This window comes from Thermobia domestica, chromosome 5 (genome assembly GCF_964235325.1).
Source record: "Thermobia domestica chromosome 5, izTheDome1.hap1.1, whole genome shotgun sequence".
Taxonomy (NCBI): domain Eukaryota; kingdom Metazoa; phylum Arthropoda; class Insecta; order Zygentoma; family Lepismatidae; genus Thermobia; species Thermobia domestica.
Window position 1 is genome coordinate 66,967,708 of NC_137458.1, and position 288,358 is coordinate 67,256,065.

A 288,358-nucleotide genomic window follows, 5' to 3' on the forward strand; every position below is an offset into this window, starting at 1 on the left:
TGTTTATCACCATTCCCAAATTTAAAGAATACTTCTCTTGATATACCTAAGTCTTAGAGTTAATCATATCATTATATGTTCAATAATGTCAATAATGTCCGTCAATTGTTTACCTGAGTCGAACCAACTGTTTAATGTACTCAAACTTAAGAAGTACCACAACAAAGGAAATGAATCCCTGTACACTACCTCATCAAGGACAATCACGTGGTACAACGTCTTGCTTACGTTTATATTTGGCGGGAATAATCAAAACCAATGACGCATTATCAAATTATCCTACAAAGTTTCAATGTACCAATGTCCTAAACTCCTAATCCCATCATAGGTCAATAACCGATCACGTGATCATAATGATTTAACCAATGAATGAGATACTATCCAATTACCAATTATTGATACGACAATAAGAAATGTACCCCTCCCAAAATTTAAGATTGGTACACAAATACACCTGTGTCTTATGAAAAAAGTAATAAATCCTGTACTTATTCAATAATAAAGCCGGTCAATAACATTTAAATTTTGAATATTTGGCCATAAGAGGAACACCAATGGGCCCTAAAAAACGTTTACCGAATTTTGTTATTTGATAATTCCCAAATTTAAAAGGGAACATAAACATATAAAGGTAATAAACCATATAACATGCTAAATTGGGGTCAATAACCTCCGAAATTTGATTTTTGGTAGTTCTTTACCTATGAAAAGGGAACGATGTGGACCATCCAAATTTATAGTGGTGCATATTGGAGACCTGTACTATGATACCAAATGCTTATATTAAACAATTTCTAAAACCGAGTGGATGAGCCAAGATACCCCTCCCAAATTTTTAAAGGATGCATCAATGTACTCATGTCTTATGATATGAAATGAACCTATATACATGACCATATAAGGTAATAAAACCTCATCAAAGGGAAGAAATTGGGCCAAAAACCAAACACATGGTACAACATATTGCTTATGTTTATATTTTAGCAATTTTGTACCCCTAAAAGAGAACGATGTGGACCACCCAAATTTATCATGATACATGTTGAGTCATGTACTATGATACCGAATCCCCTCCCGGGGTGCATCAATGTACCTATGTCTTATGATAGGGAATGAACACCTATACATTACCATATAAGGTAATAGGACCTCATCCAAAGGAATAAATTAGGTCAAAAACCAAACACGTGGTACAACGTAATGCTTACGTTTATATTTTTGGCAATTTTGTACCCTAAAAGGGAACGAGGTGAACCACCCAAATTTATCATAATACATATTAGGGTCTTGTACTATAATACCAAATGTTTAAATTGGGCCATTTCCAAAATTTAAGGGGTGGGCCAAAGTACCCTTCCCAAATTTTTCAAGGAGTGCACAAATATACCCAGGTCTTATGAAAGGTAATGGACCCCTATACATGACCATATAACTAAATAGGATAATAACACCTCATCAAAGGGGATAAATTGGACCAAAATACCAAACACGTGGTTGTACTAAAATTTGGCAATTTCGTACCCCTAAAAGGGAACGAGGTGGACCACTCAAATTTATCATAATAATACATGTTAGGGTCCAGTACTATAATACCAAATATATAAAATGATCAATTTCCAAAATTTAAGGGGTGGGCCAAGGTACCCCTCCCGGGGTGCACAAATGTACCTATGTCTTATGATAGGTAATAAACCCCTATACATAACCATATAAGGTAATAGGACTTCATCCAAGGAAATAAATTGGGCCAAAATACCAAACACGTGGTACAACGTATTGCTTACGTTTATATTTTGGCAAATTTGTACCCCTAAAAGGGAACAAGGTGGACCACCCAAATTTATCATAATACATGTTAGGGTGCAGTACTATAATACCAAATGTTTAAATTGGTCAATTTCCAAAATTTAAGGGGTGGGCCAAGGTTCCCCTCCCGGGGTGCACAAATATACCCATATCTTATGAAAGGGAATGGACCCCTATACATGACCATATAACCATATAAGGTAATAACACCTCATCAAAGGGGATAAATTGAGCCAAAAACCAAACACGTGGTATAACGTATTGCTTACGTTTATATTTTTGGCAATTTTGTACCCCTAGAAGGAAATGAGGTGGACCACCCAAATTTTATTATAATACATATTAGGGGCCTGTACTATAATACCCAATGTTGAAATTGGTCAATTTCCAAAATTTAAGGGGTGGGCCAAGGTACCCTTCCCAAATTTTTCAAGGGGTGCATTAATATACCCATGTCTTATGAAAGGTAATGGACCCCTGTATACGCCCATATAACTATATAGGGTAATAACACCTCATCAAAGGGGATAAATTAGGTCAAAAACCAAACACGTGGTATAACGTATTGCTTACGTTTATATATTTGGCAATTTTGTACCCCTAGAAGGGAACGAGGTGGACCACCCAAATTTATCATGATACATATTAGGGTCCGGTACTATAATACCCAATGTTGAAATTGGTCAATTTCCAAAATTTAAGGGGTGGGCCAAGGTACCCTTCCCAAATTTTTCAAGGGGTGCATTAATATACCCATGTCTTATGAAAGGTAATGGACCCCTGTATACGCCCATATAACTATATAGGGTAATAACACCTCATCAAAGGGGATAAATTAGGTCAAAAACCAAACACGTGGTATAACGTATTGCTTACGTTTATATATTTGGCAATTTTGTACCCCTAGAAGGGAACGAGGTGGACCACCCAAATTTATCATGATACATATTAGGGTCCGGTACTATAATACCCAATGTTGAAATTGGTCAATTTCCAAAATTTAAGGGGTGGGCCAACGTACCCTTCCCAAATTTTTCAAGGGGTGCATTAATATACCCATGTCTTATGAAAGGTAATGGACCCCTGTATACGCCCATATAACTATATAGGGTAATAACACCTCATCAAAGGGGATAAATTAGGTCAAAAACCAAACACGTGGTATAACGTATTGCTTACGTTTATATATTTGGCAATTTTGTACCCCTAGAAGGGAACGAGGTGGACCACCCAAATTTATCATGATACATATTAGGGTCCGGTACTATAATACCCAATGTTGAAATTGGTCAATTTCCAAAATTTAAGGGGTGGGCCAACGTACCCTTCCCAAATTTTTCAAGGGGTGCATTAATATACCCATGTCTTATGAAAGGTAATGGACCCCTGTATACGCCCATATAACTATATAGGGTAATAACACCTCATCAAAGGGGATAAATTAGGTCAAAAACCCCCGAAATTTGACTTTTTGGCAATTTTTTACCCATGAAAGGGAACGACATAGACACCCAATACTGATAGAGGTACATACTATGGTCCTAGGCTACCATACCAAATTTTTAGATTTGGCAATTTCCAAAATTTAAGGGGGTGGTCCTATGTACCCCTGCCAAAATTTAGGGGGTGGGCCAAGGTACCCCTACCGAAATTTAGAGGGGGTGGTCCTAGGTACCCCTAGGTCATTGACCCCGGGCCAAGGTCATTGACCTTTGACCTATGACGTCACAAAGGTCGGGGTCAAAGTCCAAAGTGAGACCAAGTCATGCAATTACTACTATTGGATTAAATTATCAATGACAGATTTTGGAACTAAATATTTTTGTACAGAAAATTCTTAATTTTGTTATTTTGAACAAATTATTTTAAATATGATTAATGAATTATAGTTTCTATGAACATATCCATGAGAATTTTCTACCGAAACTTAAACCTAATAATGTATTTTTAGTTAAACTCTTGTATTCTCTAGTTTTATTTTCTCTTTCTTTATTAGTCTAATTCTAATTCTTTTAATTTCGTTATTAGTCCTCTCTTTAAATCTACTTTGTAATGTCTCCAAGTTAGTATATGCCTCCCGTCTGCTAATGCATATCTTTTAGCTTTGTAAGAGCTTAATGCTAATTTGTTTTCTTCTACTGAAAATATATTATGATTTTTTTTTACTTCCAATTGTATTTTATACAATACTTTTCTCTTTTAAAACACAATCTTCATAATCTTTGAAAGATACTTCTGATTTACAACGTTCGATTTTATTCCCTTTGCTTTCTATTTGATCTTTCAATTTACATCTTCTTCATCATTGTCTCTTTTTTCTTAAGAGTACATTTTCCATTTAAGATCTACAACCTTTTTTATTATAACATCTTTAAGCTAATCATTAAATTGTTCTAATACATTTTATTAAACAACTTCAAACAGTATTTATTGTTTTTTACAATCAGAAGTATCTAAATTCTCATGCATATCTTTCATGTCTTTATATATATATATGAGCTATAACAGAATTAGTGTCACTCATTACCAGTATAATTTTATATCAATATTTCTTCTTTAAGACATTGTAATAGAAATTATACGAACAGATTTAAAACATATATCTAGATCAAACGTTGCAACATATATATACGCTTACTAGCAGCGTTCACCCCGCTTCGCTGCGGTCACCCCGGAACGCAATAAACTTTGTTACTTAGATAATTTTTACTTTTTCGCTTTCAAGTGATATGATAAAAACCATAGAAGATTGCACTAAATGTTAACATTATATCGCCTGTCATTTATGTTAACCCGCCCCGCTTCGCTGCGGTCACCCCCGAACGCAATAAACTTTGTTACTTAGATAATTTTTACTTTTTCGCTTTCAAGTGATATGATAAAAACCATTATAACGCCTGTCATTTATGTTAACCCGCCGAGTGACACGGTCATGCGGGTTGCATATAAATACGTTTATTTTTATACCTATGATGAACTAACAAAGGATTTGTACGTAATGGACACCTGAATGGTCAATTATCTCAAGACACTGGTAATTGAAAATTAAAGTGATATGATAAAAACCATCTAGGGTCCAAATCCTAATAACCCCCCAAAAATAAAAGAAATTGGTTCAGCCGTATTAGCGTGATGAGCGGACAAAGGATTTGTACGTTCTCTTTTATATATATAGATTAAAATTGATTTCAGTTTTATATATATGAATAGCTGCTAGATTTTCAGAAAAAAATCTTCTATCTTTCAATGCAGGTTTCGCAATTAATTTTTCCACTAGTTTTTAAAAGTCTTATATCCACTTTCTTATGTTTTCCATAGTTCTTCCCAAAACGGCATTATTTGCAAATTTATAAAAGTCTTTTCCAGGATCATTCTTAGCCTATGCTAATATTTTATTGATTTTTTAAGTTCTTGCGATAAATGATATTTTAGATTTTAATAACGTAATATATAATTTTCATTATTGTAAAGTTCGTTAATAACTTAGGAATTTTTTATTACTTATATAATTTTCTGGAGCTAATGATAAGTCTGAATGTTTATTATGAAGTTATTTTGGGTATTCTCAATCTACTTCTAAAAATATAGCGAATATTAGAATCGTCTTTTATTTGTAATATTTTTCTTCATTTCTTCTTCTTCTTCTTCTTCTTCTTCTTCTTATTATTATTATTATTATTATTATTATTATTATTATTATTATTATTATTATTATTATTATTATTATTATTATTATTATTATTATTATTATCATATTTACATTGAAAATCCACATAAAGCATATGATGATTCACAGCCCATCTAACATTATGTAAAAATCTTTTCTTATTAGGTTCATAATTTTTAGAAACCTATTATTTGCTACATATCAATTTGAACATTAAGATATTCCTACTATTATAAATTTTCTATAAAGACCAAGTTATTATAATCAGTTCATAATTCTAATTTTTGTTTTGTCATTTCTAACATCGTATCACAGAAGAACCTGGACTAGTGAAATACTGTGCCAGATTTAATTTATATATTTTAAGAGCTCTATGTTTTCAACAACATCATTTTAGAACATCTGTTCCGTACATAAAATTGTGTATATTCTCTTAGATTTTTAGGTTGAATACTCCACAGATTTTTATAAAATGATTATAATCCTGATTACTTACATCTTCTCTTGTTAATCTGTTCTTAAACTTGTCCGTTGATGATAGAACGGGTTCTTCTAGTTTTTCAGTCACATCAACATAATCACATCGATGTATATAACTATTTTACTTGATTAAGATTTTAGGAAAAAACTTCAGCATTTCTTTAAATTGTTATGATTTAAATTAGTGGCTAATTCTGCTATACTATTTAGCAAAAAATCTAAAGCGAGTCGATAAATCTTAACTAAATCAATCTTAATTTTTTAATCTTTTGTTTTACTAAGTCGGAGAATGTACTGTAGTTTTCTTCTGTGTTAGTAATTATATCTTCTTTCTCTTTTAATTTTTAACCTCCTTAGCTTTCATAAATAAATGTATTTATTTCCTTCAACGGAGAAATACTTCTCCAATTACTGAAGGTTAATTAATAGTACATTAAGTAATAGAGTTTTATATTCAAAACCTAAACTTGGTATGTGTAATGTGGAGTAATTTCGTTATATATATATATATATATATATATAAACACATTAAAAGATACAAATCTCTACATATTCATATAATGCATAAAAATAAAGATAATAACGTAGAGAAACCTCAGGTCTTCATAGAAGTCAAGATACTTAGATATTTTGGTATACATTGTAAGAGAATGACTGATATCCAGTACTGGAATTTATATTTTGCATGCTCATTTTTATTGATGGTGAACTTATATACATTGTAGTTTTTAGTATTACATAACTCAATGATTCCCTTAGTCTTATATTCCTGTTTATGGTAAATTGTATTTGCCCAAGAAACATTAAATATATATTATATTGTTAATAGTTTCATACAAAAATATCTGTATTTGTATTATTTTTATTTTTAAACTTTATCCATTAAATTCAAGTAATAAATCATTAAAGGTTAACTGATCGTGGTATGCATTTGTATATATATATATATATATATATATATATATATATATATATATATATATATATATATATATATAACAAGTATTTTTGAAATTTCTTTTGTATCTTTTCTATCTGATCTTAGTGTACCTCATAAAAATGATTCCAATCAGACATGTATTCCAGTTTTGATCTAAAAAGGAATTGAATATCAAGTTTATTGACTTTGTCATTTAATTCCTTTGTGTTATGTATTACAGTCCGATTTTCCTACATGCCTCATATATAATACTATTAATATCAATCCTAAAAGACATATTATGTGATAGTGCTAGACCAAGATCCTTTTCAGTCAATACCTGCCTCAGGTGCATTCCTTAGCTTCATAATATACTAGTTGCTAGTAGTAAAAGCTGTTGAGCAACACTTTTGAATATTGAACTTCAAACGATTCTTTAAAGACCAACATATTATTTATTATTCAAATCTTACTGCAACTTTCTAACTCTCGTGTCGTTTATTTCCTTGTATAATTTCACATAATCGGTGTAAATAAGACATTTCGAAGAATTAATACATTCCTAAAGTTATTACATCGCTTATGCATAGACCCTTGTTAACAAAAAATAGACCTAAGTTAGACCCTTGTGGATTACCTGAGTTTATTATATGCAAATAATTTTGCTGATTTGTACATTACATGTTGAGTTCCATCACTAAGATACGAAGCTATTAGTTTTAGGAGACAACTAGATAATCCATATTGTGATAATTTTGATAATAATACTTGATGGTCTATATTATCAAATGCTTTAGTAAAGTCAATATATATTGCATTTAACTTTTTATTCTTGTGGATTGTATCGTGTATCTGGAACAAAAATTTATAATTTCTAGATGTACACCTATCTGGTGTAAAACTGTGTTGACAAGTCGATTATAAAACTTTTGATGTGCTTAGAAATTCGTTTGTATATTTTAAATTTAAATAATTTAAGCCAGGAACATGATATCGAAATAAATGTATAATCTCTTATTTTTTTTAATCCCCATTTTAAAGACATACTCCGATTTAAGACATTTGTAGAACGACTCCGGTTGATTTTCAAATTTCAGGGAATGTTATTATTGATCCTTAAGTTTGGTAGAAGTTAGCTCCCACGTAACCTCTTATATTTTATTTGTTATTAGTGTGGCGCTTTTAAACTGCATCCTTTTTATTTATAGCGGAGAAACATGAATCTTCATATATGTTTAGAGGGTGATTCTTTATAGAGTTTACAACTTCAATCTGTTATAATTCTTTATTGGAACCACATACAGACTTGGTTTATATGTCATTATACTGCAAAAGACTTCGAGTTTGACTCACGTAGTGGTGTTTCCGGAGTTAACCTCACGCGCCGCCACCGGTCAGCCCTTGAAAGTGGAGACTTTCACTGGTGCGGAAAGAGCTAAGTGCGTGTTTTGGTTTGAAGGAATGAAAAATGAAATGAAATTTTTGAGTTTTACGTCCCACGATTATGCCGGCTAGGCTAAAGGGGACGGTGAAGATGAGAAATGAATGAAATGGTGGAATGAAGAAAGTGGGAGGAAATGGGAGAACCCCGAGGAAACCCACGCACACGGTGTTAGCCTACCACAAAGTTCACTTGGCGGAAGCAGGGTTTGAACCTGGGACCCCATGCACCAGAAGTGGACGCTCTACCACTGAGCCACCGGATTACCGTTGAAACTGAAAATGACTAATTTCAACCACTTCATATTTGAGTAGAGAGATAGAAGAAATGAAGGCTAGTCTGGGGACGCTGAATCAATTGCAAAACAACCATATTTCGGTATCTCTGACCGCTTTTGCCCTGACACCTGTCGACAGACGGACGGACAAATCCGTTCTATAAGACTTCCGGCATATATGCAAGCATAGTTTGAAAGTCTAAAAACTGGCCCAACTTGCTTTAAAACAAGTCATCCAACTAACAATTTGCCAACGTTTACCCAATGGTCATGATCCCGTACTGCTGCTCAACCACAGTTTACTCAATCATAAAATGTGGGGGGCGCGGTGGCTCAGTGGTAGAGCGTTCACCTCTGGTGCTTGGGGTCCCGGGTTCGATCCCAGCCCCCGCCAAGTGAACTTTGTGGTGGACAAACATCGTGCTCGTGGGTTTTCTCGGGGTACTCCCGTTTCCTCCCACTTTCTTCATTCCACCATTTCACTCATCTCTCATCATTACCGTCTCCTTTAGCCTAACCGGCATAACCGTGGGACGTAAAACTTAAAGATTTCATTTCATTTTTCAATCATAAAATGCATTGGCTCATTTAGCGGAACGTTTGAAAATCCGACTTAGACAAGATATTTTGTGGATTTATTGTCAAACGAGCTCCCAAGCGAGAGAAAAATTTTAAAATTTCCATGTTGCCCACCAACCTATGGTTGAGGTGAACAAGAAGAAGAAGGACCAACGTTGGTAGTTGGCTAGACTACTTTTTTCCAACGTTTATCCTATTCTTTATTTTACTTAGAATGAATATATACTCACAAAGAGAAAGAATGAAACACAGACCACACCGACAGAGTGACACTGAGTGTAATTTCTTATCTATAACGATAGTATACTTAATACCGAACGCTTATACTATTAATAACGGTCAAATGACCATATTTATTTCATTTTTTGAAACAGAAAATTACTGTTATTCTCGGGATATTCCCGTTTCTCCCACTTTTTCATTCCATCAATTCTTCCATCCATTATCATTCTCTTTCCTTAATCATCGTCTCCCTCAACCAAAAAGGGCATCATCGTAGGACGTTAAACTGAAATAATTCATGTTATTTTATTTTTCAAATTGAATAAATAGATTGTAGATAATTATATGAATCAATTTCAATTTCCAAGCAGAGGTTGCAAATCTATGAGAAAGTAAATTAGTAATTGATAAAGTCAATATTTTCTAAGTTACCATCTATGTACGCTCAAGATTTTATGGTTGGAAACACTGCAGAAAAGGTCTAGTGCCATCTCTTGACAACAAAGAAAACTACGTGAGTGATTATTGTACAATATGTAATTAAAATAAAGACAAGAGATGGCGCATATAATGGTATTGGAAAACGCATATAGTAGCATTCGAAAATAGCACAGAGAAAACTATAAATTTTCTTAGTGAAAATACATATAGATTTCTTGGCTTTTGGCATGTATTACCATGTTAGCCCATCACGTATGAGGGATAACATCGATTGGCGATCATTCTATCCGGGAAAATAGAAGAAAGGCAAGGCCGGATCAAGGGGGATATAGCTCCGGACTATATATTCTGCCGTTTCTTCGCAATTTCTTATTCCATCAATTCTTACACCATCAAGATCTCCATCGTGATTAGAATACGCGATTCTGGTATGGGAGACCTGGGTTCGATTCTCAGTAGGAAGGAAACAGAAGTTATTTTAAGGAAGTCCATTCATCTGACTGCGTTTATGTGGATAAAAATTGTGTTTTAAAATTCCCAGAAAAAAAATTAAGAACAAACTTACTGTTATGCAAAAATAGTGATAAATTCGCAACTGTATGCATTCAGCCATGGTGATGAGAGTAACTGCGAAATGGATCATTAATTTCAGTTGTTTTAATTATTGTAACGCGTTGGCGTGATTAATTTATAAAAAAAAAAACTTTCAAATTCTATTATAAACCTTCTTCATTTGTAGTGAATACTAAGAAAGTTTTATAAACATAGGTATATCAGACGAACTCATTTATAGGAGGCCAGGAGATTGTTTAAGGCTCGTGCCCCGTTTTCCTCGCCCGTGGCTACTACATCCCTTGTTGGGCACTGCTGTTTAAGGCTCGTGCCCCGTTTTCCTGCCCCGTGGCTACTACATCCCTTGTTGGGCACTGCATTTTTGAAACATATAAAATTATTTTAAAATGTTGGTCCATTTCATAGCATTGAGTAAATATTAAATGGCCTGTTTTCCGAAATAGTCATTTTGAGTTAATAATAAATATTTTATACAGCTTAAGATGTGTTGTAAGCAGTGGCGTATTTAAAATGGGGGATTTCGAGCTCGAACACCCAGAAATTTCATTTACTATATTAAAGTAAATGAAATATCTTGCAGAATTTTCATATTTCCACGAATAAAGTTGCCAAACCCCCCCCCCCCCCGAAACAAAATCGTAAATACACCACTGGTTGTGGACACTGTAGACTAGTTGGTTAGAGCGTTAGATTCACGTCCACGTGGTCCCAGGTGCGTTTCCCGGCCCGGCCGTTCGTTGCTTCTCAATTTTCGGCGTCACGTGTCCACTCAGCGTCGTGAGGCAAACTGAGGAGTCACGTGAATGAAAGATGTGACCGTCACTAGGCCTACAAAGCTACCGATTCGCTGGTTAGTAACAGTACGTGTTCGTCGCTAGGTTGGACGTAGTTGAGCCGGTCGCTGACAGATGGCGCTGGAGCCATTTAGACTCATAAATGGGCTGTTATGCCAAGTGGTTTTTGGTTAAGGTCTGTTGTACTATACCATGCATACATACGCGTAAAATTCTCCAGTGGTGGCTCGTGAGGAAAGTCACATAAGTAAAAATTTTAATATTATCAGCAGGCCCGTATCCAGGGGGGCCGCCCCCCTAAAGTTTTGCTGGCCCCTTAAAAGTTTAACAGTAGGCTTGCAAAAGAACTATAATATGGTGATGAACTATCATATTGTTGGATCTGGCCCCCTAACTTCAGCCGCCCTCCCCCCCTACATTTTTGGGCTGCCTACGAGCCTGATTATCAGTTCAAGCAAAGGGAAGGATCTTACCTCATATACTGATTCTTTCTTGCCATGGCTTGTAGTGAAACAAGTTTATTTATTTATTTATTTATTTATTTATTTAACTATGTGACTTCCCTCAGAAACCGACACTGGGAAGATAAGTCAACATGCACAGCATAAACACATTGTTTGTCTGTTTTTGTTATTTGATGCTTTATTCCTGGCTAATCGTTTCCCTCCCTCACTCCAGGAAGTAAGATAAATTAAATAGCTACTCTGCATATCTTGTCTAAGAGCACATCCTGTACGCGTAGCAAGCAGTGCCCCCAGAGAAACCCTTTCACGTTACGATTTTAGTCCTCTTCTCCCTTCCAATCTGAACAAAATTTTCTGGAGGAAAGCCAGAGTTATTTACAAAAAATAAAGTAAGAAAGCTGTGGGGAGCGTATTGATGATGCTGGACACAAATCCTCATGACCAGAGATTCGCTCCAGAGGTGACTGACTCTCTAGTTCCAATTTCAACCCTAACCCTTGCTACATGCATAGGCGTCCGTAGAATTTTTCACAGAAGGAGGCAACGGATTTTTGGATTTTCATTATTATTTTAAAATTATTTATAGCCATTTGGAAAACAACGGCTCAGGATAGGGAAAGGGAAAAGTATCATCAGGGGATGATTTCTGTATTCACGGCATACTTTTAGCAGATACAAACTTTTTTTTTTTTTTTTTGCTGAAAATCTAGCAAAAATTTTCTTGTCTTATATAGGCCTATATACGCAACAGAAGTTGATATTATAAAGAAATCACTAAAATATTGGATAATTAAATTTAGTAAATGTTGCTCGTGCACGGAAACAATCAAATTCGGTCCTTAGTGACCGCGGTGGCTCAGTGGCAGTGCGTTCACCTCTGGTGTTTGGGGTCCCGGGTTCGATCCGAGCCCCTGCCAAGTAAACTTTGTTGTGGACAAACACCGTGTGCGTGGTTTCCTCGGGGTTCTCCCGTTTCCTCCCACTTTCTTCATTCCACCATTTCATTCATTCATTCATTAACCGGCATAATCGTGAAACGTAAAACTCACAGCTTTCATTTCATTTTTTTCAAATTCGGTCCAGAGAAGAACTCCAGGGGTGCACCCACGCGCGAGGCTCTGCCGGGTCTATAGTCCCCTCGGCATGAACCCTTTCTTAATAAAATTATGCTTGTTTGGCAGAGAATAATTGATGTAACATAAAGATTTGATCTTACACTTCATCTGTACGCTTTCTCTCTCTCTCTCTCTCTCTCTCACACACACACACATACAAACAAACAATCTAATTTTATATTTTTTTCTGATAATATTGCCAGGAGTACTCAACAATCACTATCCTCTTTTCGGGTGAAGAATAACATCGGTTCAATACTTACATAGACTTAGTAAATTTTGAATGTATGGAAAATTTCAATTAATCTATGTTTTGTATTTTCTTAGTTGCAATTCAACTCTCACCCCTTATGTAGAACTTCTTCAATTCGCCAACAATGGATAATTCGTGTATGTTATTGCGAAATGCTATATTATTGCCTCAAACTTTCAATAACTTTCGCCGCTAATTATTTCGACAAACTACAGCAAATTCTCTGTGCTATGCTACTACAATGAATTAACTTTGATTTTTGTTAAGGTCGACGAATTGGATTGGGGGACTTGTCTTTCTTTATGCTTTTATTGGTATGCCATCCACGGACAGCTGGTAAAATGTAAACATATTTGTCAATCGTCTGGAAGATGAAGATTTTCTTAATTTTTTTGCTTGTCACGTTTTAGTCTATTCTAGTAGTTTCCTCCACTCGTCAGATGAGAGGAGAGAGATGATCAGAAGCACGTAGGTTAGCAACAGCTTGTCTCGTTGTATCGCCCGTCCCACTTTAGCCGCAAGTCTGGGACCAATCAGCTTTCCAAATGGGTGGGCAGGACAGGGGTAAGTGAAGTTGATCTCATCGCTTCGGGCTACCATTTACTTCCAGTCACAGAGTCAGTGCGCCGCACGCACACAGCAGAAGAGACCGAAGCAAGGAAAGCAACGAGCAGACGCCACGTGGAAACTCGAGGAAACGCAACGTTTTATACAGACAAGAGGTCGGAATTTCGTAGTGAAGTGCATATGGCATATAACACACACGACAAGAATTTTAACATGATGAGGTCTTTCAAAAATAAAAAGGGATTCAGTAAGTACAGTATTCTTTACTAAAATATTTTTAAAAATTGTGTTATTAAATTTCATGTCTAAACTTTAGTTTTTTTTTTTTTTTGTTAAATGTGTTAATCAAATAGTATCTGTCTGTTGGATTCTGTACATATAATATAGCGGTCCACTATGTTAAGGTGGTAAATCAAATTTTGCGTGCGGAAAACTATGTGAAAAAGTACACTAGGAAAAACAACGGAAGTCATTAAATTATTTAGTTACATATGAGTTAAGGATAATTATCCCTGGTAATTCTACTAATTTGTAAAGCTCATCCCCGCCCTTTCTGGGCGGGACTAACCAGGCAATCCCTATGTGAAGGGCGTGGGCCGGTATTGTTTGTATTAGCCAAATTGTATGGTTTTCAGAGCCTGTATAGTAATAGCTCTATTACTATGTATGTTGCAGATGTTAGAGTAAATTCTTAATTTGAACAAGTGATGATTTTTTTTCTGATTTTCTCTGGGTATATTCCAGTACATTGGGGACTGAAAGGTAGTATTACGGAAAATCTGGGATTTTACATTGAGCACAAGAGGATACAAGTTTCTCATGGAATCTTACGCCCGTTCATCACCTCTGGTGAGTAGCGTTCCCGGTTATGCCGGCTAGGCTAAAGGAGACTGTGATGAGAAATGAATGAAATGGTGGAATGAAGAAGTGGGAGGGAACGGAAGAACCCCAAGAAAACACATGCACTTGGTATTTGTCCACCACAAAGAACGCTTGGCGCGAGCGGGGATCGAACAAAGGACCTCATGCATCAGAGGTGAACGCTCTATCACTGAGCCACCGCGGCCCAAGTATGTTTGTAGTGGACAACATCGGTGGACAAAGGCGCCCATGTTGTTTCCAAGAGGGGGCAAGTACGTATAGCGACGATTCAAAAATAGTTTCAAATTTTGCTGTAACTAATGTAAAAGTTCTATTGGATTTTCGATATTCTGAAGTAAAATTTCCTCTAGCGGGGCGAGAGCCCCACCTTGCCCCCCTTGATGGGCGCCCTTGTCGGTGGACATTGATTTTCTCAGAATACTCCCATTTCTCCCAGTTTTTTTTCATTTCACCAATTCTCTCATCATTCACTTGCTTTAATCATCTCCCTTAGCCTATAGAGCATAATCATGAGACGTTAGACTGAAATTTTCATTTCCACCCCTATGCACCCCTTGAAATCATTACTGGTTTAATCTCAGCCTGTAAAGTTTTATTGGACAGTTTGACAGCGAACAACTATATAGTTTCATCGTATGGAACTCCATTTAGGTTATTAGTAGTGGGCCGCAGATCTAATATATTCAGAAAGGTTCTTTTACTATTTTCGGCTTGATGCAATTTCAGGGGGAAAAAATGTATGAAACGAACCACTGACGACGCCAGAGAGAGGGATATCTCGAGAAGGATAGTTATACCTAGGTATAATACTCTGCAAACAATTCAACGTCTCAAGACAACAACACTATCCACAACAATAGCGAAACCGAAAATGGATTAAATTTACTGCTTCTGGTTTCAATATTGATTTCGGTAGAGCAAAAGTGCTAAGGTATCAAGAAGCTGTTTTGGCATTCGGTTCACCGTCATAAGAAGAGGTTTCATCACCTTTTGAAGCTCTATTTAATCCGGAAGTTGTTTAAATTAGACATTACGATTTCAGTGTTTATCGCCACATAACACCATTGGCGTATTTACGATTTGTTTCGGGGGGGAGGGGGAGGTGGCTTTGCAAGGTATTCCTGAAAAGTGAAGTTTCTGCAAGATATTTCATTATTTCAATATAGTATATAAAATTTCGGAGGCTTAAGCCTCCTTAAATACGCCACTGACTAATACCATAGATGGTTTTTTTTTTTTAATTCAGCGTCTGAAGGCAACACATGACTATCCTTAACATTCTACCAAAACCGGAAGTGGTTCAGATTAACCATTTCTGATTTCAATACTCATTTCCGTAGAACAAAAACGGTAAAAATATATCAAAAAGCGGCTTTTTGGCATCAATTCAGTCCCTCAAGAATAGTTTTTCTCCCATCCCCTACCTTTTTATTCGAACTGGAAGTGGTTGAAGTAAGCTGTTTTTCTTTTCAGCCTCTATTCCCGTAGAACAAAAACCGTAAAGGATAGTGAGTAATGGCTTTTTTCGTATAAATTCAGTGTCCGAGGACAGGTACACTAATGTCCAAAATTATTGTCGCATATCTATAAATATGTTTTGGAGGAATATAATTTGATAACGAATTCGTCCGGTATTTCTTATAGTGTTAGTATGTGTATAATCGGCAAAGACATGTATGTGGTAAATTTCATGTTTAAAAAGGAGTAAATAAGAACAATAAAACAAACAAAACTTTCTTGTCCATTTAGCAACATTTTAAGACAATTATAGATATGAGACAATCATTTTGGACATGAGTGTACAATTTCTGACTGGAGCTCATGTGGTTCGGATCTCGCATTAAGCTGTAGGTCTAAGTCACACACAGCCTCGCTACTGACTTAAAAAAAAAATCAATGTTCTTCCTTTCCAAGGAAAACGTCGAGGAACACTGAAACATTATTGAATTATTGTCTTGAAATATTCTAAATAAAAAGTTTAAAATATCAAATTTCATGTTTCTAACCTTCACGATTTCGAGGTATGGCCATCTCACATTAAGAATTGCACATCCCCTATTTCTTCCACCCGCTTTCTTCTTCCCTTCTAGGGCAAATATTTAAAACAGTGAAACATGTGTCTAATTATTTTAAATGAGAAACCCATATACCGTATTTCATGTCTGTAAGATTCGGAGATTGAGATGTGGACATTTTAAAATAATAATTGATCTTCTTTCCACCCATTCTACGCAAAATTTCCAAAAATCCTTCCTTAGTGAGACCTTACATCAAATCCTATACCATGTCCAAATTTTAAAGTTTCTAGCTTAATGGGTTTGACCTGGACTTTGATAAATGTCAGGACTTTTTATATGGAGATATTAAGTGCTTAATACCAACTTTGTAACATTAAGAGATGTCGAGATATGGCCATCCCGTTATAGTAGTTACTAGAATCCCCACCCTTTTTTCTTGCTATTTTTTTCCCTTTCTAACTTTACTCTCGATGGATATTGTGGATAGGTTGGACATTGACATTGCGGACTTCAAGTATTATTTTACACTTTCATAACAGGAAAATTGCAACTAAAACTATATCTAATGTTTCAAAAGTGTTCCAATAAAGAATAAAAGGCAACACTTGTCGTTCAAAACACTGGTGGGCCTAGTCCCGGCCCCGGGCAAGATCCGGCTCTGCATTCAATAGGAAAGTTGATAACATTATTATAAAACCTTACCAATTTGTCTTTGTCAATAATTGACATATTTGGCATTACTTTTGTTTGCATTTTCCCTACTCCTATACTCATGGGCGGCGGTTAGGGGAAGAAGAGGGGCAGTTGCCCCCACTTCTTGAAGTGATCCCTTAATATATATTTTGAAGTGACCCCTAATTTCATTTGGAAATATAGAGTTTGTATGTATTACTGGTTCATAGAAAAGATGGTGCCGTTGCGTGAGTATGTATTGGTTATTTCTCTTCCCGTGGAGTTAAGATAGCTACAAGAATTGTTTTAATTGGAATTCAAAGCAATTGCTTAAATCTTTAAATGTCGTAGCATATCCTTGTAGTTTTCCTGTCTTGCATTTTGTAAGAGTAATAACATATATTTAATGGGTGTATGGAATTAAAAATACAAGTTGTTCATTAATTTCTAGTTTCAATATGACTGCTACAAAACAAGCCTCCTTATTCATTATTGTGATTAATACGGGGTGATTTTTTTTTTTTAACTCACGGGTTTCATTTAGGTCTAGAATTTCTAACTGAAGTTCGATTTTCGAGCGGTTTGTGGCAAATGATCAAGAAAAAATGGGAGATTTATGGGACTATGTTTACTGGTTTAAATTCATTCGGGGTAATATCGACCAAGCCTCGAGAAAAACAGCAAATATCCGCCAGTGTACCTTACAATTGGAATTGCAACTAAACATTGCATTGAGGTTTTGGATTGTTGAAGCGAAATTGTAAAATACAAATTAAGTGTTAGTGAGAATACAAATTAAATGTTACTGGTAAGACCCACAAATCACATGTTGAATAGCTATAGCCGGTTTCTTGCGACAAACTACGGAGAGATTTCTTGGGTGACCTAAGGAGTCGATAACTGACATCATTCACAACACCTGCCTGCAGGTCCGACGCTTCCCGGTCTCTCAGAAGCGATCCTGTTTCTTCCAATTTATTCGCTAGCGACCATATTATGTTCCTGTCTGGGCAGAACGTGAGGCAAATTTGTTTCTAGATGTCCTTTCCGAAGAAACAGATTCGGTTCTCCGGAAACCAACGATAAGATAATGTTGCTCCAAAGAGTACACTATTTTCATTGTCCTGATCATAAACAGTGGTACAGATCTGTATAGCACAATTCCTAATACAACGGCCCAGTTTCTTGATTCTTACTAACCTTGGCGAGGTTGCAATCTAACGAAGAAAACTCGTATGTCTACGCATCTCTCTACTAATATCACACCTCACATCATTCCTGTTGTAAGATACACCGACGAATATTGTTTTTCTTGACGTGGCCGATATTATCCCGGATGAAAGTAAACCAGTAAACATAGTCCCATAAATCTCCCATCCTTCTTTGATCATTTGCCACATCCGCATGAAAATCTGACTTCAATTATAAATTCTGCACCCAAATGAAATCCGTGAGTTTTAAAAAATCACCCTGTATTATCCTTTCTATTTGTTTTGCAAATTTATTAATCTGATCACACAATTACCCAGACAATTTTAAGATGTTCATGAGCAAGGAATCAAATCTCTTCTTACACTTAAGTTGTTTAGGAGTACAAAGGACTAGTACTTGCTTGTGTTGCTCTTGTCAATTTACTTAATAAAATATGAAATACGATATGCGATATTTTAACTGAAATATATAGTATCCTATTAGTTATACAACATTTCGTCAGTGTTAGAAACAACCAAGAAAACTAACATTGGTATTCAAATCATGTCGTGCCCCCCTCCCCCCACACACTTTTAACGTCCAATCGCCATCACTGCCTATATTTCTAATGCTGCTCTTTAGCTTTACATGTTTCACCTAACAAGCTCCATAATTTCACCATTACACTTCCTGTATCTGGCAGTTAAGTGTTAAACCTTGATCTCCGAAATAATAATAATAATAATAATAATAATAATAATAATAATAATAATAATAATAATAATAATAATTTTATTGTCCTTGAACCAAGTATGGCAATAGACAACGTCAAAATATACATAAAAATTACAATATGTTAACTTTCACATTTAATTTGCGTAAAGTATTCATCTAATGAATAAAACGGTCTTTCTAATAGCCAATTGTATAATTTATGTTTAAACACATTCATGGGACTTGAAGATAATTCACTTGGTAACTCATTATACAATTTTATGCCTAGTACATCATAGTTGTTCTTCGACTTATTGAGTCTCTTATATGGTACATCTATGAGTTTATTGTACCTTGTATTGTACGAATGCAAGTTGTATCTACACTGTAATTCAGGTAGTCTGTTTTTCACACACAAAATAGCTGTATATATATATATATATATATATATATATATATATATATATATATATATAAAATTTAGTATAGATTGCTCCGTTGCAAGTATACGATACAATTCGGTGGCTGTCATTTTGATTGCATTATTCCTAATTACCGAATGATAGATTTCACTTTCACACGCACATTTCATTTGTTTTTGGTACGAGGGGGAAGAGTGATGACTATGCTGTGAGAGTCACCCAGATAAACAGTGCCAAAATGGAAGAAGTTACACTAATACACAAGTCAGGTGATTCATACCAATAAACAAGAATAGGGCAAATCATTTATTGCGATAGATACGGTCCGGTAGGTCACCTCTTGCAAGAATAGTTTTGTTACTATGGGCGCCGATCCTGGGAAACCGAAAGGGCCTCTCAAAGATTACTTTGATTCCTGTACTTGTATCAGTTCTCATAGATTTATTGCAGATCACATCTGATTATGTAGCTCCCTCCGCCCCCCCCCCCCAAAAAAAGTTATACAGAAATCGGCGCCACTATTTGTTACTAATCTTATGTGCGATATGGTACCCGACAGGCTGATCAGATCCTTCTTTCCAGTGGTTACTAATTGTTTAATGGAAATATTTTAAGTCTCTTCCTCACATCGGTAGCGTAACTAATTATCCATGGGCCCACCTCTTCACATGTTGACACAAATCCTTCAAGCAATAATAATAATAATAATAATAATAATAATAATAATAATAATAATAATAATAATAAAACTTTGGATGCTCCATCTAGTCAGTCACTACTTGGTCATTTTGTATAATACAAAAGTAGCACGTTACGATACCCAGATTGATTTTGTTAATATTAACAGCGATTTTAGACCTAGACTGAAATCTATCGCTGCACGTTATGTAAAGAAAGCTTCATACAGCTCCAGAAAGTGTTTATATATATATATGAATTAGTAAATCAGGCAAGCTTTCCTTCTGTATTTTTTCTTTTCTTACTAGCGGTAAACCTTAACTCTTTACCAGTGGAACTTACCTCAAGAGCCGCCATTGATTTATGATGCAAGAAAATAACATTTCATTCACTCTCTGCTGACAAATTGTGCTAGCAAATGCCAGTACATGTTACTGTGGGCAATATTAGACATTCTTCTTTCTCTCACTTTGGTGGCCCAAAAAGTAGATATACAGTCCCGCACTGGTCAGCTCACTGTATTTCATATTTCTTATTGTTATCCATCAGTTCCTTTATTTGTTCTTAAAGCCTTTTTACTTATACAAGCTCGGAAAGCCGAACCAAGTAAACCCATAAGCTAGAATGGTATACTTGATCAATGCAGGGGTGTATACCTACTTTTGAGCCATCCTATATAGAATTCGTCTTATTGCAAAGTTTTGCACGATATTGGAACGCCTAATGCGGTGGCTCAGTGGTGGAGCGTTCACCTCTGGTGCGTGGGTTTCCTGGTTCAATCCCCGATCGCGCCAAGTGAGCTTTATGGTGGAGAAACCGTGTCCGTGGGCTATCTCTGGGTTCTTCATTTTCCTCCCACTTTATTCATGCTACCATTTCATTAATTTCCCATCACAATCGTGGGATGTAAAGCTGACTTAATTTTGAACGCCTAGTATCGACATCCTAGTAAACCACTCACTCCTTCGTCTGTTATTAAATGAAAAACCTTAAAACTGGAAGAAGTGGCTAATTACTTTAAATGAAAAGTCTGTCAAATTTTATATCTCTAAGTTAGAAATCTTATTGTAATCAATCCCCTTTTCAATCTCATTCCATTTAATTCCCTTGTAGGCAATAAAAAATATCGGTAATAAACACTTGTCTAATTATTTTAAATGAGAAGTTCATATGTTAAATTTCATGTATATAACCTTTAGAGATTCGGAGATATGAACGTCTTTCATATACTCATTCCCCCACCTTCTTCCTCGTCGAATTTCAACGCACACAAATCGTTAGTCCTACCTTGCGTCACAAGTCCTATGCTCTGTGCAAATTTCAAATTTTTAATTTAAGCGGTTTGGCCTAGCCTTTACTCATTCGATCTTCTCTTACAGACAGATTGTTAAATCCTTTCTATTTATTTGCCTCTCTTACAGTGTTCACGGTAAATTAAATTGCTTTTTGAGACCCAACCTCAAAATATTGGAAGATTATAGAATAATAGTGAGGAAATAGTGTGAAATATGAAAAGTGAATTTCAACATTTTAAACTATAACCTTCGAAGCTTTACTAGGTCCCCTTTTGCCGTGGGTTCACACATTGGGGGCCCGTTAGACACGCCACTGCTCTTTCCTTAAGCAGGGTCTTGTATGTATATATGGTTCGGTATTTCTTTTCGTGACAATATTACTGTTATTATTCAGATGATGCTCACGTGACGGTGATTTTCCATTCCAAAGGCAAAAACCAGTCTTCGCCCTACCTTCGTGTGTAAATCTGACGTTACCTTGTTATGCAGCGATGATCATGCAACTCAACAATAGCTTTCAGTTGCGAAGGATACAGAGACGACCTTGCCAGCGGGAAGTGGGTCGTCTTTTTTTTTTATTATTATTATTTTTTATCGTCATTAATAAACCTCAAGACAGGTGGGGGTTGGAAACTTCGGTAAATTTGAAGTGTGTGTGTTGGTCTCTTGTCAAGATTATTTTAAAAGTATCGGAGTTGTTTCTGCCTAGTTGGCTGTATTTGCCCGGTGATGGGAATAGCATGGGTGCATCTTCTGATACTTTCCCAATCATTCCTTACTATTGTTGGTGTTTTCCCCATTATTTTTCTTCCCGATCATAGGGAATTGATCATCTCATCTTCCTTGATTTTACGGTGCGTATTAGTCCATATAAATGTTCAAAAAAATGTATTTGTAATGAAGGGAAATCGGGTGAAGTTGCAAATGACTTTTCAAATAGTACCTACGTCGCCCTTGAATTTTATGTTACTTTGAAATAGATTAAAAAGCGGGAGAGGGAGATCCAGAATTTATGCCCAAAAGAGAGTATCTCAGGAACTACTCAACTCTAGAAGATTAATCTCTGTAATATAAACTCTTTATTAAGTACTAGCATATATTACCCGCTTCGCTGGGTTGAAATGAAAATTTAAATGCACAACTCCATATCTCATGTGTTTAATACCCGTGAAATATGCTTGCAGTAAATGTTAACATTATATCGCCTGTCATTTATGTTAACCCGCCGAGTGACACGGTCATGCGGGTTGCATATAAATACGTTTATTTTTATACCTATGATGAACTAAGAAAGGATTTGTACGTTATGGACACTTGAATGGTCAATTATCTCAAGACACTGGTAATTAAAAATTAAAGTGATATGATAAAAACCATCTAGGGTCCAAATCCTAATAACCCCCCAAAAATGAAAGAAATTGGTTCAGCCGTATTAGCGTGATGAGCTAACAAAGGATTTGTGCGTTCTCTTTTATATAATAGATAAGCTGACACGTGTCCCAGCCTCTCCGAAAATCCTACTTTTAAGGAGGAGTGGTGGAGACAGACTGCGAAATCCTGGGTGGCAGTGGTGGATCTAGGAGGTAAAAACTGGGGAGACCAGCCAGAACTCAGACTAGGATAGGTATGAGTTGACCATAAACTTTCAAAAATATATAAATAGCTTAAATTATTTGTCACTCAGAGGGACTAGATCTGCCATTGCTGGCTGGTTGTAAGCAAATATTTTAATACTTTTAGAAGAAAATTTCCCTCCTAATAACGTACCGGGAGGGATGAATTCGCAAATTAATCACAGTAATTAGTAGGTAATTGACATACGAACTAGTGGTTAGCGGTATCCTTAATCCTACATAGCCTAGTTTGATAATTATGGATGTTCAAATAGCCTATATGCACATGATCTGTCGAAACATTTGCGTGATTTTTTTTTTTTTAGTCTTATCTGCTATCACTTGATTTCCCACTAGATGAAAAGGAGGCGATTTCATTTTTTCGCCATGTTGAAATTGTCATCTATTATAATTTCGACTTTTTTGTAAATAGTACTGTTGTCGAATCTGGTTTTTGGTACTTCCATTAAAATATATATCGTTCGCGGCAAAAGGTAGTTTCGAAATGTATGCTAAAAATAATGTACCTTATGAACACTTGATGTTAGGGGAGATCACTTGGTATATACATTCATTGAAAACAAACTTGTCCCAGCGTTTTCGATAATTCAGTTTTTTTCAGGTGGCAGTTTCTATATTCCTCTTAGCATATAAACATGACTTCTGCCTTGTCTTATGGCGGGAAAACTGAACAATTTGAAATGAATTTTGAAGCATAATTAGCACGTGGTTCGAGACGAGATTTGTGTCAGTTTAATTAAAATGCGTATCCTAAGTTGGGGGAAGGGCTTTTAAATTTTTCGCACAGCATAGCTGCTGCACCGTTCACACTTCCATTCAAATATATATCGTTAAGAGGGCGTAAGGAGGATAAAGTATACTTTTCAAAAAATTTTCATAAACCTATTCTTCCCATGCGAAAAAAGGGTATTTCAACCAGTTCCATGGATCTTTGGTTCGATCCCAGCTCGCGCCAAGTGAACTTTGCGGTTCGGAGTTCTCCAGTTTCCTCCCACTTTCTTCATTCCACCATTTGATTCATTTTTCAGCACAGTCTCCTTTAGCCTAGCGGGAAAACGTGGGACGTAAAACTGTCTTATTTTCAACTAGTTCCATATGTTTATTCAAACCTAATATTCTATCTTTAGGGATTGAAATTTTGGATAAGTACTCAATCTTTGAAGTGCAAAGGAATTAACACGAGGTCTTAATATTTGTTTCACAATCAACAAGGAGTAATTATCTGCTTTAGTATCTGTAAACTTAAACGACGACATTAAGGTCAACAGTAAAACAATGAATGAAGATTAAATTCCTTATCAAACTATTTTCACTTATTTGACAGTGGCGCCTTTGAGACAATTAAGAAAGATAAGTACGTGGGAGTACATATTTCCGTTGATAATTTATTCAGCTATCGACATGTTAGAAATGATAGGACGCCAAAATTTCTTTTTCGACATAATTTAATTGCCGTGAACGAAAGAATAGAGAACTGTCAATGCCTAAGATTCAAAACTTTTGGAAGACTATCTCCGCTAAATTCCTTTTCTTTCTCATTATATAAAAAGTCAAAATCCTAAGATACCTATTTCTTGTGCTGTGATAAGGTAGATAATATTTAAGAAGTACCTTTTCTTTTCGTTATCGTAGAAACTTAATGTGGATGATAATGACATGACCATAACAAATGTACTAGCGATAATGAATGAAAGGTTTTGAAAGCATAGATTGTATAATATGTAAACAGATATTAGATGTGGCAGATAACTAAAATTGTAACTACAAGGGTTTACTAAAGTTCTAGTAATCCTGAAGAGAACCTATGATGAGAGATCTTTACGGAGATTTTTTTTAAGCACTTCACAAAGTTAATAATAAAAAAAAAAGCCTCCCTCAAAACGAAAAATCACCTTTTATCTTCAGTATTTCCTAAAAGTGAAATGTCAGTCAAATTATCAGGTCACTTTTTTTCTGCTTACTCTCGCACGGATTTGTAGCTCACAGCTACCGACTACTAAATTTCGAGTTCATATTTGTATCTTGTTTATCTGTTTTGTACACAGTTGAGCTTACTCCTGAGTAAGAATACATTTGTCAGATTATACATGGTTTAAAAACTTCTCCAAGTCCAAAGTATTATTATATATAATATGCCCATACTGTAACCAGCCAATTCATGTACGCCCAGATCGAAAAGTCTGTCGTCCTACTTGCGACAGTCTTACGTGCGACAGAAACTGTCGTATGAGCGACCGATTCGATGCGCATTTTATCAAGTTATATTTCAATTTTAGTATCTTCTTTAATAAATAAAAGGTAAACAATAAAAAATTATTGTACATAATTCTAAAAAGCCATTGTAAAGTGTTAAAAATTGTTGTGTAATCCTGCCTTTCACTTTGTTCTATGTGCTAAAGATAGCTAGTTCAATCTTCTAACAAAATTCCTTTTCGTATGTAAACCTAGATTTGAGTCGAGTTTTAAGAGCAGGTGGTTATACGTCATAACCGTGAGCACTTAAAGTAACACCCTCTCTCAGCAAGTCAAAACATAAAACCTTACGTTTCAAAACAGCACAATTAGTAACTAGATTTTGTAACAAATGGTCCCTATGTCACTCTGATACTGAATTGCTAGAAATCCAAAAGTAAACAAATATAAATTGAATTTGCATGATTATATTGGTTTCTGAATCTACTGTAAATTGTTTGCTTAATGCCTTAAGGGTAATATGAATTCCACTGGAAGTAAACATTTTCTTAGTAAACATTAAGGTTCTGACTTAGCATTCGGGAGACTTCTAAAATAAGGAAAAATTTGTTTAGAGGCTAAATGATTCAACGTTCGATATTAATTAAAATGACTCGGTTCCATGTTTTTTTAGTGTGTATCTCAGTTCTATGATTAATATTTCAGCTCTAACGTAGGTTTATTTTCCTCATGTGTAAAACTACAGGTTTCTGTTTGTGAGTTTCTATGTAGATATGAGTGATACATTTTTCTTGTTTCTCTTAAGCATCATTAGTCACTGGTAATTCGACTGTGAGTTTATACTATTCTTTATCTGTAGCTATTTTCTGCGTGGAAGTTTTTTGTTAGTGGAATGGGTTATTTAATATGAATAAATTTGCTATATTAGATTCTGGACAAATTCTGTTACTACCAATATATTTGAACCAGTGTAAGTAGTCTTAGGGATATATACAAACGAAGACAAAAATAAGGTTCAAACCTTCAATTTTCCGAACACTTTGGCTGGGAACATGTGAATAGTTTCGCCTCGTTAAGTCTCATAAACTTTCCGCGTATAATTTCCGCATTTAATGCTGTTTTGTCCGTTAAGGTCTTCTACTGTTCTAGGTTTCCTGGTGTGGTGAGATCTTAGATCATTTGGTCATAACTTTTGCCCTAGGCCTTGTCAATAACCTTGGTTAGTTTCTATCAGACTCCGTCGGGCTGCCAACACTGATTTGGATTACTTCCTAAACCCTGAAGGAACTGTGTGGTTGTATAGGTTAAAAGCACAGATAGTTTGGAAGGGATACTTCACAGCAAGAATATATGAAAGGGTTTGAAGACTATACTTAATTTCCTGGATCTAAGCCCAGACTATAAAAGACTTTGGAGTATTTGTAAAGCTTTTGTGAAACATTTTTTAGTTCATTATTACATTAGTTTTGTTTATATTCAAACCGGAATAACTTAACTACCTTGGAGAAGACAAGATCATTGGAGAAGCGCCTAATTGCAAAGACCTTGAAAAGTTCATTTGCTGTTTACATTTACAAAATATTATTTTAAAAAGCTATTTGAAATGAAATATTACATACTTAAATTGATATTTTAATTGTGCAGTATCTCTTGTTTAAAAATTACATGAACTATTGAGTAATAATCTGCTCAGAATAAAGGAAAACAACTGTTCTGTGACATAGCAAGTGCATGTTGTCTAGGTCATACTGCTTGGCAACAAGTTGACTCCAAGTTCTGTTGCTAAGTGGCATTCGGCAATCTGAGGTCACTGAACATAACACGTGACCTTTATGGCAAACAAGATATATTTATTTTTATCTAACCATGTGCAAAAACTGGATTTTTTTTTCTCTCTTTGCGAGATAGAACACTTCAGTGCGAACTGACGACGGGATCTGCATATTTAACACTGAAATGTTCACGTTTTGTTTACTTGGTATATAACTTCAAGGGCTATCAATTTGAGGCCCGCAGACTACTGTTCCTCAACATGGTAGCTGGATCTCCTAAGTTGCAAACAAGAACAGATGAATACAGATTTAATTAAGATTGAAAATTAATCTTGATAATCCGGTGTAACTTTTAAATTAATGGACAGAGAACGCTGAAATTTTGCACCGTGCAATTATCGGCTTGGAGACGTTGTTTGCCATAGTTTGTAATACCATACGGTTAATAGTGTTGCCAACCTAAGTTTTTTTCAAATATCACTACGTCAAGTTATCACATTTCAAATTTCACACGTAAAACTAAAACACAGAATGACACATTTTTTATGCAGTGTTGCAAACAAAGACTCTACAATTATTACACATCCAAAAACAAGCCAATTTTGGAGAATTCTAAAATAGTAACGCAAGTGAGACGGACAGTCTAATGTATGTCCAAAGTTTCTTAATGTCGAATACTATGATTATCGTATGACTTGTTTCTAACAAGTTAAAACCAGTTGCTAGAAATTGAAAATTTAACAGTTTTCACAGAACTATTTCAAAAAAGTGTTTGGTAAGTATCACATCTAATTACATACATGGTTTTCAATAGACATCAAGGCCGTAACGCTGTTTTACAACAGTTTGGTATCAACGCATTCGGGAGATAAGAAAGAATAGTGAAGTGCGATATAAATTGCTTAAAATGGCGTATTTGTACTAATTTCCAAAACAGTTTTTGATTTACATTGCTTCTATAACATTGCAATACTCTTTTGGTAGGTATAATTACAATACTGTCTCGGAATCACATAATTTTAAGCAGGGTTGCAAACTTCAACAGTTTTTACTGTATTTCCATATCAGCTGGAGATGTCGAATTGCTGTAAACAGGGTTGTAATCTTCACATCTATTAAACAATCTATGCAATTGGATGAGCTTCTTACCTAAAATAGTTTTTCGAAAAAAATCAAATTTTTAATTCATTATAACTTCGTATTCATTCGACATCTGTCATGTCATATTCATAATATGTATTTAAGTACTTTGGATATGCATTGCCACGTCTCATTTGCGTTATTACTGCTGTAGAGGCCACAAAAATTTTGGCGTTTGTGATGTAGCTTTATTTTGCAACTAGTCTGGTATTAGTATGCCTAACAATGTCCTCCTGCCGATATTTGCACAGTGCAAGATTTCAGGGTTTTCTAATTAGTTTGAAAGTTACAAGGACGTGTCATGATAAATTGTCCATCCTATATATAATGTATAATGAAATATAAAACTGTTTAACGATTAACTTCTACCCTACTGGACAGTTTTGATAATTTTTTCAACATGAGTGGACCCGGACTTAGCTGAAATTGTTACATTAGTTATCTAGAATGCCTTATTAAGGGGAGATAACGACAAAAATACATTATCTCACAAGCCCATAAAGTTAGAAAGATGACTGTATAAACCCCTCATTGACAATTTCAGTTTTAAGGGGGGTAGGGGCATTTTCTATATAAAAATAAGGCAACGATGTTTGGGGGCAAATTCCTAGACCATTGCACCGAATTTGATTTTTGGGTACGTAAGTAGAGCATGACTTGGGCTTTTATCACATGGCATTGGAGGCGAGAAGTGACGGTGGAGTGAGAAGGGGTGACATGTAAAAATAATCGAAAACTTCCGATATTAATGTCGAATCCATAGTCTTCGGATCTGAAATCAATAGTGACATCCTCCGATGCCACCTAAAAAGTAAAATTCAGCCAGTCTTTTACGCATCGGCATAGGGAGTGAGAAAGGTTGAATGTAGGAAGGGCTGAAATCAGATTTTTAACATTACACTTTCATTAAAATGCGATTCCAAAATGGGGAAGTTCAAATGTTCCCATAGGCCCATTCTCGTGCGAAAAAACGGGAATTCAATCTAGTTACTTCATGAAATTGTTCCTTATTTGGTTTCGATTGTAATGTCGAAGAGTTAGGGGGGAGGAGGGATGCGATGAGAATCCATAACAGTGCAAGATTGTACATCAAATTCTCATAGATGGTTAATTGAATTCTTATTGACGGAGCTATAGAGCAGAGCGTCTGTATTAATATTCCACAAGTCAAATTTCACTTCTAATTGAAAAATGTTGTACATTGAAGAGAGTACAATCCCTGAATAATGACAGTAAGCACAAGTCGTGCAAATGTACGTAATTGCTAGTTGCATAATAACGGATAAATGATCAAAATACAGCCTTAGTTATTGAAAATTTTGGTCAGATTAAAAAGAAAAAAATGCTTACAACAGTAGAACTGAACCAGCAATTTTAGCAATTGTCTTTGTACTGTATGTTATCTTTAAAAATGCTTTAGACTATTTTGAGTAATAGGTCTAGATACCTTTTGTACACGTTAGTGTAATCTTCACCTTACATAAATATATACTTACTCATATTTTTACTGAAGCAGTAAAAATTATCTTACTAACGATAAGTGTGTCAAGCTTTGACTTGAAATTTTTTTCCTTGATTCAGTTTCACTTATTGCTAGTACATAATGTCCAAGGTCCTGGTATTTTTGCATTGATATAGCTTATGTAACATGTAGAGCTAGGAGTTTAAGGTATGCACAGCATTTTTCTTTTAACATATCCAAATTACTTCGTCTTGCAAAGAAAATTCTAAATAAACACTTGTGGGTTTCAGTGCACCTTTTCTCAATGTTATCACTTTTTTTTTGCAAGTTCTGAAACTCTTTCTGAATCTTATTCCGGTAGTAATTAAGCACCCAGCATGTGTAGCATTACATTACGTTCTCTTCAGTGAAGTCCCGGCGAAAGGTGTTAAATAGAAGGCAAAGCGAGGTGGCTCCATTAAACTGACCGATCTCTATCACAAATCGGTATTGAGTTTTCTGCATATAAACATTTTCTTAATGACCATATGGGATGATTGTTTGATTTGGACTTTAGCCTCCCGTTTAGTACCGAGGCTATGAGACTTTGACCTGAAACTGAACGTGGGATCCGAACCATACGAATTCCCACCGGGAATCAAACCCGCGTCTCCCACGCCAAAGGCGCGTACACTGACCATATAAACAAGAGCCTTATTTAATGACCGGAGATGCAATTTTCTGGAGAGAGAGAGAGAGAGAGAGAGAGAAAGAAAGAAAGAAAGAAAAAGAAAGATAAAACATGAGTTTGTGTTTTAAGTTTTTCATACTCCAATAACATTGTGCTTTGGAACTAGTTTAGGTACTTTTTTACTAAATCAGTGAATTTTGAGTTCTTATACAAGCCATACTTAGTACTGTTTGTATGAATATTTAAATTTGAAATTTTGCACTTTTTTTCAGTTTTACACCTTTTTAAACTAAAATATACACCTAAAATTCTTAGGTCTAGTAATATGGATGTTCAATAGGTCATGCATCATTGTTCTACATATATATCTAAATGTTGTTAAATGATAATACCGTATACTATGCAAGCTTAACACTACGTATACGTTCGTATGTTTACTTCAAGTTGTGCTAAATAGCATTCTAAATGATTCAGCACCGTATGTTGGCGAAGGAGAAACACTGTTGGAATACAATGAAATATTTTTCTTTTGGTTAACCATAAACAAGCAATGACTATGCTACATTGGAAGCACTTTCACTAAATTAGCATACTTTTTTGTGACCAAGTAGTTGTGTACAAAGTTTTCAAAGTAGCATTTTTCTTGTATAAACTTTACAATATGATGCTTATTTTAAAATCGCATTTATTTCAATTAGGTATATTTACGTGAAAACACTTTTAGATATGATAAACTTACAAGAGGAAGTTGCTATTGCTTGTGTATTAGTAATGAACGGCAAAAATCTGTGCGTCACGGTAAATTCTTAATAAAGTCGCGCTAATTGCGCTGTCGCTTGCCAGCCTAACGCTCATAAAAGTTTCTAGTTAATTGCAACGTTACATCCTTATTTCAAGATTTGAATATCGGACTAAACTTGTCAAGAATCGATTGCGTTTATTAGAACCTTTGGATTTTTGTGTAAGGGGATTTAAATACCTATTTAGCGAAGTTTGCGTAGCTATATTCATTACAAGATTTTTCTTTTACTCTGGCAGACGTAACGAGTCAATTTAGATATGGTAAAATGTTGGACACAGATCGTATAGTTAATTACATGGTTTCATTTCCTTAGTCCCTTGTGTTCACGCTTGTGATCTTGCAGATAGAAGGGCGTTTCTTTCTTTGATTCCAACTGATTGTGCTGTGATGAGTACATATACACTAGGGTCATTTACAGTATTTTTCTGGAAGTTTCCTTTATGGAGGTGTGACATAAGAGGGGAGTAAAGGAGTACAAAAATTCAATAGGCGGATACGCACTTTTGTCTTCGCTTGTTTTCTCTTTTCAGCACCGAGGCTATATGAAACAGTTTCAGCTTGAAGTTAATCCGAAATTCATTAGCTCCAGCAGGAATCGAACCCGGGACTTCGTACCGCTAGCTATGACACGGCGGAGCATTACCCACTTTTTCTAGTGATTGTAGTGTGAAGTAAATACAATGTTTCCACGCTGATTGTGACTGTTTTTGATAAGTCACTGGTAATTTCAACTTAATGATACGGAGTCTAGGATTGCTTCACTGGCCACGAACCCGTTACTGAAACTGCATAGAGGGGATGGAATGCTGAATAATTGCAACAACATAGCTTTCCCACCACTACATTGTTCATGCAGTGACATAGGACACCCTGTATATAATACAGTTCAAATACTAAAAGTTGTACTGCTGATCGTAATGTCTGGAAATTACACGGAAGAAACTATAATTCTTACTTCCTGAGCTATAAAATTTATATGCACAGCAAGACTGCTCAGTCTCTACCATCAAACTTTGTGGTTTGCCTTCATCACAATCAGTGGCGTATTTAGGGGGGGGCTTCCGGGCTTAAGCCCCCCCCGAAATCTTTCTTACTATAGTAAAGTATATGAAATATCTTGCAGAATTTTCACATTTTCAGGCAAAGCCCTCCCCGAAAGTTAGCAAAGCCCCCCCCCCGAAAGAAAATCGTAAATTCGCCACTGATCACAATTGTCGCAGCTTCACCGCTTTTGTAAAAATGGTTCTTCTGACTAGATACTTGTTGGAAGGAGGCCAAACTTATTTCCTCAATGCTTTTGTACTAGATTATCTACTTTTTCAGTCAACGAATGTGTTCATTGAGTTATGTTGTCCACAAAAGCTTTTTAGTATAGGCTTCAACCAAGTGTGGAAAGATGAAGTGAGCGAGTCAGGATTTATTTTTACAGTGATTAATAAATCAAATATATTTTGAATTGTTGTAGGTCAGTTTTATATTACCAAGTTTCAAGGTGTAACACACTTTTAAGTTAAACAAATGGAACAATCTTCCCTAACACCAATGTTGTATGTTTAATTCTATTCTCATACCTACGTAATCTATTCTACCGACCAGATTCAAATGGCTGATTTTAGGACATCGGCTTCCAACACCATCATTTCGGGCTTTCTAGGCTAGAGTACACCATGTCACGATTTTCCATTCCCTCACAATGCTCGATAAACAGAAAACTATTCCAATCTGTAAATAAACCCGGGATCGCGTACACCGGGGCATTTGCGCTAACCATTCAGAAACTTAAGTAAATTTCCCCCCTCCTGTTAGTTTTCTAAATCTAATACGGTATACTAGTGGAAACGTTCATAACACCTAAACGGCATAAGACCTTTAAAAAAAAAAAAAAAAAAAAAAAAGCACTCGGCCTAAATTTTAGGTGTTGTGCCGCTAAATAATTTTTAGGCCTTGTGACATTCAGATCTTGTGCATTTTTCATTTATTTACTTGCATTAGTTCTGAAATTCTCCAACACTATACAAAACTACGACGATGCAGTAACTAGTTGGCAATAATGTTACGAACGTAGCTAATTCCAACGGTAACAGCTACAGTATATTTGTAATACTAAAATCAGGGTGCGAATTGGCGGGGGGGATGCCAGGGATTTCCCCCCCTGACAAAAATCTTTCCCACCCTGGAGAAGAAAAATTTTATCCCTGGCAGGGATAACTTTTTCCCCCTCTGGAGTATTTTTAAATAGACATAAAGATAAGATAGAAAAAGGGAACAATTCTTACTTTGCGTAGCTAACCTAAATATTACTTGAGTGAAAATTTATGAAAGATCTCACATCTCAACTGTTTTGTACTTGTTAGTATATATATATAATGTGTGGGTGGGGGAGGACTGGGTGCGCATATGGGTGAAATTCGTCCCCCCCTGGGAAAATTTTTCAATTCGCACACTGACTAAAATTATCACCTATTCTGCAGTTGCACATGAATTAAACTTATTTCATTGTAAGAATTAATTGAATAATTGGTCAAGAAAATAGTTTCATTTAAATGGAGATACCAGGATCCCATGACATTCCTAAAAATAAATAAAATTAAATTAAATAAATAAATATTTAAGAACCATATTTTACGAGACTTTTCTGAAAACAAGCAAACATTCAGGATTGCAATATATGTTCTGTGGAGTGTATTTTAAGGCCAGGACAAAAGCCCATCAAAGTTTAGTTAACTAGAACAAAAGCCTACTTAGACATTTCATGAGTACATTAAATACCCATTGGATACATTAATGCAGTAAATTTAAGCCAAAGAACATTTTATTATGTAATACAATTTATGCATTTCAGTGTGTTGTGATAGTTTATACGTTAAAAAAAAAGGAATGTAATATGCAACACAGTACGTATGCAGAAAACAATACAGGGTGGTCCAGAAGTGAGCGTACCCCCTTTAGTTTTAGCAGTATAGTGTTTTTATGGTAGTGTCTGTACAGTTACCTTGAAGTTTTAAGTCACTTAGGGGTGTAGTTAGCAAGTTTTTGTAGGGAAGCGATAGTCTTTGAAGTTCACTTTTTTCTTTCATAGTCATTTAATCATATTTGGTAGTATCTACATTCATAGGTTGATTGTGATTAGGGTTGCCAGACGTCCCGGTTTTCAATGAAAGAATTAACTGTCCCGAAAAAGGCTTTCGGGACGCCTGTTTGTCGCTGTTTTCGTTCTTCAGATTGATTGAAAAGCATTCAACCGACAAGAACTAGTAGGTCTCACCTAAAAACGGAAGATGGTATTTCTAACTCAAATGATGACGTAACAAAGACCAAAAGTACCGTTAGACGGAGTTACTTAGCACATCAGGGGTAACTGCACAAAATATGAAAAGAGTTTGTCCTCTGTCGGTAAAACTATGAACTGTAAAGGGAAAGTTTCAACTGCCACCCTAAGATAGCACATCTAACTGTATTTTGGCTATAATGTTGGCGGTTAACACTAGAACAGTTCGCTTTTATTAAATTGAGCCTCTAAAACACACTCATCTGCCATAATTCCATTTATTTATATCTTGTCCCTGACAACGTTACAAAATCTTATTTAAAACATTTGAATATCTTTTTTATATATTAACATTATATCTATATACTATTTCTTTTTCTTTTTCTTCTGATAGTAAAATCAACCAGCCGAGTACATATGTAGAATATCTTATGGTCCAAAATTACAAAGTAATAAAGATTTATAATACAAATATACAATGTACCGTTGTATATTATGGCGCCCGACGGACTACTGTGTATAATGGGACTTTGAGACAATAGTTGAAATTGAAGTGTGAAAAGTTTGTCATAAAATAATAATAATAATAATAATAATACTAGAAGGCGGCTTCAGACTCGAATTGGGGTTACTTTGCACCGGTCCAAAGTAACCTCTTAGGAAATTTACTGCCGATACCTCCTGCTTTTTACCTTTAGGTAAATTTCCTAGTTAGGTAGATGCCGGAATAGATTTCTTGTTGGAAAATAAGTTAGGAACAGTGGGGGATCCAGAAAAATAGTTTGAGAGGGATTCACTTAGAAAAACTTAGTTTTATTAGAAACCACTGCACTTTTTTGGGGGGGAGACTTGAATCATACGCATAGGAATAACTAACATTAGATTTTTAAAAATCAGGCAATTTGGGTGGGCTTCAGCCTGAAAGCTCTAAACCTCGTAAATATTCCACTGATTAAGTTTTGGATGATATTCTTAAACATAAAGAGCAATCAAGGCAAATCAGTTCACACGAATTTTTTTTTTCTGTTCCAGAGTTGGCATTTTTGTGGGGTATATTCTAAACTATCAGAATGTGGTACCAGAAAATATATTAATTTCTTTACAAAGAAAAGAACATTCTTTTTTGTATGTTGTGCAGAGTATCCCCAGCTGTGGGATAACTTTGCACCAAAGTTTATATTTCAATATCTATGGTTATACTGAATGTTTACTAGTACACTTGTATGAATGTTTTCCTTTATATATATTGTTTCAAATACAGTGTTCTAAATCATTTCGTTTGTAAGTTACATGCGATTTTCTTTAAAATTCATTAAATCTGGTGTAAAGTAACCCCGTCTTATGGTATCTCTTTAATCATAAATGGGAGTGTTTCGTAATTAAAGCAATATTTAGGTCCTATTAAACACACACAATCTGAATAAGGGACACCAGGAAACTCTCCTTACGTTATCTTTTCACATTCTTTATAAATCCTTTTGTGGGGCTTTGTGTTAACTGTATATAGAATGAACTGGTAAATTGTGAGTACTAACCTGGAAAAGACAGGTAATTGATTCTGACCAAATGAGAAGGAACAGCGATTTTATATATAGCCTGAAATTGGTGTCCGGGTTTTTCGCTTATAAAATCTGGCAACCCTAGATTGTGATTTTAGCGTTCCTTTTAACAGCGAGGCTATATGAGACGTAGCGTAACATGGAAACTAGCTCCCATCGGCAAGTTTCACACGCATCTTCATTCATGGAGAAAATTCAAAAAATATACCTTCTCACAAATGTCCGAATTCCTCTTGCAATTGTTCCAACTAATATTTGTAATGTAAATACAAGCTTGCAAACATCGTGACGAGAGTGGATAAAACTAATCCGAAGCAGTTGCTGCTAGGGAAGAATTAGTTGGTAGTTGCTAGGGCCATTGTTAAATTTGAGTTGCTTTAGTATTTATTTAGAGATTGTGATGTTAGTGTTTGTGTAAGATATACTTGTTTACGAAAGGGACAGTGATCAGGAAACAGCTGGAAAACCATGGCCTTATTTTGTCCTAGAATTTCAAAATTTGTTTAGTGATAACAAATTTTGCTCAACGATATTTCTAATCTACCTGAGACTTGTCCCCTTAGGTAGAATCAGATTTGGAAGTTTAGCCATATATTACAGTAACTTCCGACAGTTCCAAAACGAAATTCGTGTTGGAACTTAATTTTTACTATATTCATTTCATAAGCTTGAAGAGTTTTAATAAACAGTCATTAGTTGAAAGTAAAGGAAAAAAAAAAACTAAAACCATTGTAGTTAAACCAGGAGGAAGGATTCATTTTATGTCAATGGATTGAAATACCAATATTCCGTTTACTTTTTTCTCTTTAATACTCAGAACTATACGAGGGGAGCATGATGACTCAGTGGTAGAGCGCTTATTTCTGGTATGTGGGGTCCTGGTTCGATCTCCGACCAAGTAAGTTTGCGGTTGACAACATCGTCCCCGTAGGTTCTCTCGGGGTACTCTTTTCCTCCCACTTTCTCATTCCATCAATTCTTCCATTATCATTCACTTGCTTTAGACTAAGCGGGGGCAAAAATCCGCAGTTTGGTGTTTGAGTTGCGCTGGAGCCGAAAGATATAACGGCAAAATTACGAATTTCGCACGGAAGTATAAGTGAACATTCCTCTATATTTTGAAGGTGCTAGAAAGCCTACTAACTTATTACTTAATAAGATACACCAATTAAAAAAAAAAAGGATGGACAAATTCGGACTTTTGCCCCAGAATAGGGGCAAAAGTCATATCGCAATGGGGCAAAAGTCCGCTGAAATACACGAAGTAGGAAATCGACATACAGGCATTTTTATTGAACTATTTTGTTTTCTACAAGAATCTTAAGATAAACAAAGAGCATACAAAACACGAAGTGATCCTTCGTATTAACAAAAAAAGTTAGACTAAGCAAAAAGATAAGTTTATCTCACTTGAGAAAAACTCAATAAACATACGAAGTATGAAGTTACTCTTCGTATTGATAAATTAGGGGGAAAAAAGAATTTATCCCACTTATTTACGAATACCACAAGAATACACACAGCATGGATTCTTTCTCCTCGTATTGAAAAGTTACACTAAAAAAAAGAAATTAGGCTATCCCAGTTATTTATTAAAAAAAAAAAAAAAAATAAAAACACACACACACAAACATACAAGCATGAAGTTTTTGTTCGTGTTATACTGAAAGAGAAAAATAAGTCTTCCTTACTTAAGAAAAGCTCAATAGACACACAACGCATAAAACTTCTTTTAGAGTAAAAGAAGAAATTATTCCACTTAAGAAAAGCACATAAACTTATGAAGTGAAATAATTACAAAACCAGGCTTGAGTCTAGGCATTTGTCACATACGAACTGGCCTACTTCATAAGTTGTGCAATCATGATGCCACTATTCTTCGCACGAATTACACATTATCCAGTTCTCATCCAGTGGATCGACATATTTGCCTTTGCACAATGGACATACATATTCCACTACTTTTAAAGTCGAACTTTCAGCGGATGCAAACAATTTCTTCCGTGAGGCTGACTTCTTAGGACCCTTCTTCTCTTTTTCTTCTCGAACAGTATGTAGCTCTTTTCGTAGTGTTTCTAATAGCAAAGGACAAATGTCTCAGCACCGATGAACCAAATGATTCCAAGAGCACTTTTCACACTTAAACAGATGGATTTAGCAATATAAACAGGTATGTGTTCGCACTACTGACTATTAATCCTAGGCTCTGTTTACACCGCTGAAATGTGAATAGTGCCCTTGGTGCCATCGGTGCACTAATCAGTGTTGAGCGTGGCTTGCCCAAATTCAAAGATCAAACTCCATATAGGCCTACATAGCTTTAGTTAAGCTAAAGAAAGCCTACGTAGCAAACGAATTTAAATAGGCCTACTGTGAGAAACTGGAATTTAAATTTAAGAATAAAATTATTTACAAATTTGAGAGCTGGGGGAAAAGTCCGCATTCGGATTCTTGCCCCCACAAAAAAATCAGACTTTTGCCCCATTCGCACTTGTTTTAATTACAATGAAATGCTGACTTAATAACTGATACCGGGAAAAGGGAAGATAGTGTATATTGTTATTCAAGAAGTGATTTCATATGAAACAGCAATAAGTCGTGACTTCTCCCACGGACTGTAGTACTATTTCCCATAAAACAAAATATTACTTCAAAGTAAGACAAAATATAATTTATTAATATCTCATTTTATTAACAAATTTCACCGCACACCTTTACTAACATGGACAGTACACCGCCGCAATTTAATATTTCTGCAGCACAAACAGTGTTGCACAACAACAAAAAGTACCCCAAACCCCAAAAAGAGCTTTTGTCCCCGGACACTCTAATCATAGTCTTTCTTAGCCAGAAGCGTACGCAGGAATTTATTTCGGGAGGGGCCCAAACTCAATATGAGGTATTTTATATTAAAATTCCTGAAATTGCCCCTACAAGTAGGCTAAATTTACACAGTCGAAATTTCGGGGGGTCCGAACCCCAGAATCCACCCCCTTGCGTATGTCCCTGCCCTTAGCCTAAGGAGCATAAACGTTGGACAGGAAACTGATTTAATTTAATTTTCAAAACTATACGAACCGAATATGTTCATATAGACTGTATACATAAAAGTATTATTGCTTGAAATAAGACACCAATATATTACAAAGGAGAACCTGCTTACTGAATCAGCCGAAAAAATTGACTTTCCGTAACACGTGATTAGAGGCGAGACTAAATTAAAGTTCGTAAACGCACGAATTGGGGTAGCGGATGGATCAAGTGGAGAAAGGGACTCAGTTTTAAATATCTTTAGCTTGAAGTGATGTAGAGCAGGTCTAAAGAACTCGTGTTCCGTATCTGGAAGTAATGTTACCTTTGGTTTCCAGTGGTTTACTAGAACTTCATGTAATAGCTTTTGGGATACGCAAGCCTCCTATTTCATTTTAGCTTTTCCTACGGTTGAGTTGATCTTACACTGTTCAATTTGCGCTGATAATTTTCAAATTGTGAAAGTGAATAGTTTACAACCATAACAAAAATAGATTTAATTGCATCGGAGCGAATCCACGGGGAGTCCGTCGGGTCCATCTCCGTCCCAAAATACTTCCTAACCTAACATAGGCTACATTAGACACTTTCTCAATAAAACGATACTTCCTTAGCAGGGTAGTGTAGTATAAAAAATTTGATCTTGTATTTGACCTTTACTCTTATAAAAACAATCTAGTTTTATCATTATTTTTTAAAATATAGGTACATGTATTTTACAATTACTTATTGCCTTTCCGGGTGCAGAATAGCGGTGGGCACAAAAACCGGTTTTTCGGTTTTTAGGAAAACCGAAACCGGTTTTTGAAAAAAATTTCTATTTCAGACCAGAATAATGTTTCGTTGTTCTCCGGAAACAGATTTCGTTTCCACAGAAATAGTTTGTTTTCCAAAAGTTTTCACTGGAACCATTTTTTGAAGAAAACCGAAACCGGTATATACACACACTTGGTCTATAGGTGGATGTTGTTGAAGAGTGGAACGAAAATCCTTTAGGATAAGACAGTGTTCGAAATTGTGGGAGAGGGAGCTTCCCTCCAATTAATACTGGTTTGAAGGAACCCCCCCCCCGACTAACAGCTTAGTGGGGGGAATGAGTAACTTAGTGCGGCTCTTTCATATAGGTGAACTAGGCAGCAGTCTAGGCCGACAAATTTTAGGGACGGCGCAGCGTTCTTTTACTTCGTGGAGTTCGAAAGATTAGTAAGGCGAACAATTATTAAAATAATCAATATAAAAACATTAAAGCTAGCTGACATAGGTAAAGACCTTTACCATAAATGTATGTATATGGTTATAAATGCATATATAATATTCAGTAAATCAGGGGGGCGCGGAAATTTATCTAGGGTGTCAGAATACGTAGAGCAGCCCCTAGTGACAAGCTCAGAAGTGATCCAGAAAACAGTAAAGATAAGACCAGTAGTTGAGATGCAGCGGCGCAAATCTCTTCAACAATAGACGGGGGGGGGGTAGGACTGTTCCTGGACATTATATTTATTTTATGCGATTTTCAAAATATTTATGAAGTTGAAAAACAATACTGTGGAGAATCAGGGGAGCAGAGTTGTCTTCAACGTTGGGAGGCGGGCAGATTTGAGGCTTATTCTGGGGGGACATAAATTTCATCTCACTTTCCTTTGTAGCAGTCGGACACAAATCACATTTTTTTTTTTTAAATCGGATTATTGAAGGGACAGTCCACCAGTTCCAAGATCGGGGGGACATGTCCCCCTAATCTCCCCTGGATTTGCACCAATGCTGAGATGGTTTGGGCATGTAAGACCACCACCTTCGGAATACGTAGTTCATCAAGTAGCTGCTATAAAACTAATTGGGAAATGAGCGCGAGGCCGGCCAAAGATATGGGGAGATGGTGTGAAGAACGATATAGTACAGTGTGGTGTCACAGTGGCTATGACAAAATAAACAAGTAAGGACAGCGATTCGGAAAGCGGACCCCAGCTAACTTGGGAAAAAGGCATAGAAGATATGTAATTAACGTGCATTTAATACGTTATTAACGGAAGAACTATTTGTTGTGGATATGGCATCTTACGTTGTTTAATAATTATGGATGCTCAAAATGTGTGAACCCTGTCGAAACATTCTAGTGCGAAGTTTTTTTTTTTTTTAAATGTTCTTATTAATTATTTGAGATGAGTGCCCTATTATTGAGCCGTAATTTATTTATTTATTTCATTTTCCGCCGTAAGAACTTAGCGTTGATGGCTTCAAGAGATACAGTTACTATTACAAATAATAATAATAATAATAATAATAATAATAATAATAATAATAATAATTACAATTACAAGAGAAACGCTACAATTAATAATACAATATACAAAGTAATATATAATAATAATACAAAATATATACAAAATATAATAACCAGTACCACCGTGAAATTTTGTTATATTGAAATTCTTTTGTTGGTTTATAATATTTTTTTAATTTTTTTTTATAGTAAGAAAGGCAGCACTCATTTTTTGCTTTCAGATAGGAATGCAGTATTCGTCCCTCCATGTCTGCACTGACGTAATGAAATGACCTCATTTGAACAAAGTTCACATCACACTATACGTAAGTTCTTGTGTGTATGGAAGTGCGTATAAAGGGTGCGTTGCCGACGTGACTGAAGTCTCGCACGCACGTGGTTGCTCTTGAATTAGAAGGCCAACCAGACAAGGGTGTTTGTGAAGCTAAAAATCTATACGGTCTTCCTTTCCCAAAGAATCTTTAATGGGCAGTGTTGCTACCTGTAATATTTGGCAACAAATACTATACGGAAACATAACTGTAGCGTAATGTCAGGTAGTGAAGGCTATACTGGTTATGAAAATGACGTAACACTATTGGTGCCGGGAAAGGCAATTTTCTCTTCAGTGTTTTGTGTTGCAACAATTCCTTTTGTTTTACAGGTCTACGTATATAGGCCTCTTTAACAAATGTGTTTAAAATTTTTAGATACAGTATGAGCAGCCAATTAATATTGAAATCATTAACATTCAAAAATGTCGACCATGTCTATATGTAACAACGGTATCAGAATGGCTGGCCGTCGAATTCAACAAATCCAGGATTTGAGTGAAGAACACTAGTCTACCCAGTGTTTCATAAAAATCAGATTAAATTTTGTCAAAAATTGAGATGAATGAATCTTTATCTCACATTATCCTTATCTCTCTCTCTCTCGTATTAAGTATTTTCTCGGAGGTGCAATTTACCAAAGCTAAAGCGAGAAAACTTTATTACATTATACGAGGGTTGTTCAAGTTATAACTGGATTTGTCTATTATAGAGGAAACATGCGAACCAATTACTGTTCTTTTGCAAGGTACTTCCATGTACACGCGCACACTTGTCCCATCGATGTGGGTGCCCGTATCCCTGCAGCATAGAATTCTTTGAAACACTTTCAGCCATTTCAACATATATGTTTCGACTTCGTCGTCGGTGTGGAATTTTTGTCCTCTCAAATGCTCCTTGAGGGGACTAAAAAGTTGGAAGTCGCAAGGGGAGATCGCGGCTATATGGGGGATGATCTAGGATCTCCCAACCAAGTTTAGTGATAGCTGGTGATAACGTTGTCGTGGTTATGAGGACGCGCGTTGTAATGAAAGATAATGACACCATCCTTCACGGACTGATTTCAGTTTTCTTCTGAAATCCTATTTGACGCCGCATTGTGGCCCCGCATACCAGGAAATCAGTGCATATTTTCTCGTGCTTGTCCCAGAATACCATCATCACTTTGCTAGCAGACGCTTGTCCTTTGATTTTTTTTTTTTTTTTCGGCCGCAATGGTCTGGATGCCTCCACTTTATGCTGGAGCGCTTTGACTCGGGAGTGTAATGATCCACCCAGCTATCATCGCAGGTGATTCTTTGCAAGGAAGCTCTCATCTCTCTGAAATTGCTGCAGATGCTGAGACGAGAAGTTTTCCTTGCACTGCTTCTGGTCGAACGTTAGCATTTTAGGTATCCATCTGAGTATGAGACTCTTCATGAATCATTATACTTCTTGTTTTCATGAAGACTAGAGTTAATTAACAAGCATCGTATAGTGTGGTTGACGAAGCGCCTCATACTAAAATTGAATCGGTGAGTAGAAAAAGAACATCATTCCAAAAATAAAGGATAATATTCCACGATAACAATTTCTCTATAAATATCCAATCCCAATAAGTTTTTAGAATTTTGGGAAATGAAAGGTCTTAACATGCGCTACAAATCTACCGTTCAGATATTTTTACGTAAGCAATGGTATTTCCGGTAAGCAGTTTTATTTTACAATTTTCAAAAGTAACGTGTTGGGGAATATTCTCCTTTTTCTACTCACTGATTCAATTATTAAAGCAAGTTCTAGAAAACGTCTCAACTAACAGAATATAAAAACAATCCTTTGTTGCTGGGAGTCTTTGCGACGTGCTACAATATTTTTCATATCCATCTTAGAACTGTGACGTTTTTAATGCTTGAACTTCATATTCACACACACACACACACATATATATATATATATATATATATATATATATATATATATATATATATATATATATATATATATATATATATATATATATATATATATATATATATATATGTATATATATATATATATGTATATATATATATATGTATATATATATATATGTATATATATATATATATGTATATATATATATATATATGTATATATATATATATGTATATATATATATATATATGTATATATATATATATATGTATATATATATATATATGTATATATATATATATATGTATATATATATATATGTATATATATATATATATGTATATATATATATATATGTATATATATATATATGTATATATATATATATGTATATATATATATATATGTATATATATATATATGTATATATATATATATATGTATATATATATATATATGTATATATATATATATGTATATATATATATATATGTATATATATATATATATGTATATATATATATATATGTATATATATATATATATGTATATATATATATATATGTATATATATATATATATGTATATATATATATATGTATATATATATATATGTATATATATATATATATGTATATATATATATATATGTATATATATATATATATGTATATATATATATATATGTATATATATATATATATGTATATATATATATATATGTATATATATATATATGTATATATATATATGTATATATATATATATGTATATATATATATGTGTGTGTGTGTGGGGAGAAATGTCCTTATCTGAGTGTCCGGAAACTGGAATGTTCTCTCCAATAACTATGTTTGCTGTGACACAAAAAGTTGTCCGTATTATGGAGGTGTTCGTTAAAGGTGTGTATACAGTTTACGTAGGTAGGGAAGAAATTGATAGCACAAATTACCCTTTTAATACGAGATATTCAGTAATCGAGAAATGCTGCTCGTACACAGTTAATAAGTGTTAATAAAGAAATTTGAATCTTAGAGCGTTCTAATTTGCAATCCTGCATTATGCTATTAACTTTAGATTTATAATAGAAACTAGCTTCAATAAAAGTGATTTTTCTGGTCTTTTTTTTTTTTTCATTTCTACTTAAGCATCTCCAGTCTTAATATCCCGAGGCAGGGCAAAGCAAACCGGTAAGTTTTTATTATGATAAATTCAGCATGATATTTTTAAACTATCGGGAAGTTATTTGTGGCTGTACTAGAAATACTAGAAACACAAGTGGTAAAAAAGAAAAAAAAGTCATTCAGGTCAGGAGAAATAAAGGCGGAGACTTTTTTTTTTTTTTTTAATATAAATATAGGGCCTAATCTGATTTGATTTCTTTCCGTATTCAAGTTATTAATTTCTTTCTAATTTATTCCACTCTGGACTTCAACATAGTATTTCGCGTACGCATTGTTTAAAATTTATGGACATTATTTTTAACTTACGAGAGAATAAATAAAACACTAATATTTTACAATATACTGTACTCCACAAAATCGGTATATTTTTCTCTTCCCATATAATGTTTTTGACCATTCAAGGTAGCGTAACATAGTGCAATGGTTCCCAAATGATGCCACGTAGCCCCATAGAACGTTTCGTGAAATTTTAGAATTTAAAAAGCATTTAATGCATTTAATGACTTGATAATTACTAAAATCAATTGAGACAAACTGTACCAGTCAATGCCTCTAGCGGCAGCAGCAGTGCTCAGTACTACATAGTCACTACTTCATAGAATAAAAACTTAATACTATAATTAATATTTAACAAAAATAGTATGTTGCGATGCCATAGGCATCCAGTAAAATGTGTTGTTAATCAGATTGGGAATCACCGTCATAATGCTAATCTGATTGTCAAATGGTAGCTATAAAGTTTTTGATAGAGGTGTTGACTGAGTATTCACACAATAACTGATGTGTCAGCTTGGTAAATACAATCAAGTTCTGTTAATTTGAGTTCGATATGACAGAGGCTACTTCGGCCAGTGACACTTAGCTTTTTCTTTGGAACGAGTGTGGGAATAAGCAGAGACAGATGTTTTTGAGAATGAAGCGGCTGTTTTTGTGTATGTTGGAAAGTTTTTTTTTTTTTCATTACAACACATGTTAAGTAGCAGGCGTCGCTACCAGGGGCACTCTCCCTCTCACTGGCGTCGTTACTGCCTTGAACTGTACGAACAAGAATAGCCTATAACTTAATTTTACAGATTTTGCAAGTAATAGTATAGTATAAATGAACTATTGTATTCTTAAACTAATTTATTAAGAGTATGCCGCAGTGGATCGATAGTAGAGCGCTCACCTCGGGTGAGTGGTTCGATCTCAGCTTCGCTAAGAGTGGTTTGTGCTGGAACAGTATATGGATTCTCCCATTTTCTTCATTCTACAATATCGCTCATAATCATCAAGCAGTCCCCCCATAGCCTTGGAGCGTAATCGTAGCACATAAACCAAAAGCTAAATAAATCTAAATGCAACGTTATACTGTTTTAACGGTACAGTTTTTAAACTGAGTATAGTATATTCAGGCAATATACTTTACAATTCTATTTTGTATCAATTTCCACACAAGTCTGTTACTTCATATCATATTTTGCAGGAATACAGCAAATTTTGACTCAATCTAATCTCTTTTAGTAGTGACTGGTCGATCAACGTACAGGCCAAACTACTTAAGCTAGTAACTTGAAATTTTGACAGTGCATAGGATTTGTCGTAACGTACCACTATATATATATATATATATATATATATATATATATATATCAGTGGCGGCTGGTACTATATGTTGCATGTTGTGCAACAGGATATTTTTTTAATACTAAAAATATTTTTAAGTGTTAAAATAGTGTATCAGTAAAAAATAAACCTTTTGCTCTTGAGCGCAAAACAGTATTGATGCATTTCTGAAAAAAGTCAATTAAAAAAACTGAAAGAAAGAGAGACATTTACCTTTCCAGTGGCAGCGAACGTTGCCACTGGAAGCAGTAACATTGAGCATATGGCAGCGAGCTCCTATCTCTTAACATGGGGAAGTGGATTTATTCTTGCAACGCTCCTATCTTCCCGTATTGGTCCCTTGCGGTTGCAATTTCTGCCGCAACTGGTCACTTTTGTAATAGTTACGAATTCCTCCGCTTAGCAGCGCTTGACTCAATTGATAGGGTGAGGAAGATACAGATGCGTGGAAGAAAGAAGTTATTCACAAAACATAAACTCGCAAAGAACAAATATAAGTCTGGTGGTAGCAGGGACGGATCCAGGCTGAAAGTTTGGGAGGCGGTCGTTCGAAGTCAATAGCTTTTATTTAACATTTATAATACAAAGGTGAAAATTCTTGGGATAAGATTTATTCTTTAAAAAATCCTATTCTGGGGGGGGGGGTCAATCGAGTCTTCAAGAAGAAAATGTCTTACTACTGGTCTAATTCCTAGCTCTGTGTCTTTCGTGCACATTATTCCGTGTTCGATTTCCGGCGGAGAGCATAAATTAATATCAAATCATTCACTTCCAATACTCATCTGTCTTCTTTAGCCTAATTTGCTGAAATGTTAAACTATTTTTTTCATTTTCAAAGGAAAACATCTTAGATTTCATGCTTCTTTACAGACAAAAAAATACGTGGTTCCTGAAAATGGACTTTTTGTTCCGTATATTTATACAAAGAAATGCTAACAAAATGCATATTGTCGGAGGACAGAGGTGTTTCTAGACCCTAAAGAAAATAAAGCGGAAAATATTTGCGGTAGCGATGCTTTCTATTCACAGAAACTTGGCGAGCAGCATTTGTTTTCAATAAGGCCATAGAAAAATTTGAAGCCCGAAAGATCGAAGAAAGATCTTCCATTCTAAAATAATGCATAGTTTATATAATTAAATAATTTTGTTTAACTGCGTGCATGCAATTTTCTTGCTTTTTTTTTTCTGCTTTTCGGATTAACGCCATCATTCATCGCTTACAGCACACACTATATATTCGATTTATCTCGTGTTGAATAACATGAGTGTAGAGGTTTTGTATATAAATAGTGTATAAACATACATTGATAGTGGTTGTTTGGATTAAAGGAAATAGCTTATATATTAAATTAATATTAGAGAAATATTTAATCAATAATATACAAATAGAGCTTAAAAGACTTTCCCCTTCATATTTCCTGAATATTTCTTGGATAAGACTCAAGAATGCTGGGGGAGGGGAACACTTGCGCGTACCTACATACCTTTGATATTACAACATTGCAACCGGTGCTTGTACAGACTACGATCCGCTACTGATATAGGGTGTTTAATAAGTAATGGTCATAAATTAAACCGTAGATAGTACACGCTAAAACTAACAAAAAAGTCTTAGTAAACATGTGTCCGCAAACGCTTCGTAACGGAGATAGGGGTTGTTGAAAGTGTGGGAAAATGAAGTTTAGAGATGAATATCTCAAAAAATATAAATCGGACAGGGGCGGTCCAATGAATGACTATCGAAGTCAGACCTGCGCTATGCAGAAATGCATGGTTGATAACTCGTCTTAGGAATGTGCTCTGAAGTAGTTCACAACATGCACCACCACCTTTCTTCGATTGCCTCTCTCATTTCCTGATGGTTATGCAACCACACACGGCACGTAAACGTTGTCCGCCATTTTGTATCTTTTCAAGCTTTCGACCTGGTACCACGACTTATGAATTACTGGTGGATAGACTCGCCCTCGATGTTCATCTCAAGCCCCCTTTCCTTTGACAATTTTCCGGGAATCCCTCCGTTTCTTTGGGGAATCCCTTGCGCGCGCATTGCAGAGTTATCAACCTTGCATTTCTGCATAGCGTAGGTCTGACTTCGATAGTCATTCATTCGACCGCCCTCTGTCCGATTCATACTTTTTGAAATATTCGTCTCTAAACTTCATTTTCCCACACTTTCAACAGCCCCTATCTCCGTTACGAAGCGTTTGCGGACACATGTTTACTAAGACTTTTTTGTTAGTTTTGGCGTGTACTATCTACGGTTTAATTTATGACCATTACTTAAGACTTTTCATGTAAAATAATTAAGCATTTTCTAATATTTGATCAAGGTGGAAAGGAAAAGTGATTCTCTAAGATGCATTATCTCTAAATTCATTAGGATTATAAAAATAAGAAATTAGTATTTAGGCCATTCAGTTAAAATAAATAAATGTTTCAGCGTATTTTGACACTTAACGTAGAAGAGAAAAAGGATAGTTCAGATGGCCATGCGAGGTGTTCGAATGTTGTGCGAAATTCGAGTTCAGATAAATTCTGTATGCAAGACTCAGGACGAACGAACAATATTGCTCGCAGTAGCATATGGGCATTTACTAGAATAAAATGTAGCGTCTTAGAAATAGTCAGCATTCGACTGGAGTGATCATAAAGAACGAAATGTTTAAATTATGGTATTATGTTTATAACTGAGCTCCCTCCCGCTAAGTAATTAGCGTTCGCGCCTTTGGCGTGGGAGACCCGGCTTCGATTCCTGGCAGCTCATATGGTTCAGATTCCTCGTTAAGATGTAGATTCATGTCTCACATAGCCTCGCTGTTGAAAAGGACGCTAAACTAAAAATCAAATCAAAATTGCTTATAACTATCCTTTGTTAGAATATAGAACAACGTAACTGACTTTAAGGACTATGATGTATACTTTGCTACAGTGTTAACACAATATTTATTATAATGCAATTTTGAATATATACGTTACGAGTAACCTGGAGCAGTCACCCTATTTTCTTGTCCAGTGGTAAATTTCAAAAAGTCCCTCAGGAGAGACCATTAGATACGAGCGGCTTTAGGATTTTAATTTTGGGTAGCCCTCTCCCTCTTATGGATACATATGAACATTTGATTAATAACAGTAAGAAATTACTTTAACAATAGTTGATGCTATTTGTTAAATAATTATCTACCATTAATATAGTGTACCTAAGTAAAATATATTTACTCTTTAATGTATCTTTTAGCGTTTATATATTTTTCAAAATTTTTGGGTAGGCCAGTGCCTACCCGGCCTACCCGCTGAAACGGCCACTGCCATTGGATAATTTCCAGTGTACAATCTAGTATATCAATATAAGAAAATATTCTCTCACTGTATAATACATACGAGACTTAATAATTAACATAATCGCCAGTATCAATGGTCACAATTTTCGGTGTTAATAAATATCGTGAAATAGTAGCGGTAGATAAGAAAGCTAGTTTTTTCGGTTTAGAATGGGGATGGAAATAACCACTCTCCCGGTGTGTGATTGATTCATCGGTGCGGGCGAGTATTTAATACAGGGATGCAAATGTACATTTGTACATGCGGTATAGAACATGTCAAATCATATTAAGTTCTATATAATAAACTACTACAATAGTTTCTTATACAACATATTAGTCTTACAACATGATACATACTTATACCTAGATATACCACACCTTATCTAATCTACCTGGGTTTATTTATAGTGAAAGAATCTGTAGTTTCTTTTTGTATACATTGCTATCTTCATTTAGTATTTAGTAAACATGTATTGAAGATATTTGATTATAATAATAAAATAAATACCTTCCTATTGATTTATACAAGTTTCTAGCTTGAACATATTCATAAAATTCCGAGACTGTATAAAAGCAGTGTTCTTGTAGGTACTTTGTTAGTCTTTGTTTAAAAAGCTGATCAGATTCTGAGTTTCTTATGTTGATGTGTAAGTTGTTATAAGTTTGTATTCCTGTATACTTTGGACCTTTTTGGTAAAGTGCAGTATTATGAATGGGGAATTGCAAGATAGTTTTTTTTTTTCTAGTATTGTACGTATGGATATCACTGTTGCATTTAAGAGACGGTTTAAGGTATTTTCTTATAAAGATTGCCGTTCGCAATATATAGACACAAAGCAGTGGGAGAATTTTAAGCTCTCGGATTTTTTTTTCCATGATATTTTTGATTCTGTATCTTTCATTGTTCTCAGTACCTTTTTTGAATTAAAAGAGTATTTCTGCTCAGTTTCCCCAGTGTACTATTCCATACGTAAGTACTCTCTCAAACTGACTATGATAAATTACTTTTAATGTTGATAGGTTAAATGAAGTTTTCACTTTTCATGGCATAGTGCACCTTAAAGTTTTGTTTGGAGTACAAATACATGCCTATCCCATTGTGTGTATCACTTACCCAGAGTCCTAGAAATTTCGTTACGTTAACATTATCTATACATCTATTAATAGGTATGATTGGATAATTTACATTTGTATTTCGAGAGTGATGGAAGTTGATTATATGTGCAGGCTGTATGATATGAAACTTCCAAAAATATTTAAATATTGAGTAAAATTGCAACTATTATTATTATTATTATTTAATTAATTAATTAATTAATTAATTAATTCGTGAATCAGAAGATAACTTGCTCATTCTGATATGAAACTTTAAACTGTGCAATGTATCGAGGAATAAAAGTTCTTTGTTCAATCAGAAGCAAATTGTAACGAGTTTATAATGGATGATTGAAAATGTATGCATTCGATTTTAAAGTAAACATGCATTGTGTTTATAGTCAGTAACATTTAAATTTCTACCAATGTTGCGAAAGTACTTCCCAATAATTTGTGTGTACATTTTAGGAAAAGAAAACGAATAAGCTGATAAAATATCTTCAGTTTAAACAATGATAACATAAGACTAAACAATGTTAGCAGCAAAACATCACGTAGGGTGCAAGGTTGACATGTACTTGAGGCCGTAACTAAGCATGGATTTTGGAAGTTCTAGTTTCTGAAAACATGACTGGACGTCATGTAGTACGTCATGTAGTAATGTGATAACACCAAAGAAGACTTTTTTTTTTTTTTTTTTTTTTTAAATAAACACTTTTGTTTACTGTCAAATCCTGAGTATTATTTTCATTGTATTAATCAACTTTATGAAACACATTTAGATTAGACACTTTTTTTTTTTTAATTATAAGTAATTTTAGAACTAATTTGTCAGCAAATTTACGTTTGTGAGTACTTTGATTGGAACTTTAGTTTTTGTCAATTCTGGTCATACACAAGTATTATATAACTAGCCAGTTTGTGCAACTGGACTCACTATAGTAAAATTTTCAAGTGTTGTACTGTAATTTGCCGGGATATTTTCTTCTTGAGCTATTGACACAAGCATTGTTGGGGGCAGTATTAAATAAATATTGAAATATATCGATCTGTCTTAATAGTAATGTCAAAACTACGTAAAATTTCTTATGTGAAGAAAGTTACATATTGTAACATAAAGGCATACACATTATCAATATCATATTAAAGTTATTACACTGAAAGCTATTATCTGTAAATTAAGAACTTTTATAAGGAACAAACTTAAGAATGACTTAAAATACAAATATATTCAATACACATTTGTAAATTTCAGATGTTCCGATTTCAAATTACCTTCGCTCCGTAAGCGCAGTTAGGGTGTCCAAACGTCTTGATTAATCGAGATTGTCCCGTTTTGAGAACGCAAAATATCTTGATCTTACAAATTTTGTCAGTTTTTTAAACACAAATCTTTGATTTACTTGATTAAACTCATTAATAAAGAACTTCTCAGCTCGGAATATTAGACAGTATTTTGGCAAGTTTTTATCACTTCAGAACATAATCAATAATTATTATAATATAGTTGTTTGATGCGGCGCTACTTTTTCAACTGCATAATAAAACACTATTTGGTTTCATATTTTCATTTTGTAGTACGTTTTACTTTGATATTGTTAATTTATTCAGAAAACAAGCTTTTACGGAAACTTTCGTAAATTTATTTAGGTGTCCTATTTTAGCTGTTGAAATTGTGGTCTTCGTAAAGTAGTCTTCAATGAAATTGTGAATTCGTAATTCATGGCAATGTGTTGAACTTGCCACGAAAATAATTTGCATTTATTACGCGAAAACTGTTAAATTATTTGATATAAGCAGATTTCTTATTTATTTATTTTCAGATAGCAGAAAGGAGGAAGTTGCTGCGATTAGGTCAAAATTTCCTACAAAAGTGCCAGTAAGTATCTGAAATTGGGAATCATAAAATTGATGAATTACATTTGCCATATACAACTACGTATAAAAATGCACTGAACTAGCATGCCACTCACTAATGAAGAGTACCCAGACTTGGATAAATTTCTAAGTACGTTTTTCATACTAATTTGAGGATACTGAATCCAGTGAAAGTGTTTTTAAACATTTCCGTTCATGGAGATCACGAAAAAAAATCTGAAAGTTGGGATATTCATATTTATATCCCAAATTTGAGATCACTTTTGTAGCCACCCCATGGACGCATATGTTTAAAAATAGTCCATTGGATTCAGTGTTCTCAAATTAGTACCAAGGTGTAAAAAATGTAATTAGAATTGTCCAAGAGTGAGCACTTTTACCATAAGCGGTACTTGAAAGATCCCAACTTTGTAATTTTTTCATGATTCCATGGACAGATATGTTTAAAAATAGTTCGATTGGATTCAGCATCCTCAAGTTAGTATAAAAAGTTTAACTAGAAAATTATCCAAACGTGAGCACTTTATTCGTACATCCTAGTAGCAAAACTAGTGTAGCATTTTTTTTCGTACATCGTAGTAGCAAACCTGGTATAGCATTTTTCCCGCATATCTTACGGTAGAAACTTAATAACTCTCTTCCCTCCCCCTTAGACATTAATAACTTGATCGGAGAATCTTTCCTAATATAGTAATTCGCATAATCCTGTTTAGATAAAGGAACTGTCTGGAAAGTCTATTATTAGTTTATTGTAACGTTAAATTATTTGAAGCTTATATTAATCACAAATTTTGGAAATCTACTGGTTGTAGTCCTCAAACTGTTAACAGGTGCATTGACACAATTTAGGAAGTAATTTTTCAAGCAGTGTGCTACATCATCTTAAAGTAACATGATATAAGGAAAATAAACCCCCATAGTTTCTAGTTTCCTATTACACACATACTACACGAACGTAAACGTAAAGTTTCCAAATACCTGTTTAGGTTTCGCCGCTACTGCCGATGTCATTTTCCTTGAACTCTATAGTCTTTCCATTCGGAGATGGAAGGACAATCCCGGCAAATGTCGGGAGGCCTGGCTTTTAGGGAATTCCGTGAAGAAAGAAAAATTTAAATATTCCGAATAATTTGAGAGATTTCAATGACGTTCCCGTCTTTTGAAAGAAAAAGAGGGATTTAGTAGTAATCCTTTAGAATCTCCCTTTTCCTCCTTTCTTTATTTTTTCTTTACAAACACTAAAAGATTGGCCAATTCGGCAAAGCTATCTTATTACCGTTCTACGGGAGAGCACAAAATTTTAATTTCATAACAGAAGAGAGGAAGTTGTAAAGGAACTAAAAGAAAAAAATCGGGTATAGGAGGTTGAAAAAAGAAAGTCTTAAGAAGACAAGATTCCAGAGATACGTAATTTAATCTTCTTTCTTCTTTTCCAGGGGATTTCTAGTTTGTTTCTTTCACATAAGATTCCCCCTACCCTAAGTTCTGTATTCCCACCGAACTGCCAGAAAATTTGTCTGGGAGGCCCATGAAATCTATGGGAGGGCCTGCTGCATATCCGTGGATACAATAGTGGCCAACTTAGGTAAATTCTACTGCATATTCAGTTTGCAAGCCGTTAATAATTCATTTGAGAACTACTACATGCACCTTCCTCTCGTCAAAAAATCCTGTGGGCCTAGCTACTTGATATTGTTTCCTCTCTTTGGTTAACTCAAAAGTACTATCATGAGTTTTTTTCTTTAATTTATTTATAATGCTAGCACAACATAAATGTAAATAGATAACAGTTACTAAGCTAGTTTTTTTTATTTTTTTCTCTTGCTTTTGTGCTGAACATAAAGTTCAAGAGGTCTTGTAGCCTAACACTATCGATGAGTTATCTTGTTTGCCCCCTTTGCTTCAAACACCATTCTTTCACCAAAGAAAGATCTAACCAGTGGTCAGACAACGTTTGTGTTCATCGATGATAAATTTTGACTCGAGGCTATCTGTTTTATTAACTTTGTATATTTTAATCTCATATCAAAACGGAACATTTCATATTAGACCTTGTACCCATAATTTGTAATTTTCCATTCATAAAAACACTAGATTTTTTCATTTGTGTGCTATAAACAAAAGATATCTGCTTCATATTCTTGCCCTTGTTTGTATTTAATTTGTTTTACTTGAATTTAATTAGAAATTAGTAGATAGCAACAAGTTAGGTCTATCTTACCTCCTTACTAACATCATTAGGGCTTGATTTCACTGGAGCAACTTTAAAATATTAATATTGCCGTATTTCGTTTGCTTAAATTAGGTTATTTTTTTAAATATTTTTTTTTACTATGTTCTACCTAAAATATGTACTTTAACCCTATTCTTAAGACTTAAACAATTAGATTTTCATGGCAATTAAAAAAATATATATATTATAAAATGGTAAATTGGTTCTATCTGAATTTCTATAGTAGTATTTCTCCGTTAAGTAAACCAGAATTATATCCAAACTTTTGTTTCGAAATGGCAGTATGCAATCCAGTGCCAATATTAACAATGATGGTTGAAATTTTTTACAATGAAAAGCATTAATAACTTATGATTGAATTTTACACATGAAATTTCTTAAGAAAATTGACTGTACACCAGCCTTGGATCATGATAAACTCTTAGATTAACGAGTATTTAAAATTTTGTAGAAACAGATTGTTATACATCAATAAGGTATGATTTTTGTCACATTTAGTTAAGTACGAACTGAGCAATATTGTTGAGAGAAATAGTAAGTTTAGACATTGGATGAGGGGGGGGGGGGGAATTAATAGAATCATCAAATTTGAGAGATTGTTTCAGTTAAACGTATTTAATGAACGCTGGTAAAAACACTATGGATAAATAAAGGGAAATTCCGGTGAATTCTTAGCCTGTGAAAGACATACCGTACTACATTTAAAATTGTAATAAAAAGAAAAAGGAATCTTTAACGTCCAACGATTCTGCCCTTTAAACGAAGGGAGGCGGATAAATAAGGCAAGTAAATGATATGAAAGAATTAATGTAATGAGAATGTGGGAGAAAACGGGAGTAACCTGAGAAAAGCCACGGACATGTTGTGCACCACAAACTTACTTAGTCGGCGATCGAACCAGACCCCACACACACCAGAGGTAGGCACTCTACTACTAAGCCACCATGCCCTCAAAATGGTAATAAAACATTACCGAAGAACCTTATGTACACAAATGTCGATACTTGTCATTTCTGTTGTAGAGTTTGATGCTGTATTTTTAATCTATATGTATTTTTTTTTATTGTAGGTTATCGTCGAACGATTTTATAAGGAAACTTCCTTACCACTTTTGGACAAAACGAAGTTCTTAGTTCCACAAGAAATAACAATGTCTCAATTCGTCACAATAATTAGGTAATTTTTTAAAAATTTTCTATAAAATATATAAATTTCAAATTATAAAATTATATGGAAATTGAGACTTGGCAATTACAGAAAAAATGCTCTAAAACTAGGATTATTAAAGAACTAATTTAGATTGTAAAAAATAGTTACTTAGATGGTATATATATATTTTGAAAATTAAATCTTGAATTTTACGCCCCACTGTTATGGCATATATTTTGAGTTCGTTATCAACACTAGATACGGTCATAAGCTAAAGCTAAAGACTTGGGATTTATATAGTTATTAATATTATTGTAATATGTAACAAGTTATGTTTAACGTATTTAATTATAAACGTTAGTTAATAAATTCAAAGCAGCATTGATATTTAAAAATAACTGTACAGAATATATGGGCACATTACCGTAGGTAGTTTGTTTGCGTTATCCTTTTATATAATGGGTTCGATGCTCTTACCGGAAGGAAGAGTTTCCTTCTTTTATATAATACCTACAAAAACATTTAAGACATTTCAAACAACTAGGTTTTAACATGGCTTATATCTTAATGTATTTTTTTAAATCATCTTATTAATTACTGGATGAAATTAAAGACTGTTAGTAAAAATGGGAATTTCATTTGAATTAGAAAAAAGAAAAAAAAAGTCTCCTAGTTTCAGAATAGAAAAAGGAATTTCTGAAAGTTTTACATATTTCAAATAGCAATAGCATCAGAAGCCAGGGGGTAAAGAATGGCGCATAGATTGCAAGGAGGAAATAAGACAATGAAACGCGAAAACTGTAATTAGTATTAATCAGTAACGGAAAATCAATGTATTTGTTAAGTTGCAACAATAATATGTATGTGTTAAGGACAATAGTCCGGTACGTAAGGTACCATTTTTAGTAGCCAGATCTACACATTTATGCTGTTAAATTTTGTGGCCATACATATACATTTATGCTGTTTGGATATAAGAAGCAAGGATGCGATCAATTAGAATTGTTTTTGAGATATACAAGGAAGAAATTAAGTATTAAGGAAGTACAAAGTTTTAAAGCAACAAAAAATAGTTTAATTTCTTACAGTAATTATCGAAGTAAGTTGTGGTGGTTGCTAAAGCTAGTTTTATCGAACTGGGAACCTTATATCTAATTGTGTACATAGGTTCTAATAAGTCTCAACCTTGAACAAGATCATTCTAATTTGTATTGTTATTTTTGGTCAGGATTTCTCTGTTCGTTGGAATCTAATAGCAGAGATCCTACAAAATGAATAAGTGGGTATAACAGTATAAAACTGTCCAGTAAAGTTAATCATGCGAGAACAAGAGATCACATTAATACAAACACTCAAATAGTATCCAATGAACTAGAATTTGTGATATCAACTGATGCTCGCATTTCCATTGCTCATTCTTTTTACTTGAAAATACAGTACATTTGTGTTAGAAACTAAAGATGTGACGCTAAATTATGCATATTTCTTTCACTAGAAATAGAATGCAGCTCAATTCCCATCAAGCATTTTATCTTCTCGTGGGGAATCGCAGCATGGCAAGCCTCTCAAAGACCCTGGCAGAAGTCTACAACGAACATAAGGATGAAGATGGATTCTTATACGTCACGTATGCATCGCAGGAAGTATTTGGAGGAGAGGGCTGGAGGACATAAAAATAATGTAAGTTCATAATATGAATTACTTGAAAAATATGTTGAGGCCACGTGGTATCAGAAGTAAAGCACATTCCTTTAAATTGCAAAGTTATGAATTATACTCCATGACACACCAGGTGGACAGCAAATAGTGAAATTCAGATTTCTTTTAACCAGAGGAAACGCGTGAGAGATGTTACACTGGTAAAAATTATTCGTAGCTTGAAACTGAGTAAAGGTTAACTACTATATTAATTGTTGTATGCAACACTTAATGTATGAAGAAATTTTTCTTTTAGTTTCAAATGAAAAAAGTTTAATGCCTCCGCTTCTAGCTCATCATAATAAGTCGAGAAACTACTAAAGATATTAAATTAACATCAGTTTATGGGCACGAATACCAGTTTTCGTATATTAAATTATTAAACTATTTACCAGGGTGGATTGATTTAAATCAGTCTGATTTAAATCACGATTTTAGTCAAGATTTAAATCACTTGATTTTTTTAAATAAAAATCGTTGATTTAAATCAAATTCCGAAATGAATTAATTTAAAGTGAAAGTAAGTAAAATCCCGCTTCTCTTCTGTTATTTCGATTATGGAAGATAATAATCATAATGCAATGAGACTCAAATGTATGTAAGCACAGTATGAAAACTAGTATCATGTAGGGAACGATCAGGGAAAATCCCGTTTGAACGGGTTACGGGTGAACCCTGCTTTCTTCTCTTTGTAACACAAGGTTTTAAAATTTCTATTCCAACGGGGAAATCACCATGGACATTTAAGATGAAAACTCTTTTGTGTACACGTCTATTTGTTTGTTTCCAGATAATAGGGGCGTATTTAGAGGGGTCCGATTCTCTCTCCGAAACAAGAAAAAAAAATTAGATTTTAAAATTTTGGGCCAAATTTATGTACTAAACACAAAGAAGTTCCTCGGGATCGTAATACGACAAATTTTGGATGCGTTAAAAATCGAATAATACTTTTGATAAAGTGGATACTTGACCCCATTGCAGAACATGCCGCGATCTGCGATGTGATCGCAAAAAATTGCCGTGCCTGTTCAGGAAAAATTGTCAGAGAAAATAAAATAGCCAACAGAAAAGTATAAAAACGTGCCTCCTATGTATAGATGTCTTAAATGCACGGACAACTCGCATTTGAAATGTTTTTCACGTCACATAAAGCATATTTTTAACAATCATAAGTGTTTCTTCTGGAACTGATCATCTTGATTTTCTTATTTTGGAATTCCTGCAGAAAATTCCTACAGAGAATTCGTGTTATGATTCAGTTCAAAATCTCTTATCGTCGCGAATTGTGTCGAGGAATTTGAAGCTTTAAAATATATAAAACGATAATTATGCCTGTTGTGCTGTATGGTTGTGAAACATGGTCGCTTACGCTGAGGGAAGGACGCAGACAAAGTAATTGAGAATAAAATCCTGAAACGAATATTCGGAACCAAAAGGAACGGAAATGAGGAATGGCGAAAACTTCATGATGAGGAACTGCATAATTTATACCATTTACCAAACATTGTTAGGGTCATCAAATCTTGGAGGCCTAGGTGGGCAGGACATGTAGCGAGAATGGAAAAAAGTAGGAACGCTTTCAAAGTTTTAACTGGAAGTCCAATCCCAAAAAGGACCATTAGGAAGCCTAGGCGCAGATGGGAGGACAATATTAAGTTGCATCTCGCAGAAATAGGAATACAAAGTAAAAACTGGATCCAGTTGACTAAGGATAGAAGTCAGTGGAGAGCTTTTGTGAACATGGCACTGAACCTCCGGGTTCCATAGGTCATAGAGTGAGTTAGTTAATTTTAGGCGAAATTTATGTACTTTATATGGATTTCGTGCCGCTAGCTAGTTCCAATTGTTTAAAAATATGCCCCTGCCAAATATCAGTGACTTTCTTGAAAAGAAAAGTGTCATGTTGATATACATTGCTGTACTTTTTCCTTAATGCTTAAGAAACATTGTTTGGGATTGAAATAGGTTAATGATTGGGAATTAATTCAAAATTTAAACCCAATACTTTCACGTAAATGACATAATTAACATTTAATACTAATTCCTAATGTTTTTTCTTCAGTTCGCGACTTGTATTATACGAAGAAAGATTTGATTTAAATCAAAAAAATCTATTTAAATCAAAAACATCAACAAAAATGATTTTTTTGAAAAAAAAAAATCATGATTTTTTTCCACCCTGCTATTTACGGTTGACTCTTAACTGCTAGTATTGTTTAACCCTTTTAAATTCTTGTCTTTTTCGGCGTTTTTCTTGAGTCTCAGATAAGCAGCGACAGTGTCATCCCTATTTGCTTTAAGATCATGGTTCATACCTCGTTTTTCTCAGAATGGAACAGCCTTTCAAACGGCCCACTTACATGTCTCTATGATGTACCAGAAGGGAATTATTTGAGGGAAAATAGAGATTTTTTTGCCAAATAAAAAACTTCAAAATTTGGGGCCACCTAAGGCTCTACCGGCTCTGCGCACAAACCTCCAAAAATTTAGAAAAATACTACGTAGTGTACTAATTACTTGTGACAAATTCGAATTTCCTGTCTTGAATAGTAAGGGCGGGAAAATTTTTTACCCATGTTGAGAGAGCATCAAAAAAGCCTAAAAATTCCCTAAAATGCACCTTACAAATTAAAAAAAAAAATCTGACACGTCCCTAATGATCGTAAAATTATGGTTTATACGTCGTTTTGTTCAGAATGGAGTAGCCTTTCAGATGGTATCACCCGCATGTCCCTCGGACATCCCTAAGGAGGTAAAAATTGAGGAAAATAGGGATTTTTTCCTGAAAATATCCTTTTTCCCGGTTTGGAGCCCACTGGCGCGGCCCTGGGTAAACATCGAGATCTGGAAATCACTTTTAAAAATATTACTTATGGTACTAATCAATTGTGCCAAATACCAATCTCCTATCTTCAATACTAAGGGAGGGAAAAATATTTTCCTCTTCTGGGAATATTTTTGAAATTTCCCAAGGATACTATACAAACTTCAAAAATTTCATGACACGTCCCTAATTATCATAGGATGATGATACATACGTAGTTTTCTTTAGAGTAGGCTTTTTAGATGGTATCACCCCATGTCCCTAGGACGTTCCTAAGGAGGTCACAAGTGAGGAAAATAGGGATTTTTACAGAAAAAAACCCTTTTCCCCGTTTTGAGGCCCTCTGGCGCTGCCCTGGGTTAACATAGGGATATGGAAATCACTTTAAAAAATATTACTTATGGTACTAATTACTTGTGCCAAATACCAATCTCCTATCTTCAATACTAAGGGAGGGAAAAATATTTTCCTCTTCTGCGAATATTTCCGAAATTTCCCAAGGATACTTACAAACTTCAAAAATTTTCTGACACATTCCTAATTATCGTAGGATGATTCATACGTCGTTCTCTTCAGAATCGAGTAGGCTTTCAGAGAGTACCACTCAAATGTCCCTATCATGGAGCCGAGTGGAGCAAGAATCGCGAAAGTGGGATTTTTGGTCAAAAAATATCCCTCTTTTACCCTTTTGTCCCTCTGAACCCCCCTTCTATGTTGACGAAGAGATCCGAAAAAATTCTCATAAAAACTAATGGGTCTACTGGAAAATGTTAGGATTCTAGGATTAAAGAGAAGCTCACCAAAAAATGTTGAAGTTGGACCTCAGTATATATAAAAAAAGAGGCATTTATGAAAGGCTTGGAAGGGTCTATACGCTCTCTTGGAAGAAAGAAAAAAAAAAAAAAAAAAAAAAAACTAATTAGCATTCTTAGTTCTGTTTTAATCGAATCTTTGACACTACAATATCGGTCGAAAACGACCGAAAAAAACTTAAAAGGGTTAAATAAATAAAATAATAACCTGCCTTGCTTTTGAAAGCTTTCTATTCACATTTGTAGATAATATACTGTGATAGTAGGCTTGGAGGAAAGATCTGAAATGGACAAAGAATATTGCCTATATAGATATAAGTACATAATTTATAGACTGCTTTAAAATCCGTGCTAAGTGCCAAAATGTTGAGTAAAAAGCCCAGTCTTTACTTTAGAACTGATGGCACATAGACCGACGCGTATTCTTCTGGCGATTATTTGAATTATTTCTACAGTGAATATAAATAGCCTGATTTTAACTGAACAGTGTTAGGCACATAGCCCACATTTTGACATTTAATCGAACTTTACCATTATTGGCACTTAGCACAGATTACATTTTCAGTCTACATTTCTAAAAGCTAGATTTGTAGCCTTCACTCTATATTTAGTCCAAAATCTAATGAAACTTTTTTTTTTTTTTTAATTAAACCTATTGCGCCCTTGTAAAAATCAACCCTACTTACCAAAGATTCAGATGAACAAACTAAAAATTCTTACTGAACAGAATTTTATTTTGAAAGGTAAGATATCAGGTGAAGTAACGTTTCTCAAAATTAATATTACAGGCTTTGACAAAAGCGTCACTATTTCGTGCCTACCTATACTTACTGCATATACAAATTATTTTTATTTTTTCTTGCAGGAAAGATTCTTGTTTTCATGAAGAAACCTAGTGATTTCTGCTGGTCGGAGTCTCACAGCTTCTGGTAGACGGCTGTATTAAAACTAGTACCGGAGCGATTAAGACGTTTGGACATAAACGTATATCGTAATCCTATTCTGTTCTATCTTCTGGACTCTGAAGTTACGAACGTCCTTGGATTGGATAGTAAAGACAAATGCTCAGCAATCATTGTGTTCGTATAATGTACTCATGGCATGCTATTGCATAAAATGATGGCTACTGTTGAAAATTGTTACGTATGAAAGGTTTAATGCTGTTGAGTGATAGTTCTGATGCCAATTAAGTTTTTATGAACGAAGTTAAGTAATATTTTATGGTATGTGGCAGTCATTTGAATATGGAGAGTTTTCGTGTCATATAATGCCAATAATATTAGGTAATTTAGTCAATGACTGATCTTTGAAGACTGCTATTTAATATGTGCAGGAAGCAATATAGAAGTTTTCGAAACACGCTTTACGTGAAACTTTTTCTTTTCTTCATTTTTGACTTGTAATACGTTTACTATTGGTAATACGTAATTTTAAGTTCGAAGATAAATGAAATAACTTTTTAAGTAATGATATTTTGATTTTAGGTTAGGTGAATATGAACTTCAATGGTAAATTTTAGAAATACGCACCGCAAATGCATATTATCAGTTTGTATTCATACTTCTATATAATAAAATTTCAATTATGAATACTTAGAGGATGCTTAAAATCTTTGTAATGTGATATGGTATGAATAGTGTTTCTTGTACAGAATATGTACCTGATGTATATTTGTGCTCTTTATCTTTGATACCTTATGAATGTGTGAATGCGAGTTAAATACTTGTTTCTTTTGTAAAGTTTTATAATAAAAGGAATTTTTTGTAAAATAATCAGTGCTGTTTATCTTACAAAGTAAGATAATTCCTTTAACAGGGTAATCAAACTTCAAAAAGGGAGAAAACTAAAATATATATAGTCCCAAAGTTCTCTATTTCATACATATAGATGCAATGTAACAGTAAACGAAGAAATCTGTAACTAATGAAATTTAATACTATATTAAACTTGTACTGTACCATACCCAAAATGGCCTAAGAGTATCACAGTAAGAGTTTCACAATCAGAACGGTAAGCGTAACTTTGTATCAAAACACTTTTTCCATCTGTTTCTTTTTTCAGTCACATTTCTTTCCTGTCAGTGAGAATTTAGGCAACCCGAAAACGTGACAAAACACACAACTTTCAGGCCCTAATAAAATGGTTAGATAACCAAAACTAATCCGTTGTTAGTTTCCCTTGCGCAGGCAGAAATATCAGTTTGTACTTATGATTCAAGTTTACATCTTCACACTAAACAAATTACTACTGTATGTTTCCTTAGTTTCCACAGTTCTCTACCTTAGAGATGCTTTCAAGGTTTCAATTTCATGTTCCAAATTTTGCATTCAATGGTACTCTAATAAGTTTTGCTTCCTTTTTTATCTAAAATGGTAATCGGATCAGCTGTGCGATTATTTTCCTTTTTCTTTAATTCGTTTGCAGTGGTTTACGTCCTCCTCTGCATGGCTTCTCTATAATGTGCAAATGATCCACGTACGTACTGAAGCATTTTTGTCTATATAAATACCAAGGGACCCTCCAGCTCATTGTATACTATCATGAACAACTCGTAAACTCACCAAAGATTCTTCATATCTTCTATCAGCATATCACTGTTAACACAAATCCTTCTCTTCGGAAGTATTTCCATGGGAAAGGACAAGTAAAATTGTAATTATGTCCCACAAATCAACGAATTTACAATTATCAAGTAGATGCAATAAGACATTTAACCTATCTGTGTATACATTAAAGGATTCTAATTCCTTCTCTTTTATTGCTGAAACACGTAATTTGGAAAATTGATTTATTTTTTCAGCTTTGGCAGGTACAACTATATTGTTGTGGAGTTACTCAAGAACATTATACATGGACACTTCGCTTACACTTTGGTTAGGAGAAATTTTATTTAGAATAAGACATGACAGATTTCGCACTATTTTGTGTTTTAATGGGCATTTTTCAATCACTTTTGAATTTCTTTTTAAAAAATTCAGTAAACAAAATTCCCTGACATTTCCAGGTTTTCCAGGATTTCCCTGACATTTTCAGGTTTTCCAGGTCGCTGGCAAGCCTGAATATAAGTAGATACCAGTATTTTCTCTTATTTTCTATTCTGTAATATCACAGATTAAAATTTTCCATAACTTACTACATGCATTATAATTGAACTTCAGATCAATCATTAAAAAATTGATTTCTTAGTTTGGTAACAGTAAAGTATTGCATGTTCAGGAATATTTCAATTTTATGAAGTGTCTTTAACAAATCTCCACTATACCTTCGGGAGTCACCCTTCTAATCAAAGGCATACTTCCTCTAACCTCTGCAGCTTCATTAGGTATATTTATAAGAATAATATTGTAATTTGTACTAATAAAAAATATTTTTTCAAATTTTCATAACACCTTTGAACACTGTATTGAAAGATTCCTGAACTCTGAAATCTGTTAACATCAAATTGTACTTGCTCATAGACTTGGATCATTTCGGAAATTTGGTTCTCTCTTATGAGTCATGGCAGAAGTGTGTGTATATATATATATATATATATATATTATAAGTTTGAAAAACTATATTTGTATCTACATATAGAGAGTATTCTGAGCTTTAACGCATTTTAAGAAACAGGTTCACGTGTGCACCACGTAAAGGAGTTTGGTTTGTATAGCATGTTTTCTCGTTATTGAAATCGGAAGTGACAGATTTCTAAAACTTCCGGTTTTAGTAGAGATGGATTATATTCTTGAGACATTTTAATTGATTGCAGAAAACAGTTTTTCGATATCCATTATTTTTTACCTTATAGCAATTAACGCTAAAACCAGAACTGATTGACTTCTGCTATTCCCGGTTCGAATACAGGGTGGGAGATTATACCTATTAAAACATTAAATCCATTAAGAAAAAAAAATCGCTCTTACCGTTTTTGCTCTACGTAGATGAATACTGAAACTTGAAGTTCTAGTAGATTTCTCATTTCCGGTTTTAGTACAGAAAGATGGAGATTAAATTCATTCTTGAGATACCTAATTGATTATAGGAAACAGCTTCTCGCTATTTATTAGTGATTAATGTAAAAACCGACCAGAAATGGTTGATTTCTATCACTTCTGGCTTGAATATCCTCTCTATTAACGAACTCAATTCCCAACGTTTGACCCCTCTACATTCTGACCAACAAGTACTTCTTTCTTTCTTTCTCTCTCTCTCTCTCTCTCTCTCTCTCTCCTCCCGGATGGACGGATAGAGCAAATATATAAAGAAATATTTATAAATACTCCTTAACAAGATGGAGGGATGTGTACTAATGTAAGCTGTACGAATCAAATTTTTATTGCTTCATTTTTACAATATTGCAAAGAGATGTAAGGGAATATTTTATTCATGTACAGTCTATGAACCTTTATTTCTGGAAAGTGAATTTTCTTTTTTTTTTTTTTTTTTTTTTTTTTTTAACCCATATTTCATACATGATCTAGACGTCCAAGTATTAGAATTTACTTTTTTTCTTTTAAATTTGGGCTGTATGGACCAGATGATGTGATCCTAAGATTATTATTTGAACGTTAGTAATTTCTACCAGCATTTGGTTTACGTGTAAAATTTACAACGTACACTTACAGTACAAAACAATTCTTGGAGTTAAAATAACGTAAAGGAGAAACCAGGGTCTTCTAAACTACAGTTGAGACAATTTATTGGATTAACGGAAGTTTTCACTGCATACACTTATAGACAGTGGTGGTGTTCTAATTTTTTAACAACCGGTAGACAAAAGCAAAAGTTTTACTGGATACCACAAATGACAAGTAGAGACTTACATAGTATCCTAATACAAACTGGTGTAACGAAATTAGGTAGCACTGCGAATATCTTGGAAACAAATTAGCCAAGATAGATGGTTGTCAAAAAGTGGGAAGATCTTAATCCAGCAATGGACCGACAATTGTTGATAATAGTATGTATGTATTTCAGATATAAATACCCGTCACTACTACACCCATGTGATTCAGTTCTCATTCTTAATATCGGAACATTTTGAGATTAATAAGTAAACGCTTATATCTTGTTCTGGGAGATCATGTTTAATCCTGTAGCTGTAAGAATTTCTGAAAACAAACTAAAATTTTCTATTCCAGGGTGTAACTGTAAAATTTACTCTTATATCTGAGTATAACAAACGGTTCTGCGAACTCGAAATATTTTAACAACCGGTTCTAACGAACCGGCTGAATAGCACCACTGCTTATAGATACAAGAGATTATTGTATCTATCGTACTTTTCAACTTTGTCAGTTATTTTAAGAAGTCTACCAATGATGTAGAATTATTTCTTTGGGTAAGTTTCATAAGCAAATGTTCCTATTCCAATTTGACTCACGTCGTATATGCTTTGTTTGATGCTGGTTTTCTGCTTCCAATAATGTTTCATCCGTAACCTCATTATTCAAAATGCATTTACAATCTCCACTACACCTAGAGGAGTTAAAATCAAAGTTTTATTTTGGTTTCTTAGTTTCAGGCATTCTAGTTCGCTATGATGATAAATTCTGGTTGCATATTCTTCCTTTCTGTCTATTCTGATTTCTTTCCATTTGCAGTAACTGTTGATCAATTAACTGATCACTAATTATATTCAACATATATTAATTTTCGGATTGGGCGGGCGTACAAGCTAACACCTTCAGAACTAATGTTATAAGGGACGTAGACCTAACATGGAATCCGAACAATATAAACTACAGCAGGGGAAGGAATATTTCTAGATATCAAATAAAAATAGTACAATTCGTGTCCATACATGTTCATTCATTTAAAACATATTTTTAAACCATCTCGAAAGCCAGGGAAAATTGAAGATGGAAGGATGCTGAAACTAGTCGTCCTAATTTATTCATTCTGCCAACGAATATAACACTTGATTCTCAGTATTGGCACATTTTAAACACGCTTGTAAATATATTAAGAAACCTAACAATTTCAATTAAGTTATACATTAATGATACTTATTTTCGCAGGAATACAAGCAAATGAGTTCCACGAATTGAAAGCGCAAGGAAACCTAGGACCACAGAAAGTGATACTAATATAGCAATAAAGGGATCGCCGATCTGCAAGAAGTTTCAATAGACATACGTTACTATTTGATTCATTGTATACAATTTACGGCCTAATGACGAGATGAAACTAGAATTAAAGTGCAATTCTAAGCCAGGAATTCAAAACAAATATATCTAAGACTTTTCCTATCCTAATGTATTTCATTAAAGATAATTTATGAAAGAGTAACTTACAAGAAAGCAGATTCTTTCTGATTAGTTTTTTTAAAATATTTTTTTAAATAATGTAGAACTAATGATTCATTTACAGTAGATTTTTTGTGCGTTAGATTTATTCTCCGCCAGGTACGTGATAGTGTCTTTATAGAGGTGCATGTACTTTTTTTTTCCCATAGTGTGCCATTAACGGAAACCCACACACACAAATGGATAAAGATTTGGCGTTAGAAAAATGAAATTTAATCTTTCAGTTTTACGTCCCACGATTATACTGGTTAGGCTAAAGGACACGGTGATTATGAGAAATGAATGAAATGATGGAATGAAGAAAGTGGGAGGAAACGGGAGAGCCCTGAGAAAACCTACGAGCACGGTGTTTGTCCACCATAAAGTCCACACGGCGCGAGCTGGGATCGAACCTGGGACCCCCAAGCACCGGAGGTGAACGCTCTGCCACTGAGCCACCGCGCCCCCATTTGACGTTAGAGTGAATAAATCAATATGTCGGCTTACAAGAAAGGTTTAAAATCTTCACAAATTTACAAATGTAAGTTGTTTTTTTCTTCGTAGCTGAGGTCAAAATGTAAATAACTTTGAATTATTTATTTACATTAGATGTTGCGCCCTTCGGCTCTTTGTACACTATAAAATCGAGTTTAATTAAAACATCTAATTCTTTACTTGTCCGATTAATAAATAGGAAAGTATGTTCATGTTCAATATCATCATTATTGCATTTTTAAATAATAAAAATGAAAGAATACAGTTTAAGTTACGTTTAAATCGTCACAATAAATTACTGTAGAAATACACAAATATCAATTCTCAGACCTAAATATGATTACGGCCCTCTCCCTACTTTGAAATAATTAAATTGAAGCAATCCAGTTCTTAAATTGCAATTAAATGGTCAGAATAGCTTTTAAGTGTGCAAATTATCTGTATGTTATCGACATCTATTGGGATCAAGTTGGTTGGAGTAGCAACACCTATTAGTTTGCCTGTGTATCATTAGGAATTAGCGTTATACACACACACATTTTTGTATATTATAAATAGGATGCTGCAGTTTTGAGTGGTTATTCCAGTCATAAGCCACGTAGGTTTTTCTCCTTACACAAGGGAAAGAAGTTGAAGTGTAAGTAACAGAATTATAAAACTAATAATAGAAATATACATACATAGAGAGTTTAATTGGACATATTGAAACCGAAAAATCTCAATATTTCGTCGAATCCAATTACCTTCGTCGGTGTAGTTTAAAAAGAAAATAAATAAATGACTTTCTGTTCCACAATAATAACTTCAAACCTTTAAAATTCATTAACTAAACTCTGTAAGTTTTTAAAACTCGTTAAAATATTTTGACACCCTCCTATCACGGTATAAATAAGGATGTCCAGTTGCTACTCCGCGAGCATTTCGCCAAGGGGCCACCGAGCACCATTGCCGGGTCTCCTCTTGGGGTACACCGTCGTATGTTCTAAATGAAATCTATATGTGATGATACAAATATAAATAAAAGAAAATTAATTTAGTATTGAACCATGGTAATGTCCACACCTACCCCAAACTAGTTTCTATTTTGTGGGCTTAACATTCAGATAACCTTGAAGATCTAGATCTTTGTGCTTATAATCCTCAAGGACTGTTTATGAAGTTATTACAAGATATTGTATATGAAACATTGACAAAATGACATCACTCGAAGTACTAATCCATACAAGGAAAATATTCTTCGGAACTACAACAAAGTCCACTGTTCTCTTGTATCGCTAGGTTGTTCCAGAATGATTAGAAAATTTAGGTCATATTGTCCTCTGACACACAACTTTAGATAACCAGTGAGGGCGTTTCATAAAGGCTGCATGACGTAATGAACTTTCGCACCATCACCATGGTTCTAGTTAATTTGGAGTGAAGATAGTCCTGTAATGGGCGGGGGTAGGAGAATTGATACTTCAACAAATTAACATCTTTCGAGGCCATTACATGTAATAAAAAAAAAGTGACTTTGGATGTTCATTAGTATGTGTACAGGTCACACTGTTCCACATACCAAAACGAATATTAAATTTAAGATTTTTATGAATTTCTCAGCAGAGGAGGACAGGGGAATTTGCATCTTTCCCTTTACCTGAAAATCAGAAGTTTAATGATGAATATAAATTGAAATTTTTTTCAAAATCTATTATTACAATTTTGTTCATATTTCATGAATAAATAAATAATCCCTACAGTACTATCAATCCTTCGCGGAAGATTTAGAAAGAATAGTTTGCTGGTAGGATATGAGAGTTATGCAGAGGATCCATCTTTTACTTTCAAATTAACTTTGCACTTAACACACAGCCACAACCATGATTGATATATTATATATTTTGATAAGGTCAATTTAAAATACTAGAATTAGCAAATAACGGTATGGGCCGCTGTGATTTCAGTGACACAGGGTGCGAAATCATAAAAGTCGAAGTATGAGGGCTGGGGGACAGGTGTAAAAAATCTTCGCACTCCGTGTTTCGACATTAAGTTCACATATTTAATTATTTAAATATCAGATTAGGGATACCTCTTACTATTAGTTCACCTATTAATTACATATGAATTACATGTTAATAACATAGGAATTACTGTGATTCATTTGTCTGCATTCTTATGACAGTGTCACTTTCTTCACCTTCCACTAAGTTATTAGTAGGGGATTTTTTCAGTGAAATACTGTTTACCTATTTGGTCTATAGCCTGTCTCACACACTTTTCTCAACTTTTTTTTAGCTACTGCTCGTCATAGAATTCCAGAATTATGAGGTATATTAATGGAACTATTATGAAAATACTCAATATAGCACGATACAGTACTCGTCGCAAAAAAGGCTATTTTATTTCTACCTAAAATGAAATGGAAATGAAAAATTAAACTTTCCCACACTTAATTTCAGAGTATCCAATCATTTCTGGTCTTTTCTTTGATCCGAAACGTAGACTTAAGATAGTACAAAGGACACTCATGTTCAAAATGATTGTCTCATATCTATAACTTTCTTCTTGTAAGAATATAATTTGATAATGATTTTGCAGGGTATTTTTAATACTGATACTATGTGTATAATCGAGAAATGTATATTTGTGGTAAATTTCATAGGAAAAGAATCATAAATACGAAAATTAGAATGAGTAAAACAAAATGTTGCTAAATGGACAAGCAAGTTTTATTTTTGTTTTATTGTTCTTATTTTTTGCTCTTTTGATATGAAATTTGCTACAGACGTCTTTTCCGATTATGCACATACCAACATTATAAGAAATACCTGGCGAATTCGTTATCAAATTATATTCCTACAACAACATATTTATAGACATGCAACAATAATTTTGGACATGGGTGTACATGCTTCCTAGTGAATTCAACAGACTCTCACTTATTTCATATATATCTTTACACCTGAAAGAATTTTCGATCTGCATTATGCAAAATGAAATTGTAAATAATCATTAATGTTTCCGTATGTATATATATTACTATTTTATATTTTCATGTTACACTTTTTATTTCTGCTGTTACACCTTTCAGTGTAAAATAGCCAAGGTACTGCATCTGGAACTACGAGGTCTAACAATTAAGTTCGCGAACTTGTCACCATGTGTGATTGAAGGCAGCACTATACAAGCAGTCTTGTATTTTTCCAGAAGCTTATTATTTTAGTGTCTCACAGCAATGTTTGCGCTGACGCGTGACGGTTCTGTGCTTGACAGTTCACATTGCTGTTCGTGATTGCGCATGTTTTCTGTCGTGAAAATGTCTGAGCTGGAATTGGAGCAACGAAAAAAATAAATAAATAAATAAAATAAAATAAAAATAAATAAAAAAGGGGCAATTTTTGGTAAAGCTGGGAAAGAAGAGCAGTAAAATACACGAAATGTTAGTAAGACTATTCATGGCTTTGGATTAATTGTTTTAACAAAAGAGACACTGACCAAAGCTTAAAACTTTACTTTATTTTAAATTATAATTTGTAACTGTTTCTGATATCTAGCATATCCTTCTTCAGACACGATCGAAATTAATGAAAATACAGACATATATATAAATGATAACAACATTTATATATATGTCTGTATTTTCATTAATTTCGATCGTGTCTGAAGAAGGATATGCTAGATATCAGAAACAGTTACAAATTATAATTTAAAATAAAGTAAAGTTTTAAGCTTTGGTCAGTGTCTCTTTTGTTAAAACGAAATGTTAGTGAAATATATATGTACTGCGAAAATGCCATGAAAAGAAGAGCAGTGTACAAATGGGTTAAACAACTTTCAAAGGGGAGGGAACAAGTGACTGGTGACGAGAGAATGAGGCGGCCTGTAACGACTAAAACAATGCCAAAGTTCCTCAAATTATGCGTGCAAATCGGCATCTGACTGAGGGGAGACAGGAACTGTGCAGAAAATTTTTACTGAAGATCTAGGCATGCGCAAAGTGAGTGTCAAAATGGCCCCGAAATACCTCACCAATGAACAAAGGAAAATGGAAGTGTGCACAGACCTGTTGGAAAGGCATGACGAAATTTTAGGCTGAATACGGACAGATGATGAAATATGTGTCTTCGCGTATGATCCTGAAACAAAGCGTCAATGGAAGACCTAACGGAAGACAATTCCCCACGGCCGAAAAAAGTTCCGGCAATCAAAATTACAAATTAAAACGATGTTGATATTTTTTTTTTAAATATATATCTGTGGGATCGTACACCACGAGGTCTAATAGTAAACTACCGACGAGTACTATTAGGGAGTGTTGCAAAGATTGCGCTAGAATGTAAGATGCAAACAACCAGAACTTTTCGCGAGAAACTCATGCCTTCTCCATCATGACAATGCACCTGCCCATGGCACTGTACATACGAGAATTTTTGATCAGAAAAGAAATAACTGAGGTAGACCAACCGCTGTACTCAACTGGTCTTGCCCCAAATGACTTTATCCGAGGATCAAAACAGTGTTGAAAGGAAGATATTTTGATGACATTGAGGCCAATATGACGGCAACTCTGAATGCCATTTCAGAAATAGAATTCCAAAAATGTTCGAAGGGTAGAGTAGGCGCTGCCATCAGTGTATATCTTCCCAGGGGAAGTACTTTGAAGGTGATTACACCAGTATACAGCAATAAGGTATGTAGGACATTTTATGGAACAAGTTCGTGAACTTAATTGTCAGACCTCGTACTTATAAATAAATAAATAAAATATTGTATCGAATAACAAAAGCTCGGTTTAATTAATGAAATACTTAATTAAGTTTCTCATTTCATAATTTTTCACTTTTCATTATCTTGTATGCGTTTGTGAGCGTAGAACAACAACAATAAGGGAGCTAAAGTTTTTCATTCTAGTAAACACTATGAAATCATACACAATTTTAAAATACAATGGAATCATCCTAATGCGGTAATCAAGTAATAAAGTAAACAGTTTATTAATCAAACTAGTTCTATTTTCCATAAACATACACATTCACACTTACCATACAAAAATTACTAACTTGTAATGGAACGATGAAGTACTGACTGTAAACGGAAACACTGTCACAACAAAAACTTCTACTGGTTGTAATCAATTAATAATTTAATTTCTTTTGACGAAACTGTGGCGTTAATAATTCACTTATTTATCCTTTCATTTTTATAATTTTTATTCCTATAATAAGTTAAAGTCTTCACTTTTGTTTTACGCTTTGTACGTACAATATATTGTCCCATAGAAAAACACAATGAATTCTTATAGGAATTATTAAAGTTTTGTGTATCAGTTGGTGAACTACAAACCATCTACCCTAAACTTAACCTATTACTATTACTACTCTTGAAAGTCTTAATAGTCAGCAACTAATACACCAAATTCCTCCACATACGCCATTTCATCAATTCTCCTTAGATAAGATTTAAAAAAAAAAAAAAAAAAAAATCAACATTCACAATGAGTCCATTTAAAGTCATTATTAACAAGCTAATTAATATGTTTCTCATTGTTCTCCCGATGACATATTTTGCGCTGCTGATGCTAAAGCATCATGTACTTCTTTAGCATAGCTAACTTGTAACCTCACTGTAGCCAAAAACTGTCCATAGGTTAATGAATCTGGGGCAGGCTCTGTTCGAGTAACTGCCACTGGAAGATGGAGGTATCTCTGGCTACTACTCCCTTGATTTAAACACTCAACAGAGGTTTTCTGTAAAGAAAAGGACAGAAATGATATGTAATATCATGATATGTATGTACATATTAGATTTGTATTTACGTTCTTGTCAGCGCAAGGCTACATATGTTGAAACTTACGCTTTAAAAAGTGGAATTTAAACCATTATTGTGCGTTTGATGCTCTCTCACTGAGAACTGAACCATGGACCTTGCGTGCTAAAGACACGCCGTTAGCCACTAGACTACCGAGGACGGTATGTTGATATTATACTGAAAATTCTCAACCATTTATTAGATTTTAACCATGGTAATAACTTTAATATGATAAAATTTCCTTAAATGAGAGATTTTACATTCCGAATTATTACGTCGTAAAATACTAAGGTATTTCTCAATTTATTAAAAATCATAATCAGCAATATTTTATTGTAAATAGTCTACAAACATTTCATGCACTAGCGTCCAAAAAAATCAAAATAAAACTATTGATAATTACAAATGATCGTTATAATTAATGAATTTAACACATAATTGACTATTTTACTAATATCTGTTAATTAACCATAACAGGATTATTTTTTAGTTTAATGAGTTGATATTTGAGTATGACAAATGGTGATGAAACGGACCCCGGGTTTTCATATTTAAATTTACTATGGAAACCAATAGTTACAGTATTCCAGATACAGCTGAAAATCAATTTTAGATTGGGAATATCAATGAAAGAGGGACGCAGCTTCCTGGAAGTTGTAAAAGCCTATTTACAACTGCGGACAAAACTTTAGGTGGCCATATACGAAATGAAATGAAACACTTCTACTAAAAATAGATGACAAACGCCTCCTTTTACAGCTAGCTGAAGGATCTAAAAAGTTTTTGAGGTGATCTGGTGTAGAAATTATGGGACCTGTCTTAGGTGATTCGGTAACTCATTCGGGAAATAGCACATTCTGCATATCCATGTTCTTCAAGTTACCTTTCTACAGCCTTTTTATGCTCTTTTTGAATCTGCATTAATTCTTTGAATTCTCTTCATATCTTCTGTGAAAAGCTTTAATGCTCGTCAGAACTCTCTGAATACTTTCGTGAAATCTGATTACATTTTCTCTGGCTGTTCCATGAAATATAGCAATTTCTTTGTCTCTCGGTATATTTTAAATCGTTTCCTGATTAATTTTAATTTCTCTGACTTTCAAGGTCAGTAAGAAACCTTCTGACATGATGGAGCCCATCAATGCAATCAAACCTATCGTGTCCACCCATGTACACGCGCGAAAGCCAAAGATGAGATTGTTGGGAGCAGGTCTATCTCACAGGATTAGCTGTCTTACCTAATCACTGCTGAAAACATTTTCGGTGGTATCGGAGACCGTAATGGCAAGGTGGATGGTATTCAGCGATGAGAGTCATTTCTATCTCGAACACAGACAACAGTGGGCATGTCCATAGGCAGGAGAGTGGGAAAATCCAAAGTGTTCACATTCCCTATACAAGACCTACGCCCGGTATTCTGACATGAAGGAAATAAGCAACATATCCCACGGCTTCTGGTTTTCATTGAGATGATTATGACTAATCTGACTATCTGGACATTTGCAGGAACCCATCTTCCAGCAGGGTAAAGCGCATCCCCACATTGCCAGAGCTACCTAACGTGCTCTATTCTAGTTCTGGGTCAAAGCCCTATTAAGCACGTGTGACCAAGCCTGACCGTTATGAGGGCTCCCGCAACGACCATTGCCTAGCTACACAAAGATATACAACGAGCAAGGGATTATATACACCCGAAACACAGATTCAACATCCGTACGACCGGCTACCTGCCCGAACACCTCCTTGTGTAGCCGCTCAGAGTGGTTAACTATGCACTAAATGTTTCTGGATACCTTGTATAACATGTTCTGGAAATCTCATGAAAGACACGCTGAGATCACTGCCATTTACAATCACCACCTTGTTGTTAAGTTTAATGTTAGCGATTATACTCTGAGGTTAAGAAAGACAGAGATGATGATAATGATGGAATGAAGAAAGTGGAAGAAAACGAAAGAACCCCGAGAAAACCTACGCACACAGTGTTTCTCCACCATACAGCCCACTCGTCACGACTACCTTCTTGTGTACTAACTCGGGTAGAATCGTGAATCCCTACTGGGTGTTCTTCAATGCGTTTCCACGAAGTTATATTTTAAGGAGAGACAAATACCGGTATGGCACGAAATTTGTTGGTAAATATACATCATGAGTTCACTGTATTTACACTTCGGCTATATAATAAACTGTTCACGTTGAACAATTTAGTACAGAGCTGATGACTTCTCCATTCTTGATAATTGCACTTAATGTGCTTACGACAGCATTTGCTGTTACACTGCATGCTATATATTACATTTTACCATAATGTTTACGGTAAAGCCTTAAGACTGGACAATTGATACATTTTGTATTTATTAGCAACAATTGTTAATATGGTACTTACCAAGTTAAGTTCAATCTGATCGCATATGGAATAAAATTCTTCTATATTTTTATCAAATCGAGGTAAAGTAACATCCACACCTTTCCTGCAAGAAACGAAAGAGTCTTCTAAGCTATTACTATATTTTTTTTTTATCAAATCAGAGTACAGTAACATCCACACATTTTCTGTAAGATATAAAAGATATTCATAATTAATAACAACAATTTGAGGCTTAATCCTTTCAGAACTATTGACGATAACATCACTTCATGGCATTAGTATATTGATATGCTAAATAATTTAGGATTACATCCCATTGTTCTTCTAACAATGGCGACAGCATGTCACTGAACAGCAGATGGAACAACGTATTACCTTTAAAATGATGCATGATTTATTGCGTTATAATAAGAACTTGTAGTGCTGTTCATAGAAGCGTGCGTTTTATTAATTATTATTGTTTTCTCTTCTGATGTTGATGGAATTTACCCCTACCTTTGATCGATTTCTCTCCGAGGCAATATTTAAGCTTCAAATCAGAGGTACGCTATCTTTAACGAAAATCAATTTTATTTTATTTTACTTTACTTTATTCATTTGTTTAATCAACTTACAAACTTATGCATTTATCGGGTTCAAGTCCAACCAATTCACTCAATTAGGAAGCTTCAACGAAAGCATAAGTTTTCATGAAAATTGAGTAATTTTTAGGAATATTCTCATTACACACTATTTCAAGAGGAGGATTAATTTGCTCCCTTGTTTCTGACTGGTTTGAACAAGAAGACAGATAATACTTGATGAAAAATAATAACATATAATACTGTTACATAAAAATCGGAGAAATTTTAGCGGTTACTTTTAAGACTGAGATATTTTCAGCCTCTATTCTTGATCGATTTTAACCTAACGCAATACGCTTACTTGGAAAGAACGCATAGGTTTAATTAAAACCGAATAAAATCTCATTTAAGTAGCTGTGGAACAAGCAGAAACAAATTCAAGTCGTTGTGAATAGCAGAAGCTCGCTTTAATTATTGGTAGTAATACCGTGTGCTAAATACACAGATGCTTATCAAGATAATCGAAAACCTTAAGAAAATGTAATTTATCTGAATAATATGGCGTGGGATCACAATTAACCTGAAGAACAGCTTTTATTAGTCATGGAAGGGTGTATTTAAGTCATGAAATGATTTCACAAGAACACTGAACAGTCCACAGCAAAAAACCTGCAACATGAGCATGTAAGTTCGTGAAATTACGCCTTTAAAACAGCGCAAGGAATCAACATAACGTCTAAGTAGCACGAATCATGCCAGGAGAAACCTCAGCGTCCTCCCCTGCACACTTATTTTGGAGCAAAGGACTTCGTCGTTTCACAATAGTTGCAGGATATTTGCTGCGGACTGTACCATTCCTCACTCAGTGCTGTCAGTGAGGATGGAGGAGGATATACCCTCTGGAGTCTGAGCTCCAGAACTGATTACATATATGCAATAATGTGAACGTATAGGGTTGGGCGGCCAGGAGAGGTAGTGTAGTTTCATCCTGATGTTTATGAAACTACTCATTAATAGCTATAGCAGTGTGAACTGGTGCATTGTCGTCTTAGAAAATTGTTTATTTGCTGGAAATATCGGACCATAGGATGCATGTGGCCATCTAAAATGTTTACATAATGAGTCATGCGAGCCACGGAATACTAGGAAACCAGGGCGCACAGTTTTCACAATATGGAAGAGACATTTCTGAGAATAAACTTTGTGGGTGTTTGGGACACATAAACACGATCTATTAGAAACAAAGTACAAGAAAACTTGTTGGACCATCAATCACTGGCTGTCCACTTTGTATATTGTCGGCACCATTTTCTTCGTTGTTGGTGGCAATCAGGAACTTGAAACCCGACCGCAGATGTTCAGGTTATGCAATTCGCGTCGATCGCAATATGCTGTTCCAGCTGCTGAGTTCTGCAGCCACTTGGCCGATTGTAACAATCCTTATCAGTGAGATTCCTCGTCCACCCACTATTACTCTTTGCTGATGTTGTTTTACGATGAGTTCTAAAGGCTGTTATCATCCTGAACACTGTTCCTCGAGACACGCCTAAGACAATGATTACCTGAGATATACGTGTGCCAAATAGCCGCTCACCCATCACAATTTGACCTCTTTGAAACTCAGAGAGGTTTTCTATTTTCTATTACCACCATCTGCCCGCTTCAATATATGCCTCCGTCTAGCTGGATGACGTACTACAGACAAGTAGCTATATACCACTAATAACAACCAAGCGTTGTAAACACATCGTCAATATTACCACCTTTCACATTTTGTGTGTTATAAACTATAGGTGTATCTATTATTTTAATGTATTTCAAGTTGGGGGAAATTTACCAACTTACCCCTCGAAGATTTTAACCCCAACTAAATGACGCAATTCCTAAGCAAAAGAACATACCATGCTTTATACAAACTGGAAACTTTTAAGGATTAATTTAAACCATGAACATATAATTATTTCTTAAGTTTGGAAGGATACTCGCCAAGTTTAAATAAATCGGATATATATTACAAACGTTACCGGGAAATAGATACAGATACAAAGTAAGTGTTCAGTTGAATATTTGAAGCTCGCTCCAAGTGCGGGACAACAAAGATTTTGTAAAAATCCTTCAAGTAAAGGAAAGACGTGACGATTCCAAGAAGCTAATCAGAACAAGAAAATAACTACGTTCAATTTATTCTAATCAGAACTTAAAACCTTAAATTACCTATTTTTTAGTTAACTAAATTGTTTTAAATATATGCGCCATTGCACTTAAAAAAAAAAAAAAAAAAAAAAAAAAAAAAAAAAAAAAAAAAAAAAAAGAGGTACGCTTCATCCTATCAAATTTAAAGAAACCAGAAAAATATGTATCTTGGATTGAAGGATCTGTAGACTAAAGACGACGGCTGAAACGTCCCATTATGATAACAAATGAAATGATTGAATAAAAGATAGTGGAAACAAACAGGATAACCCTCAGATAAACTTACGCACACGGTATTTGTTTACCACATAAATTGATAAAGATGAAGGAACTGGAAGGAAAAAAAAAAAAAAAAAAAAGAGAGAGAGAGAGAGAGAGAAGGGAACTAAAGAATCCCGAAATTCATCATGTCCCTTTATGAATATGTAGATCTGAATGTATATATATATATATATATATATATATATATATAAAATAAAAAAAATAACGATATATAGTACTACTCTTCAATACTTACACCGAACCAACATCAATGAGACTATTTTGATGCAGTGTTTGCGCAGCTGTCTTCAATGTAGCCTGAAAAAGAAACGCCACATAAGTAAGATATACAACACAATGCTTTTCTTAACGAAACAATACTTGCGTCAATAATTAATTTTCATAATAATACACAAGCAACTGTTTATTTTTTATTAAACAAGTTATCGTGTGAGCATGAGTTTACAAAGTAAATACAGGGATTGTCCGTAAAATAATGAGACTGAGTCTGGTAAAAAGCAGTTATTTATCCAATTCTTCAAAACAGTCTCCTTGAGCGTCAGTATACCGCTGCCAACGCGATTCCCACGCTGCAAAGGTTCCCTGAAAGTCATCTGCCGTAACCTCTTTCAGAGAGTCTGTGATAGCCCGTTGGATGACGGGAATATCGTCTAAACGGTGACCTTTCAGGCTTCTCTTGAGCTTTGAAAACAGAAAAAAGTCTGGTTTGCTGACATCGGGGCTGTATGGTGGGCACATTTTTGTCCAAACCACTGACTGAAGGGCGTCCAGATCGCTACATGTCTTCAACGGTCTCCCGTCTGTTCTTGAACTCACTGAACCACTGGAAAACCTTAGCCCTGTCCTTGTAAGCCTCCTTGACTAAGGTAAGTAAGGTAAGTGTCTGGGAAGCAGATTTGCCCAGGTGAAAACAAAATTTAATAGCGTAGCGCTGCTCCAGCGAACGCTCCATTTTTCATGTTTTTTGCCGTCACAAAAACTCTTAAAACAGCTTTTACGCCACGCGTGATCCTCACTGCGTTAGAGCTCGGACACGACTGCAGCCTGGTGCGTTGCTTAGCTTAGATCCCCCACCACAAATCCCGCTGCCGGGAGCACGCTGCTGGCGACTGAGGCGCCTGCAGGCCAGTCTCATTACTTTACGAAATGAAAAATGAAATCATTGAGTTTTATGTCCCACGGTTATGCCGATTAGGCTAAAGGAGACGGTGATGATGAGGAATGAATGAAATGGTGGAATGAAGAAAGTGGGAGGAAACGGGAGAACCCCGATGAAACCCACGCACATTGTGTTTCTCCACCACAAAATTCACTTGGCGGGGGCTGGGATCGAACCCAGGACCCCAAGCACCAGAGGTGAGCGCTCTACCTCAGAGCCACCGGTCTACAAGTTGCATCTGAAGCAAATGTGGTGGAATGGAGCAAAATATTGGATGCTATCTCATTTTATTGAGACATAAATTTGTAAAATTCACGGAAGAAATACTTTACTTGATTTCACAATGGAATTGTAAAAGTAATTAAAATCTATCGGAATCTTACTTCAAACACGTATAATAAGATGAAAGTACGAAATGGAAAGTGTACTCGCTACAACGTAGTACTCCATAAGAAATGCATATGAAGGGAAGTGACATGTGAAGTCAGTGTACAATGTGATAGTAGAAGTATCGCAAACTTGTACCACACGCAAGACATGTACTTTTATGCCATATGGGATTTTCCCACAATTTTCGATTATATGTAATCTCCGTCGCTGACGCGGCTGCTCCCTACAGATGCACCCCCTCGCTAACTCTCAGTTCCACCTGCTGCACTCCTGCCCTGTCTCGGTTATTTAGCATTCATAATGTTTAGTGGACACCTAGCACAAATTGGTTTGTATTTTAAAATTAATTCGTGTTTTATGCACTGCAGATTTATGACCTGCATACACACGTTTGAACTTATAATTAGCCCCTCCTTAAGTCAATCTGCACCCATTAATGCTACTCCTATCTTAAGAAATATCGTACTTTATAATGCAGTGTAAGAGAAATTAATATTTCATGGATATAAGTATTCCCTTGTGCGGGAACTAGTATTTTCGTATGCGTTTTGTAATTTTTGGATTCTCAGGAACATGTATTTGATAGGTCTCCACCCCCAACACCTCTTAACCGCTTAGCCACGAAGGAGCTCTACATTATGTTAGTGTAGGGATCCAGCATAATTATCCAAAAAATGGTAAATTCTGCTTATTTCTACTAGTATTACGTTACTTTAGTTTAGTCTAGGTTAGCTTAGGTTACATTTACTTAAATTATGCTAGATCCTTCATCTACTTCTCCTGTAAATTTTGTATTTTTTAAGTGCTTCTGGATCCCTCTGCTAAACATTAATCCCCGGGCCGCCACCTGCAGAAGATTAACCCTGCAAACATTATAACTTACGGAAGAAGTTCCATTCCAGGGTGGAGATTTACTTTAGGAGCGCTTAACGCTATAAACACAGCGCGTATGCATTTACCATAAAAACAACAGTAAAAAAACGGGTTCACTCGAGTAGATGGTTCTATCAAATACAAAACCTATGGGTACCCTGTCCTAGGTGTCTACTAAAAGCAAGAAGGTATCTAACCCAAGTAAGGACACGGCGAGAAAAGCGGGGCAACGCGGGAGTGAGTCCGTAGGGAGCATGCTCGTCAACGACGGTGGGTATGTGAGCGAAGGTAGTCGATATACGATGTATTCCTCAAGTTATTAGATGTCTAGCTAACTTTCAACTTAACAATTCGTTGACCTACAAGAAATTAAAATATACTTACAGCTAATGACTCTCTTAATGGTCCGATTAAAGACTTCACTTTAGAAATATTGTCCAATTTGTCAGGTGTTTGTTGAGATGAGGGTAGCTGCTGCTGTGTTTGGCTTTGTTGTTGTTGCTGTGGCGGACCTCCTGTAGGTTGTTGCGCTGGTCCTTGAATTCCTTGTTGTAGACCAGGCTGCATGCCAGGTTGCATTCCAACAATACCTGGCTGTTGCATTCCTGGCATTGCCTGAATATTCATTTTATTTAAAATTTTGCAAAACCGATCATCAGATATAGTGTATTAGCTTCTTGAACGATTTTATTTCGTATTTCACTTATTCACAACAAGATAGTTTTTATTGCTGTGCTATCCTTTTAAGAAGTTCTCATTCATTGACTATCAGCAACGATTTCTCGTTTATACCCAGCAATCAGAAGTTGCTATTACTACATTTATTATTACAACAGTTCACAGATTTGACATGCACATTAGTACATTCAAAGTGACGTACTTTTATAAGTATATAAAATTAAGAAAGTTTCACAAATAATTGCATTTAGACACCATTACACATGTGTGTGTAAACAACCTGATTAATGTTTCTCTTTTTTGTTCCATGGTCAAGTGGGTAACTTACTCCTATTCCGATCCGAGGACAACACGAACAAATTAAGACTATGTGATCTATGTCAGTGTTAAGACAGGATAAAGTAAATAAGTAATAACCAACTATTTGCCTCGAAGTTAATTTAAAAAAGACTGTAACTGTTATCAGAATTACATACGTTGCGAGATCTGGGCAAACAACAAAACATCTGGGAATAGTGCTTACTGTGATAGAGGTGCAACGTTAGTATGTGAATGTGAAGTTGGCCAATAGAGCTTAGTGGAAATGGCTTAATATCAAACTAGTTAGTTGAATATTCTAATTATAAGAAGTAAAAGCGGGTACTTGGTTCAATCATGCCACCAACAATTCAAAACGCACTTAACGCGGACAGAGATAAACGTCCAAGGACAACTGGAGAAAGAAGGTAAATACTAGCTGCATTCATGTTAACCACTTGAATAATTTTAGTGTTCTATGTCAATCCTTATTTAAGTTACACTTTTTGCCTTTTGTGCTGCAGAGTAGGTCCAAAGTATCAAGACAAAAGGTTGGTGCAGTTTTACTATGCGGATCCATAGATTGTTAAATGTACAGAAAAATTTGAGCAAGCCTTTAATTCGCCTATTTCATGTCGAGAACAGAACTTTTTGATCGATTTCTATCCGTGCTACTCCACAAAACGTTCCTCTTCGTAACCAACATACGTTGTTGTGAAAGTAGAGTTGTCACATTCAATTGTCATCTTTGAATACAACGAACTAATTACTTCTTTACACGCTAATGTCTAATAACAACATACGTCCATTGACAATAGTGCCAACAAGATGAAGTCTGTGTCATTTACAAATACATTAAACTTGGTAACTCTTTACTTTGGGCATGGCAGTGATATCCTGTCTGTTAGTATTATTTACGGGTTGTCACATTCCTTGCTGTTCCTTATTCACACAGTATTGCCGAGCGAGCGTTAGCGAGTGAAGGAGGGGTAGAGTCCTGCAGGCACGTTGTTTTCGGTCTTTCGTTCTTGGGAACTGTAACTGCAAGAACCGATTCAGATGAATCGGTTATTGTTTTTGCTTTGCGTAAAGACTTGCCTAAAATCAGATTCACCATTTCTTTCCTGTAAATTTTACGTATTTTTTATATTTGTGAATCTACTCTTCGGTACATAACACCCTTTAAAATGTGATACTTTCACCAATGAGAATATAAAGGATCGGTTGAGAAATGTAGATATTGCAGAAATAAAGGTAATTATGTCACAAAGAATAAGGTATTTTTAATTTACCTAAATATAAGCAGCGTAACCTTCGCAGAATATTGCATATAGATTTCAAATTTGCCAACCCGATTCTTAAATATAACACTAATATATGGGTATAATATATTTTAGTAGAGTATCACTGACACGAAGCTTGTAAGGTTTTAAACCAGAGCTTGTTTTGTTGAGCTAAATTCGTGATGTAGATTAACAAGAAAATGGAAATTCGGCCTTTGTTTAGCGAGGGGAAGGGGGGGAAGCATTTTTACTACTTTTCTGCGATATTCTACTCAAATTCGGTCGATTTATGGTTCCATGCGTTAAATGAAGTTAAGTTAGTTTAACAATAGTTAATTCACATAGTATTGCCGAGCGAGCGTTAGCGACTGAAGGCGGGTTAGAGCCCCGCACGGCACCTTGTTTTCTGTCTTCGTTACGAATAGACAGGGTTTGAAAAAACCCGGGTATTTTTGAAAAAACCCAACCCACCTGGGTCCATGTGGGTTTTTCGGGTATTTACGGGTTTAATTGGGTTTTTTCGAAATATTTCAATGTCTTTGGGGTAAAAATGTTAAAATACGATTTACATTTCAAGACTGTCATTGTCACAACTTGCAACATTTTTCTATTCTCTGCTGTTTTGAAAAAATGGCCGCCATTTTGAAATTTTTTATTGGATAGCCGAATAAATGTATACAGCAAATTTAGAATGTCTCGTGCTTCTACCCTCGAAATTTGAACTTAAAAAGTCCGAAAATTGTACCCTGTAGCATGGATACACGCTATTTTGAATAATGGCCGCGATTTTGAAATTTTATGAAGCCAAAATATGTACATCTATTTTAGTTTCTCGTGCTTTTACTCTGAAAATTTGAACTTGAAAGACCGAAAACTGCCCTTTGTAACGTGGATATCCGGTTTTTTATATATATATATATATATATATATATATATATATATATATATATATATATATATATATATATATAGCCATTTTGTAATTTTACGTTCGTATGCCGCCAAAATCTATGCATAAAATTTAGAGTGTCTCCAGTTTGTATCCTGAAAATTTAAAAGATCGAAAGTTGAACACTGTGTAGTACAGACAGACAAGCGAACAAATGTAGATTATCCCAGGAGCCTGAGTGACGTTCGGCAAATATGAATACCAAATAGCTATATTAATTTGAAGCAAAGACATAATTCATGAAATTAATATTTTTCAACGTAAAAAAATGGTTTTATTGTTGAAGTTCACTTTTGATGCTTTGTGCGTTCAATTACGGGAATTTCCCGAGCACTTGTTGCAAGACAGATCTTTTCTAGTGTTTGCCAACTACGGAAAGTAGAAAAACCACACCCCAGCAAAATTCCCTATGATATAGGTCTAAGTATAACGAATCTCTGTTCGGATCCCCTCCACCATGGGAAGGAAAATACTATCATAGTGAACAAAAGTACATTCGCACCTGTGTTCTGCATATCCTTAGTACATTCAATAATAAGGTTAATGCTATAAATTAGGAATGGCCAAAATTTTGCGGATTCCGGAAATTTTACTTTCCGGATTTCTGAAAATTCCAGAATTCAGAAATTTTTCCGAATTCCAGAATTGGCCATCCTTACTATAAATGAGAAACTGAAATCGGCATTGATTTTTTTTTTTTTTTTTTTTTTTTTTTTGTATTTATCACCACTTCTTTAAAATTATCGAAACAAATGAATAAATTAATCTTTACTTGACAATTTTGGATTTGGAAAATGAAAATTACACTTCTACAATTCTTTAAACTTACACTTCAACTACAGGAAATTGCTTTAAGAAGTCCTTTTTTTACTCTCAATAAATGTATAAAGTTCCTTACAAATAAATTTCAAATTTTCCGTGATACAGTCCCTGTCAACTCTTCAAAATTATGTAAGCAGATGAACAAAATATATTAATCGTTGATAGATGGTGAAAGATGAGTTTTGGATTTACAGAATGAAAGTTATTTTTTAAATCTATACTTTGAACTAGATACAAGTTTGAAAAAACCGGTCATAAATGGGCTGGTAAGAAGTATGCACCGATCACCGGCTTTAATCAAAATAACAGCAATATTTCGGCCAGGCCGGTGAAAAACCAACCCTATTCTTTTCCGAAAACTAATTTAAAACAATTAAAGGCCTATAATTCATATTTTATAAAGTAAATGTTTCAAAATGTATTAAATGAAATTAAATATCTTCCAGCGTAAAATAAATAATTTTATTGTTGAAGTATTCACTTCCGATGCTTTGCGCATTCAATTGCGGGAATTTCCCGAACACTTCTTTCACGACAGGTTTTCCCTGAAAATGCAGCTTGCTTTACTGTACATCGAAACTTCAATTATTACTGAAGTTTGAATTCAGCACTTGAAATAGTAAGCGTTACGTAGTCTTGGGAGCTCCGAGCATTAAGCTTCTTAATTTTGACGAGGCTTTTTATGCTACTGCTGGTGTTGATTCTACAGAATGCTTATTTGAAGGGTAGCAAATGACTGTTGTTGGAAAACCAAATTGTTGTTGTTGGAAAACCAAATTTTACTGAATAGTTTTGTTACCACCAAAGGTAAGAAATAATACTAATAGTTTTACTAATTAATGTATTTACATATTTACTGTATCTTAATGTATTTACATATTTACCTATGATCTTAAATCCGTCAACATATGAGGGATAACGTCTCTCGGTGGCGCCGAGTCTGGAAGCACACTATTCACGGAAAGTACTTTTCTAAAATATAGAATTGCTTATTTTACTTCAAATAGGCTATAAGCATAATCCACACATTAATTTGTTCTATAATTATCTCAAACTAAGGGAAGTTTTTTTTATTCATTCATTCAGTTTATTCAGAACTTAGTTTATGTTGAATGTTGTTGTCTACCTTAAAGTGAAAGCATCTAATTCGCCCAAAGAAAGTTCAAAATCTGATAAAAATAACTTTCAATGTGATAACCTTAGTTGTACCAATAATATACTAACAAAAAGCTCAAAAACCAAGGTGGGTTTTAAGGCGGGTTTTTTCAGGTGGGTCCAACCCGAAAAAACCCGCTGGGTTTTTTCGGGCTGGGCCCACTTGGGCAAACCCTGCGAATAGATCACTTTCTTTTCCCACATAGGTCACCGTAAAGTTCAAGTTCGGTAATCTAGCGCTAAATTTGTTAAGATTTTCATCACACATTATTCAAAGATCAATTGCCAGTCACCACCATCAACTCACTTCTGTAAATAATCCCTTAAAAAAAAAAGTAAGTTTTGTCTCTAAGCTGTTCGCGGAAATTCTTATGGCCAAGATATTTTACTTCAAAAAAGAAAAGGAAATTTCCGACATAAATCGGTGCACTAGAAACCAAAGATGATCTTGATACTGAGCACCATTGAAGAAAGGATTTTACTCTAGAGATCCCATATTTAATAGAATAATCATTATTATTATCACATATTATAGAACATTTTCATACATTAGCATTTTTTTAAAAAAATTAATCCAATTGTTCTTTGTTTATGCAGGTCTGAATTGGTTTGCAGGGTGAAATATTGCAATACTCTTCCAGATATTCCTTTCGATCCTAAATTCATAACATACCCATTTGAGTCTAGCAGGTAAGTACATAAAGTATAATTTAAAACTGTTGTAGGTACATATTAATGTTTGTGGTTGAGTTCCAAAATTTTAATGTAACGAATTGCATGTAATATATCAAATTAATAATTACAGACACTGAACTTCAAAGCCTAATCCGTGTATTAGGACATGGTTATTCAGGGTTCACACATTCTGAAAAATCAGGGAATGTCAGGGAAATTATGCATTTTCCGTGAAATGTCATGGAAAGACAGGAAACGTGATTGTGCAAGTGTAACATCTTTTTTTTTTTTTCAACATTGTTTTTTTCTCTGTCAGTTGTACAGATTGACATGTATAGGGAACCACAATGAAACAGCATTCCCATGATTACAGGGATACAGTGTTGCTATTTCGTGCTGAGAGACTGAAGCACTGTGTGTGTGTATTTGTGTCTGAGACAGAGAGAGGGATAATTGATCATATAAAAGTAGAAATCGAAGTATGAGTTGTCATCTTCGTGGACATTGGTTTTAAGATAGAGAAACTACTGAGAGAACTGAAGGCATCAGATAAAGATAAACTGGCTTCCAGGCTTGACTGTGGAAACTTTTTGGTGGGCACAATTAAAAAGATTGTGGAAAGGAGTCTTCTGAAATATAAACTGGTTCGTGCTTTGTCAGCTTTGGGCCCCAGGCTACAAAAAGTAAAATTCAGAACTTGCTCGGACGAAGATGAAACACACCCTACAAACTCTGCATGAGCATAACAGGATATCTAATTCTGTAGCTGAGAAAGGAAAGTTTCTTTCTGTACTGAAATTCAGGGGTCTCATGACTTCAAAGAATACGAAGAGAAGATGTGCAAAATCGGGTTAGATGACTTCTTTGCAAAGGTAATATCCAAGAAACAAGAATATTGTGATTTGTGGAATGTTATGAAAATATTTATCTAACGGCAATGTCTCAGTAGAGGGCGGGTTCTTAGTCAATACGTCACTTATTGTAGAAAACCAAATGAAGATTTATCTGGTAGCATAAAGGCAGGTGCATGATGTAATTATGTACTATGGATCTCTTCCTGTTGATCGAAGAATGCTTCTCTCAGTTTGTTCAGCTCGGAGACGCTATGATGAATACCTTGAAAAGAATCAAAAGTATAGAGGAATGTAAAATCAGAGGTGAATAAAGAGAACTAAGTGCTGAAGTTAAGTACTGAAGCAAAGAATAAACAAATGGAATTATGTTACAAACAAGAACAAGACACTCTCGTACTGAAAGCAAATTCTGTTTAAAAAACGTACATGTGAGGATTAACATGTCACTAGTCAGAGTTGGCAATGTTAGGACTGATAGTGGGCTACGGTGGCTCAGTGGTAGAGTGTTCACCTCTGATTCATGGGGTTCTTGGTTCTATCCCAGCTTGCACCAGGTGAACTTTGTGGTGGACAAATACCATGTGCGTAAGTTTCTCGGGGTCCTCCCGTTTCCTCCCACGTTCTCCATTCTACCATTTCGTTTATTTCTCATCATCACCGTCTCCTTTAGCCTAGATGGTATAAGTGTGGAACGTAAAACTGAAAAGGTTTCATTTCATTTCATTTTAGGACTGATTGTAATACGTCTCAGAGGGAGTTGGCAATATGTTCTTGACTGTTATATAGGGTGTTTAATAAGTAATGGTCATAAATTAAACCGTAGATAGTACACGCCAAAACTAACAAAAAAGTCTTAGTAAACATGTGTCCGCAAACGCTTCGTAACGAAGATAGGGGCTGTCGAAAGTGTGGGAAAATGAAGTTTAGAGATGAATATCTCAAAAGTATGAATCGGCAGGGGGCGGTCCAATGAATGACTATCGAAGTCAGACCTGCGCTATGCAGAAATGCATGGTTGATAACTCGTCTTAGGAATGTGCTCTGAAGTAGTTCACAACATGCACCACCACCTTTCTTCGATTGCCTCTCTCATTTCTTGCTGGTTATGCAACCACACACGGCACGTAAACGTTGTCCGCCATTTTGTATCTTTTCAAGCTTTCGACCTGGTACCACGACTTATGAATTACTGGTGGATAGACTCGCCATCGATGTTCATCTCGAGCCCCCTATCCTTGGACAATTTTCCGGGAGTTCCTTCGTTTCTTTGGGGAATCCCTTTCGCGCGCATTGCAGACTTATCAACCATGCATTTCTGCATAGCGCAGGTCTGACTTTGATAATCATTCATTCGACCACCCTCTGTCCGATTCATACTTTTTGAGATATTCGCCTCTAAACTTCATTTTCCCACACTTTCGACATCCCCTATCTCCGTTACGAAGCGTTTGCGGACACATGTTTACTACTAAGACTTTTTTGTTAGTTTTGGCGTGTACTATCTACGGTTTAATTTATGACCATTACTTATTAAACACTCTGTATATATATATATATATATATTTTTTTTTTCAAGCAAAAAAAAAAAAGTAATTTGCAATGACAAGGTATGTGGTACTGTATCATTCGTATATTATCAACATATACTTACATGATAAATTTTGTGTAAATAACAATTAGTCATATTGAACATAACAAATATGTAAATGGTAATTAAAGAAGTGCGTTGGACCGGTATGTGAATGGAAGAGGCCATTAAAAAAGTGTATGATAGAACTTACCCCATATCTTTTAATTTATATTCAAGAATTTGTGTTAGGGAAACCGATCTTCACTGTTTTAAGGGAACGCTGTTATTGTTAATGAACACCGCGTATTATTTAAAGAATCTTACTTTTATTATTTTATTTGAATAATCGTACTTGTCTAAGGGAGTAATGTACGAAAATGGAGTGTAATCCTTGACCATTTAAATGATTGCTAATAAAATTAGCTTCCATTTTACTATTGTTCTTTCTATGATGTGTATTTACTAAATTTTTGTAGCTTTGTTGTCTGTAACTTTTTAAACTGCGTAAAGTAAGAACATGCTAATAATAATAATAATAATAATAATAATAATAATAATAATAATAATAATAATAATAATAATAATATATTATTATTATTATTATTATTATTATTATTATTATTATTATTATTATTATTATTATTATTATTATTATTATTATTTAGGTGGTATGTCAAAACGTTCTTTGTCTTAAGTATGAATGAATATTTTCAATCTGTAGTGGTATAATGGAAGGGAATTAATCCATTTTCTGTCAACCTTTTAAGTCACCATGTACATGTGTATTATATTCTTAAAGCCCACGCTGTGGAAAGATTTTTTTTATTTTTTTTAAATCGACATCCATGTGCATCTTCCTTCAGCAAGGAAAATACTCACTTTAGAATTGTATAGAATGGAATTGTTAATTTTCGGTCATTAGCTGTCACCATCGACTCTTATTTATTTGGCAAAAATTGAGACAGAAAAAGAACATTAGCAGCTGAAAACGTATTATGCGTTGAACCATGGCAAAAAGAACCACATTGAACGAAAAGTTCCATGGGAAATGCATGGCACTGAATAGTTGCATACTGAATGATACGATTAATTCCATAGTGCCAATGTGTACTTATTACAGCGAAAATATTTTCGAAAGCTGCTGCTACTTTCATCCTCAGTCGTTGCAAGTACGAAGAAGGATGAGTGCCCTAATCTTAGGACTACGTATTTATGAGTCCATAAATAAAACGAAAATTATGATGTGTTATCCAACTTACCATCCAATAGTGTTGTAGAACTATCACAAAAAGTAGATGACCGAAACACAACTTGTAGTTTAGTTTATCCACTGGCAAGTCATCACTTCACTGAATATTCGGAAACCTTATGTAGATTTTATCACACTATGACCAACTGCTGCACTATCATACCTTGAACTTATACATAATGTTAATTGATAAATATCGGTAAGTTCAAACTTAAAAAAATGAAGCCATTAATAAATATAGTCCCACTTCTTTATTAAGACTATTTTCATTCAAATTTATCTTAAGTTTATTAGAAAGTTCGGAAGCTGCAGATTCTAGGAAGTTATTGCATATTCTCAAAATAAGTTAAGACATTAAGAACTGCATCATCGTGCAACTTCAAGTGTGTTTCACACCGTGTAGAAACTAGTTTCGTTAAATGAGAACCGATTTTTTTTTTTTTTTTAATCAACTTCGTTAAGCCACCAGAGATGGAGAAACGCAAAGTAGTCAAAATCTGTTCTTGGATTCTCCATATCGATAGACAGCTTATGATCTTCAATCATTGAGGTGTAGTGAGCATGAAACTTTATCGAGTGCAATCGAAGTGTTCACCGAGTGTGAAGTACGTGATATAATTCGATTTATCCATGCTGCTGCTTATTTCCCTGAAATTCCTAAAATCTAACAGTTCAGAAACCATATTTTACCCCTTTCACGAACCACTGGTTCATGCGTTCATCAAGGTAGTCTTTAGCCATAGGTATTCACACTTGGCTTCACTCATCGTGTAAGTCGGTACTTCTTTCTTTAATCCCTCTGTAGCATGTGTGCACACAGCTATCACTTATAAAGCTCTCTTCATAGTCTTTAATCATTGGATGATAAATGGCAGATGTGTTACGCCCTTCCGCCTTGAGAAATCGAATCACGTACTTCACACTTGGCAGGCGCTTCGATTGCACTCGATACGGTTTCACGCTTAGTACACCTCATTGATTAAATACTAGAAACTGTCTTAATAGTATGCAGGATGTGCAATCTCCAGTGAACAGATTTGACTACTTTGATGTCACCATCTCACGTGGTTCTTCTCTGGTGCTTAACGGAGATTTAAAAAAAAAAAAAAAATACGAAATGCATCTAGTAACATTATCATTGTTTGTTTAGATAAGTAAGATGAAATTTACATTAAGAACACTTGGACAAATTTCATTTTAATGGTGAACCTTTCATTATAGATAATATGATGTGTAATGTAGGGTATTCAGTTCCTTCTGTGATGCTTGGTTGGGTTAAGAGTGACAAAGAAATGCATGTTATTTGATGTAACTTAAATTTCATGTTAGTAACTCCAGATCACTTTCAGTATTCAAATGACGATTCAAGAACTTCCTTTTGTAAATGACATGCAAAGATTTTTTTTTTTTTCGTGAGTTTTAATTACAATCTTACTAGATGGCCCATTATCCCATAACATGATGTCTTACTATGTATTTTTATTTCTGCCGAAATTAATTTATAGTAGTGACTTAATTATACTGTGGTTTTAGATATGGTATTCGGATGCATCGATCATCAAGTAGCATGATGGTTAAATTTTGGAGAAGGATAGTTTATGGGTTTTCTTCTTAACCTAAAAGAAAACCGGAGTTTCCATCATGCAAATTTAGATAAGTTATTTTAGATGACAGGTACTTTTGTGTCTCTCGCTCTAATCCACAGTGTTGGGTAAGTTACTTGCAAAAATGTAACGCGTTACAAGTTACTTTACTTTCTCTTAAAATGTAACGCGTTACTCGCCCCACAAAAGTAACTGTTACTTTAGTAACGCGTTACTTTTAGGTCCGAAACTTTAAAAATGTAAAAAAAAAAAAAAAAAAAAAGTTCAATTTTCCGTACTGCCATTACTACCGCAATAATAATAATAATAATAATAATAATAATAATAAAAATAAAAATTTTATTTATTATTATTATTATTATTATTACAGGGTGTCTACTAAAATTCCAAAATGAAATTTCGTGACTTTTTCGTGACCTTTTCTTTACCAAATCATAAAATTTCCTAACATTTTCAAGAGCGAATTTGCGTGCGAATTAGGCCGAATTTTCATCCATGCGATAGAAACGTACTTTGCGTGCGATTTGGTAGCATCTAAGGCCGACCATAGACATTTTTGGTGGTGAATTTTGACGTTTTATAGAACAAAATTTCCCAATCTGTACTTACATTTGTACAGTTCAAAAAAATCGTGACCCAAAAGCTAAATTTCGTGACTTTTTCGTGACTTTCATGACCGTTTTCTGATTTCGTGACTTTCGTGACCGATAGACACCCTGTATTATTATTGCACGTTCTGAATCGCTTTATGTAAATGCAAGGACAAATTTTTACAAAAGTTGTTTCGTTTTTCAAGTACTATTGAATGAGATATGATTCAATACGTGTTCCTATTTGAAAATTAGAAGTTGGCCCCTGGGCCCCCTTGAAGGAGGGCCCTGGGAGTCACCACAACACCACCATGTGATGCGCCCTATGACATTTTCCTATCTCAGTTTTTGTTTCATCTTTTTATTCTCAGCCGTTTCGGATTTATAAGCACTGGATGTTTTATCTGAAACACCCTGTATATATACTTTTTTGTCTTTTTATTAGGTGTATTATCAATTTTCAAGTAGATTTGTATGGAAATAAATGAATTGTATGATATTTAAAACATAAATATGTTTGTTTTATTTATTGTAAGGTTCATTCAGTATAATCCAACATCATTAGAACGTAATTACAAATATGAAGTACTGACGGAACATGACCTGGGTGTTACCATAGATCTTATAAATCCTGATACATATGCTGCAGATCTCAATGCGCAACTTGACCCCGCAGATGAGAAATTACTGGAAGAAGATATACTCACGCCACAGGATTCGAAGCGGTAAGTTATGTAGTAGTATCCTTTCGTGCACTTCCCTCAATACAAGGTTCATTTAGCCTAGTCTGTTTATAACCCCAAGTCTTTCATATGTATCATACGTATTTGTAAATAGGTTTTTTAATGCACATAACAATCAAAAGCAAAGATCAAAGGATTACTGCAATACACGTATAGCAGCAACCACCTTAAAAAGGAAACTCATGAACATATTAATACTGTTTTACTTTCTTATTAGAATTGTATGAATAATTGCAATATTCAACAGCATCTGCTTTTAATCTTACGTTAAAAAGGAAAATGTGAGTGCCTGGTAATTCTTTCAATCGTTGACTTTCCCTAATATTCTGGTTGTTCTAAATACAAAACGACTGAATTAGCAAAGTAATATGCACACATCGTAAATCACTATAGCTTGTTTGCTTTTGAAATTTAGCATCTCTTTTCAGCAGCGAGGCTAAATAAGACGAAGCCTATTTTTTAAGATGGAATTGGAACTACCGTAATGCATTCAATGTACCCCTACTGGGAATTGTTATTACTTTTAATGTGCATCAAGGGCGCGCGCACTGGACACTAGACTAACTGTAGGGCTGAATGAGTCACTTTAGCTTCAAACTAGAACTATTCTAAAATATACAAGTCAGCAATTTAACACCACTAGTCTTCTTTATATATCTACACGTAGAAAATTATACATACTAATGTATTTTATTTACAGTTACGTTCTTACTACATGCTATATGAAACATGATGTTTCCATAAACCCATATAGTGTGGGATCGAACCATGAACTCTTTGCACCAGAGATGAAACATCTTAATCATTGAGCCGTCGTGCCGTGTGGTGCTACAAGGAATACATTTCCTTTACCTATTTCACATTGTGTGATTTAATTCAGCGATTAGTGTAAATAAACACTGATTTACACCTATTACACAAAAAAGTTGCATTTTCGTTATCACATTTTTAACCAGTAATAAGTACTGGCACCTGATTAATCCTGAAATGTTTGAGTATGTTGTTTGCTGTAGTTAACACACACGGACACACTCGCACCATGAACAAACAACAAAAATACTCTGCTCCTCTTCTTCACTAGCCTGTACTTGCGAAGATTATGCTGCAAAATAAGAGACTTTCTTTTTGTAGAAAAACAACGGAGCCACGATGTCTTAGTACTTGTGAGCTTACCTCTAGATAGTTCCATCGATTCCAGATTCCGACCTGACACCATTGCTATAATAATGGATTTTCCTGCAATAATAGGAGTTGAAAAATGTGTTTCGAGGTTAGATGGATGGGCTTTTAGTGTGTAATTTCGAACTTATTTAGCAGTATAAATTTTAAGAGCTATACGGTTTTTCTTTTCAGATCTCGTCACCATGCAAGAAATGTATCCTGGTTGCGTCGAACGGAATATATATCAACAGAACAAACACGCTTTCAACCACAGCAGATAGAGAAAGTTGAAGCCAAAGTGGGTTACAGTATTAAGAAGAGCCTAAAAGTAAGTATTTGTATATCATACAATATATATCAGTTATTTGGTATTTACTATTTCAATGAAGTAAAAAGGAAAAAGGCATTTCTTCCATGCTTAAATATGTATATTCCGGAAAAATAGACTTTTAAAAAATCGTTTAGTGGGTGAATAGATGAAGTTGAAGAGACGCTCCATCTATAAAATCTACCGGTTGTACATTATTTATTAAAATACATTAGGCTTTTGTTAGAATAAAGGATCTCAGATTATTTTGTATGTATTAACTTTTTCGCTCACAATTTTCCATGATACTCACGCCAAGTGGGCTTTGTGATTGACAAACACAGTGTGTGTGGGCTTTCTCGTAATTCTCCCTCCCACTTTTTTCGTTCCACCATTATCATCATCCGTACCATCACCGTCATTCTTAGCCTCGGTAAGTAACGTGGGACGTTAAACTAGAAAAAATGATTCTAGAACTGTAGGAATTGAAATATTAGTTTGAAAAATATACTGAGAAATAACAGTCAACCTTCACTGGTTTGGGATTTCTTTTTCTTTTAAATAATAATAGTTCATATGTGCAGATAGAGTTAATTTTGTATGGCTTTGCTACCAGGAGTCAAATGGAGGTATAACATTTTTTACTGATCCATCTCCCTGAATGTGTTAATCTTAAAAGGTAGTTCATCAGCCCAGGAGTAGGTTAGAAGTTAAAGAACAAAAGATCTAGAATAGAATGAGTAGACTAAATAGTAAATAACAGTAAATCATATGAGTTCTTTATTATGCTGTCCAAATCATTAGTGTTTGTGTTATGAAAATTATATCTACTCTTTAACACTTCACATGAGCCAAGCTTTCTTATTTACTGGACTAAACAGTTCATTCGTATGTACATTTAAGACTTACACATGTTTTTTTCTTGTTTCTCCAAAGGATGAAACATTATATATGGATCGTGAGAGCCAGATCAAGGCTATTCAGAAGACGTTTGAAGATACACTTAAACCTATTGAAAAGCATTATAGCAAACCTGGTGTCGTCCCCATAGAAATACAACCTGTTTTCCCCGACTTTAAGGTAAGGATTATTGTTTATACATTAAATGGTTTATAGGTTACATTTACCGTCGAATTGGAAGTGTAAAAAGTAGTAGAACACTTATAGTAAGAAGTGCAAATTTGATGATGCCTTTATTTTTCAACATAGTCCCCTTGTGCATCGCACTTACCTCAGCGGTGCTGAAGTGCCCTTATCCCAGTAGAAAAAGAAAAAAAAAATTTGAAATTGTGATTACAAAAATTCCTTCAAGATTGTAATGATTAATATCACTCCCAAAATGTCATCCACCTAAAGCCCTTTTTAAATTAGGGAATAAATGGAAGTCTGAGAAGGAGAGGGGGCAAAGCTGGTGAATAGGATGTGGAGAAACGAGTTCAAATTCGTATTCATGAATAGTTGCCATCCAACTGCTGAAGTATGCTTGAATCATTGTCATGGTGGTAGAGAACTCTTTGGCTCAGGATTTGTAACCTTTTTTTTCTTTCTTGAGTTTTTTCACAAATCCTGCATAACAAGTCTGTTCGCTTTTGGTCTCTCATAAAGTTCATTGGCATATGACCCCGTAAATGCCTTTTAATTTTGCAATACTACAAACCAATCCACCACTACGGATCACACATCATATTACTGAAGACCGGCCGTAGGATTTACTATAAAATCTTGTACACTTCAACATTTAATAACAGTTGGTAATAAAGCGTCTCAATGAGCTTTCGAAATGAAAGCGAAATGCATGATCAGGACAAGAGTATTATTATTTTTTTACGCTGCTGAAAGTGTTATGCAAAACTTATAAATTGTTATGCAAGTTAAGTTTGTTTAGCAGTTTTCTACGCAAAAAGCAAAAGAAGAAGAAGAATAAAAAGAACGCTGATCGCTTATATATATAAAAGTATTAATTTCTTTGATGTTAAAGAACATATAAATACTATGTAAGTGATCTATTAATAACACTTGTATCGTTCATTAGCTGTTTATTTCAATTCAATATGAATAGAACTATTGTAAAAAATGGAATTTAAACTTTCCTTTAAATAAATGAGTATACAATTAAAAAACTTGAGTTCCACAAAAATAGACATCATGCTTTGTAGAATCATTGTCAGATACAACATGAGCAAAATGGGGTAATGTGAAGCGATTATACGTAACTTATTCTATTGTTATTATAAACTTGCAGTTTTCTTGTATACATGTATCTCATGTATCTTTAATTTTTTAGCTATGGAAGTACCCATGTGCTCAGGTTATTTTTGATTCTGATCCGGCCCCAGTTGGACGACCTGTTCCTGCTCAGATTGAAGAAATGTCACAAGCAATGATAAGGTACAATTGCATTGATTCTTAATCAAAATAAGTGTTACCAATAATTTAATATATTAAATGAAAACTCAGGATCATTTGTATTTATAATCTGTTTCATTTGGCCGACTTGATTGTAACATGGAAACATTAAAGGGAAATTTCATTTAGTGTCAATTGTGTTATCGAAGACATAAATTCGTGGCATTTGTATAGGCTTCAGATTTTTTTTTCTGTATCTATACTGTTTTACAAAAGAGTAGAAGTGGGTGACTTTATCACCGTCTAGGCCATACTACTATAGGTAGAAATCTGAAATTTTGACAGAATTCTCGTTTTGTCACGAGAGCAAGGGATAAAGAAACATTTTTGTAAATATTTATAAGACGGGTTAAAGAGCACTGTAAATTTTTAGTTAAGAATAGTGTACCTGACGAATCTCTGAAGTTAGAGGGATGAAGCTTGGCATATAAGCTCTTCATTAAAAATAAGGGAACACATTCTTATGTGTTTTCGAAAATCCCGCTTCTAATAAGTGAAACGGGAGCATTTCTAAAATACTCCAATTTGCCTTTGTTTAATCAGAAAGTGGCGAATGTGAGGATTAGCTTAAGATAGATACCTGAAATTCTGTATATAAACCTTTAATTTAAACTAAGGAAACACTTTCGGTCCTAAGGAGAAAAAAGGAGACATTTCCAATAATACTAGAATTTCCCTATATTTACTGACATAATGTCAAAGGTAAGGATTAGCTTAAGTTGGAAATGTGAAATTCGGTATTTAACCTCTTAATAAAAATTACAGAATACGTGTTTTAGCGTTTTTAAAAATTGCGCTTGTGGAACACTACTTCGCCTCAGGAAAGCACTCTAAAATTAGGTATTGCAAACCAAAATTGTGGCAAATTAATTATTAATTTATTTTTGTTTGAAGAGATATTACCACATTTTATTTTAATGAAAAGGACATTTTTTTCATTGTTGCTATATGTTATTTTGTTAATGTGAAATAGTGTCTTCTAGCATTTTGTGAAGTGAGCTGAAAGTGGTTATATTTTCGTACACAAGTCGCATCGGAAAAGAAGAGAAATGAATCGAAATTAAGACATTTTGCAGTTTATGAAGTTTCTGTTAACAAATACGGAGTTTATGATAAAATTTAACGAATAACGTATTAATACAGCTGCACGTATACTATTCCGAGCTTTAATTATACATTAGGAGAAACTAAATATCCAAAATCCTGCAAGAATATTAGGTTTAAGTGGATATAGCACTAAATATAGCTGGTACAAGTTAAACCTATATGATTTCGTTTAGAGATTATCTTATTGATTATTTACTTTCGTTTGGAAGATTTATTGCTAGTGAGTTCAGTATTTAACGTGGAACAGTATTGAATCGCTAAAGGAAGAAGAGGAAAGTCTCCTTCCTAGAGTCACTCTATCTAGCTACATCTTATATCCAGTGTGTTAAAGTTATATTGATCTTGAAATGAAACCAACATATTTCTATCATTCTAAAATACATTCCAAGTATATTAATTAATTTGAGCAATCCGAGTTATGTTGTGTGGTATAAACTATAATCATAATTATTCCTAATAAGGAGTAAGGCGCATTTTCTAGTTTCTTTTTTCTTCTTCGCATTGAAAGCGACGTTGTTGATTGTGATTGTATCACGGGAACACGGCTGATATCTTGTGAAATGAATTTTGGAGTATACTTGGTACATACCTGGAGCTAGATTTCGATCGTCACTTTGATTAAAGGACGTATTCTAAGGGGGGTATAGGGTTCAGAAGTAACGCCAAAAATAGAGTATCTCACGAGTCCCTTAAGTTAGGAAGATAAAAATTCTGTTTATAAACTCTCCAGTGCAAATAAACTGACACGTGATCCAGTATTTTCCAAAATTCCAGTTTTTAAGAGGGCAGAAGAAATGTCTATACTTTTATATGACATTGGCATCGACGTTGTCTGTTGTTTGTGATCGCATCACGGAAAATGGCTAACTTATTTAAAGTGTAATTTGGAGCACAGTAACTACCTCATGTCATTATTAACGGACGTATCCTAAGGAACTAGGAGAGTTCAAAATGTATGCCAAAAGTAGAGTACTTTATGTATTTTGAGTAGAGTACTTTTTCATTGATGGCGGGAGCTCATGTGGTTCGGATTCCACGTTAATCAGTAGGTCCACGTCTCATATAGCCTCGCTGCTGAACGGGACGTTAAAATCAATATCAATTTTTCATTGAAATGCATATCCTAAGGGGAAAATATATTCACCCTATGCAAAGAACGGATATTTCATGAAGCCTGGAATGAAATATAGTGGGGAGGGGGGCCTGGAACGATAATTGTGTGTATATATATATATATATATATTAGCAGATTTCCTGTTCTTCGCATGGGGATAATACGTTTCATTTTGGACATACAGGGCAATGGGAGCTGAATTTGGAATTAAACGGTATCAGAAGTGTCACTGTTCATCTCAGTGACCCTGAACTATGGGTTCGACAATAATATCGATCATTTTCGTACATTTTTAAATATCTCTCCCCTAAGTTGCAGTGTCACATGTTAAATGATAAAAAACATTCCAAACCTCGTCTATGTTGAAAATTTTATCGAGATCAGTCAGGTGGTTCAAGAGTTATTATGGCACAAACATGGTCACTTTCATTTTTATGTATCTCAGCCTCCCCTCCCCTACGTTGCGTCGTTAAAGTGAAATGGTAAAAAAAATCCTATGCACGAACCTCATCTATGTTGAAAATTTGATCGAGATCTGTCTGGTGGTTCAACAGTTATGAAGTCACAAACATAGTCACTTTCAATACAGAAGGTGCCTGGCCATAGAAAAATTGCTAAAGTTAAGTTTATAGTGTCTTTTAAAACATAAATAAACAAAGTATTTTTAAGCAACACAACACACACAATAGCTGAAGGAGATCTCAAGAGGTTCAGTTTTATTCAGCAACAGAGATTGATAGAAATTGAGGCTGCAGAGAATAATTCTTTTGTGTTTAATAAGCATTCACTATCTACTGACTCCTACGCTTATGTAAAATTGAGCCTTAAATGGTAAAACTAAAGACTACTAATATTTAATAAATATGTTTTATAGAATATTAATCCTTAAACAGTAAGACTAAAATCTTTTGCCTAATCACATTAACCTTCATTAGATGGCAGATTAGGTGAAAATCCTTGCGTAAAAGTTAACTGTGTCGCTCAAGATTCGAGATAAAGATGATGTAGTTGCGTACGATAATACATACGTTGTAAACTAACACCATAAAGTATGAATAAAATTAATACATCGTCCCACCATTCTTAAACACACAGAAAACATATAGATAATAAGTACAAAATAGGTGGTGTAAATTATAAATTCTAAATTCGCATTTCTATGTGACATAGAATCATACATATACTAATTGTAATGTTGATGATTAGGGTTTACTAATTGTAGGTTTTCTTTCTTCGCAGAGGTGTGGTAGACGAAAGTGGTGAGCAGTTTGTGGCATACTTTTTGCCGACTGAAGAAACACTGGAGAAACGCCGTAAAGATTTTGAGAATGATGTGGAGTATGAAGATGATGAGGAATATGAGTATAAAATGGCTCGAGAATATAACTGGAATGTGAAAAACAAGGCATCCAAAGGCTACGAAGAAAATTATTATCTTGTTGTTCGTCATGATGGAATTTATTATAATGAACTGGAAACAAGGTACGTATGGGAAGCAGGGTGGATTGATTTAAATCACTTGATTTTTTAAATAAAAATCGTTGATTTAAATCAAATTCGGAAATAAAATAATTTAAAGTGAAAATAAGTAAAATCCTGTTTCTGTTCTGTTATTTCGGTTATGGGAGACTCAAATGTACAGAATGTACAGCATAGTATGAAAACAAGTGTCATGCACTGGATGATTAGGGAAAATTCCGTTTTGAATGGGTAACAGTGCAATTCTGCTTTTTTCTCGTAACAATGGGTTTGAGTTTTTAAATCGTTAACTATTCCAACGGAGAAATCACCATCGACATTTAAGACGAAAATTCTTTCGTGTGCGCGTCAGCTTGTTTGTTCCCAGATAATAGGGCGTATTTAGAGGGGTCCTATTCCCTCTCCGATTTTTTTTTATTGAAGATTTATAACTTTAGGCAAAATTTATGTATTTCGTGACTCAAGCTAGTTCTAATATTTTAAAAATATGCCCCTGCCAAATATCAGTAACTTTTGTGAAAAAAAAGTGTCATTTTGATAAACGCTGCTATACTTTTTCCTTAATGCTTAACCGTTTAAATTATATTACATATTTTTATTCTATTAAAAATCGAATCTTCATTATTCGATTAAAAAAGTACCTTTTTACTTCGTTTTTTTTTTCAAGACTGGAGGCATTATAGAACATGTTACATATGCTTCCACGCCTTTCTGCGTCGAGACATAGTGAGTGATGACGTCATAAATTTAAAAAGATATTTTTTGTTATGCCTATTATTATTATTATTATTATTATTGTTATTGTTTTTGGCGGGCTTATATTTTGCATTCAAAAGACTGAAATTTTGCACACTCGTTCAGTGCACCTCTTAGCATTTTTCAGATGTTTTCAGATCTCTGCTTGAAAACAGGGGGTCCAGAGGGGAAAATGTAAAAAAAAAAAAAAGAAAGAAAGAAAAAAAAAGTATTTTTAACAAAATAGCTTTTTTCGTGATTCAGATGGAGACATATAAATGGTACCGTTTGAAAGGCTGTTCTATTCTGAAGAGAATGATGTACGAACCATGATCCTAGGATAAATAGAGATGTTTCAGGAACTATTACCTGAGATCCTGTTTTATACGGGAATCTGGGGTATTTGGGGAATATTTTTCGCGGGCTTACTTTTGCACCTAGGAGATTGAAATTTTGCACATTTATTCAATACATCCCTTAGTATTTTTCAGTGTTTCAGATCTCTAGCTTGAAACAGGGGGTTGGTCCAGAGGGATAAAACGTAAAAAAGCATATTTTTAACAGAAAATCCCTTTTTTCGTGATTTTTCCGCCCCAGATACACGATGGAGACATTTGAATGGTACGATTAAAAATCTCTTTTATTCTGAAGAGAGTAATGTACAAATCACGACCCTAGGATAAATAGGGATGTCTCCGCCCTTACTATTCAAGATAGCTTGAAATTTTATATACACATTTAGTACAGCCCTTAGTATTTCCCAGTTGATTTTGAGATATGTGCATTAACACAAGGGAGTCCAGAGGGGATCATAATTTGAAAAAAAAAAGTCAGAAAAATCCCATTTTCTCTCAAAATTTGCCGCTTCAGGGACACGATAGGGAAATGTGAATGTTACCGTTTCAAAGGCTGTTCTATTCTGAAGAGAATGAGGTAAGAACCATAATCCTAGGATAAATAGGGATGATGTAGCTGCTTGACTGAAAGTCTATAATTTACCTTTAAAAAAAAGCCGTAATTTAAAAGGGTTAAGAAACATTGTTTGGGATTGATATAGGGTAACAATTGGGGATTAATTCAAAATTCAACCCTAATACTTTCACTTAAATGACATAATTAGCATTTAATACTAATTCCTAATGCTTTTTCTTCAGTTCGCGACTTGTAATTTACGAGGAGAAAGATTTGATTTAAATAAAAAAAAAAATCAACAAAAATGATTTTTTTAAAAATCATGATTTTTTCCACCCTGATGGGAAGGTTACACATCAACATGTGGTCATATAGTATAATTAAGCGTAAATGTGGGAGGATGAAGAAGCTGACAGTTCTCAATAGTAATTTGTGGTTACTTTCACTTTTGCGTATTGATGGTAATTTGAATAAAAATATGAAAAACGTAATTTGCTAATTTAGTATTATAAAATATTTAATATTATAAAAGTAGTATTATGAAAGCTCTTTCACTGAAGACTTTAGTGTTTAATTTTTGGTTGCCTACATCACCGATTAACCGGGAGCACGGTGACTTACCTCTGGCGCTAGGGTCCCTCGTTCAATCCCAGGCCAGCTGAATTTGTGGTGGACAACACCGTGTCCGTTGGGTTTTCTCACACATTCTCATCCCACCAATTCTTTCATCATTCACCTTCATTGATCAACCGTTGATCCGGTGAGTTTAGAGAAAAGAGTAGGAAAGTAGTATTGAACTTAAGAGATCTCACTTTTGCTGCTTTAAATTATTAGACAAAGGACACTCAATATGTTTTGCACAATGAACCATAATCTTTTTAATAGTAGCATTAGGACTATAACATTTTGTGTGCATGTATTGTGTCCTTTATGTACACTCATGTCCAAAAGTATTGTCGTATGTCTATAAATATGTTGTTCTAGGAATATAATTTGATAACGAATTCGCCCAATATTTCTTATAATGTTAGTATATGTATAATCGGCAAAGACATGTATGTGACAAATGTCATGTCAAAAGAACAGTAAATAAGAACAATAAAACGAAAATAAAATTTTCTTGTCCATTTAGCAACATTTTAGTTTACTCATTCTAATTTTCCTATTTATAATTCTTTTCCTATGAAATATACCACAAATATACATTTCCTGATTATACATATAGTGTCAGAATTAAAAGTACCCTGGAAAATCATTATCAAATTATATTCTTACAAGAAGACAGTTATAGATATGCGACAATAATTTTGGACATGAGTGTACATACGTTTGTTATCCTCAATCCACTGTGACATATAGTCCACCGTTTTTTCCATGCCGTAAATGCACTTTAGTAAAATCCCCAACGCTGACTATTACACGACTGTTTCACACACGCAATGAGTTCTCGATCACTGGCAAACTGCCTATCTCGAAGGTGAGCCTTCAGACGATCAAACAGAAATAAATCGGACTAGACCGGATTCGGACGGTACGGGTGCTGGGGTTCCATCCCATACTTCTGATTTTATACTGTGTGTGTGATTGGCAGAATGGAGCCTCGAATTATCTTCATGCAGTTTGATAACTTTATTTAGACCTTCGGTGCGTTTGTCGTTAGATTAAGACTGTATTAATATTAGAACACTCCCACAAATAACTCAGTCGTTTCAACAAGCTATCGTGTGCTTAACACATCTGTCGTTCTTGATAAGTTGATCAGTATGGTCTTTGTTAATGTCTTGCTGTTGATGGTTTGCCGAACCATATTTGGTTCAGCAGACTGAAATCACCATTGTGGAACCTTTGTACCTATCACTGGATATTCCTGCGCTCCAATGTCTCATCCCCACATGCAGGGAACAGTTTGCGTGGAATTGGTGTGGCTTGAGTGATTGCCAGTCGTGTACAGGAATTCAATGACCGACCGTTGGCGAGTACGACTGCCTACTCTGTAAACAGAGGAAGAAAATTTGTTATACAACTTCAGCATAAAGGACACAAGTACATGCACAAGATATTTTATATGGTACTGTGCTAATCGTAAAAGAGTTATGACCCATTGTGCAAAACTTTTTGAATGTTCTGTGCATATTGTGTAAATAAAACTATTTTAAAAGTCGAATTTTTGTTGACAGCTGTCCACATTGTCAAGACTACTAAGGAAAGATATTTGAAAGGGATAGGTTGTATGAATATTAACTGTTTACACCAGGGATGCAAATAAGCAACAGAATTTTACTAGCCCAAGAAAAAAGCTACTAGCTCACATTCCACAATAGAATTCATTTACTTACCTTCGGTATGATATTAAATACTCACCCGCACCGATGAACCACTTGCCGCGGGCGAGAGGTTATTTGCATCCCTGGTTTACACTTAAAAGTATCTACATTTCAGTGGAGTGGGAGAATAGTTTATATGGAAAAAGAGAAATAAAGGAAACTTACGGATTTATATGTGTAAATGCTCCGTTAAAATCTTGACATATATATTTTGAAATCCTAGTCACATTAAAATAGAAGTGCTAGTGCAATACGTAATTTTTTATTTTATTTTTTATTTTTTTTTTTTTTCATTATCTTTCTCTCCTTTTCAGAGTACGATTGAGTAAACGTCGACAGAAGGCCGGCCAACCACCGAATAATACTCGACTAGTGGTGAAGCACCGACCACTAAACGCTTCCGAACACCGAATGCAGAGGTTCCGAGAGCGCCAGTTAGAGCCTCCAGGCGAGGAGGAGGAGGAAGAAGAGGAAGAACAAGAACAGGACGACGAAAGGAGAGACGAAGAGGATCAAGGAGAGAGGGAGAATGAAGAGGAAAATGAAAATGACGAGGAGAGGGACGAGAATGAAACAGAGGAAAATAGAAACGAAGAGAATGAAGGCAATGAAAGCGAAAGAAATGAAGAAAATAAATCAGGTAGGAGAATTCTTTTCATTCTACCATGTTTAATTACAGCTCATGTTAGTTAATTGCGTTGTCATCGTATTTAAATAATCGTAGTCCTTATTTCGGGAAATCCAAATCTTATTGAGGAGTTATTAGTGGTTTAGTTTAGTTATGCCTTTGATTTTTTGTCACTTACACCAAAAACATTTCAGTGCAAGTTGTTTATTAAATGATACGGATTACAAATGTTTGAACGTGATTGTGTAAGGGAAAGGTAAGTTAAATTTTCAGCGAATTGTTTCTAATTGTTTTCTCTACAGTGCCTTAATTTTTAATTAATTAATTATTTTATTTTTATATTTATTTGTTTTTTGATCTGCTTGAAAACTTGTGTTTATTTCCACTCAGTCGAACTTGGAGAGGCAGTTTAAAAGTTACTTAACAATGAACCATATTTTCAGTTCTTTTTTGAGTTGTGCATGAAGTCTTTATTTTGCTATAGAAATTTTTAAAATACAACGAAAAGAGATATCATTGATAGGCCTCAAACTTTCTAAGTTTATTTTTGTATACAGTAAGTATATATAATTTTTAACTAGCATTGTGTGTTAGCTTAGTTTTTCTCGAGTTTTATTATGTTTTGTAGTGGAAATAAGAAATTTTACAATAACAGAGATACAATGCTATTGTTAAAATTCTCAAGTTTTTTTCGTACACAATGAAGTAAGAAAGTAAACTTTTTGCAGATAGATTACACTTTTCGACCTGAAGGTCATTGCATTTAAGGACTTATTCTAAATACGAATAGAAGTGAGCAGCGTGGAGTGTTTTACCCGTGTATGAATACATAAGAATGAGAATTCAGAATCAGCAATGGCATATCAAGAGATTGATTAAGACGTATAATTTGTACGAGGTGGAATAAATTTTATTTTTAGTATTCATAAATAATATACCATTGCTTATGATTGACAGTCATTTAAATTGAGTTATCTCGGTTTTACTGCCCATTTCTGTAATTGTTTCTAATTCATAACGTAAATAGTACGTGGATACCATTATATTAGTAGTTCTTCTCTGGAATCCATTCTCAGGAGGAACCGCGGTGGCTCAGTGGTAGAGGGTTTACCTCTGGTGCATGAGATCCTTGGTTCAATCCCAGCTCGCGCCAAGTTAACCTTGTGGTGGATAAACACCGTGTGCGTGGGTTTTCTCGGAGTTCTCCCGTTTCCTCCAACTTCCTTCAGTCTACTATTTCATTCATTTCCCATCATCACCGTCTCCTTTAGCCTAGCCGGCATATTCGTAGGACGTAAAACAAAAGATTTCATTTCTCCATTCCCAGGAACATTAAACTTTACATGACCCCGAAAATTAAATCGCCGTAGACAAAATGTATGTACTTTAACCAAGTTTTTAGCTTTATATGTGGTAAGCGGAGGAAATAACTTTTTTTTTTTAAATCACCAAGTTTTCTATAAGTTTGAGTTCAGTGAAATACACAATGGACGACTACATCGAGAATCAGACTCGCGTCTCTAGCTTATCGTACAAATGCATTAACAACTACGCTATCTAGTCCGCTTTTTTTACGTTATTTTTTTAAAAAAATCAAAAATAATGTTTTACAATATTGGGAGGCTAATTAATAGCTATATTGATAGTTCTTTATAAAAACAGACAACAGTTAAAAGTATAACAGGGTGTCTATCGGTCACGAAATTAGAAAACGGTCATGAAAGTCAAGAAATTTAATCTTTTGGTAACGATTTTTTTGTTTTATCTGTTCAAATATAAGTACAGATTGGAAAATTTTATTCTATAGAACATAAAAATTCAGCACCAAAAATGTCCATGGTCGATTTTAGACTCTACCAAATCGCTAGCAAAACACGCTTCAATCGCATGCATGAAAATTCGGCGTAATTTTCATCCACATTCTCTCTTGAAAATGTTACGAAATTTTATGGTTTGGGAAAGAAAAGGTCACGAAATTTCATTTTGGAATTTTAGTAGACAGCCTATATAATCATATAAAAGGAAAACTTGTCAGTCTGCTTCCAGTTAACACTTGCCGCTTCTCTATGTGCGCTTCCTGCTTAATGCGAATACATGACGCTAGCGTGCAGACAATTTGCAGATTTAAAACCATTGTGACGATTTAATTGTAAGTTTAAAACTCTTGTTTCAATTTAATTATTAAAAAAAGACAAGGTCATAATAGTATTTAGATTCGAGCATTGATATTTGTGTAATCGCAAGTAACTTGATGGGCAAACTAAAACTTAAATGTAAACAGTTACAACGTTCAATTAAGAATGATTTTTACTCTACAATGCATAGCGAGCCGAAGGCTTGGGTGGGGGTACAATTAGTAATTACTAGTAGGGGATTAAAAATATTTATTAACATGAAATTCAATTTCACTGACCTGTATGTTCCAGTAACAATTTCAAAGAACAATATTTCGCAGATATTTCAAATATATTGTTTTTTTTACCGTGCTGGGCCCAGGCTTATTATGCCAGCTTGTATATGGGATTCCTTATATATATATATATCAAGTAGGCAACATTTAAGAACAAAAGTAAGAAACAAATGGTTATAGGATAAATGAAAACGAATTACATTAATACGAAACGTTTACGTATCGGAAGTTTAAACAGTGCCATACAATAGCTTCCTGTGAATTTCATACAATGCAATACAGTCTAATTTTATATATATTCAACAAAACTCATTAAAACTATTTTGAACAAACTTTTGTTTGTATGAAGGACTTTTAACTATTTGTTGTATTAACTATATTGCTTTTTTCTAATTAATAAAATGCTGGTACTTACCATGAATATGCCATTCTACACTTTCTGATTGGCTGCTAAGACGAGCGTCAAAATTTAAACAAATGGAAGAAATTAGTAAGTGGGATGATCTGTTGATCTATTACCTTTTACATGCATATAATGTACACTTTTTCTAGTCTTCAAATTGAGTTAAATTGAAAAATCCATACCATAAATACAAAATAAAGAATTGGTAATTTAAAAAAGGACTCCAGAAAAAGGTTCTTATTCTATGTTCTGCAGTATTATCGCTACTTGTGTTACTTGAATGATGATAAAAGATGATACCGGTGGCGTGGTTCAGTAATTAATCACTCTTGGAGGCGAAATAATAAAGTGTAGGGAGCAGCTTATAACGTGAGGATTGAACTTGAAGTTCATATTGATAATGATCTATGCACCCACCAACTGCACCCGATTCATGCTTCGGTCATGGCTCGGGGCCTGCGTTGATAGATCCTGTCCTTCATAGCTTTGGTGTTGCAGAATGACGTAAAAAGCAAAACTTCAAATAAATAATATTAAAAACCAATAGAATATAAAGTAAACATTACATCTTACATGGTTCACTAGTCTACGCGCTTATATGCTGTACGCTGTATATTCGTATGCGCATACAAATATAAATATAAACGCAAGTGACAACCACAATGTCACAAAATATTTCTTATTTCCACTATAATTTATTTATTTGTTTTATTTTGTTTATTATCTTATTTTTTGTATGTAACATCGTGTGGAAGCATGTGGCATGTTCTTGTTCGCTTTTGAGTTGAATGCAATGTAATTGTTTACAGACGAGGAAAGGGACAGTGAAGACAGAGAGGACGAAGAAAGCGAAGGAGAAAAGAGCGACAAAGACAAAAGTGAAAGCGAAAACGAAGGTTGGTTGGTTGTTCTTTAAGTTTTCTTTATTATTATTATTATTATTATTATTATTATTATTATTATTATTATTATTATTATTATTATTATTTGTATATATGTTTTGTGTGTGTGTGTCAGAAAATTTCAGTGTCCACCTTTATTTTAAAATTTATATTTAGACTCATAATTTATTTATATGTATATATAAGAGGGCTCTGTCATAACGATTTGCACTATTTTTCTGAGAAATTCACAAACTTTAACTGCACAGTAAACACGTTTATTTTTTCGATGTAATCATTCTCCAACCGATGCACTTGTTCAACCGGTGTTTCAGCTTCTTTAGACCCTCGGCGAACCATGTTATAGGCGTGTATCACACTCATGGTAGAAAACTTTTCCAGTACTTCAAAGTCACGAAAATGTTGGCCACGAAGATCCTTCTTCAGGAGTCCACAGGAGGTAATCGCTAGGAGCTAAGTCGGGGAAATGTGGCGGATGTCCACCTCGAAACCCATTTTGGCAGTGGCAGTTGTTTTTCGCCTCGAATGCGAGCATATAGTATCGTGTTGCAAGAGGACACCTCGTGACCAATTCTATGTTCGTTTCTTTTAAATCACTGGTCGTAGATTCTTCAGACGAGAGACGTATACAGAGCTTGTATAGACGTATACAGAACTTAATGTACCCAGTTCCGACCAGTCAGTGAGCAGGATCCCTTCAGTATTCTAAAAGACAGTGGCTGTGCGTTTTTCTGCTGAAACCACTGACGTGAACTTCTTTACAAGCGGACTGTTTTGGTGCTTCCGTTGCTTGGATTGCGATTTTGTTTCTGGTTCGTGATATTGTAGCCAGGTCTTATCCTCGGTAACAATCCTGGCCATGAACTCTATAGTATCATGCTCATTGTTCAGATGTCAACTTTGGAATCTATCTGCAGACAATTTTTCCATCTGAAGGTGCTCGTGCACTATGCGCTGTAAAATGTGCTTGGTGAGTCCTATTCTCACATCGAATTCTGAAAATGTCATGCGCCTGTTTTCCATGGTCTCCTGGATATTGGATGGAGTAGGAACAGTGATTTTTCTTGCTGAATTTGACCCTTTCTGAGTTGGTGTGTGGCCATTTTTCCAGCGTTCTATTTAGACGTACACCAATCTCCGTGATGGAGCGTCCTTTCCACATATGGCAGCAAGTTGCCTGTAAATCGAGAAATCAACTCGTCCACCGTTGACCATGTGCATCACTCTCCATTCTGTCCATTCTGAGACTTTCGCTGGTTGACGTCGTCGCCTGTTTTCTACTCCTGGCTGCCTCTAAAACTTGTTAGACAGAAAGAGCATTCTATGTATATAAAACTATGTTAAGCGACAAAGGGGAAAAGTTACCAGAAAATAAAATATTGAAAAGTATGTAGTCGTTTATTGCAACTCAAAAAGTCTAAAATATGGGTGAGAGTTTGAAGTTGAATTGTTTTTTTAACATAAATAAAGCAAAGTCCTTTTATATTAGTTTCTTCCACATGCATACTAATTTCTTGTACTGAAACTTTTCACATTGAACATGTCCACTTACATTAATTAATGGAAAAACAATGAAAGGTAGAATAGAATTGTTTGATATTTACCATTGCACAATATATTTTAATATTTTTCATTGTACAAGCTTTGCTTTTAACAGACTTAAATCTGATTTAAACTACTCGCTGAACAAAACAATACGTTTATTGTAAAAAAAAAAAAAAAAAAAAAAAAATATTAACGTGTAAGAGTTTCGCCAACTATCCACTTTAGTTTCATTAGGCACTATGAATCTTTAGTGTCATCTCCATCCAATATCCAGGAGGTAACCATGGAAAACAGGCGCATAACACTAGGTTCATAGTGTTTGGTGAAACTATTACACGTTAATATATATATATATATATATATATATATATATATATATATATATATATATATATATATATATATATATATATATATATATATATATATATATTTACAATAATCGTATTGTTTTGCTCAGCGAGTAGTTTAAATCAGATAAAAGTTCATATTTTAGTACATATTTGCCTCTTTAGTGCATATCGACCCGAACTGCACTCAAAAGATGTTAGTGAGCTCCACTACACTCTTACTTATGAAAAATGTTAGTGGGTGTAAAGAACCGTCTATAACCATACACAAAAAGTCACAGGCTGCTTCAGTTATTGTACAATTGTCACTTGGTAAGGTCTGTATCTCAGGGTTCTCAATATACGTCCGCACGTTCTTCCACTCGCTTTGACGTGTTGACCAGACGTCATATATAATGCAGGAATGAAGGGACATAGTACAAGAATACATTTAAGTAGTCATTGATTCAGCTTCTGCAAGAATAGGTACCTAGCTCTCAATGATGAACACCTCCTATTAAAACATACATCAGTATAAATATCATCATCATCATAGGTATTCTGCCCTTACTGGCAGGTCACTTGCAGCAGCTGAGAAGCTTCCATGCTCCACAGTCCTCCGCTAACCTCTTCGTCTTCACGTATGATCTTTCTGTTTTTATATAATCCATTAATGGTAGTCTCCTTCGCCCTCTGCCTCTCTTTCCCGCCACCGTACCCTCTATGACGTCTCTTATGATACAATTTCTTCTTAGGTAGTGTCCCAACCAGTTTCTTTTCCTCTTCTTAACAATATCTAAAAGTGTTCTTTTCTCCCCCACTATTTCTAACACCCACTCATTCGTTTTCCGCTCGACCCAATTCTTTACGTACTTCTCCACACCCACATTTCGAATGCTTCCAGTCGTTTTTCATTACTTTTACATAATGTCCACGTTTCCGCCCCATACAGTACAACACTCCACACCAAGCATTTTATGAGTCTTTTTCTCAACTCTCTATTCAAGGTCCCACAAAACAGACTTTTCTTCCTCCTAAAGGCTTCTTTCGCCATTTCTATCCTTGCTGTTATTTCACGTTCGCACTTCATGTCATTACTAAGAATACTACCCAGATATCGAAAACTATTCACTTTTTCTATTTGCTCCCCTCCCACTTTTATATTTGATACAGACCTCTTCGTTCCTATCACCATGGTTTTTGTCTTTCTAACATTTATTTTCATCCCATATTCTTCAAAGCCCACCCTCAGGTTTTCTAACATTTTATTGATATCCTTTTCAGATTCTGCAACAAACGCCATATCGTCTGCAAATCTTATGCATCTAATCATTCTACCTCCTACCGAAATGCCGTCATCATCGTGTAAACTCTTTTTCACTATCTTTACTAGATAGACATTAAATAGTGTTGGCGAGAGGCAGCATCCTTGTGGAACTCCCCTTCCAATTGGACTCTCTTCCGTCAATTCTTCCCCTATCCTAACACTTCCTTGTTGGTTCATGTATAAGTTTCCTATGAGTCTTCAATCTTTCCATTCCAACCCTTCCCAACAACAATTTCCAATTCACGCGGTCAAAAGCTTTTTCTAGATCGATAAATACAACATACACCTCTTTCCCTTTTTTTCTATAAATCTTTCACCGATCGCCCTTAATAATCCAATAGCATCTCTTGTGCCCTTACCTCTTCTGAATCCGAACTGCTCCTCCTCAACTTCTTCATTTGTTTTTCCATATAACCTGTTCAGTATTCGGAGCAAAATTTTAGCTGCATAAGATATGAGACTAATAGTTCTATAATCCTCACATCTCTTTGGGTTCGATTTCTTAGCTATCGGTATCATGATCGTCTTCAGGAAGTCTTCTGGCCACTCCCCTGTCTCATGTATTTCATTGCATAGTCGGAACAATTCTTTCTTTCCCTTGTCTCCTATATTTTTAATGAATTCGATTGGTATATTATCTATCCCGGTTGCCTTTCCATTCCTAATCTTGGATATAGCCTTTTCAAACTCATCCCGAAGAATACTAAATCCTTTGTCATCCTCGCCTACTTCATTTTCTACTTCAACATTTAGGCTCCACGGTCTCTCCCTATTCTCATGTAAGTCTTCCACGTATTCTTTCCATCTTTCTATGACCTCATTTCTGTCGCTGACTACCTTCCCATTTTTATTTTCTACTGTCATCGTAATACATCCTTGTTTCCTCCGAAATTCCACAGATTTCACCTCCTTATACATTTCCTCATATTTTCCAACTCTTTCTAATTTTTCTGTGTACTCGCATTTTTCTTTCGTAAAACTCTTCCCTCGCTCTGTCTGTTTCTCTCCGTAACTCATTATTCAACTTTTTGTACATCTTCTTTGCAACCTACTGCTTCTTCTGCAGCCTGCTGTAAGCAAAGTTTAATGTATTCCCATTGTGCGTTACTATCTGCGCCTATTCTTTTCTGGTTTGAATATTTTTCTTCGAATTTTTCAACGAAAAGTTTTCTTATTTCCTCGTTTTTCAACTTTTCAGTATTCAACACTTTGCTACCTACTTTTCTTCTGTCTACATTTTTCAGTTGAATATCTACTTCGGCCAGCTCAAGATTATGATCAGAGAAAATATCAGCCCCGGGAAGGGTCTTCACGTTTTTTAAGCTATTCCAGTACCTGTCCTGAATCATAACATAATCTATTTGATATCTTCCACCATCTATTGGTGATTTCCATGTTTATCTTCTTCTCTTATGCTGATTAAACCAAGTGTTCCCAATTACTATGAATTCTGTCTACAGAAATTCACTAGTCCCTCTCTCCATTCACTAGTCCCTAAACCATATTTGCCTACGATACTACCTTCCTGTTTTTCTCCCACAATTGCGTTGAAATCTCCCACCCCTCTTCTCCCTATTTATAATTTCTTCTATTTTCTCATAATTTTCGTCTACTTCTTCAGTTGCATGCGAAGTCGTCGGTGCATATGTCTGTATCACCACTAGATCCTTCGTTTTCCTTTTAAGTCTTAACATCATAACTCTATCATCAATAAATTGTACTTTCACTACCTTCTCCTTTAAACGCTTTCCAAGAATTATTCTTACACCATTATGACCGATCTTTTCATTACCTGAGTAAAACATTCTATGCTCTTCACTATTACCTTCCTATTTAACTTCACAAATTCCTACTAAATCTAGGTTATTTTGTTTCATTTCTTCTTTAAGATTTTCTAATTTTACTCCCTGTAACATAGTACGTACATTCCATGTTCCTATCCTAAACCTTTTGCTCTTCCCTGTCTTTCTTTCTCTGTCCCTCTTTTCCCCATTATTACTTTTTCGTCCAATAGTCCTTCCCAAGCCATCCCTCTTCCGGAGATCCGAATGGGGGGATATTTTACCTCCGGAACTATATTTTGACTTGCGAAAGATCATTGTACATATGTTCTCTTTTTGCTGCCAGCAAACTAGGGGAAATAGAGTGGTGGTCTCCCGTTGCCTTCCACCCCGCAGTATCCCAGCCGTTAAAGTTACTCTGACCACAGCTGGGACGAAATGTACAAGTTGCCGTACCAATCACTATGATTTCCGCCAACTTGGCTACTGGAGAACTGCTACCTTCTCCCACAATACTCTTCGTCTGGCTACTCCATTTAGACCAATTCGGTAGGGTGGCCCTTCTGGTAGTGAAATACCACAGACATAGCTCTAAATTTCACTGTAGCACGCAATCCTCCCCACCCGACACATAAGCGTCTTCGTAAAGGTGGTGTTTATCGAGGAGGAGTATAAATATAGCCTAACGTAATTTGATTTTTGACCATCATTTCTCGACAAAACTTTGTATTTTCGTGCAGTTTCTTCAAGTTCATCTGGGTGTGAAACTTTTAAGTTTCCACCAGTTTATTTTGCGGTTATGTAATGATAATCGAACGTGATATACATGCTTCACAAGCCTACTGTGACAATCACATTATTCTCTAGGATAAATATATGGTGTGTGAAGCTCCAAAATTTTAAAAAGTGCTCGTAGATTGCTAGTCTGCTTTAAATTGTACTGAATTTCAGTTTCTGAAACATTTAGGTTTGCATAAGCTATAGAGATACTTGTTTAAGGGGGGAAAGGGGAACTGTGGTGAGAAATTTAACCCAGATTCACTGATGTTTGCTAATTCGTAATTTTGACTTCCCTTTCATGTACACTCATGTCCAAAATTATTGTCGCATGTGTATAAATATGTTGTTGTAGGAATATAATTTGATAACGAATTCGCCCGCTTTTTCTTATAATGTTAGAATGTGTATAATCGGCAAAGACATATATGTGGGAAATTTTGTGTCAAAAGAGCATTCTAATTTTCGTATTTATAATTCTTTTCCTATGAAATTTACCACAAATATACATTTCCCGATTATACACATAGTATCGGTATTAAAAGTACCCTGCAAAATCATTATCAAATTATATTCTTACAAGAAGACAGTTATAGATATGCGACAATTATTTTGGACATGAGTGTACATCTGCCCGTTATATTAACAGTTTAGCACCTTTTAGATTTTTATTCCATGCCTTCTGAGATATTTCTCGTAGCCTGATATTGACCAGGTCGTGAAATTATTGAATGAACTGGTTTCTAAATTTAGAATACTGTAACATCTCAATACACGGAAGAAAGAAAGAAGAACAAAGAAACAAACACATGAGTTCCTCCTACATGACTTATAGGTTAGCTCCGTTGGCTTAGTGACGGAGACCTTGATTTAATTCCGGTTGTAGTTGGTACCTTCACATAGGACGCTCATTATAAGTACGAAGATTCCTTCGTTCGATCTCAGGCCACTCAAATTTATGGTGAACTACATAGCTCGTAGATTTTCTTAAGCTCTCCTGTTTCCCCTTATTTATTTGATTTTATCAACTTTTCATTGGTTACATGTATTTATCAACTGTTTCGGTAGCCTAAAGGATGTAATCGTGGAACATTGCTACCTAGAAGCTTTACACTATTTCAGCAATGGATCCAGGCTACTGAAAAAGATAGGATAAACTTCGAGCAAGCAACCAAAGAAAATAAAATACTAATTAAAACTAAAATTTTATATCGTCATAGCGTTAAAATATATCTTGTATATGTTATCTTCGTTATTGCAAATAAATTTGTAAATTGAATATTAAATTTATTTACTGCTTATTTACAGCTAGTGGAAGCGGAGAAGAGTCAGAGCACGAGGACGCTCAGTCGAAGAAATCTGCAGCTAGTGGAAGTGAACGTTCCCGCTCACCATCGAGATCCCGATCCCGATCTCGCTCTCGCTCTCGAAGTGGATCTCCTCGTTCGTCCAGAAGTGGTTCACGGTCCTCCAAATCACGGTCACCGACACCAGTAAGATCTCGTTCAAGATCGAAGTCCAAATCGAAATCTCGTTCGAGATCCGGCAGCCCGAATGCAAGCAGTAGTGCAAGTGGCAGTGGCAGCGGAAGTGGAAGCGGCAGTGAGGAAAGTAGTGCCAGCGGCAGTGAAAGTGATAGTGACGGAGGCGAAAAATAAAGACTTCCAGCTGATAAATCATTGTTTTTTTTTTTAATCATCATTATATCTTACTTGAAGTACCTACAAATAGAATTGAGTAATAATAATAAAAAAATGCTATAATATGATTGGTGTTGACTTACATTTTTATTATTATACAACCAACAATAATAACCACCATCATCTTGCAGGAGTGCATACAAGGACTTGGTGCGACAAAGGCTCATTACAGTGATTAATACCCTTGCACTATGTTAGACTTCCATTATTCTTAAATACTTCTTAACCAATAAGAACTGAAGTGTTTGTCCTTTGTCCGGTGATAGATGAGATTGATTGAAAATACAGTCCTTTGACTCAGGAACTGGTTGACGCGAGTTTGGATTCGTAAGTTCGTGATCTTTCTCAATCGTCTTAACCCAAGTCGCTGCAAAGTTTCCTGAAGTCGAGGTCAAGCTCTATTGCCACACCTGCGAACCCACATAGACAGGGTTCAGCCATACTACCATATCATTCCTTCGTTTTTATCAGACATGAAGCATGAAATTGGAATTCGTGTTATTTACCTGTTATTACATTTCTGTAAAAAGCCCTTATGCCAGCCCAATACATTTCTGCGTTTGTACGGTCAAAATTTCTACAAAATCGCCTCCTCCGTACCTCATCTGGCTTATGGAAAACCTACAGGGAAGAATTCCTATGTTTGTACTCTAGCGTAGTTTGTTTCAGTGAAAATATTAAGCGATAGATAGTAATGCAGTTAATCAAGTAAAACACAACCAGAACCATACTTCGAAAATTGGTCGGATATAACGCGATTAGCCGTCCGTAGAAGAAGGTTTCGTCCCATCTCGTTCCCTCTGCTTCTTTGTGCAACTTGTTCGCACTGTTCTAAGATCTGTTCTACCATTGAACTTTGCTAATTTAGCAACTGCAAACTTTTGAGTTCTACTATTATTCTTGGAGAACTTAGCAGATAGATGTTATGGGACTGCATGGTGACAGTTGCTTGTTGAAGCGTGAAGTGTGGTGCTAATCAAGACAGCAATTTCTTATTTTCGTGTGATCGAAGTATAAGACATATGAAAAGTTGTTTGGGTTTGATAAAAATGTTTCAGTTAGTTTATTTCCCAAACATCTTACCAAAATAGCAGTTTGGAGATATAAATGTAACTGAAAAATGAAACAGACTAAAATTACAGATTACAGTATTCGACTTTTAATTTGCAGTGGAACAGTAATAGTAAATATGTAACTGCGCCATAAACCTTAACTGTAGAGTCAATCAATTCTAAATGATCAAGCATGTGCCACTCGACCATCTCCAAAAAATCTTTAATTTTTTTATGAATGTTTATCCTATATCAGGGTACTTCAAAACCACATTTAATTATTTTTTACAACATCCCATGGCGACACAGGGGCTGGCGCCATTTTGCGTTTTTTCGACTTTAGGCGTTTACATTGTTTTGAATATCTCAGCATGTATTTTGTCCTGCCAAATTGAAAATTGCTGGACGTCTCCAACTCGTGCAGAGCTAACACTTCGATCTCTTTTAACATTTTTCCTAAAACCAGTTGAAGGGGATGAAATCAGGGTCTACAGTAGCAACAGTTTTGGACATTTAAGACATGTTTGGGAAGAGGAAACAATTTACGTAGAGATCTAAATTTGTGTGTGCGTGTAGTCCGGGGTCACAATTTAATGCACAAAAATTTACAGACCTGTAGCTGCTCGCAAAGGCCTGAAAAAATAATCGTAAAGTTGGGGAATTTAGCATATTTCACTGTCCAATATCTCCAATGGGCCTGGATTGAAAAATCGGAAATTTTGGAAATAGTTAGTCCTTTAATATACCATAACACACAACAAAGCACGTTTTGTGTTTTTGAGCAGAAAGGAGTCAAAGTATTAAGTAATGATGTCACACTCTAGAAGGTGTTTTGTTCATAAAATATTTTTTGGACATTGGAAATACCCCCTTCTTCTTAAAAACACAAAATCACTTTGTGACTAACTATTCCCAAAATTTCAGATTTTTTTTTTTTTTTTTTTTTTTTAATCCAGTTCCATTGGAGATATTGGACAGTGAAATATGCTAAATTGGCATAATTCCCCAAATTTACGATTTTTTTCAGGCCTTTGGGAGCAGCTACAGGTCTAAATTTTTATGTATTAACTTATGACTCCGCACTACATGCACATAAATTCAGACCTCTACGTCAGTTTTTCCTCTTCCCAAACATGAGAATGTGGGAGGAAACGGGAGTACCCCGAGAAAACTTCCGACACGATGTTGTTCACTGCAAACTTACTTGCTATTAAATTTAAGCACAATTCTCACAACACTTATTTTGATACAATACCTTGGTGGTATCTAATTCCAACATGTGAAGTGAATAAATGGGCTTAATTTACATTACACGCTCCAGTTAGTATTCTTATACAGACACGGAAAGTAGGACTGTTTAGAAGCGTTTAACAACAGGAGGCTTTGTTGTATTTTTACGGATAGGCTTAAGACATGTACGATGCCATTGTGCAAAAAGCACCCACCAACCTGTACAAGGTACGTACTACAATCTAGTATTGCATTTAATCCGCGTCAGGGCAGGATGCCGCAGGATAGCCCACGCGAAACTGAGTACGTAAATAGCAGACGCGTTAGCGAAGGTGCATATGTGCAAACATTCCTTTGTTTCAACATTTGCGAATACTACTTATAATATGGGTGTCTGCGTAAAATACCAACTGGAGCTTTAAAAGTTAACCCAATAAATTGGAAAGTCGTTATGGAACTTTGTTACAGAAGGGATTGGTTGGTTGTGACCTTTTGAGAAGCGAGGCTATATGAGACCTACATCATGACTTGGAACCCGAACTACTTGAGATAGAATCACGATATTGCAGAAGGGCTTGGTATAGTTGGTTGTATAAAATGCAGATATTAGAGTTTGAACGACCACGTAGTCAGGTTTTCTTCCCGACAACTTAGTCCGGAGAAGGCGAAATCAAAATATGAGCGAGATGCACTGAAACAATATTTGGGAAAAAAAAAAAAAAAAAAAAAAAAAAAAAAAAAAAAAAAAAATGAAATAATATCTTTAAGTTTTACGCCGCACGCTTTTGCCGGTTAGGCTAAAGGAGACGGTGATGATGAGAAATGAATGAAATGGTGGAATGAAGAAAGTGGGAGGAAACGGGAGAACCCCGAGAAAACCCACGAGCACGGTGTTTGTCCAGCACAAAGTCCACACGGCGCGAGCTGGGATCGAACCAGGGATCCCAAGCACCGGAGGTGAACGCTCTACCACAACCATTCCAATGAAGTCTATGAGTGCGTTCCGCAGGTCTTCCTCATTGGCGAAGGATCTCCAACGGACGTGGGTCGAGAACGAAACAGGTGGTAATCTGTTGGCGCAAAGGTCCTGTGAATATGGTGAGTGGCAGTCTTCCATTCAAGTTGCTCAAGGGTTTCCTGGTTCCTCTTTGTTACATGTGGCTTGGCATTGTCGTACAGAAGCCGCTTAATTTCACCAATGCCGCCTCCTTCAGCCGCAATGCACGCTGTACCCTTTGCAACTGCTAAGAGTAAAGGTCAGTAGTGATGTATGATCAAGTAGAAGGAGCTCATAATAGCACAACTTACCGACAATACCACCATACATTGAGCGTATCCTTTCGTGGTTGCAGAGGTGTGAAGAATAGGCCCACGTGGCGACAAACAATGTCTGGTACGTTCGGAAGTCTCACAAAGGATTCACCTTTCGTCACCAGTGAACAAGCGATCAAAGATGGGGTGTGTTCAGGTGCCGAATGAACAAGAACAAACAGGCTGTCACTCGTTTCTTGTTGGCTGCCAACAATGTGTGGGGTACCCACTTGCTAAACCTGTATGACTTCCCTATCCGATGTAGGTGCAGTCTGACTGTTTCAGCGGAAACATGAAACTTTCCTGCAAGTTCATTACACAGACCACTGTCTTCCTCGATGCCTTGTCATCCAACATATGTGGTCGTCCACTGCGAGGTTCATCCGAAAGGCTCATATTTCCCGAACAGAATTTCTGGAACCAATGCCTGCCGGTGCGTTCGTTCACGGCATTCTCTCCAAATGACAAGGCGTTCACGGCAAACTTTTTCCGCTGCGGCGACTTCATGCGACAGCGGATAGGCACACTTTTGTCATACAACAAGCACATGCGATCAAGCTACTTCAATACCTCAATTTCTCTTCGATACTGGACGACCTATGACTGCTCGTGTGTGCAACGTGCCTGTATTACTAAAGGTCGATGGTGAGAGTAATTCCAATCGCCTGGCAGGCCCGTGCTTCATTTCATTTTCTTTAAGTGCAAGAACTTTTTTTTTGGTTATCGTATATATTAACTACCTGAAATACTTCGTAAATGACAATGGCTTTTACTAAAGTTATTCAAGCAAAGCGAAACTTCTTGCAAAATATGACACAACTTTGGAAACTTTTGCTTAACCCTTTTCAGTTCTAAAATAATGATGCAACATAAATCAGAAATTTCTACAGTCTTTTCAAGTTATCGCTTTGCAGTTTTCACATTGCAGAAACTGTTTTTTGTGGAATAGAAACCTTGCTACAAAGTTTAATGGTGAAATAGGACCCTGGTTATGCAAAACTCACTAATGCGTCATACACTGACTAGACGGACACGACTATTCCATACTTACGTAATGAACACCTTCCTCTGGCACCTTTACTTGTCCAGATTGTTGGGATTTGAACCTGGGTCGCCCAGGTGATAGGTAGAAGTCCTACTATACTATTGCACCTCTTTTCACAAAGCAAAACTGTTTTCTTGCAGCTAACCCTTTCGGACATAGGTGGCCAAAGTGGCACACACGGGTGTCACTTTTTTAATCCACTCTTGTGTGGACACTAATTAAGATATAGAGATTTTTTGACAAAACATGTGTAGACCATAATTTATCACATTAGTTTCTTCTATTCTGGGTGTCAAATTTCAGCCCAGTCAAAAATTCGAGATTTTTTTTTCCTGTAGCTTCCTTCGTTGTAGAGAGATCTCTCGTTAAGACTTGTCACGTAGATACCTCGGATGGATACCTAATTGTTGACATCAATTGAACCGGCCCGCGCGCAGTGTTGCCAATGAAGTAATTCAAATTTCCGTAAATTTGGGCAAAAAATCGTAATTTTTGTTTATAATTCCATACCTATACGTCCGAGCGCAAGTCAACTTACGCCAGTTGAACACTGGTCCTTACTGAACAGAAGCGGATACAGATCGTTACAATGGAGTAATTAGGGGGGCGCACGAAAAATTCGTATTTAGGTTCTAACCCTTGATTTTTATAGTTTTTCCCTACTTTTCTGTTTACCGTAATCTACTTTTTGTAATTAGCTTTGTTTCTTAAATATCGCCATGATACTTATAGGATATATTAGTGAGATACTAAGGTTTATTTTCAGATAGTTTGCAGGTTCAAGGTATTTTCCTTCCTTCTCTTCGGAAGTTTGGTTCCTGAAAAAACTTTAAAAAAAATAGTGAGAAAAAAACATGTACTGCTATTTTTTTCATTTAACATTTTCCATTTTCTTTTTCCACCAAAATTCAAGAAGTTCTTTGTTTTTTTTCCATTTCTTTCTCACTTAGTTCCTTTCCATTTACAGTAAAGCCTAGCCTCCAAGCTAATTTAACCAAATTCTCTTCCTTTTTCATGTCATCGTTCCATTTCCATGTTCCCCTTATTTTTAGGGTATCTTCACAGTTTAATAATAAGTGTTCTAGTGTTTCATCTTCTTTAAAACATAGTTGACATTTTTCGTTCACTTCTTCAATTTTTTTCCATCTTACCCCTGTTTCAAGGCTCCCTGACCTGGCTTTGAAAAGTAAAATGCTCTGTAAATCATTGTCCATATAATTTATTTTCTCATGACGCTTTTTATATGTGTATATTCCTTTTAAACTGCTCTTCTTGACTACTTCTTCATACCACTTTTCCTGCGCTTTCTCTTTGTTTTTTCTCTTCATACCACTTTTCCATCCCATCTCTCCTGTTATTGTTACGTTTGCACTTAATTTATTTGCTCCTAGGGCAAACCTTCCTATTTGATTTTGTGCTTATTGTAAAATATTCCTGGTTTTATCCGTTAAAGTAATTACTTCATTTGCATATGTTAGCGCCGGTACTGCTACTTGTTTCCATAGTATTCTTGACACCTCATATCTGTTGTATGACCACATTGCTTTATTTTTTATAATTGCTGTATATTTTTCAGTTTTTTCTCGTGTTCAAGTAATTATTGTTCTCATTCTTCAAGTGTATTTCCTAAAAATTCTATATTTTTTTTCAGTCCTGTTTATTACTATGTTTCCTGCTTGTATATTTTGATGCTCTATGTCTCCACTAAAAACCATGAACTTGCTTTTTGGATCAAAAGATCCAATATATTTCAGACAGAAATTTTCTTGTAGGCCTTATATCTGGAGAAATACGTATAGTAGACCAAACCAAACCTACCACTTAACTCAGTATTATGTGCTTATTCCGCAAAAAATATGAAATCTCGATTTAGGGTCCATTCAGAATTTTTGTGGTCCCTCATCCAAAAAATCCAATATATTTCATTCAATCAAATATTTTCTTGTACACCTCATATCTCGAGAACTACATATAGTGCAGCCAAACCAAAACTACCACTTAACTCATTATGATGTCCTTATTCCGTAAAAAATACGAAATCTCGATTTAGGGAGCATTTAAAACTTTTATGGCCCCTGATCCAAAAAATCCAATATATTTCATTTAACCAAACGTTTTCTTGTACGTCTTGTATCTGGAGAACTGCATATAGTGTATCCAAACCAAAACTACCACTTAACTCAGTATGATGTGCTTATTCCGAGAAAAATACGAAAACTCGATTTAGGGGCCATCCGAAATTTTTGTGGTCCCTCATTTCCAATATTTTTCATTCAATTACAAAGCATCTTGTACGCCTTATATCTCGATAACTACATATACTGTAGCCAAAGCAAAACTACCACTTAACTCAGTATGGTGTGCTTATTCCGTAAAAAATATGAAATCTCGATTTAGGAACCATTCAAAATTTTTGTGGTCCCTGATCCAAAAAATCCAATATATTTCATTCAATTACAAATTTTCTTGTGCGCCTTATATCTCGATAACTACATGTACTGTAGCCAAAGCAAAACTATCACTTAACTCAGTATTGTGTGCTTATTCCGTAAAAAAAAAAAAAAAAATATGAAATTTCGATTTAGGGTCCATTCAAAAATTTTGTGGTCCCTGATCCAAAAAATCCAATATATTTCTTTCAATCAAGTATTTTCTTGTACGCCCTATATCTCGAGAACTATATATAATGCAGCCAAACCAAAACTACCACTTAACTCAAGTGTGATGTGCTTATTCCGTAAAATATACGGAAACTCGATTTATCTAGAGGCCGTTCAAAAATTTTGTGGCTCCTGACCCAGCATCTAATTATTGGCCAAGATCGCAATCTTTTGATCCATTTTTTTTTTGATCATTCCTAAAATTCTTGTTTCTTCATTTATTTTTAAACCAATTTCTTCTCCTTTCCTAACTACTGTTTCTAACATTTCCTTAATGTCTTCAATATTATTACACATCAATGTCACATCGTCTGCATATAGAGTGCCAGGGATTTTTCTTACTTTTTCTTTTCCTTGCAATCTTAATTCTATCCCTCTGTTTATTTTGATCAATGCTTCTTCCACTTCGTGTATGTATATCAGAAATAGAAATGGTGATATAGGACATCCTTGTTTCAAACCTTTGTTACTGTTTATCCATTTTGATTTTGTGTTTCCCATATCATATCTGTATTTGTTATCCTTATATATGTAGTTCCTTAAGGAGCATAATACATTTCTTTGATATTCCTATGTTTTCCATTACTTCCCATAGTATCTTTCTCTTGACTGTATCATATGCCTTTTCAATATCAATAAATGCTACTATGAAATATTTTCTTTCTCTGCATATTTCTATCAGTTTGCGCCTGTCTGGTGGCAGTATTTCCAGCCAAAAAAAAAAAAAAAATAATAATAATAATAATTCCCGATTTTAGATATAAAAGAAATCGGAAAATTTCCCTTTTTCCCCCTCAATTATTCCTGCTTGCTGGCTACATTGGAACAAACGTACCACTACCCGAAAGCCTTCTCTTTGGCCTACAGAACGCACCATAAAAAGTTTCAATAGGATAATTAGGGAAGCTGTAGCCCCAGCATATCTGTTGACTTTTGCTTCTGAAGCGTAAAAAGTGTCAAAATTTCATGTGTCTGATGACAAAGATTTTTTTCTTTCTCTCTTTGTATGGCAGCCAGCGACTTCAGGTTTTCACTATACTTTGTCAACACACCAAAGATTTTTTTAGGTGACTTGAACCCATGTGGCAACAGTGTTGCCAGCTACAAAAATCTTGAAATTCGGTTAGGGATTTTTTTGTAAATTTTCACCCTCTAATTTCTCTCCCGTTGGCAACACTGCAATTTAACTTGCACCAAAAAATAGTCACATCCCTCTTCTAGAAAGCAAAGCCCTAACCATATCAATCGGGTAAATAATTTTTGAGTAGTAAGACTAACTGGAAATGTATGAAAACGCCAAAAATGACCTGGGTCCGAAAGGGTTAAAGAATTACTACTGTTTGTTGGAATGACATCGGGTGAACTCTTAAGGCGATGTAAACATCAATTTTAAATGAAATATTAATAAGTTCACGTTGTTGAAACGGTCGCTTATTCTCGATGACCATTCCAGAGGCCGAGATAACTCATATCGTGATTTTTTTTTTTTTTTTTCATTCTAAAGACCAAATAGCATTTAATATTGATGAACAATCCATGAGCACAACCTTACATTATTAAACTTATCATTTAAAGAAAAAATTAAAACATTACCTTGCACGTTACACTGTTTCAGTTCTTATTAATTTTAATGTGTTAGACATATTCTACTTTATAGCAGGGTGGATTGATTTAAATCAGTCTGATTTAAATCAAGATTTAAATCACTTGATTTTTTAAATAAAAATCGCTGATTTAAATCGAAATAATTTAAAGTGAAAATAAGTAAAGTCCCGTTTCTGTTCTGTTATTTCGATTATGGAAGATGATAATCATAATACAATGAGACTCAGATGTACAGTATGTACAGCACAGTATGAAAACAAGTGTCATGCAGAGGATGATTAGGGAAAATCCCGTTTTGAACAGGTAACAGGATAATCCTATTTTCTTCTCTTCGTAACACAGGGTTTATATTGTAAATCGTTAACTATTCCAACGGGGAAATCACCATTGACATTTAAGACGAAGATTCTTTTGTGTGCGTGTCTATATATTTGTTCCCAAATAATAGGACGTATTAGTTACAATTTCCTTTAAAATATGTCCCTGCCAAATATCAGTAACTTTTGTGGAAAAAAAGTGTCACTTTGATAAGCGTTGCTGTACTTTTTCCTTAACGCTTAACCTTTTAAATTATATCACCTATTTTTAGGTGATAGGATAAAATCTTCATTATTCCATTTAAAAAAGTACCAATAAAGCTTTTTACTTCGTTTTTTCAGGACTGAAGGCATCGTAGAGCACGTTACATATGCTTTCACGCCTCTCTGCGTTGAGACATAGGGTGTGATGGCGTCATAAATTTAAAAAAAAAAAAAAAATGTTGTGCCTATTTTTATTATTTTTTGGCGGGCCTACATTTTCCATTCAGAAGACTGAAATTCTGCACACTCGTCCAGTGCACTCTTAGTATTTTTCAGATGATTTCAGATCTCTGCGTGAAAACATGGGGTCCAGAGGGGCAAAAATTAAAAAAAAATGGATATTTTTAACAAAAAATAGCTTTCTTCGCGATTTTCCCGCCTAAGATGGAGACATATGAATGGTACCATCTGAAAGGCTGTTCTATTCTGAAGAGAATGATGTACGAACCATGATCTTAGGATAAATAGGGATGTCTCAGGAAACTGTTACCTGAGATCCTGTTTTATACGGGAATCTGGGGTATTTAGTATTTTTCGCGGGCTTACTGTTGCATCTAGAAGTTTAAAATTTCGGACACTCATTCCCTGCACCCCTTAGTATTTTTCAGATTTGTTTCAGATCTTTATCTTTAAACAGAGGCGGTACAGAGGGGTAAAAAGTAAAAAAGGGGATATTTTCTTAACAGAAAATCCCTTTTTTCGTGATTTTCCAGCCTCAGATAGCCTACACCAGTGTTTCTCAAGGTGTGGGTCGCGGGCCGTGTTTTTGTGGGTCGCGATGCAGAAACATATGTTATAAAGTAAGTACCATTCAGGAAATGAAAATTCGAAGCGTTTGTTAGAGGTGAAAAGTAAGTGATTGCTCAGAGCCCTACCTTGTATACATGGGAAAGAAAGTATTTGACAGTTGACAAATTTTCTTTTGTCAATAAATCGGGAACAAATGTATTAATTTGGATCTTTTTGTTACTATCCTTAGATTAGTTATAACTCAATAACTTGCCAAAAGCGGTACTCTAATAGGCTATTTTTTGTTTAGTTATTAGGAAAAGAAATTTTGTCAACGGAAAAATACTTTCTTTCCGGAAAAATACTTTCTTTCTTGATTGTACAATCAGTAGAGATGCTGAATTAGGATGGAAAGAGAATGGGTGAGTCAAAATCTGTCACGGGGTAGGGCATTGTGTTGGGAATATTGTTAGCTATGAGTTACATTTCTATGGAAAAATTAGAAATGTGACTTTTAAAATTTAATTGGTTTGGAATGCATCACGATGTGTATTTGAACAAAAGTAGCTGGGCCACAAAATGGTTTTAATATTTAATATAGGTCGCGGTCACAAGTTTGAGAACCACTGACCTACACGATGGTGACATTTGAATGGTACCGTTTGAAACTCTGTTTTATTCTGAAGAGAATAATGTACAAATCATAATTCTAGGATAAATAGGGATGTCTAAGGAAACTTCTATATTACATCCGGGTCATCTGAGGTATTGTGGGGATGTTCTTAGCTCATTGTTAAATATTTTTTCCGCCCTTACTATTCAAGATAGAAGCTTGAAATTTTGTACACACACATTTAGTACACTCTTAGTATTTCCCAGTTGATTTTGAGATCTGTGCGCTAACACAGGGGAGTCCAGAGAGGATCCAAATTTGAAAAAAAAAAAAAAAAAAAAAAAAATCAGAAAAAGTCCCGACTTCTCTCAAAATTTTCCGCTTCAGGGACATGATAGGGAAAATGTGAATGTTACCGTTTTAAAAGCTGTTCTATTCTGAAGAGAATGAGGTATGAACCATGATCCTAGGGTAAATAGGGATGATGCTTGACTGAAAGTCTATAATTTACCAAAAAAAAAGCCATAATTTAAAATTCAGAAACATTGTTTGGGATTGATATAGGTTAACGATTGGGAATTAATTCAAAATTCAATCCCAATACTTTCACTTAAATTGCATAATTGGCATTTAACACTAATTCGTAATGCTTTTTCTTAAGTTCGCAACTTGTATTATACGAGAAGAAAAATTTGATTTAAATCAAAAAAATCGATTTAAATAAAAAAAAAAAATCATCGAAAATGATCTTTTTTAAAAAAAATAATGATTTTTTTCCACCCTGCTTTATAGGAAAAAATGTTTAAAAGTAAGAAAATGGAACGGAGCTCGAGTCGAAGTAAAAACCTTTGGATTATGGCTTGTAACACTACCGGTATACCACACGAACTCCTCTGAATTAACCTTTTCTTTTTTAATATGCAGTAGGACGTCGATAATCCGAACGCGGTCTCTAGAAACTAGTGACAGTACACTAATTCAAGTTTCTTTCTTTGAAGTCAGTTTTTACAAAAGCTCATTCATATGTAATTTTTGTCATACATATTTTTATTTTCCGTTAAGCCTATACAGTGCAATTTAGTGTAAGAGCAGGTTCTTCAGAAACATTAAATGTAAGTAGCCTTACGTACGGTATTGTAATTACTGTATGTACTGTATAACCACTGTATCGATAAAAGAACATACCGTACAGTATATTTAAGCCTGAGTGGCATTTTCGAATAACCGAACTACCTGTGGTCCCAATTAGTTCGGATTTTTGACTTCCTACTGTATTTACGTTTTCCAGCCATAGCGCGTCGCTTCAAGCTTTAAAAAGTTCCTTCTGTGTTTCTACATTTTCCTACGAAATCTTAATTACAGAAGCATATTCATGGCAGAAAATATAGACACTAAGTTTAAACAAAACAAAACAAAACAAAACAAAAAAAAAAAAAAAAAAAAAAGCTAAAGCCAAAGCCATTTACAATGTATTACGCAATTTGTACGAGACAATATTTCCATCACTAACTTTTCTGAACAAGTAATCTGAGGTTAGTATGAAATATTTTTTCAATGTGAAATGAATTGTATACATAGTAGATAATGCATTATATTATTCCTTAGATATGTGGCTCTCATTGGTCAACACGACCCAAACAACAGAAATTAATCTTGAAATGGAGATGATTTTTTCGTGCATTAACTGAATAGCAAAAGCCTGTTTCAGTGATCTGTCGTCGTCTAGTTGGAATGTTACGTATAAATTGAGTTACATCTGTCCAGACGTTTGCGAAACCAGCAAAAGTATTGGACCCGACCTAATGTAGTTATAGGAGTCAGGGTGCAATTATTTCTGTTACTGACTATACAGTACACGAAAATGTGAGAACATTGAGAAAACATAGACACACGTAGCTCGACCAAAAATCTGAGTTTGAACCAGAAACACTTCTAATAAAAGGTGAGGATTTATCATGGTAGTGTAGGATTGATATGTGATTTCTGTACTTCAGTGTTGCTGGGAGGGCGAAATATACTCATCTCAATTAAAAGGAAGCTTTGTTGCTTCACGAAAATTTTGCTTCTTGTGTCTATGCGAGATTACTTTTCCTTCACGTTGATTAAATATTAGTAGTCAATCCAATGACACTGATCCATACTGACCTTCAAAATAGTCACCATTGGCAGCGATGCACTTTTGCCAAAGTTCGTAGAGCCTTTGAAAACTGTTGGCGTTACAAAGACATTTCTCGTAGAGCATCCTTCGTGGCAATAATGATATCGGGAGAATGAAAGTGACGTCCAAGTAACTTAGTTTCCAGCAGGAAGAGAGATCGAAATCGGATGGTGCGAGATCAGGTGAATATGGAGGACGAGGCAAAATGGTGATCTGCTGCCCTGCCAGTTCCTCCTGGACGACGAGAAGCGATGTGTAGGAGTATTGTCATGCAGCAAAATCCAGTTCTTCCTGTACCGAAGTTCAGAACGCTTACGACGAATTGATTCGCGTGGGCGGCGAAAGATCTTATCGTAGCGAGTCTAATTGATAACACTGAAACGCACGGGTATTGTTGTTTTGAAAATTTCGCGTGGATTACATGTTTTTGAGGTCGCTCATTCAGAATCTGGCATTAGTTTTTTTTCCTATCACCCTAGAATTACTAGCAATTCACTAATTACGCTCGGACCTAATAGTATCTGTTTCCTCTGTAGTTCATCAAGCGCTCCCTAGATAGCAGCAGTGCGTCTGTAAGCAATTATGCAGCTGATGTAGGTACGAAAAAAGAAAATTAGTTACAAATTTAATCCATATAATTGACATTTATTTTTATCTACAAATTAAGTTGCATAACGAGGATAACAATGTTTCAGACAATCTCTGGCATAAATTCTTTTGTAGGTCATAGATTGATTTTTTTTTTTTTTTTTTTTTTTGTTTACGTATGAACAAATCAGCTTGCGTAATATTAGGATTTGCTTCTTCTCTGATCCTGTGCTATAGACAAAGAAGAAATGGCACGTCGTGGTTGTAAATATAGTCTGAATATGTTTCGTTATATTTACGGTGAATTTGTTGCTACGAGACAACGGGAATGACTTCGGAATGTTTAAAAAGCATATTAAGCTTATTTTCATATAAAACTTGGTGATCAATTAAAACCATAGGCTCTACATGAAGTGCGCCGTTCTTTTGTTGGATCTTTGAGAAATTGGAATAAGGAAAAAGAGATGTCAATGCCGTTTGGAATTCTATGGTTTGTATGGACCCTAGAATCATACTGACGATTGTTACTCCTGCTGTTGTGAAACTGTTGGCAACAATGCTAGAAATAAGAAGGTATTCTACTCAAATATTTAACCTGCTATAGGGCTTGTGGGTCATGGTTCAGACATTCCTATCCCAAAGCCTTCATCACTGCTACAGTGTGTTAGTGGTTCTAATTCGCCAAGCCAGAAAATTGACATAGAAGATAACTTTAAACCGCCTAGTGGTTTATCTCAGCCTATACTTTTTCACAAAATGATCTTAATGATTTGGTTCCGGACAAATCTGTGGAAGGAGTCAGCAGAAGTTCTTAGTTCTAGGTTTCACAAAACCTTCCGGCATCTGGAACGACATTTGCCCGGTACAGACAAAGACAATTTTCACCCTACTTTGTACAAGAATCTCTTGTGTACTGTTGTGATGTGTTGGATTTGCTCAATAAGTTAAGTTTTCCTCTACTTTCCACTAGCTGGAGACTTTGTTGATTCTAACAAAACAAGTTTAAAATGTGTCCTATTACACAATGAAAATAAGTACCCATCTGTACATATTGTCCATTCGATTTTAATGGAAGAAACAATGAAATTAATTCCAAAGAAAATTAAATATCAAGAACATGGGTGGGAAGTGTGTGGTGATTTCAAGATTTTGGGCATTTTACTAGGACAGCAATCTGGATACACTTAGATGCTATGTTTCATTTGCGAGTGGGATAGTAGGGCAAGAGGTGAGCTTTGGGTAAGAAGGGAATGGCCATTATGGGTACTTTGGAATCCAGGATCTAACATATTGCACATGAACGTTTAGTTCGTTAGGACAAAATATTACTTCCAAATTTTGACATTAAGTTGGAACTCATTAAACAATTTGTGAAAGCACTTGACAAACAGGGACAATGTTTCAGGTTTATATATAATACATTTCCATCCTTATCCTGTGGAAAAGGGAAAGAAGGCAGATTTATTGGCCCCGAAATACGAAAATTTATGGAAAACAGAGATTTTAAAGCAACAATGAATCCAGCTGAGAGAGATGCCTGGGTGGTATTCAAAAGTGTAATAGAATTTTCTCGGTAACTACAAAAGTCCAGATTATAAGAACATTGTAGAAACTACGTTGTTGAAATCTCAAGAATTTGGATGCGACTTGAGTATTAAGATACATGTCTTACATTGACATCTGGATTACGTTCCAGAAAATGTTGATCAAATAAGTGAGAAGCAAGATGAGAGATTATACTAGAATAGTAGAGATGTAGGGTTGTATTGAGTTGGATTTTCCAAGTCAATTTGCGGAAAAACCTAGGGTGATGAGAAAAACCGGACTTCATTTTCAGAATCAGTGAGTCAAGAACTATTAAATTCACCTATCAAAACGAAAACAACGTTCAGATTGTTTTCATTTGCAGCGCTGTGTAATTGCTCCTTGTGGGATGAATTTCCTGCAAGTTGAAAAACAGTTCAAACATCACTTTCCTTTTGACTTGACTTGTCTCGGTTTTGGGAATGATGGCGATTTCCAGGTGGCTGCTTGTCTCGTTAGTGTGGATCGTACAGGGAACACCATGTTCATTCTCCTGTTATTATCCACTTCAGAAACGTTCCATCAGCGTCAGCACTACTGATCAGGTCACCGTAAATGGTCATCCGGTTTTCACGTTGATCTTGTATCAGTATGCGTGGCATACGGTGCTGAGTAACCAGAGACATGTTCAAGTCATCCGTCAGAATGTTGTGACACGTACTATGGCTGATCCGTAATACTGCTGCGATGTCGTCTACCGACGGAACGGTTAGCGCGCACTACCAATGCAACATCTTCGATGTTGCGTTCAGTTCGGACTGTTGTTGACCGACCAGTACGTTCATCATCCTTCAAACTGTTTCTCCCTTCCGCAAACCGTTGGTGCCACTTAAACACAGAACTGCGTCAGACGGCGTTGTCACCGTACAGTTACTTGATCATTTGCATCATTTCTGTAGCGGATTTACCTAGTTTTTGGCAGAACTTGATGTTTGCCCTTTGCTCAAACTGCGACATTCTCCAAGTCTGCCACGGCGCATTCAAACTCCTTTCACAGCAGACAGTACGTCTGTTTTACACTATGCACACACCTGCCTCTTGCTGGGTCGACATACGAACTTCACTCTTTCATCCAGGACGTCACTTTATCAGCTGCAGTACACCACTACGTTCAGTCCACGAACGTAGTGGACTGTAATGGTACAACCAGCAACAAAAGTTATTTTATACAGATTTAATATTTAGAGACCTGACGTAATATGCTTCAAGCTTGTATTTACTTTAATATACTGTCTATGCATGGAAGAAAAAATTCAATATTGCTGAATAGATCGAGAAATTTATTTTCGATCCTTAAACTATAGCCCTTTAAGTAACAAGCTACTATATGAACATACTCCAGCTTTAATCAAGTTGGCACAAAAATGTTATTTCCATTTATGGCATGTTTACCCACATGGTACGCGAATACTTAAGCTCTGAGCTAAAAGGTTTTTCCGAGGACCTTGTTTCATTGACATCGACCAAGTTTGGACATGTTCTATGTTTATACCACATCAGTGACTTGTTCATGGAATCTTACTACTGTATGTCTTCTTAATCTATCTTGAGTCTCTTGGACAGTACAACACGGAACGCCGTTTTCTATGAACATCTCACCTTGTGCAGTAATGCACCTATGAATACTGAAAGAAGACCCGTCTACAATAGAGTAATGTTTCCAATGCTAACATTGTACAAGACATTCACTGTGTTTGATGGTTGGGTGCAATCGCTATGGAAACCGAACAAAGGACATCTGAAATAATGATACCAAGTACTCACAGGTCGTTCTACAATCTCTGTTGCTTACCGTTTTCAACTGGCAATACTCTCTGAGGTAAAATGTAATTACCGCCTGACAGTTGTCCTATATAATAGTTTTGCTGGCAAAAATACTGATAATTATCTGACGACTTACTTTGCGATGGTGGTGTGTACTAGTTTTGTAGCCCCCTATTATTGTATCCTTGGTCCACGGAGTGCTAAATGTAGCCGAACAATTTCCACTTGCGTTGTTTTGAATTAAACTAACAGCTAGTTCACGATGGATACAGGAATCTTCAGTGTTCGTGGAAGATGCTTACTACGTTCGTATTGTCCACGTACGAATATGCCCTCGGTGGAAACCATTCATTCGATGGCATCACTAGTTCGTAGTTATCATCGAAAATACGCCTTACACACAAACCTGTTAACTTAAATCTTGAAGCTGAACGGTATACATACCTTTTATTTTACACGAATATTTTGTTACTGACTGCACACCATTACACAGTAATATTATTCAATTTAAATATGGCTTAATAAAAGATCTGAAATATTTGTTTTAAAAACATTTATTGGACTGAACGAAATGCTGCGTCAACAAAGTTACAAGTATAGATACACACGGTATGAACTCGAAGAAGAAGAAAAAAAAAAGCTTGCTCTTTCTGCCGAGCAACTACAAAGGAAAATTATAAAATATACACACGCACACACCCACACATACATACGTACGTACAACTCATACACATATGAATTTGCATTTATTTTCTTGCACCGATATATGTACATATCAAGGACAAAGAGTAACTTTGCAACTCCACACTTCTGTTACAAAAGAATAATAACGTATGCTTCTTCGGACCCCTCATAGCAGTCAGGTTTAAATAATTTACAAATACTATGATACAAAAATAACGGATGACAATATCAAAATATTATAATACTTCATTCTTAGGATGAGCTGCTAATAGAAGTGTATCGAGATCTGAAATTCTCGATTACATTGAATTTTATCATTCCAATCTTCTAGAACTTAACGTATGTGAATTTTTCGAATATGTCTAAAAATTGAGTAGTTCTAATAGCCATACCACCAATTATTCTAAAATTAACTTCATTAGTAATCAATTTATGGCGGGATGAGTTGGGGGATCTGCAAATTTTAAAAATTCAAGTATACCCTGAGTATGTTCTCTCTTCATGTAAGTATTTCATACAAACTTCTGGAAATTGGGTGTTAAGTGTTCTCTGTACACCGGATTGCGAACTCTGTGAAAACTTTCTTCCCCACAGACGAAATAGTCAATATTGGCAGAATTTTAATTTCGGTAAAAGCAGCTGCTCAGTAGTGATGTCTTAATCCTGAAGGTTTCATGTTTTCTTACTCGATTTGGTGACAATAATTCACAGATTTTAAATATTTACAAATTAAGTAACAGATTGTAAGAAGTACTCACTCTTAAAAAAATAATAAAAATTGATCCGAAAGTCCCAGAAAAATATATCAAATTCAGGATGCATTTCATATATAAATCTATCAATCAACTAAATGCTTATACATAGTAAACTCTATTTCTTACATTTACAAGGTCTATATTCTTAAATGTGCTTTACATACAGTACAGTGTTTAATCTAAGCTATTAAAAACTGTCCAAAAGTAATGGAATTATTCTTATAAAAATAATAAAGGCGTGTTTACACAATACAAAATCATTTAGTTCTATACGAACATGTTATATTAACTAATGGCATATGTAAGCACAAAACATCACACATACACACCACTCGGCATCACGAACTGATTTTAATGCGTTTCAAGCTAGTCAGAAATAATAGAGAAGCATTAGCGATTTTTAGTATCTGCTTATATATAAGAGATATTAAATCACAACTGGCAAAAATAAATGTAAAGAATTCGTTTAATAATAAAAATGAACTCACTGGATGATAATTTAAAGACTTTAGTGACCTAAGATCTATACATCGGGACATGTCATACATCTATACTTAGATGCTGACTGTAACTTCCGCAACAATTTTCTTTGCTGAATTTCTAATTTTGACGGAGGTCTAAACTTTCGAGCTACTAGAGCAGCCGCTTTCATTTTCACCAAACAATTTTGTTTTCTTTCTTCGTCGTCTGTGGACGAGTTATTGTAAAACGAAATTTCAAGTTCACCTTCTTTCAAACACGTATCAGCTACTAACTCAGCTCCATTCTTTTCTGCACTCATAATCAACTTTTTGTCATTCTGAATACTGCACCCACTGCTAATACTACTTTGTGCAGACGCTATATTATTCGCAGCTTTGGAATGATTTCCAGAAGTAACGTCTTCACATGGAACGTTATTTAATTTTTTATTCTGACGCGATAAATCTGCCAACACTGACTCGACGATTTTGTTCTTATTTCGTCGTTTCGGCAATAAGCCTTTCTTCCAACGCGGAATTCTTTGTTTCTTTCTTCTACTCTTATTAACAGACGAATCCTGTATTTTTAACCTATGTAGCTTTCCTCTAGTATAAGATGAGACATTGTCTGATTTTACTTCTAACGACGTATTACTATTTTCAGCAGTCGTTTCAGTGTTGTATTTTACTGCAGACGTTCTAGATACTGCCTTTGCTTGTTCAATATGCTCATTTTCTTTTCCTGTTGCTGTTACTCCATTCATTTCGGATAATCGTTCCCTAGCCTTCGCTGCTCGCATAACTTTGGAACGATATGCAACGGTTCTAAGAGTAAGAGGTTTCTTTCTCCTTCTTCGCGCTTTGTTAACTTCTTCAACGAAGTTTTGTCCCGGGTTACGACTTGACTGAGGCGGTGCAGTTTCACCCACTAAACTTGCATTCTTTTCACAAGGTTTCTTACTTAACATGTCTGAAAAATTTGGACTTAACACTTGAGAGTTCACATTCGAATTTCCGCTGCTACTGAGTGTGTGGTTCTTCCTAGTATTGTGATCAAACCTGTCACTGCTGTCAGGGGATGAAACGTACTGTTTTCTTGAATCACGGCGTAGTTCTTCACTCAAATCATCAACAATATGTGATCGTGACGGATGGCGTAACTTTATAGGGAAAATGTACCTTCTTCCAACCATAGAAACCAGCATCTAGAACAGAAAATAGATGTTCTTATTAAAACACTTTACCGTATCTCAATCCGTTTTATTAAGTTAAATTAATTTTCTACTTGTTATTTTCTCTTGGTACATTATTAGGGTTGACTTTTAGTCCTGTCAATTGCTTACTTAAACTTTGTAATTTTATACCATAGTGTCTTGCACAAGTTTCAATGTAAATCATGAATACAAATACGTATCAGTTATCTGTCATTTGACCTTTGCAGCTAAAGCGAATAAACAGATATAGAGCATAACAATTCGAAACAAAGTACCTAGTTGTTGTAACCATCAAATTGGAGCGTAGAGTCAACTACCAGAAAGACTGAGTATTTGGAACATACAGTATGAAGCGAACAGTATGAATCTTAAATCTTTACCACCAAATTGGAGCGCTGCAACCGTACGTCATATATCAATAATATAATATAGCTTCGGCTTCGAACACAGAACATGTTATCATCAAGACCCACTATCTTTGGCAAAGTGATACCAATTCGACTACTATACGTCTGCAATTCAAAATATCGAAAAGTGTTGCTATACTTCGATTAAAATCAGGTCATTCCATATCTATGCCACGCATCCTATATAACCTCACTACCACAAATGACGTACAATAAAACCCAGTGGACTCACAATGATAGACACATTCTATACTAACAGTAAATTGTGTGTGTTTACCATCCTACATTTTACTCTGGTAGCAAACTCTGAACTGTTTGCTTTTCTCGTACTGATCGCTTCTGAATGTAAAATGAATTTCTATCTCACATGGTGATAATCATCTAAGGTAGTGGTTTAACCTACGACTGCTTTGAACAATAAAAATTTTAGTTACAGTTATCTTCTGAACACTTATGACTTTAACAAAACACTTATGACTTCACCTACACTTTTAGAACGGGTACACATGAAGCAACTGCTATTTACAGACAATTATAGGCATAAGTGAGGCTTGCAACTGCTTTAAACTTGAATTTATCATAGTTTACACAAGTCGTATTTTATACTGATGTTAAATTCAATTGATTCATTGTTCACGTGATTAAAACTGAAACCCTCAATCATTTTAATGAACACATGGAAGAAAGCTATTATTCACTGCCAAATTTAAAACAATTCCCCTACAATCCTTACTAAAATTCCAACTTTGGTATCCCAACGCTACAGGTCGCCTAACAGTTTTCAATTGAGTGATATGTGGTAACACTGGCGCAAATCCCGGGGGAAGAGGGGGACATGTTCCCCAATAATCCGATTTGAAATGTTTTTTTTTTTGAAAAAAAAAAAAAAAAAGAGTTATGACTTGTATCCGATTGTCACAAAGGAAAATGAGATGAAATTGATGTACCCCCAGAATAAGCCTTACATCTGCCCACCTCCCAATGTTGAAAATTTAACTCTGCTCCCTGATCCTCCAACTTCACCAATATTTTGAGCATCGCTTAACAAAAAAAAAAAAAAAAAAAAAAAAAAAAAAAAAAAAAGTCTTACATCTTTTTCAACACCTCAAAAGTTTCCGTTGGGGTTCTACCTAAGTGCGCAAGAACAACCTGATATTCGCTTTTTGTTCCATTGCTGAAACAGTGATAAGGTATCACAATATCAATCTATAACTTAGCGCCACACTCATAACCGGCAGAGCTGTAAATTTCTGCATGTGTGCCCAACCTCATACACAAGAGTCACCTCTTATGAAAAAATTTCATCCCAAAACTAACTTCTCAGAAAAAAAAAAAAAAAACCTTGTTTCCTAATTGTCGCACTGTATAAACTGGGCATCTTCAAGTTGGGACAGGAGGTAGACCAATCACAAAGGACTTACTGGCGTCGAGGACCGTACGAAACAATGTATAATATTTTCATAAGAATTGGATAGCCACATTAAAGAAACTTGCTCACCGTACACTATCATCACAGGAGCACACAAACCGTTATCACTAACCAAAGTATATATTTACTAAACTAGAGAAGAAATATGTTGTTACCATTTTAGTGGGAAAATTGACCCTTAATATTCTGAACCATCCCTACCATCTCTCTTTCAATGTTCGGCGGCAGACTGGATGTTTCAACGCGGAGGCTTTCATGGTGGAAATAAGTTGTCCATGAAAAATTTAATTCAGCTTAAAATTATGTAAAAAATAAATTTTCAATAATTGCGAGCCGGATGAAAGGGTTCAGTAGGCCAGGACTAGTTGTTGCACATAGTTGGACTGAACTATCGCCTGCACCAACTTGATAAGCTGACACGGCAGCAGACAGTACGGAGACTGACATATCAGATATTACTTTTAAAAAAAAAAATGCTTGTGACTTTTAAGGTATACAACATGGGAGGACGTGTAGGTGGTCATGCATAATCTGAACAGGAAACGTTGGTAAATGAATAAAAAACTCCAGACAAGCAACGAAATAGACCTGGAAATAAGTTGTTAAATGAGCGGTGGGCTCTTGATAACATTTTGCATTTTAGACTTGGTCTTGGAGAGAGAGCTGTCGCTGCTAAGCTTTACAGAACCAGCGAGAGTATATTTATAGTTTGACATAAAAGACCAGGCTTTGACGAATAGTTTTACTGTAACACGATATGAACCTGTTCTCAAATACTGTAGAATTTGCTCGCATAATGTGAGCATGGAACCCAAACACCATTTTATTCAGAGTTCCCACTCTCTTCCCAAAAAAATTTCCAGAGCGTTTCCGGGACAAATCACCAATTTTCCAGGAAGGTATAACAGGATTGCAACTGTAGGTTCAAAACTCTCAACAGTGAAATGAGAAGTACAGTAGCTTATGTAGTGAATATTAATGCAAATACAGTATTAATACACAATAATTAAATACGCGAAGCGGAGCGTTTTTTTTTTCTTTCTTTTGCCTCCCAACTCCCCTTATATCCACCCGATCCGCCCACATGCAGCATATGTATTTTCATTCTTTCTACATCATTTTAATTGTGTACCGAACAAATTTACAAACAAAAATCTATTTTTCGTTCATGGCATCTTCGTGACAGTATGGTAGATATAATTAGGGGGGGAAAAAAAAGGCTTATATTACAAGTTTTTCAACTGAGTATGGAGTTGTGTGATTTCTTCATCTATAGACATAATTTCTTTCCTCTTCAGCGAGGCTACTCTACAGGTAGCATTTGACTTTATCACTAAAAGTAAAGCATCAGTCTCTGAAGCTTCACTTGTTTCCATCAATTTCCTTTTCTTTCTCTGCAGCTGCTGTACATTTTCATTTATCTCTTTCGTCTTGCTCTGCACTTGACTTTCTCTTTCAACAGCCTTTATTTTCTCCAGCTCTGCCATATAGCGCTGCCTTGCATCCTAATTTAAACAACTTTAACAACTCAGGAAAACTTAGTTTCTTTGGTATACCAAGGAATTGAGTGTCACCTAGATATGATCTTGTCACAAATAGCATTCATATGCAATTTTACTGAAGAGTAAGTACTATTGCGAAAATAGACTGATTATGGAGGGCTGATACTGGTACAATCCGCGGCAAAAAAAACCTGCAACATGAGCATATAAGTTTATTGTGAAATGACGAAGTCTTTTGCTCCAAAATAAGTGTGCACGGAAGGAGGCCGAGGTTTATCCTGGCGTGATTCGTTCCACTCAAACGTTATGTTCATTCCCTGTGCTGTTAGGCGTAGTTTCACAATAAACTTACATCCCCATGTTGCAGGTTTTTTTGCCGCGGATTGTACAAAACACAGTTTCTGGAGGATAATGCTAGTGAAGACAGCATTCAAGAATGGGTTGACAGACTAGTGGATGAAAGAAGAGGGAAGTTCTCCCAGCCAACCACCAACACATGCAGGATCATGACAAATTTTATTCAGCACAAAAACAGAAATAGCAATCAATTCAAATCTTCATTATAATTACGAAAAATCTGATATTCTGTATGCATTTATGATGCACACTGGCGGACTACAAGTAGATACGGTGCAGCACAATTTGGATTCAAAACACTTTTCTTTGTTGTTGGTCTTAAACTTGCACCGAGATGTAAAAGATGGAAACCCAGGTTCAATTCCTAACCCAGTCACACTTTTTCTCTCTTTACCTTTAATCTATACAACACAGTATAGTTCAGAATCATTCTGGATCAAACCTGCGCAAAGAATTTATATTCTAGTGATGATTTTGCCTACTTACTCAATCACATCGTAAAAGTACCGTAGCTTCAAGTATCTATCGAAATCTGTTTAATACACATTATAGGTTTTTTTTTTTTTTTTTTTTTTTTTTTTTTAATTGAGCATTATAAACCTCCACCTAACGTGTGAGACCGGCAAACAGCTCTCACTTAGTGGCAGTATTTAAGGAAAGTTGGAGTGGATCTTCTTATGTCCTTAAACCTATCTTTCATCATAACCTTAATAGGGATCGTAGGCTAAGTCTACCGTAAAATCCTCCTTAACGAGCGATTTTTACTGGTATGGAATTATGCTAACGTAAGAGAATGTATTAGAAACCCGTTATGCGAACCACCTCTCTCCTTCCACCAAGCGACCGCGGATTTTCATTACAATATATCGCTAACGCTCCCGCCTTCGGTGCGAGCGGTCTCGGATTTGATTCCCGGTGGAGGCACTCGGTCGAAAAGTGTAAAAAGATTTATCAGGCCAACCATCCTGTATGAGGTTTTCCTCATTCACACCCAGCAAATGTCGGGATGGTACCTAATGTATAGGTTCCAGAAAACTTCCTTCCTTCCCTTTCCCCGGGTAGTGTGCTCGCCGAGGGACGTCATCCCTCACACGTGACGAGCTAACATGGAACATTTCTGGATGCTGAAAGCCCAAAAATCTAAATCCTAAATCCCCTGTATTTACTTACTTGTATCCTGGCCATGGCCATAATGGCCTCCTCCATTACAAAATATTATTAACATCTTTAAGGAGACCACTTGACTACAAACATGTATTTCATGAGATAAAATACTTGGGATTCTCACTACCAACAACCAAATAATATAAGAACCTGAGTTGACGGGACAGGTGGGTGAACCCTGGAAGTCTATTCGTGTCGTTGGGTTTATGGAAGAAGCATGCATTGTATGACTAGGATAGATGTGCTGTTTTAGTTGACAGAAATATTATTCGTGTCGTCGGGTTTATGGAAGAAGCATGCATTGTGTGACTAGGATAGATGTGCTGTTTTAGTTGACAGAATCTTTTCAGCATTCTGTAAGTTTGAGAGTTTGTGAAAGGTTTGCAACCAATTGTTTGGATCTTTTGAAAGTGTTTTTCTTATTTTGAGTCTATAATTGCCCAGTGCAGTCTTAACATTATTAAACTTTATTCTAGTTTCATTCTATTTATTTATCTATACCACAGTAAACACCACAGTATAGATTTTCCCATTTGTGTGATATTACAGTACTCACATGTTTTAACTGCTCCATGTCTCTACCTCTAGTATAAAATTATATTAAATTTAAAATACCGTATAAAATCAAACAAAGCTATCACGACCACTACTTCATATAAGTTTCTAAAGATGATTTACGTTTGGGAGGTGCTTCTACTCACAGAAACAAGAAAAAGTTTCAGTAAACTTGTCCACAGAATCGTTTCGTTTCTGAGATACAGCTACTAAAACCTTGTGGAAATGAATTTCAAGTATTTCAGAAGCCCGAGTGATACATACAACTAAAGCGGCAGTACATCGTCAAAGACTTGAAACATGTCTGTTGAAATATGCCTACTCCAGAAATGTGCATTGAAGGTGAATGTGAGTCTCTAATATTCCGATAGGAAAGGTGGGTCTGATTGAGAATGTATGGAATGATCTCCCATCAATTAAAAATTCGTTGCCACGACGTCGATGTTTCAAACAGAATCAATCTTTTTCTATGTTACGGGTGACGCGTAACTACAGTAATGAATGGGTGTAAGAGAGACAACGGAATAATGTAATCAGGATAACGGATCATTCTAAGGCCAAGCTGAGAAATATCCACCCGATTTATGGAGATGTACGACATAATAACAAGTGAGATTGTACGATGAACAGCTCCTGAATCGGAGGTTGCTGTCTCACGTTATTCTTCAGCAACTCGATCTTCGCCTTCAAGGGATAATCTGTTTTACCATCCCGGTAGACAACCACATGCACTGGTCAATTTGAGGATGAGGTACTTTTGCGATGCCAATCGTTTCTCCACAAATTGTCGCTATACCAGACTTTCCAACTCTGGTTTTGCGAATGTTCTTAGAAACGTTCAAGAGGAACAACAGTAATACATGGAATGTTAAAAATCCGCACCCGCTCTTGTGTTAACACCATCAGTACAGGTTTTTCGTAAATATATGCTGTGTTATAGTACAGAACCATCTGATTGATTCTTATTTGTTGTCTATCCGCCTTTGTGAAGGCAATTATCCTACATTTCTATGTAACACTTTTACAGAATATGCCATTAGCAATTAGACGGCTACTGTCATTCCACGGGTGCACCCGCATATTTCACGTTAGTATTGGAAACTTCCTCAATCAACTATTCCCAATGTGTTGGTTGGAGTAGCCAGGGTGGGCTTAGCCTCCACGCTCACCTGACATTATCCACTAATTTTCTCTCTGTGGCTGAGATGAAACGTTTCGAGCATGAAACCACTATTGCAAGAGTAGAAGACATCGCCCATGTCATTGTAGTTGGAGGCATGATCTTAGAAATGCCAAGTGTGCTTGACCGCGCTAGAAAACATCAGATTTACCAATGCTACCTGTGTAATGAAGCCAACGGCGCACAACTTTAACGCTGTTTCTGAAGCGTTACTCACTTTGTTTGAGTCTGATCTTTACATCTTACTACCGTCCATGGTGTTCCTTTGTAGGCCGCCGCACTTCTGTAATATTATAGTTTATCCACTACTCGCCTCGAACTTCATATTTCAAACTTTACAAAGCGTCTACCTCTTCAGCACAGCCGTTTTCCGCTTTCTGTTAGGTAGACTCTCTTATTTGCTTTCATTTGCAATCACATCCCGTCAACGAACTTTTGTCTGCTATAGGGACAGGGTGGCTGTAGTAAAGCGCACTTACCTCTTGTGCACGAGGTCTCAGGTACGATACCAAGTCAAATGAGTTTGTGAGAGGACATTCTATTATTATTATTATTAATTGTAGACCGAAAATAAAATCCGTGGTAAGTGCCAAAAATGGAAAAGTTCGGTTTAGTGTCAAGATGTGGCCTATGTGCCTTACACTGCTCAGTAAACAACGGGTTATCTAGTACTCATAGTGGAAGTAGTTTAAATAATCGCCAGAAGAATGAGCGTGGGTATATGTGCCATCAGATCTAAAGTAAAATCTGGGCTTTTTACTCAACATTTTCATTTTAGCACTTAGCATGGATTTTATTGTAGGACTACATTTGGTACTGCGTTTCCCCTCACATTCACTTTCCAATAACGAATTCTTCCATGAACAATTCATTTTCACTAGCCATCTACTTCCTTTAGAATATATGTGGGACGTTCAACATTTCATACACTCATTGTTCTGCTGTACTTATGCATTCACGCACAACAGGTAAAAAAATTAGTCGCCACCTTGCTTCTGACTACGAGATATCGACGCCATGCTGACAAATTTTTGCTAATTGCTGGAACATCGCTCCATACATTAGCAACAAGACCAACCTCTTCTAACCGAGTATCTGGGAATCCCTTATCCTTTCAATCCACATTCCTGGACTAGGCGTATTTGAACAGAGCAGGTTTTAAGTCAATGATGATATGCTGCCCTATCACGCGTAGTTTTGACACACACAGCTGCAAAGTTAATTTTCCTAGGATTTCGGAAGCCTGTATCTCCGAAATGAAGCGATTCTGAGGACATGTTTACTGGAAATTGTTTTTTGTTTCTCTAAGTAGAATCACCTCCCATGCGTTGCAAATAATTTTCCGAAAGATTCGAATAAGATTTATATATCGAATAATAGGGAAAGAATTATCATACCTAACCAAGTCAACCTGGGCTACTCAAGGGTCTATTTCAACGACCACCATTCTGCATTTTACCCTCAAACTTCTAAATTTGGTACCAACATAAAATAAATTTTACTGTACTAAAATGAAATTCGAAGAGTGAAAAATGTTCCACTGAACCGAGAATCGAACCTCTCATCTCTGGCTTACCCAGCGATGTGTCAACTACTATACTACCTAGTCCACCTCCTGATCAAACACTTTTCTGAATCTCATTAAATTTGCACCTATAAAGAATTTGGGGTGGGAAAAAATCAGTTGTTTTCACCTTCTCTTACGTAATACTAAATGTAATACTGCCTCTGGACGATGGGTTTCAAAATAATAAATAAATTAGTTAATTAATAAAAAAACAGGGGAACCACAATGCAACTGGTGTAACTTGCATTTCAAATCATTTTTAATGTATAAGAAAAAAAAATGTAGAGCAGCCCGAAAAATTTCAGAAAAGAAATAGAAGAAAAAAATTCAAGATTTTTTTCTGGGTCGCAAACGGATCCTGCATTAAAGAATGTATTGTTCAGTGAAGCAACTGATTTTTTACAAAATGTTTTACCTGAACGGAGTCGGGTCCACAAATCTTGAATTTAACTAAATTAAGAAGAGCACATTTTGGCACTAATCGAGTATGACTATTTCTGGAGGAGAGTCTGGATTTGAATTGTCTGGTGGCCCGTTGTCCATTGGAATACTCAATATCTCTGAAAACAAGGGAAATCTATATTAACAGTTTTGTTTCCATGCAACAATTAAAAATAATCTATGTATATTTTATGAAATGAACAAAGAAAAATATTATTCTTACCTTTTCTTATTTTAAAATATAGAATTAAATACTGTATTATTACTAGAAACTGTAGATTTCTGCCCAGTGCCACGTGGTAGCTAAGTGGTTAACGAGCATGGTCATTGTGTGTGTGGTCCTGGACTCAATTCTCAACTGAGGTACTAGTCTTAGGTAAAATAGTAGTAGTAGTAGTAGTTCAGATCCCATTTTCAGCTTTTTAAGAAGCAGGGTCTCATATAGCCTTGATGTTGAAAAATTGAATCAGTGATCTGTTCGTATGTCAACAAGACAAGTTTTCTGTTGCTGATGAGATATTCATACATACAAATGGCAAGCAGTGTTACCTGTTATGCTCTTCGATAAGAATGATTTACATTATTCATAAAGGACCACTCCGTTATTTTTTAATGCATTACTAGGATTTGTCTTAAAATATAAGGGTATCTTGGATTACCATAACCGGTGTCAGAATGCCAATAATCTGTGAGTGAAATCTATTCTGCTATTTCTATTGATCTGCAACTTTATTGAATAGAAGGGAGCAATCCCTACAGTCGAAAATTTAAGTCCTATCCATAATTATTAGACAGCACCTACCGCACTGGCCTGAATACAGACGTTCTCAAATATAATAGGACCTCAAGTTTTAGAGGATTTAAATGAAAACAAAAAAGCATAAAATATTATTCACACTTGAAAATTATCTACTGGAAAACTTAACCAATTTACGGCTCTTTTTAAGCTTCCAGCGTAAAAATACGGGAGCTCACTGTTTCATTCCAGGTGCAAACCTGTGTGTACGTGGTACATCACATTTTATGTAATTTGCAAAATTGTTTTCAAGTGTTCGTCATACAAGTTCAGAATTATCAAAATTGTGTGTTTGTCTTCTGAAAACTAGCTTAATACAGTAATATATATTAAGGCTTGTGTTTGAACCCAGAAATATCGGGGCAAAAAGTCATATGAAAGATTACAAGACAGAATAAGTCTCTAAATTTGTCCTCAAAGTCATGATTTCAGTCTACTTTGGCAGTGTACTCCACCCACTAATAATCCTGGCATACGTCTTTTATCACATCATATCTTTATTTTCTTTGTATATTTTTCTTCTTCTTCATATCTGTATTTTATTTTTCGGATTTGGTTTGAAGGACTCTGCGCGGTTTCTGTTGTTGACACACCGAAATCGAACCTGAACCACGCATACGCAAAACACATGTTTTAGGGATCTTCACAATTTCCAAAACAAACCACATTGATTTGATAATGTTCACTCTTGGGGTTGCAGAGCCATAAAAAAATAATTTTGTTCTTATGATCCTCAACTTTTTGATTTGACATCCGCAGCTGAGTGAATTAGATGCATTATTATATTAGAAAAATGTCACTCTTAACAAGAAAGGAAATGCATACAGCATTGAATAAATACGTCACCCAAAATGATCTCATCGTACAAATTAAGTACTTTAACCAGTGTTTTCCATATGCATACCCACCATGTGGTAAGAATGGTATAAAAGCTCATTCATTCGACTACATAACATTAGTTTGTTTTTCTGGGAGTTGCATACTCTTTTTTAGTACCGAGGTTGTACGAGACTTGAATAAACAACTTAACATGAGATCTGATCATAACTGAACACCGAAAACAGGCCTCCAACACCGAAAGTGGTACCGTATTTCTACTGATCGGGAGTTACCCGAACTTTTATTAATTCTTTGTTGTGTAATTAATAGAGCTTTTTTTTTTTTTTTAAAAAAAAAAAAGCATGAACTAGGTTATGTGGAAATGAATTCAATACAGCAGTTGTCTTTTCATTCTTTGGTAGACTCTTGTCTTTGTTAGTTTTGTTTCTTCGCCCCTGTTATGTTTCTTACTCAATATCCCAACAGCCTTCGACTTTCGTCATGCACATACCAGCTATGATGGCGAAAAATTTGATCTCTTGTGGAAGTCAGTAAGAATAGACAGAACATTCTCTTAGAATAATGTATATATCATAAATGATATTAAAATCCATTTTCTGCCATAATGAAACGCATGGGTCTATTAAATTTACAGCATGATTTTCCTGTTTATAGTAGAACTGGGTTATTTGATTAAGTACAAGGATGAATCATAAGTCTTACAATATTCTGGTACGCAATACATCTGTATTTAGTACTGTACAATGAAAGCAGGTTAACATTGGAAGTATAACCTCTCGTGTTGGACTATGCAGCCACCTTCCTGCCAGTTGATATCACGTCTTGCTTCAGAGCCAAAGAAGTCAGTCACTGCTACTTCCACCCCCTGGTGGTTGTTAAAGCCTTCGATTTCAGGAAGTGCGCCCTGGACCGAAAAAGGTACTAATCCGAAGAGGCAAAATCGGCACTATATGCCGGGCGTGGCATCAGTTCAATGCCATCAAATTCCTGAATGGTTTGTTGCATTTTTCGAGCTGTGTGGTGTTTTGCGTTATTCCATTGCAGCAGGGCTTCCGGTTCACCAATGTAGGATATCTTTGGCGTAGTGCAGCATACATCCGCTTTACTTGTTCAAAATAAATGTCGGGATTGATGATGGTACGACCGTTAGAAACGAATACGAAATGAATTACCCTCCCCCGCGTAGTTCCACCACACACAGAGCAAGACTATGCTCGAAACGGCCCTGCTTCACGACCGGTTCTGAACATTGGTCCTTGCGTAATTAGTGTTCTTCCACATATAAGGAGCTCAGAAAAAAACCCGCTTTTCGTCGCACATGACAATCCGTTACAGGAAACGCACATCACCCGGATTTTAAGGCAGTTGTCGGCACACATCCATTCTCCTCTGGATCTAAGCTGGAGTCAACTTATATGGCACAATGCAGTAGATTCTGATGGTTTTCCCGACTTCGTGAAGGTGACACACTACAGTTGACTGGGACATGTTGAGTTTGTTTGAGAATTGTCATGTACTGGTGGATGGATTATCCTCAATGTCGTGTCGTATCACCTCAGAATCTGCCACCTTGAGGGGGCCTTGAAGGATATTCGACACTGATACAACCTGCACGAAATTTCTGGAACTAACGAGTTCCCATGATATGGTTCACTGCACCTTAGCATGACAAATGTTTTGGGTTGCTGTCGCAGCGTTATGCCCGAATTCGAGCTCGTACAGTAACAATTAAAACGTACAGTATCAAACGTTGTTGAGCACTCATCGTCACTGCCACTAAACACTGACTGAAGATAATGACGGAGTGGAGACCGTGTTAAATAGTCCGCTTTCCACACTACTTCTGGGCCAGTTTCACCTTGTCCTTACGGTCAATAACTGCTTATACATGCGTCTACTGTTTGGGCTGTGGAAATTTTGCCAGACCCATGACTAAGCTTTGTATATTTTTTTCTAATTTACTTTTGACTTAGTTACATATAATTTGAATAAACGGCATCTTAAATCAGATAGTACACGCCTGAATGGAAAATTAGGGTGATTGAGTTGACTGAATTCACACCAACTGGGGAAACTGAAGATGCGGACGCAGGAAAATCATGCATAGTTACGAAAGACTGTTTATATTTTTCTTTCCAATCCCTGTGGATACTATATTTTCATGATACACTAATAGAGCTCTTACTTTTAAGCATACATTGTACTCCTACCTGTATTCACTTCCTAATTTACTCAAGTGGATCTAAGAAAATACAAGAAAATAGAAAACGCTGTTTCTACAAAGGATATTTTATGTTACCGTTTCAACTTCTTTCACTCTTGCCCTTACTGGAAGCGTGGTGAAGTACCTGCGCTGCCTGATTCAATTGGCTACCAATCCACTCATTCGTACCAGAAGGCTTACCAAACCCTGAGGAAGGAGAGGGGAAGGAAGCGCTCACCTTCTGCTTCGTCTTCGTCCTCGTTCTCTGTCAAATCGATGACCCTTGGCTGCTGAGTGGTCTGCGTTGAGGGGCTGGTAGCGTCCAACAGCACCGCCTTGTTCGCCTGATAGCCTCTGCTGATAATTCGACTGTTGGGATGGGAAGAAAAAGACTGTATAGCCGCCTAAGAAGGAAGAGACAGAATAAATGGATAAGATACACAACAAACTGCCACTTTCAAGCAAGTGGACACGCACACGCACACGCACGCACACACACACACACACACATATTAGCCACGTTGGTCTCGAAGAATTTACTTTCTTTCCTTTTCACTGTCAACATTCTCTAGTCGCTTCCTTTTAATGTAAAACACTATAGTAGCAGAAGTAATTCACTGAAAATATCAGACGGAAAAAGGAAAAAAAAAAAATCCGTGACGAAAAATTAGTAAATATTTTCGAGACCATCTTTTATCAACTGTTTAAAATAAATACCATAATTGTAAAATTTTGTTTATAGAACGGAAAAATAACTAAAAACTGAAAATGAGCTCGGTCAATATAAAAACATTGTCCAGAAATCGGAATTGAAGTTGCAATACTCAATGAAGCAAGTGGCTTACTTAAAATACATCTTTTCAAAATATCCTTAGTTTTCACTGATTCATACTACATAAGTCCATGATATTCAATGTATAATTCCATTGACAGCACGCACTCTTCATTACATGAAAAAAATGTAAATCATAACTCTCTTTCTTTCATTGTTCTTTCCTTCCTTCTCTTGAGTACTTTTCAATTTAAAGCGTTGATGAAGGTTTAAGTTGAGATTCCCATGAGCCATTTCCGCAGTTATGGCTTAGATTTAGCGTAGTTTCAAAACTTTTACATAACTCCAATTCTTACTCAGTTTTAGAAAGCAAAGTAAGCACAGCAAATTCAGTGCCTGCATTTACAATTCTGCACTATAGGTATTACGGTCTATAGAAATTATGCATAAGATGGATTACTCGTATTCCGTAATGATATGAGTTCAAACTTCCTATAAATTCTTCCTACTTTGAAAAAGACATGTAAATTCGCAATTTTCAAACTCTGCAATGTACTAACTTGAATATGAAGAGTAATATGTAAAATAAATTATATCAACATAAAAGCTATGAATATAATTCAAACAATTTAATATATAGTTAATTTTTGTGACATGTCTATTAATTAAAAAAAAAAAAGCCTTGCTTTTGAAGTCAGTAACATGACAAATATATTTGATAATTTATCGTTTTAAGTCAGGAGGAATTATTGATCATAAGTAGGAGCACGAGTTTTTCGCATTAAGTTTGACGATTTCAGGTTTTGTCGCATTTTCCAAATAAAGTTTCGCATTTTGTAGCTCTTGTGAAGATATTCCCTAACACTTTTACAAATTGTTCACTTTATTCATATATTACTACAGAAATAAATCATTAATTACCTAAAAACAAAATCCACTGAATACTTCACTTGACATTGTAAATTTTACTTATAGAAAGTTGTGTATATATATCTTTTAAATATCAAACTGAAGGAAAATCAGTAACTACACTTACTATGAGCAGGAAAGTTTTGCTGTCTTCTGAAAACACATAGGTACAAGTTACATTTAAGCATTAAACATAAGCATGTTACGTGTTTCCACACTTTCCTCCTTCATTGTTGTACATTTGTCACCTACCGCCAATCCATACTTGGAAAAGAACCTCTTACAGTTAGCATTGCTCGTTGGAAGCCACACATATGTAAGTGCATTTACAACAAACTTCAAACAATCTCCACGTCGGACTTTTGTTCATTCAAAACATTCACTACACTGCGCTTTCCAGAAGAATCATTTGTCAAGAGTTCATAGACCATTTTGTAAAACTCCAAATACAGTACTTCATAATCAGATGCTTGCATTTTTGAAAATGAAGGCAACGTTTTAAATACTTTCTTGACGCAACTTGTTCTCTATAGCCGTGTCCGAATACCCAAAATGTACCATTCATACCACGTTCTACCCCTCCGTCAGCATAAAACTGGCGTTTTTAAATTACTGAAAACGTATTTTTAAAATTTCGCTTTATTTCGCGCAAAACTGCCAATTTCGCATTTTATCGCGCAACGGAAACAAATGAAAATACATATAGAATACCATAAAACGTCAAGAAACTGAAAATTACGTAATTCTGACGCATTTCGTTTTATCGTGCATTGCGAAAAACTCCTGCCTCCAATCATAGGGGGAAAAAAAATAACGGCCAAAAAATACAGTATTCACGAATAACAAGATATTCTTACTAAAAGCATTCCTGTATTCTGGCGTACAATGGAATAAATAAATTAACATGTAAGTATTCAGTACAAATGAACACGTTTTAACTCATAAAATATACTTCCTCCAGTGGAAAAACAAATTGCGAAAAGCATTAGCGCATGTAGTATAGTATTTATCTTACAATAAAAGAAAAAAGTGTCGTAGAAGTTAACACACGAGCGTCCCTTTGTACTATGTGACACACCAATGTGTTTGAACAAATCTGCTTTAGCTTCAAGTTTTATTATTTTATTTTGGCTTCCCTTCCTCTAACCGATTTCAATTGCAAGCAATAGAAATATAATTCTTGGGCTTAAAAAAGAATTTACAAAAATCACTTTGAAATATTTTGTGCTGTTGGGAACTTAGTCTGCATCAATTGCTATCTCTCAATAATCTCTTATAGAGATGCAACATTAAATCTCTAGAGAATTTGCTGTTACGAATTCTCTAACCGCCGCTAACGACTCCGTTCAAGAGACTGCAACTCCCAAGCGACAAGAAAACGAGAGAGAGAGAGAAACTTGTCTTGAATTCACCAATATAGTAACTAAATTGAAAATAACAAAATAGAAAGGTCAATGTTGGCCGTGCGAGCCCCTGCACTTCTGGTGAATCATCTTAGAAACTTATTTCGCATTTCTACATATTTCGTAAATGAAATATGCTCCAGAGTACCATTAAGAATTGGGTGAAAATAAGTGCAATATTTACCGGTAAAATCTGTTCATTCACAAATAGAAAGTGATATTTAAGGGTAAGGTTAAGACCAGATGTATCAATATTAGATATTTTACAGAAAAAATGTGTTACTTAAGAAGAAATGACTATTAACTAAGTATGTAATTTATGTATATGATTATATCTGTAAGATAACGAGAAATTTCAGAGAACAAAAATAACCACTCACTACGTTCCAAGCTTCCACAACGATAGAAAGCATTATGCGCTCTCAAGGATGATAATGTTCTACATTCTTTCTTAAGAAGTGTTCTTTATTTTGAAATGAGCAAAATGTGAACTAGCACTGAACGACCGAATAAAATCTGGTAACTAATAAAGATAGGGTTCTACTAACATGAAATGAGAGTGCATGCTTTACAGTGCGTGCTACAGTCGGAAATCACGGGAAATGCAGTACAATAGATGCATCAAGAAAAGATGTAAAAGCAAGTACCAGGCAAAGTACATGTTAACAAGAATATGTTACATAACCTAATGCATTTATTTCAAGCAAAATACTGCAAATAACGCAACCCTGCTCCTGCCTTTGCTCTCCGGCTCTTAAACGCCACGGTGAGTCACCAAAGAAACCTCTCGTGCCAGCAAACTAGAAGTGTTTTTTTTTTTTTTTTTTTCCTTTTCTTCGCCGTTTGAGTAGAATTTACATCGAATTGATAGCATAACGACTACACCCTCACAACGTAAACGTGCAGCCTGGAGTGCACGATGCTTTAAATACCATTTTTCGAGGCACTATTAAGTGACACTATTGTCCGAAAAAATTCGAAATCCGTGGTAATTTTCACTTAGTACACCTATTCTTAATCTGCGTCCATAAGTGAAATACTAACATTAGAAAATGTTATATCATGCAAACCATGCAATTGTATGAAAAGAAAGAGCGCACCGAGTATATGCGACAAGTATATGACACTAACAAGAAATGATAGTGTAAAAGTAGTAGTTTGCTACTGGAGAAAAGTGAAAATCGAACACAGAAAGAAGTAAAAATAAAATAAGCATCACAAAATCGTGGTCACAAAAAAAAGGCAAGTTGTAAAGAGGAAAGACAAGCAAACACGAGTTAGTTTCCGATTTCAATAACGGTTCGTGTAGCACATGAGCTCCTCTTTGTCTAGTTTATAGAATATTATCTATAACGTGAATGCTAATAGCGCCCACCCTCACGTTTTTAGCATCCTACACTCTTAGTACTACTCGCTTGCCAACGCACTCCGGCTCCCACATTTCCCTGTGGTGCTCAACACAAATCCCTCGTACAAGCACACCTAATAAAAGAGAATAGTAGTTATTGGCGAAAAGCACTAAGAAAATAACATAACACACTTTAGTGTAGTTGAATTTTAATAAACTAGGTTACTTTATTATTGTACATAACGGTATATTATACCAGAAATGAACACCTTAATTTCATAAGTATCGGAATAGCTTTTGGTTGACTGGTTTGGAGTCCCTTTTAGCACTGGGGCTATATGAGACATGGATGTACAGTTTTAAACGTGGGATCCGAAACATACGTGCTCCCTGTGCCCATATTATAAATCCGTACACATGTGGTGGGCAGGTGATAGTTATATATAGCTTGGATATATTGGCATATACCATATAAGAGTTTTGATTACACAGGGTGTCTACTAAAATTCCAAAATGAAATTTCGTGACGTTTTCTTTATCAAACCATAAAATTTCGGAACATTCTGAAGAGTGAAGTTGGATGTGAATTAGGCCGAATTTTCATGCATACGATTTGGTAGCGATTTTTTGGCGTCTAAAGCCACAGACATCCTTGGTGGGGAATTTTGATGTTTTGGAGAACAAAATTTTCCAGTCTGTACGTATATTTGTAAAGATAAAAAAAATCGTGACCCAAAAGCTAAATTTCTTGACTTTCATGGCCGTTTTTTTCATTTCGTGACTTTTTCGTGATCGATAGACATCCTGTTACATCTGCAGACTATTTTGACCACGGAATCTAATTTTAAACATTATTATCATCATCGGTAGCACCCGGACTCTTAATCTGTACTTCTTTCTCCATTATTCTTGACCCACTTCAACCCTAATCAATGAAAATGACTGGAAAGCCTCGAAAACATTATATGAGAAATTTCACAAAAATTAAACTATATCCACGAAGTGGTCGTATAAAATTATTTCATTACATTACGTATGAGCAAAAATTTCCAGGTTGGTATAGAAATTACCTCCTTTTTGATTAAGAATTTACTCCATACAATATGCCTAGCGCGGGAATACCGAGATTCTTTAAAATCAGACGAGGTCCAAGAAAGATATACAAATGCACATTGTGTCGAATGGTATAAACTAATTTCAATGCGCTTCGTTTTCTAACAGAAGTAAAACTATATCATCGTATTCGGGAGGGTTTTAGAACGCAAGTCGCCATATACGTTGGTACCCAGGCTGGTACATTTTTGTACTACTGCTCAATACTTAAGTCATATAGTATTGCCGAGCGAGCGATAGCGAGTGATGGCGGAGTAGAAGCCCCGTAGGGTACGTTGCTCTCTATCCTTATTACAACTCAATGGAAATTGGGACCTGTTCTAGAACCCTGCCGTGGTAGTCTATCCTTTTACTCTTTTTGTAAATACAAGTCTATGATGATATTAAACTCAATACCAAACAAAAGATTTAAAAACTTTATATATATATATATATAAGCAATGCACATCGATAAAATATTATAAACCTTTGTTCCTGGAAAAATTCTACTGCAAAAGTGTTCAATTCAAAATATATTCACAAATAATAGGTGTATGCGAACAAGAGTGTATGTTCTCTTTGTAAGATGATTACAACATAAATGGTATTTCCGCAAGGAAAACTAGACAAGTAAATATTTCTGAAAGCAAACAAAATTATTCTTCGTGCAGATACTTGCCCTTAGTTCAGATCATTCTTGAAACAGCAACGAACCTTACACATTACACTCCTCGACCTAAATATATGCAATTTTTACTAGTTCATAACTAAATAAGAAATAAAGTACTTACTATTATCAACCAATCTCTAATCTCGCCATTCGCACTTCCCGTCAATCATACACGAATGAAATTCCTCAACATCACGTGACGACAATGTTGCAAGATAAATAATCAAGGTTGCGGTGGCAATATGTATGTGGTACAAGACAAAGAGGAATACAAGAAAGATTGCTGAACTTTCGAACAGAATAAATAAACAAAGGAGTGAAATCACAAGACAACAGTACACATACTTTTGCAGTTACTATTCTAGTGTATGTTTTCCGAATTCCACGAGTGTATTTGAGTCCTCAATTATTATATTTAAATTTCACTTAAAGTAAAGCGCTTTTTACGGGACACTTGTTAATAATTATTAATAAAACTTTTGATCTGATCACAACACTAAAAGAAATGTATTGCGAGTAATACTGGAAACTATATAAATATCAATACAAATTTAAAATACACAAAATAGATTATAGCTGTGCATAATGGGGTCCTAGGTGGCCCCCAAATAGATTCAGTTTGGAGTTAGAAACTCTTGCGAGAATTGAAAAAAGAAAAGAAAAATCATACTATCTGACAATTATCTTCGCAAATTTCGTTTCACTTTGGCTTATAGAAGTGCAATACATGTATTATTAAATAATAATAATTATTATTATTATTGAAGTTTTACCAGTACGTTCTCTTCCGCATTTTGTTCAAAAGCAATGGTACTCCTAATATGATGCCCATCGGCCGACATACGTGTACAAGTATTTCAGTTATGAACAATTCAACTTTACCTCAGTTCCTCTTGCATAAGGTTTGTAACACAATAAAAGTTTCATTTCACAGGTTTTTCACACTGTCTGCAGCTTGAACGATCTTTAGCTAACAACGTTTCCAAATTATATCAACATATATATATATTTCAGTTTTCTTCTCGAAACAAACCGAATTATGTTTTTTCCGATTTGTGATCACACGGGGGGATTATTCTGGATATCATGAGATTCTAACAACTTCGACTTTATTGTTATTCATTTTTTCGTAAGCGGTACTAAAATTTTATTCTGTATGGCTATCGAAGAGATTAATTTTCTCGTTTACCCTTAAGCCTGTTATACATTATCAAATATTCGATCATCAAGTTTTACATCATAGTGAAATTTGAACGTGCATAATACTAAAAGTTGTACGTTAATTCTTGAGTTGCCTACATTTGTTACAACTGTTCTAAAATAAAACTTGTTCTATTTCTATCCAACATTGCATCATCGAAAGAAAGCAAAACAGTGTGCAGCGGCACTAAAATTGAGTGTATGCGCACTTGGGAAGCAGCTAAAATTCTTACTGAGCATACAAACATCATGTTTTACATAATCATTAAACTAAAGAATATCAGACTAAATGCCGCAGATGACTTCCCAAAATTACAAAATTTACGGGAAAATTAACACAATTAGACCAAGTTTAAGCATCAGATTAACAAATATAATACAGATTCATACACACTTAGTGAACAAGAAAGCATAAAAATAGCAAGTATGTGCAAACAATTATTATTAGTACAGGAGGGAAGTAAAACAGAATTAACTGTAAGTAAAGCACATTACATAACCACAATTAATTAGGAATATAGAGTTGAAAACAGGTTTATATGCCTGCGATCACAGGAAGCCATCAGCAACATCTTAGCCAATCATTCCATTCATTTCTACAACTTTATTCTTATTCATTATAGTTTTACTACGAAGTGCAACCTTAACACTACAGACCTCGTCCATGCAGCCTAACAACTGAAAGAAGAAATATAAACAAACGAGCAAGGAAATTCATCTTTATCTTTGATCTTTATAGTGTGTGCAAAGCTTTCAGTCAACTATTTTGACCAAATTACCATCACAGAAAAGTTTGATACAAAATTTGATGGAAAACTATAATAATGTATAATGGGCTTCACACTTCGAATCAGTAACTTGACTAGAGGCTAGATGTTATTCAGCCAATCATGCAGCTTGTAACACATTTGATTTCAATAAATAATAGTGTACAGATAAGCAAACTTCGTCTGATTTATATGGCGGTTGCTTTAAAAATGTAATGTCACTTAAAAATATAATAGCCTATCTACAGGAAATTCTCAATTTATGAAAAAATGGTCATAATTGTTAGGACTAATTACCTGTCATCATTCTTTAAGAAAAAAGACAAGAAAAAATTGTGGCAGGAGTTCATGAGTCTTTCAAATATAGTAGCTCAGAAGGAGCAATGACGACTAAAAAATAACAAGAGGAAGATACACACATTAAGGATTCGTGTACCGCCAGATAACTAATATAACGTTTCTTGATCTGACTGTATGATTATGTGTGTATGAATAGTCTGAAATCTTATCCACTAAGTGTATGAATTTACAATATGGGTGCCAACATAAAGATAACAGTAAATGCAATAAAAACGATTCCAGTGTTTGATGTTCTCATTTTAGTATATTAGCTTGCGCAAGAGAATTCGTTTTCTAAAAACAGGAAAATGTAGAGGCCGAAGAGCGTAGACAAGCGACCAGCAAGGGGGAGTAGGATACCGAAGGCCTAGGGAGCGGAAGCTATTCGCAATCACATTCTATATATTAAACAAATAGGAACTCATGTGCCATACAAGTCTTTAATAAAATCAGAAGCTAACTCCCGTTTGTGTGTGTTTTCCTCTTTACACTTTGCCTTTTTGGTAACCACGATATCCTTATGCTCACTTTATTTTTACTGCTTTTTAATTATCTGTTTTCACTTTCTCCAATAACACATTCCTTCATTCACACTTCCACTTCTTGCTAATGTCATGTGGTTGTCGCACATACTCGATGCGTGCTTTCTTTAAGTACATTTGAATGGCATGACTAAGATTTTCTAACGTTATTTGTACGTTAATCCTTCACTTGTATCTTTGGTGCCTATATTATTTCTGAAATGGTTCTAGAATAGACGAACTAGAAGAAAATTACCAAACATTTAATGCCACAATCGTCACTTAAGCAGTTTAAAAAATTATATTTTATAAGTAATATTGTATTCCTAGCTGCAGATTTACTTTAGGAAGAACAATAATTCTCTTTAGGAAGAATATTTTCTGGAAAAAATTCGAGTCAAATTGTCTACAGACAGTTTTACTACATTGGCGCACGAAGAAATTTGTTTAATGACCCAGCGAGACAGGAGCATGACGGTGAGCTAGTTGCTGGATCTGGTGCTAATTACAACATTAGTTCATTTAATCTACATTATGTCTGCAAATGTTTTGCCGGTACTTAATTTTGTACCATTTTTTGATTCACTTTCAGTACTTCCAATTCACGACATCTCCGACAGGAGAATGCTAAGGGATCTTCTCTCATACTTCTTAGAGTCATATACTAATTACAGTTATCAATTTCACGCGGTCTTTCAGTGCTGGTTTACACTTGGAACACTTTAAGATAAATAGTACTTCCAAAGAAATGGAAATAAAACATCTTTATTCTTGAAAGCGCACAATGTTTTTTGTATAGAAGATTGTAATGTATTCATTTTTGTTCTCGAAATTACTCGCTGTACCTTACTTTACAGGTAAGTCGCATACCGTACAATAATTACATATTTATCCAATAGTTTTTCCTTTTTATATATCTCCTGTATATTTTTACATATTGGTACACTCGTTTTTAATCGATACCCGTAAACATTATTCTTTATTTGTAAATTAGTAATTTTACCCATAAATATTGGCATCCTGATCCTTAATCTGCACTCTAAGATCTATCTGGCATATTATTTCATTCACGAAATATTTAGAAATGCGATTTAATTTTCTAAAGTAAATCTACTAACCTTTGTATCTGAATATTTCCAATTTAATTAATTAAAAAAGAGGCATTGAGAGCAGACATTGATTTCCTTACCGCTTGCGAGTTGCGATCTCATGCCTCTCTGCTGTAGACTTTGAACGAACATTTCTCGTTATTTAGGTTACGAGTCGTTGGTGGTGGTTAGGGAATTCGAAGCAGAGTACTTGTAAGCGATTTAAGTCTCATCTCGATAGTCAGTTCACGCAACGATTGATGCAGAATAAGCCTCCAGAAGCGATACGTCGAAGTGTATTTCGGTTCTCTCACCGAAGCGCGCCGAATTACGGTTTTTGATTCCGTAAACATAACCGATATATTAAAATATATTTCGACTTTCTTCTTGAAGTACACCGAATTAAAACATTTTCTAGATTCCAGGACCGGAACACGGAACAATTTCGGTTCCCTTATCTATAACAACCCTAGGGACAAATCCTATATACAGAAGATATTAAAGTCTGTTTATTTAAGGTTCATTAAGAACCAGCTACGTCTAACCCTACTTGACTAAGAAATCTCAGGTTTAACCGCTGCAGAAATAACGAAATCTTGTCACACAAATTAGGATTTGACGTTACTCACATTCCTAATCTTCGTATTACCCTCTCATTATCTTATTGACCAGCATTCACAGGTATCTTATAAGTCTTGACCTTACTATTGATGATATTTAGTGCTAGTATTTGGAGTTAATTTAACACTACAAATTTGCACAAAGGCTTCACTAAAACTGAAGCACCAATAAAACTTTTGTTTTATTATTATTGGGATGTACCAACAGTGTAACACGAATTCGTGGGAGCATCAAACGAATGCGAACGGCCGATGGGTATAACGGGGATGGTAGTAGTAGTGAACATGCAATGTAAGTGGCACCATCGCACGCAATCATACCTACGAGGAGCTGAAGGAGTTTACACAGGGTTGCATAATTAAAAATTGAGACTGTGTTACAAGTCAGAGCAACATAAGTGTTGTGTTAGATTAGGGTGACCTGACTTCCCGTTATTAGCACGACTGGCCCTTTTTTCAGAAAGTCGTTTTAGACTCGTAGTTGCATTATTCAGTAGAAAATTCTTGTATGGATTTCTAGTAGTATTTTGAAGGAAAGACCAACCCTTCTACAAGAAATTCATTAAAAACAAATTCAAGAGATAATCTAGTTCCTGTTAAAAGAAAGATAATATAAACATTAAAATTGAAGTAAGGTAAAATAAACAGCTGATTATTTCAAAAAGTTAGAAACTTTTTCCTCTGGCATGAGCAATGACTATACCAAAGTGGGCTGCAAAATCATGCCAGTTTACCGAGTGTCCCGTTATATACATATACATATTTTCTAAATATGATCACCCCATATTACATGTACCGCATGTATTGTACGCTAGCTTTCTTGAGATCCTTTACCCACCTAGCCCAAAACGTGACGAGCGCACTACGCTTGCGCGAGTACACAGGCACCCTTCTTTCAGCAGTAGTACTAGCTCAGAGATTATAAGACCACGTTCCTTCGGGGAGGAATGAAAATAGCATTGACAAAGTACTGATAACAGTCGCTAAGCACAGTCGGAGATATTCACCGAGGGAAATCTCGTAACTTCGTGAGAGATAGTAATCTCCTCGTTCCTTGAAATCTTCACCAGTTCAATCAACTTTGAAAATATAAAGTAGAGAATCTAATATCACAATTGTACTTGAAACATTGCTCACTTTTTTCCAGAGGTGTGTGTTTCACACTGGATTGAACCTGATATCACGTGTACTGGAACTATGTTCAGCATTCTGCTATAAAAAAGAGAGCTTGATTGTTTAAATAAAGCTGTAGCAGGTTTTAAATTGTGTTAGCTATGCATAACGAAAAAACCTATTGAATATTTCAATATCGATTTTTTAAATGTAAGTGTGTGTGTGTGTCTTTAAGATACATCCTTTTTTGAAAAGCGCGTAATCATAGTCCATTTTTATTGTCAATAGGTTCTTCTCATTTTTATATGCAAAACGAGACATAACTGAACACACAAACCAATGTGACGTGAATAGCATACCCAAGTCGCGATCACTAATGTTTCCCACGAGACGAGAAAAAAGATTGTTTCGTCTCGATTCTCGGGACGCTTTTCTCGTCAAAACAATTATAAGGTGAAAAAAAAGCAGTTTCAAAAGTTAGAAAAAAAAAGTCCTGCTGCTCTATGAAAAATTAAGACTCTTTCTGAAAGAATGTCCTGCATTCGATAATGTTTATTTGGTAATTCTAGGCTAACGGGAATTCATGCTTACTGATTACTATTCAATATACACTCTGTAGTGATAAGTATTTCCTTTGGAATAATGTTCTGAAAAGGTACTTCCAATTGCAGGCCTTCATGTGACCGTTGTCATTGGTAAGGGACAAATTGATTCTTCTAATGTTTCGTTAATTGTTCGTCGAATGTTGAAACTGCGCTGGATCTGAAGCACAAAGAAAGAAGAAGCAAACAGGGTCAGTAGAATTTACCTGGAAGTATTATTTCCTCCCTCACAGTTGAGAAGCATATGTGAGGTGTGGTGCCTCCTTCAGGAAAAGGCATCTGGGAACCAAAAAGCCTACCCTTATACAAAACACTTATTTTGTAATAGTAACAAAAACAAAATGCAAACAATGCTGTATGATAGTAGTTGATGTAATCGTGGCACTAAATGTAGATGTTGGAATAGGCCTATCACGCATCTACAGTTGTAACTTTCTAACGTATGAGTTGGCAACATTACTAGCGCTCGACGAGGGAAGGGGAGTTGTTTGCTGGTCCGATTCTCAAGAATTCTTCTCTATAATACCGTTAGCAACTGTTAACAGGATTATAAAGCAGTTCAAATAGGACGGAAAGACATGCGTAGACCGAAGATCACGCACGAAGACAGGGGGACACCCCCAAACTTCAGATTCGAAGTGTATGAATGCATCCTCCAAATGTGCCAATAACATCACTGTTGGGCATGACAAAGTCACCATGAACCGTCCAGTGGTATTTGCGTAGTACTAGTATGTACCGGCGTATCAGCCACGAAGGAGCGTCTGCCTACAAAACTACAAATGACACGGAAAAACACTTGGCCACAGTCATTGCAACAAGCCACAACACTTTTGCGATCATGTATCATTCTCCGATGATAGCTGATTTTGCCAATTCTCGAAGAGTGAGTGTGGAAGCAATCGAAAGACCATGATTAACCGTTATTTCAATCCTACGGTGAAATACGCTGGTGTATCATAGTGTTGGGTGCGATTTGGAAAGGAGGCTGTAGGAATCTCAACTTTTGCGATAGGCACGTTATTGCTACGAAATGCATCAAAGTATCTCAATTCTGGTCCGTAACCTGAAGGACTCCGCGAACACCTGTCAGGATATCATTGATGACTGGAGATTAGGCTTAACGTGCTACTAAAGAGACTCCACCAAATATTAACTTCAGCATCAGGAATAGTTCTTTCTGTGTACTGGTACGCAGTAATAGGCACAGGTTTATTTTCGGGTGTCTTATTTACTTATGTCAAAGTACTATATTTTAATTTTGTGCAGATGCAAGCCTCTTATAGAAACCGTTTAATTATGTCAACATGAGCAATATATAAAGTACAGGTGTTTCTTTCTTGTACAGAAGGTTGATCGGTTCATATTCGACCGATTGGGCAGCGTTGTCAATATGAAGTTGCACTAAAACTATGAAACCGGCGTCATTACCAGTTGGGTGTGTTAGCTCGCAGGTGCCGGAGTGCCTCGTTAGTACTAGTGGAATACCACCAAAAGTGAATAGTTATTAAGAATGGATTTTTTTTCAGGCACACTTTTCATACATAGTGAACCATTATGTAAGATGACTTAACCACTGGAGAAGCTACCGTTAAAAATACGTTGCTAACAACATCAATATGGCTTATGTAGAAATATTCGCCCACAAAAGCAGTCTGTTCGAGATTACCAATAAAAGTGTACTAACGGGAAGTGTCGCCTCAGGTGATTCGTGGAAGTTGACTGGCAGGTCAAGAAATTTACTGCTCCAATGTGACATGCCTCAAATATTAAATTTGACTTGATCTACTGTCAGGCATATCATTCGTCGTTGTCGTCCCCTGCGGTGTGTATTTAAAGGTCGAGCTCACAACCTCCTTCCGCGCCATTTATTAAACGTAAGACAATCTGCCGCAAACTATAAGAAAGATACCTAGCGATGTCCAAATGGGTGAAGTTTGCCATATTGGATAACGCTTAAGTTTATTAGCCAACTATGGTAATATTACAAAGTGATTCTCTCACACAGAAAATTCAAATAGTTTTTAAAAGGTGAGAAGGAAAAAGGGGTGGGTATTACAATTAAAATACCCATATCTCGGAATCTCTTGAAGTTAGAGACACAAAATTTGGTATTTGGTTTTATTATTTAAAACGTTCAGTGACGTGTTTTAGAGTGTGTTTTTTTTTTACATTTGATCTAGAAAAAAAAAAAAGAGTAGACAGAAAAAGGGGTGTGAATTACAATTATTATAAGAATCTATCACTCAGAATCTCTTACGATTAGAGGCATACGATTTGATTCTCATTTAAAAATAATAAGACACAATTCAAAATTATTCGACATTCAAATAAAATAACAGGCATAAATGAGGAATGGAACAATAATTGCTAACAGAAAAATATAATAATTTGAATAAAATTGTAACAATTGCATTAAATAAATTTACGAAATAATTGCGACAAATTAATATGTCAACAGGAAATATATTTCGATAGTCGAACCAAAGGAAGGGGTAGAAAACCACGTATCAACGGCATCATATCTAGTGTTACTGTCTGCTTTTCTACGCCATCCAATGATATTACACCTTCCAGTTGTATAAATAGTATGTCTTCCAGTTGTATAAATGTTCAGTGTTGTCCTTTGTGTTAGAGAAGAAACACCTCATCTAGTTATTTTCCATATATATAATTTAGAATAAATAATTTCATATATGGTCCACGATGGAAGAACTTAATTTTGATAAATACGACACGACCCAACTTTTCTAGTGTTATTTGGTATAACAAGTACTTCAATTTAAAACCTCAGTGGTTGGTATCCTCTCCTTATGAACGGAAGAATCAAATCCTACACCCCGACAGTACTACTCACGGTTTATATTTCACGTTAAACTGTGGGTTTAGATGACAAGAATGCTCAAAACTCATCAAAATAAACCACTTATGTATTATTTTCTTAGGAGACTTAACTTTCACTATGTCATTCATGTCTTTTCAGGTCTGCTAATTTCCTCCAACTGCATCCTTATATCAATAAATTTCGTAATATTAACTTGATGGAAGTAAAAGACTAAATCATAATAAAATAAATAAAAAGTGTATTTTTTCGATAACTTGGGAATCTAATTGATATAATAATTTTCCTACATTTTGATTTACCCTTCTGAAATTTCCCTTTTCTCTTCTTCAAAATGCTGATTTATAAAGTTTCTCTATGTGTGGTTATTTTCTTTAAATTAGCATCTCTGCTTAATAGGTGTGGCAGTTTCTGTGGCATTATTACTCGTAATATGTCTGCTTTGAATTGATACGACAAAATTTGGATAAATTATCAGCGGCAAGTGAGGATAAAAGCAAAGTCAAGAAAACTAACTTACTTCTCTATTTTATTGTAGTTCTATTTTCTGGTGTCTCGGAAACCGAGCAAAAAAGACCACGAAATTGTATTGTAAAACAATAATCTGAACAGAAGAAAGATAAGTAACAGTTCAATGCCCTTAGTTAAAGATAAACGTTTATGTTCGATTACGTCACAGAAGCAATCGTAGTGGAACGGAAGAATAAACAGAATTCAAGGCTATGTGAAATTATCTCGTTTATTATCTCATTTCACTTCTAGGTAATATTTTCACTGACCTTATTTTGCTTATGAATGTGTTATCGAGTTCTATTATTATTATTATTATTTTAAAATATTTGCAGAATTACAACCTATCGAGCTTCTTTGAATTTAAACCATATATGGGTTTCTCCTGTGGTAAGAGTTGTCTTTTATAATGCTTATCTTTGTCACTTTTTAAGTTTAGAAATGTAGCTATAAAATTTCACTGAAAAACAGGTAAATAAACTGCATTATGCAGTTGCTTTATCACTATTTTATATACGTGTGCTCAAAAATTAAGGTCAATTGCAATAGTCTAACTAAGCAACCAGTGAACATTATGCGCATCCATACTGAAAGCAGACAGAAACAGAACGGCGCAGTGCTTGGAGCCAGTAAAAGCGGCATGATTTATCAGGGAGGAATCACGAGTGTTGCATCCATAGTGCATTACTTGCTTCATAGAGATTAAGAAACAGTGTCAATAGCCTCTGTGATTACCCTGGACTGCAAAACAATCGTAGCGACAGGGCATCCCGTTGATATAGGTATAGTAATACTTTCTTGAACTTAAGTAAACCGCAACGCACTGAGAACCCTAGGGGCTACGTGACATTCTGCAATGCGTCGTCCGACGAAATCCCATACGTACCCAATAGAATTTAAATCAGGAGAGCGAAATGGCCACACTATCCGCCTGATACCTGCCATCTCAAGATACATATTGGCCAAGGCCGCTTGATTTGGACGTGTGTTGTAAACCATAAAACAGAAGAGGACCAATTGTGTAAATATATCTCAGCGGAAATAATTAATGTAAATACTTTATCTCCGCGGAGATAATTATTATTCTTGTTTAAAAGGAAGTTGATTAGCAGTTAAAGCAAGAACTGCTTACAAATAACAGGGTGTCTACTGAAATTCCACAATGAAATTTTGTGACTTTTTCTTTACCAAACCATAAAATTTCGTAGCATTATCAAGAGTGAATTTGGTTGGAATTAGGCCGAATTTTCATGAATGAGATAGAAGCGTGCTTTGCTTGCGATTTGGTAGCGTCTAAAGCCGACCTTAGACATTTTTGGTGGTGAATTTTGACGTTTTATAGAACAAAACTTTCCAGTCTGTTCTTTAATTTGTACAATTAAAAAAAAAAGTGACTCAAAAGCTAAATTTCTTGATTTTCATGACAGTTTTCTGATTTCCTGACTTTTTCGTGACTGATAGACACCCTGAATAAGATACAATTTACTCTTGAATATAATGTAGGTTATGTACATTATGCTGTGGAATTTTTGATTCATAATGTCCTAGATTGTGTGGTAGGTCGATCGGTATCAATAGATACCAGGTTTATGGAATTATAAAGCTTTTACCCAGACTGAGTTGTAGTATACTTAAGGTGTGCATCCTTAAGGTAGAACTCGACATGTAATACTGTAGAATAATAAAGAAAGACGCTACCCGCAATACGGATGTACTACTTCCCAACATGATCCCACTCCACACCATCACATCACCTTCTCCATAACAGCCCTTTCCTCGGATGTTGAAGAGGGACTGTAGCTGGTTGCACATTTTCTTCAGATCTGAATAAACTGAACCTGGGCACGTCTATGAACAGTACACAATTGTGCTGTTCTCTTGACCAGTGATCGTAAGCGGTACCCTTACTCACACGAACCCTTATGTAGGCGTCGGAACAACGTGACAAATATTGCAGGTCTTCGTGCATATAGCCCACGTTCATGTAACCGATTAAGTGCCCCTGCTTTGCCAGCAATGGGATTTTCACCACAAGGTAACCATAGGGGTACGCCTAGAGCAGCGACTGGCTCTCGAGACACCGAGTAGCTGGTAAAATATGTATAATTGAAAAACTGTTATTGTTTCAATTAATCTTAATGTTTCATTTTTGTTCACCGTCAACAATTTGAGCGCATGTCAGGTAAACTAACTAACACTCTGTTTCTTGGTGCAAATCATAAAAAATGAAAGCTATGGCGGTTTCTTTACTTCATTCTCTTGCAAGAAAAGCTTAAACTTGAAATTTAACCGGCAAAAATAAAAACTACATTACTTGTTCTGTTTTAAAATTAGACGTTAAATTTGTGCTTTGCCCAGAGTGCGAAATATTTAAAAGCGCCCCTGTTTACCAGCCCTTATCGTCTGACAATAGAGCTAAATACCAGTCTTCTTAGGCCGTTGTTGCCTTTCACATGGAATACCCAACTTCTCCGGTACGAATATTTGAGTTTGGCTTCGCTTCTCTCGTCCAATGAACTTACCCCGATCAAAAGCCTTATCCTACCCCACAGCGATCCAAATGCACTCGATAGGGGCCGCGGTGGCTCAGTGGTAGAGCGTTCACCTCTGGTGCTTGGGGTCCCGGGTTCGATCCCAGCCCCCGCCAAGTGAACTTTGTGGTGGACAAACACCGTGTGCATGGGTTTTCTCGGGGTTCTCCCGTTTCTTCCCACTTTCTTCATTCCACCCTTTCATTCATTACTCATCATCACCGTCTCCTTTCGCCTAACCGGCATAATCGTGGGACGTAAAACTCAAAGATTTCATTTCATTTTTCCAAATGCACTCGTTGCGCCATTTTTCATAGCTGAATTTCACCATTACCTTTCCTACCACCAAAAACTCCTCTCAGATGGCAGCAAGATAAGCGCTGGTTTTCGCTGTTCCGTGTTCTTTCGATTTCAGCCCCACACCAGCCACCAGCTACAGATGAAAAAGAGTTGTTTTCTAGGATATATATCATAGTAATTGTGCTATTACCATTCTATTCGAATATATATATATATATATATATATATATATATATATATATATATATATATATATATATATATATAACCAGATAAAAAGTTTCTTGACTATAATGAAATTTTCTAATATAATACATAATAATAATAATGAAAGGAAATCTTTGTTTTACGTCTCACGGTTATGCCGGTTAGGCTAAAGAAGACGGTGATGATGAGAGATAAGTGAAATGGTTGAATGAAGAAAGTGGGAGGAAACGGGAGAACCCCGAGAAAACACACGAGCACGATGTTTGTCCACCACAAAGTCCACACGGCACGAGCTGGGATCGAACCAGGGACCCCAAGCACCGGAGGTGAACGCTCTACCACTGAGCCACCGCGCCCCCAATAATAATAATGATTATCACAGAGTCGTCCAACTGATACTGTTCTGAAATATGGTAATTTATTTAAATATCACCTCGTACGTAATGATTATTCGTATAATTGCAATTTACTCGGCCGAGAAAGTGTAAAAGCTTTTTCAGGCCAGCAATCCTGAGCAAGATTTTCCTCACTCGTACTTGATAAAAGTCGGGTCGCTTCCTTTCTTCCCCCTCCCCCAAATTCTCAGAGTAGTGACCGCCAGTCATCCCTCATAGGGAAAGAGATAACATGGCCATAGAAGTCGAATGACACCAACCTTATTCCTAATCCTAGTATAATTACGAGGAGGTAAACATGATTTATATATATATATATATATATATATATATATATATATATATATATATATATATATATATATATATATATATATATATATATATATATAGATGGTGATCAGAAAAATGGAAACACCTGAACGAAATTGCAACTTACCAGATTAATATGTTGTCGGGCCACCTTTCGCCTTCAAAGCAGCCTTCATGCGACGTGGGATGGAGGCATAGAGGTCGTGAATGGTAGCAAGTGGAATTTTACACCATTCCTCGTGCAGGGCATCGGCCAGTTCTGTGAGAGAGGATGGAGGTGGAAATCGTCGCCGGAGTCGTGTTTCCAAGACGGACCACAGATGTTCAATTATGTTGAGATCTGGGGATTGGGCGGGCCTGGAAGGTGTTGAACTTTATCCCGATGTTCCTCAAACCACGCTGCAACAAAGCCAGCTGTGTAAATGGGTGCATTATCATCCTGGAAGATGGCGTCATTGTGCGGGAACAACATCCGGACCATAGGATGCAAGTGGTCTCGTAAAATTGCGACATGATCGTTGGCAGTGATTCGTCCGCTAAGTGTGACCACAGGAGCCAATGAAAACCATGATATGGCGGCCCACAGCATCACCGAGCCGCCGCCATGTTTCACAGTTGGGCGGAGACACTGCAGATCATAAGCTTCTTTGGGCGTTCTCCACACATAAACACGGCCCGTGGTTGGGAATATGGTGAAGGATGACTCATACGACCATATCAACGGTCCAAGTTGCATGGCCGCGGCACCATTTGCGGCGAGCGAAAGCGTTATGGTCCCTGATGAGCAGTTTGGCCCGTGCAACACGACCCCGTAAGTTCATGTCATGTAATTCGCGGCGGACTGTGATTGTCGAAACAGGGTGGGGGAGGTGCTGATTGAGTTCCTCCGTCACTTGCTCCGCAGTGGCACGACGGTTCTGCGTGACAATGTGCTTTAATACCCGGCGTGACCTGTCACTTATGATTTTCTTCCGCCCACTGTTCCGCTTCCCCGATGTGCTTTCCCTGTGTGTTGTGTAGGCCGTGATCACCTTCGACACTGTCCCACGCGACACATCTAACACAGTAGCCATTGCCGTCACACTCATTTCAAATAACCGCGCACCAACAATTTGCCCTCTTTGAAAATCTGAGAGGTCTCCCATTTTACACTACCTCCGTCTGCTGCAGCCACTGGACACTGCTGTTCCACTGCGCCTGATGTAGTATGGAGACCGACCTAACACACCACCACCAGCGGTCCGGCGCTGCGGGCGCCACGACACCACTGCCAATCCATACATCTGAAGTGTTGCCAACTACAGGTGTTTCCATTTTTCTGATCAACATCTGTATATATATATATATATATATATATATATATACAAAAAAAGAACTGAAAACGTTCTTTTTTTAAGTACTACAAATGCTTAACTTATAACCCATGCATAATCCGACACACAAGTCTAAAGTTCCTGCCAAAATGCCTAGCATGCCATGATCCATTTCTGCGACGGCTGCAATGATGCTGAAGGTCAGGACAACCAGTATCATAGCAAGTGGTGATACAAATATTCTTGCTAAAGTCCTATGAAAAGAAATAACACAAGGAGACAATTTGAGACTACATCAACTAATACTTCTTGCTCTTTTACACACGCAGGTCAATCTATCGCTGCTTGTTAACATGTGATTAAGATAACAGTAACCCTCTCGTATTACGAAGTTAGCACTGTTTTCCTCAGGCTGTGTAAAACAGCCAGTGTCATTTCCATATATACCACCTGTAACAGTGGTTATATATACACTTATAGTTACCAATTTAATGGAAACACGTCAAACATCTGGGTTGGCAACGGTCAGGCGGAGAGCGCAGCACCGCCCGATAATGGTAGTAACCTCCGTTCTACGTGAGGAGCAGCAGAACGGCAGTGTCCAATAAACTAAGCAGACTGTGATCATCTATTGGGTAAAACGGCGACCTCTCTTGATTTCCAAAGAAGTCAAATTGTTGGTGCTAGGTTATATGGTGCCAGCAAGACGAAAGTGACAAGTGCGTGAGGTGTTGCGAGGGACATTATTATCCAAGGTGATCACAATTTACAAAGCTCACGGCGAAACACATCAGAGTCAATCCATTCTAAGTGATTGAGCATGTGCCGCTCGACCATCTCTAAAAAATCTATTTTTTTCATGAATGTTTATTCTATATACGGATACTTCAAAACCACTATCATTTGATTTTTAAAACATCTCGTAGCAATGCAGCGGCTGCCACCATTTTGCGGTTTTTCGATTTGAGACATCTACCGATTATTCAATATCTCCACATGAGTTGGTCCTACCGAAATGAAAATTGTTGGGTGTCTCCAATTTGTGCAAAGCCAAAACTTTGTCCTCTTGACATTTTTGCCTAAAACTACTTGAAAGGGATGAAATCAGGGCCGGCAGTAGCAACATTTTTGGACATTTAAGACAAGTTTGAGAAGAGGAAATAACTATTGTGGAGGTCTGAATTTGTGTATGCATGTACTCCGGAGTCATAAGCTTATACACAAAAATTTGTAGACTTAGCTGCTCCCAAAGACCTGGAAAAAAATTGTCAATTTAGGGAATTATGCCAATTCGGCATGTTTCACTATCCAATATCTCCAATGGGCCTGGAGATATTATATATATAACCTGAAACTTTCGGAATAGTTACTCCTTTAGTATACCATAACACACAACAACAGCACGTTTTGTGTTTTTGAGGAGAAGGGAGTTCAAATATTAAGGAATGACGTCATACTCTAGTTTTTTTTTTTTTTTTTTTTTTTTTTAAATCACAAATATAACTGGAAATTCGTTGTTGTGAAGTAAAATAAAGTAGGATGAGTGGTTAGTCCAGTCAAGGCTCTCAAGCTCGTTTCTTTCCTCTAGTTGTGATTCGCTGTCTTATCACACCCACAGCAGCACTGGTGAAGAATGCCGCTATTAGCAGAAGGCGAGAAAAGTCAAAATGCACACTTGACTATTAGTCTATAAATACTCATTGCTCTTCCTGTTTGCTATATCAATGATATTCAATCCTGTTTATTGTTGTTTTAACTGTCAACTCATGCAGAAGACTCTAGTTCTTTCGTTTGAACTATATTCCACTGTCAGTTTTCGCAGTGAGTGATTGTTCAGGACAAGAGGACAAGAGTCTTCTGCATGAGTTGACAGTCAAAAGAAGAATAAACAGGATTGAATATCAGTGATGTTGCAAGGAGCAAGCGCAATGGTCACACGGACTTTACGGACTTTTGGTCAAGTAAGCATTTTGACTTTTCTCGCCTTATGCTGATAGCAGCATTTTTCACCAGTGCTGCTGTGGGTGTGATAAGACAGTTACAACTAGAGGAAAGGAACGAGCTTGGGAGCCTTGACTGATCAAACCATTCATTCTACTTTATTTTACTTCAAAACAACGAATTTCCAGTTGAATTTGTAAACAAAACACCTCCTAGAGTAAGACGTCATTCCTTAATACTTTGAAACCCTTCTGCTCAAGAACACAAAACGCGCTTTGTTGTGTGTTATGGCATACTAAAGGAGTACTATTCCCAAAGTTTGATTTTTTTTTTTTTTTTTTTTTTTTATCCAGACGCATTGGAGATATTGGACAGCGAAACATGCCGAACTGGCATAATTCCCTAAATTTACATTTTTTCTAAGCGTTTGGGAGCAGCTACAGGTCTACAAATTTTTGTGTATAAACTTATGACTCCGGACTACATGCACACACAAATTTAGACCTCTACGACAGTTGTTTCCTCTTCCCAAACATATTTTAAATGTCCAAAAATGTTGGAACTGTAGGTCCCGATTTCATCCCTTTCAAGTGGTTTTAGGTAAAAATGTTAAGAGATCAAAGTTTTAGCTCTGCACAAGTTGGACACGCCCAGCAATTTTCAATTTGGTACGATAAATACATGCTGAAATATCCAAAACAATGTAAACGCCTAAAATCGAAAAAACGCAAAATGGCACCAGCCCCTGTGTCGCCATGGGATGCTGTAAAAAATAATTAATTGTGGTTCTGAAGTACCCTTATATCTACTCAACATTTCTGAACAAATTAGATTTTTTTGAAAAGGTCGAGCGGCAATTTCTCTTTTTCTCGATCACTTAGCATGGATTGACCCATCAGCGAAGAGAAAGAAGTGGTGGAAAGCCCTCAGTAACTGAGTCCGCCGAGCATTAAAGCGTGTTATCATTCACATTCGCCGTACGACTGCGGTGCAAGTGACTGAGGAACGAGCGCAGCTCCACTTACAGCCTGTGTCTACAATCACAGTCCGCTGCGAGTTTATGACGTACACATGGGATCGGGCTGCAGGGGTAAAATCGCTGGTCTAAGAGACCATCACGCTTTAGCCATGACACAAAGGATGCAGCGAACATTCAACAAGGACCGCTGGTGAATGGAAACATGTGATATTGTCGGATGAGTCATTATTCACCTTATTTCTAACCACGGGCCGTGTTTGTGTAGCGGACGCCCAAAAAAGTGTATGATCCAAGTGTCTTCGTCCAACCATGAAACATGGTGGCGACTCGGAGATACTGTGGGTTGCAATATTCTTGGTTTCCAGTGGATCTTGTACTGACGTTTACCAATCGCATTACTGCCCGTTACTGTCGCCAGTTTAGCAGGCTACGTGCATCGTATCTTCAGATATCGTTTAAGGGCCCGTATTACAGGACGATAATATATGCCCATTTACACAACTGGAGATGTTGCGGTTTGGTTTGAAGAACATCGTGAACACTTCTTTTCGCCCGCCCAATCTTCGGACCTGGACATAAATGAACATCTGTTGTTCGTTTTCAAGACTTTTGCTTACACCCTCTCTCATGGACTGAGTAATGCACCGCATGCAGAATGGTGTAATATTTTCACCTGCTACCATTTACAACCTCTAGGACCTCATTCCATGTTACATCAGATCTGTTCAGAGGATGAAGGATGATCCAATGCCATATTAATATCCTAAGTAGCAACCGTTTTCAGATGTTATTTAACTGAGAAGTATATATAAGTCCATAAATACTTCATCAGAAAATTGCACAAGAAAGTTTCTGTATTACGAAGTACCAGGAATTTTCCGTATCGCAAACCCTTACATTATGTCTGTTCCTTTTTCCAGAGTTGAGTTGTGTTGATTTTATCGTTCCTTTCAGCAGCAAGACTATATGAGACGGGACCTACTGATTAACGTGGAGTTCGAACCACATGAGCTCCCGCCGGGAATCGAACCCGGGTCTCCCACGCCAAGGCGCGTACGCTAACCGTTTAGCCACGAAGGAGCTCCTTCCTTTTTCCAGAAATACGTACTGTTATTACTAACAAGGAACGTACATGAAACGTGTCATCCGGACATCCGAATCAATACCTAGTCCATTCGATAAACACAACTGGACAATGGAGTAAGTCCCTGGGGCCCATTAACCCTGTTAGTATAAAGATAACCGTTGACTCGCAGTGAAATAGCTATTGCATCAACATTGTTCATTGGAAAGTCATGGTTCATAGTTTATTCTCTTAAGCATGAAACAAGCTTTCCAAAGGTGCTATGTATTGGGGCCCATAACGTACCTGAACAGGGAAAATTGGGAGAATGTCGGGAAAATTCCCTCCAAAAATACCTCCTAACAACGTTGGATTTCTCTGGAGTAGCCCCAGGTTAAAGTATACAATTCGAATGTATATCTGGAATATTATAGAGGATACGAAATGAGTGTACCAAGTTTCGTTTAGATAGACTGAACAGGTATAAAGTGAAAACATGTATTGGTATACAAGCTTCTCCTTCATATCTATTCCGTCTACCAATACAAAACTTACCCCGCTGTCCATGGCACCTATTTCCTGTGCACGAACATATCTTTGTTATGTTGATCGAATGGACTAGGTTTGATTCGGATGACATGTTCATATCCGTTCCTTGTAAACTACAACCTTCCCCCGAATTCACCTTTTTCCATGAAATGTAGTAGATTCGTAGAAAAAGACCTCGCAAGCCTAGTTCTGTTCTTTTTAAACTTGCGTTACAACAATCGGCATGGTTTCATTACTAACGTTTTCGCAGAAGTCGGCATATCTACTTCTTGGTCTGCTCGGTAGAAAAATTTCTAAGCACTCTTTGCAAAGCCTGCATGTGCAAGATCAAGATTCTTCTACTCCGAAGGATAGTCCGAGTTTCATTTCCAGCTATTGAAAGTGCAACCACATCTTTCAAATTCGTTTATCAGAAGATGGTCAACTCTTAACCAAGAGTACTGAAATGTTGACTAACAACATATCTGACGGAAGCCAGCGAAACAAACATGAAACTGGAAGTGGGAAAACAAAATGGGAGAGATTATCTTTCGAAGAGATTTTTCGCAATAAGAAAGACTCATTGCATTTCATAACAGAAATCAGGAATATAATTTCGACTTACCCTGCATTAACATACTGGTAAAGACTGCCAACAGATTTTTCTGGCCAACTATGATTAACTTGATCCTTGATGTCTTTGAGAAGTGATCCAAAAACTTTTTTCATTTAATTAACGCTGCAATTTTGTTTGCTGCTGTTACGAAAAGGAAACCAAACAACAGGGAGAGAATCAGTAACATGCATTCATTTTTAGCTATCATTTTTCGCAGAGCACACCCATTACTTCGCTTCATTAACACCACACATCCGACATCATTAGTTTCACCCCACTGTGCCGAATAGTTATAGACTTTACGCAGAAAATCTTGTGTTTTAAATGACACACAACTGCTATTGTTTTACACAATACTTACCTAAATGTACCAGCACTTCAGATCATTCATTCTCCCTAAAGATCGTATTTTATAATTTTAATCTAAGTAAATCAGAAAATTTTTGCCTGAAAGCTATGGTTATCGAAATGAGGTTCATTTATTACTCTCCAACCTTTCACGCCTGTTGTTTATATACTTCACGTTTCGTAAATGGAACAATTGTTCGGAAATGACAAATCTGGCAAGCTGCAAACCGCTAACAAGCAACCTCTAACTATTGCTGAACGGCAATTATCCACTGCAATAATAGTATTACCCTATAATTTAGAATGAAATTTGAGTGTCATCAGAGAAATAGATTATATATAGCATTTTCCAACTTATCTTTGAGTAATTAAAGATAAAAGGAACCGGCAGCATTTCCTAGTCTCAACAGCATATGTGTTTTTAAAGTGCTGAAGAAAAAAGGACAGGCTCGAGTAAAGGGACATTGTACTGAGAGATAGTTAATAGGCAGAGTGGCGTTTCATCTTATGTTTTATTTTCAATAACGAAAAGATAAATGTAACATCGCAATTTTAGACGAAAAAATAACAGGCTAGTGCTCATAGACTATTACTTCGAATATTGATAATAGATCTAAGGCAACTATGTCATAAATGGGAAATACAGTTTTCTCCTTGATAATCTTGAGCGCTAACATCTAGTGAGACGGGTCGCTGGTTTGATCCCAGACCACACGAATTTTACGTAATACTTATTGTGTCTGTGGGTTTTTCTTTCCCAGCACTCTTACTCCACTTATTCTCTCTAACCATTCACTTTAATCAATCGTCTCCTTTAACCTACAAGCCATAACCATGAGATGTATAACTAGAAGTTTTTCCATGATAATTAACTGAATAGAAAAATACTGATTGTTTCAGAGTTGTATGAAGGCATTCTACTATATAAAAAAAAACTGAAATATTACACATAACATACTCTTTAATATCTTACAATAATATTGTGTCTAAACGTAAAAAGCTCGCTTATCCTCTCCGTACCTGAACAACAGTACACACGCGAACAGCACAACATATATACAACTTCAACCAGAATGAATATACCGGGTCTGACAAAAGATCGGGGCCATAGGTTATCTTTGTTATGATTAATCGGTGGTGCAGTTCACTGACAATACCTTTCGTGTGTTACTGACTCTGGAAACAACTGTTATATTACGGAAACGTAAAGGACTTAATCGAATTTTTTTTACAATTTCGATAATAGACTCCAATCTTATTTTTCGTGCATGAAAATGCAGTCACTTTGGAAATACCAAGTTAGGACAAATAAGTTATTATTGGACTAGTATCACACTTGGAGAAGGACATCAGAATCTAAAATAAAACAATTATGTAACAAAAACACTTTGTTTTGTGAAAATATGTAAAAGTAAGTATTTTCTCCACAAACGTCACTACAACTATTATTTCATAGTCTAAAATGCACTGGTTGTGAAGGACAAGAGAAAGAAAAATAACAAATGAGGCGTATATAAAAACTACTGTTTTTTAAACCAGGGGTATTCACAAAGTTACAAGGGCTTGAAAATTATATTTTCTTCAAAATTTGTTATTCCGAAAACATGCTTAGATAAGTATAATGTCTAATTATTTACCTGGTTTGCAATCGGCAAACAACTCATTTAACCGTTTATACAGCACTTCGACATCTCAAACCGTTCCGAAAATATAGAAAGCATTGCTGAAGTTTGCAACAGTGGGTATTCATTCAGTCGGTTCAGTGTAATCGTTAGATGAGAATTCTGTTGTAAGGAAGTTGAGACTCAGTACTGCTTATATGTTGAACTTACGCATGCCTAGATGAGAGGTAGGGCTTGTACTTCAGGAGTTCCAGTGATACTTTCGTTTCTTTACAGAGAGGAATTTTCCCTTCATTTCCCCAGTAATTTGAACATTGAGTATAGTATTTCGGTATTAGCCTATATTCACATTTATATATAATGTATTTATTATATACTGTATACAATTACCACATGAACTGTGAGTAATGAATATTTGTATAAGCTCTCTGTAACTGACACTTTTCGCTTACGGACAAATAATCATGTTCCATCAGTGTCCGTTATTCAGAGGTTTTACTATAGCGGGTGTATCAGAAGTTCAAGGCCATAGGCCAACTCCGTTTCGTTATGAGTCAAGATACGAAAAAATGGAAAGAGAGAAAAGTTGTTGGAAATATATAGTTTTCAATCTAAAATTATGGATTTGTTTTCAATTGCACGAACCGTTTGAGCTCCACGCTGGTAATGCAGTTAATGTTAAATGAAAATGCAACGTTGCTAGTTGAGAAGGCTGGTCATGCGGAACGTAAGGGCACTCAAAAGTAACTTCAGAATATTCTTGTGTAAGAGATCCTAATCCATTTTCCAACAATTCTGTGTTGTGGGTATGGTGAAGGCCCAAAGATATATATATGCATGCTGTACTACAAATCACCTCTTTGCTTCTTTTCCATCTCTATAACATTTCATTCGCTTTCTTGTTTCTCTCTTCTCGTTATTGGCGTTCGCTGCCACAATTTTCCTGCAAGGGCTAGTGCCCCAATTACCGTTGTCAACGAAAATACGAAACACATATTCCCTTTATTTTACGTCTACTATATTTGTGCACAATTTCATTCGCTTCGGCGCATTTCTTTTGGCGTCATCCAAATTTTTGTACCTTTTATCCACTGGAAGTTTTTCCGCAGAAAATAAAAACACGTATTCACTTATTTTATGTGCTGTTCCTCTATACAGTTTTATTAAAATCCCGCATGTACTTTAGGTACTTCTGAACTACCTTCATTACCAATTTTGACATTTTACCGTCATAAATTTGGAGGGCTTCTGACCCACTTAACCGTGTTGTTACGGAAATTACGAATACGTATTCTTTTATTTTACGTCTACTACTTCTATGCACAATTTTATTTATGCTTCGGTCTACTTCTTTCTGTGCTCTTGGAGTGGAATTTCAGCCTTTTGGGGTAAGACGTTTGCCCCCCAAGAATAGTTTTGCCGTGGAAAATAAATCAAATGAAATATATATACGTGCCAAATTTGATCGAAATCGGCTTGGATCATTAAGATGATGTTCCTTGTAAATTTAATTAAGATTCAAAGAGAAGGAAAAGGGTCAATCTAACATTACACTTTATGTATCTTTCTCTGCAATACCTGTAACAAATAGTTATAAATACAGAGTTCTCAATCTTTACGTAAGAATTGTGCTTAGTTTCAAGCAAGCTCTAATCCTGACATATCCAACGTAAGTGAAACTCAGTGACTTAAAACTCAAGATTCTAGTATTTTACGTGAAACCATGAATAACGATAATTCTTTCACTCTTGAGAGGTTTTTCAGCATTTCTTTATAACTGGATATTCAGCGTCATTCAAAGAACTAGTGATATGAGGGAAACTTAAGACTGACAGAAATATTAGCGCCACGTTGTTTTATTAAGGATTCTAGTTATAAAAGTCGCATTTCAAAATTCCAAACTTCATATGTAAGGCCATAAACAACACAAAAACCTAACAAAGACTGAAGAAAGATAAGGATGAATGCATTTAATATTTTGCAATTTTATATAACTTTAAAATTATTAACTAACTATTAAATAATGGACCAATTACTTAAACTTCCGACATCCACACAGTGATTATCTAGAATCTTACCTAGCTAAAAACTATACAAAATTATTAAAGTAAAACGATTTTATGTTAAGTTTCACACTGAGCTTCTAATATAAAGGACACTAATTAATGAAAACCGAAAATAATAAACTATTGGCAGGCGATATATTAAAACTGCAATCCCTCTCTTCAAAAACTTATCCTCGAACCCATTCCTTCCCACGTTTAAAACAAGAGAGTAGCTGTAGTTGTACAATTCGCGGCAAAAAACCTGCAACATGAGCATATAAGTTTATTGTGAAATGACGAAGTCTTTTGCTCCAAAATAAGTATGCACGGGAGAAGGCCGAGGTTTATCCTGGCGTGATTCGTTCCACTTAGACGTTATGTTCATTCCCTGTGCTGTTAGGCGTAGTTTCACAATATACTTACATCCTCATGTTGCAGGTTTTTTGCCGCGGATTGTACAAGGTTTAATATATCCTGTTAAAATAGCTGTACATCCTGTTAAAATAGCTTAATACTGCAATAATACTTTTGGAACTTTCCGTATCTAATACAAAAGAAAAACACAGAAGGGGAAAAAATACTTACGGGGATAACAGTCATGACTCGATTTGTGGGTTCCGTTGAATAAGTGAAGAACCTCTTCACAGGTTCTTGGGCTTGTACTACGGACGACGAACTTGTCTCATCTATATAGATTTCATCATCACTCTCGTGAGTTTCACTATTAGTTTGATTTTCACTATTATTAGTTTCTTCTTTCACGTCATCATCATCATCATCATCAATCTCAACTAATTTACGCTTTCTCACTTGATAATTCGGAAAATTATGGCTCGAGTAGCCAGAAGAAGTTTGCGGACCATTTTCTATACTTGCACTATTGGGTACCAGTGGCCTATTAGTTTGCGGTATATCACTTCGGAACACAAATGTGGTAGTAGTCTTAGAATTCATATCACGACTGATGAAATTAGTTTGATTTCCACTGGGTTCTCCCACTATTGTGTAGGGGATCCACCTTGGGATAGTCCTCGGTCGAACATCCACATCACCGATTGCCTTTGGTAATACTGGTCCTGCAGTTGTGAGTTTATGAACCGTAATTCTCGCACCATCTTTTGTCACTAAAATACCATCTTGGTCATCATCGACCACCTCAATATCCTCGTCTTCGTCCACCTGTTCCTCTGTCTGATTATTATTCTCTGTTCTCGTAGTATCTACAGCAGGTGTCCTTCCTTCAACTTCCTCCTCTTCCCCTTCTTCTCTTCGACGTTTCGCTATAAACAAAATAAGACAAACAATAAATGAAGCCACAAAACAAATATAGTTCCTAAACACAGCGACGGTATCTAAATTAATTAACGAAATTTCAAATTGTGAAATCACTTTCCACTGGAAAAAATAAATGAAAATGGAAAATATTTTTAACGATATCGCCCAGGGCATATTCAATGGTACATTCCTGCATTTGCCTAGTGAAACTGAAAAAAAACTTTAATAAAGATGTTTTTTGTGGGATCCAAACCTCTCTCGATGACAGAAGTCTTAAGTCATACTCAGAACTGAATCAGTGAACGGAAAGAGAACATCATTCCCAAAACCTTATCTTTGGAAAATGAAGAACAAAACCGCTTCACCGAAAATACTGTTCTTATCCAAAAATATTTGTACTGGACATTTGTAGATTTCTTACGACTTTCCATTTCCCAAAATAGCACAAACGTAATGAAACTAGATGTTTAGTTACAGAAATGGGTTATTTCTACTTTTCCCCTTTATTTTTGGAATATTCTCCTTTTTTGATTCACTGACTCAATCAGAGTAAAACTATGCTGAACAAATACAGTTTCTTCGACAAATATTATACTGAAATGTCTAACAAAGAGGAGTTTAGCTTATCTGATATTTATGATGAAGATTTTCTTCGGTTGCAAAAAACATTGCGGAAAAGAAAAAGTATGTATAGTCAGGTTTCTACAAATATTACAGTTTTATTAATTTTCTTCACTTCAATCATGATTCTCACTTATTTGTTCAGCACAAATTCCCTGATTTTTATATATTTTATAGATCACGATTTACAAATCTCTATGTCTATATGTTAAAAAAAATTTATGTATTTCTCCCCACCTACGCAGGTATGAAAGTTCTGCAAAATAAACTATTTACTTTGTAAAATATTCCATATCAAATAGCCGGGTAAAACAAAAAGAGAAGTGTGGGTTCTGCAAAGCAAAAACTCCGACGTAAAATTCCCTGGCTTTACCGCGTTTTTAAAGCTACTCGTGAAATTCCTTGACTATTCCAGGGTTTCCAAATCGGTGGGAATTCTGTCAATATATATTTTCACTAACTTGTTTGTAGGCATTCTCCTCCCTTTATAGCCGGCTACACCTCATATGTTCTATCTTTTCAGTTTATTATTAAACCTCCCTGCAATTGTTTATATCATATTTAAATATTCATGTTGCAATCTCTATCATTTAAATTCCACTTGCTTCATGGACTATAGCAGTATATGTAGTCAACGTACAGTGATACATGGAATTACAATTGAATGTTCAGTTATATATTAACAACTTGACAACGTGACAAAATGAATAACACCTAAAATCGTACATGCTACTTCTGGATGCCTCTTTCTTTTTCAGTTCTTGCATTACTTCAATACTAATGTTTTATGTGATGGGTTATCCCCGTTACCCGTTTTTCGAGGCTGAGTCCATCTCCAAGACTTCAGTTCTAGGTGAAAAACTCCTACATCCATCAGGGATTGAACACAGGTCGATGAAGTGTTAGTCACACATACTACTGTCTCAGTTGCAGGTCAACCCATCTAAATTTATCTAGTAATTTTAAAATATTACTTTTTAAATATGCATTTTCTGCTTACTAGCAGCCTATTTTCAGTTGCTTTATTGGTAAAATATATACAGGGCGTCCCACATAAAACCGGTACGACTCAGTCTACCTATCTTTCACATACGAAGTTTAAGACATTTTGCATTACTTCATATTATTTCATATCCCAAAGTTACATATTACAAAGCATGTGTCATTATATTATTACATCTTACGGAAACTGTCTATTCAAAACTTTCGGTTTATAACAAATTCGTCTGATTTATGCTGGACGCTTATTCTTCATTACATTCCCAACGGTCCTCCATTTCTTGTACACATCTTGTATTCTCCTGGATGTGGGAGGCTTGATACCAAAGTATTTCTATACAAACATTTCTTTAGTATCTTCAATGGAGCGTGTTTCTGTGTAAAATTCCACGATATTAGTTCAGCGTTTAATTGCTAATTGTAATACTTCTCCACGACCATTATTTTACTGTCGAACTCAACAAATTACGTCTCCCTACAAATAAAAAAAATGAAATTAAATCCTTGAGGTTTACGTCCCACGGTTATGCGGGCTAGGCTAAAGGAGACGGTGATGATGAGAAATGAGTGAAATGGCGGAATGAAGAAAGCGGGAGTAAACGGGAGAACCCCAAGGAAACCCACGCACACGGTGTTTGTCCACCATAAAGTTCACTTGGCAGGAGCGGGGTTTGAACCCGGGATCCCATGCACCAGAGGTGAACGCTCTACCACTGAGCCACCGCGGCCCCCTTCCTTACAAGTAATACGATATTTCAGTGTAGCCAACTACATTAGCCAGATAAGCAATGAGGCCAACACCCACTTATTTGTGAACGCCAAAGTGAAAGTAAGGCGTATCGGTTTTAAGTGGGGCACCCGGATTTCCACTACTTATATGCTTCGCTGACAAAAAGTTGTTTCCCTGACTTTTCGGGTTTGTAGAAATCTTGGTACTGTAAAGAAGTCCCAATTCATAGGTTTTACTGTTATAATCAACATAAACTCAACAACAATCTTTTCAGACCTAAGTGCTAAGGAATGTTAGCCAAAACCGAAATTTGATCAAGTGGTCAATATCGTGATATTCTTTCCTTCTGCTTTCCAGTCTCTGACACATTGAGAACAAAGTTTACATTCTTTCTTCTCCGAACATCTTTGTTATGAGAAATTTTGAAAAGTGGTTTCATCAACAACTGGTTGTTATGGAATGAAATCTCTTGTTTACTATTTACTACCACATGTTCCACAAAAACCATCTATGGCTCTGTAACTAACTGCTATTGCGTCATTACCATCACCTAAGATATACAAATAAACAATTGCCTGTAACGCGGATTATCAGAGGAAAACTTGCCAATGAAAAGACGAACAACAACAAATGAAGTACAGTTATCATGAATTAACGTGACAACCAGTAAGCATGAAGGGATTTGCAATCTTTATTTTACGTCTCTTTCTATGTACATAGTAACTCTCGTTCTATACCATTCGACAAATATATAAATAAATCAGTGAATTACCTGATTCCAGCATTTCTGCACACTGAGGACATTCCCATTCTGGCGCCGTCCATTTAAGATGACCACAACCAATGTGGACACCTTGTGAGCCACAAAATTTACATAAAATAAGCTCCCATCTCCTGAAAGAAAAACAGAAAATGTATTATCTTCAACTATAAATAACCACTTTGGCCTACGAATCACTATATTAGTAAAGAAATACAGTATTAAATAATTATGAGCAGTAGTAAAAGAAAAATGCTGTTAACGCTAGAAGCACTGTATTACAGGAAATAAATTGCATGTATTGATCCTTGCCTTAAAAGCTGTCATCATCATCATTGACATATAACTGAAGTTAACAAAATAGTAATGCCGAAAATATATCAACTTCTTAATTTAAATGCCCAAATTATCTGGGTTTTAAATTTCTTCGAATACTTAAAAACCCGAAAATATACAGCCATCTTAAAACATTACGTAAATTTGTTTAAAGTCCAAATTTGTACGTTTGGTCGTCGTAAAACTAGTTAAGCCGCAAGATGGTCTACAATACTATTTCTTGAAGTCTTAGTACCAATTCTGTAAATTATACAGGGTGAGCAGAAGTCGTTACCCTATAGTAAGATAATTATTATTTGTGTATTAATCAATTTGTTTTTGTTCTGCACAGATTCAAAACGTAGATGAGCCATGGATCACTATACTCCCCAAAAATGAGGAATAACTGTATCAATGTTTTTGAAAAACAACGAGTCGGTGATTTTGGTTCAACGTAAATTTCGTCCTTGATTTCCTGGGCGTACGGCACCAACTGCCCAAATACTGCGACGTCTAGCCGCTCGCCTCGATGAAACTGGCTCAACGTGTGATAGTAGTATAAGTGGCCGGCCCTGTAGCATCCGCACAGCCAAGAACATCGCTGCTGTGACTGTAGATACCTAAGAGGACACTCAAGCATTAAAGCAGACGACGGGCCATGCAATTGAGCATCAGCAGACGGTCGTTACAACGAATTTTTTGGTGCAAGACTTGCAGATATTACCATACAAAGTTCAAACAACAAATCAGTTATTGCCTTCAGACCGCTACGCATGTGCAGTTTAGGCAGGCTCTCTTAACCATGAGCGACGAAGCGCATTTTCATTTGTGCAGACATGTGAATAACCAAAATTTTCGTTGCGGGGGCACTGGTAGTCCGTGTGTAATTCACGAAAAGCGATTACCTCCTCTCAAAGTCACTATTTGGTGCGGTGTTTACGGAGACAATGTCATTGGCCCCAATCTTTGAGGACGGCATTGGCAACACTGTGATTGTCACTAGTGCGCGTTACAGAACCATGATCAATGGCTTCTTGCTGCCACAAATTGACGAATTTGGTTTGAGAAACATGTGATTCCAGCAGGATGGTGCGACAACGCACATAGTTACGAGCAATAATGAACATTCTGAAGCAATCGTTTCCTGGTCGCTTAATTTCTCGTTTTAGTGATCTGAATCTGCCATCAAGATCGCCAGATTTGGCAGTTCCAGACTTCTTTCTTTAGGACTTTTCGAAATTAAAGAGTCCACAGGAACAAGCTTCAAATCTTGGTGGCCCCAAAGGAGGTGGCGAATTTATAGCCAGACGTTTTAAGGAAAGCAGAGGAAAATGTTGTGAAACGAACCCGATTGTGCATAAACTCTGACAGTTGCCACTTGGGCAATATCTTCTTTTTTCAACCGTTTTTTTTTTTTTTTTTTTTTTTTTCCAAACGAAGTTACAAACTCTGGAAATAGGCTGAAGACTTTTGCGCCGCCCTGTACAATCGGTAATAACATCCACATTAAATAAAGGTTAAAGGTCTAAAATATAGGAAGCACAGCGAGAATCTTAAAAATTCACAGTCATGTTCAAAACTACTATTCATTAAAAATAATACCTTTGCACTCACAACAGCATATGTTATATTTTACACCTTGGGCTTGTAAGAGAAATCTGAAAAGCTATAGATGGAATAGTTTATGCCATAATACAATCTTACTTGTTGATGACAATTCAAATAATTCATGGTATTTGCTTTCAAAAAAACAAACGATACGTCATGATTTTTTCTTTCTGCAATCTACTTACGTGCCATCCATGTTATATTTGCGTCCTTTAGGACAGTCACATTTTTTGGCATCGCATCTGTTATGCCTATGCAGCAGATCTTGAAATGCATTTGGTTCCAACTCCCACGAAGCATCTCTAAAAAATTAACATCAACGTATTAATAAAACTGTAAATTGTCAATCATACTGAATATATTTGAAAATACCTTTTCTTTACAAACCTTCAAGCCCTGGACTATAGTTGAAAGTTGTTGTAGTCCGGAATTTGTATTTCTGTATATTGTTTATCAATACAAATTTCACGTTCTATAAAACGATAAGCGTTATCGCCAAAACGTTTTAACTGACAGAAAAGGAAAGAAAAGAAGAAGAAGAAAGAAAAATTGAATGCAAACTCACGTGGATTACATGATAATGTTACCTGCCTAAAAATAGATAAAGTTCAATGGACAAAGACAAAATTAATGGTACGGGTAAGTCGGTAAGAGTGAAGAGCAAAGGAATAATAACAGAAAAAGTGTTTAAGTTCAGTTCACGCATCATACTCGATCATTCCATTACTTTTCTTGATTTACGGTCTTCATATTTACGTGCAAAATAACTATTATAATTATGCACAATACATACACAAATACATTGCTATAATAAAATATGGTATTCTTTACCTCAAAGAATGCTCACATCCAAGAGCAAAAATCTGGGAAAAGAAAGTGATTCAAAATTTAGATATGAATGAAAGAGGAAACAAACGATTTTTTTAACACTCCATATCCTCTATAGTTGTGAATTCAATAACATACAAAGAGTGAAAAGTGACTGACTGGACTGGAACTACAACCCAAGACCTCCGGCATATCGTCTGAACCACTTACGCCACCCAGTCCGCTCCCCAAAACAGCCATTCACTCTCTCACTATCGAGGTCGATGCTCTCCATACAGACCTCGTGTACTTACCACAGCCCCCTGCTGTGATTGGACAATCCCTGTATCCATATATTGAGCACGTGGTCAGAGTGGAGAGCACCGGCCTCGAGAGTGAGTGAGTGGCTACTCTGGGAAGCGGACTGGGTGGCGTAGTGGTTAACGCATCGGTACGGTATGCCGGAGGTCCCGGGTTAGAGCCCCGATCCACTTAGTCAATTTTTCACTCTCTGTATGTTGCTGAATTCACATCTATAGAGGATATGGTGTGCTAAAAGAATCGGTTGTTTCCTCTTTAATATCTATATGAAATCACAACCGTCATAGGTGCTCAATATACGGACACAGGGACTGTCCAATCACAGCAGGGGTCTCCGGTAAAACCCACGTGGTCCGAGTGGAGAGCACCGACTTTGAGAGTGAGAGAATGAGTGGCTCTTCTGGGAAGCGGACTGGGTGGCGTAGTAGTTACCGCATCGGCACGGTATGCTGAAGGTCCCGGGTTAGAGTCGCAGTCCAGTCAGTCACTTTTTCACTCTTTGTATGTTGCTGATTCAAAATAACTTCTCTTTCTTTTTTCCTTGTTTTTGTTACAGGCTATTAAAATTTCTAAAAAAAATACAACTTGAGATTTTGCCTGAAACTATCTATTAACACTGAAATTCTTCCTTTTTGAAAAAAAAAAAATATTTTTTATAGTAGCTCTCTAGTATTTATAGTATAGTAGCTACTATACTAGCGCTCTAGTATAGTAGCTACATAGTATTTATGAAGTGAAACTCACATACAAGAGTGCGACCATTCATGTGAGTGTGATAGAAAAATACTGGTCAAGGAGTATATACGGACTCCCAAGGAATCTAGTGCTTATATATAAGTAGTATATAAGGATTGTGAATGAGGGAAACCCAGGAAAAACCTCACTCAATTTGGCTGGCCTGAAAAAGCTATTACTTGTTGTCGACCGGGAATTCAATCTGGGACCTCTCGCAACAAAGGCGATAGCATTAGCGACTACACCACGCAGGACTTCTCAGGTTTAAATTATGTACAGATCACTTCATCTGTATATAATTTTTCTTAACCATAATAATGTATTGTAATCAATTACATAATCCTTGAGCGAGATTTCAAATTACCTATGTAGAAACTTTCCTTAATTGGAAACCTTGCTCAACATATTACTTGACTGCCTGTAAATTTGACAATGTTCAGCATTTTTCTGCGCTGTTTATTCGTACTTTTATTTGAACTATTTCTTTGTGTGAACCAGGTGTGTTATTCATAGTTAGTGTTGTATGTCGTAAGGAATCTTAATGGGTTATAATAGAGACTAATATTCTTGGAACTTCATAAACTATACCTGCAAATAGGTATTTTTATATACTGTACAAGCAAATGACAGATGCGAGTGATGGCTAAGTACATTTCTGTCAAGTTTTCAAAAACTCAATTAATTATTTACATTGTAATCAAGTTCTCTTTTCTTCAAGAACGTAAAGAAGAATTCTGGCTGTTATTTTCCAAACCTCAATGATTCAAGAACGGAAAAGATGTTTCCTATTTCGAACTAAATATAAATGTAATGTTTCATCACTCATGATACGTTTCCTTACCAAAATAAACGCAAATGACACTTAATTCATATTATTCGATCTCGTATTAAGTACTCTATAGCAGCGTTTCTCACATTTTATTTATTTTAAGTGAGGACCACTATTACTAGTCAGAATGTTCTACGGACCATCCTATTCTTGTCCCTTCGAAAGCAAATTTATTTATTTTATTTGTATTTTTATTTATGTATTAATCTTGAGCATGTGTCAATACACATTAGGTTTTTTTAAAAATAATAATAATAATAATAATAATTCAAGGTTATCAAAATAACATATTTACATTAAGCTATTAGATCCTACATAATCGTTTCCTTACCAAACTACACAATGTTTTGATTTCGTAATTTATACCTGTTTCAGATTTTCAGATTTTCAGACTACAGTGTGTAATACGAATTTCACTTGAATTTCTTTTTTCCTTCTTTTTTGGACTGGTGTTCAATCTAAGAGGACCATAAGGCCAGACCCTGGAACCACAGTTTGAGAAATGCTGCTCTATGACATCAAAAATGCTCTAATTATTAGTACTATAAATTATACAATAATGGTTAGAAATGTAGGAGAAATCGGTACGACACTACACAATTATTAACTATCTCGCTTTTTTACTAACACGTTCAGAACGTTTTCAACCTGAAATTACTTTAGAAAACACCTCCCTCAATCCAGATTAAATAAAAATAAACATTTAAAACTTAAGAACTTGTAAAATAATATCTCTAAAATAATCAAAATCATTTATATTACGTATTAATCTTAAATGTCATACTTACTGTTCTGGAATAAATACGCCAAATTCTAACATAGCCTTCTGAAATGTCGGCTTATTGTTACATAGTGGGCACTTAAAAAAGTAGCCAGCACTTAAAGCGAGACTCTGAAAAATTAAAATTACATTACGTGAAAAATATATTGCATGTTCTACTACCAGTTCCATACATGGACATTTTGAATAAACAATCTGAAATACGTTCCTTACTAAGGGGTACTTAAGGTGCTAATACGAATGATTCTAGGTTCAAGTCCTTGACAAAACAAATATGGATTAAGATTCCAAGTTAACAGGCTGAACACGGTGTTTTTCGTCATGTTAAATACAACTCACACCCTTGAATGGATTCTACGTTGGTTTTCATTCTTCTAAGAATTTTATATATGGGTTTCTACACAATCATTTTGATAGACAATATAAGGACATACTATTCGTCCCTCTCGAGACAAAAGGGCGTATTTCATTTTCTTAACTTTTCCACGAGACAAGTTTAAACCGTTTGTCATTATTTATTCTATCGTCTTTTAAAATTGAGTTTTATCTTCGTATCAGGTATACAACTTGCGAGATCAAATCAAATTTTAACAGAACCGATAGAATAAATGATGACAGAATCTTTAACTTGTCTCCTGGAAAAGTTGAAAAAAATGAGGTACGCCCCTTTGTCTCGAGAGGGACGTATTAACTAAGGTAGGTAGCTGATGATCACACTTGTTCAATACAGCAGGTAACGACTAGAACCTATCCAACTTCGACATCCACTGTACTGTTGTATAACAATAGTTCGGTGATTTTCTACGTTTCGGTACTACCCAATCTTGACGAAAATTATATACCTTAATATGAAAATCCTGGCACAGGAACACTAAAATATGTATGACTATATAATCAAAGTAATTAATTAACTTCAAATTCATATGCTGGGTATCTTAATTGACGATCCTTCGCATGAGCATCATATACAAATATCTTAATTATTATATTCCTACTTGCTACTTTAATTATTGAAGAAAGCATAAGCGAGTTTCTACCATTCGACTCAACATGTACTTAAATATGTGTGCATCTGTCTGTTTCAAGTTAATTTTCAAAGAAAGAAAGAAAGAAAAAACTTATTCGATTTCAATAAAATTTACATACTTCATACGCCTACTTTTGGAAGTGTATTTAGAAAAGGTAACCCAACAATATTTCCTCATATACGAGGGTCGTCTGAAAAGTTTTTGCCTTGACCCAGAAGGAAGCATTTCTAATTCATGGAACTTTTCTAAATTAAGAGAGTAGGTTTTATATATATATATATATACTCCCTCTTATTAAGTTATGTGTTCTAATGTTCAACCATTCCTTCTTTGCAGATGGAACTGTGAGTCAAGATGGAGTTACCTATAAAGCAACAGCACACTGCAGATAGTGCAGCGATTCCGTATCTCTTTCTGAAGATTGGACGGTCAAACAGATTTACGAGGACACGGAAACCACCTCACAGAACGATGTCTCACTCTATACAATAGTAAAGTAGAGGGAGGATGAAGTGAAACGTGCTGAGTCCCTAAGTGACGAATCGAGCAGTTGCGGATTGTTTCCACACACATCACGAAAGTGCATCACATAATCATGTCTGATTGCTGACTAACACAACAAACTATTGCAACACATCTAGACATTTCTAAGAAGCGCGTAGATGGACATGCATTTGGCTTCCAGAGAACTAACAATTGGCCAAAAACACAATTGAATGGATCTCCCAGATGCAATATGTATTGACCGTAAAGATTTTCTGAGAAGGCGCATGTCTCAAGATAAAATATGGTGTGATCATTTAAACTCAAGACAAAATAGCAGTGACTACAGTAGAAATATTCTACATCTCCGCCAAAGAAATTTGATTGCCAAGCTTCCGATGGGAAAGTGGGTGTGTCAATTTTCTGGGACGCACAGGGTGTTTTCCTTATCGACTTCCTGCCTCAAGGACAGGCCATTAATGTAGACGATTAGTCAAGCGTGTTACAGCGCCTGCGACAACAGATTCAGTTGAAACGCAATGACAAATTGAAAAGTGTTGTTCACTTTCTTCACAACGCACCATGCCGAACTGCTAGCCAGACACTCAAGCAACTGCATGTCTATTCCTTTGAACTGATCCAACATCTCCCTCTTTATCCGACTTCGGGCCTACAGATTATCTACTACCTGTCATGAAGACCCAACTGAAGGGTAGGTATTTTAGCTCTGCCGAGGCTGTTGTGGACGCTAAAAAATCCTTACAGTGAGCTACAAAAACTGGAACACGCTGGAGGAAAAACATTCAAGTACAGGAGGACTATGAATAGTGCATATAAAATTTCAGCTCATTACCATGTTGCCTTTCGTGTCAGGTAAGAAACTTACCAGCCGACCCTTATATATACAATCTGATTTTAAGAATTTTCACGAAAACTTTCGTAAAAACTATTAGATTTTCATAAAGCTAGCCCATTAGGTGAGGTTTAAATAAGAATTAAAAGGTAAAAAGATCAAATTAAACCTCAAACTGGAAATTTCTAGATATACATGTGATAAAGGAAGTCACGAACACCAGAGTAAAAATTAATCGACTGTGATGAAATGCGGCTTTTTTCTTTCTTTTTTTTTTCCCTCGGGGTTTTCAGATCACTGCTTCAGGTTTACTTGTTCACAAATATAAAGGCAAATCTAACCTTATAAAAAAAATATGCTTCAAGACAAATATTGTAAGAACTGGTTTTCATGCAACACTGTGTGCGCTTTCCTTGAGAATTCTACATGGTGCCTATTGCTCCAAATATAAATCAACCACCTTTAAAATAAGCTTTCGAAGTAACTTTTGTGGAAAATATTTTCAAAAAGACGTGTATGTTTCCTTTGGAATTCATAGGTAGGTGGTACCCTCCACCTCAACTGAAAAATAAAATAAAAACAATAAATTTTGCACGCTTCTATTGGACACGGCATCAATTATGTTTGTCTCTTATAGACTATAGCTTTTCGTTACAGGAGTATTCTTTTCAATCACGATACAACAAAATGTTAAATCTTTAAGTTTTACGTCCCACGATTATGCCGGCTAGGCTAAAGGAGACGGTGGTTATGAGAAATGAATGAAATGGTGGAATGAAGTGGGAGGAAATAGGGAACAAGAATCCTGAGAAAACCCATGCACACGATGTTTGTCCACCACAAAGCTCACATGGCGTGAGCTGGGATTGAACCATGGACCCCATGCACCAGGGGAGAATGCTCTACCACTGAGCCATCGAGGTCTTCCACGATACAACAAATATGATTATTTACGAAATATTTTGATCCTCTTAAAAAACTTCTATTTGAATTTGCCATATATATCATATCACCACAGATAATTCAAGCATATATACTTTAAAATAAATTATAGGTTAAAATAAGTGATTCAAAAAGGACATTACGAAATGGATCATTCTCCCGTTCACCTCATCCTTAGTTTCTTTTTCTTTCTCTCCCTAAATTAAAAATTGATATTCACCACAGTAATTGCAAAATAATGACAAGTGTTAAACGGACACGAAAATACAAACCTGGACACAATTACGATGGAACCAAGCATTCTTCTTACAACAAGGAGCCCACAGAGTTGAAATACATGGCTGTGGGTACACTTCTTCGTAACATATGGTACAAAGAGCAGCATTCTTTTCACTTGCAGCTTGGTCAATGAGAGCCTGAGGAACTTTTTGTCGTGGGCGATGAGTAGGGCAAAACGACCTAACAAAAGAAGTCAGCGTAAAACAAAATTTCAGTCTATCAAAAGAAGTCAGCGTAAAACAAAATTTCAGCGTTCTCCTTAATTTTCTCTTTAACAATGTCACAGGATGAAAATTACACTGAAATAAAATCATGGACAAAAAAGGTCTTTCTCGATAATTGTTATGAAATGATAATACAGGGTTCCTACTGAGCTTGAGAAATCTATTTTCCTGACTTTCATGACAGGTGTCGGATGACGTTGACATATAAATAAGGAATAAATAACGGTGAATATTTACATATAAGAACATTTGAAGGGTAAGGGGAAAAAACAAGGAATGTCCATGTGTGTGCTTTATCGGGTGCTTTGTCCTATCTGTTGGTGACTCTCGGTACTATTTGACTGTATATGCCATGCATGCGTAGATGTCGAAATGTCCATGCAAGAAGGGGCAAAAGATTTGACTAACCCTATTCTTTTTATGAGGTTTTCAATATTAAAACGCCGTTTTCTCAAAAATCAATTTTTGTGACATTCCTTCTTTTTTCCCCTTACCCTTCATTTATTCTATAGACAAATAATAGTCAATTGTTCATACGTACATTCCACTTACCACCCATAAAAATCTGACCAACGTTCCATTCTGTGATCATTAACGATTGGCTAAGCTGAAATTGGTGTACAATTAACGTTAGAAAAATATATATTTTATAAAATTTCCCTTGATTTCCAGTCTTTTTCCCTAAGTTTTCCCTGATTTCCCTGACCAATAGGAACCCTGCAATGAATGTTTGATACAATTTGCAGCTGATTTTAATTATACTTTTGAACTCGCTGTATCACTAGTAAAATACCTATTAAATTACTGTAGTAAGTTTTATCTGTTTTAACAAAAATCATCTATTAACTCACCACGACAAAAATAACGCTTACTTGAGACAATCGTGTTGTAGTCGATGAAACAATTGTGGAGTTTCCAACTGATCTATACGCAACATTATAACTAACTTTCTCTCTCTCTCTCTCTCTCTCTCACACACACACATATATTATATATATATATATATATATATATATTAGTACATAAAATATAATGAGATTATTCTAACAATACGTACTTGAATTGCCCAAAAAATTGATGAAGGGAGCCCTCTTTCCTTCCACAGGGTAGATGAAAGGTTTTCTTGCATTTTTTAACACAACATCCAATTGTAGCTCCAGTCCGATGACAATAAATACATAGCTGAAAAAAAATTGTATTATCTATTATTGACTAATATATATAAATTGTTACCGATTTCGGAAATGAAGATAAAGCTTGTTACCTTAGTTGCGTTAAATTCTATTCGGGCAAATATTCGAACCGTTATTTTATCTGCCTAAACCACACACACCGTCAGGACTAGCACTCCTTCTTGTATAGGTACGATTTTTCTTACCTTAAAAAAAAATGTTAGTTTTCTTAGAACTGGGTACGTTTCTTATCCTCCACTTGTGAGAAAACACTTCAAATATTTTGTTACTGCCACAACTATTAGGTAGATTAGAATAGATATAATAGTATTAGTGATTAGATATATTAGAATGTGCCTATTATCACCGTGGCCAAGTATCGTTTCGTTACTTGTTGGAACGATCACTAAATTTCTTGTTTAATGATAGACACACGGGTTTGACTTAAGGAAACTCCAAAACATGCTAACAAACTATACTCAACTTATCTGCCATCCGGAACAAATAGTGTTGTTATAAACACGCTGTCTTGGAGTTACTTATGTCTGTAAGCTTAGTGATTGTGAAAATAGGTGTATGAATCAGTGAAGAATGATGTCTGGTATTACTGACCACAGATATAAATGAAATGCGCATTCTAGCACTGGTGGTTATAAAAAAGTTATTTCTGTAAGTTTTTTTTTTCTTTCTTTTACAAATTATGATAAAACAATATTAGGTACTCAATTTTAAGAAAAAGTAATCTAAAAGATATAAGAAAAATTGTACTTACCTGTAAAACGAATCTGAAGCCCTGATGACTCCACAGGAGTTTAAGTAGATGAAATCCGGTTCAAATATTTGTCCGGATATGATTTAACACAACTAAGGTAACAAGTTTTCATTCCATTTCATAATATAGATAGATATATTTTCCTATTTATCAAATTTATTTTACGAATATAATGTGCCAACTATTCAATGAAGTATAAATACATGTTATTTTACGATTCCTACAGGTTCTGATATATATATATAAATCCTTGACTTTCCATGATTCCTTATTAAGAATTCCGTGATTACATTAAATTCTTGTGAAGTCAGCCCCCTCCCCCAAAGCCGACCCTCCCTTACCAATTTTGCAAGAAATGTTTGTATTTTTCAATATCAGTCAGAAACTTGCTGTAAGCAGCGTCAAGTAATAATTCATTACAACTCTGCAAGACTTATTGAAGTTCTGCTGCATTTACATCGGAGAAAAGTTTCTTTCCTAAAGTTTTCAGCAAGCACATCATCTATAAAGTGAGACGTACGAAGTTCGTCTGGAAGAGGGATCTTTTTTTGACCTACATGGAATGAATGCTGCTGCTTTGCACTTTAAAGGATTGTTCTGTTGAAGTTCACTAATCATAGAATAAAGAATCCAGAGACAATCGTAGAAATTCCAGTTCCTGTTGTCCCCTGATCTCTATTACTATTTGTGCGAGAAAACGTCACGCAGAAATTCAATATCGACACTTCTTTCTCACAATACGATTTTCTGTTATACAACACTTAATAGCCCTGTATTTGTACATTTCAGCAGTCTGATTTTACATATCTAAACACGAGATCTAGAAGTTTCCCTACAGCATCAAAGACGAACTGGGTCATTGGTCTTGTATGTAAGTATGAAGGAGAATGCAGGAAGAGTTGGCATTCAATGACTACAATCTGAGGAAAGACAGTCGTGAATAACGAATATCACATTAAATCAAGAGCACTGTCATGGAACACCTGAATAAATACTTCACTCACTGATTTCCAACCTTTCCTCTGGCTTTGATCCACAGATGGCTTTTCCTAATATGAACCAACAGTCATGCCACATTGAAATGCTTCATCCAGTCCCTGAACAACAAATGTTCAGTGCAGTCACATATCTTGATGTGGACCTCGAATTTGAGAACGGAATGAGACTAACATACATATCAAACGTGCCAACAGTATGCACGAAAAAAATATTACTTTTTACAAAATGTTTTAGGTAGATCGGTGTGATGTAACTTCTTGTCAATCACAAAATGCTCCGATTATTTGTCTCCTTGCTCGCAATTCCAATTCCAAGACGATGTCCTAATCACTTCGTTTCCACTACTTAGTAGTTCTGCTCTAGATGCGTGCACTCCTATACTTTGATCTGATATTGTACGTGCAGGTGGCAATAAGATGATATAAATATTTCTCTTAATCTACAATATTTAGACTAAATTCATATACTAAGTTAACTATTTCCCCGTCGTGGCCAATGATCGACACATGCCGTACACTAAACATTCAAAATAAAATTCGAAAATAAAATTGTGAAGAAATGTAAATCCGACAAAATAAAATTAAAACAAAGTATAAATATTAAACAGGGGACGCGAAAAGGCTAAAAGAATAAATAACTATGAATAAATAATATTAAAAGAAAATAAGTCAAAAATAGCAATAATAAGCACATAACACGAAAATTTTAAAATGAAAAAGTACCTTAAATGTTCCAATCTCTCTAACAAAATTGAGAATATGGTCATTACATACCGTATTATTCCACAAAACTTGATGAAGACAAGAGACCGGAACAAGAAAACCCCCGTATTTTATATATATATATATATATATATATATATATATATATATATATATATATATATATATCGGGTGTTCTAAAAATGGTGCCCACGGACCACAAAACATTATTTTACAAGTCAAAATAAAGCAATATATATATATATATACTTGAACACCTTTCGAGTCCTCGTCTGGAGACACAAATTGCACTATATGGCAACGTCGCAAATAAAGAACCATAGATTAGATCTACCAATCAATCAAACAGATATATCGATCCTTTCCAGATGGCAGCTAAAGTCGATATTGATTGACACTAGCATCACTTATTAGTATAGCAATAGATTCAACTGCTTGTTGTATTCGTAGAATAATGCTAATGGCTCCAAGTTAATCTGCGACGTTGCAACAATGAAATTTTGATTCCCCTTAGCGGCTGAAGGAGACCTCGGAGGGCATTTCATCATGTAACATTTTCGCTTTCTTTTGGCCTGCAGAATAAGTGCTTTACCGACCGTGGGTGTAATTTTTTAGAGCATCTAATATATATATATATATATATATTAGATGCTCTTTAGATATATAGAAAGCGAAAATGTTACATGATGAAATGCCCTCCGAGGTCTCCTTCAGCCGCTAAGGGGAATCAAAATTTCATTGTTGCAACGCCACAGATTAACTTGGAGTTATTAGCATTATTCTACGAATACATAAAATTTTGCAATATATATATATATATATATTGCAAAATTTTATTCATTTAATCTGTCTTCAGGGAACATGAAAGTGAGTGTGAAAAGTTTTAATAAATGCTCCTTAACCCTTTGACTACCAATTTTTTTTAATGTGAACATTCTTTTATACGTACGACTCCTTTAATGTGGAATATTCCTGAGATCTGTACACAGTTTTGGAAACTAAACACAGTCCCTTGATCATATCTGACCGACCCGATGGGAGAACAACATGCATATTTATTAGAATTTTTAAAAACAAACTCCCAACGATGTTTGAATTATTCGCATGGGACACATGTTCTTAAGCATGGGATACATGGGACACAAGTTCTTGAAGCAAATTTCTGGCTTTATTATATGTAGATTTGCAAGCATGTTCACGATTGCTTATTATCTTACGACCATATTTTGCTCAGACTACCCTATCCTTGGCTTAGGAAAGAATGTTCTGTGGGTGTGTTATGTGACTCATGAGCATTTCTATCTGCTACAGATTTTAATTGCGAACCTGAAGAGATACTGTGCTTGTTCTCAAACATATCTGAGACAATCCGGAAGGTGAGGTATAAATTAATGCTATTAAAATTTGAACAGTTCATTATTCAAATATTGAAAACGAATATTCGACACGAAACTCGCACGTGTGTTATTTAATTATTGTTTATACGTCCCTTTCAGTTCACCTAAAATCTTATTATTTTGAATTAATATTCTTCATAGACTATAAATTTATGAAAGAATTATTTGTCTGTTCTTGAAACCGGGTCAGTGTGGTACGTTAACTATATAGCCACGACGAAGCTCCCGAGACAAAGGTACTTACGTATTAGGGTAATAATTTGATTTTCTTCTTTATACTTAGAATACGTATAAAAATTCACATATTAATGTATACTGTACATTTAAATCATTGCTTATTACGACTAACACTGGGCATAATCTTCTTTTAGAACTGCATACTGAATCGCTCGGAAATTTCTTAGATGAGAAATATTCTACTTGTTCCTATTTCGTCACCATTCTCCTACGATAATTTCCCTTCACACTAATTCTACATTTTTTTAAATTTTTATTTTTTTTTATTTTTTTTTAATTTTTTTTAAGATTTGCTACAATCCAGCGTCAGTGTGCCTGACCTACATAATGAAATCTATACCGTTAAAATGGGATGGAAACCACAGCTCGGTCTTTTGATCAAGACGATTCACTGCCATCACGGTTTAAACATGCAAACACATACACAGAAACAAGCATTCTAGACATAAGGTTATAGTAAATTCCAACACTTAAAAAAAAAACATGTTTCTACGGATTGGATGTTCGGAGAATATGTATGAAGAGATGATTACAACAATATAATAATAATACTAATAATGCATATAGCAATTTACCAGTCGAGATCCTCTTTTCAGTTCTTTGCGAATATCCTTTGCAAGAAAACCAAGAATACCTTCTTCATCCTTTCCATTTTGCTCCAATCCACAAGAGAACAACTGAAAAAAATATCATCCAAATATGATAGTATAATTTTCAATGTAATAACACTATAAAGCATTTTATTTTTAAAATAACCAACGAAAAAAGAAAACACTTCAATACGTAATACAAAAAACATTTTGATAGTGTACTTGTGGAAGCAAATGGGAGCATAAAATAATAATAATGATCAATTTTTACTTTGTATTCTAGACATGAAACAAGTATTTCAGAACCCTTCTTCACTGTTATGTTCTTCCATTATGCCATCCACTACTGGTTATAGATTCTATCCATCTGTATGCATCTATGCTTCAAAAGACAGAATGAACAGTAATTATGTTTTAGTGGAGTGGATAGTGCGTTTATTTACATTCCACATGGGACGCGAAAGCTTTTCTATGACAAACGAATATATGTTTAGAAACCATAAAATACAAATCGTTAACAATGGACTTTCATATTTTTTTTCTACATACTCTTCATGTGCAATCACAAATTGTTTCATCATTACCAAATGTAAGATTGAGAATCTATTTTCCTTTTTATGTAAGCTGAGTTGATTTTGAGTTTAACGTACCTTTCAGCAACGAGGCTATATGAGACGTGGACCTACTGATTAACGTGGAATACGAACCACATGAGCTCCGGCCGGGAATCGAATCCGGATTTCCCACGCCAAAGGCGCGCATGCTAACCGCTTAGCCACGGAGGAGCTCTTTTTTATGTAAGTAACTAAGAAATGAAAAATATTAAATGTTCGTCTCACGATTATATTTAAATCTGTAGATCAGTTTTTTAACGTTACATCATGTATTAGTATAATTCTGTGTGGAACTCTTGATATTATTCATGGAGCTATGGTTAACAACTATGTAATTACGTCTTAACTTCCTTTTAATGTGACATACTGATTATCGAACCTCCATTGCTGAGTTAACCTTTATTCGGATTACTACAGTAGTAATACAACCCATACATGTTCATTTTACTACGACCTCACTCACCCTCGCTCTCGCAATGACAGTTGGCCCTCGCGGAGGAAATTATCCATCGCCCTCGCAGTGAGTTAGCCTTGGCCTCGTTCACCCTCGTCCTCGTGCTGGAAACTTGTCCTCGCCCTCGCGAAGGAGTTTGTCCATCACCCTCGCACACCCTCGCCCTCGCAGTGGCAGTTGGCCCTCGTTTTCACGAAGGGAGTTATCCATTGCACTCGCTTGCCCTCGCCCTCATATCATTGAGGACAAGGTTATTTGAGATTGAGGAAGTCCTCGCGAGGATCAGATCCTCAATTTTCCAGCCTATTTGCTGAATTATTTCCGTAGCATACGTCCTAAACAAAGAAAACTAAACATACCATCGGATAACTTACTCCGAATCACCTAAAATGGAACAAATCATTGACTACTCCACGCTTAATATTACCATGAATATGTTCAGATAAAATTTAAATACAGTTTCCTTTACACCTTTTGGTGCAAATTTGTGTTGAGCATGAGACGAGACGAGAAATAAGGTTTATCATCTCGTCTCGTAAATTTTATAGAAGTCTCGTCTCGTCTCAATTCTCGGAAACTTCTTTATTGTCTCCATTCTCGACGATTCACTTCTTGTTCTGTAAATTTACGTACAAAATGTATTCCATTATCTAGAATTTCACAGAATCCTGCGTCACGAGAGGTGTAAGAAGGGTGTATCTAAAAAACATTCAAACCTATTTATTATTGGAATATATTGTGATTTGTGGAATATATTGTGATTTGTGTGTCTTTAAACGCTCATAAATGCTCTTCATTGTGATCGTATAATCACTTTTATCAATTATAGGTTTTACGTACGGATAATTAAGCACTAAAATAGTGTTTGAGACGAAGACTTGGGTGAACTAGTGTTGCTCACGAGATTCGAAAAAATTTTCGTCTTATCTCGTAGTGCAAATTATAAAGAGTGATAACGGTTATAAGGTTTAAAAAGTGTTGTTTTCAACATACAGTTTCTTATAATTATTAACATATAAGAATATGTTGGGTTGGGGCAAAAGTCATGGCAACTATTTTTTTTTTCTTGAAGATACCAGTCCGGTTGGAAAATTTGACATATACAGACGAAAGGACAAGGTGTTAACTACATGTGTGGACAATGAATAACACTGAAATATCGTAACACACTAATTTATTACGATAGTATACAGGGCAATATGGCCTTCACGGTGCAAAAGAATGACAACACAGTACGGATACAGTTGACATACAACCTGGGCCTAAAGAACCTCAAAGTAATCCCCTGCTACGCTGCCAACGATGTGGAAGGCGCTGAATACCATCCGCCTCAGCATTTGCCGCACCATGTGTGAATGGGGTCGCCTGTTCGCGCACAGCATTAGCAATGTCCTCGCGTGTTGCAAACCGTCTACCACGTAGTGGTTCCTTAATCTTTCGAATGAGATCAAAGTCACAGGGCGAAATGTCAGGAGAGTACGGTGCGTGCTCCAATTCTTCCCATCCCCAACATCGCAGTAGCTGTGCTACACACTCTGCTTTATGTGGTTTTGCATTGTCGTGCAGGATTATTGCACTGTCCCCAAGATCCGGACGTTTCTCCCGAACGCCACGTCGTACCTGTCACACCAGGAAGTCCCTGTAGTACTGTGCGGTCACTGTTCTGCCATGTGGAACAAAGTGGCAAATAATGACATCCCTGACGTCATATGCGACGATCACCATCAATTTGACTGGGGAAGGATTCTGACGGAACTTCTGCCTCCTTGGTGATCTAGCATGTCACCACTCCGCGAATTGACGTTTCAATTCTGGTTCGTATGCCCTGGCCCAAAATTCATCGATGGCGATTATTCGTGACAAGAATTGATCGCCGTCCTGTTGCCAGCGTGCAAGGTGGTCGGTGCATATTGCATAGCGCATCCACCTTTGAACTTCCGTCAGTGAATGCGGCACCCACAGCGATGATATTTTGCGTAGTTGCAGCTCATTACGCAATGTCCCGTGGACGGTGCGTTTCTCGATGCCACTTGCCTCCTCGAACTCCAGTAGCGTCCATCGTCTGTCTTCATCCAGGAGGTGCTCGATGACGGCACGTGCCACGTCGGTCCGCACACCGACAGGCCGTCCAGAACGTTGCTCATACTGGTTGACACATGTCCTTGCTGAAACTTTCCTACCCACCGTGCTACTGTCCGGTATGGTAGGGCATTATTCCCAAGGGCTTCCACTAATTCACTGTGACATTCCATCGCATTTCTCCCTCGGAAAACGGCGATTTTGATGTAAGCGCGCTGTTCAACACGGGTTACTTCCATCTCGCACGACACTCAATAACTGACTGATTTCACAGCCCTCGCTGTGCTACTACCAGCTATCACACAGCCATCTGTTGTTCTGCATGCACACTATGCCTGTAGAACTTTCAGACGACACATAGAAGTTTGTGATTCGCTCACATATCTGCAAGAAAAAAAAAAATAGTTGCCATGACTTTTGCCCCAACTCTCGTATAAGATTTACGGAAACGATTGAGTTAGTTATTTGCAGGAAATTAGTTTGGTGAATTTCGTTTACAATTCCAGTAATAACACCCTTTGTTATATGTGGTATTGTGAAGATACGATTCACGAGTATTTTATCTTATCGATTTTTATGCTTTTTCCGTAGTTTCTTAAGCTATCTAAACCGACCTACTGCAATTGTTCACTATGCCATCACTTGTCTTGGATATGTGAGAAACAATTAACTATTTCAAAAGTTTTCTACTAATCTTTGGTCATTTAATACAAATTAACTTTTCAGTATATCAAGGTTTAAAAGTATTGTTTAAAAGAATTTATTGGTAATCTGCTTCTGGCCAGTGATCAATTCGTCTTGCACATGGACTGCAGAAATATCGACGGAAGTAGAATAGCCCTGAAACCACGCACTTTGGACCAAACAGCACTCACTGAACTAGCGCAGTTTCCTTTGTTTAAGTAAATAGCGTTCTTGAACGAAGGTGACCAAACTGCGGCGCAACAGGAAGATCACATGTCTGAACGCTTACGTCGTCAATTCGTGTTCCGTGCAAATGAAAAAAAGTGGAAGCAGATGAAAAAATGGAAGCAAAAGGATGCGAAGGTTCAATGCGATCCTTGACCTTAGCGGCGGAAATCTTGTCAGTAATCATAAGTTCATCGATTATTCTTTCCTCCTTGGATGCCGGACAGTCACGAGATCAAACAGGATGCGTTGTTTTACAATTGGCACATTTAGGAGGGGCTGTACATTGTCTTGGACCAGGTGTACGTCAGAACAATTGCCATAGATGGCTGAGACATGACGTAGATAAATGGCCAAAATGCTGATACTCAGTTTATGATTTGCTTCAATTTGTATTGAAACTGTGCCCAATGTGGTGCATTTGAGCAATAACTTTGTCACTTCCGTCTGTATAAGAAGAGTTTCGTTTCTAAGTTTGAGAATATGAGCCAGTGAAAAAGTTCCAATGGCAATACGTTGCTTAAGGCTTCACTTTACCATCAGAGCATACAGGACAACCAAAATCAGATCCAAGAACCATAGCCAGGCCAAAATAATTGAGAGATGTGAGTCAACCAAAACCAAATGGCAGACCATCAAGCGCTGCCAGGTCACAACAGAAAAATCTGGTCGGCTTTATTCGAGGTATCATATTCGAAAGTAACATCATTCCATTGTTGCAGATTAGTGATCGAGACGCTTATCCGCAGCAGGTGTTCTACGGGAAGAGTGATGAGCTTTCCAATCTACAAGATCAGTGGCTATTGCAGTTCAGACGAACTGGGCGATGGAGTCGCCACATTCCCAGAGCAGGGACCTACACTCTCAAGTATGATAAAACAAGGTAGAGAAAAGTATGTAGATCTACAATTTGTTCTATATCAACTAACGTCTGTGCTTCTGTATCATCCTTCTTTACAGCTGTATACATAAAAATTCATTACTTACTAGACAGTAGTAATGCGTCACGATTTCTTCCAACTTATGGAACTTCCCGTATGACAATACATCATCCTCTGAGAAGGAACAAAAGGCACAAATCTGGTCATTTGTGGATCCCATATTCCAATTTTAAATCTTTCGATCTCCGAACATCTAAAAATAAATAAATAAAAATTATAAACAAATGTTCATCTACAAGTATATACCACTAACAAGATCTTATCTATATTCTACTTAAACTTTATTCTACAAATCTAGAAATCTGTATCTAAATAATTCTATCAATTGTCTCTAGCTTTCGCAAACCCAATAGCACCAAAGACCATCCTTGTTATAAATTATGGTCTTCCAGGGTCTATAAATCAAGTTGTGACACAGCTGTCTGTAAGGTCTCTTAACAGCACCATACGAAGTTTCTCATAACCAGACCTCACATGAATATGTTTGCTTCAGTAAATTACATTTCTATTTCCAGTCACTTTTGACTATCAATTTATACTAATCCACTTAAATTGAGAAGAAAAAATTGCATTACCAACATATAACTTTCTCATATTAAGTCTCATTCACCACTCAATTGAACCAAACTTTCTTGATATAGCTAGTAACGTAAGTCGAGAAGGTAACGAAAATTAAGATACTAACTCGCCCAAACATTCGATATTTTACGAAATTTTATCTGTTATGAAATTGACTGAACTATTCACATTCACTGTCTTTTCTACATTCTAAGTAAGCGTGAATTTGTAGAAAACTTCCGGACTTCAGTTTTATATGGAATCAACGCCTCTAAAATCTAGCAGAAATGTACCTCCTGATCACACCCAAGTGAGTTATCCACCGGTTTTCGATTCTTTACGCTAGATTGCATTATATCATTTATTTCTTTACTGTTATAACCACGCCACACATCATTTTCTTGTTATCATAGATTACGCAGATTTATAATGTGTTCTCCCTTGTTTTTGGTTATTATAGTAATAAAAATAAATAAATAAAAAACTTCAAGCTGGAAGTAATATTTAAAAAGATTTATTAGTACGAATGCACGTGGACTCACTGAAACGAATATTCTATGTGAATTTAGAAAAGGGGTACTTAATTTGTATAGTTTCCGCTTAAACTGTACTATACTTGCATATGAATAATGAGTAAAGGGGCACGGAATAAAGAAGTCAGAGGAAAGTGAAATTCGCCACCGGCGTCTCCTCTCACTAACATTATTTAGCATCTATTTAGGAGATGCTGTCTTGATCGAAAAATCACGGCCAGTCAGCTTTCTTTAGAACGTGGTCCTCACAACCATATGTAGAGTAATTCAAGATTTTGGATTAAAATAGAAATCTTAGATAAGAAGGATTACCATTTGTTTCATTTACTGCCTTTTATGGATAGGAGTAGAGTGCCTTATAAGGAGAGCTGAATGGTTAGAATTATTTGAACAAGCCTGTACATCTACAGGAGAGTGAAGTGTTAAGTGAAATCGCATGGCACTCACATTTCTTACGCATTTAGGAGGACAGAAAAAAATAGGAGATAGAAGAAAGAAAGATTTCGGTCAACTTTGTACAGGATAGTACGCTAAAGTATGCCCGAATTTCAGCAGGTGACTCCTTTAAGAACAGCTAACAAAAAAGTCTATATCGTAAATGTTCCGGAGATATACCAGAGTAAACCGAAAGACACAACACATGCAGCAGAGTATTGAAGTAGAGCTGAACAGGCCAAATACAAAAAGTGTGAACGACAAAACCGACATAATACACAAAAATGCGTATAAAGATTTTACATTTCATACCACGTACATGTGAGGTACACTCAGTTACATAAACTGAACTATTCAAGTGATTTACTTCTATCAATTTTTTTATTATTCCAGAACACGACAATACACACAGATATATGGATACTAACAAGAATGTCGTTGCGAGATATACAATAATACTGACAAACATTTTGGATTTTTAGTATTCTAGATTATAATAGTATTCTGTATTTAATATTTCTATGTCGAATACTAATACAGAATATTTTTATAATCTAGAACACTAAAATCTAAAAGAGATTTCCAATTACGATCACGTTACTGGATCTTTCTCTTAAGATTTTTTCATGTGCACATTAACTTCGTTATTTTCTTTTGCTGCCTTCTCAAGAACTTTTTTCCTCCTTTTTCTTCAGGTTTTGCATTTTTTTTTTTTTTTCTGCTTACTTTTGAGAGCCTCTTTCCATTTGGCATTTGCATTTCTTGCTGCATGAATTAATTGTTTTGAGACTGGCATTACCTAAACACTTCCGTGAAACGTGACAGTGTCATATACTATTCTCAGCGAAACTAAAGAACCTTCGTGTAGATTATCCACAAGAAACTACTTATTCAATGAGGAACTGCGTTCAATGGAAGCGTTTCCGTGTGATAACACTAGAATTTTTTTAACGAACGCTGAAAAGTTGTTGTTGTTGGTGGTGCTAATGTTGTCAAGAATGAAGAACCGCAAGTGATCTAAACAATTCTTAGTCACGTCAAAATTCTTCACTCTTGATATAATTGAATCTTGAGTACAAACTTCATTGTAGTTTCACTTCATGAGTAGCAGGGTCACACCAATGATGATTCTCTACAAGCACTTCCAACGTTATGGTTAATTTGTTCCTCCCAAAGTCTCTTGTTTAAAACTGAATCGGGAGAGAAGCATACAGTACCATAAGTAAATCTGTATTTTAATGGCAAATTACACAGAACCTTCTTACAAAAATCTGTTAAAATATGCAACCAATATTTCTTAAAACGAAGGGGATCCAGTTCAGATAACTTTTCTGATTTTGATGCTGTACGTGTTGCAAATCCGACATCAACCTGCTTACTTCTACCTTTTAGCAAACTTTCATCAGGTCTTCAGAACTTGCTGCTTGAATCACAATGGATATTTTTAAAACAAATCTAATCATAAGGAAATTCAGAAGTTTAAGCATTTCGCCATAAAAAAGAGGAAGCATTGGTGAGTCTGACTGAAATTTCGTAAGAAATGTATGCAGCAACGGTTTGGAAGAACACTAATTTAGCTCCAAGCAAAAGAATCTTTCAGACATGATTCAACAGTTTTAAAGCTGTCACAAGATGGTTCTCGATTACTACCTGAAACAAAATCGATATACTTCCAGTATGGTAATAATCAATGAGCTCTGTCTAACGTATTCACATTTTCTATAGAAATATGAGCACTTACTAGAAAAAATTATTTCATTTAAAAGTTAAAAGCATACCAAAAATATTCACAAAAATTACCTGCAAGAGAATAATAAACATCACAAAAGACATGCGGAACGCCAAACTGTACTGAAAATGGAATAGGAATTTTAAATCTAATACGCATTATATTATAAATTAGAGTTTACTATAAATAGTTAGGCTCTCACTTATCGCTACATTAAAATCAACAAAATCAGAACATGTGTTATTTAGGACTTTATTGGGGGTCACTGGTTGCAATAGCCTAGCTAAACCCTTTTATTAACCGGACCAGAGATCAGAAACCACGAGCTTCTGACGCAAGGGCTGTCAACTTCTTTCACAAGTCCCTTCATTTTATGACGTCTGCTGTTGCGAAGGGTTGTTTTCCAAATATTGTGCAGAAAGAATGTAAAAGCAATGAAATAAACGTAACTTCACCAAAAATTTCCAGAATACACAGAAAATTCCCTGACTTGTCCATGTTTTCCGTTTTCCAGACTAGTAGACACCATGTAGTTACGAGGACAGGTGGAATGATAACTAGCACTAAAAGCAATATCTAATTGATGCAACCTTGGGAATGACACACATCTCTCATGAGAAGACAGGGACATGGTCTTACGGGCATCCGAAGAAAGCTAAAATAAATTTGAAATAGTAATAATTCCACCATGGAAAAAATAAACGTTAAAGCACAAGAATATTTTCAAAGTTGCCACTTTACCATATAAATGCAAAAGAAGTAAAGTTTTAAATCCATATTAACAACTTTTAACATGTAGAGATATTTACAACTACAAAATTTTAGTTCCCGTATTTAACTTTTACAAAAACGTTGATAAGTTTTTAAAAATGAATTTTATAAACGGGACTTCTTTTACTGTTTTTCATTGTGGCCCGCTTCATGATGCCTAACTGCTTAATGAGTTGGGTTGATTTTGAGTTTAACGTCCCGTTTAGCTGCGAGGTTATATGAGACGTAGACCTACTGATTAACGTAGAATCCGAACATGAGCTTCCGTCGGGAATCGAACCCAGGTCTTCCACGCCAGAGGTGCGTACGCTAACCACTTAGCCAGTAAGGAACTCCCAACTGCTCAAGTGGCCCGATGAGTTCAAAACAACGTTGGGCATCCCTGACCTAGAAGGACATATGTTAGTACAGCTGGACAGTTTCAGGAATCTTAACACGCAGTTTCAGTTGCTAATATGAACTGGTTTCAAACTATATAACCTAACTATCATCATGGTATTCTGCCATATTGACAAGTTCTTACAGCAAACAAATCTTTCTCCATTAATTTTTATTATTTGCCTTATTTTTTGTTAAGGTTGGTTTAAAGGGACAAGTTTTGCCGATAGATGGCACTACAGTCTTCGTATCTCTCCCATGTATTTTTTACCTTTCACGAAAATTCACGATTTCTCTTACAAATTTCAACCTACAGACTTCGAATTTTTAGAAAAGGAACTTCATAATCTATCTAAGGCAATAATCCGTGCCGATTTTTTATTTAAAATTTTCTTCATTGTTGAAATGGATATCCAAACCTTTAACAATGGAACTGTTTCAACAATGAAGACAATTCTAAATAAAAAAAATCAGCACGGGTTGTTCCCTTTAATAGGTTATGAAGTTCCTTCTCCAAAAATTTGAAGTCTCTAGGTTGAATTTTGAAAGAGAAATTGTAAATTTTCTTGAAAGGTAAAAAATACATGGGAGAGATACGAAGACTGTAGTGACATCTATTTGCAAAACTTGTCCCTTTACACTAACCTTAAGGGATCAGAATTTTCGATCTTCCTATCATTCAGGAGCTGACACCTTCTTCCCGTCTTTCTCCTTCCAGCAGAAACTAACCCTTCCAACGTATCTCTTTTAAGGCAGTGTCCTAACCAACTGCCTAAGACAGTGTCCTAACCAATTTCTTTTCCTTTTTGCTATCAACTTCAGTATTTTTCTTTCTTCATTCACTCTTCTCAGAACTTCTTTATTTCTTATTTTCTCTCTCCATTCTTCTTCATATCAACATCTCGACCCTTATTATAATGGATATAACTGTAGTAAAAACATGTGTGAAAGTACAATAATGTTGGTATGACTGTCCAGCTCTACATATCTGGATGAAAGCTCAGAGTCCGTTCTTGTAGTCACTTTTTCCCGAACTGACATTTATTAAGTATATCGCGGTAACTGTTTGTGTAAATATTTACCTTTTATTTCATTAATGATGATAATTGCATTTACAATAGCAAAAGGACACGTTTGGTGCAGGGACTGTTTCCCATATTAGTACTCACCCTAGCTGAAACAAGCTAGTATTTCAAAACGGGACTGTCTGGCTCGTATATCACGCAATATTTACAGCTTACGAAAAGTGAATTTTATGGTTCCGTTTCTTAACACATAAACACACCTGACAAGTAACATTCCGATTCTATAAGGATGCTTACTAGAATGGTTTAATAAAATATGTGTCCCACTTAATTTCTTCAGTTCTTCGATTTCCTCTATCTCTGTTTAATAGAGACCGACTGAAAATTGAGAATTTAAACGTAAACGAGCTGGGATTCTTTCTTCTAGCAGACGTTCATTTCAAAATGGCAGCAGTTGCTAAATACTGGCTGAATGTCAGATGATCAGCTGATATTCTTAACGGTTTTCTCAAACTTTCCATTCACATGTTACGCCACAGCAGAGATCTGTTATCCCTAACTTGCCGAAATGTCATACCCCCTTTCATTAATAAATTATCACATATTTTAAAACTTTATATCGGACGATTATTTACGAAAACAGGGTGTCTGCTAAAATTCAAAAATGAAATTTCGTGACTTTCTCGTGAACTTTTCTTTCCCAAACCATAAAATTTAGGAATATTCTTAACAGCGAATTTGGGTCCGAATTTTCATGCATACGATAGAAGTGTGCTTTGGCTGAAACTCTGTACCGTCTAAAGCCGGTCATGGACATTTTTGGTGGTGAATTTTGACGTTCTATAGAACAAAATCTTCCAGTCTATACTTAAATTTGTAGATTTAAAAAAAAAATATCGTGACCCAAAATCTTAATTTCTTAACTTTCATGACCGTTTTCTTGATTTCATGACTTTCGTGACGGATAGACACCCTGGTAAAGAAGCATATCTATACTCGTGATAGTAAAGACAATAAAGTTACCTTCATTGCAGTGAGTGTACTTTATCTAAAATATGAATTTTTCATTTGTCAGTATTGTATAATTAATTATCTATATTATAAAAGAGAACGTACAAATCCTTTGTTCCCTCATCACGCTAATACGGCTGAACCAATTTCTTTTATTTTTGGGGGGTTATTAGGATTTGGACCCTAGATGGTTTTTATCATATCACTTTAATTTTTAATTACCAGTGTCTTGAGATAATTGACCATTCAAGTGTCCATAACGTACAAATCCTTTGTTAGTTCATCATAGGTAAAAATAAACGTATTTATATGCAACCCGCATGACCGTGTCACTCGGCGGGTTAACATAAATGACAGGCGCTATAATGTTAACATTTACTGCAATTTGAAAGCGAAAAAGTAAAAATTATCTAAGTAACAAAGTTTATTGCGTTCCGGGGTGACCGCAGCGATGCGGGGCGGGTTAACATAAATGACAGGCGATATAATGTTAACATTTACTGCAATCTACTATGGTTTTTATCATATCACTTGAAAGCGAAAAAGTAAAAATTATCTAAGTAACAAAGTTTATTGCGTTCCGGGGTGACCGCAGCGAAGCGGGGTGAACGCTGCTAGTCAAATATATTTGCAGTAGAAATGTATTTTATCAGATATAAAATTAGTTCGATGCATACATTTCTAACTACATGCTTAATTGCACTTATTTCAGCCTAATTTCACACTGATCTAAGTGTCATTGATTAGTCTAATATGTTAAACAGAGAAGTCTTGTAAGTATTTATTTTGAAACTAAAAAAATGCAATATAGGCAATAAACACCAAATTTAACACAAAAGCAATAAATTTGAAATTTACATGTGTAACAAACATTACACTTTTAATAATTTCATACCTTCATGTTTAAAAAATAAATAAATAAGTATTTCAGACCGAGTTTCGAACTCCCGATCTTCAAGTTACGTAAGTTCTTTACCATGACTCAGTGCCTCATCACGCTTGCTACCATCTGTACAAGTATTTCTTGCAGGTAATATCTATATAGAAAATGGAGGGATAATGCTATCCCCTCTGTACAGACCTGTGGGAATTGTGATGGATCTAAGCTCACATTTTTTGGGCTTGGTGTCTGAACTAGCTTTTAGGTTTTTGTGAATAGGAGTGTACAATCATTTGGAAAGCTGTAAATGGATGGTGTATGCATATATCGAACGCACAAGCACCGAAACAGCCACTGTTGGAAGGTGCACAGCTTTCGGTCATATGACCACGTTGTCGCAATTTTGAATTAAAGTCTACTGTAAATGGGAGGGTAGTCACACGACATATCGACTGACACAAGAAAGTTTGGAAAAACGATGACAACTTCAGACTTTACATAAAAGCAACGGAGTGGCAGTGGAGAAAACTGCAGAATATGGGGGAGGGGAGATGGCTCACTGCATTCTTTACTAAGGCCAACCTCAGACTATTAGCAGCTGTTAGATCAGTCTATTATTCCTACATCGCTTTTTGTCCAATGTGTAATTTTTTCAATTCTTTCGTGGAGCCTAGACCCACTACGCTAACGCGGGCGAGAGTCTGCAAATAAAGTCCCCTCGAATGTGAGTAAACTGTCGGAGACTATAAGTGGCCAACACGTTCTCCCGACTTTACACCTTTGAGCTTCTATCTGTGGGGTCACTTGAAAGTAATGGTTTATGCTGTGAAAATCAAGGTCGTTCATCACCTATGCTAACGCATTCACGAGGTATGTGACAACATTGGACCTGACGTTCTCCTTCGGGCGCATGAGGACTGGAAAGAGCGCACAGCACTCTCCTGATTCGTCATGTGGGTGTTTTGAGCACGTCATGTAAGAGACGTTATCTTCAAATGTCTCTCCAGAAAAACTCAACCACACCGTTGCTTCTCATTTTAAGATCTGATGAGACTATAGTTTTCTCAGCTTTTCCTAGTTAATCAATATAATGTATGACTTTCCCATTTTAAAAAAATCAACTTGGTAATGTGACCAAAATCTCTGCCCCGCAAACAATGACCATTCCGGTAGTTGTCCAGTCGACACATGATACACAACCCACTTACAGCATGTGTTCGTCTTTTGGACCACCCTGTACATCAATCAACACCATACATGTAACTCCTTACCTTTTACTATAAACTTTTTTCGCAAGTCACTTCTAGTATTACAATATACGTCCCTTACCTCTCATAAGCCCAAAATGTTTCTCGCACTTCCTCCTGTCCTCTTACATTCGGTTTTCGAAGCATCATTTTAGTGGCATAAGACAAATACGTGCAAACAAGTTAACAAAATATAACAGGAGTAGTACCAAAAGTACGGTTTATTTCACAAAATTAAAAGTGATCCCTTCAACATACTCCCCTCCCCTCTCTATACACGTTTATACTCTAAGTTTCAATTGTTGGAAACCAGGATTGGCTGGTTTAAACCAAGGTGGTTTAAACCAACTGTTTTTTTCATTAAAAAAAAAAAAACTGGTTTAAACCAAAAAACGAAAAATGTTCGTAAAAGTGTAAGTGTTCGTAAAATCTTGATGAACACACATTTGTGGGTTATCACATTTCACTCCCGTATATGATTCGTATTATACTCAGACTTAAATTCCCCATTCATTACTCAAAGAGATTATACTACAAAAGCAACTTTTTTTTTTTTTTTTAATATACAAGTTTATGAATGTTTCTTTTGTGATTTTTTATAGTTTGTTATTATTGTTATGCAATTGCAATCAAAGAAATTCTAAATATTGTTTCGTTTTAATAATGTTTACTATTGATAAAATACATTGAAATGCCGTACTTTTGGGGGGGGGGGGGTGTTTACAAACCCCACGAGAGGAATTTATTGAAATCAGAAGTATCTTTTGTAACTATTTATGTATAAATGGGTCAGAGCCAAAGTGGACTCAAATAATTCGTATCTTTATTCATTTTTCTTACTGATATGCAAATTAAGTCTTCGTATTTCTTTAACTTGGACTAATAAAAGTCGTAGTGAACTAACTTGGACTAAATTAGTTCTTCTGTACTCTGCAGTACTTTGAAATTGTCCATATGTAATTCTGTATAATGGTTTCACTTGTGCAACTGATTATCTTTTTTCCTTCCGAAATGACTCTTGACAATTATATTAACAAGTATGTAAAGATTAGTACAACGTATTTTTTTATCAGGAGTCCATCGTGAGTGAGTCGGCAGACATATCGCATTTGTGGTCAATTAGTCCTAGTTCCGAGTTCAAACGGAGGACAATTTCTCCCGGATGTAAGCAGAGAAGCGGTTTGGATTCCATTTTGTGCTTATGTGACCCCTTCTGGATCATACTGAAGATCCAGGTCTTCTCACCAGGGTTGGCAAAAACCATGGTCTTTATTGAAAAAACCAAAAAACCCAGGTTTTGGTTTAAATTTTTTGTTTGTTTGTTTAAACCAGGCTTTTTTGGTTGAAATAATTTGCTCCACGTATTAATATCACATATGGACAGAAATAGGTTTGTTTCGCTTTGGTGTTATTATGCAACTATCAGGTTATGCTGAAGGGGTTACACAAGCTTAAAGCGGAATCCAAACCGCTTCTCGGCTTACATCCGATAGAAATTGTCCTCTATTTGAACTCGATACCGGGACTAATTGGACACAAATGCTATACGTCTGCCGACTCTCTCACGAAAGACCCTGATAAAAATACGTTGTATTGATCCTTACATACTTGTTAATATAATCGTCAAGAGTCATTTCAGAAGGACAAAAAGATAAACAGTTGCACAAATGAAACCATTATACAGAATTACACATGGACAATTTTAAAATACTGCAGTGTACACAAGAACTAATTTAGTTAATTACGACTTTTATTAGTCTAAGTTAAAGAAATACAACGACTTAATTTGCATATCAGTAAGAAAAGGAATAAAGATATGAACTGAATGCACTTTGGCTCTGACCTATTTATACACAAATAGATACTTTTGATTTCCATAAATGCCTCTCATGGGGTTTGTATGACCCCTCCCCCCAAAAAAGTACGGCATTTCAAAGTATTTTGTCAATAGTAAACATGATTAAAACGAAACAATATTGAGATTTTCTCTTTGATTGCAGTTGCATAACAATAAGAAAAAAAAAATCACAAAAGAAATAATCATAAACTCATGATAATAATAATAATAAAAAAAAAATGCTTGAGTAATGAATGAGGAATTTAGGTCTGCATACAATACGAATAATACACGAGAGTGAAACATGATAACCACAAATGTGTGTTCATCAAGATTTTACGAACACTTACACTTTTACGAACATCTTTCGTTTTTTCTTTCTTTTTTTGGTTTAAACCAGTTGTTTTCTTCGAAAAAACAGCTGGTTTAAACCAGCTAACCCTGCTTCTCACTAATGACAATTTTCGTTAACAAGTCCGTTTGTGCTTACAGGCGCTCCATTGTGTCACTGCACACGTGCTTCCGGAAGTTCTTCTGCTACTGCGTGAGGCCTTTTTGGTACTATTTTAGCACAACCTTTGAACATGTTCAAATGGTCGTGCAGAACTGCAAGAACACACTCCTTATCGATGCCTACCATGTCTGTCTCATTCAAATGTTGAGCCTGTGACCTTTCCGGACATTTGCCACATTTACTTCTGTTGTTGTGACAGGACTACCCGGTTTTACATTCTCATCAACGTTCCTGCATCCCTCGCTCATGCGTTTGTGTCACTCATATACTCGCGTACGTGGCATCGTAGTACTTTCTATAACCATACACATCTTGCAACAGCTTTACACATTAACCCGCTGGTTTCTATAATTTCACAGGGAATTGCACTGTTCAATTTTCAATCGCTATTTTTCCGCAACACGATTGCACACTTCTGTCTTCAATCGCTGCTCACAGAGCCAATCTGACTGAGAGCGGGACTTTCTTCTCAAAGATTCAAGGATGGTCTGTGCGTATGCGCTTGCTACTGCTCTACGTGTATTACTGATAAGGATGCCAGCTACGTTACTTTTTATCCAAGTTTCGTAGTTTCCTTACACCCACTTCATAAAAATCGGGAGCCAGGCCAAAGTATATATATATATGAAAAAACTAGAATTAGTTTACAAATATATACACACCCCTGACGTAAAAACCTATGGACACAAAAATGTAATGCATATACCCCAAAACAGCTCGCAATAATCAACCTTACTATGCAAAGAGTTACAACAAATCGTAATTTAAAAACATAATGTAAATATGCCAAATGTAATATTGTGAACCTTATTTCCTACAGTGGCAGCTCGTATTACTTCATTCAATCTTTTACCGCTGTTACCAGACGAGATTTTGCCAGCAATGAAGTATTCTACATATCCTGTTCCACATTATTTTCTTATTAATTGACAAAATTAGAGGCCAGCACTTAGTATCTCTCCCAAATCCATCGACGGAGCCGGTACTGTGATTTATAGTAAGCCGTTGTAAACAACCTCGTTTATACATACCGCTAACGCGCCTGCTCCCTGCCCCTCGCTCCCTTATTCGTGCTTTTTAATAGCCACCTAGTAAAAGTTGATTCATGTTTCATGCACTGTAGTTTTTATGTCATATGTCCACACTGTACTTACACTCATCACAATCTCAAATAACGAACCGTAATTCCTACCAAGTGATTTGGAAGTGAAAATAAATAATGCCAAGATTAGAAGTGCTTAAAACTGTAATACGCTCCAGATGACCTGCTATGTCGTTACTAACTTGTTTCCAATTCTTCGAGGGTATGGGAGTACTTAACTAGCATGCATGAAAATATCTACTCTAACCTAACCTTTCAAAAAATGGTGAACATTTATAATGTTCCACTTTATAATTAATGGAGCTGCTGAAATCTTAAACGAGAAGTGGTACAACTATTCTCTGTTCGTATCCTCTGTAGGTGCTAATTCGACTGAATTTAATGACTGAATTATGTGCGACTGAACCACAAATTGAATCCACGTCTCCAGTATATCAGTATGCATGGTACTCAAATTCTCTCTTCGCCCACGTAACCTCATTAACCCTAATTTAGTGACAAAATCAATGAAAACTCTAAACCTTCCATTCCTCCGAAGTTAATAATCTGACAAGTCTGTCAACATCAGATGAAGAAAAAAAAGTGATGACCTATTTTACGGATTCACTGACTTTTAAAATTACAGAAACAATACATAATGTTACTTCAAACGAGGAATGTATAGTATTCAGAATATGTGGAGACCGCACCTCTGACATCCCTAAATAATGTTACAAAACTTAAACCGAAATGTATGTTTCTAACGAAGTAGATAATAATTCAAAATGAAATTTGCTAAATTGAATTTCTATGTGAAGCCAATGCGTTAAGTGATGATCCGTTAATAATAACGTTGTCTAACCGGTAATGCATTTACTAACATGAAGAACGCATTGTGTTTCCACTACCATCGCCTACACACATACTGAACATCGCTGACGCGCCTGCTCCCTACTGATGCACATCTACGCGGTCACCAGCATTGTCCTGCTCTTATTCGGGTTAGATACACTCTCTCTTTTAGTGCTCACCTTGCACAGGCTGCTTTTTTTTTTTTTTTTTTTTTTTTTTGACTCGTTTTTATGACATACATCAGCACGCTGAATTTATACCCAGAATGGTTGAGTTTTCCAGAAGTGAATATGCACAGCAGACGTAAGCGTTCTACGAGTAAGCCATCGTGATCTCCGAAAATCTGGGGCCTTGGTTTCCCTAGATGTGAGCCAAGATGCTTCACGTCACAAATATTCTAAAAATTTAATATTACCTCTTTGGTACTATTGGTATTAGCTTAGGTTCGATTCTGGCTTACATTTCCAGAAATTCATCCCTGCTGAGAAAAAGCGTAAGTTATAATAGGTCTGTAGTTGCTAGTCGAAAATATGTGGGGACCTTAGAAACAAGTGCCAGCAAATCAATTTAAATTACATGGGTGGGTGGGGAGGTGAAGATGTAGCCTTGTACAGCTGGAAGGAGGCGGTGATTACGAACTTACAAAGTCGTTTCAAGCAGGTTTCATAAATTTCTACGATTAATGTTTACTTCGGCATATATTCCGAAGTTGGGCGTCCGCTTTCGTCAAGTTTTTTCACTGTTATCTCCTTTCCACACTTTCTGCAATTTGTTATTAGGTTCATTAATCCGTGCTCTTCACAAACTTTTAAAAGATTTTGCTCGTTATCAATGTATTCCTTCACAAATGTTAAAACTGCTAGTTCATTGCCCTTGTACATTCGCCATGTTGGTAACATAAATGCTCGTTTCTTTCCCACAATGCAACTGTTCGGTTACCTTGCGCCAAGTAGTTCCCTCCGCTCGCCATATAGTCCCATGTTTATAACCGCTTATATATAACAAATAAACAGATTTCTCGAGAGACTTATATATTATCAAGCACACAAACGATCAAATTATCCATATATTTCCTGTAAATTTTAAAAATTTCGCTGGAAACGGACGCCCAACTTTGGAATTTAACCCCATTTAATAGTCATTCCACTTATTCCATACAACTAACCTGAACTAAAATTACTACTTATCTATTCACCTTAATATGAAAAGTAACTGTTGGAAATAGTCATTAAGGCATAAATTGCACGTATTATAGCTTCATCAGACAGTATTGTCGAGCAAGCGTCAGCGAGTGAAGGCGGGTTAGAGCCACGCAGGGCACGTTGTTTTGTCTTCGTTAGTGTTGGCCCCATTACTAAACAATTACCAATAAAATTTCCGTACCATTAACAACCACAGTTCCCATATTAGAGAGTAATAACACTTCAACTCAGATAATGGTACTTCCTGATAGGAAACACCATAGTTTATGTGATGGGATTCAAGAAGTAAGCCTTCCAATACAAGTATGCATTGGAAGGTTCAATATTTCTTCAATGAAATATTTTACAGAAATATACAAAATTTGTAGGTAACAGGCTCAATAAAACAATTAAGTGAAAATGTGGGTATGAAAAGAAAATTGGGATTAGAATCAAAGTATAATGTGTTGCTACTTGATTTATAATTATGCATTATCTGTCTACATAACAATGTTACGATCTAAACGAACGCAGTGATTTCCATCATGGCGCGAAATCATTTCAATATTTAACCGAATACATATATACATATATATTTCTTTCGCTACAATATCGAATTTCATTCTACATTAGTCTCTGTAGCGCATTTATAAACTACCTGTATTGTAATTTGGTAAATACATATAGCATCGAAGCATTTCCTCTTCTTTGCTGAGAAGGGTAACATTACAGGACTATTTTGAGTAGCACGCTCTCCTATCAGTAATTTTTACTGACTATATAATGAGAAAACAAAATGTTTTAAGGAACAATCTAAGGAACATTACTGCTATACTGACAATTGGTTAATATAACTTACCACTTCCTTTGCAGACATGGCGCTACGAAAGTATTTTTATATTTGTCCTTTCGTTCACAAATAAACAGTGACCGAGACAGACTACCGCCATGTTCATCACCGAGTCAATATACAAACTTCACCACACACATAGGTAAGCCAACCAACATCTGATATTTAAATGCTTGATCATAACTGCAGTACTTATGATCAATTATATAGAGTTTCTGTGATATAACTGTTCGCTGCTTACTCTATCAAGAAAAAAGTAACTAGAAAAATTGTGACTATCTATTACAAGTCTAGCGTCTAAAGTACTTTAATCAACTTAAATTTATTGTATCACTAGCAAATTTCACTATTTCATTTGAAAAGCCTCGTAATTTCATACTAGTTAAGTTAGGTGTTTTATATATAGATATATAAAAAATTATCTTGCTAATAATTTTATGTGCACTATTTGTTATTATGCTCAACACCACAGCACAACAAAAAACAGCCGGGTATCTTCGTGCTTCTCCGGAGTACTGATTTCGACATAAAGCGGGATCCAATAGCAAATTGAACTGTTTTTAAAAATTCATATTGTACCTAATGCAGATATATATTTCAAAATTATAATTGTAATACAAATACAGATACGATAGATTAATATTTTATTTTATTCATTTTAGCCTAGGATAGGTAGCATACGATAAGGGCCTACAACGCCAAATTACGAATGTCTTAATAGGCCTACATGAATATAATAAGATAGGTTATAACATCAAGAAAAGGAATTAAGAAATAAACAATTTGTGAGTTTCACTAAACTTCTTGATTTCTCTTGCACTAGCATTTTCTTCCGTTTGTTAAGAAGCTGCAGGCAACCGGGTTCGATTTCCGATGGTACCCACGCTAAACTGATTCATGTCTCATATAGCCTCAATGCTAAACGGGACGCTGGACTACAGTATAAATCAATTGATCTACTTGTTACAACTGTTACCACATAGTAAGGAATCATTAAATTATTAAATATTAATAATAATTAAATATTAAACATATAATTAGTAAATAATAATAATTATTAACAATTAATTACTGATGGAGTTGCACGATGACATTGCAGGAGAAAGAAATAGCCCTATAGAAAGCTACATTATTTACGGTATTCAAAGCAGGAGCAATCATGTCGGACCACTAGAGGACAATTAACCTCCTGAGTTTGAGTTTTAGGGTCGCACCCATAGGGAGGTTTTAAAGGGTCCGGAGCCCTCAAAAACTTCCTAACAACACACATTTGTACACTTTATCAATAAAACTTTGATTGTTGCAGCATGAAAATGTGATCTTACACTTCATCTGCTCTATCTCTTATAAAAATAAATCTAGTTTTATCTTTTTTTTGTCTGAAAATATAGGTGGAAGTATTTTACAATTACTTATTGTCTTTTCCGGTGTAGAATAATACACGTTCAATACTACATAAACATGGCTTGTAACATTGGACCCCTCTCAACAAAAATTTGTGGGTGCGCATTCTATATATTTTAATAAAATAATAATAGTATATCACTGAAGCAGGGCCGGCGCTAGAAGTTTTGCCGCCCTGGGCAGTTCTTTCACATGCCGTCCCTTTATTGTATTTTTTCTCAAATTTTGCCGCCCCTGTATTCTTTTCTTTTTTTCAAATTTTACCGCCCATCAGACTTGCCGCCCTGGGCGGTAGCACGGCTCGACCCCCCCCTCGCGCCGGCCCTGCACTGAAGGATCTTGTCCCTCCCATCAAAATATAAAATAACATTGTCTATTCAAATACTGATGAAATCAGCCAGGGCCAAGCTTAAGTAGTGCGGGGCCCGGTTGGGAACATTTTGCGGGGCCCCAGGTTTACAACTAACTTGCACCAAGGTCTGTGGAATATATATTATATATATATATATATATATATATATATATATATATATATATATATATACAGGGATTGAAAAATCCACTCGCCAGTGGCGAATACTTTCTTACATTTGGCGAATAAAGTGCGATCAATCTAAAACTTGTGTTCCACACACACGATAATAATAATAATAATAATAATAATAATAATAATAATAATAATAATAATAATAATAATAATAATAATAATAATAATAATAATAAAATAAAAATGTAATATTTCAATGCATTACTATCTTGAAGGATCTTTTTCATTCGTGTTGCAAAGTGATTTTTGTTATGTATATATATTGCACTCTCCCTGATGGTCTAGTGGTTATACCCGTTTCAATTTATAACTTTTTTTTTCCGTTTGTTTAAAATGTTCAGGTGAAAAATGATCTGAAAAATGTTCTGCCTGTTCATTGCTTACAGCAGCTTCTTTTTGGATCAAAAGATCCACTATAGTTCAATCAAAAATTTTCTTGCATTCCTTATATATCTGAAGAACCACTTACAGTGTAGCCAAATCTAAACTATCAGTTAACTCAATATGATGTTCTTATTCATTAGAAAATACGAAAACTCTTTTAGGAGTCTTTTGAAAATGTTGTAGCCCCTGATCCAAAACTTATTATTGGCACAGATAACAATCTTTAGATGCATTTTTGATCATTCTTAAAATTCATGGCCAAGATTGCAATTTTTAAATCTATTTTTTGAATCATTCCTAAAATTCTTGTTCAGAGCAATAACAAACGGAAATGCAGGCAGTGAGTGAATTTTAAAATACATATTTCACCTTTATGGGGCGTTTACACTTAGTCGATTTGCGTTCGATTCAGTTTAATTGACGTCACTTTCAACTTAATCGACCGTCTTAACACGACTTCAACTTAATCGCTTGTTGATTGAAAGCGACTAATCGACTACCAACTGAATTGAAAGACGTTCTATTTTCTGTGGACGATTCTATTTTCTTCTGCTATAACACCGCAAATTGTAACAATTACTTTTTGCTTGGAATGAAAATTGGCACTCGATTTCGAATCGACCAGAGGAGAGCGAGTCGACAAGCAGCATTCAATTTCGGTTGAAACAATTGAACACATCCATCGATCTCAAATTCGGTCTAGTTGCTTCGATTTAGTCGCAAATGCAGCGAGTCGATTTAGCCGTGCGACTAAATCGACCAAGTGTAAACGCTCCATTACGAATCGCAATTTTTCAAGAAGTTTCTGTGCCTGTATTTCATAGTTTTCTTCTCTTACAAGTAAACCTATCGATGACAAAATCTAGTTTCTTGACCAAACTTGGCAGAGAAGTGTGGAATATCAATAAACGAGCGCAAGCAAAATTTAAAATGCTTCCGTCTATAAAGACGGCCGCAGTGGCCAAAAACCTGATTGATCAGAATAAGGCATAACAATCTGTTTCAAGTTGCAATATTACATTTTATTGTAAAACGGGTAAAGGGAGGAAAAACAAAAACACATTAACCAACACCGGAAGGAAGTAGACATCTCTTTGAGAGTATGCTTATCATGGCAGCCATCTTCAAGTAGGCCATCTTCTTTCTCGCTCGACTTTTTATAATAGGAAGAGGATCATGTAATATATCAAAGTGGGCTAGAATTTTACGAAAAATTCAATGGTGATGTCTTATGTTTCCATTAGTTTATATTTGTAAGACATAATGAAAGGCATATTGATATGAATTCGTTGGTTCAAAGATTACTTAAGACCTGTATCTTTTTGAAAAGAATTCAAGTCAGGAAAACTTAATGTACGCAAGTGAGAACATCATAGGTAGCTACTTATGAAAGGTATAATTAGTTTGAAATTGTTATCTACTGCAGACAAAATGAAATGGTGATGAGACGATCACAAACCTTAAGGAACTGATGAAAGATGGATAGCATATTTTCCATTGGATTACTCTAGTTAAAAGACAAACCTTCATAAGCAGCCACCTATTCAGTAGGCACTACCATACGTTGTAACCATACAGTTCAGCTCAGTCAATTTTTAAGAAGAAATTTTTTAACTTTTAAATGAACCTCGCATAATAGTGCTCTTAAGAATTTTTCTCTCAGCCAACAAACGAATGTGCATATATGTATGTGCGTCTTGTCTGCGACGGAGATCGCAGAGTTCCTCTCTCCTTCCCAAATAAGGAGACAAAATTCAGCACAAAGAACAATCGTCGTCTCAAAACATTCCTGTCTATGGGCTGTCATAGCTATTTTTAGCTTCTGACATCACCAAACTGCGTAGCAAACCGATTCTTTGCCTAGCAACAAGACGAGACGGAGAGAAAAGTAAAGTTAGTGTTATACATACACTCGAAGCGGCAACCACGAATGAATTAGCTGGTGCGAAAATACAGCAATAATGAAGAGTCTGAAATATACGTTTAGTGAAGTCATAATGAGAAATTAGAACGAATTATTGAAATGAACGTGCAACGTTAAATAATATTTTCATCAAGTGTGAATTAAAGTTGTTTTGGCAGCATGGAGCAGGAGAACGGCAAACCATCCAACCTATCGCAAAGAAGATGAGAGGAAAGCAACCCGCAACCTACAGGACATCCCCCCTGAATTTCTAATATGGTCCCCCTTCCAGGGTCAAATCAAGCGAACAGTGCTAGTGAAAGTGTAAAATCAGCTATGTAATGAAACATAATTAATAATCCGTGACGACCGCGACATCCGTGTTCTCGATAATCAATGGGCCTGAATTAAATTAATACATATATATATCACAACAATCAGTCATTCGTTTGCAGCGTTAAAAGTGATGTAATTTTATTTGTGAAGTTCAAGTGTTAATTAAATCAAAATTCAAAGTTCGAGTATCCTTTCAAAAGAATAATAATGGTTTAAATTTATATATGTTAATTTTAAGAAATAACCTAATTCACCTTTCTTTACAGCACGAGTGATTAGCGCCTATGCAACTTAATAATACGTACATTAATAAATTGCATCAGCGCTAAATATACAACTAGAATCTACTTTTATGTTGGTTCTCTAAAACGTTCTGGTTCGAACTCTTAAGTTGTGTGTCCAGTAGCTATATGGTAGGCTGAAATGGATGATCCGAATTGTTGTTTAATATTAAAGGAGACGTATAAGTTATAGAGGATCGAATCCCGGACCTTTGTAAATGTCCAAGCCCATTTGGGGATCTGTAGGATCAGATTTACGTACTTTGATTGAAGGCTTTACTCAAACAACGGACACAAATGAGGATCGAACCCAGTACTATCACGATAATTAGGCGTACCGAACAAGATACGAACCCAGGCGGGTCACAATTATGGTTTCCCGAATAGGAACACGAACCAATCGTGTCATAGAAATGTCTTCACGAACAGGGACAGGTCAGAATCGAACCCAATCCTGTCATAGAAATGGCCTGCCCGAACAGAGACACGAACCAATCGTGTCATAGAAATGGCTGGCCCGAACAGGAACCGAACACGTCGTGTCATAGAAATGGCGCTCCGAACTGAGACAGAATTCCTGAACCGCTAAATTGAAATTAGTAATTTATGTACTGGAACGTTTGATAAAACCACATAAAAGCGACGCTAATTGTATTTTTGATCAAGGTAAATAGTAGTGCCTTTTCAGTGCTTTTTAATTTTGTTGTTTTGGCATTCGTAAATCAGTCATCATGTATGTGAATGGAGAAATGGTACCTGTCATGAAGGAAATGCGAAAATTTCTAAAAGAAACAGAGTATGTAATGGTAGAAAGGCAATTCAGATATAGAATAGAATCATTTACATTGCGAGAAGTTGAAAATGCTTTGAAGGTAGATCAGGAAACATCTAAAATTCGTAAAAGAGCTAAACAGGAAGCTGCAAAATTTCTTTTGAAAAGCAATATAGAATATAGAGCAGGAGTTGAAGATAAAATTGTGTCTAAAATGCATGAAATACGCGAATCTGAGCTTTATCGAAGAGTTAAAGATGAATGTGTTTTCAAATCAAAATCTGTTTCTTTGTCAGACATTAAGCGTAAGTTAAAGATTGACTTCGAAATTTCAGAGATAGTACGTATTGCGAAAGAAAGGTTAGCCGAAAGGATATATAAAAAGTACTTAAAACATCACAAGATTAGTTGCAATAAGGATTCTAGCGATGAACGGAAGGTAAATTGTAAAACTGTACCAGCAAAAGGGGTTAAGGTTGTCGATCCTCCTGAAGCTGTAACATTTCCGTATCCCTCTGTAAATGTTAATAAGTTAGAAAATGTTCAAAATTACGAGAGTCATAGAAGGAAAATAGTACCATTAGAAAGAAAATTTGCTAAAAATTGCTTAGAATTTGTTGAATATGAATCCGTAGGTACTTTGTGGAACACTGCCCCCGTAGCCCGAAAAATATACGCACGAACAGTGAAAAATGAATGTGTTAAACGTTGTATTATTTTGCCATGTGTTAGGTCTCACTCACCATCTATTGTTGTAAATCAAGCCGATGTTGAATTTCTTGACAATGAATTTGAACAGGTTGAAGAAATATCTGAGAGTGAATTAAAAGTAAAAAAAAGAAATCATTCCTGTTGTTAGTTACGTTAATGCTGAGGTAGGCCAAGCCAAAGAGTTTGTTTTGTCTCTGTCGAATAGCGTTTCAGAAAGAAAAAAGAATAACAACCTCAACCCAGCTGTCTCTTTGCAACCTTCACCAACTATCAAGTTGGTCACGTCTAGTGTAGCTGTGTGTGTGAATGAACAGCCAGCTGTTTCCGCTATTGTTTGTTTGTTTTGTAAAGGAACAAAAGGCATTCAGGGATGCAATGCGTGCGTCACTACAGAAAGGTTTACTAGAGTGGTAATAAATTGCGTTGAAAAGGGGAATGAGATTAGCCCATATACGCAGCCTTGTAGTGTACTATGTTTATTAGAGGAAAATTGTTTTTATGGCACCTTGCTAACCAGTAGATTGGAATGCGTTCCGTTTCACAAAACTTGTTTATTTTTTGTGTCTGTTAGGGTTGTAGAGATTTGTCAAGAGAAAAGTAGTTCGTTAAGCTGTGAGTTGAAAGTTAAAAACATACAGATAGAAGAAATGAATTATGTCATGTTTTGCATTGTCACTTGCAGTCAAATTGTGTATTTAGAAGATAGTACAAACGGCTTAATGCCCGGTAGGCCTAATGGTAATGATCATAACTTAGTAACGTGGGAAGAGAGATTGAAAACTTGTCAAGAATATTTTAGTAGATTACGAAATGTTGTTTGTCAAAGGGCGAGAAAATATAATTTACTGGTTCAATATGGCAAAAAGCACCGGCAACATAAAAAGAAAGTACGTAAAGTCCGACGGAAGCTAAAAAGAATTAAACGTATGTTGTATTGTTTTCCTAAATTGTCTAAGTTTGTTCGTAAATGTTCTTTGAAAAATAAATGTCACAGTCGCACCAATGTTCAGACAAGAAGTCGTAAATGTCGAGTTGTGTTGTCGCACCACGGTTATCAAAATTTCAAACCAGATCTTGCTGGTAACTTAGAAAGTAATGATTTAGTAAAGGGGTCAGGTGCTGACCACGCATCACCTGCAGATAAAAACCACGAACCTTTTCAGGAAGAATGTGGTAATCGGGTGAATGAATCTTTTGCGTCTCAGCGATTTGAAAGTGAACATAATAGGAAAATTAAATGTCAATCACCAATTACTGTCAGTGCTGTGCCATCAGCTGATTGTGACGCCATGACAAAGATTAGGCATACAGGTAAATGGAAAAACCTAGGGAAAAGGAAAAAGCAATCTAGTGACCGATCCGAAAATAGTGAAATTGTTGTGCACAGAAAAATGTTACGAAAGAAAAATCATTGCAATTCAAGCACTAATAAGTTATTTGATTTCTTGTGCTATGCAGTAGTCATACATGTTGAGAAACCAACTTTGTGTTTTGAGCTACCGCTTTTTAACGTAATCAGGATTGATGAAAACCCAGTGCTAGTCTATGCATTCATGCTATTTGTTTATTGGCAAATGAAACCTTTGAAAATTGTTTTTGTGTTGAAAAAACCTAGGGTAGGTGTAGGATAAACAAAAACTTCGTTAAGCTGGACTGCTTGTACTGTATGAAATCGACACTTGCAATGGCTATGATATTTCAACAAAAAAAAGGAAGAAAAGGTTAGATTAGAGATACCATTTTTAAAATCTTGATATTTCAAGCATACATAATATGAAATCACTTGTAATAGTATATTTTTTTGTTAATGCTTCACAATGAAATTTAATTTTTCGAATCACAGAAAATATAGTGTTTCCTTTCGAAGTGCAAGAGTGAATTTGCGCAGTGAAAAATCTTCAAATATAGTGAAATAAATTTAAATTGTGAAAATGTGGAAAAATTTATATAGAATATTCCATCACAGTGTTTCAATTTTACAAAATTAAAATATTTTGAATCACAAATTTAAATATTTTGGCGAGAATCCATTCGGTAATAAACCTGAATGATCATATTTTAAATTAACAAGTTAAATTTCGTAATTTCTAGATAACAACCATGCGTCAATTAATAGTTATGTCTACTTACGATGTGTTTTGTCAAGTTATTTGTTTTAACTAACCAGTATGCCTCTGGGATTACTAATCAGCTGAGGATACTTGAAGTTTGGTGTAGTAAGCTATGGTAGTTACCTGTACCCACCTTCATGGCGCGTCGTTCAGTTGAAAAGAAGATATAATGAGACATCCTATTATAAATGAGTATCAAGTAAGTTGTGTATGTGATAATTATTAGCAACCATTGTTGCATTCACGTTGTATTAACCTTTTCGTTGAATACGAAAACATTTCAAGTTTTAACTTGAAAACATGGAAGCAAAGGTCCCTCCAATGTTATGTGTTATACATATTATGTAATGCCCGGAGTAGGCAATTTTCTTATTAGTCCCCTCTATATTATTTTTAAATTTTACCCAAATATCCTATCTTTTCACTTTGCTTCGGGGATGGAAACAAATGACATTTTAATGTGGGTAGGTATCTTCGAAATTTAGGAGAGCAGACACTTCAAAAAGTGTAATGGTGTGACAAACCATCCTCTGCTCAGTCCATTCTTGGTCAAGTTTTAACCAGAATGTAATAAATGTAAAATATTACGATTAATAAATATTGTTGTAGATTTAAGTCATAATTTTTATATCGTAACCAATATTCTGAAAATATTTACGTGTGTTCATACTTGAAATTAATGTGTGTCTTATATGTTTGTTTCACAGTAGTAATGATAATTGAAATGATACTACTAATAATAATAACAATAAATGAAAACAGATATACATTTGTTGTGTTGGTATTCAAGAATGTTGAAAGTTGTTTTTTTTAATGAAAGTAAATATTGAAAATGAATGCTTTTTGAGAATAGTAAGAAAATAAATTCATGTTACACTTAAGGGTACAAGGCACTACATTAGTAAATATTTTAAGTTACAATAATTATCAAATATCTTTATAAATAATATCTTTGTGTTTAATAGTAAACAATGATAACAATTAGTTATTCGAATTATTAAATATGTTATTTTGAACTAAAATGATGAAAACTTTGTTTATGTTTTGATGTGTTTGAAATGGTGACACTTAAATATTTTGAAACAACAAATAATAATAAAATAAAAGATATTAATAAACTTTATTGAAATTATGGCCCAACCGTAATCCGAAATTCGTTTTATATGGCCCACGTGTTCGTTACCGTATTTCCGAAAGAACTTTAAAAATTTTTCGCCGTTCCATTTCAAGAATAATTAAGTGACGTTAACCCTTTGAAGACCAGTGAATGAAATTTAGTGACACAAGTGAAGCGATCAGTGTTGCAGGGTTCTGTTTGTTTTCCTCTTCTATCAAAAACAAACGTCCTGTCGAGCGCCTTTGTAACCATACAGTTCAGCTCAGTCAATTTTTAAGAAGAAATTTTTTAACTTTTAAATGAACCTCGCATAATAGTGCTCTTAAGAATTTTTCTCTCAGCCAACAAACGAATGTGCATATATGTATGTGCGTCTTGTCTGCGACGGAGATCGCAGAGTTCCTCTCTCCTTCCCAAATAAGGAGACAAAATTCAGCACAAAGAACAATCGTCGTCTCAAAACATTCCTGTCTATGGGCTGTCATAGCTATTTTTAGCTTCTGACATCACCAAACTGCGTAGCAAACCGATTCTTTGCCTAGCAACAAGACGAGACGGAGAGAAAAGTAAAGTTAGTGTTATACATACACTCGAAGCGGCAACCACGAATGAATTAGCTGGTGCGAAAATACAGCAATAATGAAGAGTCTGAAATATACGTTTAGTGAAGTCATAATGAGAAATTAGAAAGAATTATTGAAATGAACGTGCAACGTTAAATAATATTTTCATCAAGTGTGAATTAAAGTTGTTTTGGCAGCATGGAGCAGGAGAACGGCAAACCATCCAACCTATCGCAAAGAAGATGAGAGGAAAGCAACCCGCAACCTACAGGACATCCCCCCTGAATTTCTAATATGGTCCCCCTTCCAGGGTCAAATCAAGCGAACAGTGCTAGTGAAAGTGTAAAATCAGCTATGTAATGAAACATAATTAATAATCCGTGACGACCGCGACATCCGTGTTCTCGATAATCAATGGGCCTGAATTAAATTAATACATATATATATCACAACAATCAGTCATTCGTTTGCAGTGTTAAAAGTGATGTAATTTTATTTGTGAAGTTCAAGTGTTAATTAAATCAAAATTCAAAGTTCGAGTATCCTTTCAAAAGAATAATAATGGTTTAAATTTATATATGTTAATTTTAAGAAATAACCTAATTCACCTTTCTTTACAGCACGAGTGATTAGCGCCTATGCAACTTAATAATACGTACATTAATAAATTGCATCAGCGCTAAATATACAACTAGAATCTACTTTTATGTTGGTTCTCTAAAACGTTCTGGTTCGAACTCTTAAGTTGTGTGTCCAGTAGCTATATGGTAGGCTGAAATGGATGATCCGAATTGTTGTTTAATATTAAAGGAGACGTATGAGTTATAGAGGATCGAATCCCGGACCTTTGTAAATGTCCAAGCCCATTTGGGGATCTGTAGGATCAGATTTACGTACTTTGATTGAAGGCTTTACTCAAACAACGGACACAAATGAGGATCGAACCCAGTACTATCACGATAATTAGGCGTACCGAACAAGATACGAACCCAGGCGGGTCACAATTATGGTTTCCCGAATACGAACACGAACCAATCGTGTCATAGAAATGTCTTCACGAACAGGGACAGGTCAGAATCGAACCCAATCCTGTCATAGAAATGGCCTGCCCGAACAGAGACACGAACCAATCGTGTCATAGAAATGGCTGGCCCGAACAGGAACCGAACACGTCGTGTCATAAGGTACGGTTTTCCTGACTTAATTTTAAAAAATACATCCACGGGATTTTTCGCAAGAGAGGGCAAAGTTTGTCCTCTGGTTTTGTATTTTTAATATACTGTAGCTATAACTAGCATATATTACTCGCTTCGCTGGGTTGAAATAAATAATTTAAATACACACTGATATTGATCATTTTCGATCATTTTAATGTATGTCACCCCTCAATTATCCCCCAAGTGTCGGGGCTAAAGATGGATTTAAACAGTATCAGAAGTGTCACTGTTCATCTCAGCGACCGCAACAAACAGATTCAGCACTCGGTCATTTTTGACCATTTATATTTATAGATATACCTAGGTATATATTTCCGCCTCCACCATGTTGCGGGCCATGGCATCGGAAGTGTCACCATTCATCTCAGTGACCCCCAAAAATGTGCATTCAGCACTAATATCGGTCATTTTCGACGATTTTTAAATATCTCTTTCTCCCCCTCCCCCAAGTTGCGTGTTTGAATTTGGATTTAAACTGAATCGAAAGTATCACTGTTCATCTAAGGGACCCAGAAAACTATAAATTCAATACTGATAGTGTCCATTTTCGATCATTTTAATATATATCTTTCTCCCTCTTCCCCAAGTTGTGGGCTGATTTTGGATTTAAACCTGATCGGAAACGTCACTGTTCATCTGAATGATCCCGAAAACTATGGATTAGACACTAATTTTGGTCATTTTCGATCGTTATTGTATATAGCTCCCCCGCCTCCTCCATGCTGCGGCACACGGCATCAGAATTGTCACTGTTAATCTCAGCTACTCCTAAAACTATGGATTCTACACTAATATGTCATTTTCGATAATTTTAAAATGTTTATCCCCTCCACTACATTGTACATTCCCCTCCCCAACTAATAGGCCCGAACTTGGATTGAAACAGCATCTGAAGTGTCACTGTTTCTCACATCGACCCCCAAAACTATTGATTCAACACTAATATCGGTAATTTTTGGTCATTTTTAAATTTCTCTCTCCCTCCTTCTCTCCTACGTTGCATCGTCAAAGTGAATAACCTAAAGTAATCCCTCCCTCTGAACTCTTGTATGTTGGAAATTTGATTGAGATCGGTCGGGTGGTTCAAGATTGATGAAGTCACAAAGGCAAGTCATTTTTATTTTAATTATTTTTACAGATATCTCCCCCTCCCCTCCCCTACGTTCGCTCGTCAAAGCGAAACGATAAAAAACACACCCAAGGCCCGACCCTCATATATGTTGAAACTTTGATTGGGATTGGTCGGGTGGTTCAAAAGTTATTAGGTTTTAAGAGTTTTTACTTATACGTCCCCCTTCCCCTAGGATCACCGTTAAAGTGAAATTACAAAAATATTTCTGGATACGAACCTCATGTATCTTGAAAATTTGATTGAGATCGGTCGGATAGTTCAAGAGTTATTAAGTTACAAAAATAGCCACTTTCAGTCATATAAATTGATTTATATATTTATATATATATATACCCCTCTTTCTCCTTCCCCTACGATGCTCCGTCAAATTTAAATCATAAAAACGATCCCAGGCCTGAACCTCACCTATGTTGAAACTTTGATCAAGATCGGTCGAGTGGTTCAGGAGTTATTAAGTTCTATTTATTTTTATACTCCCTCCCCCTACCTTCAGTTCTACCATCAAAGTGAATAGCCTAAAACTAGCCCAGCCTCGAACTTCATCCATGTGGAAAATTTGATGGAGCTCGGTCGAGTGGTTCAGGAGATTTAGAGTCACAAACATAGTGATTTTCAATTATTTATATATATATATATATATATATATATATATATATATATATATATATATATATATATATATATATATATATATATAGAGAGAGAGAGAGAGAGAGAGAGAGAGAGAGAGAGAAAAGCAAGGGCTCGAAAAAAAAACGGCTTTTTTTGAAAAAACTCGGTTTTTTTCTGCTTCGCTTTTTTCCTTGGGAAATTTTGGGCTTTTTTAAAAATTTTGCTTTAAACTTATAAAGTAGACTTTGTTTCGCTTCTCTACAACAAAAAAATTCATTTAATTAGTGGTTGATGCAGATAATAATATGAAACCTCGAAATAAACCATGAATTTCATTTTACATTATGAATACCAAAGGATTAACCAATATATGTTATAATATTTTAACCTTTTATATGCAATAAGTACTTTAAAAAATGATAGACAAATAACTAGCAAAATTGTATGTAGTATTTTTACTTCAAAATATCACACACTCTTTTTGAAGCAAAATAAAGAAAAACTTGAGAGAAATCTGCACATCAATAGCTTCGTTTCGGGTGTGGTTCTGTACATTAAGTTTTAACTTTCATATACATTGTATGAATATTTCGAACAAATTTTTCACTGATTGATCACATACGTAATAATCTGTTACCACCTATCAAGTGCTTCGGGTCTGCAAAATCGGTAAAGCTCCAAATTCTGTAATGCACTGACTGTTCGTTAAGCTTGTTCAGAATCGGGAAAGTATGGAATTTTCTGTTCGTGGATCATATACGTAATAGACGGTTCACCTGAGCGTATGGTTTTCTAGGCTATAGAATACATAACCACCATCACGGTTTACCCAGTCCTGAAGGTTTCTGAATTTTTAACAAGAAAATTCAACATGACGTTACGAAACTTTTTTTTTTAAAAAAAGAAAAATTATGAAATACATTTTAAAAGAGTGGAAGAATCAATCACTGTTCCAATTCACAAGAAAGACGACAAAATTGATTGTAATAATTATCGAGGCATTTCTCTTAACATTCTATTAATAAGAGTTACCCCATACGCAGACGAAATTATTGGAGATTATCAGTGTGGATTTAGTCGTAATCGACCAGATATTTACCATTCGATAAATCCTCGATAAGAAATGGGAATATATTACCCAGTACATCAACTGTTTATTGATTTTAGAAAGGCTTATAACTCGGTTAGGAGGGGAAAATTGTACATTCTTACAGAATTTGGAATACCGAAAAAGCTCGATTTATTAAGTGTTTACATGATGAATGGCGCAAGCTGTGCCATCGAGAAAAAAATTGGGGGGAATAAAAAAAATGGGGAAGAATTTTACTCTAATGTCGAATAAGTAATTTTGCTGTCGTCAGAATAACATTGGAACACGATGCGATTTTTTTTTAAATCTCGAGAATGAATCCCCCTACCCCCTGCTTAGAAACTCTATGAATGAAGTACCGCGCAAGTTGCTATATGAAAGGATGGGCTGGTCGGTTTATCGCTTTGTGTAGGTAATTTACCCATTTTCTGCTGGGAGAATTTATTTATTTCTTATTTATACCATGTACGACACTTAATAAGTAATGCTGCTCAATTGCTACATGATGTATAATAAATGAATTAATGATAATATTTTGTATAGTTTTCTGTTTGTGGGATTACATTTTCCACTTAATTAAAAAGAAGTGAAATCACAAAAATGAGCGCCAAGTTCTGGTGAACAACAGTTACAAACACTCAAGGAGTCACTTTCAAATTTAGATTTGAAACTTGCCTATGTTGACTGTTGAAAATTATAAAGTAGTTTGACATAATTGTGAGCTAGTGGTAACCATACAGACAACAGCCAAGTTTCACATCTAAATTTGAAGTGAGCCAGTTAGTGTTTGTAACTGTTGTCCACCAGAACTTGGCGCCTATTTTTGTGATTTCAATTCTTTTTAAGGCCACTCGTACTTGGCTCTTTTACAGGAATGTTTTTTGTTGGATATCACTCCTTTTTGTAGGCTAATTTCGAGGATAACATTTTCTTTTGGTATCAAACTCAATAACTTGTAACTTGCGTCTTACTTTTCATGTACAAGGGAATTATATCAATATTTTTAAAGAAAAAAATAATATTACTAATTGTAAAAAAAGAATACCTGTGCCATACACAGTGTGTAGAAGTTTTTATACCCTTCAATATCCTTATAGAACATATTTAGTATTGTACACTACCAAGACTACTAATAAAAGTAATGCCATTTTTATAATTACTACTGCCCCTACTACTACTACAAGCATTCTATAATACTACTACAGTAAATAAAAACAACAAAAATAACAATTACTAGTAGTATAAAATCTACTGCTACACTGGGCAACTGTTTTTAGAGGACTTGAGTTTTGAGGAGGGAAGAGATTATTAGTTTTGGGGGGGATGGGCACCCCTGAGTCTGTGACTAAACTTCGATTAACGAATTCTCTCTGAATACCGCCCATCAAGTCTAGGAGGCTCAGGTGGGCAGGTCATGTAGCCAGAATGGAAGAAAGTAGGAACGCTTTCAAAGTTTTAACCGGAAATTCAATCGGAAAACGTCAATTAGGAAAACCTAGACCCAGATGGGAGGACAATATTAAGATAGATCTAGCAGAAATAGGAATACAGAGTAGAAACTGGATTGAATTGGATAAGGACAGAAGTCAAAGGAGAGGTGGCCATAGAGAAAGAGAGAGAGAGAGAGAATACATTTAAGTTACAACGGTACAATGGTACATTGTATATTAATACAGGCTTGCTGATATTTATATTCAGAAGAAAAAAAGAAAATAGATGTAATGTGAATATATAAATAAATAAGATTTTCGAATGTTTAAAAAATAATAAGGTTTGTGGCATGCCGCTGGCAAGACAACATAAATAAGATAAAAAGAACAGAATATAAATAATATAGAAGGATATCACGAAAAGGAACGAAGTGTGAATTATTTTAATGTGGCTCTTATTTAATTTAAAGGGTTTGGGAACCAAGGCTATACAGCGATATATTTATCATATTTTGATTATTATCGTTGCATAAAATGGTGCCGAAGACATCGGGAAAGTGAAGAAATTAAGTGTATCGTTTGAAGTAAAGTAAAGCGAGCACCATAGAGCTTCATAGAGATTTCACCCTTTTACGAAGTGGAAAAATTATACCTAGAAAGGAAGTGAGCATTATGGATAATGAAACAATGGATTCACAAATAACTCAGACCAGAGGGAATGTTCCGCAAAGTGTGTTGGATATTTTGAAAGGGATATCTCAACAACTTAAAGATCAGTCTCAAAGTTTTGAGGAAAAACTTGAGCAACTACAAGAACGTAATGACGGCAAATGGGATCAGGTGCAAGAGCAATTGAATCAAGTTAATCAACAAATTGCTGCAAAATTTGGAAGATACGATGAAAATATGGAAAAGATAGTTCAAAGATGTAACGAAGTACAGGACTCTGTAGACATTCTAGGAACTACGGTAAATGCATACAAACCAAATCCAACAGTTACAAGAGGAAGTGAATTTTCTTAAAGATAAGAGTATTTAAGATGGTACAGTGCAGGATGGTGGGCACATGAATGCTGTACACCCCACATCCGTCGGTTGGGAATCTACACATAATCCAAAAACGATCCTTAAACATCCCCAATCCTCGAGCTGTAGTGAGGATGATACTGAAGAAGAAAAAAGCGGTCATCCCATCATATGCGTAATCATAGGTATTTCAGAACAAGCACAGGTAAATCGTTAAGATTCAGTTATGTGAAATCACTTACTAAGTTTAGTGGTATTCCGGAGGATATAACAGCGAGGGCGTTTCTCGAAAAATTCGAGGATGAGTGCGAGCTAATGGGCGTACACGAATCTCAATATCTAAAGTTACTGTCACATATATTATTGCCACCATGTCTAACTTGGTTCAAGGCCGTTAGGAGTAATCTCCGCACTTATTCCGACTTTAAAAATGCATTAATGTCCAGTTATGAAAACGATTTTTTGGTAGCAAATAGAGACGCATTGCTAAGAACGAGACCTTTCAGTCCTAAGGTGCATAAAAACATCACTGAATTTGTAATATCAACCTATAACGAGCTGAAATTTCTTAACCCTAATCATCCTGAAGCTAGAATAATTGCTTCATTACGTATTCTGTTGCCTTTTAGGTTACAGCAAATGTTAATATCATCACAGTGTCTCAACTTCAGTCATCTAATTATGCTTGTCCAAAATTACGAAAGTCAGTTCGTAATACAAAATAGTAATAGAGGACAGGACAAAAGTCAAAGAAATTCTGGTCGGGGGCATGTACAATATACCCCAATGCGTAACTTAAGTGTACAACCAAAGAATACCTTTAATAGCAGAATAAACAATGCTACCGGTAACCAGGCGCAACCGAACCGTTGGAACATAAACAGGAATTATAGAAATAACAATCGCAATTTAAAACAGGAACAACAACTGTCGCTCTTTGTGCAAAATAGAAGTTCAAATAGTAGAAATTACTTTGATAGAAGATATACAGATGGCCGTAGTTACACTCATAGAAATCCGAGTGCCGTAACCATGCATAATTACCCAGAAAACACCCAGGATTGTGGAATACAGTGTAACTTAACCGAAGTTATGATTCATCGTGATTTGGGTTGGGTTGTGTTGATACAAAATGAATTGAATTCGCGTTGAAAAAAATGCAAATATTTTACGGATATGAGAGTCGGTTTATTGTATTTTATTTTGTTATTTAATCTTTGAGTTTATATCTATAATCGTAATCACCCAATTTATGTCTACAAATGTCTTAATGTTATGTGTATTACTTAATATTTGTGTTTCATACCATTTATGTGTTTTTCTTATGATTGCCAACATATAACATCAATCTCATTATTCATGCCATGATGTTAATAAGACGTTAATTATTATGCTATGTCCTGATTATGATTGATATTTCAATCTCAATTTATACTTTGTTTAATTATATCTTATATTCGATCATGTTCTATTCAAAGAACGACTATATGAATATCACATACATCTTTTTTAAACCTTCTTCATGACGCCTAAGTAAATAATTATTAAATTGTAACAAATAATGTAATGACCCCGATAAGGAATCAAACAAATTGTAAAAGCTTTTAATGGACCTGAAAAAGGGCTTAAGAGAATTAAATAACTTGTAAATGTAATTTCGAATGCGCCGTATCATCGATGAAATGTATAAACGAATGAAAAGGATAAAGTTTAAAATGAATATGATAATGAGGATGATAATAATAGTATTATAGAATTAAATATGATATATGTATGTATAATTATATGAATTGTAATTTTTTTAATATACGAGGTGCATTCCAAAACTCGGATAATTCTCACATGTATGTAAACGGTCCAGAATTCTTTTTCCTTTTTTATAAAAGTTAATGAATAAAAAGGAAAATTCCGTTCACGCGTCATAATATAGAACGGTACAGGTACATTGTATATTAATATATGACTGGGCAAAATAAAGGTAAAAATGAAATTCGACAAATTTCATGTCAGCCACTTTATAAAAAAATCATATGCAAACGAAAACATTACAAATAAGAATTTTTCCCGACTAAAATTTTATATAACAATAGGAACGAAACGTGAGCTAGTACGTGGATAAGATTTGCAAATGTTATTATTTTCTTTAACATAAATTTTTATTAGTGGGATAGTCCAATTGTTATTATTTTATTTTGGTAGTTGTCACGTTCCCTTAATAGTCTTTGGCCGTTCTATAATGAAAGATTTCATAGTTTACGTATGTTTGATCTTACCGGCCCTCTCCGCATGGTCTCTCGATGAGTATCAAGTATTCTCACGAAATAGTCCATTCAATGCACAAATCACTCACATTTAGCACAACTCAGAAAACATTCAATATGAATTCAAGTTCATGTCCAGATCCTGCCGCTGAGGCGATTATACCACTAATTACTTCAGCACAGTCTATCACTAACATTCACAATGTTGCATGGAAGTTCGTATGCCGGTCCTGACGATGAGACGTTTATATCACTAATTACTTTAGCATTGTCTTTCTAATCATTGTCACTGGTCGTAGAATACTCATACACTATACTCCTCGTTTTATTAATTAAACTAAAAATTGTCTTTAAAATAATGAGAATGAACGCATTCCTTTTTTTGTACTGATCGTTTGGTGTCCCCTTTCATTCGGTTCTCTCCGTTCACTCTATTTTCGTTTTTCACAAACATTTACAAATTTTCAAGTGCAAGCCCACCCTCGTTTCCTGTTGGTTGGGAAAACTATTTAACATTTTTAAACTGGACAGAAGAGAGAAACAAAGAGGAAACTTCGTTGGTGGCGACTTGAAACATTATCGGGTGGTCAGTGGGTGAAGGACAAGAAAGTGAAAAAGGACAGAAAGTTAGGAAAACGAGAGGGGAGTTGGGGTGTGGACTTTTTTTTAAACATTGTGAAGGGTGACTGGACCCAACTGGTAAGAAAATGGTTTGGATAGGATGAGCGCCTGAAATAAATTGGACAAACCTACGCTTAGTGAAATTAGAACAATAAATTCTCACATTGATGAAAGATTAACAATATGATTGATAATATGTGCACTGGCACAAATACTAGGCTTGCTGATTTTTATATTCAGAAGAAAAAAAGAAAATAGATATAATGTGAATATATAAATAAATAAGATTTTCGAATGTTAAAAAATAATAAGGTTTGAGGCATACCGTTGGCAAGACAACATAAATAAGATTAAAAAAACAGAATATAAATAAAATAAAAGGATATCACGAAAAGGAACGAAGTGTGTATTATTTTAATGTGGCTCTTATTTAATTTAAAGGGTTTGAGAACCAAGGCTATACAGCGATACATTTATCATATTTTGATTATTATCGTTGCAAAGTTAAGCACAACTGCACAACAAACATGAGTGAGTGGTTAGCTTTCGCGCTTCTATCGTGAAGTCTGGGATTCAACCCCCCATTCGACCATTTTGACAAAAGTTTTTGTTAATTCCATCTGTGATTGTAGAGATAGTGCGGGTACTGTGAGGCCTGGCCGACTTCCTTTCTAATCGTTTTTAATTCTTTGTTATTACTAATTACCAGCAGTGATGGATTTGCGAAGGTTAGGGTGGGGATGTCTTTCGGATTGAAGACTCTACCCCGAAATTACGGAATTTCTAAAACAAACTAAATATTAGTTTTGCCTTTACTCATAAACTTCAAGCTGTCCTCAAAAAATTAAGAATTTTTAGAAAAAACTAAGCATTAATGAGAAAAGCCGCTCCCAAAATAATTTTCTAAATCCGCTACTAATTATCAGTATAAAATGGTCTTCAAGGTTGCATCTGGAAGATTATAGCTGAATATACAAACGAAATGAAATATTTGTTATGCCTGTACTCATAAACTTAAGAAGCATCTCGTAAATAAAAGTTAGGAATTTTTTAGAAAAACCAAACATTATTCAGAAAAAACCCTTCCAAATATTTTTCTAAATTCGATACTGATTATTTCTATCAAATGGTATTCAAGGTTGTGTCCGGAAGATTATTGTTAAATCATTGCACAGCTACAGTATAACGAAAATGTGGAAGTAAGTTCTGACAGGTATATTGAAAACCGTACGCTCTGATGAATATATTGAAAAACATAAGTTTAATTATGTGCTAGAAGCTAGAGTACAAAGCTCTAAAAAGTAAAACACGGATGACTAAAAAGAAATGATCTAGGGAAGAAAAAACTGACTATCATTCAGAAGTTAAAATAAAGTTAAATAGCTTCTAAAATTGCTCTCAAATACTACGTACTTTATCTTTACTTTAATTCATAAACCATGTGCTCCATCCATCATCATGGTGAATTCCAGAACGAAATATGACTTTTAGGTCATGGAATCTTATTTAACTTTAAAGCATAGTATAAGAAAGCTATTTAAACAGAAAAATCATGAAAATGAAAAAAAGCCAAAATTCCCAAAATTCTCGTTTTCCCCCCAGAGCCGGCTTTTTATGTGCAAAAAACCATCCATTCAAAACAGCCGGCTTTTTTGCATATCTCTCTCTCTCTCTCTCTCTCTCTCTCTACATGAGTACTTTCGGCTATACATCCAGTAGTTCTAAATAGCATGCGATCTATTCGATGCTGTTACTTAGAAGTATGCGTAGCCAATGATGTGCATATATATACCGAACAAACAAGATATAAGGGAAAAGCTTGTATACCAATACGCGATTTCCCCCCATATCTATTCTACCAATACAAAACACGGTACAGGAAGAGCCGGGTTCGATTCCCGGCGAGAGCACATGTGGTTTGGGTTCCACGTTAATCATCGCACTGAACCTGGTTTATTTGATGCCATCTTGGTATTTACAACGATAGTGTCTATTTTTGTATGTACTTACTAAGTATTGTTTCTACGGGCAAAAGTCCCAATTTTAATGGCACAAGCAATTAAGAAGAAGAGAAAAATATAAAGAAATAATTTTATGTTTGTATCATATTGAAATATTTCTTAATTTCGTTGCTTAGACAACTTGTTTATCTGTTTAATGTTGTTACGGTAAATAAGAAAAAAAAATAAGACGAAGAGCCATCTTGTAATGACTGAATATATAATATTTTATTGTGACGATATATGTTGAAAGTGAAAATAAATATATATATATATATATATATATATATATATATATATATATATATATATATATATATATATATATATATAAGTGCATAACTGTATTGTGTAATTCATGATAATCTCGTGATCTGTATACATATTCAATATATACATTTGGAATCAGGGAATGTAACATAGCAGAAGAAATAACGTTATGTACATATTTATATGGTGCCGGAACCGTGAAACTTCGAGACTAGTCAGAAGTATTAATAAACTATCTCACTCAGCATCAGGGATTATCTGTTACTACGTAATAAAAGAAAAATATACCGAAGACCTAAAATGAATACCAATACAGGAGTTGAAGATATTCCAGAAATTTAGACTTCAACGGATGTAATTAATCTTTTACGACAGCTAGGACAGCAGATGAGTTCCATTACACAACAGATGGATTCCAAATTGGATATCAAATTGGAACAAATGGCACAGCAAATTGATTTAAAAATTGATTCTAGATTGGAACAAGTAACGCAGCAGATAAATACCAAATTGGAAATAGCCAACAATAGGATGGTACAAATTATTCATAGCTTTGCAGTGATGAGAAATACTGTTGATGTGGTCGAAACACAAGTCAACGAACACACGAACCAAATTCGAAGACTGCAAGAAGAGATTCATACCATCAAAGAGAAAATCAGAACGGCTCAGAGTAATCCTGATCCTGCCCGCAACGTTGTGTATGAAGAACATAGGAGAAATGAGTCAAGACCCTGTGAAGAAGACAACAACTCGTCAGAGGCCTATTCTGAAAGGGAAGATACTATATCAAATATTGAGGATGAAGAAAGAAGACCACGTCACAGGAACAATACACACATAAAACCTCGACATCTAAGGTATTTTTAGTAATAACAGTTGTGTGAAATTCAGTGAAATAAGATCATTAACTAAATTCAGCGGTAGATCTGAGGACATCCCAGCCAGTAAATTTTAAGAGAAATTTGAGGAAGAGTGTGAACTAATTGGAATAGATAAGGCTAACTTTCTCAAAGTCTTACCACATATTTTTTACCACCTTGTTCGGTATGATACAAAGCAATCAGGGGTTGTCTGCATAATTATTCTGATTTTAAATATGCGCTGTTAGCGAATTTCGAAAACAATTTTATGTTAGCAGACCGGGATGCCCAAAGTAGAAACCGATGTTTTGATCCTAAAGTACACAAAAGCCTTACAGATTTTGTAATTTCTGCGTATAACGACTTGAAACAGATCAATCCATATCAGCAAGAATCACGTATTATCGCATCAATGAGAATATTATTACCATTTAGGTTACAGCAAATATTAATCTCTTTGCAATGTATTAATTTTATTCACTTAATAATGATAGTTCAAAATTATGAGTCTGACTAGATTGCAAGGTAATAATAACATAAATCAAGCTAACTATATTCCTGTTCGAAATATCAATGTTAGAGAGAATTATAATCATAATACGAGAGGTAATGTTAGATTTTCTCGTAATGGCAATACGACCGAACCTAATTTCAGAAGAAATAGAAATAATAATTATACTGCTTTTAGGAATAATATAAACAATCGAGATCATTTCTGACGAACTCCCAGATTCCGTAGTAATTACATACGTGGCAGAAATTTTCAAAATAGAAACCAAAGAATTGGTGAATTAAATAACTTACAGGACTGTACTCAAGATTGTGTCATTTAATGCAACCTAATCGAACTATTGACAATGCTAATTTAAACTAGATCCGGCTGCGTGGAACGGGTTAAAGCCACGTTAGCAATTTATTCGCAAGAATATAAAAAGAGTGATTTAAACTTAAATGACAATGCTTCAAATCCTTCAAATGATAGTAACATATATTATAGTATGGCTATTCTTTCTGTAATATTAATTAGTTTTTGTTTTATTTCACTTTGAATATTGTTATGATTTCATTTGTAATTCGTATTTCTTCTGAATTCTATATTATTACATCTATGCATCAATGCAAGTATTGTCTATCAAATTTATGTTAAATATGCCCGAATAAATTAAACATGTTACCTTGTATTTTAACTCACACCAACTTTATTGTTAACGAGTATAAATGGCATATTAACAAACTTACCACATTTTGAATATGTATTTCTCATCGATAATTTTATAGAATTAAAATAAAATTGATCATTGAATAAATATAAGAATGATATTGAGATAAAATGAAAATATATTATTTTATGCATTGTAATTTTATATATATGAAGGGTATTCAAAAAGTAAGGTAACTATTGTATATGAAATGTTTAACGGTCCAGGATTTTTTCTTTAATTCTGACCAATTTAAAGAAGTCCCATAGATAGAGAGCCATTATACAATCATAGTGTCTATGTTTGTATGTACTTACTAAGTATTGTTTATATTTACGGGCAAAAGTGCTATTTTAAAGGTAGAAGCAATTAAGAAGAAGAAAAATATAAAGAAATAATTTAAATGTTTGTATCATATTGAAATATTTCTTAATTTCGTTGCTAAGACAAGTTGTTTATCTGTTTGATGTCGTTATTACGGTAACTAAGAAAGATAGATCGAACGAAGAACCATCTTGTAATGACTAAATATATAATATTTTAATGTGAAAAACACGACATATGTTGAAAGTGAATATAAGTGCACACCTGTTGTGTAATTCATGATAATCTCGTGATCTGTATAAATATTCAATATACACATTTGGAATCAGGGAAGGTAACGTAGCAGAAGAAGTAACATTACATATTCACAGTAGTGTCACATGATATAATCCGTAAGAACGCCAGGAACTATTATTTAGTGGGGTGTTCAAAATAAAAGAGGGTGTACATTCACATAATGATAAACGATTTACACAAACTCAAAGAAACAATACTTTTGCGCCCAGGGGTGTGTGTAAGGAAATTTTGAGGAGTGTTGGGACTCCTTGGACATAATATCTACTTTTACAACAAAAGTTGTAAACGTAAAAAAATAAATAAACTATTGCAGTATTAAATTCAGAAAATATTTGCTTGTGCCCTGAAAATTAATACAACCTATTCATTTACCTGTTAGTGAGAGGCCGTACCTTCACTTGTGCAGTACATGGATGTGCCTGTATTGAAATATGTTGTTGTGTGTACTTGAAAACCAAGACTAGTAGAGCCATCTTAACGGTACTATAGCCACTTGGTCGGGGGCCCCACGAGCAGAATGGTGTGTATTAACTACATGAATTAGGAGCAAAATTTAGTCATAGGGACCATAACACACTTATTTGCTCTGGATCCCAATATGCTGTTATAACGGCAGTAGACGGCACTAGCGCGAGGCCTCCTTAACAATCGGTCCAATCGGCTTAAGGCCGGCCCTGAAATCAGCTAATAGACAAAATTACAATTTGCTTATTCGCTGATGATACATCTCATGTAGATTTATGGGTGGCCAAATGGTACATGTTCAACTGTGATATGTGGTTAGCACAAGGGCTCCTAGGCAGTGGTGCTATTCAGCCGCAGAACCGGTTGTTAAAATATTTCGAGTTCGCAGAACCGTTTGTTATACCCAGAGAAAAGCACAAACACACGCACGCATGACCTAGCCAAGAGTGAAAGAAGCCAAACAGAGGACTCCGCACAACCCTAATGGAAATTGGATTTCGGTGGAATTGCTTGAAATCTTGATATGTTGTAAATATTGTGGTCCTGAGAAAGTCTCAATGGACACAACCACCAATCACTGATCGATTGGCCACTTTTTTGAAAACCGTAGAAGATAACGATATTCTTGTTTTCGGTTGAATTTCTTGAGACTGTGATGTAGATGTCGTTATTCTGAGAAAAAGAATCAATGGGCACAACCACCAATCACTGATTGTTTGGCTAAGGGCCGCTTTTTTTAAAAAACAGCAGACTGTAACGGTATTCTGGATCTTGGTGGAATTGCTTGAAACCGTGATATGTTGTAGATATTGTGATCCTGAGATAGTCTCAGTGGGCACAATCACTAATAACTGACCATTTGACCACTACGAGGCCACATTTTGAAAACGGAAGGTAACGATATTCTGGGATTTTTAGTGGAATTGTACCAAACCGTGAAAAGGATTAGATCTTCTCATCCTATCCCACAGCCCGGAAAAGGGATGGACCAACACCATTTAAACATAGGTAGCATGTCGATATTCAGCTTGCGGGACAAAGAAAATCCCGGACAACTCTAGACCAGTGTTCCTAGATTTCCTTAAGAAAATTTCCCTCGACTGACGCAAAACTTTCCCTTGTCAAATTTTCCCTAAGTTGTTGAGTGTCCAATTCCTGTGACAGAAGTTATGTGATAAGATTAATTTAGTTACATTAAAGGAAGTGCCAACCACATTTGTTTTATTGAAGTGGTTTTTGCTTCTATTTTTACTTTTTGTTTCACTTTTTTTACAAGAAAATACACAAATACACAGAGCCAACATTAAGTGGCAAATTATCTTTGAACACACACACACAAACTATATCTATTGTATTGGTTCATTTCTGAAGAACAAATAAAAATATAAGCATTTGTATTGGTCAATGAGTAAGCGCGAGAATTTCCCTGGATTTTTACGTTTTATCGAAAATATTCCCTTTTTGCTAAATTTATCTACAAAATTTCCCTAGATCAGGGAAATTTCCCTGAAACTACGAACACTGCTCTAGACAAGATGACTGGCCCGAGCTGAACCTCTCGAATGCGAACAAATGATCTACCAAGTGACCTACAGTTGCTTAATAGTCACAAATTAACACTTTCTCAGGATCACATGTACGACATGTCACAGTTTAGTTCATTTTCACCGAAATTCGGCATATCGTTATCATCGACTGTTTTCAGAAGAGTGGCCCTGTAGTGTCCAAATCATCAGTGATTAGTGGTTGTGCCCATTGAGGTATTTTCTCAGGAGCAAGACATCTACAACATGTTACAGTTTCATTCATTTTCACCGAAATCCAAAATATCGTCATACTCGGCTGTTTTTAAAAAGTGGCCAATCGGTCAGTGATTGGTGGTTGTACTCATTAAGACTTTTCTCAGGATCACGACATCTACAACAATCACGGTTTCAGTTCTTTTCACTGAAATCCAGAATATAATTATCTTCGGCAGTTTTCAAGAGAGTGGCCCTGTAGTGGACACATGGTCCGTGACCGTGAGTGATAGTTTTGCTCGTGGAAACTTTTCTCACAATCACAATATCAACAACATATTATGGCTTCAAGTAATTCCACTCAAATACAGAATATCGTTTCTTCTACTACTTTCAAAAAGTGGCTCTGTAGTGTTCAAACGGTCAGTGATTGGTGGTGTGTCAATTGAGACTTTTCCTCAGGATGACAGTATCTACAACATATCACAGTTTCAAGCAATTCCACCGAAATCCAATTTCTATAAGGATTGTGCGGAGTCCTTTGTGAAAACACATCTTTAATTTTCCCGCTCGCTTGTATTGTGAAAAAAGGCAACTTTGAATTGTTTCGATTCAATGGGCAGACAGAAATTTGAATGGGCAGATTGAAATTTGAGTACAATTCCCTGATTTTGTACGAGATACTGCGATCTGTGAGTGTAATGAATGTGATAACCATCTAATGCCTATTACGTGTGCTACCTACCTGTTTTTGAATGACTCTGATGTCTTCATTAGCTCTGGAGGTACGTGTCTTCGAAGTAATGTATACAAAATAAAGTGTCCATTTCATCATCTTGATCAATTAATTGTCATGATCCATAATATCATTCTTCAAAATATCACAGCTTCCTGGTGGGTAGAACCGGTTGTTAAGAAATTAGAATAGCACCACTGTTCCTAGGTGTCATTTTCTGGTTGTCTAGACTCGAGTTCGCCACTTATTAACTCACGTAGCACTCCAATACCCTCATGATTCTGGGCCAACTATGGACGGAGGCATGGGGGGCATTGCCCCCACATTTCGACAACAAATAAAAATGCCATTTGTAAGATCCTAAAATTCTCATTTCTATATACTATGTGATCAAAAGTATCCGCACACCTGGTTGAAAATGACTTACAAGTTCCTGGCGTCCTCCATCAAATACTGCTGGAATTCAATATGGTATTGGCCCACGCTTAGCCTTGATGACAGCTTCCACTCTCACAGGCATACTTTCAATCAGGTGTTGGAAGATTTCTTGGGGAATGGCAGCCCATTCTTCACGGAGTGCTGAACTGAGGAGAGGTATCGATGTAGGTCGGTGAGGCCTGGCACGAAGTCGGCGTTCCAAAACATCCCAAAGGTGTTCTATAGGATTCAAGTCAGTACTCAGTACAGGCCAGTCCATTACAGGGATGTTATGGTCGTGTAACCACTCCGTCACAGGCCGTGCAGTAGGAACAGGTGCTCGATCGTGTTGAAGGATGCAAGCTCCATTCCCGAATTGCTCTTCGAACAGTGGGAAACAAGAAGGAGCTTAGAACATCAATGTAGGCCTGCGCTGTGAGAGTGCCACGCAAAACAACAAGGGGTGCAAGCTCCCTACAAGAAAAACACGACCACACCATAACACCACCACCTCCGAATTTTACTGTTGGCACTACACACTCTGACAGATGTCGTTCACCGGGCATTCGCCATACCCGCACCCTGCCATCGGATCGACACATTGTGTACCGTGATTCGTCACTCCACACAACGTTTTTCCACTGTTCAATTGACCAATGTTTACGCTCCTTACACCAAGCGAGGAATCGTTTGGCACTTACCTGCGTGATGTGTGGCTTATGAGCAGCCGTTCGACTATGAAATCCAAGTTTTCTCACCTATGCCTAACTGTCATAGTACTTGGAGTGGATCCTGATGTAGTTCGGAAATCCTATGTGATGGTCTGGATAGATGTCTGCCTATTACACTTTACGACCCTCTTCAACTGTCGGCGGTCTCTGTCAGTCAACAGACAAGGTCGACCTGTACGCTTTTATGCTGTACGTGTCCCTTCACGTTTCCACTTTACTATCACATCAAACACAGTGGACCTACGGATGTTTAGGAGTATGGAAATCTCGCGTACAAAATTCTGACACGCATGACACCCAATCACCTGACCACGTTCGAAGTCCGTCAGTTCCGCGGAGCGCCCCATTGTGCTTTCTCACGATGTCTAATGACTACTGAAGTCGCTGATAATGCGCACCTGACAGTAGGTGGCAGCACTGCACCTAATATGAAAAACGTAGTTTTGGGGGGGTGTCCGGATAGTTTGATCACATAGTATATATATATATATATATATATATATATATATATATATATATATATATATATATATATACTAGCGCGGATCCAAGGGGGGGGCTATAGGGGCTACAGCCCCCTGCTGTCAGATATACATTGGATAAAATGAGTTTCAATTCTACTTTCTTTACACTGGGCAGACTTTAACAAGGAAGACAGCATGTAAAATTGCGGAATTGTCGCATTGAGAATGTTTTAAGTGACAAATTAAACGACTTTCTTTGTACTCATCGCAGTCAAAATTTTTACTTCTTATATCACAAATGGTTGGTGTTCAGAATGGCGTAACATGAACTTAGATCGGGTGAACTTCCTTGGTTACACAGCCATGCTCACATGGAAGAATATGTTTTACTGTGGAAAAAGAAAAACAAGAACGATTACTCAAAATTACTTGAAACTTTGTTTTGAGGGGGATCAAATTTCAACATTTTCCAAGGAGGACCCCGCTAAACCCTAGAGGCATGAATATCCCAAGGTACCATTGGTGAACTGAGAAACTCCAAAGATATAGTTCCTTGTGAATAAGTTTTTTCCATATAACTGTAGAGTACTTGCCTTATGTGATAAATTATATTTAAAAACACCGGGGATCACAAATGGAACATATTAACAGAGGCGATTTCGATAAGACTGTACTAAAGGGGAAGGATTGAATAGGGTCACCCCTTGCCTACTTATCGATGAACAGATTCCGTAGCAGATAAACAGATATTAGCAAACCAATTCTTTTAACGTTGTAATCCTCATTTTTAATTATAATTTATCTCATAAAACAAGTACTCTACAGATATGTAAAAACTTACTTCTGAGAAACTATATCTTCCCTACATCATTTCAGAAGATTATATTTTTTCTGTTTCCTTTATCTATTTTCTCTCTTATTAGAATATGCATCAAAATTTGATCACAATATTGAAGTACATAATCATGGTAAGACAAGGATAATACATATCTGTACTAATAACAATCTTCAAATTCATACACGGTGTTAGTTTTTCAAAATATCAGTCAACTCTGTGTTTGCCTAGATCTGTTTTGCGTCTGTTTCTAGCATGCAGCATTGATTTTCCATTCTGACATTTCAATACTTTCGTTAGGATTTTCGTATAACTGCAGGGTCGAGTACAATAATAGTGCCAAACTCGTAATAGTAAATAAACTTAGTTACTGATGAAGTTAGTCATTGAATCCCAAAACACATTGCAAAGTGTAATCGTTACTTCGATTAAAATCTTAAATTTCTCTATAAATCTACGTATTCTACTAGCCACTTTATGAAAGAGGCTTGCACTTGCTGTCACTCTTATGCGAATCCCAAATCGGAATCTTAGGCCCTTGTGCAGAGTCGTTTTGACGTATGATTAGCGTCATACTAAAGGCCTGACTACTGCGGGAAACATATGTTAGTCAAACTCTGTAGCATAGTACTAATCACGCTTCAGAACACCTCTGCATAAGGCACTTAATCCTTATTGTAGATATTGTTTAAGATATGCTTGATTTTCTACTGAATAACTACGTGAAATCATAAATAACGTAATTTTCACTAAATTATAGACTTTTTGGATGTTTGGACAGGTTTACTTTCAAATTTAAAAAATGCAGCACAATTCCTTAATTTCCAATTTCAATTTTCTAAATTTTTTGGCTCTATTTTCACATTGGATTTGTAATGCAGAAGAGATTGTCAAAAAGATAGCAATTGTGTGAGAGCACAATGATTTTTCAAATTATATTCATTCTATTAAAACATGATGGAATTTCAATTTTCCTATAGTAGAAAAACCACGATCGGATTTACATCTGAATAAGAATATTAGTTGCGTCTACTGCAGTGTCCTTCAAAAATACATAAAAAAATATTAAGATATTTTATAATATTTTCTCTTTCATGTCCACGCTCACAGCATATTATCATCCTGCTGTTAATGACTAATAGGTCAACCTAAAAGCATAAAAAGCATAACAGCAATTTACACATATTGTTGGTACCTTGAATATGGTTGTGGTTGTCTAAGGGTCCATAAGAAACTAATTCTAAAAGCATAATTTTAGAAAATAAACCATAAAGCATAATTTAAAATATATAGCACAATTCTTGAAAAATTATGTGTAATTGCACGCTTAACATACTGTATTAATATTTTTTAATCGTATTCATAATGCAAAATCATTGCGAACATAACAATGTAACAATGTGTAGCGTAGTAACTTTCGGTATCATAAATTACCGGAGAAATTTTTACTTCGCTGCACGAAATGATTTAATTCACGACAGTTAGCTCTGCTAATTACGATGTTTGTTCTTTAAAATCTAAAACAGGAAAATATAAAAAGCATATTGAATTCAGACATTCTCATCTTAGCTCACATTGAGTTCCTTCCTGAGGCTTTATTTTTTTTTTTCAGCTAAAAGACTTGTTTTATTTGTGTCTGGTTTAATCCTCCTTTCGAAAGAGGATTTCATCCAGCAAAAACCGTTAACCTCTCATCTCTTCCTGTCTGTAGAAGATAACATTTTTTTAAGTAACTACTACTCATCTCTGGTTATCGCAGATTATAATAAATAGAAGAAACAAGAATATTTCAAATTAAATTTTATTTTGTCCAAAAAAAAAAGGTTATATTACTTGTCAGTAATATATCCCTATATGGATAAGCAACGCCTAATTTTCTTGCAACTGTGTCACAAGGGTTCAATTATGAATTTTGTTACTCATACTGTTTTTGACAGTTTTCATCATGAAAATTGTCACAGGTTATAAGTTACTACTTCCATAGTGCATGTTCGTACAGGGTGTCTACTAAAATTCCAAAATGAAATTTCGTGACTTTTTCGTGACCTTTTCTTTACCAAATCATAAAATATTCTAACATTTTGAAGAGTGAATTTGGCTGCGAATTAGGTCGAATTTTCATCCATGTGATAGAAACGTACTTTGCTTGCTATTTGGTAGCGTCTAAAGCCGACCATAGACATATTTGGTGGTGAATTTTGACGTTTTGTAGAACAAATTTTTCCAATCTGTCCTTACATTTGTACAGTTTAAAAAAATCGTGACCCAAAAGCTAAATTTCGTGACTTTTTCGTGACTTTCATGACTGTTTTCTGATTTCGTGACTTTTTCGTGACATTCGTGACTTTCGTGACCGATAGACACCCTGTCGTAGTTTTATCTCTTAAACTTTTCAAGTTTTATTTGGTATATAATGTACTTGGCTACCAGTAAATTAATTAAAGTTATCGCACTAAATTTTCAAATCCTGTATATAGCTGTAATCATTGTACACATGAGGTCAAGTAGCTAACCCCTCAAAAATTATCATAGCACTATATAAAAAAATGTCAAATGTACAGAAATCATTTAAAACCACCCTTTCGCTCTATCGCGCAAACTCAGAGCTGAATTTTTGCCTTACAAATAACCAAGCTCCAACCTAAACTTACCCCATAATACACCCAACACTGTTGTAATGTTGATGCAATTAATAAGGTTTAAACAAAACCTCCTGCACCCTCTCTCTTAATGGGGAAAATTCATCAAACCTTCACGACGCGACATGCTGTCCGTCATCCAGGAAAAATACCAGCTAAAACGCCGACACGCATACCGCGTCTGTCACTCTTTGTGGTTGTTATGTCTCAAAACTAAGAGGACCGCCACAACACCAACTTATTTCTGATTATCCTTTAAAAAACTCTTCTAACTTCCACTGCAAAAAAAATCTTTCGTCACGCTTGTTTCATAACAAGTGCTAACTTTGTAGTATCAGTATAAACTACTTAATTCTCAAATTACATCTTACGGCATTTAAACTTATTAGCAAATAATTCAATGCCACGGTCTCCTAAATACAAAATTCCATCTCTTAACTTTTTCACAAACAGTACGTGTGTTATCATTACTCTACTCATCCCTATCATCATCAACATTGCAATATCACTTGTAAGTATGCAGCCCAATCAAAAATTTATTCGCTGCTATTAAAAATCTTTTTATGCTCTCCAAAAACCGTGCTATTAGTAAATCCAATACAATCCATCACTAATTCTCAATTACTTTTGGCTCCCAAAAGCTTCCTAACTATTACTTCCAGTCTGCTTACGCTATAACTGTGTTATACATATTTCAAAACCTCATGTAAAGCATATCCCGTTATTATATAAAGTCTACAAACTGAGTCAAAACGAACAATAAAACTTCTTCTATCTCAAAATTCCTATATTGCTTACATCATTCCAAGTTCTCACAATATTACCTTATATAAATCTCCTTCATCTCTCTCTCAAAATCTCTATTAACGCCACATTCATCGGCGTGCAAACGCTATAATCTACTAAAAGGTGAAACAGCCTATAAAATAAAATCCCATCAAATGCCGTTCCATTAAATACTATCTGCCTTATGCAGAGTCGTTTTGACAAATGATTAGTGTCATACTAAAGGCCTGACTACTGTAGGAAACATATGTTAATCGAACTCTTTAGTATGTCACTAATTACACGTCAAAACGACTCTGCATAAGGCCCTATGTTTCTACCATTCGTCTCACCTCCCTTCCGTTCAAACCAAAAAAACAACCTATGCAATATTCTATTACTAAGAAATTCTAATCCAATACCAAATCCAATAACAATATCATCTCGCACAAAGTCTTGGTAATTATCCTTCTACCCTACCCTTGTATTTGAACCGCTCAAAGCGCAAGTAAATAATTATAACATTAGTTTGTAAGTTAACATATTAAGTAAATCCTCGCTACCTAATGTGTACAACTTAATAACATCAATGGTAACCCAAGAATTTCTTTCAATCCCAACTTCCTAAGTGCCTTCATAAACCTCAAGTGGGTTACAATAGTTTCTTTTATATTTCAATGTGTCTATTGCTTGCCTTTCCTTTTTCATCAAATTGCTTAACTATAAAAATATCACTTCCCAAGTAGTTTCAAAATTTCTTTAAAACCTTTTCATTGTTTTAATATAGCTTACCAATATAGTGTTATAGCAAATTTCAAGCGCTCCCCTCTATTGGTCAATCATCATTTATGTTTAATTTTAAATAATCTCACTTATTTACAAGCGGCACTAAATTTTATTTAATAGTAGCATTAAAACATTTTGAAACAATAATTATTCAATAATATCAACTAACTAATAGCAATGGTATTCCAACTCGCTGAAGCCACTACATAATCAATTCCCGGTGGGAATATACAAACCCGCCACCACACATAAAATGGTATACAAAACCATCACCGTAACATCAAAGGCAACAGTGCTGTAAAATCTATTTTAGCATATTTCTTATACATGGTTTAATATCAATTTCTCATTCTTTTGCGTACTAACACCGCTTATCCAATCCCTAACAAAACCGTCACACTCTAATTGTTTGCATTGCTTTGCGACCTAAACTCTATCCTCTTAACAAGTAATTATTCAATAGCATTATTACATAAACATCTGCGTCTTTTGCACCTTAATTTAATTAACATCATATTTGTAATATTAAAATCATGTACCGCCTCAAGCCGCGTAGCTCATCTTTAATATAAACTAATTTAAAATCCCTATATAAACAGCCTTTTTCAAGCCTACTTAATTTTTAATATTATTGTATTTATTGTGTGTGGACTTATTACAAGTCCTGGTAGCAGACAGTCTTTTCAAGACTGCTTATTCTAACGCTGTTATGCCCAATAGGCCCCTATATAATTTATAATATTCAAATGTAATAAGTTGTTACTAATCATTCTTATAATGTAACATTTATATTTCTGGCAATATATAAATACATCATTTATGTTTTGCTATAGCTTTCTATCGGTGTCTTAAACATCCCGTTAATACATCCATAAATTAATTAAGCGCTCGTATTTAATTTAATTAATAATTATTAATACTGTGTCGGTGCTGTGCCATCATTTGTAGCTCGGAATACGTATTAAATGAACGCAACAAAATGGGGATGAAACTGATGCACAACACAGTACTTAACTGTAAAATTATGGTTGAATTTAAACGAAATTCAAATGTTTTAATTTTAAATGACTAGTTGTGGGAAATAGGTGAGACAGAGAAAGGATATAATTAAGAAATAAAGGAAGAGCTCTAGCCTGACATTCCGTTATGACTGGTGTCGTCCTGGTCATCTGAATGATGAACGGTTTGCCCTGGAGGAACCTGGATGTCTGGAGTCAGACAACAACTGGAACTCAATCCTGCTGGACTGCTAGGGGCGTCGAATTCTCTCTGCGATGATGCGTCTCTTATGATTGTGTTCTTCTACACCTTCATGCCACTACTCTGATGTCAAACTCAAAATGTGTCTACGGCGATGAAGCGGCAGAATGGTATCCTCGGGACATGGAGTTGGTCGTCCTCCAATGGTGGGATATGATTGCCTCGTCGATGATCCTGCACCTTCCTAAACTTCGTGGCGAATAACCCTTGTCTATCTGTCCTCCGTGGTTTTATCTGGCTGTAAAGTGATGACTTTGACGGTTAATGAACGGGGAAGTATCAGGCTATGCTTGAAGGTATGCGGAAAGGCAAGAAGGAAACTAGTCGAGTTTATTGACAATTTCGAAAGTGAAAATTAACAAATATGTGATTACAGAGGTTGTCTGGGAATGTACAATCTTAATAAATGTTTTCTTCCGATGAATTTTAAAGAGTTCATAGTTCTGTCGTTGATAAATGCAATTTAATAAAATAATAGAATTTAGTGAATTAAATTAGGAGTTTACACAATTCTCACATGGTCACTTCACATCTATACATTGTTCAGCGTAAGCTCTAAACTCCGATAAACAAAATATTTGTATCCTTCCGCTTGTCACAAATACGATTGGCTAGTGATGTATCACTCCCACTCCACACGGGCAGGAGCAAATTATACACGTGCATTTTGACAATACTGTCTCGTGTTGTCCAGATACTTACAGCAGTAGCAGAAAAGAAAGGGGAAAAAACTCGAAACGTCTTTTTTTAAAAAAGTATTTGAATTTCGCTGGTAAACAATTGTTGCTTAGTGAGTAAAGGTTTGCCTTGTTGGTGTTTCACCACAACACTCGCGGAACCGGGATTCAAGCCAACCATCTTTCAGACTTTAAAAGCAGAACACGCGTCCACAGTTGAGTTGGCGCCATAATTACTGCGCATGCTTAGTGTTTATTTCTATTGTTTCATTAACCACACTTGATTGCAGTATTATTAGATAATCCTTATTATATTTTTGTCATTTATAATAAAATGTAGCAGTTTTATATGAAGCTTCATAGTGAACGTAATAATCGAATCATATAAACTATTTTGCGGAGGAGTACAAGCGTCGGTAGGACAACAGCAAATCAACGAGATTTAGTTTCACGTGGCTTTGTTTATCGCAGTTTAGAGCTTACGCCGAACAATGTACAGCTACTTCATAATACTGCATAAACTTACTTTAAAAAGTAAGCAAACTATTCACAATTTTTATAAATATATATAATAAAAGCAATATTATTAAAACCTCAAAACACTAAAAATCCTACCGGTCGGCCACAAGGATCTAATTCCCCTTGAGTCTCCTCGTGGGTGCAACAAAGCTTATTTTTATTTCTGTCAACTTTTCGGAGTGTTTTTTTTTTTTTTTTGTATGTGGAGAAAAAAAAAAGGAAAAGAAGGAAACTTTCCGCCAATAATGAATAGTACGCTAGAACTCCACACTACGTGTACCTCTTGATCTTGAGCGCCTTCTGTAGTTTTTGATGGCATCTTTTGGAATGGTTGCATGAAATATTAATAAATACATCAAGATAATTAGAATATTTAATGTATAGTAAATATTATACTTATATAACGATTAATGTAAAAGAGTGATTCAAAGTAACAATAAAGCATCGTCATCATCATAGGTATTCTGCCCTTACTGGCAAGTCACTTGCAGCAGCTGAGAAGCTTCCATGCTCCGCGGTTGTCCGCTAACCTCTTCGTCTTCACGTATGATCTTTCTGTTTTTATATCATCCATTAATTGTAGTCTCCTTCGCCCTCTGCCTCTCTTTCCCGCCACCATACCCTTTATGACGTCCTTCATGATACAATTTCTTCTTAGGCAATGACCCAACGAGTTTCTCTTCTCTCCCCCTTCTCTTCCTCTTCCTCTTCTTGTTTTATTTCACGTTCGCACTTCATGTCATTACTAAGATTACTACCCAGATATCGAAAACTATTAACTTGTTCTATTTGATTCCCTCCCACTTCTATATTTGACACAGACCTCTTCGTTCCAATCACCATGGTTTTTGTCTTTCTAACATTTATTTTCATCCCATATTCTTCAAAGCCCATCCTCAAGTTTTCTAACATTTTATTGATTCCCTTTTCAGATTCTGCAACAAGCGCCATATAATCTGCAAATCTTATGCATCTAATCATTCTGCCTCCTACCAAAATGCCGTCATCATCATGTAAACTCTTTTTCACTATCTCTTCTAGATAGACATTAAATAGTGTTGGCGAGAGGCAGCATCCTTATCGAACTCTCCTTCCAATTGGACTCTCTTCCGTCAGTTCTTCCCCTATCCTAACACTTAATTGTTGATTCATGTATAATTTTCTTATGAGTCTTCGATCTTTCCATTCCAACCCTATCTTCTTTAGAACTCCCAACAATAATTCCCAATCCACGCAGTCAAAAGCCTTTTCTAGATCGATAAATACAACATAAAGCATAATTTGACAAACAATAAATCATAATTTGAAAAAATAAAGCACAATTAAACAAAAAATAAAGCATAATGTGGTTTGCTCTAGTCATTAGTATAATTTCTACATAAAATTTGATATACCAAAATCCTTCGCTACGGTTAAGTTTTACTATCTATAAAAATTAGTGCTTCCATTCCATGGATGTATTGACCCTGGATTGGAAATATCGATTCAAAATATTTCGGAAGCAACGGACAAGGTCTGGAGAATTCCATTTAGTTTGTTAGTCCTGTTTTACAAATAACAAGTTGACTTTCTTGTATTATAGTGTGTATTTCACTTTGAAAGTTGAGATTTTAAAGTACAATACTATGTATTCCTCTATCTTATGTAAGCAATTGTGGATATTATGCCCTGCAGAATAACAATAGGAGCTTACGGACAATCAGCAACATTACGTCCATTTTTATGAGCTATTCTCACAAGCTGTCAAACAACCAGCTTTTAACGCCAGCAAAAATGTTTTGAAGAAGCGTATACACATATAGGCACCTGCAATTGTTTCGGTCGCCGAATTTGACAAAATCAGATTTCCGTACTCACTAAAAATAAATATGTGTGTTTTTATAGATATTTAACTCTGGCAAGATAAAAATTGACTTATACGGAATAAATAACATAATTTCTAAAATTTTAAAGTCCTTTTCTCCTTCTAGGTCATACATATTGAATATGCAGTTGTGAATAACCAAATTTCAGTTTCATGTATGAAATTTCAGTTTTAATATCCTCCAGTTCGATCGAAACTTGCAATAATATAAAATTATCCTCTTTCATACACATTTTAACAGTAAATTTACTATTCGTTTGACGAGTTATTCTTAACCAGTACCAAATATGAGATAGATTTGTGAAGAAAGTCTGATGCAGATATGGGCGCTAAATCCAACACACACACACACACACACACATATATATATATATATATATATATATATATATATATATATATATATAGAGAGAGAGAGAGAGAGAGAGAGAGAGAGAGACAGTTATTTAGAATGAAGTTGTTTGTACCTACAGTTAACTTATTATAAACATAAAGCAGATTTTGTCCAGCTTGCGACCTCCTTCCCCAAACAAAACACGGAAAACAAAATAAAGGATTGGCTACATCACAACCACAAATTCGAACTGTTTTTCACTTATATGTTCATGTTAAATCGATGCAATCTTGACTTATTACGGATCACTTGCTTAACATACAATTTTAAATTTGGCATTTGCTTTCCTAAATTTCCTGCTTCCAGTTAGTTTGTCGTCATATGATAGGGATGAAAACTGATATTTCACTGAATTACTTGCCGCATTCATCTTAATGTATTGTTATGGTTTCACGAAAAGTAGTTCCAAATATAGAGAAAGAATAAAACAGCACTACACTTCAGTGGAGGATCCAGGGGGGACGATCGGGGCGATCGCTCCTCCAGAAGAATAAACTTTCTTATTTTATACATATAAATAAAACCCATCTCAGAGTTTGAAGCTGTTAAAGTAGCTCTAAATAGCAGTATGACAACCCACCGCCCCCCCAGAAGTCGGTTCTGGTTCCACCCCTGCTACACTTAAATACTCAGCATCAAAACTTGGTAAAAATATATAATTGACAATTTACATAGACACACCACATTCAACACCACAAACACTCAGGCGCACAATGTGTTTATGTTTCAATCAGGAGGGGGATCATACCTGGGTTGACAACACAATAACGAAATAAACTCCAAATCGATTTTTGGGAGGGTCAAATCTAGATGGTAGATATTGATATGTAATAAGTAACTAGTTTGGAAACACTGCAATAGGAACAAGTGCATCAGGAGTCACGTATTAGAATTCCAGGCGACTTAACTCCAAACCGAAGTCCCCTTTCCTAGAGCATCAAAACTTAAGACGAAAAAAATCTCCCACTTCGAGCCACCTTCGGTCGTGGCACAAAACGCTAGTTATTTCTCCGTACTTTTCTCCTGCTCTCCAACTAACAAGCATGCGCACAAACCATTTTTAGAACAGTCGGGAGAGCACGGGAGAACTTGACACGAACAGAGTAGAGATAGGCCGAAGTACAGCTAGCGTGCGAGTCAAGGATGTTATAAATAGAGAATCTGCCCATATGTATATTCATCCTATTAAATCGATGAAGCCAAAAAACAACCGAGCATCGGCACGTCTGATTGGCTACTGTCGTTTCTGCCATCGTCTGATGGGCTACTTTCGTTTCCGCCATGATTGTTGGCTCAAAACATTGCGATCCTATTTGGCGGAGTGGGCAGAGTAGGGGTGGCGAGACTGTGACGTGTGGCTTCAAGATTTTGTTGTAAGGGCAGATCCTCTATTTTATAAGATCCTTGGTGCGAGAAATTCTGAACGCAATCAATCACTGAGCGCGACTCAAACCAGCTTCTCGTGAGCAATGATGACGTTGCAAGTCAAGTATTGTGCATAAAATTAAAAAGCTCGTTATTTAGTAAGACGCAAATATTATTTACTTTATTTTTTGTATTATTTGTGGTAGTGCCACGGCACATTGGCTCCCCTTTAGCAGCCGCCGCTGATTGAATGATCTTGTTCAAGCTTCCTTGGATTGTCTACAAGCAGTATTAGTCATAACGTTTGAAAAAGCTTGAACACGTTCAGTGGATGCGATGTGCCATTCAGATTTTTCGTGTGAACGAGCACAGGCAAAAAAGTCATTGTACTTTTAGAATGGAGTTACAATAAAAGACCCCTGAAATCCCCTTTTTATAGGTGGCCAAAATAAAACACAATGCCTACCCAGCCCTCCCTGTAGCTTTCTAGACTATGAAAGCCAAAGAAACTGACTAAACCATTTGTATAGAAAAGGACGCGCTTCCAGTCACAGCATCTTGTTTAAAATTATATGTTTGGCTAGGCTGCCATGGAGATACTAGGAGATTATACCTGTCAATGTCCGACAAACATGCTTAGGCATTTAAACCAACATAATTCCCAATACATTTAGTATCATAACTGATCACATCACTTAAAATACTGTCAGAAAATGTGGAATCAATTTGGGATATTTGGGGGGAAATACACTCACTTAGCTGTCATTTGATAACTCCACTATCACATAACTCTACTTTTGCACCAACACTTACTGCAGAAGAAGTATCTTTAGAAAAGGTTTCTTTTAAGAATATATCAATTTTTGCAGTCTTGGGAAGTAACGTAACGCAAGTAACGCGTTACTTGTAACGCGTTACTTTTAAGTAACGTTTCCTAGTAACGCGTTACATGTTTTCCAAAGTAACTGTAACGGTAACGCGTTACAAATTTTTAAGTAACGTACCTAGTTTGCGTTACTTTTTCGCGTTACATTTAAGTAACTACAATATATGCATAGCGCTATGATATATGAATATTTTTTTTCGGAAACAAATGTTACTTTCCTGTAAGTGAATTTCTCAGAATGGAACAATGGAGCATGAACGATGTTAGTGACCGACAATTCCTGCACTGTTCGCCTTTTCCCGTTTCGCCTTATGACCTCTAGCAATGAAATTAGCATGTAAAACCTGTTATCACTTTTCATCTTAATGCAAGGCGGAACGGGAAATCTCGATTTGCATTTTCCCGTTTCGCCTTACGAACGTTACGTTGGTAGGCTTGCAAATACATTCATAAATACAATTTGATTTGTTTATTTACATAACAAAATATAGTGCTACTTGCTGCTTTTGGAAGATGAGGACAGCCTCAGGGAAATCACGTGTACTGATTGCAAGCACCTGGAAGATTTTGTCTTAGATTTTGACAGCTCCAAATCAATACATTCAGCGAGTGAACTACGAGTGAAATGGTACTAGTAGTCTATTTTACTTTGAATGGTGTTGTTTTTATAAAGATGGAGAACGAAAATATTTTATCATTCGAACATTTGAAAGAATACTTTTTCTTAAAAGCTGATGATGGTGAACAGCAGTGGCGTATTTAGGGGTGAGGCTTCCGGGCTTAAGACCCCCGCCCTAAATCTTACTTACTATAGTAAAGCATATAAAATATCTTGCAGAATTTTCACACTTTAAGGCAAAGCCCCACCGAAACAAAATCGTAAGTACGCCACTGCTGAACAGAATTTAAAAGTAAAGTGGTGCCCCGGCGGGAAATATTTATCAACAATTAGGTTGCCATAATGAATGACATTCAGTAAGGGTTTAATATGAATAAACGGTGTTCTGATGAGCAGGTCTACTTTATTGATGTAATGTTGATGGTATGTAATATTAGGGTCCTTTTAGATCAGTTTGCATATCCTAAAGTCCCGTTGATTATAGAGTTTGGAGCAACTAACTTCTCAAAAGCATGTATCGATTTTAGTTATTGGCAATTTTGATTCACCCCTAGTTCATGTGTTATAATTTCGTCAGTTGTAGTGTAATGTTTTTCCATATTCTGTATTTTTAATTTTACATAGCAACATTGTTATTATTATATAATTAGTTTAGCAGAATAATAATAAGCAACCATTTTTTCTAACGCATAGGGATGGCCACGAGTCAAGCTAAAAATCGACTCGAATCCAAGTCGGGTTTCGAGTCGAGTCAAAAGTAATATTCTCGAGTCGAGTTCCGAACCGATTCACTGTTTTTGGCGTCGAGTTTCGAATCGAGTCGAGTTTGATAAGTGGCTCGCTCGTTTTAACTCGTTTTGAAATCATGGGCTGATTACACTGGAAAGCGAAAGCCATGAGAAATGTAAGCTAAACAGTGATATGGAATACTTTTAGTGTTGCTCACGAGAGGGGACACTGCTCGCATTTCGTCTCGTCTCGATAGCGAGACTACAAGAGATTTTCTATAACAACTTAGCTCGGCTTGGCTTAACTAAGCCGATGGCTCGAGCCGGCTCGCTTGGGGTGAACCATCGGCTCGAGCTGGCTTGGTTGGGATAAGCTATCTGCTCGGTTCGACTCAACTGAGCGAAGGGCTCTCTCTAGCCGGCTCGGTTGGGTGAGTTGTTGGCTCAACTCACTTCTCGGTTTGAGTCGATAGTGAATGAGCTGTGAGCTGATCTGCTCGAGTCGTTGACAATTCTAAACCCGGGCCGAGCAGTTTTGAAGATATTTGGCCAGTGCCCTATAACTTTTAACAACGTTTGGCTCGAGCCCGAATACTCAACCTATACCCTCAACCCAAATTCAGAAGCTCGTGAACAATGTCCTTTACTCCTAGACTTCATGACTACCGAGGTTGGCAATCAACTACTTTTTTAGTATTCATATATAAACCGCCTATCATCCATGTTTATACACAGTGTCGTTATAATAATAATAATAATAATAATAATAATAATAATAATAATAATAATAATAATAATAATAATAATAATAATAATAATAATAATAGTGGTAGTAATATCAGTACGGAAAACTGAAGTAATAAGATTTTTTCCACATATTCAAAGTTTCGGACCTAAAAGTAACGCGTTAGTAACGCGTTACTTTCGAAGTAAAGTAACAGTTACTTTTTTGAGGCAAGTAACGCGTTACTAACGCGTTACATTTTAAGAGAAAGTAAAGTAACTTGTAACGCGTTACATTTTTACAAGTAACTTACCCAACACTGAATTTTTGTTTGTTTTTCCTTTTCCTGTCCATTGTCGGAGCAGAAAAAGGCTATTATTAGTTTAATTAAAATAAATTGGAAACGCACAAATTAAAATAAATTGGAAACGCACAAATTAAAATAAATTGGAAACAAATATCAACAAGCGGTTTCCACGTGCTCTCAAACGGGTCGGGTCAGCTCGGGTCGGATTGTCGGGTCGGGTCAGTCGGGTCAGGTCAGTTCACTTTGGTCAACTGAGTTTAGGTTGAGCTTAAACTCGGCTGGAGTCGAAAGCTGCTGTTTTTCACTAGCTGCCTGATTAAAAATAGCAATTTTCAATTGATTTTTATAGAAACCATAAATCTAGTTTGAATACTTGCAGCTAGTGTTTTTATGGTAAATGCTTATTTTTGTACTTGTGTGTACTTTAATTTTTAAATGTGGAAGATTGATTTTACCAATTGTCTGTAATATTAATATCTACGCCAATAAGGAGTCTGAATTTAGAACAAAACTAGAAGTTGTTTAAGCAAGGCCAAAAGAAAGATTGGATATGGACAATCAAGCCCAAGCAGGGCCGCGGTGGCTCAGTGGTAGAGAATTTCTCTGGTGCATGGTGTCCATGGTTTGATCCCAGCTTGTGCTAAGTGGGCTTTGTGGTGGAGAAACGCCGTGTAGTGGGTTTTCTCGAGGTTCTCCTGTTTCCTCCCACTTTCTTCATTCCACCATTGCATTCATTCTCATGGTCACCATATCCCTTAGCCTCGGTGCAGGATCGAGGGATCTCAAACTGAATATTTCCTGTTATTTCACCAAGCCCAAGAACATCGATACAAGAATAAGATAAAGATTGGATATGCAATACGAAGTGCATAGTAATCTTGCTCTTGGCCTTGTTTTGGTGATCACAAAGTAGCGATGAGCATATTTTCTTGCTTTCCGTATAGTACGAAAGACCATAATCAAAATCACACTTGGTCTTCATTTGTACCGATGAGGCGAGCACTCTTGGCTCTTGTATAGCATGAAAGACCACCAAGATTACGAAATGCAGGACCAAGACTTGACTGTGCAAAACAAAGAATAAGACGCAGGATTGATGACCAAGACCCAGGGTGTGAATTGTTTGAATTTCATTTGTTGGGCTGAAAGTGATGAAATAAAATTAGTACTTTATAATTAATTATCATACTGTATTTTTAAATTTTAAATTACAACATTTATATTGTGTATCTTCTTACTTGCAACTATATATACTGTAAAATACGTTTTAATTACCGAGAAAGAAAAATCAAAGTGTCGCGGGTCCCGGAATCATAAGAACCTATTTTGGAATGAAAGTTGAAGGGTTGGAAAAAATAGCCGTTTCCTCAAACCTTATCATTGTAGTTAAACGATTTCCTTTTGTCTCCGCCAAGAGACTCTTGCTACTGCCTTCCGAGAAGACCCCCTGCCGTCCGAGCAGGTGAGAACACTGACCTTGAATAAAAATTGCGTCACATAGAACTAAAGCAATAAATAAATAAATAAATAAATTTCTCCCACGTCGGACATTGGTATCAGTTATAAAAAGAAATAACCAAACCTCAAAAGTGCCAATTATTCATTAAGATGTATATACAAATCCCCTGCTTGATCTAGCTAGTGGTTAACGTGTAAGACTTCGGTACACGTGGTCCGGGTTTAATTCCCAATGGGAGTGCATTTTGGCGTTCACCCAGTGTCGTGACCATAGTGATCACAAACGGGTCGGGTTGTAGGGTCAGGTCAATCGGATCGGATCACGGGTTGGGTCGGGTCGGTCTTCAACCCGACCCGACCCGTTGAGAGCACTAGTTTCCACACAGTTAAGAACTCAACTGAACTAACTTAACTTCTTTTACCTGAAACATTGACTAGCTACAACAATTAGAGATTTATAATGCCCAACTGGCAACAGATGATGTATTTTATGAGCATCCCTTCTTTTCAGTCGAAAATAACAAGTTTCATACAAAGGAAGTTTGGTAGGCATGTCATTTACCCAACCTTGAAATATGGATTAGCGAGCAGCCATTATTGGTGACAGGCAGCAGGTCATAGTTTTATGGGTCTTGCTTTTGAATACGGGAAAGGGGGGAGAGGGAGGCAATAAATATCGTCTCTTTCCCTGTTTCAACAAAGAAAAAAGAATGAGTCAGCCTCAAGCCAGCGAACTCATGTCCCCCCTTTATTTTTAAAGATGTTCCTTTTTGCGTACTTGTCGTTGCTCTTCTGGGAACACACAAATAACGCCTTTGTTCGATTTATAGAAGAAACCGCCCGCTGAATTCAAGTATTTATTTTCAATTGTGCACTCGACCAAACCCAAGTCACGTGTTTGTAGGGATTTCATATAAACAACGCAGAGATTGAGATTGAGAGAGGGAGAGAGAGAGAGAGAGAGAGAGAAATGCATATTTTTAACGATGAGTGTCTCCTTCTCTTCCTTCGAAGAAGTTTTGGTCACTTGGGAGGACGGAGTAATGCTACCTTGTTTTCCTGACATTTGACTTGAAAGACCCACCAAGAGGTATAGCAGATCAAAGCACTCTGTTCTTGAGTGCCAAGAAAACAATTTCAAGATATTGTCATAATAAGCATTTTACATTTGTGCATCAGGTCGACATATATATATATATATATATATATATATATATATATATATATATATATATATATATATAACTAGCACACAAGTGGAAATGCGTAGATAAGATGTTTTATGTATATATATGAAGCTCCGGTTTTATAAACATCCTTCTTTCTTTAAAAAATACATACATTTTTTGTTTGAAACAATTATTTCTTATTTTAGAGAAATCAGCCTGTATTCACTAGATTCCAGGGGGTCGGTCGACCCCCCTGCGGACGCCATGCTTCAGGCCATTTCTTGTATATCTTTAGGTGATCAATACTATAATTGAAAAAGATCCGATAGATGTTAATGCATCTTTATATATATCTTTATATATATATATATATATATATATATATATATATATATATATATATATATATATATATATCACAAATGCCACAACCACTGGCAAATTTTCCACACCAAAGGAGTCTCGTGTTTCGTGTGTTTTCAAGCAAAGAAACTATGATTTACTTTCATAAAATATTATTTTCTTATTTTGTCCAGTACTATCTATGCCAACACATTTATTATTTTTTTCTGAACTTTATGTGACATATATATATTGAGCGAGCTGTGGAATATGTATTGCTATGGGCTTTAGTTTCAAAGTTTTTGCATTGTGTTCTTGAAAAGTGCTGTAGAAAAACCTAGTAGAAATTAATTTATAAGGATTACTACTAAAAACTTCAGCCACAAACTTCTCATTCGATTTCCAATTAAAATTTTGAGTTTTCCTAGTTTCTTTCATTCTGGCTACATGATCTACCCACCTGAGTCTTGATAACCCGAACAAAATTTGTTAAACGCTATAAATGATGCAGTTTCTCTTATAAAGTTTCCTTTATTCCCCATTTCAGTCCTTCGTGTGACCGAATATTCGTCTCAGAGTTTCAGATACTGTCAGTCTCCGTTCTTCCCTCAGAGCAAGCGTCCATGTTTCTTGTTTCACAACCATAAAGCACAACAGGCATAATTATCGTTTTAATATATTTTAAGCTTCAAATTCTTTGACACAGTTTGCGAAGACAAAGCATTTTGTACTGAATAAAAGCACGAATTCACTTATTTCAGTCGACATTTAATTGTTTGTGGATATGGTTTTGGTTTGTTAACAGTACCGGTCTGGAGCAATCACGTGCCCTCGGCTAAAGTTGGTTGTGGGCCCCCTGATCGAGAAACTTTTCACAGTGTATCATCGGTACTTACAACAATGATTAAATGTTTGTTTATGGAAAAAAAAAGTTTCTGGAGTATTTTAAATCTATCTATGTTACGATAAATGACAAGGTAAAACATACTTAAGCAATATAACGTAGATATAATTCATGATATAGGTTTCGGCGTCAGTTCAGCATTGTACTATATGATGTAATGAGGCTATGAGTGAAATAAAGAGAAATGTGTTGATATGGCAAAATTATGCGAATCCCGCATAGTTATAAACTTTTTTTTTTATTCTATGAGAACTAATGACAAATATTTAACGAGTATTACAACATTTATATGATCACATAACTGTATAAAGACGAAAATATTGGTATGCACTAACAAAGTGAAGCTTATTCTAGATTTATATTAATACAAATAGGCAAATTATTGATTACTACTAATAAATGATTACAATATCATAAAGCACATGATTGTAAAATTGAAAATGACTCAGACACATACAGGAATTACACAGTATCAGGAATATATCAATACATTACTTTTCTTTTAAAAACTTCGCTTGTCACCGCAATTTCATCAATGACTTTATTTTTGTCCAAATTTATAAATAAGTCTCTCTCAACATTCTACAACATTAAAGGAGATAGTAAGTTCTCGCTTAACGAATATCTGAGTCTGTTTTTTACAGTTTTCAATTTCGAAAGAACTCGTTCACAAGTCACCTGAGTGAATGGAATGGTCATTATATATTTAAACACAGTATATAAATTACTAAATAATCCAGACTGTGACGATAGTTCATAGAGAATGAGAAATGCAGATGAGAGACATCTGAAACATTTCCTTTTAGTACCACATTGAGTTTCAGACTTTTTCTTTTTATCTTCAGATTCTTCTTCAGATGTCACACTTTCATCTGAATCTCCATCACCATCATTACTTGTAATTCTCACAAATTTACACTTTCTTTTCTGGTTGTTCAGACTTGTCACTAAAATCTGCATTCAAATTACGATACTGGCTTGCAAACTGTTTCAGTTCTAACAACTCACTTCTATTCACGTTTGCTAATTGAGAAACAGTTTGCAAGCAATCATCTGGAAAATCTACCTCCATTGCAACTATATCCTCGTACCTTTTTGGATCTAACAAGGAACAAACAAACAGTAGAGTCTTGTTGGGTACAAACTGTTCTTCTATACTTTTACTCGTATAATCGAGAATGTTAAAGTATAGTGCTTTTTATTTCTGGTTATGTGACAAATTTCTAGCCTCGTCAGAAACTTGTTCACAAGGCAGTTTCTTCACCTTGGGAATTCTTTTTTTCTGGAAAATCACCTTCTATATCAATTTCCCTATTCCTAAAATAAGCTTTGATGTCTTTAACCAGGGGATTTACATTTGCCATGCAATCTTTTAAAATTTTTGACACTTCTTTTTCGTCTAATTTCATCTAATAGTGCATCTACCGACTGCCAGGCCTTTGCGTAGTCTAAAGACTTGCTTTGGAGAAAGATGGACACAGGAGAAGTAACTGAAAACATATCTAGCATGACTACAGCTAGAAACAAAATTTCGAATTTGCACCACTGTCCTAGAAGGGAACGCACTGTAAATTTTGTTTTGCAATCGAAATTGCTTGTTGACATATCTAACAATACTGACAAAAATGTAACGAATTTAGAAGATTCACCATTATCATAATGTGTTTGTAAAAGTTGTTAAAATAAAACCTAAAATCGCGTTTTGATTCAAAAATTTTCGAGGGAGGACCCCGGTTCTCCCCAAAGTTGACATCTAGCTGAATGACCCCTCCCGAAATTAAATCTTGGCTGAACCACTGCACGGAATTCCGTTTTACATGTCTATTTTTTAACATGACTTCAATTCTCAATATGTCCGGGATTTGTCCAGGTGAAAGGTGGTAGTCCTATATATTGCATATACTGCATAGAGGAATTTCTGACATGAGGATCTCTGCAATAGATAGCTTTCTAAAAAAAAAAAAAAAAAAAAAAAAAAAAAAATCGACTTAAAACAAACTCATAAGCCACATTCGTTCTCTTCAGTAACCAAATTTGTCTCTCGAGAAATGAAACCTATTCTGCAACCACTGGCGCAAATCCCGGGGAGTGAAGGGGACATGTCCCCGAATCTTTGAAGTGGGTGGGACTCTCCCCCCAATAATCAGATTTGAAATGTGTTTTCTGGGGAATCATTATTAGAACAAGTGTCCTAAAATTTTAATGTGGATCTTTGTGGATGCCTAAGTGGAAACATACCAATTATAAATATGCATATATTCAGATTTCAGAATGTGTTCACGACACTGATTTGTAATACTAATAGTATCACTACTTCCTGTACATCGCAGTAGCGTAGTCAGGGTGTGGGTCCGGGGGTCTGTCCCCCCGAAATTTGGAAAAGTTGTAAAAAAGTAAGCCTAAAATCGCGTTTTTAGCCAAAACTTTTCCGGGCGAGGACTCCCGGACGCCCCCGAAATTAACTTCTACCTGACCCCCAAATTAAATCCTGGCTACGACCACTGGTACATCGCCTAATGTATAATATACAACAGGTTCACCTCAGAAATCAGATTAATCTCCTATATATATGAGAGTATCTCCCCTCTCTCCCTCAGAATAAGCCTCAAATCTGCTCGCCTCCCAATGTTGAAGACAACTTTGCTCTCCTGATCCTCCACAGCATTGTTTCTCAACTGCATAAATATTTTGAACATCGCAAAAAAAAAAAAAAAAAAAAATCCCCCCCAATGTTGAAGACAGATTTGCGCCGATGTCTGTCGCTCACTCTCTTGCAATGTGGCATAACTCATTTGAATAACATTAAATCTAATTATTTTTTGCCGCTCGCTCACTCTTAGTGTGGCCTTACCCTTATGCAGTGTTCGAAGTGACTGGCTGATGACGGAAAAGTCCCCCTTATAAAAATATCCTCGTCGTGTATCACAGAAACTACGTAATATATCTGCTTAAATAAGTATTTCCCTCTTTCACACATACACACAGAGACGCACACACAAACACACACTTGTCTCTAACTCACACACAATAATGTAAGCAATTTTCGCTCGTCCGGAAATTTAATTCGAACACTGTCTGCTGTTACAATTATAGTTACTTTTGCTCACCTGTACTTGAAAAACAATCAGAACTTTTCTTTTGTTCACTCTCAGCAGAACGACGAAAATATGAAAAATTAAAGTGTTTGTTTTCTTTTGAAATGTTCTTCTCTTTCTTTTCTGCTCTTCGGTTTTCCAGCACCAATTGTTGAACTCATTTTCTAATGTCATAGGAAAAAATAGGAAGATAGGAAAAAATGTCAATATATCCAACTTACTTTTTTAATATTTTGGGGGCCCCTACAAGAGTGGCGCCTTAAGCTATACCTTCTTATGTGTAAATCTGGTACTGGTTGATTTTTAACTGGTTTTCAAATTGTTACATTAAACTTTGTTGTTGTGTTTTAAAATTATCAGTAGTTAATTCTGTTTTTGTATTCTAAACATCTGATAATTAAGTTACTTTTTAAGTTTTAAATATTTATTTTCCTATGCGTCCGGGCCCTCCCAAAGGCTCTCGGGCCCTTCGGGCCCTCGGCGATCGCCGAGTAGCCGACCTAGCCAGACCGGCACTGTTTGTTAATATTGATCCTAGATATTTGAAAGTATCTACTTTGTTGACATTTCTAAACTAATAAACCGGATATAAAATGTTTCAAACAATTTGTGTCAATCTTCCATTTGAGGAGCACAATTAAATATTGGATGACCGCCTGACCGACGCCTGTGTTGTCCCCTCTTGCTAGAGTCTACCCCAGTCATTTTCTATTGTAATCAGGGGTAAAAGCCCGGTGAAATGCCGTCCCACCACCTCCAGAAAATATTTATGGCGCCCCCTAGTTCCTAAAAAATTACAATGGGCAAAGATAGGCAGAGGACAGCGTGACGTCATGCCGCTCTACCGTTCCCGTATGCTTTCAGACCTACTTTTACCCCTGATTGTAATATAGGTTAGCAATATATAATTACTGTTTTCGGTTTACAAAAAAAGCTGCCCCCAAAAAATGTCTCCGCCTCTCCCTTGCCCCCCCCCCCCAAAGAAATGAAGGCTGGCATCATCACTGAGCTGGACAGGCCTACTTCTAAACATAAATACAGGTTTCCTGTATCGTACAGAAATACTCTGCTGGCGGAAATTATTCTGTTACACTGTGGTATTTTATATTCACTCACTCATTTTAAACCCAATTTTGGAAGCCGGAGCAAGAAAGCAAACAAGAACAAGAACCAATATAGCCCTTGTAATGGTTTGACACTAGTACCATTACATTTGTATACATAAAATACTGGTTCCCTACACTGTGCACAAATGATCCAACAGTGGAAACTAATAACCAAGAAATTTATCACTCACTCATTTTAATCTCAAATTACCCTTTTTATGATATGCTATTCTGCACCAGTGCTCAGGTATTTTTGATTTGCTGTCAGCAGTGGTGTATTTACAATTTTGTTTCGGAGGGCTTTGCTAACTCCCTTGAAAATTTGAAAATTCTGCAAGATATTTCATTTAATTTAAAATAGCAAATAAAATTTCAGAAGGGGCTTAAGCCCGGGAGTCGCCCCTTAAATACAGCACTGGCTGTCAAAATAGAAATAGTAATTTTAGAATATATTAATGTTTTAATTACTGACGAAACAAAACTTACGTGAACGATGCGTTTGGTCCTAAAATTGCCACTTGTGTATGACATATCAACTATAATCAAAATGAAAATCTCAGAGGAGAATTTGCGGAAAATCATTTTTACTGTGATCATTATTTTCTTACGTATTGTAAAGAAGAAGAAGAAAAGGTAAGACATGAGCATTAGTAAGCGTAATAAGGAAAGTAAGCTAACTTAACCTTAAATTTGATCTAAATTACTTGCTAAGCAAAGCAACACGTTCATTGTAAAAGTTAATTAACGTGTAACAGTTTCCGTACAGGTTTACTTTTGGGACACTACTCGAAATAATTGTAAACAAGTACGTCCAGAATTACTTTTAGCGCACCACTTGAAATGTTCAAAACTTAGAATGCTTTCACTATTTTTTTTTTTTTTTTACTCTTTCTAAATGATTTCCGTTGAGCAACGTAAAAATATCTCACATGGCCTAGTCAAAATTCAAGGGGGCCAATCATAGGCAATTGTTGGAAAATTACAATTCTTTTGTGATATACGTATAAATACAGCGTCCGGATGTATGCATAAAATCTAGAGTGCAAGAAACAACTAGTGCTAAGTGGCAACTAATAAGCACAAATGCTATGTAAACGAGTCGGGGCAGGGCGAAGCTGGGGATCCCTAGCGTGCGAAGGGAGCAGGTGCGTCAGCGAAGGTGGGTGTATGCATACGCAAAGGTAATGAAAACGAATGGGTTTTAACAGTACCTCTTGTCATGGTTTCATACTAATAGTGCTCCACTTGTAAACAAAAATACAACTTCTGAACCTTGTGCAGAAATACACCACCGATGGAAAATAGTTTCTAATACAGTGATTGTATCCGTAGTAAAGCGCTTATAAGGATTTTACACTAGTAACCCTACACCTATAAATACAAAATACGTGTGTATTATTTTGTAGCTAATTCTATCGCTTGCAGAAATTTGTTTTTTATAAGTAGGTCTTTTCCTACAATGTATTGAATTTTAACTAAATCTTCCAAAATGTAAACTAGCACCAGAAATTATTTCACTGGTTTCCTTCTTACTGTCTGCTAAATGATTTGCACTGGTCGATATGAAATATTTCACTTGATATAGATAAAATTCAAGGGGGCCGTCAGAGGTAATTGTTGAAAAATTACAGTTCTTGGTCGATTTGCGTAAAATACGGTGTCCGGATGTATGGCATAAAAACTACAGCACAAAAAACACATATTAACGTGTGCTAGGTGGCTAGATAAAACATGCAATCTAGCCAAGCTAAAGAAAGAGGAGTAGTACTAAGGAAAGTTACTTATGTAGAAGAAAATAATGTAAGTGATTTATAAATATAAAAATACCGTAAAAAGTGCAATTTGCTAAAAAAAAATAAAGCTAGATTCCAGTGGCCACCAAACAAATGTTGTTTCGTGTTTTTCGCACTTGTCTTGCTTTACGCGCATAAGCATTGTCGCTAATATGCCTGCTTTATATGAACTCAACTCCAGGCCGGTAGCCAGCCCAAAAATGTAGGGTGGAGATTTAATCATAGTTCATCATTATATTATAGTTCATTTGCAAGTCTACAGTGAAAATTATGGGCCGGACCTCCCTAGACCCCTCTGGATACGGGCCTGCTCACCTCCGCACGGACCTACTAACTTTGCTCTGAACTGGAATAAATTTCGTGCTTTCTTGTAGTGACCGCAATACCTGTTGAAACGGTGCATGTTTTTTAAACACTTATGACTAGAGTATATGCCTATTTATTAAAAACTAAATTACAGTGTAACGGTTTCGACAACTTACCGTTGACTTCATGAAACACTATCTAAAAGAGATATCTTCAGAGCATAGGCATTTATACTAAAAGTGAAAGTACTAAATTTCATTTTTGCATGGGAAACCACCTGAGTCGTACTTCACTGGGCGTCATCTGTCGGCCACCTGCCCTGACATTACCCTCCCACCTGTATTTATCTTTTCCAAACATCTTTGTTTATAGTTTACCAGTTACCGTAAAACTTTCTTTTAATTTTCGTTTGATGCCTAGTAGATATGATTTAGAAGTAACCAGTGGTGCCCACCCCCTTTATGTCCATAACGCACCCCCCCAATTGTCTATCCGTAGATGTTCTTCCATGAAAAAATTTTCTTTTCGATTAATTTTTACACCTCCTCAAATATATTTATAGAGATTTTTACCCCCCCCAATATTTCAATGGCGCAGTTTGCGTCATAGCCCCCCCTCTGGGCACCCCTAAAGTAACAGACTGTATCAAATACAACTGATTATAAATACATCAATATAAGAATATATATAGACATAAAAATAAAATATAAAATAGAACCATGTATAAAACTATATAACTGTGTACAATATTAATCTATATATAATATTAAATATATGAATATAAATTACATATAAATCTGTCTAGTCTTGTTCTTTTTCTTCTATTTGTTCTAATAATTTATCTCATAGCTCATGTATTAACAGTCCAATTGTCCAGTTCATTAATTTGTCACTTTTCTCTTTCTTTATCCTTTGTGTTTCCTTCCATTTCCTTATTGGTCTATTCTCCCTTTCTAGCCCCCGTACACTCTCCCAATCTATATCTCTGATCAGAGGTGTTTATCATTCCTTTAGTGAGTTCCAGAGTCGTGGTGGATAGAGTTGCATGCATGTTTTTGTACGAATAATTGATTTTCTGGCATTTTGCACGGATATTAAATGTGTACCAATTATTGCACACATTCGAGTGATATGGGAACAAGAGTTTCCTTTCTAGATGTAATTACTAATGTATACGATGAAATGCATATGTATTAACAATATTATATAAATATTCAAACAATAAAAGATTCAAAATCACAAAATGTGCGAACAGTTTCAAAGCCTTTTCATTTCTTCCTCAACGCATCTCAAGAAAGCTTGTTGCTACATAAAACTTACGATGTATTGGGAAGAAGTTTTCTTTAGCTGCTCTGAGGAAAAGGTGACGAAAACTGTTCGTAGATTTTTGCTTTCTGATGTTTTAATGTGTGAGAATTATTTGTGTTAGTTTTTATTTTTGGGTGATTAGTTTTATATATATATATATATATATATATATATATATATATATATATATATATTTTTTTTTTTTGGGGGGGGGTGGTGGTGGTTTACATCGAATTTCTTGAAAGAACGGTGTATTTATAACCATAACGCTTATACTCCCTTAAAGGTAACCTGCACCAAGGAATGAGAGATCGCCTATAAAACAGCGTTGGCAAAAACCAGGTTTTTTTGGTTTAAACAATTTGCTTTATGTTTTTATATCACATATGGATAGAAATAAGTTTGTTTCGTTTGGTGTTATTATGCAGCAATCAGGTTATGCTAGAAGGGCTCATATAAGCTTAAAGCGGAATCCAAACCGCTTTTCGTCTTACATCCGAGAGAAATTGTCCTCCATTTGAACTCGAAACTGGTACTAATTCGCCACAAATGCGATACGTCTGCCGAGTCACTCATGAAGGACTCCTGATAAAAATGCGTTGTACTGATCTTTACATACTGGTCTTTACATAATTGTCAAGAGTCACTTCAGGACTGAAAGATACACAGTTACTGAAGTGAAACCATTATACTGAATTACATATGGGCAATTACATAATACTGCAGAGCACAGAAGAACTACGTAATTTAGTCCAAGTTAGTTTACTATGACTTTTATTAGTCCAAGTTAAAGAAATACGACTTAATTTGCATATCAGTAAGAAAAGTGAATACAGATACGAATTTGAGTCCACTTTGGCTCTGACCCATTTATACATAAATAGATACCAAAGATACTTCTGATTTCAATAAATGCCTCTCGTGGGGTTGTTTGACCCCTCCTCCCCCCAAAAAAGTACGGCATTTTGATGTATTTTATCAATAGTAAACATTATTAAAACGAAATAATATTTAGAATTTTTCTTTGATTGCAATTGCATAACAATAATAACGAACTATAAAAATATCACAAAAGAGACATTGAGAAACTCATATTAAAAAAATGCTTTTGTAGTATAATCTCCTTGAGTATTGACTGGGGCATTCAGGTCTGAATATAATACGAATAATATACGGGAGTGAAACGTGATAATTCACAAATGTGTGTTCATCAAGATTTTACGAACACTTACACTTTTACGAACATTTTTCGTTTTTTGATTTAAACCAGATGTTTTTTTTTTTTTAAAAAAAAAAAAAAAAAAGAACAGCTGGTTTAAACCAGCCAACCCTGCTATAAAATATGATGGTTCAAAATATCAACTTTAAATGTTATCAAAATTGAAATATTTAAATAACGAATGTGTCGGCGAGCCTGTGTTCTCAGTCTGCACTAAAAAATTATATAAATAGACATATTAAGTTATATAACTGTATAACCGCCTCCAGAATGGTCGAGCCGTTTAAATCAATAGAGCTGTCTGTCGCGAGTCGCATCTCACTGAGGTCATTGGTGTTAGTCGTTCTATTACCGTTCGTTTCATTTATCATTCTTGTTTGTTCGTTTCATTTAGCCTAAAAACCAGAGCTCGTGCGCCCTCTTTAACACTCGGAAACGCGTCAAACGGTTTTTCAAACCAATTATGTAAATTTCCACTTATTTATACAAGCAAATCATGATATATTTCATGGTCACGATATATTTTTACTCACGTATTACTTTTTTCATAAAAATCTGTAATGAGCAGCAATTTTCTACATTTTTTGTTACTTAACATTATGCAGTCAAAGAAACCGCTTTGCGCTCCTAGGTATATCAGGCTAAAAGTTCTCCCATTGCATCATTATTTACTCAAACTTCTCATAAGCCACAATTTCTTGCTTTCACCTTCGAGATTAACATTAATCACCATTCTACAGTTAAAACAACGTCATTGGACTTGAGACCGCAGATACTCTTTGTTTTTTGGAACAAGCCAATTCATGTAGGAACAGTTAGAGTAATATAGTGGTGCGATGTATGTATGGAAGTCAATCATTTATTATTATTATTATTATTATTATTGGTTTGACTACTTGTATTTATTCATTTTTTTTTAAATTTTAAGTATACTGTTACCATATACATTGGCAGCACAAAACTGTTTTTTAAATGTTATAATCTCAGCCCGTTTGTGAGTGACGGCCATTTTTGTTGATCATCGTGTGCGGATTAGATACTTTGCAGACGTTGGCATAGAGTCGTATATCCTAGGACTGGATTATTCGGAAACATTACAGCAAACACCATTTGGTGCTATTCTATTTTATGGGGGCACCTCGCTTACACTCGGACTCCCTTTCCGCGCTTCTGACCCGACTCGGTTAGATAACATTCGTGTTTTTAGTGGGCACGTAGCATAGTGTATTTTTAAGTGTTCACGTGTTATACTCAGCCCTCTTAAAGTGAATGTGCATCCATATGCAACTCTTCCCTTAGAAAACCTTCTAAGGCAGTAAGAGTAAATTTCCTAATAGAAGTTCATATTTCAAAAATGTAAGTGTACCCCTGCCCCACACAATAGGATAGCACGCATAATTTTCTTTAGCGTTTTCTCTTCTTTAATTTTGTCTCTGCATGAAAGATCTTAATTGAACCCTAATAGGCGAAAATTATTCTCTAAGTGTAGTATCAAAATTAACATATTCCACTTTTTAGAGATGAAGTTTATAATGAAGAGGTGAAATATCGAAGTTGATATTTTATATAATTAGATATGGTATTACACTCAATATTACACCAACTCAATATAACTCGTATAACTAACGCAAGGAAAACGAGCGAAGTAAGTGAAACGTAAGATTGAGTGGTGTTGACGCAATGTTTCTCGCAGGTGTGGTCCAAGATTCGATTTTGCGATCATGCTTCCGTTAAGCAGTACAGGCCAAGAGGTCAATAGATTCGTGCTCGCATAGCATCAACAGTGAATACTCATCGGTATAGCACGACACTCTACATCATTAACATTAAAATAAACATTACGAGGAAAATAGCATTGACCAGATTTGTCACTGCCTTTCTTCTGGTCAGATGCGCGCGCTTTGGAAAGTTGACTTTTAATATTAAAAGTCATAAAACGTAAATAAAGATAGATATCGATCTGCGAAATGTTTTAAAAATAACTTCAATCATTTCTCAATATTTTTCTCGCTTTGCACCTCCATCTAACCTGAAAAATAAAAAAGTTTCTCACTAGTCAACTTTTTAGATATTGCATTGCAATGGTATACGCACTTTTTCTTACGTTTTATTTTTTAATTTAAAATTCAAAAAGTTTTTTTTGAATGCAAACTTTTTCAACATTGGCACCAAATGGTGTTAATAGCTGTATAAGTTTCACTTTGTATCTCTTATAGTTGAGAACTTATTACGTGATATATTTAATTCTACGTTAGAATTTGCCATTAGCAAGATTTCACTGTTTCAATTTATTTCAATACTTGAAAATTCCTCTTGAAATGAGAAAAATATATTATTTGATAGAGAATACAATGTTCTACAATAATCTATCCATATCTAGTAAGAAAAAATTATTTCTAAAATTCATGCTAAGTTTGGCAACAATGGGTATAAGGAAAAGCATTGCCATTTACTCCTGTACTGCAAACTAAGGGTGAGACGCTCTGTAGATTGACCCATTGTGGAAGGTGATTAATGAACTGTTTATCTGGAATGTTTTGTAGTAAGATGAAGAGAAAAGTGCTGGGTATTCCACACAAAGAAACTCTTCACAAATGTTCTTTTTTTTTTTTCCCCTTTCTTTCTGCTGTGACACATTTTCGATTTTTTTTTTTTTTTTTTTTTTTCATTCAAGAATTTCTAATTAGCCAAATTTTTAAGTGCTTTCACTTCTTTAACCATCTCTCTATCTTTTTCTTCTTCGTACGCTGATAATTTTCTTCGCGTTTTTGTGTTACATTTTTTCTTAATTCTTCACTCAAATTAGATATTCTTTTACTGCTACCGATGTGATATCAAGAGTTTACCAACCAGCCATTTCTTGGCTTACAATTAAAAACCATACCCGCTTCGAGTAACTAATGTTGTACCTCATATCTGCTGCCGAAATTGCAAATGATTATTCTTCACGTAGCAAATTCAAAGAAATATTTATTTCGTTACTGTTTGCTTCTGTGTTTTGGTTTGTGCAATATGGAATCGAAAATATATTCCTTGTCTGTCGGAGGAAAAGTTTAAAAACAGTATTTGTTGTAATTCCAGATAAAGTATAATGTCTGTGAATCAACTAAATAAATTAGGGATGCAAATAACGCCCGGGGCAAGTGGTTCACCGTTGCGGGCGAGTTTTTAATATCACTATTAAAATACCGAAGGTAAGTAAATGGTTTCTATTGTGGGATGTAGGCTAGTAGCTTTCTTTCTTGGGCTAATAAAATTTTGTTGGTTATTTGCATCCCTGAAATAAATTAATAAATAATGAAAGTTATTGGCTTGGTAAATTTGTAAAATTAGAATTAACAAAATTAAAAGTCGATATTCAGCCATTGTAGAAGGACATTATCAAAGGATATAATAAGTAGTAGATAACAAGGAACTAAGTTAATTGTTGATGTTGATTACACTAGTTTTTCCTAGGGGCCGCAATGGCTCGGTGGTAGAGCGTTCACTTCTAGTGCTTGGGGTCCTTGATTCGATCCCAGCTCGCGCCAAGCGAGTTTTGTGGCGGACAAATACCGTATGCGTGGGTTTTTTCGGGGTTTTCCCATTTCCACCCACTTTATCCACTTCATTCATTTCTCATCATCACCATCTTCTTTAACCTTGCCGGCATAACCATAGGAGGTAAAACTTAGATATTTCATTTCATATCACACTAGTTTTTCCTTTATGCGACATTTTGTTCCCTTTTTAACCTCTGACAGGAATCGTGCATTGATTAATGTCACTCGACAACGAACGAAATATCGAATCGTATTTGTAGTTGTCTGTTCGTAATTTTGGAAGCTTATGGTTACATAATATACATTTCAAATATATGTGTGCAGTGATTCTCAATATAGTTTTACGCTCTTCCATACTAAAGATTTTGTAAATAAATACTTTTTTTTCTCTTTTTTTTCACTAGATTTTTAGGAGCTCAGCAGTCATTGGAAAATGTCTTCAACCAAGGTAAGATAAATGTTAATTATTTTCGAATTTGTGTATTGTAGTTGTCTAGTAATATTTTTAATTATGTATTTAATTAAGAGTCATACTCAGATAGTGGCACTTGGATTCCCACAAGAGAGGAGTCACATCACTACGAACTAAAAAGTTATCGCTTCATTCTAATATGAAAATAACGTAACATATTCATTCTTTATAACAGATTTATTTTTTTGTTCACGTGTAAAATGATAATGTTTCATATGTATGAACATTTAAGATTTTTTATTGTTGGTTTTTGACATATCTTCTCCACTGAATAATTGATTGAAACACAGGAAAGCAAAGCAGCGAATTTGCCATTGTTCTATCATAAATCTGTATATGTCTTACATTTAGAACTACTGGATCTACTGGAGAACAATTGACGTTGCAACATTGTTCAACCTGTTTCCTCGTATTCGAATTTTTCAACGAGGACACGGTGGCTCAGTGGTAGAGCAGTTACTTCTGGTGCGTAGGATGCCTGGTTTAAATTCCGGCCAAGTAAGCTTGTGGTAAACAACATCGTGTCCATGAATTTTTTCAAGGTATTCTCGTTTCCTCCCACAATCTCATTCCACCAATTAATTATTCATCTCCCTTAACCTAAAGGGCAAAAACATTTGACGTTAAACACATTTCTAATTTTCATTTCGAATTTCTCAGTCGATTCTGTAAAATTAATTCACTTAGACCCAAAAACGTGCATACTTAGTAATGATCAGTGTAATTTTAAATGGATTTAAAACTAAGCAGTAATGAATAGACATTTCTTGTAAATTTATTAAATTTATTAACGTGTAATAGGGACATGGTAAAGTTTTCATGATGCATGAAAATTCAGGTATGATTTCGATTGTTTCTAGCAAATGAGTAACTCGTGTACTACTACTTGTTTTCTACCTGAACCTAGAGCTTAACGTAGAGTCTGAAGTACTTGTGCTTCTACCGTAAATCGAACTCTAGTATCCCATTTGTTAACCATATATAGCCACGAGTAAGCTCCATAATATATATGAAGTACCGCGAATTTAGTGGGAGCGGAACCTGCTGAATCCATGAGTATTTCGCTGTTTTGAAACTACTCTAAATGACTTGACAGTTGACTTGGATTCACGATTCTGATCTTCAGGTTAATAAAAACTGTAAAAAAAATATGTTTACCTATTTATTTTTTTGTATACATGAAATTCATAATTTGAAAAGCTTCCTCATGACTATGTGGTTAGCGTACGCGCCTCCAGAGCAGGAGACCCAACTTCAATTTTTGATAGGCGCTCATGTGGGTTTGATCCCACATTGAGTTATAAGTTCATATCTCACATAGCCTAGGCGCTGAAAAGAGTCGTTAAACTCCAAAACTAACCAACCAACATAACTTGAAATTGTATTTTTCAAGAACTTTATTTCCGCTACTTATTGGTATTTTATAACTACGTATTTATTTCAATTACGTGTAACGATTACATTTATCTGTAACTTCATGGGCTTGTATTTACAATTAACATTTCAGAATTTACGATTCATGGTGATATGCAAATTTACCGTGAATTATTCTACAATTTTGAAGCAAAAGATACCGATATTCATGATTAGAAAATTACGATAAGAGAAATGTAAAAATGTACTCAATTCATAAACAATAAACTTGAAAAAGACTCAGCCAGCCCGAATTTTTAGAAGGGGCAACGACAGACATCAAGGAACTCCACAAAAGTGTGAATTTAGTGCATTTATTATTCTGAGTTCCCAGATATTTCTGTACTGTCTTCCCTAATTTTTTCTTGACAAAGGTTAAAAACTCGTTTAATTTTTCCACTTTTTCGTAAACCCATTAGAATAGATACGGATGATCAGCTGTCCACGCGATATGGAATTACATGTGAACGTACAGTGTTAAGGCAATCAGCTGTTGGGGAGATTCACGGTCCAACTGCAAAGACTGTCATTAGATCCTGATAAAATTTATGTGGAACTTGTCAGCAAGTGTACTCTCTGAAACTGAAAAAGAATAATTAAAATCAGAATATCTGCGTTGAAGTTATGCGTAAGTAAGCACACAATGAAGTCAGTCAGTTACGACAATATTAACACAATCAACCGTAAAAGAGTTTCATGGTTTAACTCCAATGGCTATCATCAGATCCTAATGAAATATATATAAAACCACCGCGAGAACATTCTTTTTCAAACATAAAGTAAAGCAACAAAATTGGTGCACCTATGTCGAAATTATGCGTGATCATACACACAATTATAGTATGAACATTGTCAACCATTGAGAAGTTTTATGGTCTAGCTCCGAAGACTATGGTATTCTTAAATGAAATTTATGTGAAACAATTAGAAAAGGTACTCTTTTAAACAAAATAAAAAAATTGGTGCACCCGTGTCGAAGAGTTATACTTGAACATATAATACATATCTAGAAACGGGTCGAATTGATTTTTTTTAAATTCTGTTAAAAAAAAGTGTGTATCTGAGTTCAGAAGATCAGAGGCGACACACACTGTCTACGTTAAGGGATTCAAGATCCTAACCAACTGCAGGTCAACTAATTTCAGAGTTAAGAACCTAACCACAAATCATGGCACAGCACACTGTGATATAACTTAATGTATGTAAGACTTATTATCCTATATTGTTGTATTGAATGGTCCCTAAATCCCAAATAATCTTATTGCTTCAAAGTTGCCTTCATTATGGAGAAAGAATACTTGGCTTCTCTGACATTAAAAGCTTTTCAATAATTTCTCTGATATTAAAGAACTTTTTAACAATTTCGGTGATTTTCTCTGACAAAAATCGACTTCCCTGTTTTTCCAGGTCTGTGGGTATTATATGACTTATGGAATCTGTAACAGAGCAGTCACTTCTTTTCACCTTGCATTCTCGACCAAATAACTGAAAGTTTCAGGGGTGCCTGAAGGTGATCGCAGAAGGTTCGACGGTCTCCAGGCCATTCAGTAGCTATAGATCTGCTCTATAGTTTATTTATGTTTACAATTAACGTTGTGTATTACCTGGATGCAACTATTCTTTGGAGGTGCATCTTGTCATGATTGAATAATAGCGTAAGACCTTTAAATTTGAGCTTTTTGTAACGAGAAAATGCCAATGGGCGATATTTGGTGCACCCAACAAAGATGATGTAATTTTACGCAAAAATCATCCAAATGCTCTAAACTGAATTTAATTTGGTGAATAAAGTTCAAGAATTTAATGTAATTTTGTTTTATTCTCATATGCTTTATTTCGTATATAGTTTTGCTTTAAAAACTGTGGTATTCCTTATAAGTTACAGGTTCGGAAACAAGACGGTGTGCCCTCATAAGAAGTGTCTAATTGGATGTAGATAACGAATTTGATAGATATCGTAGACATTTACGCTAATCTAAATACCAATAAAAAAAAAACTTGGATATTCAGAAGTGAATAAATCTTACATCCAATGTATTTTCGTACAGCTAATGTTACCTGTAGATTCCGGAGAATATTGATTTACAGATCCATCATTTTTTTCTTTAAACTTCCTGGCAATAAATCCCTTTCACAAAATATAGAAAGCAGAAGAATAAATAATTGTAGTTTTATATCTTTAGATAATTATTTTGTGATTTAAAATTGCACAAAATTATCTTTTAAAAATTATTTAATAATCTTGTTTTACGACAATACACTATATATTACACATCTTTTTCTTCTTCTTTAAACTTAATTACAAAATTTTCAAAGATTATTTATGTCAGAGAGACAATTTTATAACATTAACACGTAGTAAACTTAAATCCAACAGCGCAGATAGACATAACATCAGCATACTGAATAAACATAAACCAAACATTCAAATGTTAACATTGAAATAAAATGAACAAAGCTGAAACGGTCCGTTACAAAACTCTCCGCAGCGTAATGTTTTGGAGAGAGCAAAAACAGTTTACGGCGATGACTGCCCACTCTAGACCCTCTACCTGAAAAGGCTATACAGTGAAACCTCCAATAACGGACACATTTGTAATCCGCAAACACTGTAATAGGAAAAGACATATTGGCAAACATCTTTAAAGCGGACACTCTCTAGTACGAACACGGACAGTCTTTCCTGTCCTTTATAGGTATTATTTACCTCCATATCACAGACACTTTCTCTAAAAACAAGTTGAAAAGTATAGTAAAAGTACCTTTTCAGTAATTGATACATGTGTCACCAAGGAAGCATTGTGATAACATTTTGCTTCCTCAAGTAGCTGTTCAGCAACCCAGATGAAGCATCTCTGTTAACAACACCCTCATGTTCTTTCCTTGCATTCCACTCCACCCAACCTGCTTTAGAATCAAAAGTGATTGACACTTGCCCGCCGTTTGGAATGACACGTCATTCTACTGTTCCGCTGGAACCTCTAATCAAGGAAAAGATAAGTTTGATATTGTTTACCCGTGTATACGCATATTGTCTCAGTGTCTCTATTTCTAGAAAGAAATCTTTTTTAAGTCATTCTGCATCGAATAAGCAATAAATTGTAAGTTGTTGTGAGCTTTCGAAATGCCACAAAAAGCGCTAAGATTAAAAAAAAAAAAATCGAAGTGATTGAATTTTCAAAGAAAACTGTGGTGTGTGAAGGATAGCTGAATAGTTTCGTATCGGTAAAACACAAGCAGCCGAGATAATAAAAACCACGACAAGTTAATGAAGTTGTGGTGTGAAAATGGTAATGAAAAACAGTGTCGCAGTGCTTTGAACAGAGTTGGTGTGCAAGTGGATAAAGTGGTTTTTGAATGGCTCTGTGGAGTGCGAAATCGAAATATTCCTGTGTCAGGGTCAATGCCACAAGCTAAGACTTTGAAGATAGCAGCAGACATGGGTGTTACAGATTCCAAAGCCTCGAACGAATGGTTAGAGAAATTTCGGATTAGACACAAAATTTTTTTACAACGCGATTTGTGGAGAATTCGCAGATGTCGACATGCCCACAGTCATGTAACAGTTTGATAAATTACCGTCGATAGTGTGTAATTGCATATTATCTTGTGTAGTAATTTACGTAAGAAAATATTGAAACCTCTTTAAGACGGACACCTCTCAATAGCGGACATTTTTTTATTCCCCATGGCTGTCCGCTTTAGGGAGGTTTCACTGTATAATCGCTGTGTAGCGCAATGTAAAGCTTTTGCAGTTCGCAAAATGGTAACATATTTTACACTGCATATTTTACTTAGGCAGTTAACTGATTAAGATTCTTAAAAAGTAATAATAATAATAAAATAAGATTACCATATATTAATTTTTCTTCTATCCAATCATTATGAATTGAATTTGCAAGATCACAGTGACCGCGCCCGCTCTTAGGTGTTGGGTGAACAGTATTGTACTGCTACTGAGTCACAGTCACGTGTGAGAAACACTTCGCAGAAAATAACATAAATATCGGGAAATTTCTGATTTTGCCTTTATTCCAACATCACTTAATAACGAAATCTGAAACCCCTTAGATTACCAACTAAGAAGTAATTATTTAAATTTTATTCCTTTTTTATTAAATCAAGTACAAATCATTTAAATAAAAAAAATCAACAAAATTGAAAAATAAAACGAAATCTTTGAGTTTTACGTCCCACGGTTATGCCGGTTAGGCTAAAGGAGACGGTGAAGATGAGAAATGAATGAAATAGTGGAATGAATAAAGTGGGAGGAAACGGGAGAACCCCGAGAAAACCCACGCACACGGTGTTTGTCCACCACAAAGGTCACTTGGCGGGGGCTGGGATCGAACCCGGAACCCCAAGCACCAGAGGTGAACGCTCTACCACTGAGCAACCGCGGCCCCATCAACAAAATTGATTTTTTTTTATTAAAAAAAAGTTATGTTGTTCAACCTTGTGTTTTGTAAAGTGCTATGCAATACTTCTTTCTTTAAATATTATATGATTTAAAGTAAGGAACGGCTTAGCAAAACCTCTTAACATATGTAATGGTACGTTTTATTAAAATCATCTAATTTTTACTAGGGTTTTATTTTTTATTATTTAGTTTTTGTAATTTTCATTACTGATTTATTTTTTATTGCTTAAATTTGGTTTTCCACTTGTATGTTTCTTGAATTTCTGTAATGAGGTTTTTATTTACTGTGAAGTCTTTATTGTTTCTTATTTTCTTTTCAGATTGAATTTGCAGTGCAAATGTCTTGTCAGAATTGCGTATCGCAAATTAGTGAAAAGTTAACTGGTGTGAAAGGAATTAACTCGTTTAATGTGTCATTAGGTACAGGAGAAGTTGTGGTTGATACTTCCCTCCCAACATCAGAGGTTCAGAAGCTAATTGAATCAACTGGAAAAAGAGCTGTGATTAAAGGATATGGAGGTATCTAATTACACCATTTTTATAGAGTATTGTTTCCTGGCATATTCAATACACATTTTATAATCTTTTCAGTTGTCTAAGATATTTGAAAAAGTGTATGTTACATTTTGCTAAGAGACATTTAACGTTAAAGATACAGCTGTAAAAATAATAATGCGGTAGCTCAGGGGTAGAGCACTCACCTCTGGCTTGTGGAGCCCCTGGTTTGATGCAACTTTATGGGCTTTATGGTTGTCATACATCGTGTGCGTGGATTTTCCCAATGTTCTCCTGTTTCATTACACTTTATCCATTCCACCATTATGATCCATCTTATCATCACAGTCTTCCTTAGTGTCAGATCATAACATGGCCCCTCCACACACACACACACACACACACACATATATATATATATATATATATATATATATATATGAATATGAGTTTCTGTCTGGTAGATCAAGCAATAACTGCTAAACCAATTGAAATAATTCTTGGCATGATAATCAACGTTAGTCCCCAAGAATCATATATTAAATTGATTAAAATAAATGTCCTAAGGGGGGAGCGAGTGAGTCATGATTTATGTGAAAAATTGAGTATCTCATGAGTCCGTCAAGTTAGGAAGATGAAATTTGATATATATAAACTCCTCATTAGAAATAAATAGACCCATCTCCAAGCGTTTTTGAAAATTTCCGTTTTAAGGAGAAAAAGGGCATTTATCTACATAAAATCTACATTCGCATGTATTACAGCATAACTGGAACATCTGGACCAAGTTCAACCAAACTTGGTACACATATAACTTATAGTCTGGAAGAAGTTTTGTAGGGATAAGATAACTAGCATTTCTGGAAGAGGGGGTGAAAAAGGAAATACCTGTAAAAATAATCGAAAATGACTAATATTATTGGTGAATTCATAGTTTTCGGCATCGCTGAGATGATTGATGACATTCCCGTTGACATTGAAGCTCAAGTTTAGGCTAGATGGTTCATGTCTAGTTGTCGGAGAATCGACAAAAGCAACACCAAAGGCGATGCTTATCGTTATTTATTTCACTTATTGTTTTATCGACAGGGGCAACGCTAAAGGTGTTGTTCTTTCTTATTTCACTCATTTCTTTATTTTCAATAGAGGTGGCAAGGCGTTACTCTTCGTTATTTATTTCACTCATTCTTTTTCTTTTAACGAAGACGTAGAAACGGCAGCACCGAAGATATGGGGTGCGAAGAGGTTGACATTACAGATTTTTATCATTACAGTTTCATTGAAATGTGTATCTTAAGAGAGGAAGAGTTCACGTACTTTACATGAACCTTTTCTCTCCATGCGAAGACGGAGCATTTCAGATAATACATATGTATGTAGATATACACTGTATGATAGCGTTTCTGAAATCGTGGTCCTCTTAAATTGAACACTAATTCAAAATACAGAAAAAGTTAAATGAAAGTGAATTACGTGTCGTACACTGGTTGAGGACTTTAAACAGGTACATATTATCCCTACATCTTTCCCATGTATGATTTCCTTCCCACATTTTTTGCAATACTGTACATTTGTATATGATGTTCTTTTTGAACTGAATGTTTCATTCGTTTTTCTCCACTTTCCTGAATTATCCTTAAGTTATGAACATAAATGTTTGTATATGTGAAGTGTTTTCCTTCTTAATCTCACCCATTCAATTAAATTTTCACGTATGTTGGAACTGGAAAGTTTAGAGCTTAGTTTTTTGCTGGTAGCACAGTTTTTATTTTGTTTAATTTATGGTTGACGTGAATCCGAAATATGAATTGACTGAATTCATTCTTCTGTCTTTAGAGATGATTTTAGCAAACTAAAAACAGCAATCATCGTTTCTGATGCTCATCTTGACGTGTAGAACAATTGTGAAATGAGCTCTATTATGGCTAAATGGTTAAAACTTCTTTTGGTATGGTCATCACAATCGATTTTGTCATAAAGGACTATTGTTTAAAATTTTTCAGGAGTACTCTCGTTTTCATAACGTAAAAAGTTTTGAAACCAACTTAAAACACGTGGGTGCCATAGTGTGGACTTGTACACTTGATACACATGACGTAAGTTCTAGTTTGACGACACAATCACATCTTTGTTCGAGGTTATTTCTCCTGGAACAAATCAGAAACAGATATTCAATGAATTGTTTCTGACGGTGTGTTTTGTGCTTGCATCTCGCAACATACGAGTAGTATGCACACAAGATGACACAGAAAATAGATGTAGATGGCATGACGCGTTGCCGAATAACATACAGATTGGATTAAACACAGTCAGCGACAGTAGGTAAGCTTTGAATATTGCTAGTATGGAAAATTTCCCCGTGAGTAGAACCCAAGTCGTAATGATCATTATCTAGATTTAAATTGTCGAGGACAGTTGATCATGAAAGCGTCCGCACTGAATAGAAACCTCACACTAGCCTTTAGACAAATGTCTGTATTGCTGGCTATACGAGGCCGCTCTATATGCAAAACGACAAGCAGAATGCATTTATTTTATATAGCAGTATCACCAGACCCGCGTAACATATAATAGCTATTATGTTTAAACCTCAGTAGGGTTTACTCTTGAC

The 288,358-nt window shown here is 35.5% G+C and overlaps 5 protein-coding genes across 10 annotated transcripts in view; 3 read left to right on the top strand and 2 right to left on the bottom strand.

Annotated features, from left to right (window-relative positions):
* The first annotated feature begins 13,499 nt into the window (after nucleotides 1-13,499).
* On the top strand, nucleotides 13,500-63,048 carry LOC145685942 (microtubule-associated protein 1 light chain 3 beta-like). 2 transcript variants are annotated; one of them, XM_081758718.1, is made up of 6 exons: nucleotides 13,500-13,845; nucleotides 44,634-44,675; nucleotides 52,516-52,571; nucleotides 55,873-55,979; nucleotides 57,448-57,632; nucleotides 62,152-63,048. In XM_081758718.1, the coding sequence occupies exons 1-5, from the start codon at nucleotides 13,779-13,781 to the stop codon at nucleotides 57,623-57,625; spliced, it is 450 nt and encodes a 149-aa protein (XP_081614844.1). In that variant the 5' UTR covers nucleotides 13,500-13,778; the 3' UTR covers nucleotides 57,626-57,632; nucleotides 62,152-63,048. The 2 variants fall into 2 exon arrangements, with proteins under 2 accessions (XP_081614844.1, XP_081614843.1); XM_081758717.1 differs by lacking the exons at nucleotides 13,500-13,845; nucleotides 44,634-44,675 and adding an exon at nucleotides 14,291-14,447.
* Nucleotides 63,049-73,004: 9,956 nt separating this feature from the next.
* ix (mediator complex subunit intersex) lies at nucleotides 73,005-82,463 on the bottom strand. The gene is made up of 4 exons (XM_081758721.1): nucleotides 82,054-82,463; nucleotides 79,483-79,544; nucleotides 76,228-76,312; nucleotides 73,005-73,779 (listed from the first exon to the last, which is right to left on the bottom strand). Exons 1-4 carry the CDS (start codon nucleotides 82,294-82,296, stop codon nucleotides 73,573-73,575), a joined length of 597 nt encoding a protein of 198 aa, XP_081614847.1. The 5' UTR covers nucleotides 82,297-82,463; the 3' UTR covers nucleotides 73,005-73,572.
* Nucleotides 82,464-82,683: 220 nt separating this feature from the next.
* Nucleotides 82,684-117,569, top strand: atms (RNA polymerase II-associated factor 1-like protein antimeros). 2 transcript variants are annotated; one of them, XM_081758719.1, is made up of 10 exons: nucleotides 82,685-83,072; nucleotides 87,451-87,543; nucleotides 93,932-94,120; nucleotides 95,492-95,627; nucleotides 96,543-96,686; nucleotides 97,891-97,994; nucleotides 101,473-101,715; nucleotides 105,998-106,323; nucleotides 109,934-110,020; nucleotides 117,094-117,562. In XM_081758719.1, exons 1-10 carry the CDS (start codon nucleotides 83,002-83,004, stop codon nucleotides 117,441-117,443), a joined length of 1,743 nt encoding a protein of 580 aa, XP_081614845.1. In that variant the 5' UTR covers nucleotides 82,685-83,001; the 3' UTR covers nucleotides 117,444-117,562. The 2 variants fall into 2 exon arrangements, with proteins under 2 accessions (XP_081614846.1, XP_081614845.1); XM_081758720.1 differs by lacking the exon at nucleotides 109,934-110,020 and having other exon boundaries at nucleotides 82,684-83,072; nucleotides 117,094-117,569.
* A 17,374-nt stretch (nucleotides 117,570-134,943) lies between these two features.
* LOC145685945 (uncharacterized) lies at nucleotides 134,944-219,835 on the bottom strand. Of its 2 annotated transcripts, none has more exons than XM_081758722.1 (12): nucleotides 219,324-219,835; nucleotides 204,479-204,625; nucleotides 199,421-199,522; nucleotides 194,604-194,728; nucleotides 193,316-193,502; nucleotides 189,745-189,848; nucleotides 186,450-186,566; nucleotides 184,354-184,475; nucleotides 180,542-181,236; nucleotides 150,199-150,329; nucleotides 146,096-146,240; nucleotides 134,944-137,510 (listed from the first exon to the last, which is right to left on the bottom strand). In XM_081758722.1, the coding sequence occupies exons 2-12, from the start codon at nucleotides 204,590-204,592 to the stop codon at nucleotides 136,368-136,370; spliced, it is 2,985 nt and encodes a 994-aa protein (XP_081614848.1). In that variant the 5' UTR covers nucleotides 204,593-204,625; nucleotides 219,324-219,835; the 3' UTR covers nucleotides 134,944-136,367. The 2 variants fall into 2 exon arrangements, with proteins under 2 accessions (XP_081614848.1, XP_081614849.1); XM_081758723.1 differs by lacking the exon at nucleotides 219,324-219,835 and adding an exon at nucleotides 219,123-219,142.
* A 51,587-nt stretch (nucleotides 219,836-271,422) lies between these two features.
* Ccs (Copper chaperone for superoxide dismutase) overlaps nucleotides 271,423-288,358 on the top strand; it is a 34,310-nt gene continuing 17,374 nt past the window's right edge. The window contains exons 1-3 of one of the 3 annotated variants that reach the window (XM_081758725.1): nucleotides 271,423-271,447; nucleotides 279,352-279,395; nucleotides 285,573-285,771. In XM_081758725.1, coding sequence (XP_081614851.1) covers nucleotides 279,381-279,395; nucleotides 285,573-285,771 — 214 coding nt within the window. In that variant the 5' untranslated portion in view covers nucleotides 271,423-271,447; nucleotides 279,352-279,380. Of the gene's footprint in view, nucleotides 271,448-271,506; nucleotides 271,585-278,487; nucleotides 278,600-279,351; nucleotides 279,396-285,572; nucleotides 285,772-288,358 lie in introns of those variants that run through there. The other 2 variants (XM_081758726.1, XM_081758727.1) reach the window with 2 other exon arrangements.

Bases quoted from the DNA above. Each gene is read 5' to 3' on its own strand.
- atms (XM_081758719.1), top strand. From the start codon at position 83,002: ATGCCACCAACAATTCAAAACGCACTTAACGCGGACAGAGATAAACGT. The intron at 94,121-95,491 runs GTAAGTTATGTA...TTTTCTTTTCAG, and splicing joins ACGCCACAGGATTCGAAGCG to ATCTCGTCACCATGCAAGAA. The intron at 97,995-101,472 runs GTACAATTGCAT...CTTTCTTCGCAG, and splicing joins ATGTCACAAGCAATGATAAG to AGGTGTGGTAGACGAAAGTG.
- LOC145685945 (XM_081758722.1), bottom strand. From the start codon at position 204,592: ATGGGATCCACAAATGACCAGATTTGTGCCTTTTGTTCCTTCTCAGAG. The intron at 189,849-193,315 runs GTTTGTATTTTC...TTAATTTTTCAG, and splicing joins TCCATCGTAATTGTGTCCAG to AGTCTCGCTTTAAGTGCTGG. The intron at 186,567-189,744 runs GTAAGTATGACA...TTAATTTTTTAG, and splicing joins GGCGTATTTATTCCAGAACA to AGATGCTTCGTGGGAGTTGG.
- LOC145685942 (XM_081758717.1), top strand. From the start codon at position 14,306: ATGATTTTTTTTCTGATTTTCTCTGGGTATATTCCAGTACATTGGGGA. The intron at 14,448-52,515 runs GTGAGTAGCGTT...ATTTATTTTCAG, and splicing joins ACGCCCGTTCATCACCTCTG to ATAGCAGAAAGGAGGAAGTT. The intron at 55,980-57,447 runs GTAATTTTTTAA...TTCTTTCACTAG, and splicing joins CAATTCGTCACAATAATTAG to AAATAGAATGCAGCTCAATT.
- ix (XM_081758721.1), bottom strand. From the start codon at position 82,296: ATGAATATTCAGGCAATGCCAGGAATGCAACAGCCAGGTATTGTTGGA. The intron at 79,545-82,053 runs GTAAGTATATTT...TTTCTTTTTCAG, and splicing joins CATTAAGAGAGTCATTAGCT to GCTACATTGAAGACAGCTGC. The intron at 76,313-79,482 runs GTAAGTATTGAA...CGTTTCTTGCAG, and splicing joins CTCATTGATGTTGGTTCGGT to GAAAGGTGTGGATGTTACTT.